The sequence below is a fragment of the Papio anubis genome, chromosome 1, assembly GCF_008728515.1.
Source record: "Papio anubis isolate 15944 chromosome 1, Panubis1.0, whole genome shotgun sequence".
Lineage (NCBI taxonomy): Eukaryota > Metazoa > Chordata > Mammalia > Primates > Cercopithecidae > Papio > Papio anubis.
Window position 1 is genome coordinate 33,427,746 of NC_044976.1, and position 288,358 is coordinate 33,716,103.

Below are 288,358 nucleotides of genomic sequence, written 5' to 3' on the forward strand. Positions count from 1 at the left end.
ATTGCTTTCACCTTTTGGCTATTATGAATAATGCCGCTGTGGACATGGGTGTACATATATCTGTTCAGGTCCCTGCTTTCATTTCTTTTGGATGTATACCCAGAAGTGGATATACTGCAGTATACAGTAATTCTGTGTATAATTTTTTTATGAGTGATCATACCATTTTCCGTATTGGCTGTACCATTTTACATTCCAACCAACAATGCTGGAGGATTCCAATTTCTTCACATCCTTGCTAACACTTGTTATTTTCTCTCTCTCTGTGTGTGTGTGTGTGTGTGTGAGAGATAATTGCCATTTTAATGGCTGTAAAGTGGTATCTCATAGTGGTTTGATTTACATTTCCCTACTAATTAGGGGGAAAAAAGATGATGAGCATCTTTTCTTATGCTTATTCGCTAATTGTATATCTTTGGATAAATGTCTATTTAAGTTATTTGCTTTTTTTTTTTTTTTGGATACAGAGTCTCCCTCTGTTTGCCCAGGCTAGAGTGCAGTGGTGCGATCTTGGCTCAATGCAACCTCCACCTCCTGGATTCAATCAATTCTCCTGCCTCAGGCTCCCGAGTAGCTGGGATTACAGGCGTGCACCACCACGCCTGGCTAATATTTGTATTTTTAGTGGAGATGGGATTTCATTATGTTGACCAGGCTGATCTTGAACTCCTGACCTCAGGTGATCCGCCTGCCTTGGCCTCCCAAAGTGCTGGGATTACAGGCATGAGCCACCTCGCCAGGCCCATTTGCTCATTTTTAATTTTTAAATTTCTTATTTTTTTGAGACATGGTCTCTGTTACCCAGGCTGGAGTGCCATGGCTTGATCTCTGCTCACTGCAACCTCTGCCTCCTGGGTTCCAGCAATTCTCCTGCCTCAGCCTCCTGACTAGAGTAGCTGGGATTACAAGCACGCACCATGATGCCCAGCTAACTTTTGTATTTTTAGTAGAGATGGGGTTTCACCATATTTGCCAGGCTGGTCTTGAACTCCTGACCTCAAGGGATCTGCCTGTCTTGGCCTCCCAAAGTGCTGGGCACTGCACCGGGCCCCATTTGCTTTTTTTTTTTTTTTTTTTGAGATGGAGTCTCACTGTCACCCAGGCTGGAGTGCAGTGGCATGATCTCGGCTCACTGCAACCTCCACCCCCTGAGTTCAAGCGATTCTCCTGCCTCAGTTTCCCAAGTAATTGGGATTACAGGCGCCTGCCACTGGGGCTGGCTAATTTTTTTGTATTTTTAGTAGAAACGGGGTTTCACCATCTTGGCCAGGCTGGTGTTAAACTCCTGACCTCGTGATTCACCCGCCTCGGCCTCCCAAAGTGCTGGGATTACAGGTGTGAGCCACTGCGCCTGGCCCCATTTGCTCATTTTTTAATTGTTCATTTTTTGTGTTGAACAACGAAGAAAGTTGTTAATATATTTTAATATATTATTTATATATTTTGAATAGTAATTATTTACCAAAATATACAATTTACAAATGTTTTCTCCTATCCTGTGGGCTGCCTTTTTTGCTCTGTTAATAACATTCTTTGATGCACAAAACTTGTAATTAATTAATTATGTTTTTCAGAGACAAGGCCTTGCTCTGTTGCCCAGGCTGGAGTTCAATGACGCAATCTTGGCTCACCACAATCTCTGACTCCTGGGCTCAAGCAATCCTCCCACCTCAGCCTCCCCAGCAGCTGGGACTACAGGCACACGCCATCACACTCAGCTAATTTTTGTATTTTTTGTAGAGATGAGATTCCACCATGTTGCAAAGGCTGGTCTCAAACTCTGGAACTCAAGTAAAATACCTTCCTTGGCCTCCCAAAGTGCTGGGATTATATATGAACCACCATGCCAGCCTATTTTATTTTTATTTTTTTGTAGAGATGGGTGGGGGACTGTCTCACTATGTTGCCCAGGCTGGTCTTAAACTCATGGCCTCAAGTGATCCTCCCACCTTGGCTTCCGAAAGTGCTGGGGTTACAGGCATCAGGCCGTCATGCCTGGTCAAAAGACTTAATTTTGATGAAGTTCAACTTAACTATTTTTGATTTTGTTGTCTGTGCTTTGGTGTCATATCTATGAAATCATTGGCAAACCAATGTGGTGAAGCTGTTGCCCTTAATTTTTCTTTTAAGAGTTTTATTGTGGCTGGGTGGTAGCTCATGCCTGTAGAGAGACCAAGGCAGGCAGATCACAAGGTCAGATCAAGGCCATGCAGGCTAACACGTGAAACCCTGTCTCTCCTAAAAATACAAAAAATTAGCCGGGCGTGGTGGCGGGCGCCTGTAGTTCCAGCTACTCAGGAGGCTGAGGCAGGAGAATGGCGTGAACCCGGGAGGTGGAGCTTGCAGTGAGCCGCGATAGCGCCACTGCACTGCAGCCTGGGTGACAGAGCAAGACTCTGTCTCCAAAACAAACTATATATATATATATAGAGAGAGAGAGAGAGAGAGAGACAGAGAGAGAGAGAATTTTATCGTTTTAGCTCTTATGTTTAGGTCTTTCATTTATTTCGAGTTAATGTTTCTGTATAGTGTAAGATAAGGATCCAGCTTCATTCTTTTTTTTTTTTTTGAGACCTAGTCTGGCTCTGTCGCCAGGCTAGAGTGCAGTGGTGCCATCTCGGCTCACTGCAACCTCTGCCTCCTGGGTTCAAGTGATTCTCCTGCCTCAGCCTCCTGAGTAGCTGGGAGTACAAGCACGCCACCACACCCAGCTAATTTTTGTATTTTTAGTAGAGACGGGGTTTCACCATGTTGGCCAGGATGGTCTCGATCTCCTAACCTTGTAATCCGCACACCTTGGCCTCCTAAAGTGCCTCCCAAAGTGCTGGAATTACAGGCGTGAGCCACTGTGCCCAGCCCAGCTTTATTCTTTTGCCCTGTGAATATCCAGTTTTCCCAATAGCATTTGTTGAAAAGACTGTCCTTTCCCCTATTGAATGATCTTGATACTCTTGTTGAAAATCATTTAACCATATATGTAAGAGTTTATTCCTGGCCTCTCTATTCCATTTCATTGGTCTGCCTGTCTGTCTTTATGCCAGTACCACACTCTTTTGATTACAATGGCTTGTAGCAAGTTTTGAAATCAGAAAGTATGAAAACTCCAATTCTGCAGTTTTAGTTCTTCTTTTAAAGATCATTTTGGCTATTCAGGGTCTCTTGAGATTCCATATGAATTTTAGGATAATTTTTTAATTTATATAAAACAGTCATTGGGGTTTTGATGGGGATTGCGCTGAATTTGTATATCACTTTGGGTAGTATTGTCACCTTAACAAAATTAAATATTTCAGTCCATGAGTACAGGATGTTATTTGTATTTTCTTTAATTTCTTTCAGCAACCTTTTATAATTTTCAATGTGCAAGTCTCTTGCCTCCTTGGTTAAGTGTATATTTAAATATTTTATTATTTTTTATGCTATTTTATTTATTTATTTATTTATTTGAGACAGAGTCTCGCTCTGTCACCCAGGATGGAGTCCAGTGGCACAATCTTGGCTCACTACAACCTCCGCCTCCTGGGTTCAAGTGATTCTCCTGCCTCAGTCTCCCCAATAGCTGGGTCTACAGGCGCCCCCCACCACACCTGACTAATTTTTGTATTTTTAGTAGAGACCGGGTTTCATCATATTGGCCAGGCAGGCAGATCAGAAGGTCAGGAGTTTGATGTTATTTTAAGTGAAATTGTTTTCATAATTTATTTTTTGGATTGTTCACTTTTAGTGTAAAGTAACAAAACTGATTTTTATGTGTTGATTTTGTATCCTTCAACTTTGCTGAATTCACTTATGAGTTTTTTGGTTTTTGTTTTGTTTTGTTTTTTGTTTTTTGAGACGGAGTCTCACGCTGTCGCCCAGGTTGGAGTGCAGTGGCGCGATCTCGGCTCACTGCAAGCTCCGCCTCCTGGGTTCACGCCATTCTCCTGCCTCAGCCTCCTGAGTAGCTGGGACTACAGGCGCCCGCCACCGCGCCCGGCTAATTTTTTGTATTTTTAGTAGAGACGGGGCTTCACTGTGGTCTCGATCTCCTGACCTTGTGATCCGCCCGCCTCGGCCTCCCAAAGTGCTGGGATTACAGGCGTGAGCCACCGCGCCCGGCCTCACTTATGAGTTTTAACAGACTTTTTGTGGAATCTTTGGGGTTCTCTATATCTAAGATATGTCATCTGCAAACAAAGCTAATTTTACTTCTTTGTTTTCAATTTGGAAGTCTTTTATTTATTTTTCTCTTGCTCAATTGCTCTGGCTAGGACTTCCATTGCTACATGTAAGTGGTAAAAGCAGGCATCTTTGTTTTGTTCCTAATTTTAGAGGAAAAGCTTTTAGTCTTTTACCAGTGAGTATTATGTTGGCTGTGGGTTTTCATATATGCCCTTTATCATATTGAGGTAATTTCCTTCTATTCCTGGCTTGTTGAGTGTTTTTATCACAAAAAAAGTGTTAAATTTTATAAAATGGGCCAGGTTTGTTGGCTCATGCTTGTGATCCCAGCACTTTGGGAGGCCAAGGTGGGTAGATCACTTAAGCTCAGGAGTTTAAGACCAGCCTGGGCGACATGGTGAAACCCCACCTCTACAAAAAATACGAAAATTAGCCAGCCTGGTGGTACATGCCTGTAATCCCAGCCTCTTGGGGGGCTGAGGTGGGAGACTGCTTTAGCCCGGGAGGCACAGGTTGCAGTAAGCCAAGATCATGCCACTGCACTGCACTCCAGCCTGGGTGACAGAGAGAGACCCTGTCTCAAAAAAAAAAAAAAAAAATTATAAAATGATTCTTCATTTCTTTGTATCAATTGAAATAATTATGCTTTTTTTTCTCCTTCATTCTGTTGATGTGGTATACTACATTGATTGATTTTCTTTTCTTTCTTTTTTTTTTTTTTTTTTGTTTCTCTGAAACAGGGTCTTACTCTGTCTCCCAGGCTGGAATGCGGTGGCGCCATCTTGGCTCACTGCAAGCTCCGCCTCCCGGGTTCACGTCGTTCTCCCGCCTCAGCCACCCGAGTAGCTGGGACTACAGGCGCCCGCCACTACGCTAATTTTTTTTTGAGTTTTTAGTAGAGACGGGGTTTCACCGTGTTAGCGAGGATGGTCTCGATCTCCTGACCTCGTGATCCGCCGGCTTCGGCCTCCCAAAGTGCTGGGATTACAGGTGTGAGCCACCGCACAAGGCTAAGAAATATACTTTCGGCCGGGCGCGGTGGCTCAAGCCTGTAATCCCAGCACTTTGGGAGGCCGAGGCGGGTGGATCACAAGGTCAGGAGATCGAGACTATCCTGGCTAACATGGTGAAACCCCGTCTCTACTAAAAATACAAAAAACTAGCCGGGCGCGGTAGCGGGCGCCTGTAGTCCCAGCTACTTGGGAGGCTGAGGCGGGAGAATGGCGTGAACCCGGGGGGCGGAGCTTGCAGTGAGCCGAGATCGCGCCACTGCACTCCAGCCTGGGAGACACAGTGAGACTCCGTCTCAAAAAAAAAAAAAAAAAAAAAAAAAAAGAAATATACTTTCTTTCTTTTTCCCCTGGAGCTGGGACACTCTCCTCCTGCCCTTGGATATCAGAACTCCAGGTTCTCCAGCCTTGGGATTCCAGAACTTACACTAACAGCCCCCTGCGTTCTCAGGTCTTTGGCCTTGGATGAGAATAATACCACTGGCTTCCCTGATTTGGGGCTTTAGAACTTGGACTGAACCCACTTCTGGCATCCCAGGGTCTCTAGCTTGCAGACAACCTGTTGTGGACTTCTCAGCTTCCATAATCACATGAATCAATTCCCCTAATAAATCTATTTTCTCTCTTCCTCATATATGTCTGGAGAACTCTGACTAATACAGTCATGATGTATAATCCTTTTAACATGCTGCTGAATTTGGCTTGCTGTTATTTTGTTGAGATTTTGGCATCAATATTCATAAGGGATATATAGCTGTGGTTTTCTTGTATCTCTGTCTAGTTTTGGTATCAGGGTAACACCGGCTCATAGAATGAGTTAGGAAGTATACCCTTCTCTCCAATTTTTTTTAAGAATTTGAGCAGGACTGGTGTTAATTCTTCTGTAAATGCTTGATGGAATTAATCAAAAGCAAGTAAGTAGTGATAAACAGAAAAAAAAAAAGTATTTGGTGGAATTCACCAGGGAAGGCATCTAACTGGTCCCGGGATTTCCTTTGTTGGGAGGTTTTTGATTACTGATTCATTTTTTCTTTCTTTCTTTCTTTCTTTTTTACTAGTTATATGGCTGTTCAGATTTTCTATTTCTTCATGATTCATTCTTGGTAGGTTGTGTTTCTGGGAATTTGTCCATTTCCTCTAGGTTATGCAAGTTTTTGGCATATAATTGTTCATAGTTCTCTCATAATTCTTTTTACTTTTGCAAAATTGGTAGTAGTGTCCTGCTTTTATTACTGACTAGTTATTTGAGTCTTGTCCTTTTTTTTCTTAGTCAATTTAGCTAAAGGTTTGTCACCTTCATCGATAGTTTAGAAGAAGCAACTCTTGATTTTTTGATTCTCTCATTAGGTTGGTGTGAAGATTAAATAAGATAATGAGTTACAATTCCTAACAAAGAATGCAAACGGTCATGGTCATAGTTTAAAGAATTGTTCCTCTTAAAACAGTTTTTTAAACTTTATTTTTAAAATTATTTATTCACCAGCTTCATAGCTTCAACTAAAATAATTTAAAGAAATGAAGAGAACAGTAAGATATTATTATTCTATCAAATTGTCATAGTTTGAAAAAGCCTCAGTTAGAAGTTACCCTCTGAGGGCTGGGCGCCATGGCTCATGCCTGTAATCCCAGCATTTTGGGAGGCCAAGGCGGGCAGATCACTAGATCAGGAGTTTAAGACCAGCCTGGCCAACATGGTGAAACCCCATCTCTACTAAAAATACAAAAATTAGCTGGGAGTGGTGGCATGTGCCTGTAATCCCAGCTACTGGGGAGGCTGAGGCAGGAGAACTGCTTGAGCCCAGGAGGCAGAGGTTGTAGTGAGCTGAGACAGTGCCATTGCACTCTAGCCTGGGTGACAGAGCGAGACTCCAAAAGAAGTCACCCTCTCGTGTGTGCGTATAGTTACTGGAAGGGGGCTTCTGGGATATTGCTAATATTTTATTTATTAAGCTAGGAACTGGTTTCATGTTTTAAAAATTAATTGACCAGTGGGGAGTTATTGTTTACTGGGTAGAGAATTTCTGTTTCGCAAGATGAAGAGAGTTCTGAAGATGGGTGGTGATGGTTGCATAACACAGTGAATGTACTTAATGCCACTGAACTGTATACTTAAAAATAGCTGAATGGTAAGTTTTATGTTATGTATATTTCACCACAGTTTTAAAAAATCCATTAAGCTCCTGTGCGTGGTGGCTCACACCTGTAATCCCAGCACTTTGAGAGGCTGACGTGGGTGGATAGCAAGGTCAGGAGTTCGAGACCAGCCTGGCCAATATGGTAAAACCCCATTTCTACTAAAAATACAAAAATTAGCTGGACATGGTGACAGGTGTTGTTAACCCAGCTACTGGGGAGGCTGAGGCAGGAGAATCGCTTGAACCTAGGAGGCAGAGGTTGCAGTGAGCTGAGATCGTGCCACTGCACTTCAGATTTTCTATTTCTTAATGCACTCCAGCCCGCACAACAGAGTGAGACTCTGTCTCAAAAAAAAAAAAAAATCCATTAAGCCATACACTTGTGATTTGTGCCCTATTCTGTATGTAAATTATATTTTAATTATATGTTAAAACGATAGTACCCAGCAATGGAAGACTGCAGTAAGCAGACACCGCTAATGAAAGTATAAATTGATATCTTTTTGGAAGGTAATCTGGCAACATGCATCAAAATCTACAATCTTTGACTCAGCAATTCTACTTCTAGAAATTTATCCTAAGGAAATATTTAAGATGTTTGCAAAAGTCTGTGTACAAGGAAATTTACTGTAACATTGCTTATATTGGGTACAAGGACATTTACTATAATGTTATCACAGCAAGACACTGGAAACCACCTAAATGTCCCATAAAAAGGGTCTAGTTAAAAAAATATATATATATATTTATTTATAAATATACATTATTTATAAATATATATTTATATGCTTATATATATAAACATAGATATATAATATATATATAGGCCAGGCGTGGTGGCTTACGCCTGTAATCCTAGCACTTTGGGAGGCTGAGGCAGGTGGATCATGAGGTCAGGAGTTTGAGACCAGCCTGGGCAACATATTGAAACCCCATCTCTACTAAAAATACAAAAATTAACCCAGTGTGGTGGCACACACCTGTAGTCCAAGCTACTTGGGAGGCTAAGGCAGAAGAATCGCTTGAACCCAGGAGGCAGAGGTTGCAGCAAACCAAGACTGCGCTATTGCACTCCAGCCTGGATAAGAGAGCGAGACTCCATCTCAAAAACAACAATAACAACAACCACCACCAAAATATATATCTTTTTTTTTTTTTTTTTTTGAGATGGCGTCTCGCTCTGTCGCCCAGGCTGGAGTGCAGTGGCCGGATCTCAGCTCACTGCAAACTCCGCCTCCCAGGTTCATGCCATTCTCCTGCCTCAGCCTCCTGAGTAGCTGGGACTACAGGCGCCCGCCACCTCGCCCGGCTAGTTTTTTGTATTTTTTAGTAGAGACAGGGTTTCACTGGGTTAGCCGGGATGGTCTCAATCTCCTGACCTCGTGATCCGCCCGTCTCGGCCTCCCAAAATGCTGGGATTACAGGCTTGAGCCACCGCGCCCGGCCACAAAATATATATCTATGTATATAATTTAGCCACACAATGGAATATGTAATGCTATAAAAAATGCTGTACATTAATCTTTATCATCAGGTAATATGTTTTGCTGCATTAAGTGGAAAAAAGGGAGAGATTAAATACAAAATTTATAAAAACCACAAAAAATTTATCATTAGTGTTCTGCAGTGGGCAGGCCTATGCAAACCTACCCCCAAGGTCCAAGGACATTAAGAAGCCTAAGAAAGAGGCTGACAAATCCAATTTTTTTAGATGGAAACATTTATTTATTTATATATTTCTTTTGTTAAAAGAGATAGGGTCTCACTCTGTTGCCCAGGTTGGAGTGCAGTGGTGCAATCATAGCTCACTGCAGCCTCAAATTCCTGGGCTCAAGCAATCCTCCCACTTTGGCCTGCTCAGGTGCTGCGATTATAGGTGTGAGGCACTGCACCCAGCCTGGAAAGAAACATTTCATAGAGACTTAGGAATAAAAGCCATGTTTGTGTCTCAGGCACTGACAAGACAAGATGGTAGATCCTCATCATTACCCCTCAGACCTAGGGCTTATGGTATGGGTAATTATTATTTGTTTTAGTGTAAGTTGAACTAATCATTGTTGAATGGAAATCAATCGGTTACTGATTTGATGATTAGAAGTTGCAAATAGTATAGCGGGGAATAAAATGATTAATACTACTATGGGTAGACCATCAGGTAATATGTTTATACCATAAGGAAGGGGTATATGTGATTCAGAAAGGACATGTAGGACAACTGAAATATGATACAATCAAGATCGTTTTGACCTAAGGGTAGGATTTATGGTAAGTATGTGCTGTTACTGGAGAAACTATATATAAACTGGATATCTTAGAGGCCTTCTAGGAACAAGGGTTAATCAGAAGTCAACACGAAGGATTAGCATCCAAGATGGAGTTGCTTTGGCTTCTACAAGAAGTCATTTACTTTGAGCAATGGAAAGATAGTGGCTTTTAATTTTCTTCCTCTTTTGTTTGTTGTGTTGTATATTTTCCTTGAGAAACATGTGATACCCTTTGTAATAATAAAATGTATAAGTTATCAGTAATTTGAAAAAAAGAAAATGCTTGGCACACAGTAGGTGCTCAAAAATGTTAGTGCCCCTTCCTTTCTTTGGAAGAGTAATCGCTGGGTGCTCATTATATGTGTTAGTCACTGTTCTTCAGAGAAACCGAACCAAGAGGATGTGCAAACATACAGAGAGATTTATTTTAAGGAATTGGCTCATACTATTATGGAGATTGGCAAGTCCAAAACCTTCAGAGTGGGTTGGCAGGATGGAGACCCAGGGAAGAGCCAATGTTGCGATTCAACACCAAAGGCCATCTGCTGGGAGACTTCCTTCTTGCTCAGGGATGGGGGGTGATGAGGCAGTTAGTCTTTGTTCTATCAAGGCCTTCAACTGATCAGATGAGGCCAGTCCACAAACATTATGGAGAGCAATCTAGTTTATTCAAAGTCCATTCATTGATTGATTGAGACAGAGTCTCACTCTATTGCCCAAGCTAAAATGCAGTGGTGTGATCTTGGCTCACTGCAACCTGTCTCCCAGCTTCAAGCGATTCTCATGCCTCAGCCTCCCAAGTAGCTGGTATTACAGGTGTGTGCCACTACACCTGGCTAATTTTTGTATTTTTCTTAGAGACGGGGTTTCACCATGTTGGCCACGCTGGTCGTGAACTCCTGGCCTCAGGTGATCTGCCCACCTCAGCTTCCCAAAGTGCTGGGATTACAGGTGTGAGCCACCACGCTTGGACCAAAGGCCACTTATTTAAATGTTAATTAAGCTCATCCAAAAATGCTGTCACAGAAACATCCAGAATAATGTTAGACCAAACATCCGAGCACTATGGCCCAGACAGGTTGACACATAAAATTAACCCTCACATTCCCCTTCCATAAGGTTTGCCTGTGGGCAGCTGGTGAGAGGTAGTAGAAAAAGAAAAAAGGACTTAGCTCTTTGGACCAATTGAGTGTTTCCAAGAGACATGAACTTACCGTGAAAACCAGCATACCCACAAATTATTTATTTTTTATTTATTTAATTATTATTATTTGAGACAGGGTCTCTGTCTCACAGGCCAGAGTACAGTGGGATGATTACAGCTCACTGCAGCCTCAACCTTCTGGGATCAGTCGATTCTCCTGCCTCAGCCTCCGAGGAGCTGGTACTACATGCGTGTGCCACCATGCCCAGCTAATTTTTGTATTTTTTGTAGAGATATTGTCCAGCTGTAAACTTGTTAAATCTGCTTTAGGTTTTCACAAACTATAAAATGAGGCTGTTTGCCTCACTCTAGGAAGCGCTCACTTTAGGTTTGTTCATACATGAAGATGCCCAAGATAGAGTGATTGAAACTGAATAGGACAGACCCCTGTGTCTGGGAGAAAATTAATACTCTTTTCCATGTTACTTTCCATTTCCATCCTAGGAGCTAGAGCTTGCTGTGTCTCCAGGCTACCATTGCTGTTCCTGTGAGGCTACGAAGGGAACGGATTGTGTTGAACTGCCTTGATCTGTGCTTCTATTGGTTTTAAATATTTTTTTCTTCCAATGTTTGCCTGCATATCTTCTCTTATTGCTGTGTTTTATTTTGTACAATGCTGTTAGGAGATATTAATTTGAAGTTTATGTAAAGGTTGCAAATCGGGGGCTTTGCAGATATTTATTGTTGGCTTATATGGAAAATTTTAAACTATTTTACTTAATTGACAGCACTCAAAAACTGAGAAATTCCATGCTATATCCATACAATGGAATATTACTCAGCCATAAAAGGAAATGAAGGTCGGGTGTGGTGGCTCATGCCTGTAATCCCAGCACTTTGGGAGGCTGAGGCAGGCAGATCACGAAGTCAGGAGATGGAGACCATCCTGGCCAACATGGTGAAACTCTGTCTCTACTAAAAATACAAAAATTAGCTGGGCGTGGTGGTGTGTGCCTGTAGTCCCAGCTACTTGGAAGCCTGAGGCAGGAGAATTGCTTGGACCCGGGAGGCAGGGGCTGCAGTGAGCCAAGATGGCACCACTGCACTCCAGCCTGGCGACAGAGTGAGACTAGGTCCCCCTTACCAAAAAAAAAAAAAAAAAAAAAAAAAAAAAAGGAAATGAAGTACTGATACATGTTATCACGTGGCTGAACCTTGTAAACAGTATGCTAAGTGAAAGAAGTCAGTCATGGAAATCACATATTGTATGAGTCCATCAGTATGTATGAAATGTCCAGAATAGGGAAATCTATAGAGACAGGAAGTAGATTAGAGGTTGCTTAGGAATGCAGGGGGAGTAGGGACCAGGGAGACAGGAGAGCAATAGCTAAAGTGTAGTTTTTTTGAGATGATGAAAATGTTCTAAAAGTGACTGTGGTGACTGTAGTAGCTCACGCCTGTAATCCCAGCGCTTTGGGAGGCCGAGGTGGGCAGGTCGCCTGAGGTAGGGGTTCGAGGCCAGCCTGGCCAACATAGTGAGCCCCATCTCTACTAAAGATACACGAATTAGTTGGGTGTGGTGGTGTGCGCCTGTAATCCCAGCTACTTGGGAGGCTGAAGCAGAAGAATCACTTGAACAGGGAGGCAGAGGTTGCAGTGAGCTGAGATTGCACCACTGCACTCCAGCCTGGGTGACAGAGCAAGACTCCATCTCAAAAAACAAACACACAAACGAACAAACACCCACTGAATCATATATGTTAAATGGATGAGTTGTATGGTATGTAAGTGATAGCTCAATAAAGTTATTTTTTTTTAAATTGGGTTCTGAGTATATATTCAAAATAATTGAAAGCAGGGTCTCAAAGAGATGTTTGCACACTCATGTTCATAGCAGCATTATTCACAATAACCAACAGGCAGACAACTCAAGTGTCCATTGATAGATGAATAGATAAACAAATGTGGTATATACATGCAATGTATTATCATTCAGCCTTAAAAAGAAAGGAAATTCTGACACATGTTGCAACTGGATGAACCTTGAAGATTTTATGCTAAGTGAAACAAACCTGTCACAAAAAGACAAATATTGTACGATTTATTTATATGAGGTATTTAGAGTAGTCAGATTCATAGAAACAGAAAGAATGTTGATGGCCAGGGGCTGGGGGAAGGGAAAATAGAGGATTTATTGTTTATTGGGTATAGAGGTTCAGTTTTGCAAGATAAAAAAGTTCTGGAGAGTGAATGCCCACAAAGTGAGTATTCTTAACACAACTGAAATGTAAGCTTAGGCCAGGCCTGGTGGCTCAAGCCTGTAATCACAGCACTTTGGGAGGCTGAGGTGGGTGGACCACCTGAGGTCAGGAGTTCGAGACCAGCCTGGCCAACATGGTGAAACCCCATCTCTACTAAAAATACAAAAAATTAGCCGGGCGTGGTGGCATGCACCTATAGTCCCAGCTACCTGGGAGACTGAGGCACAAGAGTTGCTTGAACCCAGGAGGCGGAGGTTGCAGTGAGTCAAGACTCTGTCTCAAAAAAAAAAAAAAAAAAAAAGGCCGGGCACGGTGGCTCAAGCCTGTAATCCCAGCACTTTGGGAGGCCGAGATGGGCGGATCAGGAGGTCAGGAGATCGAGACCATGCTGGCTAACACGGTGAAACCCCGTCTCTACTAAAAAATACAAAAAATTAGCCGGGCGAGGTGGCGGGTGCCTGTAGTCCCAGCTACTCGGGAGGCTGAGGCAGGAGAATGGCATGAACCCAGGAGGCGGAGCTTGCAGTGAGCTGAGATCCGGCCACTGCACTCCAGCCTGGGCGACAGAGCGAAACCCCGTCTCAAAAAAAAAAAAAAAAAAAAAAAAAAACCTACAATAAATTGGGAAATTTCTTTTTTTGTTTTTGTTTGAGATGGAGTCTCACTCTGTCCCGAGGTTGGAGTGCTATGGAGCGATCTCGGCTCACTGCAAGCTCCGCCTCTTGGGTTCACGCCATTCTCCTGCCTCAGTCTGCCCAGTAGCTGGGACTACAGGCGCCTACCATCACGGTAGGCTAATTTTTTGTATTTTTAGTAGAGACAGGGTTTCACCATGTTAGCCAGGATGGTCCCGATCTCCTGACCTCGTGATCCGCCCGCCTCAGCCTCCCAAAGTGCTGGGATTACAGGTGTGAGACACCGTGCCCGGTGGGAAATTTCAAGTAGAGTCTAATTTCTGAGTTAGCAATGTGAAGATCTGGCAAGGATGGGCTGGCATTCCCTCTTGGGAAGAATATCCTGGAATGAGTAGTGGCTGCCCCGGCAGAAAGGGCATGAGCTTTCTGCTATTCCACTTGGGTTTTTTTCACTCATTTATGCTGCATACTAGCTCCTGTAAGCATTTGCATTTGTAACCTTGCTTCTGGGGTATTTGCATTTGTAAACTTTGTCCTGAAATCGTCTAAACTTGGAGTTAGACAGCCTAAACATCTATCAGGTTCCTCCTCTTATTAGCTATGTGGCCTTGGTGACAACCTATGGTCACTTAACCTCTGAGAGTCTGTGTCCTCTTCTGTAAAATAATGTGGATAAAATGTTCTCTAACAGGCAAGATGAACATGTGTGTGAAAATACCTTGAAAGCAATAAATTGCTGTTCATACAGAAAGCATGATAAATAACATTTGTTCCCATCCTGTTGTTTAATGTATGCTGGATGTTTTGTTGATGATAACATTATTTTTTCACTTATTTCAGCTCTTTACTATTTTAATCAGAATTCTGAGGGAACTAGTTTAAAAGTTATTTGATTTAAAAAATAAGTAATTTGGCCGGGCGCGGTGGCTCAAGCCTGTAATCCCAGCACTTTGGGAGGCCGAGACGGGCGGATCACGAGGTCAGGAGATCGAGACCATCCTGGCTAACACGGTGAAACCCCGTCTCTACTAAAAAATAAAAAAAAAAAATTAGCCGGGCGAGGTGGCGGGCGCCTGTAGTCCCAGCTACTCGGGAGGCTGAGGCAGGAGAATGGCGGGAACCCGGGAGGCGGAGCTTGCAGTGAGCTGAGATCCGGCCACTGCACTCCAGCCCGGGCGACAGAGCGAGACTCCGTCTCAAAAAAAAAAAAAAAAAAGGTAATATATTTGCATAGTTCAAAAACTGAAAAGGTATAGAAGGAAGGTTATTCCCCACAATCTTCCTTTATCTTGGAAGTTACTACTTACCTAGTAGCAGTAGTTACATATGTAACTACTACTAACATACTAGCGGTAGTTACATATGTAACTACTACTTACCTAGTAGAAGTTACATATGTAACTACTACTTATGTACTAGAAGTTACATATGTAACTACTACTATGACATATGTAAGTACTAGCACCTATGTAGCAGAAGTTACAAATATGTAACTACCGTTTTTTTCGTATCTTTCTAGAGTTTTAAAGTGCATATTCTGGGTTGCCTGGTGGCTCACACCTGTAATCCCAGCACTTTGGGAGGCTGAGGTGGGTGGATCACCTGAGGTCAGGAGTTCAATACCAGCCTAGCTAACATATAGTGAAACCCTGGCTCTACTAAAAAAAAAATACACAATGTGCTGGGCGTGGTGGTGTGCACCTGTAGTCCCAGCTGCTTAGAAAGCTGAGGCAGGAGAATTGCTTGAACCTGGGAGGCGGAGGTTGCAGTGAGCCAAGATTGTGCCACTGCGCTCCAGCCAGGCGACAGAGCAAGACTTGGTCTCTCTCTCTCTCAAAAAATAAATAAATAAAATTAAAAGGTGCATATTCTGTTTTTCTCTCTTTGTGGGGGGAGTGATTTTTTTTTTTTTTTTTTTGAGATGGAGTTTTGCTCTTGCTGCCCAGGCTGGAGTGCAATGGTGTGATCTCGGCTCACTGCAACATCCGCCTCCCAGATTCAAGAGATCCTCCTGTCTCAGCCTCCTGAGTAACTGGAACCACAGGCACATGCCACCATGCCCAGCTAATTTTTGTATTTTTAGTAGAGACAGGGTTTCATCATATTGGTCAGGCTGGTCTCAAACACCTGACCTCAGGTGATCTGCCTGCCTTGGCCTCCCAAAGTGCTGGGATTACAGGCGTGAGCCACTGCACCCAGCCAGGGGAAATGATTTTTAATATAAAACTTTAAAAAATTTTCTTTTGAAAATAATTTCTGCGTTACTGAAAGCAATGTTGCTGTTATTATTGGCATCATTTTAGGAGCTGAAAACCTCTCATGATTATTCAGGTGGGTTACAATACTGTTACTTGCCAGACTACATTCTCTACCTTTTCATTCTGTCATGCAAAATATCTAACTCACCAGCATTAACTGTGCTCATCTTTCATCTTCTTTTCTCTTTCTTTCTCTTTCTTTCTTTCTTTCTCTCCCCTTCTTCTTTTTCTTCTTCTTCTTTTTCCACTTCTCCTTCTTCTTCTTCTTTCTTCTTCTCTCCTCCTCTCCTCATCCTCCTCTTCTCCTCCTCTCCTCCTCCTCTCCTCCTCCTCCTTCTCCTTCTCCTTCTTCCTCCTTCCTTCTCTTCTTCCTCTTCTCCTTCTTTCTTCTTCTTCTCCTTCTCCTTCTTCTTTTTTCTGGACAGAGTCTCACTATTTGCCCAGGAGACTGGAGTGCACTGGCTAACCACAGGAACAATCACAGTTCACTTCAGCCTCCCAAGAAGCTGGGACTACAAGTGCATGCTGCCACGCCCAGCTTCAATGTGCTCGTCTTTAATATATTCTGGTTAGTACTGAGTTGTATTTCATCCAGTAGAACTTGAAGAACAAGGTTTATAGAAGTACACTGATATTTACTGGCTGGGTGCAGTGGCTCATGCCCAGCACTTTGGGAGATAAAGGTGGGACGACTGCTTGAGGCCAGGAGTTGAAGACCAGCCGGGACAACATAGAGAGATCCCATCTCTAAAAAATATTTTAAAAATTAGCCTGGAGTGGTGGCACATGCCTGTAGTCCTAGCTGCTTAGGATGCTCAGGTGGGAGGATCCCTTTAGCCCAAGAGTTTGAGGTTATAGTGAGCCATGATCACACCACCATACTCTGGCCTGAGCAACAGAACAAGACCTTGTCTCTAATATAAATAAATAAATAATCAATCAACGAACTGATATTTAGCTTCCTTTGCAGAAAAAAAAAAATAATTAAGATAATTCTAAAGAATGCATGTCCCAGGGACTAAATACTAGATGGAACACTGACTTCTAGAGTTGGATTTACCCCAGGATGCGTGATTTCTTTTTGACTTGCCCAGTTATCTACTTTCTGGCTTTTCTCTACTGTCTCAGCCTCATCTCCATGGTTTGTCTCAGCTTGGAGGGAGAGGTTTTGGAGGCCATGTCGTTTATTTATTTATTTATTTTTGAGATGGAGTTTTGCTCTTGTCGCTCTGGCTGGGGTGCAATGGCACAATCTCAGTTCACTGCAACCTCCGCCACCCAGGTTCAAGTGATTCTCCTGCCTCAGCCTCCTGAGTTCAAGTAGCTGGGATTACAGGCGCCCGCCACCATGTCCAGCTAGTTTTTGTGTTTTTAGTAGAGACGGGGTTTCACCATGTAGGCCAGGCTGGTCTTGAACTCCCGACCTCAGGTGATCCACCCGCCTTGGCCTCCCAAAGTGCTGGGATTACAGGCGTGAGCCACTGCGCCTGGCCCATGTCATTTATTAGACCTTTCCAATATATTTGGTCATGGTTTACTATTTTTAATGTGCGTTAGTGATTCCCATCTTTTAAAAAAATATTTATTGGCCACATTCTTCTCCAATAACACCTTATTTCTCTAATCTTTTTCAAAGTGAAACTTCTTGAAAGAATTGTTCATATTCACTGTTTCTATGTCTTCATCTCCTGTTCTCTCCTCAGACCACTCCAATCATGCTTATGTTTAAACAAATCCACTGAAATGATTCTAGTCCAGATCACTAAAAATCTTTCAATCTTATCAATTATTGGGCCTCATCTTACTTGTCCTCCCAGTGACATCTGAAAAATTAGTAATTGAGCCTCTCCCAAAACACTCTTTATTTGGTTACTGAGACCACACATTCTCCTGACTTTCCTACTTGGCTGATCCTCTTTCTCTTCCTGAGTCATAAGTGTTGGGGTGCCTCAGGGCTCATTTCAATATACGTGCTCTCGGTAACACTATCAAGTCTATGGCTTATACCGACGACTCCCATATTTCTATCTCTAGCCCTGTTATCTCTCCTAAGCTTCAGACTTGAATATCTAAGTGCTATTTGACATTTCCACTTGGATGTCTAGAGGCATCTAAAATTTATCATGTCCAAGATATCTTCCTTCCTTCTCTGCCCACTCTCTCACATCTGCTCTTTTCTTCTCCATTTCAAATAATGGGCAACAGCATTATCCTATCTACTTAGGCTAAAAAGCTAACAATCATCCCTAAATCACCTTTTCTTTCACTCCCAGCACCCAATTCACTAGTAGCAATCCTATTGGCTACACCTCCAAAATATTATTATTATTATTATTTTGAGATGGAGTCTCACTCTGTCGCCCAGGCTGGAGTGCAGTGGCGCAATCTCGGCTCACTGCAAGCTCCACCTCCCGGGTTCACGCCATTCTCCTGCCTCAGCCTCCAGAGTAGCTGGGACTACAGGTGCCCGCCACCACGCCTGGCTAATTTTGTGTATTTTTAGTAGAGATGGGGTTTCACCGTGTCAGGCAGGATGGTCTTGATCTCCTGACCTTGTGATCCGCCTGCCTCTGCCTCCCACAGTGCTGGGATCACAGGTATGAGCCACCGTGCCTGGCCTACCTCCAAAATATATATATCCTGAATCTGACTAATTTTTACTATCTCCAATGCCAATGCCCTAGGCTAAGTCACTGTTATCTCTTACCTGGACTGCCACAAAGCCTCTTAACTTAAATCCACCCTTGCTCCTTTATGGTTTATTCTGTAATGCACATGGTATCCAGAGGGTTCACATCTTTTTTTTTTTTTTTTTTTTTTTAAGATTTCAATGGCTTTCCATCATACACAGAAAATTACAAATCCTTACCATGGCCTCCAAGGATCTTCATAATTTGTCTTTGTCTGCTTCTCTGACTTCATCTTCTACCCCTCTCACTTGGTTCTAGTAACATTGGCACCTTGCTTTTCTTGAACACTTCAGGTTTGTTCCTGCCAAGGGGTTTTACACTTGCTGCTCCCTTTGACTGGAATGCTCTGATCCAGACATTTGCACAGATGGCTCTCAGTCATGAGGTCATGATTTAAGTTTCAGCTCAAATGTCACCTCCTAGCCAGGTGTGACAGCTCACAGCTATAATCCTAGCACTTTGGGAGGCTGAGGTGGAAGAATCACTTTAGCCCAGGAGTTTGAGGCTGCAGTGAGCTACGAAGGTGACACTGTACTTCAGCCTGGATGACAGAGCAAGATCCTGTCTCTCATTTTTTTTTTTTTTTTTTTTTTTTTGAGACAGAGTCTCACTTTGTCACCCAGGCTGGAGTGCAGTGGCGCGATCTTGGCTCACTACAACCTCTACCTCCTGGGTTCAAGCAATTCTCCTGCATCAGCCTCCTGAGCAGCTGGGATTACAGGCGTGCGCCACCATGCCCAGCTAATTTGCCTATTTTTAGTAGAGACACAAATTAGTAGAGACACCATGTTGGCCAGGCTGGTCTGGAACTCCTGACCTCAAGTGATCCACCTGCCTCAGCCTCCCAAAGTGCTGGGATTACAGGCATGAGCCACTGTGCCCAACCGAAACCCTGTTTCCAAAAGAAAAGAAAAAGAAAAACAAAGTCACCTCCTCGGAAAATATTCGCTGACTAACATATCTAAAGTAGCCCCACTACAGTTATTTTTTATCCCACTTGCTTTACTTTCTTCCTAACATTTTCTGAATGGATCTACCTAAATGTCCAATATAGTTTAAAACATATTTGAATCTAATGGTTAGAATTCTGTTAGTTAATAATTTCTTTTGGAAAGAAACACTGAATCTTTCCTGTGGCTGCCCTCTCCCTCTGAGTGAGTCTCTAAAATAGTGTCTGCATGTATGAGGCATTATGACGTTGGGGAAGCCTGAGACCTTGGATCTATTTGGAGTCCCTGACCTCTCAGGATGCTCTACAGCCTGTTGGTAAGAGAGTGGAATGTTTTGTAGCCTAGCCTCGCTAAGTTTGCTCAGAGCCTGAAGGCAAACCACAGCTCTTCCTGAGGTCTGGCTGTTACTACTTTTTGTTCCTGACCCAGTGTAATTTACAGAGCTACTTCCTCCTATACTTGCCAGCCAGCACTCTTGGCTACTTTCCTTATTCTTCTACAGGGTATGTGGGAACTTTTGGATATATTCTATTGCAGGAGCTAAGGATCACTCACTTGCCGAGCTCCTCCCAAAACCTGTACCTAATTTTGTGTATGTAATTCTGTTTTCTCTTAAAAAACAAACAAACAACAACAACAACAACAACAAAAACCCCTTCCTCTCCCCTCATCACATAAGCTTCAAGATCTGTAAAACCTGGATTCACCTCTGGCTGAGAGACACTCTGAGGAGCTAAATGCAGGTCTGCTCTCTTTTCCCAACTACACCAGGGCATGACTTCCCATATGTGGCTGGCTGCTTGTTGGTATGGGCATAGTCTGCAAGTCATCTCTACTTGGAATCCTAAACAGAGCGAAGTAAGAATCCTTTCTGCTTTGAAGAGCTGGAATGAGAAGACAGGAGCACATGTCTCTTAACCTATGCCTCTCTTACCTCCCTCTTTGTTCTTCTCTCTACACTTTTATTAAAAGAGTCAGACTTTTCTTTTATTTCCCTATACACAGCCTCATGGCTTAGCTGTCCTGGATGGAACGACATTTGGATGGAAGGCATTTCCTGTGGAGTATGTAAGAACTCTATAAAATTATTACGTGCTGGGCTTCATAGATTAAATGGAACCAAGAAAATTTAGCAAATTCTTTTTCTCTCCATTCTGTTCTCTCCTGATTGGGAAAATAAGTCTCAAGGCTACATTTCAAGCAAGAGTCTATGATAGAGGATGACTTAAGAAAGTTAAAAGAAATCAGTTTGATATTTGCAAGATACTACCCCCATTATAGTCTAGTTTTTTTTTTTTTTTTGAGATAAGTCAGAACACTGAATTTGAAGGTGAAATATCTCATTTAAAAAGTTGATATATAACTTTTTTTTTTTTTTTTTTTTTTTTTTTTTTTTAAAGATAATGGCTGGGCGTGGTGGCTCATGCCTGTAATCCCAGCACTTTGGAAGGCCTAGGTGGGTGGATCACGAGGTCAGGAGATCGAGACCATCCTGGCTAACATAGTGAAACCCCATCTCTACTAAAAATACAAAAAATTAGCTGGGTGTGGTGGTGGGCGCCTGTAGTCCCAGCTACTCAGGAGGCTGAGGCAGGAGAATGGTGTGAACCCAGGAGGCAGAGCTTGCAGTGAGCTAAGATCATGCCACTACACTCTAGCCCCTGCAGTCTAGCCCAGATGACAGAGCGAGACTCCATCTCAAAAAAAAAAAAAAAAAAAAAGATAATAATACTCATATGGCATTAGGAACCAACAGTGTTCTAGGAGATTTAGAGATGTTAACTAATTTAATTATCTTGGTGCCCCATTTTACAGACAAGGAAAGTGAGGCACAGGACAACTGCCTTGACCAAGATCATATAGCTATACACAGTACAAATCAAATGCATTTCTGCAGAGCAGATTTGGTCACAAGGCCACCATGAAAAGTCTAGTTTATGATATTTCAAATAAGTCAGAAAGAACAAGCCTTTGAATTCTGACTTGGCCTCAGTGCTGAATGATCTTGGACTAGTCACTCAAGCTCTGTGAACCCTTCTATAAAATTATGATTAACTTTTCAGTGCTCACTAAATGGTTTTCTCTTGTCTCATTCCTCCATATGGATGAGTGCCCTGAACATTCATGTTATGCTTCTATATTATTTGAAATATACAAATCCCACCTATTATTCAAGACCTAACACATTGCTAATACCTCCAGAAACAGTCGGCGCAGGACAGAGCCTTGGGGATCAAGATGTCTGTTTCAGTCTTGATACTGCTACTAATCCTGTGTGTGATCTCAAGCAAATCATATCTTCTCTAAGCCTCAGAGGCTCCACCTTAAAAATGTGGAGTTAGACTAAACTAATAAGTTTAAACTGTGATCTGAGAAAGTCAACATTTCTCTAATGATGGGAGGGGGCATGAAAGGAGAGAGAGTGCAAGGGTGAGGCTGGGTGGACAGACTAGTGGGTTCCCCACTTACACTCCCAACTTAGCAGCTCCACATTTTAAACCATCAGATTTTATTAGAAGGGAGTATTCCACTGCCAACAAAACCGGTGGAAACCACTAGAAGTTTTATGTAGCCACATTCCCTGGAATTATCTTTTTGTGGCTCCTCTTTTCTTTCTTGTCCTGGACATGGAACTAAAGGGAACATGTTTTTAAAATTCTGGCTGAAATGAACGTATTTCTTTGTCCTTCTTTCTTCTCTCCTACCCAGGAGTGAAATTAAAGACAGTGCTAAAGGCATAAGCAAGGCCAGTAAGGAAACTTCCAGCAATTTCACCAATAGTTTTCAGCAAAATATTACAGATTAGAAAACGTCCGTTTCAGAATAGCTACCAAGTGATAAATAAAAAAGAAGTTACATCTCATTATCATGTGACTTCAGGAGCTACTTATTCCCACTTGAATATGTCTTGTCATGGGAAATGGCCTTCAGGAGGCAACTTCTTTCTAATTCTTACTATATGTCTCCCCACTGTCCCTGAGTTATCATTATAAGCTTCATTTTTTTCTCCACCCAAAGCTTGTGGGAACTAGAATGAACAGAAGAGGAATGAAGCCCTCCTTCTCTTCAGCCATTTTCAGCTTAGGAACAAGATAGTTCCTATCTTGTTCCCAGTTTTGGAAAAAGATAGACCCAAATCTACTTCCTGGTTTCCTGCTTAGAAATAAGATGCTTATCCTTCACGGCAGATTGTCAAGCTCCTTCAGTAGAGGTGAATGACGACACACATTATCTGCAAATCATTACATCTTCACAGAAGAATTATGATATTCTCCAAATACCATGAAACTTCAATTTTTAATCTTCTAGGGATACCAAATTAAATGAAATTTATCTCTTGCTGAAGACAGCCTGGAGGACTGAGACTGAAATCTTGATTCCAGCTCCACACCAGCCATTAGTTACATTGGGACGAATTACTTCCCATGATCAGGCTGCAACTTTATCATTGGGAGCACTTCCCATGATCAGGCTGCAACTTTATCATTGGGAGTAAATGGTTCCCTAAGATCTTTCTCCATTTTGATGTTCTAAGGAGAAATTACTATTGAACAAATTATTTCCAGTTGTTGGTTCAGTCTTCAAAATCACCAAAAGCTTTGATTTTAAGGTGAGGTAATAGGAGTTGGCCCTTGATATTCTATGCCTTGTACTTCAGAACAGGTGGTTGAAAGGGAGGAAAGTTGGTTTTCCTTGAGATGACTATCTTGTTCCCTCATTGGTTTGGGGTTCTTCATGTTCAGAGGTCCACCGAGAACTTCAGCTCACCATGACTTTCCCTTTTCAATGGTACCACTGCAGTCAGGTGCAAGATGGTGATGTGGACCCCTCACTGACATTACACCCAATTCTCCAGATTGTCTTTCCACTAACTTCTTTCATTCTTCCTTCATCACTGCGTCATGGTCCCTTTAAGGGAGCAGCCATAGTTGAGTGGTGGGAGCAGCTGCTGGCAGCAAAGAGACTTGCAGGATTTGGCCTACCCAAGGCCACTTACCGCGCACGCTCAGGACCGGGGGCTTGGTGGGAAAGGAAGGAGGGACTTAGGGTGCGCCTGCGCATCAGGGGCGCGCGCAAGGGGCTGATTTGGTGATCCCTTTAAGAAACCGCAGGCGGAGGAATTTCTCTGAGAGAAAATAATCCTACTCACGGGGCCCCTTGGAGGCCATTAACCCCCCGAGTCCCGGCACCCCCCAGTCCCCGGGCAGGCCCTCCCGCCCACGCGCGGACCCGTGGGATCTCAGAAGCTGCGGCCCGGCGCGCGGCATCCGCCCCCTCCCCACTCTCGGCGCAAGGCCCGGCCGGGTCCAGGGAAGCTGCCGCGAGGCGGCCGTGCCTGCAGTGTGGGCGGGGGCCGGGGGCCCGAGAGGTACCGCCGCCACCGCGCGGGGAGCCGCAGCGGTTCCGAGCGGGGCCCAACATGGCGGAGAGAGAGGTGGAGTCCGGCCCCCGAAAGAGGGTAGGTGAGGTGAGGCTGAACTCGGGCGGCGGGGGGCGGGGCGCGGCCCGGGGCCGGGAATGGGCCATACTCAGGTTCGTGTAGGGGTCGCCGAGGCCCAGTTGGAACAAGGTTGCGGGCAGGTCTGAGGCAGCCTGGGGTCCGGAGCGCGCTGGCGAGCGGTCCCTCGGCAGGTGGGACAAAGATTTGCTGCTGGGTGGGGGGGGAAGAGAGGGGGCCGTTGTTTGCCTTCCTCCCCCCACCTTCCCCAGCACTGGGGTGGGATATCTGGGCCCGGGGAGGGGAGGTGTCAGATTCGTAAGTGCATCTTTAGTCCATCAGAGTGTGGAAGTTTAACTGGGGAGAGGTCAGGTGGGGGTGGTGGTGGCGGGAATAAGTCGTGGAGGGGTCTCAGGAGAAATAACCGGAGGGTTCTTCAGTAACACCATCGCGAATTCATTTGCCTGCCTCCTTTCCCCTCCCCCCATAGCCGTTATGTAGACCAAAGTAGGGGTGGGGGTCTTACCTGTGAAGAAGTGGGATCGTTGGCATGTCCTGATTTAGGAGAAAGATTTTGGCTACTATGAATGTCATGTTCTAACCTAGCCTCTTACTCGCAAGAGTATGGAAGAGTATGACAAGTTTTGTCATAACAGGGATGTACCCAGTCAACCTGCAGAGGTGAAGCCAATTCTACATAGGAGTTGTTTGAATACCTTTTAAAGTTTGTCTGGAAACTTTTCTTATTTAATTTTCAGTGGTTTTTTTCAGATGGCGAACAATACTGTACTATCGATTGAGCAATATCCCTCACTTTTCTTTTACTTCCTCCCCGCTTAGCATAAGAAGTAAGTTTCCTTTTAGAAGTCTTCCTTTTGGGAATGGTTTCAGAAACGATCAATTAGCAAAAGGCAAAAAATTACTACTTTATGAAGAATGCCCTTTCAGCTTAGCGTAAAATTAATCTCATAGTAATGCTATAGCTGAAGCTTTTTGTGCTTACTATGTGCCTGGCACCGAGCTAAGAGCTTTATGTGAAAAATTTAACTTCATAGTAACTCCACGTAGAACCTATTTGGAGATGAGGAAATTTAGGTGTTGAGGGCTTAAGTAATTTACTTAGATCACACAACTAGGTGCAAGGTTGAGCTAGGATTTGAATCCAGGTTTGTCCCAACTGTAGTGCCTGTGTGGGATGCCACAGAGGAGTTTAATCTGTTTCTCTTTTTAAAAGCTTCAATTGTAAATGACCAAAGAAGTATCAAGTATTATTTTTTCCAACAATTTATTAGGAAAATATTTTGAACTATCTGGCAGAATTATAAAACTTACAGGGAGCAGCCATGCACCCAACCGCCTAGATCGTATGGTTAACAATGCATTCTGGACAGGCGCGGCGGCTCACGCCTGTAATCCCAGCACTTTGGGAGGCTGAGGCGGGAGGATCACTTGAGGCCAGGATTTCGAGACCAGCCTGGCCAACATGGTGAAACCCCATCTCTACTAAAAATACAAAAAACCCGGCGTGGTGGCGGGTGCCTGTAAATCCCAGCTATTCGGGATGCTGAGGCAGGGGAATTGCTTGAACCTGGGAGGCGGTGGTAGCAGTGAGCCGAGATCGGGCTACTGCACTCTAGCCTAGGTGACAGAGTGAGACACTGTCTCAAACCCCCCCTCCCCAAAAGAATTGCATTCCACTTGTTTTATCATGTATTTACTCCTCTATCCCTCTTTTTGTTCATCAGTCATGTTATTTTAATGCATTTTATTGTAGTGTTTTGAACAATAAATGTTTACCGTTGATAAGTTTACAAAATGTTGGATTCACCTAATGCAATAATTAGTCATAGAGCAAGTTAAGCTGTATGATGGTATGTCCAAATAATTTTGTAAGTATAAATGTTGGGTATGGAATGCATGGGTTTTGAAATTTTAAAAATTTCAAGTTGTGTTCAGTTTTGAACTGGATCCTTACTGTGCTTGGATGAAGGCATATGGCAAATAGTCCACCAATGAAAATATATAGGGTAAATTACTTCAGATATGTAATGTTAATTCAGGGAGATTTCTGCATCCAGTTGCTGGGAATGTTGTCATTCACCTTCGGTACTAGGATGTTGTAGGATATTCTAGAAAACATCTGTGCACTTTGACAACAAATTCAGCTGGATTTTAAATATTTTCTATCTCTTGTAGTACACTTTAAAGATGTTACTGGTCTTGTGAATCTTCTGCTAAAGGAATGCTGGAAAAGAAAAAAAGATTCCACACTGGTAGCAGTAAAAACTTTATTATTATTATTATTTTTGAGACGGAGTCTTGCTCTGTCACCCAGGCTGGAGTGCAGTGGCTCAATCTCGGCTCATTGCAACCTCCACCTCATGGGTTCAATTAATTCTGCTTCAGCCTCCCGCATAACTGGGATTACAGGCACGCACCACCATGCCTGGCTAATTTTTGTATTTTTAGTAGAGATGGGATTTCGCCATGTTGGCCAGACTGGTCTCGAACTCCTGACCTCGGGTAATCAGCCCACCTCAGCTTCCCAAAGTGCTGGGATTACAGGTATGAGCTACCGGGCCCGGGCCAAAACTTAATTTTATTTTTAACAACCTATAACATATGCAGCACTTGTATAGGTTTCCACCATTATTTTGCCAGTTTCATCACGGAGGAATGTTACATTCATTAATTTTTGGAATTAATGGGGTTAATTAATTCCAAAGGGTCCAAATTAATTCCAGAGGTTGAGGTGGGAGCATTCCTTGAGCCCAGGAGTTGGAGGTTGCAGTGAGCTATGATATTGCCGCTGCACTCCGGCCTGGGTGACAGAGGGAAACCACCTCTCTAGAAAAAGTAAAAATAATACATAAATAATATTTTTTGATCCGTAATTCATTTTGTTTTTGATATTTCATTAGAATGTTCAGTATGATTGTCTTAAATAGTATAAGCACTTTTTTTCCACTTTTTTTTGGTGTGTGCCAAATTACACATGGATTCCGTATGTATACTCCAAGCTGATTAATGGGGACTATGCAGTACCATGTCTTTGGAAATTGACTGCCTTTAGGGAGATGAAACAAACTATCCACATAGAGTGAGATAGTAACTTTAGGCTATGCAATCAGAAATTGTATTGATGACATGGTATTGTACTTAATAATGCTTACTGCTTTTGACCTTTGTAATCATGTCACAGAAAAGTTGCTAAGCACCTGTGCTATTTCATAAGCTGTATGCTAGGCATTGTGCTCTGTTACTTAGGGTCATTTAGGATAATATATGCTGGCTCTCCTGATAAATTGTAAACTCCTTTAACATAGTATCTATTTCATTCATCATATCAATCTGTTACTTAGGGTCATTTAGGATGATATATGCTGGCTCTCCTGATAAATTGTAAACTCCTCTAACATAGTATCTGTTTCATTGCTTTTTGCTTTTCAACATCTTGTGACTTCTACACAATAGGAACTCAAAAGACTTGCTGATTTATTTTTGTAAGAAAAGCTTACCTATTACAGCAGAGGCTCTGTGGGTTGAGTACCAAGTTCTCTGCTTTGTAATTTTGAGGGACTCTGTAAATCTTTCATACCGTCCTTTACTCCCCAAAGTTCTCTCCCATGGATCTAGATTTAGGGATCTTCTGATTGTTCTGGATTATGGTTAGATGGGCAGGTGACTGCATTTTTTTTGTTGTTGTTGTTTTCGAGACAGAGTCTCGCTCTGTCATCCAGGCTGGAGTGCAGTGGCACTATCTCAGCTCAGTGCAAGCTTCGCCTCCTGGGTTCACGCCATTCTCCCGCCTCAGCCTCCCGAGTAGCTGGGACTACAGGCGCCTGCCATGACGCCCAGCTAATTTTTTGTTTTTGTATTTTTAGTAGAGATGGGGTTTCACCGTATTAGCCAGGATGGTCTCGATCTCCTGACCTCGTGATCTGCCCACCTCGGCCTCCCAAAGTGCTGGGATTACAGGCGTGAGCCACCACACCCGACTGGTGATTGCATTTTAAGACTATTGGGTTAACAATCTTAAATTCTAGGTAGGCCTGCCTGATGTCTTGTTTTTATATTTGTGGGCAGTTGGAACAATTGTATTCAGAATATGCTAGAATGCTAGTCTCTTCAATTTGTGAACATGGGGGAGCTGAGTATGTGGGTGGATCAGCACTATATTCATCTACCATCTCTGGTATAGAGAGAATTAAGTTCATATCCTAGTGCCTATACATGAAGGCGTTATAACAAGCATCACACCCACACAAATACACACACACACACACACACACACACACACACACTTTAAAGTTGGCATATTATTTAATTTTTTTAATGATAAAATTTTTGTTTTCTCAAATAGCTTTTAAGACTCAGGTAGGCTTATTATAAATGATTGAGTTATTTATGCATGGCTACTATAATAACAAGTATGTTATGAAGTATGAGGTCTAACTAAATCTGGCAGCCATATTTTGTTGTAAAATCCTTGTCTTTTCAAAGTTTACTTACAAACTAATAACTTTTATAAATGTGAATATTACCCAGTCTAGTAAGTTGTATTCATTTTCATACTTAAAATTCTCTGTATATTAAGTTTGAGATGTATATATCTGGTATGGTTTAAAAAGAGAGAAAGCGTATGTATAAGTAGTATGCTTCCATTTTTTCTGAAAAACAAAACAAAATGACCTTTCTTCCCTCCCCACATTTGTGTCTATATATGTTTGTGTATGTATGAACTTAGAGAAAATTGGGAAGGACCCAGGTCAGGATATTACCATTGATTACCTTCAGTGGGTAGGGAGGAGAAAGGAAAGAGAATTTAAGGGTGAAAATTTCACAAAGTGGAAAAAGTGTTCATGGTATAATGCTAAGTGAAAATGTAGACTATAAAATGTTATCTATTAACATAATATACATGTGTGAAAATTGAACATGCATATAGACAGTAGAAAATACGAACAAATGAAAGCATTGACTTCATGATGTGATGGGATATGGAGAAGTTTTGTTTTGAATTTCTGTTATTTTAATATTTTATAATAAAATAATTGCAAAAGATTGATCCCTCTTAATTCCTTAATGAACTTTTTCTCTTTTCTGTCTTTTTGCTAAATGTATTACTTAAAAACATGGCGGTACATATCATTAAAATATTTGCGGTTTATATGTATGCAATGTAAATGATTTGCTTTGAGAAAGTATTGACTTTTTTTTTTTTTTTTTTTGAGGCAGAGTCTTGCCCTGTTGCCCAGGCTGGAGTGCAGTGGCGCGATCTCGGCTCACTGCAAGCTCTGCCTCCCGGGTTCGTGCCATTCTCCTGCCTCAGCCTCCTGAGTATCTGGGACTACAGGCGCCCGCCACCACGCCCGGCTAATTTTTTGTATTTTTAGTAGAGATGAGGTTTCACCGTGTTAGCCAAAGATGGTCTCGATCTCCTGACCTCATGATCCGCCCACCTCGGCCTCCCAAAGTGCAGGGATTACAGGCTTGAGCCACCGCGCCCGGCCTTGACTCTTTGTTTAGAGACCATTTGAAGAGGCCATTCAAATACAGTGATTCTGCGTTGTTTTCACACTGCTTCCCGTCTTGTAACACACGGAGGCATCTGTAAATAATGCTACTTGTGGCTGGGTACGGTGGTTCATGCTTGTAATCCTAGCACTTTGGAAGGCCAGGGCAGGAGGGTGGCATGAGGCCAGGAGTTTGAGACCATCGTGGGCAACATAGCAAGACCCCATCTCTACAATAAATTAAAACAATTACCCCAGGTTTAGTAGCATGTGCTTGCAGTCTTAGCTACTCACGAGGCTGAGGTGGGAGGATTACTTGAGCCTAGGAGTTCGAGGTTGCACTGAACTATGATTGTGCCACTGCACTCCAGCCTGGGTGACGGAGCAAGAGAGACACTGTCTTTTTTTTTTTTTTTTTAAAAAGGAGAGGCCATTCTAATATTGAGAATGATTCTGAGTTGTTTTCACATACTGCTTCTTCCCATCTTGTAATAAGCAGAGACATCTGTGAATAATGATAATACTTGATATTTATAAACCCTTAAGTGCTGGTCATTTTTCTAAGTATTTTACATGTGATATATTTTTCCACTACAATTATTGTCCCATTTTATAAGTTAGGAAACTAAAGCACAGAGAGATTTGCTGGAGATATGATGGCTAAATCAGGATCAATTATTATTTAAACTGGTCTTATTTGATCATATAGGTTAGAACTTTTGTTTATCCAGAAATATTATGGTTAGTTTTTATATTCTCATTTGTAAAATAAAGCACATAATTCTTTATCTGGAATGTATGGACGTTAGAATAATTTGAATTACACTCAAACAAAGTTGATGTAAATTACTTCTCAGGAATCATTGTTAGCTTGTTCCCAAAGAAATACATTTTTGTTTGAGATCATCTTAAAATACGTATTCACAGCTCACATTTATTTTTTAGAAAATATACACTAAATATTTTGAAGCTGTGATTTACTTTAAAGATTATATTTGTACTTTTATTGACAATGGAAAGATTTTCTTTTTTCTTTTCTTTGTTTTTTTTTTTTTTTTTTTTTTTTTGAGACAGAGTCTTGCTCTGTCGCCCAGACTGGAATGCAGTGGCGTGATCTCAGCTCACTGCAACCTCCATCTCCTGGTTTCAAGCAATTCTCCTGCCTCAGTCTCCCGAGTAGCTAGGATTACAGACATGCGCCACCACACCTGGCTAATTTTTGTATTTTCAGTAGAGATAGGGTTTCACCATGTTGGTCAGGCTGGTCTTGAACTCCTGACCTCATGATCCGCCCGCCTCAGCCTCCCAAAGTGCTGGGATTACAGGCATGAGCCACTGCGCCTTGCCAGAAAGGTTTTGTTACCAAAGAATGTGTAAGTAGATAAATATAAAATTGCAGTTTCTATGGATACTTAAGAAGTATTTTTGAATTCTGTATTAGGAGAACAGCCACTATTTAAAGAAGAGTGATATTTCCCTTAAAAATTCTGATTATTTTACTATGAGCTAACTGTATGTAGTTACTTTAGCAAAGCAGAAAGGCAGGTATTGTATAAATGTACTGTAATCAACCTAACAAAATTGCTGATACTTGATCATTTGACTTAAAAAAAAGACACTTTTATGTGGCTTAGCCATTAGTAAGAGCATGGGTTTTTCAAAGTCAGTTTATGGTATAATTTCTGGAATTTAGCAAATTTGGGGTAGCAACAGTTCTTATCCAATCTTGTCATACCTATACCCCCTTTCTTAGGAAATATTTATATTGTTATTTTAATTTCATTCATGTCATCTTTCTGGCTTCCTAGAAGTTTTAGCTAGCTGCCTTTGACAAAAGATAGTCCTTTTTTTTGTTTTGTTTTGGTCTATCCAGCATGTAGAACCCAGTACCATCAGTTCTTTGAGGTCAAGAATCATATATGTTTTTCTTTCTTTATGCTTCCCAGTATGTCTTACAAATGTAAGTATTTTAATACTGACATGCATATTACACATTTATAAGCAAAAAATTAATTTACCATTCCTGTCTCATCTAACTACTCATTTCTGTCTCTCCCTCTCTCCCTCCTTCCCTCCTTCCCTCCCTTCCTCCTTTCTTTCTTCCCTCCTTTCCTTTCTTTCCTCCTTCCTTCTTTTCTTTAGTTGAAATAATTTCAAAGAAATAACACACATCACATCATTTAATCTACAGATACTTCCATGTGTATTTTTTTTTTTTTTTTTTGAGACGGAGTCTGGCTCTGTCGCCCAGGCTGGAGTGCAGTGGCCAGATCTCAGCTCACTGCGAGCTCTGCCTCCCAGGTTTACGCCATTCTCCTGCCTCAGCCTCCCGAGTAGCCGGGACTACAGGCGCCCGCCCCCATGCCCGGCTAGTTTTTTGTATTTTTTAGTAGAGACGGGGTTTCACCGTGTTAGCCAGGATGGTCTCGATCTTCTGACCTTCTGATCCGCCCGTCTCGGCCTCCCAAAGTGCAGGGATTACAGGCTTGAGCCACCGCGCCTGGCCCTTCCATGTGTATTTCTAACAGGTAAGAATTTTTAACAAGCACAACTACAATACTGTTATACCTAACAAAAGAGTTCCTTAATCTAGTCTGTGTTCAGACTTTTCTTATTCTTTAAGTGTCTTTTTACACTTGATTTGTTTAAATCACCCAACTAAGAGTTACACATTTCATTTGGTTTATATGTTTCTTAAGTTTTTCTTAACCTTAATCATCCCCCTGCCCTTTTTTTTTCGTTTCGAAATGGAGTTTTGCTTTTGTTGCCCAGGCTGGAGTCCAGTGGCGCGATCTCGGCTCACTGCAACCTCCATCTCCTGGGTTCAAGCGATTTTCTTGCTTCAGCCTCCCGAGTAGCTGGGATTATAGGCATGCACCACCAGACTTGGCTTATTTTGTATTTTTATTAGGGACAGGGTTTCACCATGTTGGCCAGTCTGGTCTCGAACTCCTGACTTCAAGTGATCCACCCACCTCCACCTCCCAAAGTGCTTGGATTACAGGCATGAGCCACTACACCCAGCCAATAATCCCCTTTTTTAACTCATACCCGCTGTGCTCCTTTCCCATGCTATTTACTTGTTGAAAAAACTAGTTTATTGTTCCAGGAGAATTTTCCACATTTTGGATTTGGCTGATTGAATCCTTGTTATGGTATTTAACATGTTCCTCTACCCCTCATATTTCCCACAAATTAGTAGTTAAATACAGAGCAGTAGTTCTGAACTTTGGCTGAAGCTTTAGAATTATCTGGAGAGCTTTTAGTTATCTTGATCCCTGGGCCGGATAAATTAACGAGAGCCCATACGGTAAAATGTCATCTCAATATTTTAAAAAATTTACCAAGTGATTTCCATCTGTAGCCAAGATTGAGAGCCCTAGTTGGTAGAGCTTCATGAGTTTAGGTTCAGTTTCTTTGGCGAGAAATGCTTATAAAGAGTGATTATATAATTTATTTGCAATCAGACAATTTCGAGAATGAAAGGGGGTGCTATTAATGATTATACAGAAGGAATAGTTTAAACTGGAATTGTTCTAGACAAATTAGAATGTATAGTCACCCCATTAGATGGGGCTGTGAATTCTTGTTGGATCATTCTAGGAGGTGACATAAGTGGTGGTTCTACTTTTAGTGATACTAAATGGATCATTTGGTTTAGGTTCTGTCAGTGGGATCCGAATGTAATTTATTTTTAACTTTTCACTTAATGGATTTATCAGCCAATGATAATTGTTGCGTATATCCATTATTTCATTAGAAGAGTGATTTTTTTTTGGTCATTTCTTTTGTATTTATTAACTGGAATTCTTTCATAAAGAATTTCCTCGTCAATTATTTGGTTACCTTGTAATATGGTTTGTAAAGAAAAAGCAGGATAAATGCTTATTTTTTCCCCTTTATCAATAATTTTCAGAAAAATGAAATTGATGCCCACCCTCACAACTCCCAAAGGTGAGGTTTGGGAGGGAATATCATTATGAACCCATGAGTTTTAATATATGTGATACATTCTGATTTATCATAGTCATTTTGATGTTCAATTTATTGTATCTTTGATGATTGGTGGTCTCTTAAATTAGTTTCCTAAGGCTGCCAAAAAAATTACTACATACTTGGTAGCTTAAAACATCAGAAATTATCTCACAGTTTTAGAGGCTAGAAGTCCAAAATCAAGGCTCTAGGGAAGAATCTTTGCTCGTCTCTTCCATTTTCTTTTTTTTTTTGAGATGGAGTCTTGCTCTGTTTCCCAGGCTGGAGTGCAGTGGCGTGATCTCGGCTTACTGCAAGCTCCACCTCTCCGATTCACACCATTCTCCTGCCTCAGCCTCCCAAGTAGCTGGGACTACAGGCACCCGCCACCACGCCCAGCTAATTTTTTGTAATTTTAGTAGAGACAGGGTTCCACCGTGTTAGCCAGGATGGAATCTCTTCCATTTTCTTGTGGCTTGGTTGGTATTCCTTGACTTGTGGCGGCAAAACTCCTGTCTTTGCCTTCATCTTTCCATGGTCTTCTTTCTGTGTCTTCTTTTCTGTCTCTTAGGGTCTACCTTATTCCTGGGTGTTCTCATCTCAAGATCCTTACCATAATTACCTCTCCAAAGATCTAGTCTGCTCACATACTGTGGTTCTGGGTGGACATAAGTTTTGGGAGCCACAGTTTAATCCACTACAGTTTTTTTTGACCCCTAAAACTTCATTTACATCCCATGTGTAAAATAAATTCACCTCATCCCAACATCCTCAAAAGTCTTGACCTATTACAGCATGAACTCTTGTTTTTTTTTTAGACGGAATTTCGCTCTCTCGCCCAGGCTGGAGTGCAGTGGTGGAATCTCGGCTCACTGCAACCTCCGCATCCTGGGTTTAAGCCATTTTCCTGCCTCAGTCTCCCAGGTAGCTGGGACTACAGGCGCGTGCCCCCATGCGTGGCTAATTTTTTGTATTTTTAGTAGAGACGAGGTTTCACCATGTTAGCTAGGACGGTCTCTATCTCCTGACCTCGTGATCCACCCGCCCCGGCCTCCCAAAGTGCTGGGATTACAGGTGTGAGCCACCACGCCTGGCTACAGCATGAACTCTTAAGTCCAAAATCTCCAAATATTATAACCTCAAAAAGTTTCAAATCTCATTGTCTAAATCATCTAAATTAGATAAGAGTATGGACCTGGCGTGATTCATCTGGGACAAAATTCTCCATCTGTCACCTGTGAAACTAGAAAACAAGGTATCTGCTTCCAAAATACAGTGATGAGAGGATGAGACAGTTGTAAGATAGACATTCCCATTCAAAAGGAAGAAAATGGAAAGAATAAAGGATCTTTGGTTTCAAGCAAGTTCAAAACTCAGCAGGACAAATTTCTCTAGGTTTCAGGGCCTGAAAATAATCATCTGTGGCTTGATCCTCTGCCCTCTGGGCCCATGGAGACTCTGCAGCTGTTGTGGGCCTGTTTCTTCTCCACCCCCACCCTCCACTATGCTGCTTGCCTTCAGTCATTTTTACTTTTCCCCAAAGGGGTGCACATGTTTGCAGTTGAGTAGCTGTATTAGCCCATTTCTTGCCTATAAAATCCCAGGTTAGACACTTTAAAAAATTTTGTCCCATCTCTGTTCCTTTCAGTACAGGCTTATAGCATTTTTGTTGGTATGATATTCTTTAAAACCTTGTCAGTCTCCTTACATATCAAGGGGATCCATATCATTAAACAAGAGGATTCTTCACTGCTCCTTACTGATAACTCCATCTCCATTCCTCGTTTCTGTTGAGATGATTGATTGGATTCATGAGTCACACTGCTAATATCTTCAGCATATGGTTGTCCAGCCATGTGGCCTGCTCTCTAGAACACACTTTTCTAAACAGTGAATATCCTAATTTCTACCTCCTTTGTATTCTGAATAATCTGAGAACCTCCCAATTAATTGTTGTTTCCTTTTGCTTAAAGTTCCTTCTTCAATTTATCTCTTTCCTCTTGTATTTTACTATAAATACCAAGGAGGAACCAAGCTGTACCTTCAACACTTTGCTTGGAAATTTCCTAGGCTAAATATTCAGGTTCATGCCTTCCAGATTCTCCTTTCTATCCAACAGTAGAACATAATTCAGCCACTTTATAACATAGATCACCTTTCTTCCAGTTCCCTGTCACATATCCTTTATTTACTTCTGAGACAGCAACAGAAGCATCCTTAACCAAAATATTGATAAGAACCAAAGTGTTCATGATTCTGTGTATGTATTCTCTAAGACTACAGAAACTTTCTCTTAGTTGCTCATCACATCCTTCTAAACCCTAACCAGAATTGCCTTTGACGTCAGTGTTTCTACCACCATGTCTTTAAGGCAGTCTATAATTTTTTAAAATCAGGCATCTCAAAACTCTTTCAGCCCATTACCCAATTTCAAAGCCACCTTTACATTTTCTTTCTTTCGCTCTTTCCTTCCTTCCTTCCTTCCTTTTTCTTTCCTTCTTTCCTTCTTTTCTTTCTTTCCTTTGTCTCTCTCTCCCTTCCTTCCTTCCTTCCTTCTTTCCTTCTTCTCCTTCCTTCCTTTCCCTCCCTCCCTCTCCCTCCCCTTCCCTCCCTTTCTTTTCTTCCCTTCCTTCCTTCCTCCCTTCCTCTCTCTTTCTCTCTTTCTTTCTTTCTCTTTCTTTCTTTCTTCTCTCTCTCTCTTTTCTTTCTTTGTTTACAATTTTTTTTTTTTTTTTTTTTGAGACGGAGTCTCGCTCTGTCACCCAGGCTGGAGTGCAGTGGCCAGATCTCAGCTTACTGCAAGCTCCGCCTCCTGGGTTCACGCCATTCTCCTGCCTCAGCCTCCCGAGTAGCTGGGACTACAGGGGCCCGCCACCACGCCCGGCTAGTTTTTTGTATTTTTTAGTAGAAACAGGGTTTCACTGTGTTAGCCAGGATGGTCTCGATCTCCTGACCTCGTGATCTGCCCGTCTCGGCCTCCCAAAGTGCTAGGATTACAGGCTTGAGCCACCGCACCCGGCCTGTTTACAAATTTTTTAAAAGAGATGGTGTTTTACCATGTTGAACAGGCTGATCTTGAACTCATGGGCTCAGGCAGTCCTCACATCTCAGCCTCCCAAAATGTTGGGACTACAGGCGTAAGCCATCATGCCTGGCCCACCTTCACATTTTTAGCTATTAAAGCAGCACTTCACTTCCATGTACTAAAATCTGAATTAGTTTCCTAGGTTTGCCATAAGAAATTACCACAAACTTGGTGGTTTAAAATTACAGACATTTATCATCTCACAGTTCTGGAGGCTAAAAGTTTGAAATCAGGATGTTGGCAAGGCCATGCTTTCTCTGAAGGCTTTAGGGAAGAATCCTTCCTCATCTCTTTGAGCCTCTGGTGGTTTCATGTGTTCCATGATTTGTGGTAGATTACTCCAGTCTTTGCCTATGTCTTTACATGGCCTTCTCTCTTTGTCTGTCTTATCTTCATTTCTGTCTCTTCTAAGGACACTCTTCATTGGATTTAGGGCCCACTCTAATTCAGGGTGATCTCATTTCAAGACCCTTACATTAACTACACCAGCAAAGAACTTTATTCCAAATAAAGTCATATTCTGATGATCTGGGTGGACCTATCTCTTGGGGACCACAATTTAACCCACAACATGGTCTTCAAGGTCGGCAGTTCGATCCTTTTTAAAAATTGGTTTTTTTATGTTTCAAAAATTACCCATTGGGTGCAGTGGCTCACGCATGCAAACCTAGCACTTTGAGAGGCCAATGTGGGCGGATCACGAGGTCAGGAGATCAAGACCATCCTGGCTAACATGGTGAAACCCTGTCTCTACTAAAAATACAAAAAATTAGCCGGGTGTGGTGGCACATGCCTGTAATCCCAGCTACTCAGGAGGCTGAGTCAGGAGAATCGCTTGAACCCAGGAGGCAGAGGTTGCAGTGAGCTGAGATAGTGCCACTGCACTCCAGCCTGGGTGACAGAGCAAGACTCCATCTCAAAAAAAAAAAAATTTAAGTTTAAAAAAATGTGTTAAAATGTACATAACAAAGTACAGTAAGCCAGGCACAGGAACACAAAAACTGCATCTTGTCATTTAATGTGGAATCTAAAACAATAGAATTCATAGAAGCAGAGAGTAGAATTATAGTTACCAGAGCATGGGGGATGGAAGGGAGGGACAAGAAGATATTGGTCCAAGAGTAGAAAGTTGTAGTTAGGTGGTGTAAATAAGTATTTTAGGTGATGGATATGCTAATTTGCTTGATTCAGTCATTCCATACTGTATACATACCTATGTATAAAACACCACTGTATACCCCCTTAATTTTGTGCAATTTATAACTTGTCAAAAAGCAAATCATATAATAAATATAATATAACCTCTACCATTTTGACAACTTTAAGTGTATAATTCAGTGGCATTAAGTACATAAACAATATTGTACAATCATCACCATTCTCTACACGTTATATAGCAACTTTGTGTGGTCCCTCACCCCAGCCTCTGGTAAACTTGAAATTACTTTCTGTGTCTGTGAAGTTGCCTATTCTAGATATTTCATGTAAGTGGACTCATAAAATATTTGTCCTTTGGTGTCTGACTTATTTCGCTTAGCATATTTTCAAGGTTCATCCAGTTATAGTATGTATCAGAACGTCTCATTCCTTTTTATGACTGCAAAATATTCCATTGTGTGCATGTACATTTTGTTTATCCATTTATCCATCAATAGACACCTTTTGGCTATTATGAATAATGTTGCTATAAACATTGGTGTATAGTGTGTGTTTGGATCCTTGCTTTCAGTTCCTTCTCGTATTGCAATGGTTTTAATGTGTTTCTTTTAAAATTCATGTTAAAATTTGATTTCCAATATGGCAGTATTAGGAGGTGGGGCCTAGTGGGAGGTGTTTGGATCATGGGGACACTGCCCTAATGAGTTGTTATAAGCAAGGTTCCACCTTTTGTGTGCTTCTTTGCCCCCTTGCCTTTCTGCTTTTCCATGCTGTGGTGCAGCACATGGCCCTCACCAAAAACTAAGCAGACACCAGTGCCATGCTTTTTGACTTCCCAGCCACCAGAATTGTGAGCTACATAAACCTCTTTTCTTTATAAATTACTCAACCTCAGGTATTCTGTTACAGCAAGACTAAACAGACTAGTACAGGTATATACCTAGAAGTGGATTTGCTGGGTTATATGGGAATTCTGTTTTTCCTTATTTATTTATTTATTCATTTTTTGAGACAGGGTCTCACTTTGTTGCCCAGGCTGGAGTGCAGTCGTGTGATCATGGCTCACTGCAGCCTCTACCTTCCTGATTTAAGCTGTCCTCCCACCTCAGCTCCGCAAGTAGCTGGGGCTACAGATGTGCAACACTATGCCCAGCTAATTTTTGTTTTTCTTATAGAGACAGGGTTTGGCCATGTTACCAAAGCTGGTCTTGCACTCCTGAGCTCAAGCAATGCACCTGCCTTGGCATCTCAAAGTGCTGGGATTATAGGTGTGAGCCACCACGCCCGACCTGTGTTTATCTTTTTGAGGAACCTTTTGCACAGGGGCTGTAGCATTTTCCATTCGCACCAGCAATGCATGAGGATTCCAGCTTTTCTATATCCTCGCCAATACTTGTTATTTTCTGTTTGTTTGTTTGTTTGTTTTGAGACAGAGTCTTACTCTGTCACCCAGGCTTTGGAGTACAGTGGTGCCATCTCAGCTCACTGTAACCTCCACCCTTCACCTTCTGGGTTCAGGTGATTCTGCCTCAGCCTCCCAAGTAGCTGGGATTACCGGTGTGTGCCATCATGCCTGGCTAATTTTTTTGTAGTTTTACTAGAGATGGGGTTTCACTGTGTTGGCCAGACTAGTCTTGAACTCCTGACCTCAAGCGATCCACCTGCCTAGGCCTTTCAGAGTATTTTATTTTTGGTTAATAACTGTCCTAGTGTGTGTGAAGTGGTATCTTTTTTTTTTTTTTTTGAGACGAAGTCTTGCTCAGTCGCCCAGGCTGGAGTGCAATGGCGCGATCTCGGCTCACTGCAAGCTCTGCCTCCTGGGTTCACGCCATTCTCCTACCTCAGCCTCCCGAGTGGCTAGGACTACAGGTGCCCGCTGCCACACCTGGCCAATTTTTGTATTTTTAGTAGAGATGGGGTTTTACCATGTTAGCGAGGATGGTCTTGATCTCCTGACCTCGTGATCCACCTGCCTCGGCCTCCCAAAGTGCTGGGATTACAGGCGTGAGCCACTGCGCCCGGCCTTGAAGTGGTATCTTATTGTGGCTTGGATTTGAGTTTTTCCAGTGACTAATGATGCTGAACATTTTTTCATGTGTTTATTGGCCTTTCGTATAGGTTCTCTGGAGAAATGTTATTTAAGTTCTTTGTGCGTTGTTGGGTTGCTTGTCTTTTTGTTGTTGAGTTTTAGGAATTGTTTTTATATTCTAAATATTAAACTCTTACCACATAAATAGTTTACAATTTTTTTTCTCATTCTGTAGATTGTCTTTTCACCCTCGTGATAGTGGCCTTGATGCACAAAATTTTAAATTTTAATGAAGTCCAATTTGTAGTTTTCTTTTGTAGCTTATGCTTTTGGTATCATATTTAAGATGCTGTTGCCAAATCTAAGTTCATGTAGATTTTTCCCTATGTTTTCTTCTAAGTGTTTTAGTGTTTAGGTCTTTAATTTAGGTCTTTAATCCATCTTGAGTTAATTTTTGTTTATGGTACAAAGTAAGTGTCCAGTTTCAATATTTTGTGTATGGATATCCAGTTTTCGTAGCACCCTTTGTTGAAGAGCCTGTTGGTTCTTTCCCCATTGAGTGGTCTTGACAACCTTGTTGAAAGTCAGTTGACCATTGTATCAGTCAGTTTGGGCTGCCGTAACACAGTATCATAGTCTGGGTGGCTTAAACAACACATTTATTTCTTACATCTCAGGAGGCTGGGAAGTCCAAGATCAAAGTGCCCACGAGGTAGGTTTTATTTTTAGGCCTTTTCTCTTGGCTTGTAGGTAGCCACTACCTTGCTTTGTGCTCATGTGATTTCTTAGTGTTTGTGAGGTGAGAGAGAGTATAAGCTTTCTGGTGTTTCTTCTTAGAAGGGCATTAATCACATCATGAGAGCTCCACTCTCACTACCTCATCTAGCTAATTACCTTTTAAAGTCCCCCTCTCCAAGTATTATTACATGGGGAGTTAAGGCTTCAACTTATGAATCTGGGGAGGAGGGATACAAACATTCAGACCATAACAACGACAAATGTGAGAGTTTATTTCTAGACTTTCAGTTCTGTTCTATTTGTCTATGTGCCTGTTCTTGTGTACTACACTGTTTTGATTACTGTAGCTTTGTAGTAGATTTGAAATTAGGAAGTAGGAGTTATCAAATTTTTTTTTTCAAGATTGTTTTGGCTATTTGGGATGTGCTGAAATTGCACGTGAAATTTAGAATGGCTTTTTCCTATTTCTGAAAAAAGAGTTATTAGGATTTTGACAGGGATCAAATTGAATTTGTAAATCAGGGGCAGTTACTGTCATATTAACAATGTTAAGTCCTCCTGTCTGTGAACATGGGATGTCTTTCCATTTATTTTGGTCTTCTTTTATTTCTTTCAGCAATGTTTTGTACAAGTCTTTTAATGTACAAGTCTTCTGCTTTTTTGGTTAAATTCATTCTCAAGTATCTATCAATATAATCCACCATATTAGGAGAATGAAGAAAAAAAAAGAACTCACTATAGTCCTTTGTATCTGTGGGTTCCACATCTGCAGATTCAACCAACTGCAGATCAAAGATATTTGGGGGAAAAAAAAAAAGATAATACAAATTTATTCCTGAATCAAGGACCAGAGGAAAAAAAAATACAAAATTTAAAAATATAGTATAACAACTGTTTGCCTAGTATTTGCATTGTATTAGGTGTTATAAGTAATCTAGAGATGATTTAAATTGTATAGGAGGATATGTGTAGGTTATATGCAAATACTATATATAAGGGACTTGAGTGTTCAAGGATGTTGGTATCTTTGGGGGGTCTAGGGTCCAGTCCCCCACAGATACTGAGGAATAACTACATCATCTCAGTTGATGCAGAGAAAGCATTAAAGAAAAGCCAACATCCTTTTCTTTATAAAAGCATTTTAATAAATTAGGAAAAGAGGGGAATTTCCTCAATATGATAAAGGCTACCCATGAAACATCATTGCTTACATCATATTCAGTGATGAAAGCTGAGAGATTTTATCCTTAGATCAGGAACAAGATGAGGATGCCTTCTTTCACCATGTCTATTCAATGTAGTATTAGAAGTTCTAGGCCGGGTGCCTTGGCTCAAGCCTGTAATCCCAGCACTTTGGGAGGCCGAGACGGGCAGATCACGAGGTCAGGAAATCGAGACCATCCTGGCTAACACGGTGAAACCCCGTCTCTACTAAAAAAATACAAAAAACTAGCCAGGCTTGGTGGTGGGCGCCTGTAGTCCCAGCTACTCGGGAGGCTGAGGCAGGAGAATGGCATAAACCTGGGAGGCGGAGCTTGCAGTAAGCTGAGATCCGGCCACTGCGCTCCAGCCTGGGCGGCAGAGCGAGACTGCATCTCAAAAAAAAAAAAAGTTCTAGCCAGAAGGTAAGCAAGAAAAAGGAAATAAAAAGCATTCAAATTGGAAAGGAAGAAGTAAAACTGTCTCTATTTAAAGATAACATGATCTTGTATGTAGAATACCCTAAAATTACACCAAAAACAAAACAAAACAAAACAAAACTTTGCAAGTTAGTAAGAAATTCAGTAAAGTTGCAGGATACAGCATCAACACACAAAAATCAGTTGTATTTATATACACTCTAAATGAACAATCCCAAAAGGAAATTAAGAAAACAATTTCAATTACATTAGTGTCAAGAAGAAAAAAATACTGAAACACCCGTATCCTTTTGACTTAACTCCAATAGTCCTTGAAAGATTCCTCCCTGTCTGCCAAAAAAACAGAACCAGGCTCATCTATACATATACTACCTCAGACTTGGAATTAACCTGTTTTGCAAGAAGCCTCAGTACCTTTCGGTGGAAAATGGTATCTGGAGATCACAGCCTGAACTCAGACAAGCTTTTTGAAGTTAGAATCTTTCTGAGATGGTATAAGTTGCTTATTTCCCATTCACTCCTGGGCCTGCCTGCCTGCCTCTGTCTGCCTTTTTTTTTTTTTTTTTTTTTTTAAAGAGTCTGTTGCCCTGGCTGGAAGGCAGTGGCATGATCACAGCTCACGGAAGCCTTGACCTCCTGGGCTCAAGCAGTCCTCCCACCTCACCCACCTGAGCAGCTAGGACCATAGACAATACCCCCATGCCTGGCTATCTAAATAATTTTTTTTTTTTTTTTTTTTGGAGAGAGAGCGTCTCCATATGTTGTCCAGGCTGGTCTTGAACTCCTGGGCTCAAGCAGTCCTCCACCTCTGCCTCCCAAAGATTATAGGTGTGAACTACCCTGCCTGGCCCTAGCTTATCTTTCTGTTTTGGCACTGAAATTCTTCTCTTTAAGAACACTGAAATAATCTAATAATCACCAAATCTAATGGATGCTTTTCAGATATTATTTTATTTGACTTTTCTTAGATCTTTATTTGACCTTTCTTATTTCTGTTGCCCTTCCTTCCTCGACTTTTTGCTTGTTTTATGAGATGGCATTCTCATGGTTCTCTTGAATTGCTCTTTTTGCATGCTCAGTAAGTGTTATTCCCTCAGCTTGTATTTTTTTGGGCAATCTCTTCTACAGTAGTGGTTTTACTTAATTTTTTTTTTTCACTTAATGTTTTTTAAGAGATGGAGTCTTGCTATATTGCCCAGGCTGGCCTTGAACGCCTGGCCTCAAGTGATCCTCCTGCGTTGGCCTCCCAAAGTGCTGGGATTACAGGCATCAGCCACTGGCTTATAGTAGTAGTTTTAGGATCTACCCATTAAGTACATTATGTGATTTCCATTTTACTTCTTTGCTTCTGTTTTTGTCTTTAAAACTAAAAATCTTGTGTTTTTGCTGTCACACAAATACTGCAAATTCAGTGTCTACAACTGAACTCTTACTTCCTTCTTCCCTGCCAATTACTTGCTCACACACCTAGTGCCCTCCCCTTCTCATCTGGTTATTTTTCCTATTTATTTATTTTATTTTTATTTTAATTTTTATTTTATTTTATTTTTTGGGGGATGGAGTCTCGCTCTGTCACCCAGGCTGGAGTGCAGGGGCGCGATCTCGGCTCACTGCAACCTCCATCTCCTGGGTTCAAGCGATTCTCCTGCCTCAACCTCCCATGTAGCTGGGATTACAGGCATGCACCACCATCCCTGGCTAATTTTTGTATTTTTAGTAGAGAAGGGGTTTCACCATGTTGGTCAGGCTGGTCTCGAACTCCTGACCTCGTGGTCTGCCTGCCTTGGCCTCCCAAAATGCTGGGATTACAGATGTGAGCCACCACTCCCAGCCTATTTTTATTTTTATTTTAGAGACAGTCTTGCTATGTTGCCCAGGATGGAATGCAGTGGCAAGATCATAGCTCTCTGCAGCCCCAGTCTGTTATTCTTCAGATATTATCTCTGTTAGTTATCGGCTTCTAGTCACCCAAGTTAGAAACCTGTGAGGCATCTTTTGTTCTTCCCTTTCCCTTACTATTTAGTTTTAATTGCTAAATCTTGTTGATACTACATCAGGTATGATGTTGAAAACCTTTTTGATTTTCTTTTTTCTTTTTTTTTTTTTTTGAGACGGAGTCTTGCTCTGTAGCCCAGGCTGGAGTGCAGTGGCGTGATCTCGGCTCACTGCAAGCTCCGCCTCCCGGGTTCACGCCATTCTCCTGCCCCAGCCTCTCGAATAGCTGGGACTACAGGCGCCCGCCACCTCGCCTGGCTCATTTTTTATATTTTTAGTAGAGACGGGGTTTCACCGTGTTAGCCAGGATGGTCTCGATCTCCTGACCTCGTGATCCGCCCGCCTTGGCCTCCCAAAGTGCTGGGTTTACAGGCGTGAGCCACGGCGCTCGGCCACCTTTTTGATTTTCTACTGCCACCACCTTAGTTCTGGTACTCATTTTGCATGTTTTGTCTTTTGACTTTCCTTGCTTTTACAACTCTTCTTTTCACACTCCCTTCTTTACTGTTTCCTCTGCCCCATTCATTTTTATGCACTGGAGACAGGTTTTTCTTCTAAAATGAAAATATGTTTATCTCTGAGGTAACAAGTTGGCTCCCTTATTATTCCAGTTCTCTAAGGTGGTTACTGGTCAGAGTTTCTTCCTGTGGCAAAAGGCAGCTTGCCTTAAAACTCTGACTCATCAGAAATTTACTTTTTCTTTGTGGGAGAGTTTCTTTCTGATTATCTTTGCTATTATCACGCTAGCTTTGGTAGAGGCCCTGCTCGTGCCCCCAGCCTCTGTGTGGACAGAATCTTTGCCTAATTCCACCCAGCACAGCTGAGACCAGGCTGTGATTATTTTAAAACAAAACTTTATTAAAAGCTTAGTATAGTAGGGAATTGCAGAACAAATATGTATGTGTTTATGTATGTTTTATGTGTGGCTGATCTAGGAGAAATAGGCAGCATCTACTTGCTGAGCTTTCAGTCATCTCATGGTGAGCAGAGGGCATCTTTTCTTTGAAGCTTGGAAGCAGGTTGAAATCTGGGAGAAATAACTTACTTTTTTTCCCCTTTCTTCCAAGGACCTTACTTCATGACCTATAATTTGTGTCCTGGCTGACTAAAATTGGGAATGTCAGTTCACTTTAGGAGATACAGTCTTCTTCCTGCACAGATTTATTGTTACTCTGTCTCCTGTAGAACAAATAGACCATTAGTATAGGAGAGATTCATTCATTGAACAAATATTTAGGGCATGTGTCAGACATGGTTCCAAGTGCTGGACAAAGAATAATAAGGAAGTTAAGATTTGTGCTAATGGTGGGGGTAAGATAGAAAATAAAAAAGAAATAGAGAAAATAATTTTAGGTAATGAAGAAAACAGGACAGCATAAGATAATATGATAGTGATTGAGGTAGGAAGAATAGATAATTCTCTGAGTATGTTGGTTTTTGTGTATGATCTAAAGAGTATGATCTCTTAAAAAGATTCTTTTGGCTCCTGTGTATGAGGTGAACTTCAGGGAGCAAGATGGAAAACAGAGGGTCAGTTTGGAAGCTATTGGTATAATTCAGGTATGAAAGTAATCATTGGAGTAGGGTGCAGATGATGAGAATTGGTTGGGATATATTTTGGAGGTACAGTCAATAGGACTTGTTGATAAATGTAGTGAAATAAGACCTCTGACCCCTAGGTAGCAGGGTCAGTGCTAGATAGTTGGTGGCACCATTAATTGAGATAGGAAAACTGGGGAAAGAATATGCAGTGGTTGGGATGAAAGAGGAAGCTATTATTTCCTTACTTTAGATCACTCTATTGATTTAAAAATTGATGATTATTTAACACCTACAGTGTAGTCTAAATCAGGGGTTCTCAACGTTGGCACTATTGGCATTATGGACCAGGTAATTCTTTGTTGTGGGGTATTGTCTTGTGCATTGTGGGATATTCAGCTGCATACTTAACCCACTATCAACTAAGATGTCAGTAGCACTGCCCCACTAGTTGTGGTAACTAAAAAGATCTCCAGACATTACCAGTATCTTCTGGGGAACAAAATTGCCCCTGGTTGAATATCACTGGTCTAGATACTTTTACCATATATCCTAAAGACCTTTTTAGATTGTTGTATTCTAGATATAATAGCTGCTTTTCATACCATTCACTTATATAAATTATGATAATATATCATAGTGATTGACTTGCCAGTTTTCTTTCTTTTTTTTTGTTGAGATGGAGTCTCGCTTGGTTGCCCAGGCTGGAGTGCAGTGGCGTGATCTCAACTAACTGCAACCCCTGGTTCCCAGGCTCAAGTGATTCTCCCACCTCAGCCTCTGGAGTAGCTGAGATTACAGATGCGCACTACCATGCCCAGCTAATTTTTTGTATTTTTAGTAGAGTCGGGGTTTCTCCATGTTGGCCAGGCTGGCCTTGAACTCCTGATCTCAAGTGATCCACCTGCCTTGGCCTGCCAAAGTGCTGGGATTACAGATGTAAGCAATCTCGCCTGGACTGACTTTCCAGTTTTCTTGTCTTTTTAAAAATCATATTTTATTCACCCATAACTACTAATTATACTTATGCTTAGCATATTTCTTTCTAGGATATTTCTTTGCAGGTGTATGTTTTTACATGGTTGATATCACATGTACAGACATGTACAGTTCTGTTTCCTGATTTTATTTATTTATTTAGTTTTTATTTTTTTAGAGATAGGATCTGACTCTGTCACCCAGGCTGGGGTGCAGTGGTGCAATCATAGCTCACTGCAGCCTTGAACTCCTGAGCTCAAGGGATCCTCCTGCCTCTCCAATAGGTAGGACTATAGGCGCATGCCACCATGCCTGGCTTATTTTTCATTTTTTATTTTTTGTAGAGATTGGGGTCTTGCTGTGTTGCCTAGGCTAGTCTTGAACTCCTGACCTCAAACAATCTTCCTGCCTCGGCCTTCCACAGTGTGTTGGGACTATAGGAACGAGCCACCATGCCTGACTGGATGAAAATATTCTAGAATTGATTGTGGTAATGGTTGTACAACTCTGAATATACTAAACACAATTGAATTGTGCAATTTAGATTGATGAGTTATGTGGCAATTGAATTATATCTCAATAAAGCTGTTATTTTTAAAAAAGAAGCTAAACCAAATAGCATTATATGTAGTTTCTGTCTGTAGCTCTAGTTCTGTATAAATTAAATTAACTGGTTCAGGCATGTGATAAATATTTTTGAAATAAGGTTTATTGCAGTATAATTTATATAGAGTAAAATTCATCCTTTTATTATACAGTTCTGTAAGGTTTGATAAATGCATATAGTGGTGTAACTAGCACTATAATCAAGATGCAGTACATTTTCATCACCCCTCAGATTCTTTTATGCCCCTTTATAGCCAGCGTTTCCCCATCCTCTGCCTCTAGCAGCCACTCAATCTGTTTTCTATTCTATAGTTTTCCCTTTTCAGAAGATCATGTTAATCATACTTTACAGTGTGTTGCCTTTGAGTTTGGCTTTTTTCACTTAGCATCATGTGTTTGAGATTTATACATGTTGCGTGTGTCTTACTAATAGTTCATTGTGTGGATGTACTGAATTTGATTATTCAATCAGTTGAAAGATATTTATGTTGTTTCTAGTTTTTGGTGATTATGAATAAAATCACTATAAACATTTGCCTATAGGTTTTTAAAAAATATACTTTTTTTTTTTTTTTTGAGCAAGGTCTCTCTCTGTGGCCCAGGCTGGAGTGTAGTGGTCTGGTACAATCTCAGCTCACTATATCCTGGGCTCAGGTGATCATCCTCTGCATCCTGGGCTCCTGTGATCATCCCGTCGCAGTGTCGGAGTAGCTGGGACTACAGACAGTCACTACCACGCCTCTCGAATTTTTCTATTTTTAGTAGAGATGGGGTTTCTCCGTGTTGCCCAGGCTGGTCTCGAACTCCTGAGCTCAAGCGATCCACCTGCTTCTGCCTCTGCCTCCCGAAGTGCTGGGATTGCAGCCATCGCACCTGGCCAAAAATATACTGTATTTTAAACAAGAACACACTACCTTTAACAATTTGCTGTTAGAAAGAAAATTTAAAGCAAGATATTTCATTCCCAGAAAGACTTAATAAAAGGAAGATGCTAATTATGTTGGGCCTAATTTCTTCTCATATATAGTTTTTCAAATTTAATTCTTTCCACAATGAATTTGAGGCAGATTACAAAAAGATATATATGAGTAAAAGAAATAAGGGTTGTGACAAAGGAAAATACAGATAATTCTAATGTGATTGATCAGAGAATATGATTAGTTAAGTATGTTCTATTATTAAATGGAGAGAATATTACTGCATCTGCCAAGAAACAACATTTTCTAGTCCTGATTCTAAAGGTAATTTCAGATGTGATTCTTCACTGAGTAATGTCTTCAGTAATGTTTTCTTTTTAACAGAAAAATTCAGCCTGAATTTCTTGTCTATAGGTTTTTATGTAAACATGTTTTCATTTTTCTTGGGTAAAAAGGAGTAGGATTACTGGATCATATAAATACTGTATGTCTTCTTATATTGTGTTTTGAGAGTTCTTTATATATTTTGAATACACATCCTTTATTAATGTTTTGAAAATAATTTTCTCCCAGTTTATGGCTTGTCTTCACTTTCTTTTTTTGCAGAAATAGGGTGCCGGGTCTTGCTTTGTTGCCTAGGCTGGTCTCATATTTCTGGCCTAAAGTGACCCTCCCACATCAGCTTCATTTTCTTAAGTGTTTTTCAAAGAGCAGAAAATTTTTATTTTGATGAAGTCTACTTTATCAATTTTTTTTATGGATTATGCTTTTTGTGTCATATCTAACTTCTGTGCCTTTTAGCATTTTATTTTTTCTGTCTGCAGATGTGTTCCTACCTGTTCTTCCTTCAAGAACCAGCTTTTTCTTTTTTTTCCCCTTTGTCTCCAGACATAGCTATAGTTATTATCAATAATAGTAGTGGTAGTGATTGTTACTTTTTTTTTTTTTTTTTTTTTTTTGAGACAGAGTTTCACTCTTGTCAGCCAGGCTGGAGTGCAACGGTGCGACCTCAGCTCACTGCAACCTATGCCTCCTGAGTTCAAGCGATTCTCCTGCCTCAGCCTCCCAAGTAGCTGGGATTACACCTGCCACTGCGCCTGTCTAGTTTTTGTGTTTTTAGTAGATACAAGGTTTCACCATGTGTTGGTCAGGCTGTTCTTGAACTCCTGACCTCAGGTGATCCAACCCACCTTGGCCTCCCAAAGTGCTGGGATTACAGGTGTGAGCTACCATGCCAGGCCGTGATTGTTACTATTTAGCAGGCCCTTTTTGCACCACATTCTTGCTTTGATACCATAGTATTTTTATTTAAGTCTTACAAGTAAAAGCAATTCTAAAGTTAGTTGGGAACTGAAGCCCAAGATAGAGATTGAGGCGAGTGAATATGCACACAGACGTTCAGACACACAAATTTAATTTTGTAGAAATCAGCAGACAGATAGCATCAGAAGACCTAAGAGAAAGCTTATCTTGGTTTAGTCTTTTGCTTTTGTTTTAGTTTTAGACACAGGGTCTTGGTATGTTGCCCAGGCTGGAATGCAGTAGCTATTCACAGGCGAGACCCCACTACTGATCAGCATGGGAGTTTTGAACTGCTCCGTTTCTGACCTGAGCCAGTTCACTCCTCCTTAGGTAACTTGGTGGTCTCCTGCACTTGGGAGGTTACCATATTGAAGTCTTACATTGTGCAGACACCGAATCGGCATAGCTAGCACACTATAGCCCAGAACTCCTGGGCTCGAGTGATTCTCCTGCCTCAGCCTCCCGAGTAACTGGGGCTATGGGCATATACCACATAGTGCAGCGGTTTAGTTGTTTTTTTTGAGACAGAGTCTTGCTCTGTTGCCCAGCCTGGAGTGCAACAGCATGGTCTCAGGCAGCTGCAACCTCCACCTCCTGGATTCAAGCAGTTCTCCTGCCTCACCCTCCCGAATAGCTGGGATTACACGCATCTGCCACCATGCCCAGCTAATTTTTTTGTATTTTTAGTAGAGACGAGGTTTCACCATGTTAGCTAGGCTGACCTGAGGTGATCCACTCGCCTCAGCCTCCCAAAGTGCTTAGATTATAGGCGTGAGCCACCGTGCCCTGCAGTTTAGTTGTTTTAATTAACAATGTGCTTTAGAACTCCCAGGGGAGTTTCCCCACTTCCCCACCCGCCTTCCCGCCTTTACAATATGAAAATGCCCAGGCCTTGTCTATTCTAGACCTTCTGAAATAGAACGTGAGGGAGAAAGTGAAGTATTGTAGAGTAGGTACTGCTACCATAATAGAATCATGTCTGTGATACCATTAACTGTTTTTGTTTTTTTGTTTGTTTGTTTTTTGTTTTGAGACAGGTTCTTGCTCTGTCACCCAGGCTGGAGTATGGTGGCGTGATCATGACTTTCTACAGCCTCTAACGCCCAGGCTCAAGCAACCCTCCCACCTCAGCCTCCTGAGTAGCTGGGACTACAGGTGCACGCCACCATGCTTGGCTAATTTTTTTTTCTCTATTTTTTGTAGAGACAGAGTCTTTCTGTGTTACTTAGGCTGGTCTCAAAGTCCTGGGCTCAAATGATCCTCCTGCCTCAGCCTCCCAAAGTGCTAGGACTACAGGTGTGAACCACCATACCATGCCATTAACGTGGTTTTTGTTTTTGTTTTTGAGATGGAGTCTCGCTGTGTCACCCAGGCTGGAGTGCAGTGGCAGGATCTTGGCTCACTGCAACCTCTGCCTCCCAGGTTCAAAAGATTCTACTGCCTCCGCCTCCTGAGTAGCTGAGATTACAGGCAACGTGGCACCACAGCTGGCTAATATTTGTATTTTTAATAGAGATAAGGGGTTTTGCCATGTTGATCAGGCTGGTGTTGAACTCCTGACCTCAGGTGATTCATCTGCCTCGGCCTCCCAAAGTGCTAAGATGACAGGCATGAACTGCTGCACCCGGCTGTTTTTTTTTTTTAATGGATTAAATGGAAATACAGATAGTATCTAATTCTGTTTCAGTAAGTTTCGATAGGCTAGCGCACATGAAATACCTATAGCATATCCAAGGTGGTAATTTCTCGAAGCAAAGGAGAAAGAGTAGAAGTCAAGGGTAGTGTCATGGGAGCCCTGGAGGTCAATGCTAGGAAGTGGGAATAAACATACTTTTTTTAGCCTTCCATTCTGTGGAACACTTGAATTATTTAAGAATCAGGCCAGGTGCGGTGGCTCACACCTGTAATCCCAGCACTTTGGGAGGCCGAGGCAGGCGGATCACAGTCAGGAGATTGAGACCATCCTGGCCAATACAGTGAAACCCCGTCTCTACTAAAAATACAAGGCCGGGCACGGTGGCTCAAGCCTGTAATCCCAGCACTTTGGGAGGCCGAGACGGGCGGATCACGAGGTCAGCAGATCGAGACCATCCTGGCTAACACGGTGAAACCCCGGCTCTACTGCTAAAAAATACAAAAAAATAGCCGGGCGAGGTGGCGGCTCAGGTCCCAGCACGGGAGGCTGAGGCAGAATGGCGAACCCGGGAGGCATGGAGTTGCAGTGAGCTGGAGATCAGGCCACTGCACTCCAGCCTGGGCTGCAGAGCCAGACTGGGGTTCTCAAAAAAAAAAAAAAAAAAAAACAAAAAAAATTAGCCGGCATACAGTGGCACTATGTCCAGCTACTGAGCGAGGCAGGAGAATTGCTTGAACTCAGGGAGGGTGAGGTTGCAGTGAGCCAAGATTGTACCACTGCACTCCAGCCTGGGTGACAGAGTGAGACTCTGTCTCAAAAAAAAAAAAAAGAATAAAAATGTTTGTTCCAATTATTCTTTCGTTCAGTCTTTTCTCTTGAAATTGACTGTGGCATATCTTAATAACTTCCTTGCTTCTTTATATGATCTTTATATGATCTTTTCATAGAATATGTGAAAACTCTGGGACTTGGGAAAAAATAGAGTGGTACATCATGTTCCTGGATGGAAAAACTCAGTATTATAAAAATATGTGTTCCGTAAAATTAATTAAAACTAATATTATTACATTAAGTATCCCAGTGGGGGTTTAAAAAATTATTCTATTTGATGATATATAGGGCAGAATAATACGTGAAAGGCAAGACAATTTTGAATTAGAAGAATTATGAAGGCAGAGGACAGTAGGGGAATATAGAACCTTGTTCTATGGTAGGGTCTTAAATATGATACTGGTATGGGAATGCTGAAATTGTTACAGATAAACAGATTCATGTCTATATAACAGTAGAGTATATAGATCATTCATATTTGGATGGTCTACTGGCCATTTTGGGGAAAAAGTTAGATCTTTTTTTATTCCAAATGCCAATACATATCCTGTCTGGGTTTAATACATAAATATAAGAAAATGAAACTATTAAAGTACTGAAAGAAAATGTAGGTGAATATCTTGGGATGAGGAATGCCTTTCCAAGCATAAACAAAAAAATTAATTCAAAAGAATGAGATTTAATTACATTGAAAAAATGGTCACATTTTGAAAAAGGTAAATGACTTTCAAATATCAGAGAACTGACTTTTCAGAACAAGGTATTGAACAGATAAAAACAATAGATAACCACTTCAGGAGTCATTTTAGATTCCACTGTGCTCCACATCCCTAATTTCTATTCCGGTCACCATTCTTGCTTTCATTCAACAAGTGTTTGAGTGCCTATTATGCATGAGGAACCATTGTAGGTACGGAGGATACAGTAATGAATAAAATGGAGAAAATCTCTGCTCTATGGAGTTTACATTCCAGGGATGGGGTGGGAATAACTGCTAAACAATTAATGTAGAACATTTTAAATAAAACATTTCTGTAGAGGAAGATAAAGCAGACAATGGAAATACAGTGTACTTTGGTGGAGGGGGTATTGCAATTCTGAACAGTGGCAATTAAGCAAAGATCTGAAAGAAATGAGAAGTCATATGGGTATCTGATAGGAGGAACATTCCAGGTAGAAGGAACAGCATGGGCAAAGATTATGAGGCAGGAGAGTGTTGTATATGTTTTGTGAGCATCAAAGAGGCAGCACAAAGGCAGTAGCTGAACATGAGTGAGCAAGGTGGTGAATAACAGGAGATGAGATTGGGGAATAGCAGGATATAGATAATGTAGGGCCTTTTAAGGTCAGATAATTTGTTGCAGGGGCTGTTCTGTACATTGTAGGACATTTAAGCATCCCTAGTTTCTATCCACCAGATTTCAATAGCACCCCCAAGTTCTGACAACCAAAACTGCCTCCAGACATTGCCAGATTTTCTAGATTTGGGGAGCAAAATTGCCCTGGTTGAGAACCACAGGTCTGCTAAATGGGTGCTTACTCCTTTGAGAAGACTTGGAGGAAGATTTATGGTATATATTTGCTGTAATGGTGCAGAGTCCTTCCTCAAGGGGACCCAGTCTGTCCTCAGTCAAGAGTCTCTGGCTGGGCCTGTGAATTGACTAGGTTTGGAAACTGGGCAAATGCCCCTGACTTGCATTGTGATAACTCAAGTTGGGTTTTGGCCACCAGATTTAGACATTTTTCTGTTATATAGATTAAACTGCCCATCTATTTCATTCCTAGGAACATCGTGATCAATTAGCCACTGCCAAAGATCCCTGCTGGCCAAAACATTCTGATTACCGGTATGTCCCTGCTGTCCTTGTCTTTGGGGTTAAATACTGCCATTTGGCCTCTGCTACTTTGGTATCCCATTATCCTTGGTGAAATCAAGGAGCCCATCTCAGTGGTGGCATTTTCTGCAGTTATCCCTGACCTACAAAGGAGAACAGCCACAGGACTTTTCAAAGATATGAGTGTTCCCCTTATTGACAGAATGACCCCTGGGCCTTCTCAGGGAATGTAGTTGGGTGGTAGATGTGCAGGTTGCAGAGGGTGAATCCACTTCAGGATTCCCTCTTCCAGATAGTGCCAGGGAAATCTGTCTCAGTCTTATTAAATGTAGGCTATTGTTGACTCTAAGTTTCAGTCAACAACCAAGGAAGCCACTAGAGACACCTCCAGCTACACAAGCTAACATATTCAATTCAGAATCTGTAGTACATGCACCTCATATCAGTAAATTCTAACCACCTTAGTGTAATATCCTAAGACCCTGTTTTCACATGTCCCCCAGATTTCTGCTTTTGTATATTAGCAAAATCTTGGAATTTTTTGCCTTTAAAGCTGTTTCCTGTAAAGCTGTTTCCATATTGTGTACCTGTCCCCCTACAACATGCTGAGATTTGACCCTAGTTATGGCTCTAGTGATGATTGGGTTAGCTGTGGTTGGTTTTGAGGAGAATGAACGTCCTCCTGTAGAGCATCTACTGCACATAAGGATATCACATAATTTTCCAGCAAAAGAAGACTATTCTTTTTAGATACAGAGGGCAGATGGAAGTCTGAAATTGTCAGTTTCATTCTGATCCAACCAGATACTCCCATTTGAAATTTCAAAGTCCCATTATTTCCCAATAATTGCTCTTACTTTTTCTTTTTCTTTCTTTCTTTTTTGAGATGGGAGTTTCACTCTTATTGCCCAGGCTGGAGTGCAGTGACGCCATCTTGGCTTACTGCAGTCTCCACCTCCCAGGTTTAGGCGATTCTCCTGCCTCAGCCTCCTGAGTAGCTGGGATTACAGGCCTGCGCCACCACACCCTGCTAACGTTTGCATTTTTAGCAGAGATGGAGTTTCACCATGTTGGTCAGGCTGGTCTTGAACTCCTGACAGGTGATCCACTTGCCCTGGCCTCCCAAAGTGCTGGGATTACAGGCGTGAGCCATCATGCCTGGCCTGCTCTTACTTTTTCTTTCTTTTTTTTTTTTTTGAGATGGAGGCTCACTCTGTCTGCTTTTACTTTTGCACAATAAACTTGGCAAGACTGAATTCAACTAATTTTGTCATTCAGCAGTTTGCACAATTAAATTTTGCATTTGATTTTCAGCAATATCAACCTGTGGTTATATAAGAATTAAGATTATTAATACAAAAATGAGCCAGGCATGGTGGCTTACACCTGAGGGTGAGATGGGAGGATGGTTTGAGCCTGGGAGGCAGAGGTTGCCGTGAGCCGAGGTTGCAGTGAGCTGAGATCACGCCACTGCACTCCAGCCTGGGTGCTTGTCACAAAAAAATATATGTATATTTAAGGTTGTCATGAAAGGTCTCTCTTTTCTCTGACTGTGACTTGAGCTGACTTAATGGACTTGAACTTGTTATTTTCATCAGAAATGCACAAGAGCACTTAAAGAATTCATCTCATATAACAGACTTTGTAGTCATCATTACTGCTTTACTAGTTAAGTTCAATAGCCGTTTGGGTTCCCAAGGTACTTGCTTTAGTTGGCATTTCATCATCACCAACCACAGGCGATAGCCTGATTAACTGTGATGCCCCTGCATATGTGGGATTATTACCAAACTAGTTCCTGCTTGAGCCTTATACTCAAGCCCAAGGACACAATGAAAACCAATTCTGAATCCCATCTTTGTATGCCTGTCTCCTATGACCAGTGCCACTACCAATCCTGTATCAGAGGACAGAAACCACACAGTAATTTGAATATGGAAAGTTTAACATGAAGAATTATTTACCGTTAATGGGGAATTAACTCTAACGCATAAAGAGAACGCTAAAGATGCAGAATAACAGTAGAGGAAGTGGCCACTACCTCTAGGTCTGAGGCAGAGTAACAAGGGTGGAATAAATCTGAATGATGGCCAGCCCACCAGCTTCAAGGCTGAGATTCGGATCTAGTTGGAGAAGGTGTGGTCCACTGGATGCTGGAAACATTTGAGGTGCGGCAGACTTTTGCTGGCAATTACAAAATGCCCCTCTGGGGTGCCAATAAAAGTCAGTAGGATGGTGAGTCCCTCATCTCTACGAAAAATAAAAAAATTAGCTGGACACACTGGTGCTCACCTATGGTCCCAGCTACTTGGGAGGCTGAGGTGGAAAGATTGCTTGAGTGTAGGAGAACAAGGCTGCAGTGCACTTATTGTGTTTGTAGCACAACACTCCAGCCTGGGCAACAGAGGATACCATGTCTCAAAAAAAGTCACTGGGAAGCCGCTTGCTGAATCTGGTTAAGAAGCCAGCTGGGACACTGGCAAAATTCTCTGGGAATTCTGTCTCCCATAGGGGTGCTGCTGAAACTTGCAGGGTAGCTGCTCTCTGGAGTGCTGACAGAACTTGTCAGGAAACTAGTCATGCATGTGTTCCTGTGTCACTGAGACTTGTTGGGGAGTTGGTCCCTGGGAGGGCCATTTGGAGTCCTGCACAACACCTCCACTGGAGCAAGCCAGCTAGAGAACAGTGTAACAGGAAGAGAAGCCCCTTCCTTCTGGAGTATTCCTCCAGTGCCATCTACTGACAAAGGTTAACATTGTGCCAGCTGTCAAAGGAGGAAGTTTTACAGAGTCCATCCCCATTACGTAAAGCAGGGCAGAGAAGAGTGGGTTTGGAGTTGAGAGGCAATCCATTTATGACTGGTGAGAACCCACATAGTTACATTACCATACTCTTCGTTCCTTAGGGTAGACGCTTGTTTTCATATGCTGAAGGACTTTCCTTTAATACGTCTTTTGTAGTACTGGTCTGGTAGTGATGAATTCTCTTGTTTCTGAACAACTGTTTATTTTGCCTTCAGTTTTGAAAGTTTTTTGTTTGTTTGTTTGTTTGTTTTAAAAAAACAGAGTCTTGCTATGTTGCCCAGGCTGAACTCAAATTCTTGAGCTCAGGTGATCCTCTCGCCCCAGCCTCTTGAGTAGCTGGGATTACAGGTATGATGCACCACCACACCTGGTGTAGTTTTGAAAGGTATTTTTGCAGGATTTTGAATTCTAGGTTGACATTTTCCTTTACTTTCAGTACTTTAAAGATGTTGCTCCTATACCTTCTGGATTGCTTTGTTACCAATGGAAGGTGTCCAGGTTCTTGGCGTCTTGAACAAAGAATTGGATAAAATGCACAAATAAAGTAGGAAAAGAATGAAGCAAAAACAGATTTATTGAAAATGGGAGTACACTTCACAGTGTGGGAGCCAGTTGGAGCATAGGGGCTCAAGGGTGCCATTACACAATTTTCCCGGATTTAAATACTCTTTAGAGGTTTCCCATTGGTTACCTGGCGTACACACTATGTAAATGAGGTAGTGGCCACCAATGAGAGGCTAAAGTTAAGTTACAAATGTTACACCTTATGCAAGCCTCTGGTTGTGGAAAGCAACCAGTCAGAGGCTAAAGTGAAGTTACAAAGTTACACTTCTATGCAAACAAAGACTTTGCCGGGAATCAGTCTGATTAGTTGCCTGATAGGTTGCAGAAAGGAACCAACCAAAGACTAAAGTGAAGTTACATAGTTACACTCTTATGCAAACGTCTGATTGGTTGCAGAAAACAATCAACAGAGTTTTTTTTGTTTTTTTTTTTTGAGACAGTCTTGCTGTGCTCTGTCGCCCAGGCTGGAGTGCAATGACATGATCTCGGCTCACTGCAAGCTTCGCCCACTATGTTCATGCCATTCTCCTGCCTCAGCCTCCCAAGTAGGTGGGACTACAGGCGCCCGCCACCACACCCACCTAATTTTTTTTTGTTGTTTGTTTTTTTTTGTTTTTTTGAGACGGAGTCTGGCTCTGTTGCCCAGGCTGGAGTGCAGTGGCCGGATCTCAGCTCACTGCAAGCCCCGTCTCCCGGGTTCACGCCATTCTCCTGCCTCAGCCTCCCAAGTAGCTGGGAGTACAGGCGCCCGCCACCTCGCCCGGCTAATTTTTTTTGTATTTTAGTAGAGACGGGGTTTCACTGTGTTTGCCAGGATGGTCTCGATCTCCTGACCTCGTGATCCTCCCGTCTCAGCCTCCCAAAGTGCTGGGATTACAGGCTTGACCCACCGCGCCCAGCCAATTTTTTTATATTTTTAGTAGAGACGGGTTTTCACAGTGTTTGCCAGGATGGTCTCCATCTCCTGACCTCGTGATCCGCCCACCTCGGTCTCCCAAAGTGCTGGGATTACAGGCGTGAGCCACTGTGCCCGGCAACAGAGATTCTTTCAGTTTTCCATCTGCCACATAGAAAAAGAGTGGGGTTTGCAAAGGGAGTAGCCTCCAGTTGTTTTGTTACTTAGGTGTGGAAATTTGGGGTTTTCCTTTTGATTTAGCTCTGGTAAGTCAGTGTGAATTGGCCTTAGGTTCCCTGCCTCCAGATTCTATTTTCCTGCCTCAGCATTGGCTCTATGAGTCTACTGTTAGTATTTTTTTTTTTTTTTTTTTTGAGACGGAGTCTCGCTGTGTCGCCCAGGCTGGAGTGCAGTGGCGCGATCTCGGCTCACTGCAAGCTCCGCCTCCCGGGTTCACGCCATTCTCCCGCCTCAGCCTCCGAGTAGCTGGGACTACAGGCGGCCGCCACCACGCCCGGCTAGTTTTTTTGTATTTTTAGTAGAGACGGGGTTTCACCATGTTAGCCAGGATGGTCTCGATCTCCTGACCTCATGATCCACCCGCCTCGGCCTCCCAAAGTGCTGGGATTACAGGCTTGAGCCACCACGCCCGGCCTACTGTTACTATTTTTGTTGCTTTGGATGTAATACCATTTTCCCCTTAGCTGCATTTAAGAATTCTCTATCACTTCTTATCAGGAATTTGATTATGCCTTTATGCCTTGGTATGGTTTATTTCAAACTTTTGCACAGGGTTCATTGAGCATTCTGATTCTGTGAATATACAGCTTTCATAAAATTGGGAAGTTTTGGCCATTATATTTTCAAAATCTTTTTGTCTTCTCGCCAGCATATTTATCGACTCCAGTTATATGCACATTATATCACTTGATGTTGTTCCATAGCTCACTAATTTTCTTTAGCCTTTTTTCTCTTTTTATTTTGGACTGTTTCTTTTGCTGTATGTTCTAATTCACCAGTCTTCTGCAGTGTATAATTTTCTCTTATTTCCATTCTGTGTAATTTTCATCTTAGACATTGGGTTTTTCATCTCTAAGTTCAGTTTGGGTCCTTTTTATATATATCTGTGTGTTTCCTTAGTATGTTCATTCTTTCACCTCTACCTTCTTCAATATTTGGAATATATTTATAGTTCTTTTGGTAGTCTACTAGTTTTATCATTTGTATCATTTCTGGGTCTGTTTTTTCTGTTGATTAACCTTTTTCATTATAAATTTGCTATTCTTGCTTTTTTGCATGCTTGGTAGCTTTTGATTGAATGCTAGACATTGTAACCTCTACCTAGTTGGGTGCAGGGCTTAAAAAATTCCCTTAACTGTTCTTAAACTTTGTTCTGGGATACAGTAAAGTTACTAGAAACAGATATTTTTGGTACCCTTTATCCCTGCCTTAAAAAAAAAAATTAAGATAAACAGGTCTTTTTGAGGCTTACTTTTAATCTTTGTTAGGTGGTGGCACCAGAATAGCTTCTTGGTGAAAGCTAATTTTATCCTACTGCTGACTTAGTACCCTATTGAATATTTGATGCCCCATGTGATACCCCATGTGTTAGAAGGTCTTTTCCTTCTGAGCTGAGTGCAGTGGCTCACACCTGTAATCCCAGCACTTTAGGAGGCTGAGGTGGGCAGATCACTTAAGGTCAGGTGTTCAAGACCAGCCTGGCCAACATGGTGAAACCTCGTCTCAAAGTACAAAATTAGCCGGGCGTGGTAGTGGGCGCCTGTAGTCCCAGCTACTCAGGAGACTGAGGCAGGAGGATCAGTTGAACCTGGGAGGTGGAGGCTGCAGTGAGCCAAGATCATGCTGCTGCACTCCAGCCTGGGTGACAGAGTGAGAGGCTGTTTCAAAAAACAAACAAACAAAAAAGTGTTTTCCTTCTGGCTGATGGGACGTGAACTATTTCAGGCCCTGTATAAACTCTAGGAATTGTTCTGCCCGCTTTGTTCAGGTGACTGTTTCACTGGCCTCCATGGTTTCTTCTCTTACTTGTACTTAGCTGAAGACTAGAGGAGAGTCCTCTGCAGATCTCTGGACTTCTCAGTGTATCTCTCTCCTTTTTAGTATTCTGCTATGTGAATTCTGACCTATGTGAATTCTGACCTCTTTGATGTCTGCTAACTCTGAACCCTATTTCCTCAACTTTGGGAGATTGCCAGGCTCCATTTAGGTTTACTCTGTATGCTTTGTGGCCTGGAAACTCTCCAGACTGTAAACTGGGGCAATGATAGGACTCACCTCATTTGTTTCTCTTCTCTCAGAGCTTACTGTTCTATTCTGCCTGTTAAATGCCTGAAAAACTTACTTCATATATTTTGTCTGACCTTTTAGTTGTTTAAGGCAGGAAGATAAATCCAGTGTCTGTTACTTCTTAATAGCCAAAAAGTTGAAGTCCTGTTCCATTCGTTTTTGCTGTCTTAGCTCAGTCTCTAGAACAAGGGTCAGCAAGCTGTAGCTCACAGGCCAAATTCTAGTTGGTAGCCTATTTTTGTATTATCCACAAGCTAAAAATGGCTCTTGCCTTTTTTTTTTTTTTTTTTTTTTAATTTTTTTTGAGACAGGGCCTTGCTGTGTTACTCAAGCCGGGGTTCAGTGACACCATCACAGCTCACTGCAGCCTTGACCCCTGGGCTCAATAGATCCTCCTGCCTCAGCCTCTAGAGAAGCTGTGACTACAGGCCTGTGCCAGCAGACTGGCTAATTTGACTTTTCTTTTTTTTTTTTTTTTTTTGAGGTGGAATCTAGCTCTGTTGCCCAGGCTGAAGTGCAGTGGTGCAATCTCAGCTCACTGCAAGTTCCGCCTCCCGGGTTCATGCCATTCTTCTGCCTCAGCCTCCCAAGTAGCTGGGACTACAGGCGCCCGCCACCACGCCCGGCTAATTTTTTGTATTTTTAGTAGAAACGGGGGTTCACCGTGTTAGCCAGGATGGTCTCGATCTCCTGACCTCGTGATCCACCCACCTCGGCCTCCCAAAGTGCTGGGATTACAGGTGTGAGCCACAACACCCGGCCTAATTTGACTATTTTTTGTAGAGATGGGGTCTTTCTATGTTGCTAAGTTAGTTTCAAACTCCTGGGCTTAAGTGATCCTCCAGCCTTCACCTCCTAAAGTGCTGGGATTACAGGTGTAAGCTACTGCACCCAGTCTGACTTTTGCATTTTAAAGAGCTGTTTTTAAAAAAGAGAGCCTGATGTGGTGACTCATGCCTGTAATCTCAGCTGTCTCAGCTACTCTGGAGGCTGGAGGTGGGAGGATTGCTTGAGGCCTGGAGTTTGAGACCAGCCTGAGCAATATAGGATAACACTGTCTCCTTCAAAAAAAAAAAAAAAAAAAAAAAAAGGCCAGGACATAGTGACCACACCTATCTATATTCCTAGCTCCACCAGAGGTTGAGGTGGGAGGATCACTTGAGTCTGGGAGTTCGAGTCCAGCCTGGGAAACCTGGCAAAAAAAAACCCTTGTCTTTGCAAAAAATCCAAAAATTAGTTAGGTGTAGTGGTGGTTGCCTGTAGTGCCAGCTACTCTGGAGGCTGAGGTGGGAGGATCAGTTGAACTTGGGAGGTTGAGGCTGCAGTGAGCTGTCATGGTGCCACTAAACTCCCGCCTGGTGACAGAGGGATACCTTGTTTCAAAAAAAAAAAAAGAAAAAGAAAAAGAAAAAATTGCTTGTAGTATTTCTTTATTTTCCTTGTAATGTCTGTAGGTTTGTAGTGGTGTTCCCTCTTTCATTCCTGGTATTGGCAATTTGTAGGTTTTTTTTTTTTTTTTTTTTTGAGACGGAGTCACCCAGGCTGGAGTACAGTGGCACAACCTCAGCTCACTGCAACCTCCGCCTTCTTGGTTCAAGCAATTTTCCTGCCTCACCCTCCCAAGTAGCTGGGACTATAGGCACACACCATCACACTGAGCAAATGTTTGTATTTTTAGTAGAGACAGGGCTTTGCCATGTTGGCCAGGCTGGTCTCAAACTTACCTCAAGTGATACATGCCTGAGCCATGGCGCCCAGCCTATATTGATCTTTTGATAGAACTCATTTTTGGTTTCACTTATTTTTATGCTGTTCTTAATTTTCTATTTAATTTGTTTTTGCTTTTATCATTATTTGATTGATTTTTGCTTTTATCTTTATTATTTCCTTCTTTCCACTTATTTTGGGTTTACTTTGCTTTCTTTTCCTAGCTTCTTGATTTGGCATCCTTCTTTAAGTTATATCGATAGCTTATGGTTTAAAGCTAGAGACATTTCTAAGCCCTGTTTTAAGTGCATCCCCAAACTCTTAGTAAGTTGTGTTTTTATTATCATTCAGTTCAAAATATTTACTGAGTTTTCTCTGATTTATTTTTCTGCTTACATTACCATACAGTTTCTTTTTTTTTTTCTTTTGTTTCCTTTTTTTTTTTTTTGAAACGGAGTCTTGCACTGTCGCCTGGGCTGGAGTGCAATGGCGTGATCTTGGCTCACTGCAACCTCTGCCTCCCGGGTTCATGTGATTCTCCTGCTTCAGCTTCCTGAGTAGCTGGGATTACAGGTGCACACCACCACACCGGGCTAATTTTTTGTATTTTTAGTAGAGATGGGGTTTCGTTATGTTGACCAGGCTGGTCTCGAACTCCTGACCTAGTGATCTGCCTGCCTCGGTCTCCCAAAGTGCTGGGATTACAGGCATGAGCCACCGTGCCCGGCCATACAGTTTATTTAGAAGTGTGCTTAATTTCTAATTTTTGATATTGTAATTATCTTGTTTTTTAGTGATTTCAAATTTAATACCACTGAGGTCAGAGAATATGTTTTCTGTTATTTCAGTTATTTGATTTTTGTTTCCTTTTTTTTTTCTTTGAGACGGGTTCTGGCTCTGTTGTCCAGGCAGGGGTGCAATGACTCGATCGTAGCTTACTGCAACCTCTGCCTCCTGTGCTTAAACCATCCTCCCACCTCAGCCTCCTAAGAGTAGCTGTAACATGTGCCACCATGCCTGGCTAATTTTTTTTTTTTTTTTTTTTTAAGATACAGGGTTTCGCAGTGTTGCCCAGGCTGGTCTCCAGCTTCTGGCCTCAAGCAATCTTCTCACCTTGGCCTTCCAAAGTGATAGGATTACAGGTGTGAACAACCACTCCCAGCCTTAATTATTTGATTTTTATCGATGCTCCTTTTTTATGGTCCAGCATATAGTGTATCTTGGTGCCCCCAGAAGTAAACTTTATTTATTGTATTATTATTTTTTGAGACAGAGGCTTGCTCTGTCAGCAGACTGGAGTGCTGTGACGCAATCTCGGCTCACTGCAACTTTCGATTCCCTGGTTCAAGCGATTCTCCTGCCTCAGCCTCCCGAGTAGCTGGTATTACAGGAATGCGCTACTACGACCGGCTAGTTTTTGTATTTTTAGTAGAGATGGGGTTTCACCATATTGGCCAGGATGGTCTCGATCTCCTGACCTCGTGATCCGCCCGCCTTGGCCTCCCAAAGTGCTGGGATTACAGGTGTGAGCAGATGCGCACGGCCCACAAGTAAACTTTAAAAAGTGCACACCACAGTTATTAGGTGTAGTGTTCCTATAAATATCACTTGGGTCAAGTTTGTTGGTAGGACTGTTAAAATCATCTGTGTCTTACTTGATTTTTTGTCTTGTTCTAACAACTGACAGAACTATAAATCTGCAGTCACAGTTGGAGATTTTACTTATCCCTTTAGTTCTGTTTTTTTCTTCATATATTTTGAAGTTGTATTGTTGCTTCACATGTAGAGTTATGTCTTGTTGATGATCATATTTAGTGACTATTCTTTTTTCTTTCTTTCTTTTTTTTTCTTTTTTAAATATTTTTCCTCAAGTGATCTCTCAGCCTCCCAAAGTGTTGGGATTACAGACTTGGGCCACCATGCTTGGCCGAGTGACTCTATTCTTGTCATGTTTTCTATTTTTTTTTTTTTTTTGGAGACAGTGTCTTGCTCTATCACCCAGGCTGGAGTGGGTGGCGTAATCATAACTTACTGCAGCCTTGAACTCCTGGGCTCAAGCAGTCCTCCCATCTCAGCCTCCCAAGTAGCTGGAACTACAGGTGCACACCACTGTGCCTGGCTGAGTTTTCTTATTTTTTGTAGAGATGGGGTCTTTCTTGCTTTGTTGCCCAGGCTGGTCTCTAACTCCTGGCCTCAAGTGATCATCCTTCCTTTGCCTCCCAAAGTGTTGGGATTACAGGTGTGAGCCACTGTGCTGGGTGTATACTTTCTCTTTAGGCCTACTATATCTGAGATTAATGTGGTTATATGTAATATCAGGGTTTTTTTATGCTTAGTGTTTGGATTGATGTGTGTTACCCTCCCCACCCTCTGACTTTCAGTCTGTGTCTCTATGTGGGTTTTGCCTTTTTCTCTAGTCCAACAGTTTGTAATTGTTGTGTTTATTCCTTTTAGACTTAATGTAGTAATTACATAGTTGGATTTAAGTCTTTTGTCTTCTTATTTATGTCTTATTGATGCCATTTGTTCTTTATTCTTGCGTTATTGTAGGTAGATTGCATTTTTTTTTTTTTTTTTTTTACTGTTCTGAGTATTTAGATGTATTCCGTTGTATTTAGAGGTTATTGTAAAGATTACAGCATGCATCTTTTAAGTTATTATCTTTAAAAATTACATCATTTATAGAACCTGTAGAATAGTATATTTCACTTATCTCTCTTCCTTCCTTTCTCCCCACCATATTTTAGGCCCTTGTCTTATATTTTCCTTCTATGAATGCTTGTTTATTTTTTAAGTATCAGTAAGCTCTCATGAATTCTTTAATCAGTGTGTCATGATCCATTGTTACCAGTATTCATTTTGATACTCAAATTATCCCATATTCAGGCAGTGGGAGCCCCTCTAACCTACCTTCTTTTTGTTTTGTTTCATTTTATTTTTAAAAATATCCATTAGTTTTTTGGTCTTTACTTAGTTTTTAACACAATAAGATGTTCCAGAGCGATCTTTTAAATTCTTTAATCACATTATGGCTCTACTTAAAATTTTTCAGTGGCTTTCTGCTAACCATATGATAAAGTTCAAAATCATTCAAGGTTGGGCATATGTGGTCCTGATTATATATCTAGTTTTATGTCTTGTTTCTTTCACACCTATACTCCATTTCTTCTGTTGTGGACCTCCTCCACTAAAACTTTCTTACCTTTTCCTATAGCACATGCTTTTTCATCCTTCTAGTCTAATGGATGCCTTTTAAATTTATAGACTAGGTTAAGTCACTGCTAAATAAATTCAATAGCATTTTCTTCTTCCCCATGATACCATTCATCTAACTGTGTAATTGTTTGTGTAATATCTGTATTTTCTGATAAACTGTGAAAAGTACAGAAATGCTTCATTTTCAGATCTGTTTTAACATAGTTTTAATGTAGACTAGCACAGTTTGTACCTGATTTGTAGCAGGCAAATATGCAATAAATAACTGTTGGCTAACTGACTGAACTGGGCATGTTAACTCTCTGAATGTCCTTGAGTGATTTCTTTTTCCTCATCTCTGAAATCAGAGATCTCTGTTAATACTAAATTATCTTTAAACTTACTTTCATGTTTTGAATTCTTAGTAGTATCATTTAGTAGGAATGATAGAGAGACTAACTGAATTTGAACATAAAAGTCCACATTAGAGTAAGGGGAGAAAACACTGGATTGGTAGTGAAAACTTGGTAGGTTTAGGTTTTAGTGCTACACAGTTTAGAAAGCTTTCAGGGTATGAATGCACTGCAAAAACCCCTGTACCTTGCTTGGTATAGTGTCTGGCTCTGACATCACATGGGTACCCTTGGACAAACAGAATTTACTTAGAAGGTAAATGATGTTTTTCTGTGTATCTGCAAACGCATGTAGTACTTTAAATAATTGTTTTTAAAAAACTAAAAATTTCTTTTTTATTATTTTTTGAGATGAAGTCTTGCTCCTGTTCCCCAAGCTAGAGTGCAATGGCATGATCTTAGCTCACTGCAACCTCCGCCTCCCGGGTTCAAGCGATTCACCTGCCTCAGCCTCCCAAGTAGCTGGGATTACAGGCACCTGCCACCACACCTGGCTAACTTTTTATTGTTTTGAGATGGAATCTCGATATCACCCAGGCTGGACTGCAGTGGCTCAATCTCGGCTCACTGCAACCTCCACCTCCTGGGTTCAAGCAATTATCCTGCCTCAGCCTCCTGAGTAGCTGGGACTACAGCATGTGTCACCACAACTGGCTAATTTTTGTATTTTTAGTAGAAATGGGGTTTTGCCATGTTGGCCAGGCTGGTCTTGTATTCCTGACCTCAAGTGATCCACCTGCCTCTTCCCAAAGTGCTGGGATTATTAGGCATGAGCCACTGCACCTGACCATAGTACTTAATTTTAAGACAGTTTATTCACTTAATAATATATAGAGAGTATCTACTGTGTCCCACACAAATGAAATATGATGGTATATACAAACATATAGACAGACATATCACATGCTAGGTGCTTGAGAAATGGGAGTTCATTCATTGAGAAATTTCAGACTTTTAGGCCCAATCTCTCGTAATTTGGTGATTGAGCTGGTCTAGAACCCTAGTCGCCTGAACTAGTCTATTTTAGTGTTCTACTTGAAGTACTAGAATCAAAATGAGTTTTCGTAGTTAAGAGTGGATGATAAGACCGGGTGTGGTGGTTTACACCTATAATCCCAGCTCTTTGGAAGACCAAGAAGGATGAATCACTTGAGCTTAGTAGTTTGAGACCATCCTGGGCAACATGGCGAAACCCTGTCTCTACCAAAAATACAAAAATTAGCTGGGCATGGTGGCACATGCCTGTAGTCCCAGCAACTCAGGAGGCTGAGGTGGGAGGTTTGCTTGAGCCTGGGGGGTGGAGGTTGCAGTGAGCTGAGATCACACCAGTGCACTCCAGCCTGGGTGACAGAGTGAGACTCTGTCTCAGAAAACAAAACAAAGAAAGTGGATGATAAAAGGAAATTTTTTGCTTTTGGAAGATTCATGCAAAACAATAATACCAAATAATTGACATAGCAAGTTAAAAGATTAGAGCAGACAGCCTTGTTTGAAAGAGGAAAAGTGGTGTGAGTGACAGAAAATGGAAGACATATTAGAATGGTATGTGAATCTGGGGAGAAATGGTTGATGGGTTTGAGAGAGGTTCTATAGTACAGATGACTTCCTGACTAAATATGGATGCCAGCCTCATTGAATCTGAGAAATGAAATAAGATGACTTAATTGTTGACATTTTATAATATTAATTTTATAATTTTGGTTATACGTGGTACAAGTTTGGGGATCTTTATGAAAATGAGTTATTTAAATAAACTTTCTTCTTTGAATGCATTTTTGTAAATTTAGCTTATTTCTTTGATATAGACAGAAATGTTTTTCTTAAATTTTAAGAATAGCTTTATTTTTGCATTATGTATTCAACAAACACATATGTGTCCTTTAAATTGTGCTGGGCATTGCCTTAGATTTGTTCCTTAGACTTGTAAGGAAAGGATAAAATTGTTTTAGGTAATTGAGCAATAAAGAATTTAGAATAATTTGGTCTAGGCCAGGTGCGGTGGCTCACGCCTGTAATCCCAGCACTTTGGGAGGCCGAGGCGGGTGGATCACGAGGTCAGAAGATCGAGACCATCCTGGCTAACATGGTGAAACCCCATCTCTACTAAAAATACAAAAAATTAGCCAGGCATGGTGGCGGGTGCCTGTAGTCCTAGCTACTCAGAAGTCTGAGGGAGGAGAATGGCATGAACCTGGGAGGCTGAGTTTGCAGTGAGTGGAGATCGCGCCACTGCACTCCAGCCTGGGCGACAGAGCAAGACTCTGTCTCAAAAAAAAAAAAAAAAATAAAGAACAATTTGGTCTAATATTTGGCTTTGTTCTGATCGTTTATATGTGTGTAATGATTATATATTCAGAAAGGGGAGATTATACATAAGAAACTGTAGGTTATCCTGTTTCATCTGTCTCTTTAAAAGCCTTGTAATTGTTTTGTTAGTAAATTTTTAGGGATGGGTTGGGGAAGGCAGTTGTCTGCCATTATAATTACACTTTATATTTGAGATTTAAAAATACTTTACAGTGATTGCTTGAGCCCAGGAGCTTGAGGCTACAGTGAGCTATGATCGCACCACTGTAGTCCAAATCCAGCCTGGCCGACAGAGTGAGACTCTGTCTTTAAAAAAAAAAACACCAAAAAACTCTAGAATATTCTGATTTATTTATTTTTCAAATAATTCTATAAGAGAACTATATTTAAGGGACATCTTCTTAAAGAAACAAGTATTTTGTGGGTTTTTTTTTTTTTTTTTTTTTGAGACAGTTTCACTCTTGTTGCCCGGGCTCTAGAGTGCAATGGCGTGATCTTGGCTCACTGCAACCTCCACCTCCCAGGTTCAAGCGATTCTCCTGCCTCAGGCCTCCCGAGTAGCTGAGATTAAGGTACCCACCATCACGCCCAGCTAATGTTTGTATTTTTTTTTTTAGTAGAGACGGGGTTTCACCATGTTGGCCAGGCTGGTCTCGAATTCCTGACTTCAAGTGATCTGCCTGCCTCAGCCTCCCAAAGTGTTGGGATTACAGGCGTGAGCCACTGCATCCGACCATTTTGTGGTTATCTTTGAATGTCTTACTTTTATTATTTTATTTTTATTTTTATTTTTATTTTTTTTGAGACGGAGTCTCGCTCTGTCGCCCAGGCTGGAGTGCAGTGGCTGGATCTCAGCTCACTGCAAGCTCCGCCTCCCAGGTTTACGCCATTCTCCTGCCTCAGCCTCCCCAGTAGCTGGGATTACAGTCGCCCGCCACCTCGCCGGGCTAGTTTTTTGTATTTTTTAGTAGAGACGGGGTTTCACCGTGTTAGCCAGGATGGTCTCGATCTCCTGACCTCGTGATCCGCCCGTCTCGGCCTCCCAAAGTGCTGGGATTACAGGCTTGAGCCACCGCGCCCGGCCGAATGTCTTACTTTTATTATAAAGGCAACATTGTTGTAAATGATTTCAAAGATTTAAAAAGGTATAAGCTTACAAGTGTAGGTAGTGTGCTATGTGAGGGGCAAGTTTTTCACTAACATCACATGGGGCTCTGATCCAGTGAGTGGAGTTTGATAGTAATTTTTGATACAAGTGAAAATAAATAAATAAAAATAAAAAGGTATACAGAAAAGATAAAAATCTCTTGTAATTTTACTACTCACTGCATTTACAATTATACATAAATTTATCTTGCATACATATGTATTTCATTTTTTAAATGAATGTATGTTAAAATTCCTTTTTTTTTCTTTTTTTGTGTTGTTTGTCTCTGTTTAAAGATTGTTGTTGGCCGGGCGCGGTGGCTCAAGCCTGTAATCCCAGCACTTTGGGAGGCCGAGAAGGGCAGATCACAAGGTCAGGAGATCGAGACCATTCTGGCTAACACGGTGAAACCCTGTCTCTACTAAAAAATACAAAAAACTAGCTGGGCGTGGTGGCGGGCGCCTGTAGTCCCAGCTACTTGGGAGGCTGAGGCAGGAGAATGGCGTGAACCCGGGAGGCGGAGCTTGCAGTGAGCTGAGATCTGGACACTGCACTCCAGCCTGGGCAACAGAGCAAGACTCCGTCTCAAAAAAAAAAAAAAAAGTTTGTTGTTTGTTTTTGTTTAGGTTTTAGCAGTTTGATTATGAGTGTCTTGGTGTATATATCTTTGGATTTTCCTGTTTGACGTTTGCTTAGCTTCTTTAATCTGCAGATATCTATCTGTCTTTCGTCAAATTTGGGAAGTTTTCAGCCGTTATTTCTTCAGATATTTTTTCTGCTCTGCAGTCTTTCTCCTCTGCTTCTGGAACTCTGATGCCATAAATATTATACCTTTTTATACCTTTATCGTGATAAAATATACATAGCATAAAATCTTCCATGTAACCATTTTTAGATGTATAATTCAGTGGCATTAAGTACATTCACATTGTTGTACTAGTATTAACACCATCTATCTCCAGTACCCTCTATCTTATTCTTTTTAAAGTCTGTGTAGAATTTCATGTATAATCTATCTTAATAAATTAACCATTTCCCTGCAGTGGGATTTTAAAGTACTTTTTTAATTGTTTAAATTATATGGCAGCAAATGTCTATCTTAAATATTTTTTCTTTCTTTTCTTTTTCTTCCCTTCTTTTTCTTCTTTCTCTTCTTTCCCTTCTTTCCCTTCTTTCTTTCCCCTCCTTCCCTTCCTTCCTTTTTTGAGACGGAGTCTCACTCTGTTGCCCAGGCTGGATTGCAGTGGCGCAATCTTGGCTGATTGCAACCTCTGCCTCCCGGGTTCAAGTGATTTTTGTGCCTCAGCTTTCCGAGTAGCTGGGATTACAGGTGTGTGCCACCATACCTGGCTAATTTATTTTATTATTACTGTTTTTTGGAGATGGAGTCTTGCTCTGTCACCCAGGCTGGAGTGCAGTGGCACGATCTTAGCTCACTGTAACCTCTGCCTCCTGAGTTCAAGCAATTCTCCTGCCTCAGCCTCCAGAGTAGCTGGGACTGCAGGCGCGTGCCACCACAGCTGGCTAATTTTTGTGTTTTTAGTAGAGACAGGGTATCACCATGTTGCCCATACTGGTCTGGAACTCCTGACCTCAAGTGATCCACCCGCCTCAGCCTCCCAGAGTGCTGGGATTGCAGGTGTGAGCCACCATACCTGGCCCCGGCTAACATGTTTGTTGTTGTTAGATACAGGGTTTCACCATGTTGGCCAGGCAGGTCTCAAACTCCTGACCTCAAGAGATCTATCTGCTTCGGCCTCCCAAAATGTTGGGATTATAGGCATGAGCCACTGCGCCCAGCCTGTCTTAAGTATTTTAAAGGTAAACTTTTGTCTGTCACTTTTTCTTTTTTCTTTCTTTCTTTCTTTTTTTTTTTTTTGTAGTGAGACTACAGAGTCTCACTCTGTAGCCCAAGCTGGAGTGTAGTAGCACAATCTCAGCTCACTGCAGCCTCCATCTCCTGGGCTCAAATGATTCTCATGCCTCAGCCTCCCAAAGTACTGGGATTACAGGTGCGAGCCACTGCACCTGGCCCCAGTTTACTTTTAAGGGTAAATGTAGTATTCTGCACTTGCAGATTGAAAGAGAGACATTATCCAATTATTCAAAAATGATTTTTTTTTTTTTTTTTTGCCAGGGTAATTTGATTTCTATCCTTAACTTTTGTGAAAAGAAGTCATTAAAAAATTAATTTTGGCTGGGCGCACTGGCTCACGCCTGTAATCCCCGCCCTTTGGGAGGCTGAGACGGGCGGATCACCTGAGGTCAGGAGTTTGAGACCAGCCTGGCCAACATGGTGAAACCCTGTCTCTATTAAAAATACAAAAATTAGCCGGGTGTGGTGATGTGCATCTGTAATCCCAGCTGCTTGGGAGGCTGAGGCAGGAGAATTGCTTTAACCCAGAAGGCGGGGGTTGCAGTGAGCCGAGATCACGCCATTGCACTCTGTGGGTGACAAGAGCAAGACTCCATCTCAAAAAAAAAAAAAAAAGGTAATTTTAAGGTGATGACTTTTTTTTTTTTTTGCGATTTTCTCAGTAATGGGCTCTATTCTTTATATTCAGTGATAAATTTTGACTATTTTATGTTTATCAGGTTATTATAACTACTCAAACAGAAGTTTTTTCATTAAAATATATAATGTAAATTTAACACTCAAATGATGTGTTTTGCAAAACTTCAATAGAATATTTTTAGTGGCTGGCTTGTTAAGTTTTTTTCTGAACTTGAAAGTAATTCAGTTGCTTTATTTTATACAATTATGAGTTGTAAAATGCAACTTACCTCCATTGGTTCTACTTAGAACTTTGGTTTTTATTTTATATAACATTAAAAAAAGTTCTAAAAAGAAAAGTACTACCAGCACATAAAATGTGTATTACAGACAGTAAGTATACCTACAGCAAGTTGACAGGTAGCCAGTCTTTTTTTGATGGAGAAACCAAGCCTGTTTTTAGTTTATGTCCGTGTAATTTCTGGGAACTAATCATTTTGTTTAAGTAACTTTACATAAATTTTGAAAGAATAAAAATGCTAAGAAAAGATGTATTTGCTTCTATTTTAAAGGAAGAATTGTTAATGTCTTAAAAAGTCAGGCTCACCCCTGTAACCCTAGCACTTTGGGAGGCTGAGTTGGGAGGATCGCTTTAGCCCGGGGGTTTGGGACCAGAATTGGCAACAGTGAGACCCTATCTCTACAAAAAACAAAGAAAAAAAATTCACTGGATGTACCTGTAGTCCCAGCTACTCAGGAGGCTGAGACGGAAGGATTGCTGGTGCCCAGGAGATCAAGGCTGCAGTGAGCAAAGATCATGCCGCTGCACTCTGGCCTGGGTGACAGAGTGAGTCCCTGTCTGAAAAAAAATTATTATTTTTAAAAAGTCATTTAAGGCCAGGCGCGGTGGCTCAAGCCTGTAATCCCAGAACTTTGGGAGGCCGAGACGGGCGGATCACGAGGTCAGGAGATCGAGACCATCCTGGCTAACACTGTGAAACCCCGTCTCTACTAAGAAATACAAAAAACTAGCTGGGCGAGGTGGCGGGCGCCTGTAGTCCCAGCTACTTGGGAGGCTGAGGCAGGAGAATGGCGTAAACCCGGGAGGCGGAGCTTGCAGTGAGCTGAGATCCGGCCACTGCACTCCAGCCTGGGCGACAGAGCGAGACTCGGTCTCAAAAAAAAAAAAAAAAAAAAGTCATTTAATTAAAAAGAAACACTTTATGGAGAGAGAATTAGACCTGCTTTTTATAGTTTTCTTAACAAGTGTTCAGTGTCCATTATATAATATTAATTTGAGTTTTTAGTTTATGCCTAGCTTGAGAATGAATTGTGAGCATTAAATTTGAACGTTTGGAGAGATTATGTAGCCCAACTTTATTATATATTCATTATATGGGTTGAAGAAATCGAGCCCTGGAGGAGTTAAGTTTCTCCCTTAAGCTTTGCTTGCTAGTAGCAGAACAGTGACTAGAATATTATAGTATTGAAATTAGTGGTCTTTCTCAAGACCTATTATATATTTGGTAGCAAATGTGTAATAGTAAGTTAGTCCTTTTATTTTGGATATGCTTGGATTTCAGTTGGCAAGGTTTAAATGCCAGTTTTCTAACAACGCAGTTCATATTTCATTTACCGTGGTATATTAACTGTGGGCAATTGCATAAACTATAAACTTCAGTGCTAGCTCTTGAGTTAACAAATCACTATGTAATTAACAGATGTCTGTCACAAACAGTGACTAATCACATCACTCCGTCTATTATTTAGTTCATACACAGACAACAAAGTGTGTAGTTGTGTTGCATCCTTGTCTTTCAGTTATAAACTTGTGTGACATTTTATAAAAATGGATACTGAAAAGGAGAGAATTTGCAAAAAAAGATGACAGTTCAGAAAAGGAATCAAAAGTGATAACACAGGAACTGAAAAATTAGATGTCATTAGAAGGTTCAAAAACGGTGACAGGTAAGTGAATATAGGACAAGAGCTAGGCCTGCATGTAGTTACAGTATGAACTGTATTGAAAAAATTCAATCGGTGGCTCATGCCTGTAATCCCAGCACTTTGGGAGGCTGAGGTGGGTGGATCACCTGAGGTCAGGAGTTCGAGACCAGCCTGGCCAACATGGTGAAACCCTGTCTCTACTGAAAATATAAAAATTAGCTGTGTGTGGTGGCAGGCGCCTGTAATCCCAGCTACTTGGAGTCTGAGGCAGGAGAATCTCTTGAACCTGGGAGGTGGAGGTTGCAGTGAGCCGAGATCAGGCTATTGCACTCCAGCCTAGGGGACAAGAGCGAGACTTCATCTCAAAAAAAAAAAAAAAAAAATTGCTTTAGCCAGGCATAGTGGCTCATGCCTGTAATCCCAGCACTTTGGGAGGCCGAGGCAGGTGGATCGCCTGAGGTCAGGAGTTCAAGACCAGCGTGGCCAACATGGTGAAACCCCCGTCTCTGCTAAAAACACAAAAAATTAGCCAGGTGTGATGGTGTCACCTGTAATCCCAACTACTTGGGAGGCTGAGCCCGGAGAATCACTTTAACCCAGGAGGTGGAGGCTGCAGTGAGCTGAGATTGTGCCATTGCATTCCAGCCTAGGCAACAAGAACGAAACTGTCTCAAAAAAATAAATAAATAAATTGCTTTATCATGTAATTTAAATAAATTGTATTAAGAACAGACCCTAGTCTGTTTGGCTAGCATTCAGGCTGAAGCATTGAAGTTAGTTGTTGCACTGAAAGAAAACTAATTACAAGCCAACTGAAGGACTTCTTATTGCCAGTAAAGGCTGGTTTGATCATTTTAGAATGATCATGAATTATTGATAAGTTCTCTGGTGAAGATGCTAGAACAGATATAGGGATGCTGCTGTGAAATTTGTGCCTAGATTCCAGAGATTACTTAAGGCAGGTAATTATGATCATCAGCTATTTAACATGTTGATGGAATAGGTCTTTTTTGGAATGCAGCCCATCATTAACATATGCGATGAAAGACATAGGATCTCCAAGTAACCATAAAGGGGAATGTGTAGATATGTCACCTGAAGAATTTAGTGAAGGCAAATTTACAAACATAAATGAGTAAAATGTTGTAACAAAAAAGACAAATGTCGTAGTAGAAGTGATACTGGTAGAAATTTCACAGTGACACAACTCGTTGAGATACAAGATTGAAAGAGCAAAGGGTATAATTTTGGAAGCCAATTCAAACTTAGAAGGGATTATGGCAATGTTTTTTTTTTGTTTGTTTGAGACAGAGTCTCACTCTATTGCCCAGGCTGGAGTGCAGTCACGCAACCTTGGTGCACTGCAACCTCTGCCTCCCGGGTTCAAGTGATTCTCCTGCCTCAGCCTCCCGAGTAGCTGTGACTACAGGCATGTGCCACCATGCCCGGCTAAGTTTTGTATTTTTAGTAGAGACAGGGTTTCACCATGTTGGCCAGGCTAGTCTTGAACTCCTGACCTCAGGTGATCCACCCACCTTGGCCTCCCAAAATGCTGGAATTATAGGTGTGAGCCACTGTGCCCGACTGACAATTTGTTAAGGCATGGAAAAGTTCTTATTCTGTATCACAAGTTACATGAGGAAAAGACAAAGGCAGGCACTGTCCACTCCTAGTAGGGTTTTTTTTTGTTTTTAATTTGAGGGGAAGTCTCTCTCTGTCACCCAGGCTGGAGTGCAGTGGCATAATCTCGGCTCACTGCAGCCTCCGTCTCCCAGGTTCAAGTGATTCTTCTGCCTCAGCCTCCCACGTAGCTGGGATTACAGGCACGCGCCACTTGTCTAATTTTTGTATTTTTAGTAGAGATGGGTTTGTACCATGTTGGCCTGGCCGGTCTTGAACTCCTGACCTCAAGTCATCCGCCTGCCTTGGCATACCAAAGTGCTGGGATTGCAGGTGTGTACCACCGTGTCCAGCCATACTCCTGGTAGATTTTTTACAAATAAATAAAACGCTTTGATTTTCACATTTTAAATTATAACATAGTAAGCAAATATTAGTTATACAATACATTTCATTTCCCTACACGTTTAAACAGACAGAGTTTTTTTTTTTTTTGAGACGGAGTTTTGCTCTTGTTGCCCAGGCTAGAGTGCAGTGGCATGATTTTGGCTCACCACAACCTCTGCCTCCTGGGTTCAAGTGATTCTCTTGCCTCCTGAGTAGCTGGGATTATAGACATGCGTCACCATGGCCAGCTAATTTTGTATTTTTAGTAGAGACAGGGTTTCTCCGTGTTGGTCAGGCTGGTCTCGAACTCTGGACCTCAGGTGATCAGCCCGCCTCAGCCTCCCAAAGTGCTGGGATTACAGGCATGAGCCACCGTGCCTGGCCAAACTGGCAGAGTTTTTAACGTTTCAAGTGTTTTGACAATAAAAGATGATGGAGCAATTTTAATTTTTCACTTTGATCTTTAAGATTGCTTTGCATGGTTTCAGCTTGCATAGTCGTTTTTATATTTCTGCATGGTAGCTGCCTGTATAAAAAATATAATATCACTGGGTGTGGTGGCTCATGCTTGCCTTCCCAGCGCTTTGGGAGGCTGAGGTGGGAAGATCCCCTGAGGCCAGGAGTTCCAGACCAGCTTGGGCAGTATAGCAATACCCAGTCTCTACAGAAAATTTTTAAAAATTAGCTGGGCGTGGTTGTGCACACCTCGTTCCAGTTACTCAGGAGTTGAGGTGGGAGGATCCCTTGAGCTCAGGAGTTTGAGACTGCAGTGAGCTGTGATCTCGTTACTGCATTCCAGCCTGGGCAACAAAGCAAGACCCGTCTCAAAAATGTTTCCGTAACAAATTTCTCACATTGAGAAACTTGAGAAAAATGATTGTAAAAGTCATCAGGATTAATTCATTTGAAAAACTAAGGGACATCTAAATCAGAGTAGCAACAGGGAAAGACTAACTTTACTCATTGTGGGGGTTGAAGGAATAGGAATAGGATTGGACATTTGATTTGGAGTGGTCTGTTGAAAGTATGCAAATGATTTGAAACTTCAGTGGACTCCTTGGGAGTTTTGGAAAATTTAAAAGTACACTATGGTTAAGTTTTTTTAAGTAAACAAGTTTCAAACTACTTGTTAACTAATATAAGTGATTCTATTATTCAGCAAAGATTGAGTTTTTGTTATATTTTAGGCAGTGTTATAGGTGCTAGACTACTACAATACAGAACAAATAAAAATCTCTTTAGGCTAGTGTGATACTGTGTATATGGTCTCTGCCCCAGGTTCCACACAGCTCCTAAAACTGTTGGAATCTCTGGAGTGATAAATATGTCTTGTGTACTACTGGACTTGGGCATGGGGCTGGTCACCAAAAAGACCAAGACATGACTAGAGGGCTAAACATCGAGTTGAGCAGCAGTGCCAATGATTTACTCAATCATGGCTACATAATGAAGCCTCCATAAAAATCCAAAAGGCAGGCCGGGCGGTGGCTCAAGCCTGTAATCCCAGCACTTTGGGAGGCCGAGGCGGGCGGATCACGAGGTCAGGAGATCAAGACCATCCTGGCTAACGCGGTGAAACCCCGTCTCTACTAAAAAATACAAAAAAAAAAAAAAAACGAGCCGGGCGAGGTGGCGGGCGTCTCTAGTCCCAGCCACTCGGGAGGCTGAGGCAGGAGAATGGCGTAAACCCGGGAGGCGGAGCTTGCTGTGAGCTGAGATCTGGCCATTGCACTCCAGCCGGGGCGACAGAGCGAGACTCGGTCTCAAAAAAAAAAAAAAAAATCCCAAAGTCAAGGTTCAGATAACTTCTGGATTGCTGAACCACATAGAGGAGCTGGGAAGGTGACATGCCCAGAGAAGACGTGGGAGCTCCATGACTCTCCTCAGCATATATCATCCTATGCATCTCTTTCATCAGGTTGTTCACCTGTATCCTTTATGATAAACCAGTAAATGTGTTCCCCTGAGTTCCATGAGCTGCTTTAGCAAATTAATTAAACCTGAGGTGGGGGTTGTGGGCACCACAAGTTATATAGCTGGCCAGTTACAAGGTCAAGTCACAACCTGGGGCTTGTGATTGGTATCTGAAGTGGGAGGCAGTCTTGTTGGACTGAGCCTTCAGCCTATGGGATCTGACTCTTAATTTTAGGTAGGTAGTGTCAGAATTGAAGTGAATTATAGGACACACAGTTGGTGTCTGCTAGATATTTGGTGTGTGACAAAAAAGTCCCACATATCTGGTCACTGAAATATTCTGTGTTGTGAGACTGTTATAGGAGAAAAATAATCTTTTGTTTTTTTCTTCAGGGTGCAGTTTTGCCTGCTCTGGCTTTGAGAAGTGTAGGATTCCTAATCCTTTATAGAATTTTAATTTCATTTAGGTTCTATTGAAAGAAACTAACTAGATTGTTTTTTGTTTTTAATTTTTAATATTATTCTAAAGCTCTTTATATAAAGTGTTCCTTTTTATTGATTTTGTGTTTAGTCTCCAAAGTTGGATTAAAACTCAAGGTTTGTATAACCGCTGTTATCTGTCAGCAGGTTGGTCTACAAAAAGAATGGGATATGTCCTCATACAGCTTTAGAAACCTGTATGGGTACTTGATTCCTTATAGCATTCCCAACTTAGGAGTAAAGTTATTATAGTTGTTACATAGTCGCATTGGTCATAGTAGCACTAGGAAAGAGCTGTGAATTCTACTTTGTTCGGAAAGTTGGGTGTGTGTGGGTTGTGTGTGAGATTATGGTACCAATAGAGGAGTTGCAGCTTTAGCTCCGTCTCAGAAGCTGAGTATATGTTTACTATTGAATTAAGACTGGAAAAGCTTAAGCACTGTGCACGATGGTCCAGATGCTTGAAACTACCTGAAAGGTTAGGTGAACAGCTATAGGTCATTTATAATAGCTGGAGCATTTGCTTACAGCATGAGGATGTAATGGGAACATGAAGGCAGGAAAAGATAAAGCTATAGAGGAAGTTAGGACTAGATTTTGGAGAGTCTTATATATCCACAGAAGTTTGGACATTTTTCTTGGGAGACTTTTAGAGCTGTCTCTGTGTGTGTGTGTGTGTGTGTGTGTGTGCGCGTGTGTGTGTCCTTCCCCTTAACCTCTCAGTACCTCCATTTCTTCACCTATAAAATAGAGGTGTTAACAGTACCTACCTTATGCCTTATGAGATTTTGGGGAGATTAAATTGGATTAAGTCATGTAAAGTACTTGGAAAAAAAGAGTCATAAACTGGGCATGATGGTGTGTTCCTGTAATCCCAGCTACTCATGAAGCTTCTTTGGGAGGAATTAAATACTTGTGCTTTTTTAACCTAGTGATCCCACTTCTAGGAATTGATCCTACAGATATACTCACATACCTAAGCCATAGTGTATGTATACAGATGACAACTGCAATATTATATTTGCAAAAAAAAAGGCAGGAGGTATCCTTAAATGTTCATCAGTATAATATGAGACTGTGCAGCCACCGGAAAGAATGAAGTAGATCTCTGTATGAAGATAATTGTCCAAGATATACTATTGGGTTTTTTAAAAACAGGGACATTTCTATGTCTCTCTTCATTTTGTATCTTTACCAGTCTGAGAGAAAATGGTATCTCAATTTTGATTTTGGGTAAGATTGAATGTTTAGTGCTTATGTTCTTTGATCACTTTCTATTGGGATAGTACTGTTTAATTGAGTCCAAGATTGCTTTATTCATAGAATATTAACCATTGTTATACTACTACTACAACTTTTTCACTTAGATTACCTTTAAGCTTTTCCAAACAGTTTTTAAAAAATATAGTCAAACTTTGAAATCTTTTTCATGAAGATTTATTTTTCTGATTAAAATACTTTTCTATCTTCTAGGGCTTTTGTTTTTTTCAATTTATTTTTAACTTATTTGGGATTAATGTTGATGTGAAGTAGTGATTGTGATCCAAATTTTTTCACCTTAAGTGGTTGTCATATTCTAGTTCTCTTTTTTCCTTTAGGAGTCAGAATAGATCATTGGGTTTAGCAGTGTGGAGGTCCCTTATGACCTTGACAAGAAAAGTTTCAGTAGAAATAGTATAGGCAAAAGCCTTACTGAAGTGGGTTCAAGAGACAGGTGTCATAGGCAGCATGTAGAGACAACTTTTTTTTTTTTTTGAGACGGAGTCTTGCCCTGTTGCCCAGGCTGGAGTGTAATGGCGCAATCTTGGCTCACTGTAACCTCTGCCTCCCGGGTTCAAGCGATTCTCCTGCCTCAGCCTCTCAAGTAGTTGGGATTACAGGTGTGTGCCACCACGCCTGGCTAATTTTTTTGTATCTTTAGTAGAGACAGGGGTTCACCATATTGGCCAGGCTGGTCTTGAACTCCTGACCTCAGGTGATCCACATGCCTTGGCCTCCCAAAGTGCTGGGATTACAGGCGTGAGCCACCGCACCCGGCTAGACAACTCTTTTGAAGAGTTTTACTGTCAAGGGGAAGAGAAAAATGAGCAGTAGCTCTAGGGGGATAGAGAATCATGAGAAATATTTTATAAAATGAGAAGGAATAATAGCATCGGACCTTGGGATAGTATTGTTAAAAAACAGTGTTATTAAACAATAGGATTCCTCTCAGTGTAAGTGGATGCTTTCATTCTTTGGCTTACAGAGTGATATTTTTCTTTCTTTTTTTTTTTTGAGGCGGAGTCTTGCTCTGTCGCCCAGGCTGGAGTGCAGTGGCGCGATCTTGGCTCACTGCAAACTCTGCCTCCTGGGTTCACGTCATTCTGCCTCAGCCTCCTGAGTAGCTGGGACTACAGGCGCCCACCACCACACCTGGCTAATTTTTGTGTATTTTTAGTAGAGACGGGGTTTCACCATGTTAGCCAGGATGGTCTTGATCTCCTGACCTGGTGATCCACCCGTCTCTGCATTCCAAAGTGCTGAGCCACTGCGCCCAGCCCAGAGTGAAATTTTTCATTTCCCATTTCCCTTTCATTCTAGAGCATAGCGCATTGACTGGAATGGTAGGTGGAGTGGCCTTCACTATTTGCTTTCCTTTCCTTTCCAATGTTTACATAGTTGAATTTCAAGTTAAATGTGTTTATAAATTACCTGCACTATCATTTAAAAAAATGGCTCCTTTTGTTTTCTTTTGGAATTCTGATGTATTTTACCAGGATGCATCTTTTTTTTTTGTTATTTCTTTGCTATTTAGTGGGCCTGTTCAATCTCAGATATGGTATTTATATCCTTAGTTCAGGGAAATTTTCTTCTGTTATTCCCCTTCACCATTATTTTCTTCTTTGGGGGTACCTTTGACATTGCTGTTAGACTTAGTGCTTCAATCCTCAATGAGTCACATAAATTATCTTTTCCAACTTTTTGTCTAGAGACGGGATTTCACCATGTTGGCCAGGATGGTCTCCATCTCCTGACCTTGTGATCCGCCCACCTCAGCCTTTCAAAGTGCTGGGATCATAGGCGTGAGCCACTGGGCCCAGCGAAGAAGTTGCTTTTTTATAAGTTTCTTGTTTCCTTCTGGAGTGGTGATTCTGTTTGTTTACCTTGAACTTTCTCTTTCACATAGTTTTCTTTTAGAAACCTGGGATCTTTTATTTTCTGCTCATATTTATGAATATCAGATACTACTGATTACTATAGCCAGCTGTTGTGTTTCCTCTACAGTTATATAGGTAGCTAGGTAGTTCTTTTTTCCTTAAAAGTCTCTCCCTTGAATGGGGTGGCTGATTCTGGCTTCTTACAGTAGGCAAGGTTTATCAAGAAGCAGCATTTCTTGTGTTCTTGCCTCATTGGTAAGTAACAGTCAGGGAAGCAGGAACCTCCAAAGTAAGGAGGCCTTCAAATACTCAAAGTGAAGTGTGCCATTTTCTTTAGTTCTTTGGTGGAGTTACCGGTGCTTTGCTTTCTTTTCCCTGTGTATTTTAAGATCTGAAATTACCTCCGACATGGCTCTACTTCTGTCTTAGGCACTAACATACTTAGTAGGAACCATCCCTGTAACAGGCGTCACTTTAAATTTAAGAGCAGCATGTTTCTGGCTTTAGCTTAAGAGCAAAAGCTGTTACTTTTTCTGTTCAGTTTTGACGGAAAGTTTTACATAGTTCTCAGTGTTAGTAAGTTCTTATGAAGTGTTAGCTGTGTTTATTGTTAATAAAAATATATATGATCATCTCTTTTTTGTGACATGAATGATTAAAAAAAAAGTCGTTTATAGTGAGAGGATGTGATTTATCTCTTAGTTTTTGGTTTGGGGCTTTGGTCTAAGAACTACTTTGGTTCATCCTAAATTTTATTTTACTCTATTTGGCAATGTTTTTGTTTATATTGTGCACTTGTGTAATTTGGGTTGAAAATTACAGCTCCTTGGGGAATAGGAAGGGATACCAAAAGAACGTATGATAGAAGATATGATGGTAATGTTACTTTTCTCTTTCCTTTTTTGCTTTTCCAGTTTGAACAGAAAAGTGGTGCAGTTTTTGATGAAATTGTAGAGAACTGTAAGTACCATTTGAGAAAAGCAAACATGTCTTTAGATAGAAAATGAATGTTAATCTAGATATGGTATTTAACTATTATAGTTTTTAGTTAGGGCTGATTTATGTGATGGTTCAAACTGATTTAGTCTAGATCTCATCGCATACTGTTGTTTTAGCAGGTTAATATGAATTGTAAGAACCTTACTGTTTTTTTCAATAAATAGTTTATTCTCATAATTATGATGTTAAAATATAGCCATACTTTGTGTCTATATGGAAGATTATACTTATCACTATTAAAGATTTCTACTTGGTTTAAGGTATTTTATTTTCTTTTAAAATTCTTTTTGTGTTATTGTAGTTTTAGAAATAATTTGTTTTTTTATGATTATAAAAGTAATACATTCAATTTTACAATACAGAAATGAATAAAATAGAAAGTAAACGCCTTTGTCATTACCATTCTCCAAAGATAACCAGTTTTAAAAGTTTAACATATATATCTTTCCAGACTTTTTTCTATGAGTGTATATATCTATACATGGTGTATGGAGATTTATATATGTGTGTAGGAATCATGAATACTGTTCTTGCTTTTTTTTCAACTGCATAGACATCTTTCTGTGTCAGTGGATATAGACCTGTTGCACCCTTTTTAATGGCTACTCAGTATTTTATCATATGGCTGTATAATAAGTTCTCACTAAATGTTGTTGATAGGTTCTTGGAAATTGTGACTTTAGGTGAAATGACATATAATGAAACCAATTTTACTATAAGCTTAAATTGATATAAATAAGAGTTAAGTTCCTGTGGCATATTTTTAGTCACAAAAACACCATCAAACTTCTAAATAAAGATCTAAAACACTTCTAATATTAAACATTGAAATAAATATGAGCTATATATACATACAAGAAAGATTAATAAAAATGAGTAAGATAATTATTTACCCAGTTGTTGGTGAATTAGTGAATGATGGTGCTTGTAGTGGTGGTTGGTTAACTTAAGGAATAAGTGTTTGCAAAGCAAACATTGTAAAGAGCACCTCCTACCACCATGTAGTTCAGAAACAAACAATAAACACGATGGGCTTACTGAGTGAATCATTTATTGTACATTTCTGTGTTGATTATATGTTTTATGACTTTTTGTTATTATAATAATTTGTATTCATTCGTTCATTTTCCAATCCCCTTATTCCAATTCAGAGTCATGGGTGGCCGAAGCCTATCCTGGCAGCCTCAGGGCACAAGGCAGGAGCCAGTCCTGGACAGGATGCCATCCCATCACAGCGTGCATTCACACACACACCCCCATGCTCACTCAGACTGGGACAATTTAGACACATTAATTAACCTAATGTGTACATCTTTGGGATGCGGGGGGAATCTAGAACATCTGGAGAAGACTCATGCAGGCATGGAGAGAATATACAAAACTCCACATAAACAATAGCCCTGGCTTGGAGTCATTTTTTTTCTCTCTTTTTTTTGAGATGGAGCCTTGCTTTGTCACCCAGGCTTGAGTGAAGTAGCATGATCTAGGCTCACTGCAACCTCTGCCTCACAGGTTCAAGCGATTCTCCTGTGTCAGCCTCCTAAGTCACTGGGACTGTAGGCACATGCCACCACACCTAGCTAATTTTTTGTAGTTTTGGTAGAGATGGGGTTTTACCATGTTGGCCAGGCTGTTCTTGAACTCCTGACCTCAAGTAATCCACCTGCCTCGACCTGGCAAAGTCCTGGGATTACAGGTGTCAGCCACAGCGCCCAGCCTTTGTTTCTCTCTTCAGTGCTACAGCAAAATAACATTGAATGAAATGTTACTAGAGGACCTGCTGTACTGTAATTTAACTAGCCTCTTTTATACATGTGTAATTTATTTTCAATTTTGCATTATTATTAAGAACATTGAATATGTATTCCCATACATCTCTTTGTATACTTGGTGAAGCATTCTGTAGAATAAATTCCAAGAATAGAATTGATTAATTATCAAAGGATATTTTTGTGCTTTTTTGTGAAAGATAAATTTTGTCAACTAGAGTTCTTAAGGGAATGTACTTTTTTTAAAAAAAATTTACATCTACCAGTAGGATCTGTGAGTACTTTCTTTCTCTTTGTAATTAGTTTGTTAATATTTTAGAATGATAATATTTTTAGACTATCATCTGACTTTATGTTATTTGATATTGAGAGGCAACTATGTCTCCTGGTCTTCAGTGGTTTTAGTTATTGTGTGTCTTTTTTGTGTTAATAAATCAAAAATAGAATTTAGCTAGCTTATCCAGAAGAAACATTTTAGATATATGCTAGGATATTTCATAAAATATGAGATAAAATGAATTTCCTCCGGGGTACTCAGCAAAAGGAGATCATGTCTGTTCTCTACAAGTGCTGCCAGAAAGCAGTTACATTCCCACAATTTTTAGTTTTTCTGTATATCCATTCTAAATTTCAAGTTATTTGGAGAAAGATTATGATTGGGCCAGCTTGATTCTCATGTTCATCTTTGAACCAATTATCTGTGGTCAGGGAAACCAGGCCAGATAGTAAAACATACCTCTTGGAAGGCATCCCTCTGTCACTACTCACTTTTGCCAAATAGTGTTTGAATACCTATTCTGGATGATACGCCTTTGCTCAAGTGTGTATATTGGTATTAGAAATGAATCAAATAGCTTTCTAATGAAGGTTTTAATCTGATGCATTGTTAAACTTGTTGCAGTAATAACAATCTTAAAGAGGCAATAGGAATCTGTATTAAACCTAGAGCCAGGCTACTGTACTTGGAGTTCTACACCCAACATTTGGGGTTTATGTTTCTGGTGCATGATGTTTCTCTGCTGTCCTTCCTTAAACATTATTAGGCTGTAGATTTACAAGCAGAATATTTTATTCTTTATTTTATTTTTTATTTTAGAGACAGGGTCTTGCAGTTGCCTAGGCTGGAGTGCAGTGGCATGACCATAGCTCACTACAGCCTTAAACTCCTGGGGTCAAGTGATCCTCCCATCTCAGCGTCCGAGTAGGTGGAACTATAGGTGTGATCACTGTGCCTGACTAATTTTTAAATTTTTATTTATTTATTTTTTTTGTAGAGATTAGGTCTTATTATGTTTTCTAATCAGGTCTTGAACACCTGGCCTCAAACAATCCTCCTGCCTTGGCCTCCCAAAGTGCTGGGATTACAGGAGTGAGCCACCACACCAGCCAAGTAGAAGGTTTTACACCAAATGTTAGTTGCAAATGGTGCAATAAAGGTTACCGTTTATCTCCCTTTTTCTGGTAGTTTAAATTAAAAGGATATTGAAAGCCCTGGAGGCAGAGAAATGACTAGCTTGGAGGGAATACTGGCCTCTCTCTCTGAGGGGGATTCAGGAACATAGACCCCTATCCAGGAGAGATAAGGGCAGACAGCTACATAGATGATATTCAGGAAAGCTCTGATACCAAAGATGATCATCCTAGCCCTCCCATTTTGTCTTGGGATTCATATCTAGAAAAGAAGATTAACTGTATCTCCGGGAAGTGCCTCAAAATGTCTGGTGTGGCACTAGACCTACCAGACCTACCCTGCTGGATGTACTGTCTACTCATTGCCCAAGACCACCAGGATATGGGACCTCAAATATTTGTTTGGTAGATCAAATTCTGCCGTATTGTGATATAATCCTATCACTGTCAGCAAAATATAGTATTTACTAATTATTGACACACAAAAACTAGCAGAGGCTAACCCCATTTGTGAAGACATTGAGAAATCTAGTTTAAACATGAAAAATCGGAAGTGACTTTCCAAAGATATATTATCTTCAGTGAAAAGGATTTAAAAGAAAGAAGACTTCAACATTTTATACAGGTGAGAAGAGAAGGTGCGGTTCTCCAAGTTTGTTCTCCTGTGTCAGGAGAATTTGTGATGTGGATTTTTAAAGATACATGGTGTGTTAGAGGAAATGACTGATTCTGTAGATGATCTTAACTCATGTTCCCTCAACCATTACTAGTTTATGTGAAGTTTTAAGTTGAAATAGAATAGGGAGATTGTTTTTATTTAATGTATTCAGACAGCTTCCTTAAGTCAAGGATTTTTATTCATTAAATGACTCTAAGATAACCAACTGGTCACACAGCAGTGGTTACTTTTCTTATTGATAGAGTAAGTTTATTGAACATAACAGACTTGACAGTTTCAGGGGAAAAGTAAGAGCATTGCTGATTTGTTCATGAAGTACAGTTATTTGGATTCTAAAAATTATTATTATTTTGACTACTTTCAGTATACTAGTTTACTTGTGGAAAAGTTTACGTGTATTATCTTTTAAAAATTCTCCCTTTTTCTGGTTTAATTGAGGCAGAGTCTTGCTATGTTGCTGAGGCTGGCTTCAAACTCCTGGGCTCAAGCAGTCCTCCTTCCACTGCCTGCCAAACTGCTAGGATTACAGGCATGGGTCACCATGCCCCACCCTTTAAAAATTCTAATAATAATTATGTTAATTAGGATATTAGGTTTAACTATATATAATAGAAACACAATAGAACTTTATTTCTTGGCCGGACATGGTGGCTCACACCTGTAAATCCAGTACTTCGGGAGGCTGAAGCAAGAGGATTGCATGAGCCCAGGAGATCAAAACCAGCCCGGGCACATAGCAAGACCTTGTCTCTACAAAAAATACATAAATTAGTTGGATGTGGCGGTGCATGCCTGTAGTCCCAGCTGCTTGGGAGATTGAGTCAGGAGGATTGATGGAGTCCAAGAATTTGAGGTTACAGTGAGCTGATGGTGCCATTGCACTCCAGCCTGGGCTGCAGAGAAAGACCGTGTCTCAAAATATAAAAGGAAGGGAAGGGAAGGAGGGAGGGAAGGAGATTGGGAAAGGAAGGAGGAAAGAAAAGGAGTTTATTTCTCATGTAAAAGAAACCCAGATGATAATATGGCTCTGTGGTTATCAAGAAAGCTCTTCCAACTATCTGGATTTTATCCCTAGTGTGTGTAGCCTGGTGTTCTAGGATGGCTGCTGTGTCTTGAGCCTGGAGTAGGGAGGAAGGAGAGCAAAAAGGCACACTTCTGAACAGAATCAGCTTCTTAAAGAACTTTCCTGGAAACTCTACCTGTGTACTTAGGTTTATATCTCATTGGCCATCCTACCTTCAAAGAAAACTGGGAATAGTAATCCTTCAGCTGAGCCCATTGTTGTCAAGAATAAAATTGAGGCTCTCTTAGTAAGGAAAAGAGAATTGTTATTGTGTACCTAGTGTCTGCTGCAACAACCCTCTAGAAAAAGGGTACTATGACTGTTTCTGTTTCACTAAGGAGCAAACTAAGGCTTAGAGACATCATTTCACTTTCAAGTAATGGAATCAGGATTTGAATGCTGATTTACCTAGCTACAAAGCCCCTCCTTTCAAATCTTTCATTAACTGTTTCTGTACCTCACCCTAGTTCACTTGAATCACAGGTTTTGAAGAATAGCTATTATTTGACGAAATAGTGGAGTAATTTGTAAAGTAATTCAGAAATAGTTTTAGGTGTATTAACCATGACTGAAGTTTTTGTGGCTGCTTGTGGAGCATCAGCATCAGTTTGTGTCCGAATTATAATATATTTGCCTTATCAATGCAGCTCAATTTTTAAAAGAACTGATATAATTAAAATTTTTCTAAATGGAACAAACAAAAAATAAAAAAGCTGATAATTTGAGTCTTTAAAAAAAACTACTTAAAAATTTTTGTTTACATGGTCTTCTGCTAAGTATTATTTGGATCCTTTAAACATTGTAAAGGAATACTTTCTTTATGAAAATGTTGAAATCAAAGCCTAACAGTCTTCTTTAGGGATGTAAACATGGGTAGAGAATTGAGATGGCATTAACTGAAAAACACCTCACAGTTCTCAGTAATTTTTTAGTTCTCCTTAAATAAAGGTGTAGGTTCTTCTTGAATTAAACAAACTGATCAATGATTAGTATACAATTTTCAAATGAATAAACTGAACTAAACTAATTTTTGTTTTATCTCTGTATTGGTAAAAGGTTTATGTTTTTGCCAGTAACTTACAGCTATTTCAGCATTGTTATCAATAAAATTGTGGTGTCAGTCGGGCGCAGTGGCTCACGCCTGTAATCTCAGCACTTTGGGAGGTCGAGGTGGGTGGATTGCTTGAGATCAGGAGTTCGAGACCAGCCTGGCCAACATGATGAAACCCCGTCGCTACTAAAAATACAAAAAATTCACTGGGTGTGGTGGCGGATGCCTGTATTCCCAGCTATTTGGGAGGCTGAGGCAGGAGAGTCACTTGAACCCTGGAAGCGGAGGTTGCAGTGAACCGAGATTGTGCCACTGCACTCTAACATCCTGAGAAACAGAGCAAGACTCTGTCTCAAAAAAAAAATAAAATAATAAATAAATAAATAAATAAAATTGTGGTGTCAAGGAAACTCTCACACTAAAAAGAAGACATAAGTTCTATGTGAATTTTAGTTTAGGTTGATCAGTAGGATAAGAGGGTGGTAAAAGTGTATCGTAAATGTTTGAATATAAGATGATTCCAAATACAGGGTTCTGACCCATTTTCCAGTGAAAAGATAAGAGAAAAAAAATAGAATTTTGTTATATAGAATACATGTACTAATAGCCATGTGGGTGAAATAGATGTCTATTAATCATTTATTAAATTATATAGATATTTAAAATCTCCTTATGTTAAATAGTATTGATTTAGAAAATACTGATTTTGTTATAGTTATTTTGTGAATTTTATGCAGACTCTAGAAATTTGACATTGTTAATCACTAGTGTCACTTTTTAAGTCAGTTAATGTAGTTTTCCAGACCCTTCTAAACTATGTAAGATATATTCTGAATTTGCATTCTGATTGCTGGTATGTGCTACTTAACAAACCACCCCAAACCTAATGGTGAAAAACACTTTTATTAAGCTCAAGGATTCAATCGCTCAGGTGTTCAGAAAGGGTATACTGGGGATTTTTTTTTTTTTTTTTCTCCACATTGTCTTTGGTCTTGATTGAGAAGATTTGGAGGCAGAAGTTGACTGAATGGCTTGATGTTGGAATAATCTGAAAGTTTGTTCACTCATGTCTGGTGCTTCGCCTAAGAGGACAAAAAAACTGTGACTGCTGACTTGAGCACCTGTACGTAGTCTGTTACCTTGCCTTCCTCATAGTGTGGCAGCCTTAAGGTCTTCTCTCTTCTTTTATGGTGGCTCAGGCATCCAAGCAAAATAATAATTCAGTGAATAAGGCATAAGTTACATTATTATTTTTTTTTTTACCCAGACAGGCTCTCATCCTGTCACCCAGGCTGTAATATAGTGACGATCATAATTCACTGTGACCTTGAACTCCTGGGCTCAAGTGATCCTCCTGCCTCAACCTCCCAGGTAGCTAGAACTATAGGCCTGCACCTCTGCACTCGCCTGATTTTTATATTTTTTGTAGAAATAGGTCTTGGCTATATTGCCCGTGCTGGTGGGTCATCTTTTCTGACCTAGCTTCAAAAGTTATTTGGCATCCCTTCCACCAAGCAATTCACAAGCTTGCCCAGATTCAGAAGCTATAGACCCCACATCTTTTTTTTTTTTTTTTTTTTTTTTTGAGAGGGAGTCTCGCACTGTCGCCCAGGCTGGAGTGCAGTGGCCGGATCTCAGCTCATTGCAAGCTCCGCCTCCCAGGTTTACGCCATTCTCCTGCCTCAGCCTCCCGAGTAGCTGGGACTACAGGCGCCCGCCACCTCGCCCGGCTATTTTTTTGGTATTTTTTAGTAGAGACGGGGTTTCACTGTGTTAGCCAGGATGGTCTCGATCTCCTGACCTCGTGATCCGCCCGTCTTGGCCTCCCAAAGTGCTGGGATTACAGGCTTGAGCCACCGCGCCCGGCCTAGACCCCACATCTTAACAGGAGGAGGTAGGGTGAAGGTCACATTATAGAAAATCACATGGATGGAAGATACTGTTGCAGCCATTTTTATAAAATAAAATCTGCTGTCACAGCATATAAAATACCCCATTATAAAATATTCTAAGCCATAAAATAACTTTAAAAATTTTATCCTATAGGTCTGTATTTGGATCTTCATGGCATTAACTATTTCCAGTAATACCTGTATGTAAATTGCATGAATCTTACCATACATGATTTTTTTTTTTTTTTTTGAGACAGGGTCTTGCTGTGTTGCCCAGGTTGGAGTGCAGTGGTACGATCTAAGCTCACTGTAGCCGCCTACTCCTGGGCTCAAGCAATTCTTGTTCTTCAGTCTCCCGGATAGCTGGGACTACAGGTGCGCCACCACGCCTGGCTAATTTTTTGTATTTTTAATAGAGATGGGGTTTCACCATGTTGGTCAAGCTGGTCTCAAGCTCCCGGTCTCAAGTTGATCTGCCCATCTCGGCCTCTCAAAGTGCTGGGATTACAAGCATTAGCCACCATGCCTGGTCCATATATGATTTTTTAAAAGTAACATTTTGGCTTTTCTGTTGGCTTGGCCTCACCTTCCCATATCGTGTTCCTATCCCCTCTCATAACCCCTTGTCAACAGCTTTGTAGGTAGCCTTCCACGTTTTTTCAGTGCTCATAAAATCATTATATACATAAACATACACAAATATATGTATGTCAGGATTTTGAGTTTTTCTTATTTAACAAAAATAGGATCATATACATACTTTTCTCCACCTCACTTCTCTCTGTCTTGAGTACTTCATAAAACCCGTTCACCTCAACTGGAGCAGCTCTCTATTCTGTGATTTTGATGCACAATAAGTCATTTTCTGCTTTGTTTTTAGGCATTTGTGTTAAGGTTTTTTCTGCCACAATGAACAATGATACATTAAAAGTCCTTTAATGTATGTTTTTATAAATTGGTCATTTTGGCCGGGCGCGGTGGCTCAAGCCTGTAATCCCAGCACTTTGGGAGGCCGAGACGGGCGGATCATGAGGTCAGGAGATCGAGACCATCCTGGCTAACACGGTGAAACCCCGTCTCTACTAAAAAATACAAAAAACTAGCCGGGCGCGGTGGCGGGCGCCTGTAGTCCCAGCTACTCGGGAGGCTGAGGCAGGAGAATGGCGTGAACCCGGGAGGCGGAGCTTGCAGTGAGCTGAGATCCGGCCACTGCACTCCAGCCTGGGCGGCAGAGCGAGACTCCGTCTCAAAAAAAAAAAAAATAAATAAATAAAAATAAATTGGTCATTTTATATACGTGGTTAGATTCCAAAGAATAAGAATTCTGTGATTTAAAAAAAAAAGCTTGCTGTAATCCCACCATTTTGGGAGACTGAGGTGGGCGGATTGCTTGAGCCCAGGAGTTCGAGATGAGCCTGGGCAACATGGCGAAACCCCATCTCTACAAAAAATACAGAAAAAATTAGTTGGGCATGGGGACGCATGCCTGTAGTCCCAGCTACTTGAGAGACTGAGGTGGGAAAATTGCTTGAGCCCAGGAGTTCGAGGCTACAGTGAACTATGATTATGCCACTGCACTCCAGCCTTGGTGACAGAAAGAGATCTTGTTTCTAAAAAGTAAAAGAGCACTTTAATACCTCACATTTCCGCCAGCAGTGTATAAGAACACCTTCCCCCATCCATTAGTATATATTATAGCTCTTCTTAATATTTCCCAGTCTGATGGATGTAAAGTATCACAGCCTTAACTTTAATTTGCGTGTTCTCAACTCCTTTAGAATTTGAGCAGTTTTTAATAAGTTTAACATTTAGACTGGCTTTCTCTGTATTGTCTAGTAATAAATATTTGTTGAAGAATGAATATCTTTTGCCCTTTAAAAAAAGTTTACTTTTTCTTCATGGCAAGTTGTAAGCTTGTTTTGTATTTTAATAATAGCTGTTGTGGTAAGTCACAGTAAGCACAGTGAAGCATACATCTGAAAGAAGATTCAGGTATACATGATAGACAATCACTATTCATTCAGGATTTTTAACTTTGAGAATGTGTAACGTAAAGTTCTTTTGATGGGAGCAGGAGTTCTGATTTCCCTCATTTGACTTCCTTTTTGTGTCATCTTGAGCTAAATAAATGTTTTTGACACTTAAACATTTTGGTATCGTTTATGACATCTGGGTTTTCAGTCTTGTTTAAGAAAGTTTTTCTCACTCCTTGGTTATATACTGCCCTAGAATTTCTCGGAATACTTCGAAAACTTTTTATAAATTATTAAACACAAAATATACGTATAATGTTTAAGATGTATTTTATGAAAACCCTTAATCACTTAGCTTTTTAAAATGTATATTTTCATGCTCTTGATGCCAGTTTCCCCATCTCATACAAGTAGCCACCTCTTCAAAAAGGTAGCCATCATCCTGAATTTTGTGTTTATTTTCTTGCTTTTCCTTTACCACATTTAAATTATTGAATATTTGTAGTTTTGCTTGGTTTTGAGCTTTGTTATTGTTTTTGAATCATGCTGTGTATTACCACTTGCTTTTTTTCCCTATTGCATTTTTTTTTTTTTTCCTCCAGAGTCTCACTCTGTCACCCAGGCTGGAAGTGCAGTGACGTGATTTCAGCTTCCTGGGTTCAAGTGATTCTCCTGCCTCAGCATCCTGAGTAGCTGGGACTACAGGCGCCCGCCACCATGCTTGGCTAATTTTTATATTTTTAGTAGAGACGAGGTTTCAGCATGTTGGCAAGGCTGATCTCGAACTCCTGACCAGGACACTTGATCCATCTGCCTTGGCCTCCTAAATGCTGGGATTACCAGTGTGAGCCACCATGCCCGGCCCTCATTGCATATTTCAGAGATTTTACTGCATTGTTGTATGTGGCTCTTATTTGTCACCGATGCATGATAATTCATTATATGAATATATAACTATTTTAAATTGTGCTAAAAAACATAAAATTCTGGGCCAGGTGCAGTGGCTCAATGCCTGTAATCCCAGCACTTTAGGAGGCCAAGGCGGGTGGATCAGGAGGTCAGGAGATCGAGACCATCCTGGCTAACACGGTGAAACCCCGTCTCTATTAAAAATACAAAAAAATTAGCCAGACATGATGGCAGGCGCCTGTAGTCCCAGCTACTCGGGAGGCTGAGGCAGGAGAATGGCGTGAACCCGAGAGGCGGAGCTTGCAGTGAGCTGAGATCGTGCCACTGCACTCCAGCCTGGGCGACAGAGCAAGACTCCCCATCTCAAAAAAAAAAAAAAAAGAAATAAAATAAAATTTACCACCTAAACCATTTTTAAGTGTGCAGTTCAGTAGTGTTAAGTATGTTCACGTTGTTGTGCAACAGTTCTCTGGAACTTTTTCATCCTGCAAAACTGAAACTCTGTACCCATTGATCAATAAGTCCTCATCACCCCCTCTTCATCCCCTGGCAACCAGTTTTATCATCTAAGAGTTTGACTGTGATAGTAACTGTGTGTACATTAGTATATCCTCAAGGTTCATCATGTTGTACCTTGTGGTACCATGTTGAGCCTTCTTGTACCATGTTGAACATTCTGATACTTTTTTTTTTTTTTTTTTTTTTTTTGGTTTCTGAGACGGAGTCTCGCTCTGTCGCCCAGGCTGGAGTGCAGTGGCCAGATCTCAGCTCACTGCAAGCTCCGCCTCCCGGGTTCCCGCTATTCTCCTGCCTCAGCCTCCCGAGTAGCTGGGACCACAGGCGCCGCCACCTCGCCCGGCTAATTTTTTGTGTTTTTAGTAGAGACGGGGTTTCGCCGTGTTAGCCAGGATGGTCTCGATCTCCTGACCTTGTGATCCGCCCGTCTCGGCCTCCCAAAGTGCTGGGATTACAGGCTTGAGCCACCGCGCCCGGCCACATTCTGATACATTTTGTAGCATGTGTCAGAATTACCTTCATTTTTAAAGTAAAAATGATGTGTTAGTATATCCTCAAGGTTCATCGTGTTGAACCTTGTGGTACCATGTTGAACATTCTGACACATGTTGTAACATGAGTCACAATTACCTTCTTTTTCTTTCCTTCTTTTTTTTTTTTTTGATACAGAGTTTCACTCTTGTTGCCCAGGCTGAGTGCAGTGGTGCGATCTCATCTCACTGCAACCTCCACCTCCCAGGTTTAAGTGATTCTCCTGCCTCAGCCTCCTGAGTAGCTGGAATTACAGGCGTGTGCCACCACCCCTGGCTAATTTTGTATTTTTAGTAGAGACGGCACTGCACCACATTGGTCAGGCTGGTCTCAAACTCCTGACCTCAGGTGATCTGCCCACCCCAGCCTTCCAAAGTGCTGGGATTACAGGCATGAACCACCACACCACGCCCAGCCAACTACCTTCATTTTTAAGGCTGAATAATACTCAATTGTTTGTATAGTCCCTGATATGGTTTGGCTCTGTGTCCTCACCCAGATCTCATCTTGAATTGTAATCCCCACATTCAAGGGAGTGACCTGTAGTCCTCATGTCTCTACAAAAGGGAAGTGATTGAATTATAGGGGCAGTTCCCCCCACGTTGTTCTTGTGACAACGAGTGAATTCTCATGAGTTATCATGGTTTTATAAATGGTAGTTTTCATGTGCTCTTCGTGCTCTTGCCTGCCGCCATGTAAGACATGCCAACTTCCCATTCTGCCATAATTGTAAGTTTACTGAGGCCTCCCCAGCTGTGCTGAACTATTAGTCAATTAAGCCTCTTTCTGGGCTGGGCACGGTGGCTCACACCTGTAATCCCAGCACTTTGGGAAGCTGAGATGGGCAGATCACTTGAAGTCAGGAGTTCGAGACCAGCCTGGCCAACATGTTGAAACCTCATCTCTACTAAAAAAAAAAATACAAAATTAGCTGGAGGTGATGTTGCATGCCTGTAGTCCCAGCTACTGGGGAGACTGAGGCAGGGGAATCGCTTGAACCTGGGAAGTGGAGGCTACAGTGAGCCAAGATTGCACCACTGCATTCTAGCCTGAGCAACAGAACGAGACTCCAACTCAAAAAAAATTATATATGTATAGTAAATCCATCCTGTTGTCTATAGATTTCTTGGTGTTTCTAGTTTTTGTATTGCAAATTTATGATTATCCTTGCATATGAAAGTAATATGTGTGCAGTTCAGTATAAGATTTGTTTCTTATGGTGGGTCTCTAGGGCAGAAGTTGGCAAACTTTTTCTCTAAAGGCCCAGATAGTAAACATTTTAGACTTTGTAGGTCATACTATCTCTGTTGCAGCGGTTCAACTCTGCCTTTCTAGCATAAAAACAACGCAGAAGTCCGGGTGTAGTGGCTCACACCTGTAATCCTAGCACTTTGGGAGGCTGAGGTGGGCGGATCACCCAAGGTCAGAAGACTAGCCTGGCTAACATGGTGAACCCGTCTCTATTTAAAATACAAAATTTAGCTGGGCGTGATGGCAGGTGCCTGTAATCCCAGCTACTTGGGAGGCTGAGGCAGGAGAATGCTTTGAACCCGGGAGGTGGAGGTTGCAGTGAGCCAGGATTGCACAACTGCACTGCAGCCTGGGTGACAGAGTGAGACTCCATCTCAAAAATAAAATAAAATAAATAAAAACAATATAGATAATACATAAATGGATTATTGTGTTTCTGATAAAACTTTATGGACTCTGAAATTTGAATTTAATGTAATTTTTCATGTGTCAGGGAATGTTCTTTGGATTGTTTTTTAAACTATTAAAAAATGTAAAAATCATTCTTAGCTCTTGGGCTATACAGAAACAGCAGATAGGTCTCTTGGATTTGGCATCCAGGCATAGTTTACCTACCCCTGCTGTAGGGTATATTTGAGGAGGTGATTGCTCAGGCCTAGGGGAGTGTACATTCTCAACTGTGCTAGAAATGCAAAACTTAGTTTCCTTTGTACAGTTGATCCTTGAACAACATGGGCTTGAACTGTATGGTTCCACTTATGCATGGATTTTGGATTTTATTTAGTAAATACAGTTGGCCCTCTATATCAGTGGATCCTGCAATCAAGCGTGGATAGAAAATGCAGTATGTGAGGGATGTGAAACTTGCCTATACAGAGGGCTGACTTTTTTTCATATCAGCAGTCTCATGCCAACTGTAGGCCTTGAATATGCTCGGGTTTTGGTATCTGTGGGTGGGGGAATATCCTGGAACAAAGCCCCAGTAATACCAAGGAAAGACTGCAGTTTTATCCATTTACATTTCTGTTACTGGTTAAAGTTGTGGTCACCTCACATCTGGCCAACACTTGATTTATTAGACTTTTAATCTTTGTCAGTATGGAGGATATAACATGAACTTCATTTTGTCTTTAATTTGCATTTCCTTGTTAATAATTAGTTGAACATTTTTTCATGTTTATTGGGTATTTAAAATGTTTTTTGTGAAATGCCTGTTACATTAAATCTATTACCCACTTGCTATTAGTTTTTTTCTTATTGAATTGTAGGTGTTCTCTACATGTTCTGAACAATAAACTTACCAGTTATAGATGGTGCGAATAAGCTTCTCATTCATATCTTATGTCTTCATAAAATCTTTGCATATGCAGAAGTTAATTGATTTTAATGTAGTTGAACGATAATAAATATATCAGTCTTTTCCTTTATGGTTTATATTTTAACCCCCATTTTATTTAGGAAAAATTTCCTGGGCTGAGATCAGGAAGAGCAATTATAGTTTGCCCTTTGTATCCATGGGTTCCGCATCTGCAGATTCAACCAATCATGGATCAAAAATATTTGGAAAAAAGTACTGACGATTGCATTTGCTCTGAACATATACAGGCTTCTTTTTCTTGTCATTATTCCCTAAACAATACAATATGACAACTATTTACATAGCATTCACATTATATTAAGTTCTTTTTTTCTTTTTTTTTTGAGATGGAGTTTCACTCTTGTCGCCCAAGCTGGAGTGCAGTGGCGTGATCTTGGCTCACTGCTACCTCTGCCTCCTGGGTTCAAGCAATTCTCCTGCCTCAGCCTCCTGAGTAGCTGGGATTATAGGCACCTGCCACCACACCCAGTTGATATTTGTATTTTTAGCAGAGATGGGGTTTCACCACATTGGCCAGGATGGTCTCAAACTCCTGACCTCAGGTGATCTGCCTGCCTTGGTCTCCCAAAGTGCTGGGATTACAGGTATGAGCCCGTAATGTTAAGTTCTATAAGTAACCTAGAGATGAATTAAAGTATATGGGAGGATGTGTATAGGTTATATGCAAATACTATTCCATTTTATATAAGGGACTTGAGCATCTGTGGGTTTTGAGTGTGGTTGGGAGGGGTGTCCTAGAACCAGTGCCCCATGGATATAGAGGGTTGAATGTATATTATTTCCTAAAATCTTTATTGATTTTGCCTTTCACATGTAGCTTTTGAATTACCCTACACTAATTTTTTATATGGTGTGGAGTAGGGAACTAATTTTATTTACTATTATAAGGCTAATAAATTACCTTACTCACCAGCATCTATCAAATACTACCTCCTTTCTCCATTAAGATGCAAAGTTACTCTGTAATTATATCTGTAGGCATTTCCCCACATTCTCAGTTAATGCTTTCTTGGACTGTTTGTTTGTTTATTCCTGTGACAGTACCAAGGTGTTCTAATGAATTGAGCTGTATAATAATTCTTAATGATCTGACGGGACATGTTCCTGAAAATTTTTCTTCAGGAATGTTTTGCCTATTCTTGCCCATGTTTCCATTAGAAATATCTTGGGAAGTTTCTGACAGAACAAAATCAAATAACAAAAATTTGTTGGGAATTTTATTGAATTATCATGAATGTGTAGATCAACTGAAAGAGAAGTGGCATTGTGTCTTTCTATCCATGAAGTTGGTATGTCTTTGTATTTTTTTAAATCTTCATTGTCTTTGAATAAAATTTTGTAATTTACTCTGTAAAGCAGCAGTCCCCAACCTTTTTTGGCACTAGGGACCCGTTTTGTGAAGACAGTTTTTCCATGGACCCAGGTGTCAGGGGGAGAGGGAGGATGGTTTTGAGATGATTCAAGCACATTACATTTGTTGTGTACTTTATTTCTATTATTATTAGATTGTAATATATAATGAAAATAATTATACAGCAAATTATAATGTAGAATCAGTGGAAGCCCTGGTCTTGTTTTCCTGCAACTAGATGGTCCCATCTGGGAGTGATGGGAGATAAGTGACAGATCATTAGGCATTAGATTCTCATAATAAACAGGCAGCCTAGATCCCTTACATGCATAGTTCACAGTGGGGTTTGCGCTTCTATGAGAATTTAATGCTGCTGTTGATATGATAGGAGGCACAGCTCAGGTGGTAATGCAAGCTATGGGGAGTGACTGTAAATACAGATGAAGCTTTGCTTGCTTGTGGGATGCTGACCTCCTGCTGTGTGGCCCAGTTTCTTACAGGCCATAGACTGGTACTGGTCTGTGGCCTGGGGTTTGGGTACCCCTGCTATAAAGGATTATCATGCAAGCTCATTATATTTTAGCATTTAAGTTTTATTTAATTGGATGTAGGGCAAGGTTGGGGTCCACTTTTATTCCTTAGATGGGCAGCCTGTTGTGCTACCATATACATAGTTTTATCTTTTCATCAAAATAGTTAATCTTTTTATCACTGAACTGAATTAGCACCACTGAGATATATTTAAAGTTCTATATATATTGGGATCTATTTTTGGAATTTCTATTACATTCTATTAATATATGTTTATATTGGTGCCATATTCATTTTTATTATTTGTATATTTATTTGAAGGAGTATTTTTAAATTACTGTGTATTTATTGGCTTTGTGGTATAGATGTTTATCTGCTGGGTCAAGCCACTGTCTCAGTTTTATTTTTTGTAATTTTTGCTTTCCATTAAACCACTAAATTTTAACATGATTTTATACACTTTCCAAAAATATTTTGTTGGAATTCTAATTGAAAATGCATACATGTACATATTACTTTTGGACAGAATCAGTATTTTTATTATGTATTTGTTCTTGCATGCAATAAGAACAATAAGCCCAAATCTTAGCATACAGATCTTATTTTATGCCATTCACTAACATTTTATTTTCAAGTAATATTTATTGTGCTTTTTCTGGTATCAGTTGTTCTTTAGTACTTTGACAAATGTAAACATTTTTATTTTTTGTATTAAAAATGTTTTTTCATTTCTAGATTCTTATTGCAAGAATAGTCAGGGTGTTACTTAATTGCCTTATTAAATCTAGTAGGCTTTTAAAATAAATTTGAGTCTGTAGTTATCCATTCATAAAGCCATATCATCTAAAACTATTTTATTCCTTTTTTCCAGCTTGTTCAGATTATATAATTGTACTGTTTTGCTAAAATTTATAGGACTTCATTAAATATTAAAGTAGTAGTGACTTGACTAATTATTGATTCTAAGTAAAGTAGTTAATTTGTAGCATTTTGTCATTGGGGACTGATTGTAGTTGGTTTCTGTCAAATAGGCTTAGGCTTTATTACATTAAAAAATATATATTCCCATTCTACCTTGAGGAATGGCTGAATGATATTAGTATTTATATATTGCTAGATTCAGTTTGCTAATATTTTCATGATCAAGTTTGTGTTAAGATTGGAGTTGTAGCTTCATTAAATTTTTATACAGTTAATCACTGAAATCATCTGGACCTAGATATTTCTTGGTGTGAAGGTTTAAAATTCTGAATTCACTTTCTTTAATAGATACAGCATTTAAAGAATTTTATGTTTCATCTTGTGTTTGTTTTTGGTAGGTTGTCTTTTTCAAGGCATTTGTCTGTTTAATTTTTGTTGTTGTTATTTTTAGACAGGATCTTGCTGTGTTTCAGGCTGAAGTGCAGTGGCATGACCTCAGCTCACCGCAGCCCCCATCTCTCTTGATCAAGTGAGCCTCCCATCTCACCCTCCCCAGTAGCTGGGACCACAGGCATGTGCCACCATGCCTGGCAATTTTGTTTTATTTTTATTTTTTGTAGAGAGAAGGTGTTGCCTAGGCTGGTCTCGAACTCCTGGGCTCAAGCAATCCTCCTGCCTTGGCCTCCCAAAGTGCTGGGATTACACTGCTCTTGGCCTCCATTTCATTTAAGTCGCCCCTGTCTTTGGAACTGTAGCTGTTTTGTGGTGGATGGAAAGTGGCATCTCATTGTTTTAATATGTATTTCCTTGGTAACCAATGGTGTTGAGCATTTTTCAGAGTACTTATGGGCCTTTCCTAAATGTTGTTTTGTGAAGTGTATGTTTGAATTTTTGTCCATCTTAAATTTTGTTTGTCTTCTTTTTATGAAGTTATAAGGATCTTTTTTTTTGTCGTTGTCGTCGTTGTTGAGACAGGGTCTCAGTCAGTTGCCCAGGATGGAGTGCAGTGGTGTGATCATGGCTCACTGCAACCTTGATTTTCTGGGCTCAGGTGATCTTCCCACCTCAGCCTCCTGAGTAGCTGGGACCATAGGCACATGCCACCACACCCAGCTACTTTTTTGTTTTTTCTTTTTGTACTTTTTTGTAGAGACAGGGTTTCACCATGTTGCCCAGGCTGGTAGCGAACTCCTGGCCTCAAGCGACCTGCCCGCCTCAGCCTCCCAAATTACTGGGACTACAGGCATGAGAATCCTGAGCCTGGCACAGGATTCTTTATGTATAATAGTTTGGATACAAGTCTCTGTCATATAGATCAATAGATAGACTGATAGAAACAGAGGGGGCTATCTCTGTGTCTGTCTCCATCAATCTAAATCTGTATATCTCCATATCCACCCATCCGTCTATGCATTCATCTGTTCTTTGGATTGCCTTTTTGTTGTATTGATGGTGTCCTTTGAACAACACAAATTTTTAATATTGATGGAACCCAATTTTATTATTATCTTTTTATGGTCTATGCTGTGTTCTAAGAAATCTGTCATAAGATCATAAAAATTTTTACTTGCTTTTTTCTGGAAACATTATAGTTTAAGCTTAGCTTTTATGTTTAAGTTGATGATCCATTTCAAGTTTCTGTATGTAGTATAATATAAGAGTAAAAATAAATCTTTTTGTATATGGATATCCAGTTGTATCAGTAATATTTGTTGAAGACTTTTTTTTTTATTGATTTACCTTGGCACTTTTGTGGAAAGTCTCTTGACCAATGTGTTTGAGTCTATTTTTGGACTTTTCTATTCCACAAATCCGTATGGTTATCCTTAGGCCAATATCACACTGTCTTGGTTAATTTAGCTTTATATGAAATCAGAAGTTTGGCCAGGCACGGTGGCTCACACCTGTAATCCCAGCACTTTGGGAGGCCAAGGCCAGTGGATTCCTGAGGTCAGGAGTTCGAGACCAGCCTGGCCAACATGGTGAAACCCCGTCTCTACTAAAAATACAAAAATTAGCCGGGCGTGGTGGCAGATGCCTGAAATCCCAGCTATTTGGGAGGCTGAGATAGGAGAGTAGCCTGAACCCGGGAGGCGAAGGTTGCAGTCAGTCAAGACTGGGCCATTGCACTCCAGCCTGGGCAACAAGAGCGAAACTCCATCTCAAAATAAATAAATAAATAGGCCGAGCGTGGTGGCTCATGCCTGTAATCCCAGCACTTCGGGAAGCTGAGGCAGGCAGATCACAAGGTCAGGAGATCGAGACCATTCTGGCTAACACAGTGAAACCCTGTCTCTACTAAAAATACAAAAAAAATTAGCAAGTCGTGGTGGCACACTCCTGTAGTCCCAGGTACTTGGGAGGCTGAGGCAGGAGAATCACTTGAACCTGGGAGGCAGAGGTTGCAGTGAGCCGAGAGTGCGCCACTGCGTTCCAACCTGGGTGACAGAGTGAGACTCCGTCTGAAAAATAAATACATAAGTAAAGATATTTCTTTATCTTTAAAGAAATCTTAAATAAGTAAAAATCTTAAGTAGAAATCTTAAATAAAGATTATTTATTAATAATCAGGTGTTCTAAGTCATTATTTTTCACAGTTGGTTTGCTACCCTAGATCTTCTACATTTCCATATACGTTTTAGAAGCAGATTGTCAGTTTCTACCAAAAAGCTTACTGGAGTTTCTGTTGGGGTTGTGTTGGGTCTGTAGATAAGTTTAGGGAGAATTGATATCTAAATAGTAATAAATCTTTCAGTTCATGAGCATGATGTGTCTTTTAGTTTATTTAGGTCTTCTTTGATTTTACTTAATGTTTTGTTGTTTTCCAAGTATAGATCTTGTACCTATTTTGTTATATCCATAGATATTTCAAATTAGGCAATTATAAATGAAGTTTTTAAAAAATTAAATATATTTTGTTGAGTTATAACTTCTAGATAATAAAATTTATTTTAAAAGCATTTGAATTTGAACTTTTCACTTTGAAATAATTTCAGACTTTAAATATTAGTATAAGTCATCTAGTTCTGTTTTTTTTTAAAAAATTGTTTTGGCATGGCCAGGCACGGTGGCTCACGCCTGTATTCCCAGCAGTTTGGGAGGCCGAGGTGGGTAGATCATGAAGTCAGGAGTTCAAGACCAACCTGGCCAGCATGGTGAGACCCCGTCTCTATTAAAAATACAAAAATTAGCTTCCAGCATGGTGAGACCCCGTCTCTATTAAAAATACAAAAATTAGCTTCATGTGGTGGCGGGCACCTGTAATCTCAGCTACTTAGGAGGCTGAGGCAGAGAATTGCTTGAACCCAGGAGGCGGAGGTTGCAGTGAGCTGAGATTGTGCGACTGCACTCCAACCTGGGCGACGGAGCAAGACTCTGTCTCAAAAAATAAATAAATAAATAATGAATTGTTTTGGCTTTTCATGTCTCTTGTAGTTACACATACATTTTAGAGTCAATGTGTACATTTTAGAATAATCCACAGAGATTTTGGAGTTACATTAAATCTCTAGATTACTTTGGGGGAAAATTAACACCTTAAGTATATATAGTCTTTCCATAAGCATGGAAAATTTCTTTTTCCTTTTTTTTTTTTTTTGAGACAGTCTTGCCCTGTTGCCCAGGCTGGAGTGGAGTGGCGCTATCTGGGCTCACTGCAACCTCTACCTCCTGGGTTCAAGCGATTCTTGTGCCTCAGCCTCCTGAGTAGCTGGAATTACAGGTGTGTGCCACCGTGCCTGACTAATTTTTATATTATTAGTAGAGATGGGGTTTCTCCATGTTGGCCAGGCTGATCTTGAACTCCTGGCCTCAAGTGATCCACCTGCCTTGACCTCCCTAAGTGCTGAGATTACAGGTGTAAGCCCCTGCGCCCAGCTGCTGGGATCTTTATTACAATATTGAGTAGAAGTGGTGAGAGGAGAGACTTTTAACTTTTTTTTTCAACTTAGGGGGAAAGGATTCAGTCTTAAACTATTAAGTAGGCCATGAGATGTTGATTTTTTTTTTTTATAGATGCCCTCTCTCAGATCAAAGACCTCCTTTTCTCTTTTTAGTTTACTGAAAGATATTTCCATGAATGAGTATTAAGTTTTATCAGTTGCTTTTTTTCTACTGAGATGACCAGGTTATTTTTTCCTTTAATGTGTTAATATGAAGATGAACTTTAAAATATTAAACTCACTTTGCATTTATGGGATAAATCTTATGTTTTATGTGTTTCTATATTTAATTTGCCAATATTTTAAGTATTTATGCTAATGTTTTAAGCACCTATGTTTGTGAAAGATACTGGCGTGTATTTTTCATGTAATGTGTTTTCCTGGTTTTAGTTCCAGGGCAATATTGGCCGTGTAAAATTAGGAAGTGTTCCTTTCTCATATTTGCTTAAAGAGTTCATATAAGATGGGTTATTATTTCTTAAGTGTTTTATTTACTCACTTCACTAGTGGAGACATCTGGGCCTGGGGCTTTTCAGATTTTCTATTTCTTCCATGTCAGTTCTGGTAATTTTCACCTTTGAAGCCATTTCTCTGTCTGCACAGTCAGAGTCTGCATCATCATGGAAGTGTTCTGTCTGTACACAGTGAAAGTATGGTAGCCACTGGTACTGTGACTGTTGAGCACTTGAAATGTGATGAGTGCAGAACTGAAGTTTTAGTTTAACTACATTTATTGCTTCTCTGCCTCTTGGCTAAGATCAAGTGTAATTTAATTAGAATTAAGTTTAAATAGTCACAAGTGTCATGTGGCTACTGTGTTGCATATCACAAAGCTAAACTGTCATTTATTTTTGTAAAGTTGTTAATCATTCTTATGTATTACCATCAAGTTAATATTTTAAACTGTATGGCCCTCCAGTTGTTTATAATATTTTCTTAGTTTATTTTTAATTTCTATAAAATCTGTAGTCCTTATTTCTTTCCTGGTATTGGTAATGTGTATCCTCCCCCAGTCCCTGTAGTAGTATTATTATTATTTAAAGACAGGGTTTTACTCCTGTTGCCCAGGCTCTAGAGCACAATGGTGCGATCTTGACTCACTGCCATCTCTGTCTCTCAGGCTCAAGCGATTCTCCAGCCTCAGCTTCCTGAGTAGCTGGGATTACAGGTGCATGCGACTTCACCGGCTAATTTTTGTATGTTTTGTAGAGATGAGGTTTCACCATGCTGCCCAGGCTGGCCTTGAATTCCTGGGCTCAATCAATCCGCGTGCCTCGGCCTCCCAACGTGCTGGGATTACAACCGTGAGCCACTGTACCCAGCCTCGTATATTACTTCTTAAAAATATGTTTAAAACCTTTAATTGTAGTAAAATATACATAAAATGAAATTTACCATCTTCACCATTTTTAAGTGTACAGTTCAGTAGCATTAACTGTTTACATTGTTGTACAATCAGTCTCTAGAATGCTTTTCATCTTGCAAAACTGAAACTGTACACCCAATTTCCCAACTCGAAATTTCTCTCTTCTTTCAGCCTGTGGCAATCACTCTTCTACTTTGTCTTTATGAATTCAGTTACTCTGAATCTTATGTAAGTGGAATCATACAGTATTTATCTTTATTTGGGCTGATTTTACTTAGCATAATGTCTGCAAAGTTCATCCATTTTGTAATATGCATCAGAATTCCTTTCCTTTTTAAGGCTGAATAATATTCCATTGTGTGTATATGCCACATTTTATCTGTTTATCTGTAGTTGGACACTTGGGTTTCTTCCACCTTTTAGCTATTGTGGATAAGGCTGCTATGGACATGGGAGCACAGATAATCTCTTTGAGATCCTGCTTTCAGTTCTTTTGAGGGTCATATGATAATTCTATTTTTAAATTTTTTTGTGGAACTGCCACTGTTTTCCATAGCAACTGCACCATGTTAAATCATTTGCATTTATAGTGCACAAGGTTTTACATTTCTCTACATCTTTGCCAACACTTGTTCCCTCTCTCCCTCCTTCCCTTCCCTCCTTTCCCTTCCTTCCTTTCCTTTCCCCTCTGTTGTCTTCCCTTCCCTTTCCTTTCCCTTCCTAACTTCTTTCCTTTCTTCCTTCTGTCCTTCTGTCCCTCCGTCCCTCTGTCCCTTTTCCTCTTCTTTTCTTTCTTGATTAATAGCCATCTTACTGGGTCCAAGGTGGTATGTCATTGTGGTTTCGATACACTTTTCTCTAAGGATTTGTGATGTTGAGCATCTTTTCATGTGCTTATTGGTTGTTTATATTTTTCTCTTTTTTAAATAGTCTTTGTCTAGATGTTTATCAATTTTTTTCCAAAAATCTTTCTTTTGGTTTTATTAATTTTTCTCTGTTAATGATCCATCTTTTATTACATAGATTGTGTTCTTTATTGTACCTTCTACTTTGGGTTTAATTTGATTGAGTAAATTCTTATTTTAGGTCTGATGTTCTCTTTGTTTTCAGCCTTTTCTTTTTCTCTCTCTGTGCTTCTGTCTGTATAGTTTTTATTACCCTGTCTTCCTCTTTTGCTATTATTTTTTTTTTGTATTGTCAAATCTATTAACCCATCTAGTAAATTTTCATTTTAGATACTGTATTTGTTAGTTCCGGAAGTTCCTTTTTTAAAAAATATATTTTCAGGCCAGGGGCAGTGGCTCATGCCTGATCCCAGCACTTTGGGAGGCCAAGGCAGGTGGGTCACTTGAGGTCAGGAGTTCGAGAGCAGCCTGGCCAACATGATGAAACCCCGTCTCTACTAAAAATACAAAAAATTAGACAGGTGTGGTGGCAGGCGCCTGTAATCCCAGCTACTCAGGAGGATGAGGCATGAGAACCCCTTTAACCTGGGAAGCAGAGATTGCACTGGGCCAAGATCATGCCACTGCACTCCAGCCTGGGTGACAGAGCGAGAGGTGTCTCAAAAAAAAAACTAAAATACATATATACACACACACACACACGTATAATAAATATATATATTACATACATATATGTAAATTACATATATAAATTTTGTATGTATATTACACATATGTAAATATATATTTATATTATATATATTATGTATATATATTTTCTGCTTTTCTCTTTATCCATTTCATGTTTTCCTTGGTTGTTTTTTCTTTAAGGAGTGTTGAACTTTGTTCTGACATGCAGTTAGTTTAGATTAGCTTGATCTTTTTGAGACTTGTTTTTTAACCTTGTGAGGGCAGCTCTAGGGTTGTCTTTACTGTAGTTTAGCCCTATTTTTTTTTTCTCCCTTTAAAAGATAGGGTCTCGGCCAGGCATGGTGGCTCACGCCTGTAATCTCAGCACTTTGGGAGACCAAGGTAGGTGGATCACCTGAAGGCAGGAGTTCGAGACCAGCCTGGCTAACATGGCGAAACCCCATCTCTACTAAAAATACAAAAATTGTCCATGCGTGTTGGCGGCCGTCTGTAGTCCCAGCTACTCGGGAGGCTGTGACAGGAGAATCGCTTGAATCCAGGAGGCGGAGGTTGCAGTGAGCCGAGATTGTGCCACTGCACTCCAGTCTGGGCAACAGAGCAAGACTCTATCTCAGAAAAAAAAAAAAAAATGATAGGGTCTCACTCTGTTGTCCAGGCTGAAGTGCAGTGACATAATCATAGCTGACTGCAGCCGAGACCTCTTGAGCTCAAGCAGTTCTCCTTCCTCAGTCTTCTGAGTAGCTGAGATTACAGGCACGGACTGCCATGCCCAACTATCTTTAAATTTTTACTAGAGATGAAATATCGCTCTATGTTGCTCGGGTTGGTCTTGAACTTCTGGGCTCCAGCGATCTGCCCACTTCAGCCTCCCAAATTACTAGGATTACAGGTGTGAGCCACAGCATCCAGCTAGCCCTATTCTTAATGTGTGACATTTCAGAGGGCTTTACTGATTGTCCCAGGTGTTTGACAAGGTCTCTTTTTCTTCTTTTTAAGTAGACTTTACTTTTTAGAGCAATTTTAGGTTCATAACAAAATTAAGTGGGAAGTACAGAAAGTTTTCCTATCTCCCCTCCTTACTACCCAGCCTCCCTCACTATGGACATCCTGAATTGTAGTAGTTTGTTTGTTATAATTGAAGAACCTACATTGAGATATATTGTCATCACTCAATTACCATAGTGTACATTAGGGTTATTCTTGGTATTGGTCATTCCATGGGTTTTGACAAATGTATAATGACCTGTATCCACCATTATAGTATGTGTCATAGAGAATAGTTTCACTGCCCTAGAAATCCTCTGTGCTTCACTTTTTCATCCCTCATTTCCCCTAACCCCTGTCAATCACTGGCCTGTTTACTGTCTCCATCAGTTTGCCTCTTCCAGAATGTCTTGTTGAAATTATACAGTATGTAGTCCTTTGAAATCGGCTTCTTTGACTTAGTAATGTGTATTTAAGTTTCTTTCATGGGTTGGTAGCTTTCTTTTTTTTTAAGCCCCGAATAATATTTCATTGTGTGATTGTGCCAGTTCACTTAGTGACAAGGTCTCATCATTCAGGTTAATCAGATTTCAAAAGTCTCCTCATCTTTGTATCAACACTGGTAATTTTCTGCTTGTAGTTCCCTGATAGTAGTTCTGTTCCTAGTGAGGATTTCACTCAGTGCATGTGTAGATTACTATTCAGCCAAATAATTTTTAGTGCTCTTTCTCTGTGCATTTGTCTTTTCTCTGGTAATATGTCTTGCAGATACCAGCTGCTGCAGCTTTCTCCAGCTTCTGCCTCTAGTCTTCTTGGCTTAGTGAGACTGCTGTGCTTTGTTTTGAATTTTCTCTTTCTTTACTGGTGTTTGCTACATGTTCCCAGGCTTTGGTGAACCTAGGGCTGACTTCATTTGTTTCCTTTTTCTCCATGATCACAATCTTGTGTTACTTCTCATCCATAGACTGAAAAGAGGTATTTCATATTTTGTTTGATTTTTTTAGTTATTAGCAGCAGGAGGGTTATTTTGGAACCAGTACTGCACCATGGTGGCTGGAAGTGGAATGTTTTATGATCAGTCTTCAATATTGTAACTAGTGCCTAACTTACAATTTCTGTATGATTTTGAATTTAACTCAGAAATAGTTCTATAGAGGCCAGACTTTGTGACTCACACCTATCATCCCAGCCCTTTGGGAAGCTGAGGTGGGCAGATCACCTGAGATCAGAAGTTCGAGACCAGCCTGGCCAATATGGTGAAACCCTGCCTCTACTAAAAACACAAAAATTAGCTGGGCGTGATGGCATATGCCTGTAATCCCAGCAACTGAGGGAGCTGAGGCAGGAGAATCACTTGAACCTAGGAGGCGGAGGTTGCAGTGAGCCAAGATCATGCCACTGTACTCCAGCCTGGGTCACAAAGTGAGACTCCATCTCAAAAAAAAAAAAAAAAAAAAAGGGAAGAAAGAAATAGTTCTATAGATAATTTCCCTACGTAACTTTCTAAGCCTATGTAACTCAATATTATTTCTCTACCATAACGCCAGTTGTACTGTGTGAACCACACATAGCAACATTTCTATAGATGGAGTGTTAGCAAACCTTTTTCCTAAAGGGCCAAATAGTAAATATTTAAGCTTTCTTGGCTGTGACCAACAAATACGACTTTTTTGCATTCTCCTTATCCTTCTTTTTATGACCTTTTAAAAATGTAAAATCATTCTTAGCTTAGAGCCATCCAGAAATAGGCCCTGGATAAAATTGTTTAAGTAGGACTTCCTCTATATATATGTATTTATTTTGAGATGTAGTTTTGCTCTTGTCACCTAGGCTGGAGTGCAGTGGTGCTATCGCGACTCACTGCAACCTCCACCTCCTGGGTTCAGGCAGTTCTCCTGCCTCAGCCTCCCGAGTAGCTGGTATTACAGGCGCACACCACCACACCTGGCTATTATTTGTATTTGTAGTAGAGACAGGGTTTCACCATGTTGGCCAGGTTGGTCTCGAACTCCTGACCTCAGGTAATCCACCGGCCTCAGCCTTCCAAAGTGCTGCGATTACAGGCGTGAGCCACTGCACCCAGCCTTTTATTTTTATTTTCAAAAAAATCTCTATTGACCATTTTTGCAGATAGTATGAACTCTAGCAGAAGTGGTCTATTCTGTTAATGAACTTATCAGAGTAAAAAAATGAGGTTGTTTTAAACTTACTGATGCCATTGAGGGAAAAAAAGTACAAGTTACCCTGTCTCTACAGTTGTAAAGCCCTTAATAAAGGAATATTTTAACATTGCTTTCTTTCTTTCTTTTTTTCCTGGATTATGAGTGGTGGGGTTAAAAATTAGGTTTAGGGCTTGTACAGATTCTTGTTTATCTGAATAGAAAGGGGTATCAGCTAAATCTGCTGTGACAAGAGAGAAGGTGAAAATACAGATTTTTGTTTTCTAAGTAACAGAACTATGTTACAGAAAGTTTGGAATTAGAAGGAAGAATCGTAGGAATGCTTATGGGGCTAAAGATTGGAGTACAGTTGGGTAGTTGGTACTGTCTCCCCATATCTCTGTCGTATTGTGCTTCTGCAATTATTGGCAAAAATGACTTTTGTATTTATTATTTTATTTAAATATTATGTTATTCTGCTTACAAAAGTAATATGCTCTTTGAAATACTGACATGTAATAAGATACGAAAATTTTACTCAGTAAGATGATAGTTTATTACAGTGATGTGCTTCAGTTTTAATAGACTTTTGACAGTTTTTAGGTAATTGCTGAATGTTTCATCAGTTTATAGATATCTCTAATCTTCTTGATCATTGCTGCCAGAACACTAGAAATAACAGGGATCATTCTAAAAAGTAAAGTCTGTTGTAGTAGTTCTCATATTGAAAAACAATTATTTGTTTTATAAAATGGTTTATACTGTACTTCAAATTCATAATTTTTAAAGCCTTAGTGCATAAGTTGACTATTAAAGTTGGTAAAAATAAAATTCATTTCTATCAGCAATGTATCAAGTTTCAGTATTTATCACCTTTTGGTAAGCTATAAAATCAGATTGATCTAAATATTCACTGGTTTCAAACTTTAAAAAATATTTGAAACACTGTTAGAAATATATTTTACATTGAGACATGTAGATGTGTATCTCTGTGTGTACACAAACATTTCTTGTAGCATTGCTTATTGTCATTCTATATGATACACTTCGCTTTCTGTTCTAACCCATTAAAAAAATACTGGTTCCTTAATGTGTCCATCCCTGCAACTTGAAAGAAGACTGAGTTACTACATTGTAGTTATTATCCCATTCTCAGGTAGAGTTTTCGTTTGGTTATTGCTGTATTAATAACTATGATTCTTTTTCAGTTTAGGAATACATAAGACTTAACCATTTTTCTATTATTGTAAATGTGCTCTGATAAGAATCAGGGTCTGTCACTAAAGGAGAAAACTAGAGTGGCTGTTGAGGAGCATCTAGTAGTTTTAGACACAGCCACACAATTCAGCATACTTACCAGGATTTATTGTGTTTGTTCCCAAACTTTATTAGTACTCGGCATTGTAGTTATATAAGTTTACTTGTACATTTTTTTACACTAGTGAAATGTTACTTTGAAAAGTAAACTGTTGCTTCTGTGAAAATGTGAATGCTTTAGAAAAACTAAGCAAATCAGTAAAAACATGGATGTGCAAGTGTCTTTACTTTCTCCCTCCATTTTAAAGAAACTCAGATTGCAGTCATGAAGATGGCCTATATGGTTGTGATTTATTTATTTTTATTTCATTTTTTTTGAGATGGAGTCTCCCTCTGTTGCCCAGTCTGGAGTGCAGTGGTGTGATCTTGGCTCACTGCAACCTCCATCTCCTGGGTTCAAGCAATTCTCGTGCCTCAGCTTCCTGAGTGGCTGGGATTACAGGCATGCACATGGCTAATTTTTGTATTTTTAGTAGAGACGGAGTTTTGCCCTGTTGGCCAGGCTTATCTCGAACTCCTGACCTCAAGTGATCTGCCTGCCTCAGCCTCCCTAAGTGCTGGGATTACAGGTGTGAGCTATGGTGTCCCGCCTGTGGTTTAGCTAAGAAAGACATATTAGCATAGCCATTATGAAAATCTTAACTGATATTAAATGATTGGTAAATGTGCTTTTGTATGTCCAAGTAAAAATAAGCGTTTAAGGCATTTATATTTCATTTTTAATGATTCTTGGCTTTGACTGTTGAATTACATTGTGTTCTTATAAAGGGGTTTTTATTATTTAGGAAATTATATTTTTTTGAGTAGCAGTAATAGTCAGATCATCTCTTAGAAATGTTTCTGTGACAGTGGCCAAGCACGGTGGCTCATGCCTATAATCCTAGCACTTTGGGAGGCTGAGATGGGCAGGTCACTTGAGGTCAGGGGTTCGAAACTAGCCTGGCCAACATGGTGAAACCCTGTCTCTACTAAAAATACAAAAAAATCATCCAGGCATGGTGGTGGGCACCTGTAATCCCAGCTGCTTGGGAGGCTGAGGCAGGAGAATTGCTTGAACCTGGGAGGCAGAGGTTGCAGTGAGCTGAGATCATACCACTGCACTCCAGCCTGGGAGACAGAGCAAGACTCTGTCTTTAAAAAAAAAAAAAAAAAAAAAAATTTCTGTAGCAAAGCAAAGTGCTTTTATTTAAAACAAACTGCAATTACCTTGTTTTTGTTTTTCATTTTTTAATTTATATAATTTTTGTTTGTTTTTCATTTTTTAATATATATATTTATTTTAAAGACAGAGTCTCTGTCACCCAGGCTGGAGTTCAGTGGCGTAATCATAACTCACTGCAGCCTTGAACTCTAGGCTCAAGTGATCCTCCTGCCTCAGCTTCTTGAGTAGCTGGTACTACAGGTGCGTGCCACCATGCCTGGCTTGTTTTTAAATTTTATTTGTAGAGACGAGGTCTCATGCTATGTTGCCCAAGCTGATCTGAAACTCCTGGGCTCAAGTGATCTTCCTGACTCCATCTAAAAAAAGAAAAAAGGTAGTAATCGCAAGGAATTGTTAGAGAACCATGATTTCTAAAGTTGAAATTACTGTTTTTTGTTTTTTGTGTTTTTTTTGAAACGGAGTCTTGCTCTGTTGCCCAGGCTGGAGTGCAATGGAGCGATCTTGGCTCACTGCAACCTTTGCCTCCCAGGTTCAAGTGATTCTCCCACCTCAGCCTCACTAGTAACTGAGATTACAGGCATGTGCCACCACGCCCAGCTGATTTTTGTATTTTTAGTAGAGATGGGGTTTTGCCATGTTGGCTAGGCTGGTCTCGAACTCCTGACCTCAGGTGATCCGCCCACTCCACCATCCCAAGGTGCTGGGATTACAGGCGTGAGCCACCACGCCTGGCCAAAATTACTATTAATACTAGTTTATTTCTGAAAATTATGCTTTGATTAAAAACAAAAATGTGCCCTTCCCCCTCCCAGCGCTGCTGGGCCCGCAGGTCTCTGTTGAGCCGCGGACTCAGGTCTCTCTTCTGCAGGATGGGGTTTGTTAAAGTTATTAAGAATAAGGCCTACTTTAAGACATACCAAGTGAAATTTAGAAGATGACGAGAGGGTAAAACTGATTACTATGCTTGGAAACGCTTGGTGATGCAGAATAAAAATAAATACAAAACCCATAAATACAGGATGATAATTCGTGTAACAAACAGAGGTATCATTTGTCAGATTGCTTATGCCCGTATAGAGGGGGATATGATAGTCTGCGCAGCATATGCAAATGAACTGCCAAAATACGGTGTGAAGGTTGACCTGACAAATTATGCTGCAGCATATTGTATTGGCCTGCTGCTGGCCCGCAGACTTTTGAATAGGTTTGGCATGGACAAGATCTGTGAATGCCAAGTGGAGGTGACTGGTGATGAATACAATGTGGAAAACAGTCATGGTCAGCCAGGTGCCGTTACTTGCTATTTGGATGCAGGCCTTGCCAGAACTAACACTGGCAATAAAGTTTTGGGTGCCCTGAAGAGCGCTGTGGATGGAGGCTTGTCTATCCCTCACAGTACCAAATGACTCCCTGGTTATGATTCTGAAAGCAAGTAATTTAATGCAGAAGTACACCAGAAGCACATCATGGGCCAGGATGTTGCAGATTACATGAACTACTTAATGAAAGAATGGGAAGATGCTTACAAGAAACAGTTCTCTCAATACGTAAAGAACAGCATAACTTCAGACATGATGGAGGAGATGTATAAGAAAGCTCATGCTCCTATACGAGAGAATCCAGTCTATGAAAAGAAGCCCAAGAAAGAAGTTAAAAAGAAGAGGTGGAACCATGCCAAAATATCCCTTGCTCAGAAGAAAGATCGGATAATTCAAAAGAAGGCAAACTTCCTCAGAGCTCAGGAGCGGGCTGCTGAGAGCTACACCAAACAATTTTCTATGAGGATTTTTCAGATAAAGACAATAAACTTTTTGGACAGCAACAACAACAACAAAAAACAAAACCCCCAAAAATAAAAAGGAAAACAAAAATGTGCAGGAGGAATTAATATATTGGAATATTTCACAATATTTATTTATGATAGTTGAATTCCTTAGTTGGTGGTTATACCTTGAAATGTTTGTTGGATATAGCTTAGAAGTATCAGTATACTGCTAAAACAATGACTAAGCATAAGAGGGACAAAGAATGACGGTTGACTTTACCTCGAAGTATGAAATTTACTTTCATTATCAAACAAATATTGTTCTTAAATTACTTAAAATAACTTTATTCTCCTTTGGCAAAATCTAAGTCTATTTGCATTTTACTGATCACAGTCTCTATTACACACAGATTTTCCTCCTGAACTCATTGCTCTTTATTAGAGCTTTCTTGTGAGCATACTACAAAGCTGTAATATTCTCAATCTTAAAAAAAAATCTATTAAAAAAAAAACAAATAGGCCGGGCACAGTGACTTGCACCTATAATTCCAGCATTTTGGGAGGCTGAGGTGGGAGGATCACTTGAGCCCAGGAGTTCAAGACCAGACTGAGCAACAGAGCAAGACCTTATCTCTACGAATAATTTAAAAATCAGTGCGCACGCGTGCATGCGCGCGCACACACACACACACACACACACACACACACGGCCAAAGTAAAAAAAAACCTCTATTAAGGGCCTCTGAATAGTTATCTCTGTTCCTTCGGTTCCTCTGAAGAATTATTTTATGCTGGGATTCTCAAGTTATTTCCTCTCAATCTGTATTGGGATCACTCCACTCTGACTTGCATACTCATTTTCCCACTGATGTAGCTGTTGTCAAGTTAGAAGTTAAGTTCTCAGTCTTCATTTTATCAGTCATCTCAGCAGCATTCATTATGGTTAAGTCACTCCCTCCTGTTTTCTTCATTAGTTTCTATGACACCAGCCTCCTCATTTTTCTCCTACTCTATTAGCTGTTTCTTCTTAGTGTCTTTTTCTGACTCCTTCATTTCGACCAGATTTTGCAGTACTGAAGTATGTCTGGACTCTCAGCTGTCTTCCATCTATAGTAAATAAACTCACTAGGTGATCTTATCTAGTCTCATGAATTTTAAGTACCATCTCTTCATTGATGAGTCCCAAATTTATGTCTCATTACTTGGCCAGTCTTCTCTTAACTACAGGCTAATATATCCAGCTGCCTTCTTGATATCTCCATTTGAAGATTTAAGAAGGATATCAAAATCTGCCATCCCAAAACCAAATTATTCATTCTCCCTCTTTCAGTGTGGTCTTCCCTTAGTGTTTCTGTCTCAAGAAATGACACCCTGTTGTGTTGTCCTTGACTCCTTTCATACCCAGCATCTCATATACATATCAGGCAGTGCCTCTACCTTGAAAATATATCCACATCTGACTACTATTCTTCACATCCACCATTATTTTTACCTTGGGTTTCGCTACCAGTTTTTCCTTGGGTTATTGTAGCTTCCTAAGTGGTCCTAAGTGGTCTTCCTGCTTCCATTCTTCTGCTCCCTATAACATTGAACACTTCATAGTACACAGAAGCTATGTGTGAAATGTATGATCCTTGTAATACATAAATTATGTTAATTTGTCTGTAGAGTCTTCTAACAACTTCCTTTTACACTTACATACATTGCAATTTTTTCGTATTGCTTGCAGTTTCCTAATAGACCTATCCTCTGTTTCTGTTTTCTCATTTTTTTATCACTCTTCCTATCATATATGCAATTCCAGCCATACCATCCTTGCTTTTCCTCATATACGCCAAGCATAGTCACAGTGTCTAAAAGCCAGAAATCTTCCATGAGAAATTTGTGCTTTCAGGTGTTTCAGCTACTGTGATCATAGTGTTCTGTTTTGTTCTCTTGATATAAGCTCTGAGAAACAGAAACTGTTTCTTTTATTTGGTTATAGGGATCACAAGGATGAGAAGAATTCTGATTCAGTTAAGTAATGTAACTAGTACTTATATTTTAATTGCATAAGATTTTATGCAGTCTACAGATTTATTGTGTAAGTACCAAAATTTCTCATTCAAATCAGTTGCTTTGTTAGAAATTGACATCTCTGAGGCCAGGTTCTGTGGCTCATGTAATCCCAGAACCTTGGGAGGTCAAGACAGGAAGAGTGCTTGAGCCCATGAGTTTGAGACCAGCCTGGGCAATGTAGCGAAACTCCCGTCTCCACAAAAAATAAAAAAAGAATTAGCTGAATGTGGTGACGTACATCTGTGGTCTTAGCTTTTTGGGAGGCTGAGATGGGAGGATCACCTGAGCCCAGGAGGTTGAGACTGCAGTGAGCCGTGATCATGCCACTGCACTCCAGCCTGGGTGACAGCAAGATTCTGTCTCAAGAAAAGAAAGATAGAAAAAAAAAAAAAGAAAAGAAATTGACATCTCTGAGAAAGCTGTAAATCTCCAGTGCATTTCAAAGATTTAAAAAAATTTTTTCACTTAACATATCTTGGGAATTCATAAAGCTACCTCATTCTGTTTAACAGCTATATAATATTCCATTAGAGGTGTGTGCTATAATTAAGTTAGCCTCACTGATGAACACATATGCTATTTTCAGTCTTTTTCTGCTATAAATGCTCTTTTTCATCACTGTCTTGTGAGATTATATTTGCAGGATGAATTTGTAAAAGTTGAATTGTTGGGCTGAGCATGGTGTCTAACGCCTATAATCCCAGCACTTTGGGAGGCCAAGGCGGGTGGATCACCTGAGGTCAGGAGTTTGAGACCAGCCTGGCCAACATGGCGAAACCTTGTCTCTACTAAAAATAAAAAAAATTAGCCGGGCATGGTGGCAGGTGCCTGTAATACCAGCTACTCAGGAGGCTGAGACAGGAGAATCACTTGAACCCGGGAGGCAGAGGTTGCGGTAAGCCAAGATGGCACCACTGCATTCCAGCCTGGGTGACAGAGTGAAACTTTGTCTCAAAAAAAAAAAAAAAAAAATTGAATGGTTGGGTCAAGAGTTCTGTGTATTCAAAGTATCAAAAATATTACTTAATTGCCGTTTATTAGTTTTGTACCAGTTTGCATTCCTACCAGTAGCATTTGACTGCAGGAGTAGGCAAACGTTTTTCTGTTAAGGGCCAGATGGTAAATATTTTGAACTTTCTTTGTATGTATTTTAGTCTTGGGCCATAGTTTCCCAATTTTGGCCTATAGCATAGCTGCGAGACTTTTCTTTTTCTTTTTTTTTTTTTTTTTGGAGACAGAGTCTAGCTCTGTCGCCCAGACTGGAGTGCAGTGGTGCGATCTCGGCTCACTGCAATCTCCGTGTCTCGGGTTCACACCATTCTTCTGGCTCAGCCTCCTGAGTAGCTGGGACTACAGGTGCCCACCACCGCGCCCAGCTAATTTTTTTTGTATTTTTAGTAGAGACGGGGTTTCATCATGTTAGCCAAGATGGTCTCGATCTCCTGACCTCATGATCCGCCTGCCTTGGCCTCCCAAAGTGCTGGGATTACAGGCATGAGCCACCGCGCCCGGCCAGCTGCAAGACTTATCAAAACTTTTTGTTATTACCAACTTACTGTGTGAACATGATATCTCATTGTTTTATTAGTTTGCATTTTTCTTGTTGAACCTTAGTATTTTACTGTCCCTGAAAAGTTTGTTTGAGCCCTTTGCTTTTATATATGTATTTGGTTGTTTGTCTATATCTTTACTGAACTATAGGTCCTATCTTTATCTTTTAAGGAAATTACCCTTTGTGATATAAAATGAAATAAAAATTTTTTTTTTTTTTTTTTTTGAGACGGAGTCTCACTCTGTCGCCCAGGCTGGAGTGAGTGCGATCTTGGCTCACTGTAACCTCTGCCTCCCTGGTTCAAGCAATTCTTCTGCCTCAGCCTCCTGAGTAGCTGGGATTACAGGCGCGCGTCACCATGCCCAGCTAATTTTTGTATGTTTAGTAGAGACGGGGTTTCATCATGTTGGTCAGGCTGACCTCTAAGTCCTGACCTTGTGATCTGCTTGCCTCAGCCTCCCAAAGTGCTGGGATGACAGGCTTGAGCCACCATGCCCGGGGAAATAAAACCTTTTAAATCAGTTTATTTTTTTATCTTTTTGATTTGGTTTGTGTTTTCTCATCTCTAGCCAGTTTTAAAGTCACATTTGATCCTTTATATTTTTATTTATAACTTGATCTTTTATTCTGGATTATTTTTGGTCATTATTAGAAAGGCTTGTCTCTGTGACTCAAAAATAATTCTTCCATTGTTTCTTTAATATTATTAAAATAATTCTTCTATAGTTTATATTTAATATTACTGTTTTATTTCTTTATGCCTAAACTTAGATACATGTGTAAAATTTTTTTGATGTGAGTTAGGGATCTCATTTTTCGATATGACTACCCTTTTCTTCAAATACTATATCCTGAATTTAAATGTAGTGATAAGGGGCTGGGTGCAGTGGCTCATGCCTGTAATCCCAGCAGTTTGGCAGACTGAGGTGGGCAGATTGCTTGAGCTCAGGAGTTCAAGACCAAACTGGGTCTCTACAAAAAATACAAAGATTAGCTGGATGTGGTGGCGTGCGCCTGTAATCCCAGCTACTCGAGGCTGAGGTGGGAGGATTGCTTGAGTCCCAGGGCGGAGGTTGTAATAAGCTGAGATCATGCCACTGCACGACAGCCTGGTTGACAGAGCCAGATCCTGTCCCAAAAAATGAACCAACTAACTAACTAAGTAAATGTAGTGATATGGAAAGTTGCTTACAATATTACTTCTTAGTATTGACTTCTCATGTACTGTAGAACTCAATGTTCTGACTACATAAAATGCCTAATTTTTCATTCATGAAAAATTACAGAGCACGTGCTATGTGGTCAGTTACTTATGATGAAATGTTGAGATGACTCACCTGTAAGTTCTTCAGCATACATCTCATAAAATTTTAGCATCTGTTTTACTATCTGTTGTCTCATTTGATTATTTTAGAAAGTATAAACAATTTTTCCAAATCTTATTGCCTCTATGTTTATTAGCAAACGTTCTTATGATATAAACAAACTTTTCTCTCCTTCCCTTTGACATGGACTCAAATTATTTACCCTCATACTGTTTCTAATTTCTGTTTATTTTTTCTAGCTCTGTGAGGAGGAAGAGTCATACCTATCTCTTTCATCATTTTATCCCTAGAACCTAGCACAATATCTATCACAGGGTGGTTTCCTAATAAATATGTACTGAATGAATGAATACTTCAGGCAGTGGGGAGCTATTGAAGAATCTCAAGGGAGGGTGTAATGTGAAATGACTTATATTTTGGAAAGGTAATTCTGGTGTCATTAAGGAAGAGAGCAACCTGAGCAAAGCTCAGAAAAAAAAAAAAAAAAGAAACAGAGGATTGCCCTGTCACATCACCCTGGCTGGAGTGCAGTGGCACAATTATAGCTTGCTGTAGCCTCAAATTCTTGGGTTCAAATGATCCTCCTTCCTCAGCCTCCTGAGTAGCTAGGACTGCATGTGTGTACCATTACACCTGGCTGATTAAAAAAAAAAAAATTTTTTTTGTAGAGATGGGCTTTTGCTATGTTGCCCAGGCTGGTCTTGAACTCCTGGCCTCGAACAGTCCTCTGGCCTCGGCCTCCCAAAGTGCTAAGATTATAGGTGTGAGCCACTGTGCCTGGCCCAGGAAAGCTTTCCTTTGGATTCTGTATCAGTTGGGGCCTGATTACAGATAATCCAACTTAAATCAACTTAAGAGGAATTTATGGGATTTATGGCATCCAGAGAAGGGTTGAAGAACCAGCCACATGAAGGATGTAACCGGGCTTCAGGAACAAATCAGAGCAAGGATGCTAATGCCACTAATATTTTTAGTCTTCGCCTCACTCTGTTTTTATCAGTTCCAGTTTGTTTGCTGATGGACCAATTAAATGTGGTCTGGGCATAGAGTTTATAAGGGTATGGTTGCTTCCTGAGTATACATGTGGATTGAATTAGTATACCTTTGAAGGTATTGTAGAATCCAGCAGGAGATGTGGAGTATTAGATCTAGGTGCTAAGTGGAAAAGATGGATTTGAGGGAGATAAGAAGTAAAGTTGACAGAATTTGTCCAGGGGGGAATCTTGAGCACCTGCTGGTTTGGTGAATCTGTTAACCATCTGAGGGAATTATAAGAAGCATGTGCTTGGAATGGGAGGGAACATGATGAGTTTTGATTTTAGAGATGCTAAGTTGGAGAACGTGTAGGAGCTAGTTGAATGTAGACTTCCGAAATCCTGGAAGAAAGGTCTAAGCTTAAGTGCTTAGGAAGTCAATAGCAAAGGTAAGTGTTATGGAGGTGAACAAAATAGCTCAGTCTGAGTGTGAAAGTAAAGAGAATGGGAATCTTGCAGAGAAACTAATATTGAAGCCATGTGAACAGAAGAAGAGGAGTGTAAAATAAATTAATAAGGCAATTAAGGAAAGTAAGAAGAAATAAGAGTACCAAAGAATCCAAAGGAATTTTATCCATGAGGGATATGCCACTTAGGGATTGAAAAAAGTCAATTCGCTTTGAGCATTGGGACATCATTGATGATGTTAATGAGAAAAGTTCCAGTGGAAAGTTGGGAGCTGATTGTATTAAGCTCAAAGGGTTAATGGATAGAGGTGAAGTAGAAGCAAACTATGTAGAATTTTTTTCCTACAAGTTTGTGAAGGGAAGATGAATGAGGGCATTGTAGGGCTAGGGGGTTGCTTTGTTTTGTTTTGGAATGGGAGAGATTAGTATATATTAGTAGTTTTGAACAGTAAATAATTTTTTATTCTAGGTTGGAGAAAATTTATTTTTATGTTTAAATATTAACTGCCATAAGTGTTTGTTAATATTAGTGCAGAGAAAATGGGACTCAGACCAAAGGACCTGAGTGCTGATCTCAGTTTTACCTGAATAATCGCCATAATAATTATAAATACCATTTTATATTCCCTTCTATTTGTCAGTCATTGTGTTAGTAGGTCTTTTATACATACTATCACTAATCCTCACCACAAATTAATCTCCAAGGTGAGTATTATGCTGTTGTATAGATAGACTCTGAGAGTTTACTTTTCAGGATTACATCGATTTTCAGGATCATGCTTTGATTTCAACACAGATATGTCTGATTCTGAAGTTGGTGCTCTTTTCTCTATATCTCACAGCTTTCTTTTCTAACCTGAAGTAGTTTCTCAAGTTTTGGCTCCTCGTTTCCTTAACTGTCAGATAAGAATAGTCATATCTGTCACACCCATATCAAAGTGTTAAATGAATACTATGGTAATATCTGTATTATGTTTGAAAAAATATTTATTTGGTTAAATACCAAACTGACCTTATCATTGTGGTCTTTAGCACTATCGTTTGTCTAAACAGTATTTTACTTTTTAAGGTGGTGGTATCATGGATACAGAAATGTCTGAAGATATAGACCACAACTTAACTCCTACCCTTGACAGCATGTCTTATGGAATGCCGAATCAAACAGGATCTGAAAATTCATTGCTGGATGAAGATGATTATTTTTTGAACTCTGGGGATCTTGCAGGAATTCCAGTCGTTGGTAGTGACAATGAGGATGAACAGGATTTTAGTTCAAAGGACAATCTTGTGTCTTCAATTCATACTGATGATAGCTTGGAAGTAGAGAGAAGAGTCACACAGCATGAATCAGACAATGAAAATGAAATACAAATTCAAAATAAGTTAAAAAAAGACTTTCCTAAACAGTTTGATCAGGTTTCTGTCTTTAAATCAATACGGAAAGATTTTAGTCTAGTAAGAGAAAACAGCAAAGAGACATTTTCTGGAAAGGAGAAAAATAGAGACCTAACTTATGAACGTGAAAAACGGTTGGATAAACCCCATAAAGATTTGGATTCAAGGTTGAAAAGCAGTTTTTTTGATAAAGCAGGTAATAATTGTTGGAATTAGAACCATAAAACACAATTAAAAATTACTGATCATAATATATAACTTTTACTACTTTTGATGTTAAGTGAAGTATGAACGGTTAAATTCATTGTAAGCTTGTCATTTTTCTTTTGTCCTTGTTCTTTGCAGAGTGACTGAATTTCTCCCAGTAACTTTTGGTAATGGTATAAATGGTTGAAAATAGCTCTAAACCTCATTTCTCCCTCCCCTGGTTGCAATGTTTTGATGAGAAAGGCAAGATACTTGAATCACCTGTTCATTTTCTTTGGTTGAACATTGGAACCTGAAGTTGGATTTAACTTCTTTGTGCTGTAAGCACTAATTCAAACTGCTGTCTCACCACTTAGTCCAAATTAGGGAGTTTTTATTTTATTTTTAAAATTTAATTTAATTTTTTGTTTATAAACTCTCACCTCTATCTGAAAGGGAGGTTTTTTAAAAAAAAAAATTCTAATTTATGTTTTAGAAGTTTCTTGAGGTTTCTCCTGAGCCTCTTTGCCCGGTGTACCCTATACTTTAGCTGTAGTTAACATTCTTGAATATATCATGTATTTCCTTCTGTGCCTTCCTTTCCTCCTGCTATTCCATTTGCCTGCATGTCATTTTCTCTCTGTATATTTGCTTGTGAAAGTACTTCTTATCCAGCAATGCCTAACTCATAAACCTCTTCTACTCTGTCATCATTCTAACTGCTCTACATCAAGAATGAATTGTTTCCTTATCTATATTTCCACAGCGTTTTCATGCCTCATTATTTATTTATAGTACTTATCACACAGTATTATAGTTCTGTATTTGTTTTACCTTACCTACTAGTGTAGGAGTTGAGGGCCAGATTTTATCTTACTCATCTTTGTATTCTTGGGGCCTAACCTAGTGTAGTAAAATAGTAATTATTCAATAAACGTTCACTAGCTGTGAAGGAAAGCGAGTATTCTATACCAGTCCTTGTATTTCTTCTAACAATGCTAGGAAATGTATGGTAGAAAGAACAAACCAGTATCGTTAAAGAGACAGCTTTTGAGTATGTACAAGGCTGTGCGAGGATATACTATGTTTTTCTCTATAATTCAGTATATATTTCCAGTATCCCTTCTTGGGGTATGAGAGTCATGTTTCTCAAGGAACATAATGTCTAGTAGTAGAATGGGGACAAGACAGGTCTGGCAGTAGAAGTGCCAGTGTCCAGTGGAATAGCATAAGATTTAATTTACAGTTAAAGACAATGGTAGAAGAGCTTGTCATAAGGCAGTTCAAGAAGATATCTTTCAAATAACTGAAACAGTGTGTTTTAGGGATTCTTAGAAGAGAGATGATTTTTAACTTATTGAACAGGGAGGGTTTTATAGAGGAGAGGTGAATTTTTGACTGAGCTGAGTCTGGAAAACTATAAAGATTAGGATAGACAGAGGGGACTTGGAACAGAATAAGTAGAAGTGGGGGAGAACAAACACAAGTAATTTTCAGAGCAAAAATAATTGTTTTTTTTTAGGTTTGAGCAAGGAAAAAATGTAGGGTAAGGCTAAAAGTTAGGTGGGGCCAGATTGTGCAGAACTTCGAGTGAAAATACCTTTTGGGTGTTTTTGGGACCCAATTCACTCTAACGAGCATCTTTGTTGGAAAAGAGAGGTGGTTATCAAATGATAGCTTTTTAGGTCACTCTTTATAAGATTTGTTATTCATATACATGTGTTTGTTTGTTTTTTTTTCCTTTCAATAGCTAATCAAGTTGAAGAAACATTACATACCCATTTACCACAAACCCCAGAAACAAACTTTAGGGTAAGTTTTCAGTGTGTATGTAGATTGCTGTAACTGTGACAAGTGTCAAAGTTTTCTTTATGTCACTTTCTAAATTCTAACAATGTATTAGGTAGAGCACTGATTTTTTTTTTTTTTATTTGCTTAATATTTGTGTAAGGTCATCATTGGAGACATTCTAAAAAGCCTCAACTCTTAGGGTCTTTGTTTGTATTTGGTATTTAGACATATAACACATTTACTTTTAGGCATAGGGACGCTAATGAATGTCCATAGAGTTCTTCATTTCCAATGAGCTTTTCTTTGGGTGTTAAACCTGAAGAGGAATCATTTTTAAATCTGAATATTTATTAATCCTTTATATTGTGTTTTAGGATTCCAGCTACCCATTTGCCAATAAAGAATCCATTGGTTCGGAACTGGGGAATTCCTTTGCATCAAATATTAGAATTAAAGAAGAACCTTTGGATGATGAGTATGACAAAGCAATGGCACCACGGCAGGGACTACTAGACAAAATTAAAGATGAACCTGACAATGCTCAAGTAAACATTTCACCTTTTTTCCCCCCCTTCTTTTTGTTCCACACATTGAATTATTCATTTGAGAGAGGAAGTGCTTAAGAAGTGAAATAGTTTGTTGACAGGGTGAAAGGAAACTCTTAAAGAAGGTTGAGGCTATTTGAATTACCATATAAGGCATTAATGAGCTGTATGAAACTTTTCCTGAGTAGTAATTAAGGCTTTTAATCATCTGTGTTTCTTAACACCACTGTGATTTTTGCAATGCATTTTAGCGCAAGGATTTGAGAAGTATACAGCAGATATGGTTGAAGGTTTATGGTAGTTTATGGGTTTGTGGTGCAACCAAGTTTATGTAGGATAGTAAGCCTTTTGCAGTTAATGCTAATGAAGTACAGGCTATATATGGATTTAAATATTTTTCAGGAGGGGTTAATGGACAGATCATCTTTGGAAGGGTTAATTGATTGAAGAACCAGTTCATTGGATTAGTGGATAGAAGGTAAAGGAGGCTTTGATGAATGATACGTGATTCCAAGTTTGAGATCTGTGAGTAATAAGAGTGAAGGTAGAACTCTGCTATTTCAAGGTTGCTCTGGAGATAAAATCATAGAGATCTTGTAACTGTGAGGTCCTGAAGTCAGCTAAGCTATCCATGCAGTTAATGATGTTGCTATTGTTGGAATAGAAGGAAAAAGTTATATCAGATGCTGCAATCATTTTGAAGTGCAAGAAGGGGTCCAAGGGACGAGTATGCAATAGCAGCAATTATTTGAGGGTATCTGTGTTTTGTACAGATGGTATGAATTGGCTGTTTTTCTGAAATGACATTTAATCTGGGGGAAGCTTATATTTTCCTATCTTTCTGTTTGTATTAGAGGGTTTGAGACTGTCAGACTTCTGTGAAAGTGCTTTCTTCTTCTTTTCTTTCTTTCTTTTTGTTTTTTTTTTCTTTTCTTTTCTTTTCTTTTTTTTTTTTTTTTTTTTGAGACAAGGTCTTGCTCTGTTGCCCAGGCTGGAATGCAGTGGTGCAATCACTGCTCACTGCAGCCTCAACCTCCCAGGCTGGAGTGAACTTCCCAGCTCAGCCTCTCAAGTAGCTGGGACCACAGGCGTGTACCACCACACTGGCGAATTAAAAAAAAATTTGGTAGAGGGGCCCGAAGTGGTGGCTCATGCCTGTCATCCCAGCACTTTGCAGGCTGAAGCCAGCCAATCACTTGAGGTCAGGAGTTCCAGACCACCCTGACCAACCTGGTGAAATCCCATCTCTATTAGAAATACAGAAAATTAGCCAGGCATGGTGGCGGGTGCCTGTAATTCCAGCTACTTCGGAGGCTGAGGGAGGAGAATCACTTGAACCCAGGAGGTGGAGGTTGCAACGAGTCGAGATTGCACCACTGCCCTCCAGCCTGGATGACAGAGTGAGACTCCATCTCAAAAAAAAAACAATAAAAATAATAATTTTTTTTTTTTTTGGTAGAGTAAGTTGCACAGGCTTGTCTCTAACTTCTGTGAGCACAGAATTAGGGATAAATAGATGTCTCAACACCTGGGGAAAGTTCATGTGGCAGTATATCCTTCAGAAGACTACAACTATGTCTATATGAAGGGCAGATCTTGTATCTCTTCTCCTGCCCCAATGTGGGTATGCTGGCAGGGTACCAAAATCATCTCTTTCTTTTGTACTTGACCCATGTGACACTTCCCTGGGACAAAAAGGCACTTGAAGCATAAACCAAATACAGTAGGGGTAGAGAACACTGAGAAGGTTATTAGTATTGTTGTTTTCAAAACAGTCAGAGGTTCCATTGGCTAGAGAATATAAATAGGATGGAACAGATAGAAACACTTAGATTTTTATATACTTATTCAGAATTATAAAATGTGTTATAAAATACTGAATATGAATATGAAGTTTCATCATGATTATGGAGAAGAACTTCCCCAAAGACTCCCTCCCTGATTGATTGGACTTGAGAATTAAGCAGTAATGTGAGTAGATCCTGGGCATAAGATCCAAAAACATTCTTTACCCTGACCCCACAATAAGGCACTTGCAGTATGTGAGTGGATAGAGCTAGGTTTTCCCTGAGGAGTCCTTTTTGTTGTCAGCCATACCAGTCCTATAGGATCAGACCTTTGATAATTCTTCTAGAAATCCCCCCAGAGCAGCTCATGTTTTAAACTAGATACATGATTCTTTCCTTCTTTTCTTTTTCTTGTCTTTTCCACACCCTTTTCCACCTTCCCTCTTTCTTTTAGAGGAGTATCGCCTTTCAGTGTTGCATAACTTATTACTTTTATTCATTTCCCATGTACTGGAAAAGGGAACTCTAGTGTATTATTTTATTAGTCTCAAAAAAGTACTATTAGCCTCTCATAAAATACCGATAGATTTTACAGTTGTGGTCAGCGTTTACTTTTGACCATCCAGTTACCAGTAACTTTTTTCATGGTTCAATACAATCATAGCTTTAGTTTATGGCACCTTTTCAAAACTTCCTTGGCTTTTCTTTGTGCTTAATTTAGGTAGTTTTGCTTTTAGCTCACTTGCTAATTCTCTTTTTTACACAATTCATTTTGGTCCTAATTTCTTTACTTTCCTGTATAAACAAGGTGCTGACATGTGTGTATATGTATTTAACTTCCTCTACCCATTTGCTCTTGGTTATTTCTTCAGTTATGATATTCTGGATTTGCCAGTCATCGTCTGTCCTCCTGCCTCTATTACTGGCATGATGTCATTGGGTCTCTCAGTTTCATTTCTTCGTTCTAATTCTATTGCATGTTTCTATAATGTTTTCTGTAGTACTTTTACAGTTACAGATGCTTTTACATGTACTCTGTTGCTTAATTCTCCTAACAACCTGCTATTTAAGATGGCCAGAGTAAAGGATGTTAACATTTGTAGATGAGAGAGCTGAGAGATACAGAGATTTAGTTACTCAGGCCTCATGGCCAGGAAGGAGTCAATCTGGGGTCATAATCAAAGTATTTTTTTTTTTTTTTAGTGTACTAATCTTTCTGTAAATAAAAGTTGTTTAATTTTTAAAATACCTAGAGAAGGTTTCAAAATAGATACTTTAAACAGAGCCAGAGACCTCATTTTCCTCATTTCCCTTTTCTGTAGGTTCTAAAATCTGTACATTCAGTAAATACTACATTAAAATCATGATTTCTTTTTCTTCTTGCTCATAATGATAGAGGGAGAGCTAATGTGTAGTCTCTCATTGAAAGAACTCAATTAAAATGGGAAAGCAAATGAACTAATTGTCATAATAGTGATTCATACAGTTTTGGGAAGAAAATGTGATAATTCAAATGTTGGGGCTTTGTTTTAGCCGTGTTGAGTTAATTTGGCAATAGAAACTTACTCATTTCTAAAATACTTTCATGGGATATTAATATTGGTCTTCATTTGTAGTAAACTAAGAAAGTAAAGGTATTGGTATAGGATTTGTTTTGTTTTGTTTTGACATGTGTTTTTCTGCTTCTGAAAGCTTTGGGGTACCAATTAGATGTTTACTTCTCAGAAAATATTTATTTGTTATTTGCTAGTCATTGATTTATCAAATACTTGTGGAATTAGTGATCATGGGAGGATACAAACATAAACCAAACATGATTGTGCCTTGAAGGCATTGTGGACCATACAGACAGTACTTAAGATGTATACTATTTTACTGTATTACATAAATAATATGTACTCAAGGCTAAAGGAATCCAACAGAAGTTTGCAATAGCCATCACAGAGACTAAGAGAGCTGACTGGAGACCATTAATGTATGCCAATGAGTATTGGTTGTTTCTGGAGTTTTCTGAGATTAAAATAAAAATATTTAAGGAAATTTTCTTTAATACACTATATAGTGAAGGAATGTCATGATTAGTTGATGTTAGAAAATCTTTTAATACATACATTTCATCAGCAGGTCAAATAGGAGTATCTGCAATAGTCACTTTATTAGATGCCAAAAGACATCTCATGTAATTCAGCCATTTCTTACAATAGATTTTTTTCTTGATCATGATAAGGAACTACTACTTCAGATCAGTAAGTTATTGAAGTTCAAGTAAAATGATGCAAACTTTCTGTTAATATTACTAAAAGAATACAAGTTGCAGATGTCATCGTTATTATTTAACTCTTGTTGGATTTTTACTCCAATCCATGTTAAAGAAATTAAAAGAAAAAATAATGGAAAAAGGGAAATAAAATTATCACTTGCTATTAATATTTATGAAAGAATTAATAGAATTCATGAAAATTTAGTGGAGTACGTAGTTGAATTATACCAATATTTCTGTAAACTTCCTAGTTAGATGATATAATGAAAAAGATACACTATTCCCAGCAGCAACCAGTACTTACATCAAATATAACTTGAAATAATGAAGAAACCATCTTTTTAAATATAAGAAATATGAAGATGTCAGTTATTTTTAAATTAAGATTTAAGGCCGGGTGTAATCCTATAATCATGATCACGCCTGTAATCCTAACAATTTGGGAGGCCAAGTGAGGTGAATCACTTGAGGTCAGGAGTTCAAGACCAGCCTGGCCAACATGATGAAACCCTGTCTCTACTAAAAAATACAAAAATTAGCCGGGCGTGGTGGTGCACGCCTGTAATCACAGCTACTCAGGAGGCTGAGGCAGGAGCCTCACTCGAGCCTGGGAGGTGGAGGCTGCAGTGAGCTAAGATCGTGCCATTGCACCCCAACTTGTGGGACAATAGTGAAATTCCATCTCAAAAAAAAAATTGAGATTCAGATTTGATGCAGTTCTGATGAAAATATCAAGTTAGGTTACGAAGTTTTGTAGAAGAATTATAGGCATGCACATACACACACTTACTACACATACATTCTAAAAAATGGATGGAGAGATTGAGAGGGGCAAACACTGTTAAGTGGATGAACATCATATAATTCATTGCTTGCTTTCTTTTTTTTTTTTTTTTTTTTTAAAAGATGGAGTTTCACTCTTGTTGCCCAGGCTGGAGTGCAATGGTGCAATATCGGCTCGCTGTAACCTTTGCCCCGCCCCCGCCCTGGGTTCAAGTGATTCTCCTGCCTCAGCCTCCTGAGTAACTGGGATTACAGGCGTGCGCCATGTCCCGCTAATTTCTGTAATTTTAGTAGAAACAGGGTTTCACCATGTTGGCCAGGCTGGTCTCAGACTCCTAACCTCAGGTGATCCGCCGAGCTCGGCCTCCCAAGGTGCTGGGATTACAGGTGTGAGCCACCACGCCTGGCCATAAACATTCTACAGTTAGTTTCATTAGGATAGCATGATGTGATAAGATTAGTCAGACTGAAAATGATATAGAAGAGATAGCCCAAAAACAGACATTATTTTTTAAGAATTTGATATATTTATCAGTGGCAAATGAAAGGAATTCACTGTTTAGAGAAAGAAAAAGGGGTGGGGTGGGCGTGGTGGCTTACGCCTGTAATTCCAGCACTTTGGGAGACTGAGGTGGGTAGATCACTTGAGGTCAGGAGTTCAAGACCAGCCTGGCCAACATGGTGAAACTCCATCTCTACTAAAAATACAAAAATTAGCTGGGCGTGGTGGCAGGTCCCTGTAATCTCAGCTACTTGTGAGGCTGAGGCAGGAGAATCACTTGAACCCGAGAGGAGAGGTTGCAGTGAGCCGAGGTTGAGCTAGCCTGGGTGACAGAGCAAAACTCTGTCTCAAAAAGAAAAAAAGAAAAAAAAAAAGTTCATTATACATCAAAATGAGTAAATTCCAAATGGAATAAAGCAGGGGTTGGCAAATTATTAGTGGTGGGCCAAATCCAGCCCTCCACCCCCTCATTTTTTTTGTTTTTCCACCCACTGCTTTTATAAATAAAGTTTTATTTGAACATTGCCACATTCATTCATTTACATATTATCTGGGTGCTTTTACTCCATCAGAGGAGAATTGAGTAGTTGGGACAGAGACCATATGGCCTGCAAAGTCAAAAGTATTTGCTATCTGGCCCCTTACAGATAAAGTTTGCTGACCCCTGGATTAAAGGACTGTATTATTATGAAAACGAAACTATTTTCTTATTCTTTTAATGTGGAAATAAAACTTTGTAAGAGATAGAAGAAATCACAAGGGTAAAGACTGTCAGATATTTTTGACATAAAAATGGAAATAAATATATAAAATTTTAACTCAAAGTACACATTGAGGAAATGTTGATAACAAATGCTACTGAGAGTTAATACTGTTCCATTATAATGTACTTTTTGTAAATGAACATTAAAAAATAGCTGCAAATTGAAACAAAGTGGGAAAATACTTTTAAATGGTGTTTTTTCATAAATTACTGGAGTAAATATAATTAAGAACATTTTTTGGGGAGGAAAACAGTCTGTCATTATGTATCAAGAACCTTTACTATGTACCTGTTTACCTAGTAGTTCCACTTTAGGAATTCTTTTCTTGGGAGATAATCCTAAATACAAGAGTATGAATATTCACAAAGATATTCATCGTGGCATTGCTCATTGTACTGAATATGCGGAAACATTAAATGGACCAACATTGTGTTGTGGTTATACAATCTCAGTGCCATGTGGGGCCATTAGAGCCTGAGGCAGAAGGAAAAAATCAGTAATATTGATTTGGTATTTCTTTAAAATTTTGATATTTTGCTCGTCATGGACCTTGCATAAATTTGATTTTTAAAAATACTGTGTTAAAATATTATCTTGATTACTGAGGTTTTGGTGCCCCCTTAATTTTGTACCTGAGGCATGTGCCTCACTCACCTCATCCCAGTCACATCTCTGTGTAATGTGTTACGTTTCTTAAATAATATATATTTGTATGTCTCAAACTTGAGTAATGTGCCGACACCTCCCCACCACAAAAAAGGAGATATATCTGAGATACTCCAGAATTCCAAGAATAAGTGGTCTTGCAGAGTTTTTGCATGTTTCAGTATGATAAACAATATGATAAACAATTAAAATAAAAGTTATATCTATTATGTAATGATTTTAGAATGCAATCCTGTAATTGTAAAAAGCAAACAGCACTAAAAAGTTGTAGTAGAACTCAGTTATATGGTGGTTACCCATGACTTAAAATATGTGTATGTGCACATAAAAATCATTGAAATAAAAACAAAATTTAAATAGCATTCTTTTAGAATTTTCAGACTACGTAGACCTCAGGGATTCTTGGACTTCAGTTTTGGAAACACTGGTATATTTAGCCATTATAAGTTATTTTGGAGTAATATATTAATATACAAAAAGTTCAAATGATTCAAATGAGCAAAAAATCAGTTTATAAGAATGGTATATTTAGTATAATTACAACTTATTAAGAAATAAAACCTCTGTATTGAGGTGGGGAAAAGACTGGAAAGAAATATACCCAAAGAATAACAGTGGTTGTTTTGGGATGATTAAAATATGATTAGATTTTTTTCTTATTTTTATTTATCTAAATTTTCTATAGTGATTGTGTATTACTTTTATAATAAAAAGTAACTCATAATACTTTAATAAAATTAAAGAAGATTTTTCAAAAATAATTTATAAATAGTAGTGTCACAGACTTTCATTTTTTCCTTCTTACACTCCTAGCATATACATATTATACCCATATTTAATTATAGTTTGCTTGCTGTTTTGTATTTTATTATTTCTTATTAATGTTTTAAACATTTTCCACCTCTTTATAGTGGTAGTAAAATGTCTTGAATGTCTGGATGTCTTTAGGTATTTATTCTTTTCTCTATGTATTTATTTATTTTTTTCTTCTTTAAAGGAGTATAGTCATGGCCAACAGCAAAAAACTCAAGAGGGGGAACTGAAAATTAGTGCTGTGTTTTCAGTCAGTGGCAGCCCTCTTGGTAAGAAACAGACCTGAATAAATGGATTGTGTATATTCTGACCAATATGATTGAGAAGAAATTCTGCTTGTATTAATAAACTAGACAGCTCTCTCTACCCACTGAGGATGCCTTTAAATTGTATATTGCATAATTACTATTGGGTTTCAAGACTAGCTCTAGAAGAGAAAGAATGTCTACTTAAAATTCATGGTAAAAAGTAAAACATTTTTTTCTTTCAATTTTTTTTTTTTTTTTTTTTTTTTTTTTTAAGCTCCACAGTTGACTACTGGCTTTCAGCCCTCACTGGCGTCATCTGGCATGAATAAAATGCTTCCTTCAGTTCCAGCCACAGCTGTTCGAGTTTCCTGTTCTGGTTGTAAAAAAATCCTCCAGAAGGGGCAAACTGCTTATCAGAGAAAAGGGTCTACTCAGCTATTCTGCTCCACACTGTGCCTCACTGGATATACAGTTCCACCTGCCCGCCCACCGCCTCCTCTCACCAAGAAAACTTGTTCAAGTTGCTCAAAGTATAGCAGAATTCTAAATTATCTTTTTTATTTCTTTCCTTTCTCTCAGCATACTTTGTTCTTAGCCCATGTATTACGTTTGATACTCCACATTTACTCCTTTTTTTTTTTTTTTTGAGAAATATATTATTTTCTGTCTGCTTTCAGTTGTTGCTTTTCAGTCTTCCAGGTGCTAGGTGCTCAACTTGTTTTTTAGCTTTCAATAATGTTACTTTTATGTATTGTTTTTGAAACCAGCTCTCCCATCCTTGTTAGTTGAAGTGCCTAATATAACAAAAAGTGCACATTTAGGGATATTGTATTACAGCAGTATTTTATCTTATAACTATAGGCAATAGATACTTAAATCCAACAAATATTTAAAGTTATATTTCCTGTTATGTAATTTGAATTTATTTAATACTTTTCTTCTTAACCTTAAATGGCTTCCAGTGTATATATTTTTATTTTCTCAATATCTCTGAACTACCTCATTGTGTCCATTGGAATGTTAAATAACAAAAAAGGGGTATGACCTTATGACTGTAATAAGGTCATCCTGATATATTTGAGGAATACAAAATAACTTTGACTAATTTTGTGATTGTTAGAAACAGTTTAAGTCAGAAAAAGAGGAATAATGCTCTTGTTCTGAAACACTCTATAATCAGGCTACTCAAACCATGATTCATTTATTACTTTAGGCAGTAGTGTTTATAGTTCCTCACACAGATGCTGCACTTTGTCTGCCTGGAGAGGAAAAAAAGATACTCCTCCTCCTAGTTCAGTTAAGAGATGTTTAAAAGAAATTTAAATGTGGTTAGAAGTTTTTCTGGAAGTTAGTTGTATGTACATCGTTTATGCTTCATTTTTTTTAAATGACTGAAAGAGTAAATTTTGGTTATATTTGAGGCAGCTTAAATATATACTGTAACTTATGTATGCAAATATAGATTTGACTTCAGTTTTCTTCGGAATTTCTATTTTTATTGTAAAATTGCCACTATTTAAAAGAAAAATAGAAACTTCTGCAACTTTTTGTTTTGGGACTATCTCTTAAATTAATTACACATTCTTTTGAATAGCTTCTGTGCTATCAGTTTTTATCTCCTGAGTGCTTATTTACTGTTCACGTGTGGCTAAAAGCCATTTAGAATCATGTATATTGATTAAAGTGTAGATTAAGATATTTTATATCAATTTTTGTTCGAAAATGAAATTTGATTAAATAAGATTGGTGCTTTTGTGACTTTCAATGCCTTTTGTGAAGGAATTTATAAAAGGGAATTTAAAAAATATATCTTTGAGTTATGTTGTCATTGTTAGAATAATAATTATCCCAGGGCTATTTTGAGTGATAGATTTTGATTATTATTTTTTAAATTTATTTCATTAGAACATAAACCATGAGGAAGTAGTTGGGGAAGGTGCCAGGGAATTTTGGCTGAAGGATATGAAATTTTTTAGTTACAAAGAATTGAAGGTCTGTTGTACAATATGGTGACTGTAGTTAATGATAATTGTATTCTTGAAAAATGGTGAGAATGGATATAAAATGTTCTCACCACAAAAGCAGTAACTGAGGGAATGCAAATATTAATTAGCTAGATTTAGGGATCGCACAGTGTGTGTGTATACACACACAGACACACATACACACATACACACATACACAGGTTGAGTGTCTCTTACCTGAAATGCTTGGGACCAGAGGTGTTTCAGATTTCGGATTTTTTAAAAGGTTTTGGGATATTTGCATTATATCTACTAACTGATGGAGCATTTCTAATCTGAAAATCTGAAATTTGAAATGCTCCAATGAGCATTTCCTTTAAATATCATGTTGGCGCTAAAAAAGTTACAGATACTGGGAGCATTTTGGATTTCTGGATTAGGGATACTCAGCCTGTTCCTCAAAATATGATGTCATGGCTGGGTGTGGTGGTTTACACCGGTAATCCCAGCACTTTGGGAGGCTAAGGCAGGTGGATCACTAGAGGCCAGGAGTTCAAGACCAGCCTGGCCAACATGGTAAAACCTCCATCTCTGATAAAATTACAAAAATTAGCTGGGCTTGGTGGCGCATTCCTGTAATCCCAGCTACTCAGATGGCTGAGGCACAAGAATCACTTGACCCTGGGAGGTAGAGGTTGCAGTGAGCCAAGAGTGCACCACTGCACTCCAGCCTGGGCGACAGAGTGAGACACTATCTCAGAAAAAAAAAAAAGAAAAGAAAATTATGTTGTACACATAGTAAATACATATAATTTATATCAGTATAAATAAATGTATATCTCTGCACACACACACACCCCCACAAGGGTAGGAACTTTGTGTATCTACTTTAGTATACCCAGTACAGTAAATGCTTAATAAGTATTTGTTGAATGGGAGAATTAATGATCCTAACTTTTTTTTTTTTTTGAGACGGAGTCTCGCCGCTCTGTCGCCCAGGCTGGAGTGCAGTGGCGCAGTCTCGGCTCACTGCAAGCTCTGCCTCCTGGGTTCACGCCATTCTCCTGCCTCAGCCTCCCAAGTAGCTGGGAGTACAGACGCCTGCCACCATACACTGCTAATTGTTTGTATTTTTAGTAGAGATGGGGTTTCACCATGTTAGCCAGGATGGTCTCCATCTCCTGACCTCGTGATCTGCCCGCCTTGGTCTCCCAAAGTGCTGGGATTACAGGTGTGAGCCACCACGCCTGGCCCAATGATCCTAACTTTTAAAAAAGCTATACTTAACTACTTTATAGTTATAACTTATGCAGTAAAATTATTTAGTAAAAATAGACTATATGGCTTGAATTGTAAAATATACTTTTAAAAATGAATGCTTAGGTATATATCCTGTCTCTAATTTCTGTATTCCAGTATATTCATCATGGGATTCTTTTTTTTTTTTTGAGACGAAGTTTTGCTCTTGTTGCCCAGACTGGAGTGCAATGACACAATGTTGGCCCACTGTAACCTCCACCTCCAGGGTTCAAGCGATTCTCTTGCCTCAGCCTCCCAAGTAGCTGAGATTACAGGCATGCACCACTACGCCCAGCTAATTTTTTTGTATTTTTAGTAGAGATGAGGTTTCTCCATATTGGTCAGGCTGGTCTCAAACTCCCGACCTCAGATGATCTGCCCGCCTCGGCCTCCCAAAGTGCTGGGATTACAGGCGTGAGCCACCGCACCGTGCCCGGCACTCATCGTGGGATTCTAAGATTTAAGTCAGTTTGAAGATTTTAATTTTTATAGGGTTTCTTCTTTTTTCTTTTTTTTTTTGAGACGGAGTCTCGCTTCTGTCAGCCTCATAGGCTGGAGGTAATGGATCTCAGCTCACTGCAAGCTCCCGCCTCCGGGTTCACGCCATTTGCCTCAGCCTCCCCGGTAGCTGGGACTACAGGCTCACACTCACTCGGCTATTTTGTATTTTAGTAGAGACGGGTTTCAACTGCTTTTTTAGCCAGGATGGTCTCGATCTCCTGACCTCGTGATCCGCCCATCTCGGCCTCCCAAAGTGCTGGGATTACAGGCTTGAGCCACCGCGCCCGGCCGGGTTTTTTCTCTTTCTTATTTTGTCATGAAATCATTTCATATAATAACTTCATGTTCCTTTAATTCTTACTCTAGGGATCAACAGTCTTTAAAATTTCAGCGATACTTATCCTTTTATAATCACCATAGGCTGGGCATGGTGGCATGCACTTGTAGTCCCACCTACTCAGGAGGCTGAGGTGGGAGGATTGCTTGAGCCCAGGAGTCTGAGACTCAACCTGGGCAATATAGTGACCCAGCCCCTAAAATGTCAGTCATATCTCTCTGTCTCAAAAAAACAAAAAAAATAAAAAAAGTCATAGATTTTTTTTTTCAAAGATTTATCAGTTATTTTCAAAATGGCTATGGAAAACTCATATATATAAGTTTTAAAATATGCCCTCTTTCTCATTTAAAAAAATTATTATTCTTGTCCATACATGTTACTCTTTTCATCTAGATTTATCAAGTTTCTTTGGCCTCTGGTCTCTGGTGTTTGCCTAAGCTTTATATAGAGACAGGTCATTTCTACCTATGTGTCATTTTATCTATGTCTTGATCTTATGTAATTCAGTTGCTCTTCAAGATTATGTTCTCTTCTCGTGTTTGGTTTATCCATTATCCAAATTCTCCATTTCTTCAACCTGTTATCCCTTGACTCTTAACAGTTCTACCTTTTTATTCACTTATTCTTTTACCCTTTTTTAATTCCTTACTCTTTTTCATTCACCCCTTTCTGTTCTTTCAGGTACTTCTTACTTATCTCCTCAGCCTTTTCTTCTTCATTTTCTTTCTTACTTTTCTCATACTTTTCATTTTACGTAATACTTACTTTCTTTTTGCTTCAGTCTTCAACCATTGTCAACCTTGTTTTTCCTTATATTCCATTTTACTTCCTGAACTACTCTTTCATCTCCTGTTCAACACTACCTTTCCTTCCTTTTTATCCCATCTTATTTACACGGTGATTACAACAGTTTGGTATACTCTGATTTATCTGATTGTAAAACTGATGAGTTGGATGTACCAAAAATAGAAGGAAGCTAAATTCAAAGAAGCTAAAAGATTTGCTTGTGTCACCTGGCTGGTTAATTTTGGCATGTGCATTGTTTCTCTACATAGTCTATATAGTCAAACAGGTTTCATTTGGAAATCATTCCCCATAAGAAGGATTTAAATTTGATTTGAATAGGCAGAGATGGAAAAAGTTTCCTCTCTAATAACTACTGCTATTATTGTAGACCAGTAGAAATATAGCAGTAGCACTTAGGTTAGAAGAAGCTCATTAGCTATTCAGAATAAATTTTATTTTTCTTAATTTTTGGTAATCTTATCTCTTAGCCTCTTGAATTTAACTTAAACTCTGAAAACATTTTGGTTGCCATTTAATTTTTAGGTTTCCTTAATGATAGGGACCTAATAATTTGGTTTAAAAAATCTGTCTTGACTGGGAGCAGTGGCTCATACCTGTAATCCCAGCACTTTAGGAAGCCAATGTAGGAGGATTGCATGAGCCCAGGATTTCGAGACCAGCCTGGGCAACACAATGAAACCTCATCTCTACAAAAAGTTAAAAAATTAACCAGCCGTGGTGCCACATGCCTGTAAGCCCAGCTGCTTGGGAGAATGAGGCGAGAGGATTTCTTGAGTGCAGTTTGAGGCTGCAGTGAGCTATGATCACACTCCTGCTCTTCAACCTAGGTGACAGAGCAGGACCCTATCTTTAAAAAAAAAAAAATCTCATATTCTGCAGAAAAGAGGTAATTTGGAGGATAATTTTGTTAATACTGTTAGATCAGATTCTTGGTATAATGATATTCAAAGAAGTAACATGCAGATTGTCTGTACCTTTTCTGAATTTTCACTAACTGGAATGAGATTGTTTCTTCTCATTCTGTCATAAGATACAATCCACTATCACAATAAGATGTAATCTCATTGGACTCTAAGCATAGTGAGAGCAGTGAAAAATACCTAATTTTATACTTCCATTTCCTTGATCCATGCTGTTGCCAATTCTTATCTCCTTAACCTTCTAGAAAACACCTATTTAAGGTCCAGCTAAAATATCACCCTTTGGGTTGCCTTTCACATTACATGTAGTCTGAAATAATTGTTTCTTCATTTATATTTTTATGGCACGTTATTCCTGTCTTCTCCAAAAATTATTTATACTTTTTTTTTGAGATGGAGTCTCACTTTGTCGTCATGCTGGAGTGTAGTGGCGCGATCTTGGCTTACTGCAACCTCTGCCTTCCAGGTTGAAGCTATTCTCCTGCCTCAGCCTCTTGAGTAGCTGGGACTACAGGCACACACCACCATGCCCAGCTAATTTTTTTGTATTTTTAGTAGAGATGGGGTTTCACCGTATTAGCCAGGATGGTCTTGATCTCTTGACCTCAGGTGATCCGCCTGCCTCGGCCTCCCAAAGTGCTGGGATTACAGGCGTGAGCCACCACACCTGGCCTATACTATTTTAAGAATGCTTCTGTTACAGTATTTTATAAAATATTTGTCTATTTGTCACAGTAACTCTGAGCTCCTTAAGTACATACATCTCTTTTTTGAGATGGAGTCTTGCCCCATTGCCCAGGCTGGAGGGCAGTGGTGCAATCTGAGCTCACTGCAACTTCCACCTCCCAGGTTCAAGCAATTCTCTGGCCTCAGCCGCCCAAGTAGCTGGTACTACGGGCGCATGCCACCACGCCTGGCTAATTTTTGTATTTATAGTAGAGACAGGGTTTTGCCATGCTGGCCAGGCTAGTCTCAAATTTCTGACCTCAAGTGATCCACCTGCCACCTCCTCCCAAAGTGCTGGAATTACAGGTGTGAGCCACTGCGCCCGGCCCATATGGGGACCATATTTTGACTCACGGTTTCATTAATGTCTGGCTCAATGTAACTTCTCACTAAATACCCCTCTATGAAATACAGTAAAACCTAATTTTGAAAATAACAGGAAATGCAAAAAGCAAAGCAGTCTAGAGCTGCTAAATATGAAAGATGGCAAGGTATGGAGTTATGTATTATAGTACAATATTAGGTGTTCCTAATGATGATTTCCCATTATATCTACTATTTTACTGAAGCAGAGATATTTGTATAGCCATACTTTAGAGATTTTCAGAGTTTGGTTCCAGACCACCTCAATAAAGCAAATAGCTCAATAAAGCAATTATCTCAATAAAGTGAGTGATACTAATTTTTTGGCTTCTCAGTTCATATCAAAGTTGTGTTTATACCGTAGTCTGTTAAGTGTGCAATAGCATTAAGTCTTTAAAAATCAACGTACATTTTTAAATTAAAAAGACTGTATTGCTAACAAGTGCTAACAATCATATGAGCCTTCAGTGAGTCATAATCTTATTACTAGTGGACAGTCTTGTTTCAATGTTGATGACTGCTGATTAATTCAGGGTGATGGTTGCTGAAGGTTTTGGTGGCTGTGGCAATTTCTTAAGATAACAATGAAGTTTGTCACATCAGTTGACTCTTCCTTTCACAAAAAATTTCTCTGTGGCATGCAATAATGTTTGATAGCATTTTACCCAGAGAAGAACTTTCCAAATTGGAGTCAGTACTCTCAGACTCTACCATTGCTTTATCAACTAAGTTTATGTAATACTTTAAATCCTTTGGTGTCGTTTCACCAAAGTTCACAGCATCTGCACCAGGAGTAAATTCCATGACAAGAAATTACTTTCCTTGCTGATCCATTGGAAGCAACTCCTCATCTGTTCAAGTTTTATCATGAGATTGCAGGAATTCAGTCGCATCTTCAGGCTCCACTCTAGTTCTCTTACTGTTTCTCCCACATTTGTAGTTATTTCCTCCACAGAAGTCTCCAACTCCTCAGAGTCATCTGTGAAGACTGAAGTTACCTACTTCCAAGCTTCTATTAATGATGATATTTGGATTTCCTTTCATTAATCATGAATGTTCTTAATGTCATCTGGAATGGTGAATCCTTTCCAGAAGCTTTTTCATTTCCTTTGGCCAGATCCATTATAGGAATCACTATCTATGGCAGCTGTAGCCTTAGGAAATGTATTTCTTAAATAATGAGTTGCAAAAATTGAAATTACTCCTTGATCCACGGGCTGCAGAATAGATACTGGGTAAGCAGGTATGAAAATAACATTAACCTCTTGTACATTTCCATCAGAACTCTTCAGTGGCTAGATGTATTGTCAATGAGCAGTAATATTTTGAAAGGAATATTTTAAGTGTCCTAGGATTTTTGAAAGGTAAATGAGCGTTGGCTTCTACTTGAAGTCACCAGCTACGTTAGCCCCTAACAAGAGAGTCAGCCTGTCCTTTGAAGCCAGGCATTGACTTCTCTCTGGCTATGAAAAATCCTAGATGACATCGTTTTTCAATAGAAGACTGTTTCTTCTACATTGAATATCTTATTTAGTGTAGCCACCATCATAGGTTGTCTTAGCTAGATATTCTTGATAACTTGCTACAGCTTCTCCATCAGCACTTGCTGCTTCACCTTGTACTTTGATGTTCCAGAGCTAGCTTCTTTCATTAAACCGTATGAGCTAACCTCTGCTAGCTCTAAACTTCTGCAGCTTCTTTACCTCAGTCTTCCTAGAATTCAAGAGAGCCATAGGGCCTTACTCTGGATTAGGCTTTGACTTAGGCTTTGGCTTAAGGGGATGTTGTGGCTGGTTTGATCTTCTATCTAGAGCACTGTAACTTTTCTCCACATCAGCAGTAAGACTGTTGCACTTTCTTTTTTTCATTGTTGTTATTTTGAGACAGAGTGTCTCTCTGTTACCCAGGCTTGAGTGCAGTGGTGCTATCTCAGATCACTGCAGCCTCTGCCTCCAGGGTTCAAGCAATTCTCCTGCCTGAGCCTCCCGAGTAGTTGGGACTACAGTCATGTGCCACCACACCTAGTTAATTTTTGTATTTTTAATAGAGATGGGGTTTCACCATGTTGGCCAGGATGGTCTTGATCTCTTGGCCTCGTGACCCGCCCACCTTGGCCTCCCAAAGTGCTGGGATTACAGGCATGAGCCACTGAGCCCTGCCTAATTTTTGCATTTTTTAGTAGAGATGTGGTTTCGCCATATTGGCCAAGCTGGTCTCCAACTCCTGATCCCAGCTGATCTGCCCACCTTGGCCTCCCAGATTATTGGTATTACAGGTGTGAGCCACCACGCCCAGCCAAGCACTTTCTTATCATTCATGTTGTTCACTGGAGTAACCTTCTTAGTCTTTCAAGAACTTTTCCTTTGCATTTACCTTGTGGTTAAGAGTTTGGCACAAGAGGTCTAGCTTTCCACATGCCTTCCTCACTAAGCACAATCATTTCTAGCTTTTGATTTATAGTGAGAAATGTTGGACTATTCGTTTTGTTGAACTCTTAGAGGCCATTGTGAGGTTATTCATTGGCCTGCCTTCAATATTGTTGTGCCTCAGGGAATAGGGAGGCCTGAGGAGTAGGGGACATACAGAAGTGGCTGGTCAATGGAGCAGTCAGAACACACACATTTTTCAATTAAGTTTGCTATCTTACATTGCCATGGTTCATGGTTACTCCCCAAAACAATTACAATAGTAACATCAGTGTTCACTGATCACAGAAAAACATATTATAATAACAAAAACATTTGAAATACTGGGAGAATTACCAAAATATAATGCAGAGACATGAAGTGGGCACATGCTGTTGAAAAATGGCACTGATAGACTTGTGTGAGGCAGGGTTGCTGCAAGCCTTGTATTTGTTAAAAAGTGCAGTATCTGTGAAGCACAATAAAACAAGGTATGCCTGTAATCTTTTCTTTTAAAAGTACCCTATTAGTGTAATCTCTTTAACATACAAGCATGAGTATAAAACAGTTTATTAACTCTTATGTGGATGTATACTCATGGGAGAGAGACATTGATTAGAAAATTTCAACAGTTTGAAAAATTGGTTTTTAATATGGTTTCCACTTGAACTATCTGGTAAACTACTATAGAATGAGTGGTTTGGTGGGATTAGGGTTGGAGTGGTAAGGAGCCTTAATGATTAGGGTTTTAATATTCATTGCCTTTGTTACTAATGCTTAGAAATTAAATTATTTAGATATGGTAATGTTATATAGCTGTGCTAGAATATGCACTGTGTAGTGTAAAATATATGTTTACTTTTAAAAGATACTAATTTTTGACAAGTGTAATACAGTATTTTTTAAAGAATATTTTGAAAATCTAGATAATTCTAGAAAAGAAAATAAAAATCTCTTATAATCCCTCCTGTAGAGATAATGAATGCTAATCATTTGATGTTTTCCTTTTAGTCTTTGAAACATACGATTCTCATAACAGTTCTATGAAGTAGGTGCTGTATTAATTCCACTTCATAGAAAAGAATTTAAGGATCAAAGCAATTTTTAAGTGTCTCTCAGAAAATTCAAGTTTTTAAACTTAAATTCCAGTGTTATTTCCCTACAGTATAATTGCCTGTGTTTTATTTAGTTATTTTAGCTCACAGAAGGGAAAAACAAATGAATTTACACTATGGCTTATGTTATTTTTTTTCTTATTTTTAGAGACATTTTAAATCCAAAGGATGTGATCAGTGCCCAGTTTGAAAATACCACCACTAGTAAAGATTTTTGCAGTCAGTCATGTTTGTCAACATATGAACTGAAAAAAAAACCAATTGTTACTATAAATACAAATAGTATTTCAACCAAATGCAGCATGTGTCAGAAGAATGCTGTTGTAAGTTACCATTTTCCTTGATTGGGGCAGGAGTCTAATTGTTTGTGCTTAAAGAACAGCTTTTGATGGTCTCTGCTCCTTGTCTTTGTGTTGCTGTGTTTTAATTTCTAGATTCGACATGAAGTTAATTACCAGAATGTGGTCCATAAACTTTGCAGTGATGCCTGCTTCTCTAAGTTTCGTTCTGCTAACAACCTCACCATGAACTGTTGTGAGAACTGTGGGGGTTACTGTTACAGTGGGTCGGGACAATGCCACATGCTTCAGATAGAGGGACAGTCTAAGAAGTTTTGTAGTTCATCGTGTATCACAGCATACAAGCAGGTACATGACCATGTTTACTCTTGATGTCTTTGCTCATTTCAGGTAGTCTGTATTTTTAGTTGAAATTATTTATGAAAATGTTGTTTTACAATATTGGGTTTACTGGCCGGGCGTTAAAAAAGTTTTTTTAACTTTCAAAATATTGTTAAAGAATACAAATCACTTTTGAAATAAAAAAGCCATATTGGCCAGGCCTGGTGGCTCACACCTGTAATCCCAGCACTTTGGGAGGCTGAGGCGGGCAGATCACCCGAGGTCGGGAGTTCGAGACCAGCCTGACCAACATGGAGAAACCCTATCTCTACTAAAAATACAAAAATTAGCCAAGTGTGGTGGCATATCCCTGTAATACCAGCTATTCGGGAGGCTGAGGCAGGAGAATCACTTGAACTCGGGAGGTGGAGGTTGCAGTGAGCCAAGATCGCGCCATTGCACTCCAGCCTGGGCAACAAGAGCGAAACTCCGTTGCAAAAAAAAAAAAAAGATATATATGTATATGTGTGTGTGTGTGTGTGTGTGTATATATATAGAGAGAGAGAGAGAGAGAATTTACTACTTGCTTAACTGGTATTCTTTATACAGAAATAGTATTTGTTGAATAAATGTGCATTAAATATTCATATAGAGTTCTATAAGCAGCAGTTTTGTTCATGCATTTGTTTATACATGTTTATGCATTTGAAATACATGTTTTTAGAGTATGGCTTTTTTTTTTTTTTTTTTTGAGATGGAGCCTCACTCTGTCTCCCATGCTGGAGTGCAGTGGTGTGATCTCTGCTCACTGCAACCTCTGCCTCCCTGGTTCAAGCAATTCTCCTGCCTCAGCCTCCCAAGTAGCTAGGATTGCAGACGCCCACCACCAGGCCTGGATAATTTTTTTGTAATTTTAGTAGAGATGAGGTTTCACTATATTGGTCAGGCTGGTATCGAACTCCTGACCTCAAGTGATCCACCCGCCTCAGCCTCCCAATCCCTGTGCTGGGATTACAGGTGTGAGCCACCAGGCCTGGCCAATATAGCTTTTTTATTTCAAAAGTGATTTGTATTCTTTAACAATATTTTGAAAGTTAAAAAAAAAAACAAACACGAAGAAATATAGTGTATCTCTCATAGATAACAAATCCTGTCATTTTGGTGTATAGCCTTCTTTCCAGCATGTGAGATTTGCATATATACTTCTTATTTGATAAGGAAAGGTTCAAGTTGCATATGTATTCTTGAAATCTGATTCACAGAATTAAAATTGAAAGCCAGAAAATCAAAATTATATCATTAATTGTTATAGTAAAGGATTTTTCTTATCTTTATGAAATAGGAAAAAATAGATGTGAATTATATATTTGTGAATTGATGAGGTGTGCATGGGATGAACTGGATGAACTCTGTGTAACAAATGTCTTTTATGTAGTTTTGTGTGTATTCGATTTGTTAGTGAACTTTGACCAAATATTAGTTTTAAAATTGATAAACTTAAAGGAATAGTAAATGCTATATATATACATATATATATAGTTTTAATTTTTAATTTTTGTGGGTCCATAGTAGATGTATATATTTACGAGGTAAGTACTGTTAATATTTTTAATTTTATAATGTCTCTTTATGTAAGTGCATTTGCTAACATTCTTTTCCTTAGAATAGTGAATTTTTATACAGTTTACCAAAATTGGTGAATTTAATAGCATTGATTAGGAACTTTCTTGTTAATTGTTCTTAAAACTTTGTACTAATTTTGGAATTTAAACTTTGTAGTAAATTTGGAATTTTCCTTTTGTTCTCAAAGGAAAAAAAATCCCCACATCTTCATTGTTTTATCTTTTTCCAAAAGACTGTTCTTTTCCTGATACTGTATCAGGTACTAAAAGTTACTTGGATTCAGTCAATTGAAAGATGAGTCATAGTCCACAAGAGAGGGAGAAATAGGATGAAACATCTTAATTTTAAATTTATCCTTTACTTTTAATTTAGCCAAAATCTATTAAATTTCTCATGTATTATATCTGCTGTGGTAGAGAAAGAACTGGAATTTAGAAGTAAGGCAGATGTAGATTTAATTCCAGACCTTATGTTCAAATACAGTTTTACCTTGGGGAAAGCAGCTAAGCTCCCTGAGTCCCAGTTTTTCTATCTGTAAATAACTGTAATACCACCTATGTCACTGGGATGTTTTTAGGATTATAGAAAGTAAGAATGAAAGAATGCCTAGTATGTAACTGGGGCATTGTAGATGGTCATTTCTGCTACTTTCCTTTCTTCCTTATATATAATTCATTCAACAAGCATTAGATATAATTTCTGTTTTGAGGGGCTGCCTGTCTCCTGAGAAAGACAGACATATAGATGAGTAAACAGAGATGCCATGATGGAAGTATTCTGGGTACAGTGGGCCACAAAGGGAGCATAGTCAGCTCTACTTGATAGGGAAAGATGAGACTATCAGTGAAAGCTTCACAGAGGTAACTCTTGACCTGGGTCTTACAAATGAGGTTTGCTTTTACAGTCCTCATTAGGGAGGAGAGGGAAATGGGTTTAGAGATTTAGAAGACATTCCAGCATTCAGGCATATGTTCACTTTACTGTGTATTTATTTTAATGTCAAGTTTCACATATTGATTCTTTAAGAAGGAAGATTGCTCTTAAAATCTCCTAATTGGTGCTGGACATACTTTATAAATTATCCTGAATGTGTGATATGTTAATAATACTTAGCATTCTTTGCTGCTGAATCCCTAATTGGGTGAAGACTTAAGATAATGGACTCTGGTTGTTTGTATTTGGACACCTGTGATACCCCAGGTTTGCTCTCATTTTACGCTTACAGAGTATTTTTTTAATTATTAGTGGTAGACTATTTGCCAATAAGTTGCCTAATAAGTTTACTAATTTCCTTAAATTCATATTTATAAGCACCTTTGGGGGGTTATTTCAATTTATAGGATGATACAGTATAAAAGCATGAACTTCCTGTTATTTAATGTTTTTAAAACTATGGTTATGACCTATTAATAGACCCTGAAATTAATTACTAGGTTATAACCAGCATTATTTTTTTTCTTTTTTTTGAGACAGAATCTTGCTCTGTCGCCCAGGCTGGAGTGCAGTGGCACGATCTCGGCTCACTGTAACCTCCGCCTCCTGCGTTCAAGTGATTCTCCTGCCTCAGCCTCCCGAACAGCTGGGATTACAGGCATCTGCCACCACTCCCAGATAATTTTTTTTTTTTTTTGTATTTTTGTAGAGATGGTGTTTCACCATGTTGGCCTGGCTGGTCTTGAACTCCTGACCTCAGGCGATCCACCCACCTCGGCCTCCCAAAGTGCTGGGATTACAGTAGTGAGCCACTGAGCCCGGCCGCATTACTTTTTTAATGAAATAGAATAGATTGGAAAATATCAAAAAATAACATGCATTACTTGTTATCATGATATTTATTCCTGTGTAAAACTGTTTTCAGTTTTATTACATACATGCATAATACACAAATGCAAAATCTCGGAAGTATGTGTGTACCATGAAACTTCTTATTGAGGATTACAGTCATAAAAGTTTGAAAATCACTGATTTCAAGTATTTCAAAAGTGTTGAGTATAAACATTTCAAAGAATTATGCTTTTACTAGGAATTTAGTAAAAATGAATGTTGTTTTATTTTCTTAATAGAAATCAGCCAAAATTACACCATGTGCGCTTTGCAAATCATTGAGATCCTCAGCAGAAATGATTGAAAATACCAATAGCTTGGGGAAGACAGAGCTTTTCTGTTCTGTTAATTGCTTATCTGCTTACAGAGTTAAAATGGTTACTTCTGCAGGTAATATTGGTTTCATAAACTATGAAATGTAATAGTTGAAAAATTATGGTTATTGCTTTGTTTTTAAGGTTTTTTTTGGTTGATTTTTAAGGCAAATTTAACATATTTCAGATATTTGTTGTAAAATATCACCAGTTACCTTGATTGCTTATTTATTTACTTGCATGCCTATTTATGCATTTCCCCCTTACCAAAATGCTTTCATATGGCTTCTTTTATATATTTTCTTTTTTTTTTTTTTTTTTTTTTTTTGAGACAGAGTCTCGCTCTGTCGCCCAGGCTGGAGTGCAGTGGCACGATCTCGGCTCACTGCAAGCTCCGCCTCCCGGGTTCACGCCATTCTCCTGCCTCAGCCTCCCGAGTAGCTGGGACTACAGGCGCCCACAACTGCGCCCGGCTAATTTTTTGTATTTTTAGTAGAAACGGGGTTTCACCGTGGTCTCGATCTCCTGACCTTGTGATCCGCCCGCCTCGGCCTCCCAAAGTGCTGGGATTACAGGCGTGAGCCACCGCGCCCGGCACTTTTATATATTTTCTTTATCCACACCTGATTTCTTTGAAGTTTCATTTATTTGGTAGGTTCAGGGTAGACTTTGATTAATTTAAATTGGAAAGAAAAATTTTCAGTATTAGGTTAGTTTTTGCCTATATGTGACGTGATTTAGTTTCAGTTCGTACAACTTACCCTGACCCTTGAATTTTCCTTTCTTGTATATTATTTAATTTCTCATACTTTTGTGTACATCTGTACATACTATTCATTGGTTTTTTTTTTATTTGCTAAGGTGTACAAGTTCAGTGTAACAGTTGTAAAACCTCAGCAATTCCTCAGTATCACCTAGCCATGTCAGATGGAAGTATACGCAACTTCTGCAGCTACAGCTGTGTGGTAGCTTTCCAGGTATGGCTTCAGGAACCTTCCTCTTCTTCAATCAGTGAGTCACCTACTGTATGAGTCTGTTCTTGCACTGCTCTAAAGAAATACCCTAGACTGGGTAATTTATAAAGAAAGAGGTTTAAGTGGCTCACAGTTCCACAGGCTGTACAGGTAGCATGGCTGGAGAGGCCTCAGGAAACTTTCTTTTTTTTTCTTTTTTTTTTGAGAGTCTTGCTCTGTCGCCCAGGCTGGAGCGCAGTGGCGCGATCTTGACTCACTGCAAGCTCCGCTTCCCGGGTTCACGCCATTCTCCTCCCTCAGCCTCCCGAGTAGCTGGGACCACACCGCCCACCACCACGCCCGGCTATTTTTTTTGTATTTTAGTAGAGACGGGGTTTCACCATGTTAGCCAGGATGGTGTTGATCTGGTGACCTCGTGATCCACCCGCCTTGGCCTCCCAAAGTGTTGGGATTACAGGCTTGAGCCCCCGGGCCCGGCCAGGAACCTTTCAATTATGGCGGAAGGCGAAGGGGAAGCAGGCACGTCTTACATGATGGGATCAAGAGGAAAGAGAGAAGTGGGGAGGTGCTACACTTTTAAACAACCAGATTTCCTGAGAACTCACTAGCAACAGAATAGCAGGGGAGAAATCCACCCGCATGATCCAGTCGCTTCCTGCCAGGCTCCTCCCCCAACATTGGGGATTACGATTGGACATAAGATTTGGTCAGGGACACAAATTCAAACCTATCACCTACTATAGTAATGCACATTTATTAGGTGTTTGCTAGGGCCTGGATTGTGTAAGTTTCTATGTCATTCCTATTAAACTTGGATTTGTAGTTCATTCTGTATTTGGAGTTTCATTTAACTGCCCTCTATAAAATTGAATGGTACTTTTATCACCCATATTATCTATTGGGAAGATATTATTTTTGAGGAAGATTATTAGTTAAATTGTTTTATTTTTTCATCATAAATGAGACTCCCCCCATTCCGTTATAAGCTACTCAGAGGCAGGAACATTGCCTGTTAATAGATGTACCTTACATGCCTAGAACTGTGCTTGGCATATGTAGGCACGCGATACTTCTTTGTTTTAACAAAGATTAAATTGATCCTTTTCGTTGTTTTGTTTTTCCAGAATTTATTCAACAAACCAACTGGAATGAATTCTTCAGTAGTGCCCTTGTCTCAGGGCCAAGTAATTGTAAGCATCCCCACAGGTTCCACAGTGTCAGCTGGAGGAGGTAGCGCGTCTGCTGTTTCTCCCACCTCCATCAGTAGCTCTGCTGCGGCTGGTCTCCAGCGTCTTGCTGCCCAGTCCCAGCATGTTGGGTTTGCACGAAGTGTTGTGAAACTCAAATGTCAACACTGTAACCGTCTTTTTGCCACAAAACCAGAACTTCTTGACTATAAGGTAAAGTATAGCTTGTTCATAAGATTTTGAGTATACATAGGTCTATTTGTAAAATTATTTTTAACTTTGCATCTCCCAAAATTACACTATTTGTTTTGAAAGTAAGGGAGATACGGAGTTCCATAAGACAAACCAAATGTTTAATTAGTACTTAATGATTATTTCTTTGCAGGGCAAAATGTTTCAGTTCTGTGGCAAGAATTGTTCTGATGAATATAAGAAAATAAATAATGTAATGGCAATGTGTGAATATTGTAAAATTGAGAAAATTGTAAAGGAGACTGTTCGGTTCTCAGGTGCTGACAAGTCATTCTGTAGTGAAGGTAAAGACAGAAGATTATCTTACCTACTGAGCATGTTGGTTGTTTTAAAAGCAGTTGATGATTTAAGCTTTCACTCTAGGGTTAATCTGTTTTATTGTTTATGTATAACATAAATGCCTTTCCGATTCATTTACACTTAGTTCACTCTTTTTTGATCAGTTTTCTTATATTATGTGGATGTTAAAATGAAGTGAAAGATTTGCAGAGTATAATGCAGAAGAATGTGATGTGAACAACATTTAACATCCTTAGGTTCCCCATTATTAGGTTGATGGGGACCTCAAAGATCTTCTAGTTCTTGTACTTATTTCTAAATGGAATGCCTTAAATTATGGTAATATTCTAAGGTTATACTTTTATTGTTTTAAACAGCCATTATTTTTCTGAATATAAATGGTTTGAATATGCAAATTAACATGTGGAAGATTGTTTTCCTTATTTAGATAACTATTCTGTATGTTTATAATGTTTTATTTTACTCTAAAGCGGTATTAAGTTAGCCTTCTAGAGCAAGGGCTTTCAAACCTTTTGATAACACAAAAGAAGAAATACATTTACACTGTGACCCGTATATTTTCACATACCTAAATAAAAATTTTGTTTTTTGAGACAGAGTCTTGCTCTGTCACCCAGGCTGGAATGCCGTGGAGCGATCTTGGCTCACTGCAACCTCTGCCTCCTGGGTTCAAGCGATTCTCTTGCCTCAGCCTCCAGAGTAGCTGGGATTACAGGCACCCGCCACCACACCTGGATGATTTTTGTATTTTTAGTAGAGACGGGGCTTCACCATGTTGGCCAGGCTGGTCTGGAACTCCTGACCTCAGGTGATCCACCCACCTTGGCCTCCCAGAGTGCTGGAATTACAGGTGGGAGTCACTATGCCTGGCCCCAAAAGTTTCATGAAATAAAACCAATGCAGTTTAATGCTTTCTCTTCTGTCCTATCCTGTCTTATATAATTTAAAACAAAAACAAAAACAAAACAAAACAAAAACTAGTATAGATAATCTACGTTGATCTCTTGATCTGTGAACTGGTCAGGACCCAAGTGTGAACATTTTGTCCTAGGCCACTTATTTTTCTTTTTTTGTTGTTTTTGTTTTTATTTGAGATGGGGTCTTGCCATGTTGCCCAGGCTGATCTCAAACTGCTGGGCTCAAGCAATCCTCCCGCCAGCCTCCCAAAGTGTTTGGATTACAGGTGTGAGCCACTGCACCCGGCCTGTCCTAGACCATTTAAAGATGCAGAAAACTAATATTTCTACCTAATTTAATTTTATCTTTCCTGATTTTTAGGTTGCAAATTGCTTTATAAACATGACTTGGCAAAACGCTGGGGAAATCACTGTAAAATGTGCAGTTATTGTTTACAGACATCTCCCAAATTGGTACAGAATAATTTAGGAGGGAAAGTGGAAGAGTTCTGTTGTGAAGAATGCATGTCCAAATATACAGTTTTGTTCTATCAGGTAAATAGAATTCACATTCCTGTGTTTTTCAAGCTAGGGCATAAATTATTCCCTTTTTAAATTTCATGTCATATAAAGGACAATTTAATTATTTAAAACTTTAAAGTATTAAATGTTTTATGCCTTCTAGCAATTAATATAAGATTTAGAAAGACTTTAATGTTATTGAAGTTTTCTTTCTTTTGTTTTTAATTTCCTGTAGGAGACATATCAGTCTTAAGACATTAGAACATTTAAACTTATAATTTTATTCATTTATTATTTAAATAAAGTGAATTTGTCTTCTGAAGTCTGAGGAAGATAGACCTTATTTTTATTTCACTTTGTTTTTTAATTGCTGTAGAGTGAAGTCTGTATGTTACATGTTTTTTAAAAAAAATTAGTATAAAATTAGCCGGGCGCGGTGGCTCACGCCTGTAATCCCAGCACTTTGGGAGGCTGAGGTGGGCAGATCACGAGGTCAGGAGTTTGAGACCATCCTGGCTAACATGATGAAACCCTGTCTATACTAAAAACACAAAAAAATTAGCTGGGCGTGGTGGCAGGCACCTGTAGTCCCACCTACTGGGGAGGCTGAGGCAGGAGAATGGCGTGAACCTGGGAGGTGGAGCTTGCAGTGAGCAGAGATTGCGCCACTGCACTCCAGCCTGGGTGACAGAGCGAGACTCCGTCTCAAAAAAACAAAAGGTATAAAATAATTGATAAAGACAAACTTTAATTTTGTGATCGAAATTCTAAGTTAATTTCCTCACTTGTTATGTGTGTCCTATTTTTGTCCTGTCAGACTGCAGATTATTTGTTTCTTACTCCTTGACTACCTTCTTTTTTTTAGATGGCCAAATGTGATGCTTGTAAGCGACAGGGTAAACTCAGTGAGTCCTTGAAATGGCGCGGGGAAATGAAACATTTCTGTAACCTGCTTTGTATCTTAATGTTCTGTAATCAGCAAAGTGTATGTGACCCGCCTTCACAAAATAATGCAGGTAAAATTAACCTTAAGTACTGAATGGAGTCTTTGGTCAATACTAGAAACTACTGTTCTTTTACAGATCAGGAACTGTGTAAACAGTTGTCATTAATTTCATGAAACCTCATTTTCCTTGTATTCAGTATCATTAACATTTAGTTTTTTTTTTGTTGAACACCTTAGATTAAAGCTGAGTAAAATGAGTTTTTTATTAAATAGGTTTCTTTGAGAATATTGAATCAAATAAACTCTGTAAGAACTGAAGTTTATGGGAAAGGATAACAGTTAATGGTTTGTAACTGAGTATAATTGGCTTCCTTAAAAAATCCTTTGAGACTACTTATAACAAAAGACATAAAGTCGAAATCACATGACCTTTTAAATATACCATATGCAGGCCAGGTGTGATGGTTCATGCCTGTAGTCCCACCACCTTTCGAATGCTGAGGTGGGAGGACGGCTTGAGGCCAGGAGTTCAAGGGTTCAGTGAGCTGTGACCACAGCACTGTAATCCCAGCTGGATGATAGAGTGAGACCCTGCCTTTAAAAAATTAAAATAAAATAAAACTATATGTCATGTCATGGGTGTGACTAGTTGGGGCCAGTGTCACGGGGCTGTAAAGGAATTTACCAAGAAAGTCATAGGTAAAGGCAGATTTATTAGAGAAAGTGTGAAAATATGTTGCAAGGTTTCAGTGAGCAGCACAGCAGAGAAGGGGAAGTCTGCAAAGAGGCAGGGGCTTGAGGGAAGTTTTATAAGGTCCTGCTGTAGGGAGCTACTTACAGAATGAAGCCATGCTCCATGCTCCTGGGGCTACCTGTAGGAGGCGATCTCTCAGAGTAATTACTCATTGTTCTCCCCGACCTGGTGCCCCTTCCTCTTTGTTGCTTACTTATCGTATCAGGACTTAACTTATCTTATCAAGACTACACACTGTGTGCAGAGTTAGGCCATTTTATCTCAGAAAATTTATTATTTAAAAACAAACAACACTAGTATCATCCTGAAAGTGAGAAGAATTTTAAGTATAGTCTCCTTACAAATAAAAGCAAAATCTATAAGAGCCTACTCCAAAACTTAAAAAAAAAAATTCTTTCTATATAAAGGCAAGATTTAAGAAAAACATTAGGCTTAATTGTCCATTAAACCTAACCTGTGATCTTCATTGGTATTGTGTGTTTGGGGATTTGCATTGTTGGTTGTTAAGTTAGACTATTTGTTGCATTTTCATGTAAAGATAAAGTAAATAGAAAACTTTCAAGTTTTACTAGTTAAAAAGTAGAAAACCAGGGCACGGTGGCTCACGCCTGTTACCACAGCACTTTGGGAGGCTGAGGCAGGCGGATCACGAGGTCAGGAGTTCGAGACCATCCTGGCCAACATGGTGAAACTCTGTCTCTACTAAAATACAAAAAATTAACTGGGCGTGGTAGTACACACCTGTAGTCCCAGCTACTTGGGAGGCTGAGGCAGGAGAATCGCTTGAACCCGGGAGGCAGAGGTCACAGTGAGCTGAGATCACGCCACTGCACTCCAGCCTGGGCGGCAGAGCAAGACTCTGTCTCCAAAAAAAAAAAAAGAAAAAAGAAAACCAAAACCCAGTTAATCCTACAGTGACTTTGCTCCAACAGAAATTACTCAAACCTGAAAACATTGTTTAACTTCCTTGCAATAGTTTCTGTGTAAGTACATATAAATCACATGAGGTTTCCTTATTTTTGTTTATTTTAATCAGCAAGTATTTCCATGGTTCAAGCTGCTTCAGCAGGACCCCCATCTCTGAGAAAAGATTCGACTCCAGTTATAGCCAATGTAGTATCATTGGCAAGTGCCCCTGCTGCTCAGCCCACAGTGAATTCTAACAGTGTCTTACAAGGTAGGCTTGATTGGAAAGCATTTATCTAGCCTATTTAGGTTGAATGCAGTGGTCCTCTAACTTCCTTTCATCAGGGATTATTTTCATACATTTGACACATTCATAATAGGAATGGTAGCTCGCTGCACAAATTTCATATCTCATCTTATACCTTAGAATTGCTAGTCTCTTCCATTGAATTAAATTAACACATGTTCTTCATATGAGGGTTTGTGTTTATGTACTGATAATCAATTTTTAATGCTAATGTTAAAACAATTGTAAAGATCCTAAATTTATGTTTTAATTTATATCAAGGTGCAGTTCCAACAGTAACAGCGAAAATCATTGGTGATGTAAGTTTTATTACTTTTATTGGTATTGTCACTGTATTTATTTTTCATTTTTGTACAGTATAAATATGTGTGAGCTAATTTGCCCACCTTTATTTATTATATGAAATAGATTTCATTAGCTCATTTAATCTTTGTTCAGGAATAGGATTTTCTGGCTATTTAAATAGGTCTTTTATGTACTTTAATATCTTTGAATGCTGGCTATGTAGTTACTAAAAGTTTTTTTTTAATTACACAAAATTGAAGTACATTGTACAGGATTTAGGCATGAAAGACTTTTGGATGTTTTGTGATGTACTCAGGTTATAAATAAAATATTTATAAAGTGTAGCTTATCCTCCCCCCAACCCAGTACAGATTATACTGTAAAAAAAAAAAAAAAACTTTTTTTTAACCCATTAATATTTTCTGCTTTGTCTCTTAAAAGAAGAAAATAAATAATGAGAAAAACTTATGACTGGAACAGTGGCATTTCTGAAGTGTTTCTCCAGGTTTCTGGGATAACTTTCACATTGTCTTTATTCAAGTTACTTAAATGATCATAAGTGATTCTGTTATTTCTAGTTATCCAAGTTATCTTGAATCTAAGTCCCCTGTGTCTTAATCGGGAAGTAAGAATTCTCATTTTAAACTTAGCCAACATTGTTATTGATCAACAATGTGTTACAATAGAAATAGCATTTTTCTTGGTAAATAGAAATTGTGATTAGAGACATGCAGAGTAATATATAGTTATTAAAACATTCCTTGATTACTATTAATATTTTAGGAGTATTGTATTTCTCATACATTTGGTTGAATATTTACTTGCTATGTCCTCCATGTAATTCCAATATGGCATTTCTTTTAAAATTGTAATATTTCTTGTAATTACAGCGATATTTTAAAAATGTTTTTGGTTTCTAATTTGTTTTTTTTTTTACTAGGCAAGTACTCAAACAGATGCCCTGAAACTGCCACCTTCCCAACCTCCAAGGCTTTTGAAGAACAAAGCTTTATTATGCAAACCCATCACACAGACTAAAGCCACTTCTTGCAAACCACATACCCAAAACAAAGAATGCCAGACAGGTATGTTCCTTGGTCTTTCTTTCTTTATTAATTTTTTAAGGGAAAGAAATGTAGGATTTACTTACATTGCATACCTGCTATTTCCTAGGTGATGTATTTGGTTGTTTGTGTACATTGCCCAGTTTAGTAGTTCTCACAGCATCCCTGTGAGTTAGGTATTTTCCTCATCTGAGGCTTAACAAGTTGGGTCAAAGAGAAGGAAGTTAATCAGTGATACATACCGTGAGCAAGTCATTTAATTCTCTTATTAATGACAATGTTATATTATAGAATGAGCATAAGGTTTGGAATTATGTGGACAGGCTTCTAGGAAGTGCTATTGTTTTACAGTGTGACCTTAGGTTTGAACTACTCCATAGTCTCTTTTGGCTACTCCACACTGTTTCAAATGAAGTCAGTTCCTTTTGAGAGAGCTTCAGAGCTTTTTGTTTGTTTGTGTATTTGTTTTTAATGAACTGTCCCCCCCCCACCCAGGTAGAACCTCTGAGCCACCTCTGTGGATGCTGGGCAGGGTGGTAGTCTCTGGCCTTCTTGGCTTGCCTCTCCTGGCATGAAACTTCTGTCCTACAAGTGAGCTGGGGTGAAGGTGATCAGGATCCCAGTGTTCTTGGCCTGCTTTTTTTAGGGTAGAGCCTCCATCCAGTGGATGGAAACTGGGTGAAGGGAAGCCCCTGACTTCTTGCCCGTACTCACCAGGAATTTAGCCTCTTCAGCTTTCAGCTGGCGGGGATGAGAAATGCTTGTGGCCTACCATTCCTGATGAGAAACGGTAACACTTGATTGGAAGCTGAGGGGAGGGAAGCCCATTTTTATTGGCCACAGCTACCCAGAGTGGAGTTTCTGTCAATCTGAGCTGAGTTGAGCTGGCGTGATAAAGCCTGTGATGGCTGAAATGTCAGACTCTCACTGTTCTTACCAAATTTTAAACAGATTTTCTTGAATAAATGTTTCTTCATTTGGTATATGCCTTTAGGACAATTTCCCAAGAATTTAAATGTCTGTTTTTAAATCGTTTTCACCCTCTTTGCTTGTTTCACTAAGGAATAGATCTTTGTAGCTCCTCATGCTGCCATCAAAAAGTCCTGGAATTTTGGCCGATTGTGGTGGCTCACACCTATAATCCCAGCAGTTTGGGAGGCTGAGGCGGGAGTATCACTTGAACCCAAGAGTTGAAGACCAGCACGGGCAACATAGCGAGACCATCTCTACTAAAAATTTTTTTTCTTTGAGATGGGGTCTAGCTCTGTCGCCCAGGCTGCGGAGTGCAGTGGCACGATCTTGGCTTACTGCAAGCTCCGCCTCTCAGGTTCACGCCATTCTCCTGCCTCAGCCTCCTGAGTAGCTGGGACTACAGGTGCCCGCCACCGCGCCCAGCTCATCTTTTTGTATTTTTAATAGAGACGGGGTTTCACCATGTTAGCCAGGATGGTCTCGATCTCCTGACCTGGTGATCTGCCTGCCTCGGCCTCCCAAAGTGCTGGGATTACAGGCATGAGCCACCGTGCCCGGCCTCTACTAAACATTTTTTAAAAGTCCCAGAATTTTTATACTAGAAAGAGATTCTTGATTTCTAGAGCTGCAGGGCTATCCTGTCAGCCACTGCTTCTCAAAGATTAGTATGCACATGAATCATCCAGGAATTTTACTAAGTAGATTCTTATTCAGTGAGGCCTGAGATTTTGCATTTCATATAAGCTCCCAGGTAGAGTTCAGTGCTTCTGGTCCATGGAGCACACCAAAATAGCAAGGCTATAAATGATTTAGTTCTTTTTTTTTTTTTTTTTAAATCAATAGCAGTTTATTTAGTATTATGTAGTTTGGTTATCAATGTTTCTAAATTAAGTAACAATTTTTTAATGTCCGCTGTATTATGTAAAGTTTATTGGCCAAGTGTGGTGCCTCATGCCCATACTTCCAGCACTTTGGATAGCTGAGGCGAGAGGATCACTTGAGCCCAGGAATTCAAGACCAGCCTGGGCAATATAGTGGGACCCCCATCTGTTAAAAAAAAAAAAAAATTATGCCATATTATTTTCCCACTTCTAACTGTAGTCAAATTGTTAGCTTTTCTCTTTCTGTCCCTAGCATTACCTTTCTCCTAGATTAATGATTTTACACTTATCTACCATATTCTCTGACACATAGAAAGGATTCTATATGCTCCTTGACTTATAATGTTGTACCCATCATATGTTAAAAAAAAATCATCAGTCAAAAATGCGTTTAATATGCCCAACCTCCAGAACATCATAACTAGGCCTAGGCTATTTTAAACATACCGAGAACTCTTACAGTAGCCTACAGTTGGGCAAAATCATCTAACACAAAGCTTATTTTATAATAAAGTTTTGAATACCATGTAATTTATTCAGTGCTATACAGAAGTATGGTATATACTTGTTTTTGCACCATCATAAAATTGAAAAATCCTGTATTGAATCATCGTTAAGTTGGGGACTGTCTGGGTAAATAATGGAATAAGTCCTCTGTCTTGCTACTTTCTCCAAGTTTTTTTCCAAGTTCTGTTTCATCCTTTTAATACTTAGAACATCTGCTATATATATTTATTCTTTTTTGGAGGTATCATAACCTAGAGTAGTCTCCCATCATCTTAGCTCTACATATTATAATTGCCTCCTATTTTAACAGTTGATATATTTTTATTCAGTGCTGAAATTGTTGCCAAATTAATCTTTTTGATGTCATTTTCGTCACTACTCTGTGTTAAAAAAATCTTCAGTATCTCCCCACTATCTACTACAAATGATTTTGAAATGTGCCTTATAGCATGACTGAAATGGCCCCTCCCTATTCAGCCTCCTCTTTAGCAAGTGGTTTTCCATGCCTATATTCTAGGATCCCTGTTTCAATCCTTTCGATTTATCCATCTAAATTATATCCTGCATTCATTTGCTCCTCACATCACTGATATTTGTTACCCACTTTTTGTCAGTGCTGTACTCAAGATTTTTTTTTTTTTTCTGGCTACTTTAGTTATTTCTCCTTTGTAAGAACTCCTATAGTGTCGCAGGTCACTCTTATTTTGAACTATAAACCTCCATAAGCTTTTTATTTTGAAATCTTATTAAAATATTTCTAACCTTGTTTGCTTTTTGTGATTTTGTTGTTGTTACTGTTAGAAGACACTCCAAGTCAGCCCCAGATTATTGTGGTGCCAGTTCCCGTACCAGTGTTTGTTCCCATACCTCTTCATCTTTATACTCAATATGCTCCAGTCCCATTTGGAATTCCAGTTCCAGTGAGTAATCATTTAGAGATTAAAGCTAATTTAGCATGCATTTTCCTCAATTAAAATTGTATAATTCTGTGAAGAAAGTTTTCATTTGTTGGTAAAATATATCTGCTTCTGATTGGCTGTTATCATATTACCATTATTACTTAACATGGATTATATAAATGACTGCTTTTATTTGTACCCACCCTTCTCAGAAAAGGTTATGATGTAGCTTTTTAAAAAAGTTACATGCACAATGAGACCACTCAAATAGAAAAAGATCAGAAATGGTGTGTGTTGAAATCCTGGATTCTAGTAAGGGTGAAAAGAATACTGTGATTTACATAATTCTCATTTTTGATTAAAGAAAATATATTTTTTAATTACAAATTTATTTTTCCCAGGTACTGAGTCCTTAAAGGAAACAGTTATAAGAAAATTGTGAGAAATACAAGCAAAAACAACAAAAACAAAATGCAAGTGTGTTATAGAATTATTCTTTTAGAGGATTCAGAGACATAATTGGTTGAGTGTCCAAAGCACTTATCAAAATTTTATTTAAATGGCTCTAGTCTTATAAAAGCAAACTAGCAAGACTATTTTAGTCATTAGCAATGAATATATTCTAAATTTGTTTACTATTTTAATACCTAAATCATCTCACAAATCATACTTTTGACTACAAACCTGTTGCCTAAGAAAGCCTTCAGTCTATCCTTGGTCTTTCAGATGCCCGTCCCTATGCTTATTCCATCTTCAATGGATAGTGAAGATAAAGTTACAGAGAGTATTGAAGACATTAAGGAAAAGCTTCCCACACATCCATTTGAAGCTGATCTCCTTGAGATGGCAGAAATGATTGCAGAAGATGAAGAGAAGGAGAAGACTCTGTCTCAGGGAGGTTGGTATAATCTTTAAAAGCAAAGAAAGAAAAAACACATTTTATACATTTTCAGGTGACTCAAGTAATTTTAAGTATAAGACAGGGTGTTTCTTAAATCTTTATTGTCTGTGAATACCAAGCCTCTGGGGTTGATTATACTTTTTAGTGCTTCTGAAAGCTCTTACTGTTTTTATGAAGGAAAACCAAGTATTAGTATTCAATTATTTTCCAATATTATCTCTCTAATTGAAGCCATGGTCCCCGCATAAGAATTCCTGTTAGATAATAACCAGCATGCTGGTAGAGGGTAAATAGAACCTTAGGATGGAAAACCATTTGGCTCAAAATAACTGATAGATAGATCTCATACTACTAGTGTGGAATCATGATAAAAACAATTGTTAACGTTTTGTGTGCTTGCCATACTCTAGGCATTGTGCTCGGTGCATTGTGTGCCTTGACCCATTCAGTCTTCATGACAACCTTATGGGGTGGGGAGGGGGTACTATGTACCTCAAATTTCTGATCTAGAAAGTAGGATGTTAGACTTGCCTTGGTTGTGCAGTCCAGAAGTGGTGGAACCGGAACTTGAATCCAGATACATTTGACTCCAAAGCACATGATACTAACCAGAATCCCCATTAACAGTGGTAATCTGTTTAACTGCATTCATTTATTCCTAGTGTCTAGTTTTGTTAATGAATTATTCTTTCTGCATATGAAATCTGTTTACTTAGAACTCTGTAGTATGATTGATGTATATAGTGCAGTCATTTCATTTGAGATATAATTTGTTGTCTATACATATAAATTATTTATGTGCTTTTCTTTTTCTTTAGAGTCTCAAACTTCTGAACAGGAACTCTTTCTAGACACCAAGATATTTGAAAAAGGTTTGTAGTTGAAAATATGTTTTGATTTTTAGAAATACTACCCTCTGTTAGTAATAGAAACCTATAAAATATTAGTACACTTGGATTTAATATTTGTAATTTTAACTATTTGTAAGGGGGGTATCAGATGTCTATGAAGTGTATTAATTTGTAGTGGGAATAATAAAAGCCACCTCAAATGTTTGTTTTAAAAATTAATTGAGATAAGGCTTTCAAGTGCCTACCAAAAATATGAATCCAGTTCTTTGAGGCTGATGAACAAGTTACTTCATTCTTGATTGTATAATTGTCCATCAACCATATCTAATTTTTTGGTATTTAGGGGTTCAGGAAGTTTTCCGAGCATGTCAAGATGAGGCTATTATTTTATTTTGAGGGCTTGTTATCTATATATTTCAGACCAAGGAAGTACATACAGTGGTGATCTTGAATCAGAGGCAGTGTCTACTCCACATAGCTGGGAGGAAGAGCTGAATCACTATGCCTTAAAGTCAAATGCTGTGCAAGAGGCTGATTCAGAATTGAAGCAGTTCTCAAAAGGGGAAACTGAACAGGACCTGGAAGCAGATTTTCCATCAGGTTTGTGTACAGTAACCTGTCCACTGAAAAGTTTTTATTTTAGAAGATTGGTACAATTCTGAATTGACACTATTAAGCAGTGCCAATTGTTATTGATAATAACAGCGTAATGTGTTAAGAGGTCATAATCTAGAGCACAAATAGCCCCTGGCTTTGTAGGTGTTAATTTGTACCTTCTTGGTCTTATAAGTGGTTAATATGGTTAAAATTATTTTTAACCTTCCCCATAGTAGCCATGTAAGAGGTTTTCTTGATTGCTAATGAAGTTGTCATTTATGCACTATATCCTTGGTTTAAATCTATAAGTGGAATTCTTATTTTATCACAAACAAACTAATGAATATAGTGATGATTACCCATATTACTTTCCTAGTCTAAGTCTTCATTTAAATTTGTGAGTTATTTACCTCACGTTGTACTTTCTGCTGATTATTATAGAATCCTTTGACCCACTTAATAAAGGCCAGGGAATCCAGGCACGTTCCCGAACAAGACGACGACACAGAGATGGCTTCCCCCAACCCAGACGAAGAGTAAGCTGCAGCTTAACTTTTCTAGACTTTTCTTTCCTTCATTCTACAAGCATTATTTAGTTCCTGCTGCTTTCAAAACTCTGTAACAGCCAGAGTCAGGTAGTTCCATATGTTATTTTGCAGCCTGGTAATTTTATACTTTTGTTTTTTGAATTCAAGAACCATGTATTTTATTTACATTTCTTTCAGTAGGAACTTTTTTTGTTGTTTCTATAGTTAAGGGTTTTCTTTTGTATTCCTTTGTTTACTTTAAAAAGCTTTTTATAATTCTTCTATATGCTTTTATCTTTTTGAATAACCTCTAAATTTAGCTCTTTTTACATGTTATAATACTGAGTACTTTGGGAGGCCAAGTCGGGCAGATCACAAGGTCAGGAGATGGAGACCATCCTGGCTAACATGGTGAAATCCCATCTTTACTAAAAATACAAAAAATTAGCCAGGCGTGGTGGTGGGCGCCTGTAGTCCCAGCTACTCAGGAGGCTGAGGCAGGAGAATGGCCTGAACCCGGGAGGTGGAGCTTGCAGTGAGCCAAGATTGGGCCACTACACTTCAGCCTGGGTGACAGAGTAAGACTCCGTCTCAAAAAATAAAAATAAAAAATAAAAATAAAGAATACTGAGTAGTTCACTATTTTTATAGTATAGTAAAATGGTGAAGTTCACATGGCTGTTTTTCACATTGACAGGGCTTTCCTATACAAAGTTGAAAGAATAATAGCTTTATTTTTAAAATTACCACCACAATCATGAACAATTCCACTTAACAAGAAGTTCCACTATGACCTTTTGCAGTCGGCCCCTCTGGCTGCTGAGAACCACCGATCTGCTGTACAGATTGATGCACAATGCCACTGCTTTGCCTTTTCTGAAATTTCACATGAATGGAATCCTATAATATGTAGTCTTCTGTGTTTAAATTCTTTTACTTAGCATAATGTTTTTGAGATTCATCCATGTTATTTCATGTCCCGGTAGTTGATTCCTTTTTATTTCTGAGTAGTATTTCATTATATGGACAAACTATAATTTGTTCAGCTGTTTAACAGGTGATAAAAATTTGGGTTGTTTCCAGATTGGGGCTATTTTGAATAAAACTCAAAATGTTATGAGCATCTTAGTATCAATCTTTGTGTGAACATATGTTTTCATTTCTCTTGAGGAAAAAGATCTAGGAATGAGATTGCTAGGTTTTATGCTATGTGTATTTTTAACTTTATAAGAAAGCTGCCAGACTGTTTTCCAAAGGAGATGTACCATTTTGCAGTCCCACCAGCAATGTATGAGAGAGTTCCATCTGCTCCATGACTTTGCTAACACTTGGTATTGTTGATTTTAAATTTTAGCCATTCTAGTCAATGTATAGTGGTACCTCATTATGGTTTTAATTTGTTTTTCCCTAATGATTAATGATGTTGAGAATCTTTCAATGTATGTATTTGCCATTCATGTGTCTTCTTGGTAAAGTGTTTATTCACAGTTTTTGCACATTTTTTTGTTTTCATTTTTTTATTGGGTTGGTTGTCATCTTGCTGAGTTGTAAGTGTTCTTTACTGTGGACATAATTTCTTTATCAAATCAGTTTGGTCCTGTTTTGTTGCTTCCTTTTTTATTTTCGTAATGATGAGTAGTAGATTTTGATTTTGAGGAAGTTCCTTTTATCAATTTGTTATTTTATGGATCATGCTTTTTAATACCTCATCTAAAAATGTTTGCATAACTCATAGTAACTAACACATTCTCTTACATTTTCTTCTAGAAGTTTTATAGTTTTAACTTTTATGTTTGTGATCTATTTTGAGGTAATTTTTATGTATGAGTTGTGGCAAGGGTCAAGGTTCATTTTTTGCATATGGACATCCAGTTGTTCCAGCACTGCCCTTGAAAAAGACTATTCATTCCCCATTGAATTACATTGGCAACTCTGTTAAAAGTCAATCATATATGTATGTGTCAGCCTGTTTCTGAAACTCTCTATTCTGTTCTATTGACTTATATGTCTATTTTTGTACCAGTACCAACTGTCCTGACTACTGCGATTTTACAGCAAGTCTGGAACTTAAGAGTGTAAATCCTCCAGCTTTGTTCTTCTTAAAATTGTCATTTGCATGTCCATATACATTTTAGAATCAACTTGTCAATTTCTTTAAAAAAAAAAATGCCTGCTAGAATTTCAGTTGGGGCTGTCCTGAATCCAGAGAGAGATAATTGACATCTTAGTAATTTTGATTCTTCTAATCTGGAAACATGGTATAGTCCTCCATTACAAGTCTCCTTATATTCTGTTAAGTTTCTCTCATAAGTATTTAAGATATTTTGATGCTGTTGTAAATAGTATTATTTTTAAATTTCATTTTTCACTGAGCACAGTGATCATACCTGTAATCCTAGTACTTTGGGAGGCTAAGGCAGAAGGATTGCTTGAGCTCAGGAGTTTGAGACCAGCCTGGGCAATATAGTGAGACCCCATCTCTACTAAAAATTTTAAAAATTAGCTGGGCATGGTGACACATGCTGGTGGTCCCAGCTACTTGGAGGGCTAAGCTGGGAGAATTGCTTGAGCCTAGGGGGTCGAGGCTGCAGTAAGCCCTGATCGTGCCATTGCACTGTAGTCTGGGCGACAGAGCGAGACCCTGTCTCAAAAAAAAGAAAAACTATTTCATTTTTCGTGTTTCTTACTAGTATATAGAAATATAGATAATTTTTTCTTCTACGATATTTATCTTAGAAATAAAAGAAGAAATATAGGTAATTTTCATGTCTTTACTTTGTGTCCTGTAACTTTGCTCAACTAAAATTGTTAGGATTTGCTACTTAGACAATCATTTTATCTGTGAATAAAGACAGTTTTACTTTTTCCTTTGTAATCTGAATGCATTTTCTTTCCTTCTTTTTCTTGTTTTATTGAACTAGCTAGTATCTTCAGTACAATGTTGAATATTAGTAGTGAGAGCAGACCTTTTTGCCTTATTGCTAACCTTACGGTGAAAAAAGTCTTGCAACAGTAAGTATGATGTTACCTATAGGTTTCTCGTAGGTGATTTCTATCAGGTTGAGGAAGTTCCCTTCCCCTCCTAATTCGCTGAAAGTTTTTAAAATCATGATTGGGTATTGAACTTCCTCAGATGGATTTCTTGCATCTTTTGAGGTGATTATCTGGTTTTCCTTTTTTTAAGTCTGTTACAATGGTGAAATACATTGATTTTTCTTGAATGATTAACCTTCCATTCCTGGGATAAACCCTGCTTTTTTCTGTATTTATTATTTTTCTGTGTTGCTGGATTTGGTTTGCTAATATTCTGTGAAGGTTTTTTGTTGTTGTTGTTTTGTTTTGAGACGGAGTCTTGCGCTGTCACCCAGGATGGAGTGCGATGGCGTGATCTCAGCTCACTGCAACCTCCACCTCCTGGGTTTAAGCAGTTCTCCTGCCTCAGCCTCCCAAGTAGCTGGAATTACAGGCGCCCACCACCATGCCTGGATAATTTTTGTATTTTTAGTAGAGACAGGGTATCACCATGTTGGCCAGGCTGGTCTTGAACTCCTGGTCTCAAGTGATCCATGCACCTCACCCTCCCAAAGTGCTAGGATTACAGGCATGAGCTGCTGCGGCTGGTCCTGTGAAGATTTTAAGTGTCCCTGTTCAAGACAGATATTTATCTGTACTTTATGACTGGTTTTGGTATCAGGGTAATGATGACGTTATAAAATTAGTTAACATTTCTTTTTCTTCTATTTTCTGAAGTACAATTTGTATAATTTCTTTAACTATGATAGAATTTCACTTTGATGGAATTTATTCCATCTGGGAATGGAGTATTTGTGGGAAGGTTATAAGCTATAAATGCTATTTCTATGGCTGTTTAGGTTATCTGTTTCTTCTAGAGTAAGCTTAATTAATCTTTCAAGAAGTTTGTCCATTTCATCTAAGTTGTTTAATTTATTGGCATGAGAGTCACAAGTGATCCACCTGCCTCAGCCTCCCACAGTGTTGGGATTACAGGCGTGAGCCACTGCACTCAGCTTGGGTTTTAATTTGGATTTCCTTTTCTGGTTTTTGGTTTGTTTGTTTTTAGATAGGGTCTCCACTCAGTTACCCAGGCTGGAGTGCAGTGGCATAATCATGGCTCACTGCAGCCTCAACCTCCCGGGCTCAGGTGATCCTTCCACCTCAGACTCCCAGGTAGCTGGGACTACAGATGTGTGCCACCATGCCTGGCTAATTTTTTAATTTTTTGTAGAGATAGGGTCTTGCCATGTTGCCCAGGCTGATCTTGAACTCCTGGGCTCAGTCTGCCCACTCAGGCCTCCCAGAGTGCTGGCGTTACAGGTATGGGCCATTGCACTTGGCCTGCCTTTTCTAGTTTCTTAATATAGAAGCTTAGGTTATGGATTATACACTTTTAAATAATTTTCTTATTGAAACATTTTAATACTACAAATGTCCCTTTAAGTACTGTTTTAGTTCCATCACAGAAATTTTGGTAAATTTTATTTTCATTTTTCTTTAAGTTCAAAATGTTTTGTGATTGCATGTGTCCTTTCTTCTTTGACCCATAGAGCTGTTTAATTTATGATTTTGGAGGATTTTTTTGGACATCAGTGCATCATTGGTTTCTATTTTAATTTCATTGTAGTTAGATAATTTGTTGAGGCTTGTTTTATAGCACAGAATATGATCTGTTTACATGTTTCATTAAATAGACTTGAGTGGTAATAATAGTGATTCATACCTGATTAGGTGAGTCTATATCTGGAACATAGTAAATACCCAAATGTTAGTGACTATTACAGTGTGCTCGTCTACATTTAAACTTTTTCTTTCTTCTTTCCTCATATGGATTGGATTAAATAATCTCTAAGGCCCTTTTTTGCTCTAAGAACTCCGAATCTTTTTTTTTTCTTTTTTTTTTTTTTGAGACGGAGTCTCACTCTGTCGCCCAGGCTGGAGTGCAGTGACGTGATCTCGGCTCACTGCAACCTCCACCTCCCGGGTTCACCACATTCTCTTGCCTCAGCCTCCCGAGTACCTGGGACTACAGGCGCCCACCACCACGCCTGGCTAATGTTTTGTATTTTTAGTAGAGACGGGGTTTCACTGTGTTAGCCAGGATGGTCTCGATCTCCTGACCTCGTGATCCGCCCACCTCGGCCTCCCAAAGAGCTGGGATTACAGGCATGAGCCACTGTGCCCAGCCAGAATCTTTAGGATATAAAACTAAATTCTATATTATACAAATGTGTATACCCCTTCCAGCTTTGAGATCCCTGACTCTTAAAAATCCAAAACTAAATTTTATGTTCTGTAAATTTTTGGAATTCTTACAGGGACGGAAGAAGTCTATAGTGGCTGTGGAGCCCAGGAGTCTTATTCAAGGAGCCTTTCAAGGCTGCTCAGTGTCCGGGATGACACTGAAGTACATGTATGGGGTAAATGCTTGGAAGAACTGGGTTCAGTGGAAAAATGCCAAGGAAGAGCAGGGGGATCTAAAATGTGGAGGTAAGTGCACAGCATGAATTGTGTCTTGATTTAGGCAGGGGGAAATAGACAGATAAGCTACTGAAAAGGGATACATTTTAGGTCAGAAGCCCTATAAAACTGGTTTGGGCTTTACTTAATTTTTTCTGCATTTGTTTTTAAACTTTTCTTTTGTTTCTCTCCTTGTCAGGGGTTGAACAGGCCTCATCTAGCCCACGTTCTGACCCCTTAGGAAGTACTCAAGACCATGCACTCTCTCAAGAATCCTCAGAGCCAGGCTGTAGAGGTAAAATGTGTTTCTCTCCATTTGGTATGAATTATTTATATGATTATTGCCGATTTAAATTTGTAAGTTGAATATTTAAAATTATTTAAAATTTGGAGTTTTAGAGAAATTAATCTTAACCCGTTTTAAGGAGGTCGTTATAAGGGTAAGGTTATGTCTTCTGATCTTGAGCTTATTATGCAAATATAAGGAATTTTGTTTCATTTTTGATGCTGTGCAAGTGCCTCAAAATACATCTTCTTGAGCCCTGCGTCTGTATAGTAATCCATGTGGAGCCCAGTATTGTTTTTTTGGTTTTTTTTAAAAAGAAAAAGACCTGGAAAATAGGAATTTTTCCTTATAGTGAGATCTATATAACTGACAATGTTTGTGTGTTTCACTTCAGCTGCCAGGAAATTTGGGATTACGTGAACATTTCAAATAAATCAATAGTATATAATTTTAAGGCCCACATTAGTTTTCATTTTTCACTACTTTTGACACCCTATTCTAAATTTTTGTTTCACTTTATCTTTTGCTTTTAATTTGTGTTTTATGTAAGATACTTGTACAATCTTTATGGAATGAGATGGGGCAGAATGGATGAATATATCCATGTAACTTGATTTTATTCCACTTTCCAACTATACCTTCTTTCTGTCTTAAACCTAGGTGATGATATGCACTCTTGGCTTCACTCTAGTCTACCCTGTTGGTTTTGGGGCACATGTAACTGTCCTTATTGAAACACTTAGTTGCTGCTGTGGGCAGTGACTAACTTGTTGAGTTCCTTTAGATCAAGTATAATTTGTCTCTCCAAAGCTATGTAAATACACTCCTGTTGTGGAGATTTACTAGGCCATTAACCACCTAGTAGTATGTTTTAAGTTAAAAGAGCAACCTGCTGGGTGCAGTAGCTCATACTTGTAATCCCAGCACTGTAGGAGGCTGAAGCAGGAGGATCTCTTAAGCCCAAAAGTTCTGAGGCTGCAGGGAGCTACAGTTGCACCATTGCACTCCAGCCTGAGCATCAGAGCGAGACCCTGTCTCTAAAAAACATAAAAATAAAACAAAAAAAGCTGGGAAAGGGTGATAGTTCAAATGGAGAGGTAATACTGCTTTAGACTACTAAGCCTAAATGCAGTTGTTACAGGGGATGGCAACCCATTTCTACCACTCTTTCACTGAGAAAATACTTACTGAATATCTCTTACATAGCAGGTATGAAGCTAGGAGCTAGGGTGAAAAAGTCAAACGTGGTCTGTGCGCTCATGAAATACCGCTTGCTTTAACTAAAACCAACTCACAGGAGCCATGTGTATGTAATCTTATCTAAATGCAGAAGAGCAATGACTACAAAGGGTGTTTTAATCTTGGCCCCACAATGTGGATCAACATCTTGTAGTAGGACCTCTACAGATCAAATTGGATAACTCCCCTGCTCAAAATTTATTCAGCTCATTGTCTGCAGTCTTAATATGAGAAATGAGGCTGATCACGATCTGCCCTCGCCTACCCTTCTTGCCTTGTCCTATACACCTAAGTCCCCTAAACCTTTTCAGCCTGTGACCTAGCAAAGGGAATACTGTATTCTAGCATTTCCAAAGGCAAGAGGGTGTTATTCATTATTTGAGGTGTTCTGTATTCAAATAAATATGAGCTGAAGAAAGTTAAACAGCTGGTCCGGTGTAGTGGCTCACACCTGTAATCCCAGCACTTTGGGAGGCCGAGGCGGGCGGATCACCAGAGGTCAGGAGTTTGAGACCAGCCTGACCAACATGGAGAAACCCCGTCTCTACTAAAAATACAAAATTAGCTAGGCATGGTGGCGCATGCCTGACTCCCAGCTACTCGGGAGGCTGAGGTAGGAGAATCGCTTGAACCCAGCAGGTGGAGTTGCAGTGAGCCGAGATTGTGCCATTGCACTCCAGCCTGGGCAATAAAAGCAAAACTCCATCTCAAAAAAAAAAAAAAAAAAAAAGAGAGAAAGTTGAATAGCTTTCTTTTTTGCAGATATACTCAGAGCCTTTAATGTGCCATTAAGTACTGTGAATTCTTCAGAGACAAATATAGTGTCTTGTGTTTTCTGAATATCAAATCTTAGAAACCCAGTGTTCTCCAGCTCTCACATAAGACTAGTGTTTTGTGGACTATACTTTGGGAAGCCTTTTTGTGTATCCTCAGATTGGAATTCTTTACCTATCTACCTGTTTAACTCTTCCTCACCTTTTGAAGTCTAGCTCCAATGTCACGTTTCCCAGAATCTAACCTGATTCTTCCCTGTTGGATAGCCCTCATTTGCTTTCATAGAATGCCATTTAAAGAAAGCCTCTGTCATAGCACGTATTGCACCACATGCACTGGTCTTTATTTCCCTAACTGAAGTAGACTTGAGATCAGAATCTGTCTTTAATCCATATGCCCACTAGTCTGCACCACAGTGCCTGGGGCACAGTAGCGTTCAATGTTTATTCAGTTAATCAAGTAATGCTACTATGTTTGTTAAAAGTTAATGTTTCAGATGTTTTCTACCTTTCCACAGTCCGCTCTGTCAAGCTGAAGGAAGATATTCTGTCCTGCACTTTTGCTGAGTTGAGTTTGGGTTTATGCCAGTTTATCCAAGAGGTGCGGAGACCAAATGGTGAAAAATATGATCCAGACAGTATCTTATACTTGTGCCTTGGAATTCAACAGGTATCAAGTTAAACATATGGATTCTTCAACCTAGCAAATCCATTGACCTGAATATGTCCCCACAGAAATTACATGCACGTGTACACACCCAGATATGTACTGGTATTTTCATTGGAACATTGTTTTTAACAACAACAAATTGGAAACCGCTAAAGTGTTAATCAAGCTTTGTCGATCCGTCAACTATAATATGTCCATACTGTGGAATACTGTAAAATAGTTAAAAAGGAATGGCTTGCTTCTGTATTTATTGACCTAGGAAATTCTTAAGGGCATATATTTTAAAAAGTAACTTTCAGGGCCAGGTGTGGTGGCTCACGCCTGTATTCCTAGCACTTTGGGAGGCTGAGATGGGAGTATCACTTGAGGCCAGTGATTCAAGACCAGCCTGGGCAACACAGGGAGACACTGTCTCTACAAAAACTAAAAAATTAGCCAGGTATGGTGGTGTATGCCTCCACTCCCAGCTACTCAGGAGGAGGAGGCAGGAGGATCACGTGAGCCCCGAGTTTAAGGCTGCAGTAAGCCATTGGAGCTCCAGCCTAAGTGGCAGAGTGAGAACCTGTCTGAGGAAAAACAAAAAAAAAGTAAAGTAACTTGCAGAATTACGTGTATAGTGTGATTATTATGGGAAAATATGCATAACATAAAATTTACCATTTTAAAGTTTACAGTTCAGGAGGACTAATAAGTACATTCTTAATGTGCAGTCATCACCACTGTCTATTCTATAACTTTATGACTCCAAAGGGAAACCTCAAACCCATTTAGTAGTCACTCCCCATTACTCTCTCCACCCATCCCTGGCAACTATAAATCTGCTTTCTGTCTCTCTGGACTTGCATATTCTGGTTATTTCGTATCAGTGGGTTCATACACTGTGTGGCCTTTCGTGTCTGGTTTCTTTCCCTTAGCATTGTTTTCAAGGTTTATCCATATTTTAGCATGAATCAATATAGCACTCCTTTTTATGACTGAATAATATTCTATCATATGGATATACCACATGTTGTTTATCCATTCATCCACTGATGGACATTTGAGGTTCCACCTTTTGGTGATTGTGAATACACTGCTGTGAACATTCATGTACAGGTTTTTGTTTGAACACCTGTTTTCAATTCTTTTGCCATATATGCTTAGGAGTGGAATTGCTGTTTCTTTTAACTATGACTGAGTTGCTGAGGAACCACTTTGTTTTCCAAAGTGGCAGCACCATTTTACATTTCCAACAGCAGTGTGTGAAGATTCCAGTATCTCCACATTCTTGCTATAACATTTGTTAATTTCTGGTTTTTTATTTTTGTTTGTTTTTTTAAACAACCATCCTGGTGGTTATGAAATGATATCTCATTGTGTTTTTAATTTGCATTTTCCTAATGACATTGGGAATCTTTTCATGTACTTTTTGACCATGTGTATATCTTCTTTGGAGAAATGTCTATTTAAATCCTGTCTTAGTCTGTTTGTATTGCCATAGGGGAGTACCTGAGACTGGGTAATTTATAAAAAAAATTCTTGGCCGGGCACGGTGGCTCACGCCTGTAATCCTAGCACTTTGGGAGGCCGAGGCGGGTGGATCACGATGTCAGAAGTTCTAGACCAGCCTGGCCAACATGGTGAAACCCTGTCTCTACTTAGAATACAAAAATTAGCTGGGCAAGGTGGCACGCGCCTATAGTTCCAGCTACTTGGAAAGCTAAGGCAAGAGAATCGCTTGAACCTGGGAGGCGGAGGTTGCAGTTAGCCGAGGTCGCGCCCCTGGGTTACAGAGCAAGACTGTCTCAAAAAAAAAAAAAAGAAAAGAAAAAAGAAATTCTCATGCAGAATCATGGCTTATGGATCTGCAAGCTGTACAAGAAACATGGTGCCAGCATCTGCTTCTGGTGAGGGCTTGGCATCATATCATGGCATCATATAATCATGGCAGAAGGTGAAGGGGGAGCAGGCGTCTCATGGCAAGAGAGTGAGGACGAAGTGCCAGGCTCTTTCTAACAATCAGATCTCACAGTAACTAATAAAGGGAGAACTTCATTACTGGGAGGATGGCAGCAAGCCAGTCATGAGAGATCAGGGCCCCACTTCTAACATTAAGGATCAAATCTCCACATGAGGTTTGGAAGGGACACGTATCTCAACTATATCAAGTCCTTTGCCTAATTTCTAATTGCATTGTCTTTTTGTCACCGTGTTGTAGAAACTATATATATTCTAGATATTGAACTTTTATCAGATATGTGATTTGCAAATATTTTCTCCCGTTTTCTGGATTTTCTTTTCACTCTCTTGGTATAGTATACTTTGAATCACAACTTTTTTTATTTTTAATGAAGTTCAATTTTTTTTGTTCTTCCTTTTCTTTTCCTTTCTCTTTTCTTTTTATTGTCTGTGCTTTTGGTGTTATATCTAGGAATCCATTGCCACATTCAAGGATATGAAGATTTAACCCTCTTTTCTTCAGAGAGTTTTATGATTTTAGCTCTTATATTTAGGTCGTTGATTTATTTTGAGTTAATTTTTGTATCTGGTATGAGCTAGGGTCTACCTTCATTCTTTTGTATGTGGTTATTCAGTTCTCTCAGCTCCATTTGTTGAAGAGACTGTTCTTTACCCATTGTATAGGCTTAATACCCTTGTAGAAAATCTTTTGACCAAAGATAGGTGGGTTTAATTTGGACTCTCAGTTCGAATCCATTTTTCTATAGATGGCTATTTTTAGGGCAGTACACAATTTTGAAACTTACACTATAGCTTTGTAGTAAGTTTTGAAATCAGGAAGTGAGGTTCCTCAAAATTCTTTTGGCTATTCAAGGTCCTTTGAAATTCTATGTGAATTTCACGATGGGTTTTTCCATTTCTGCAAAAAAAGGCTGTTGGATTTTGATATGATTGCAGTGAATCTATAAATTGATTTGGAGAATATTGCCATTTTAACATTATTAAATCTTCTGTTCTGTGAGTACAGGATGTCTTTCCGTTTATTTATTTTTATTTTTTGGAGACGGAGTTTCACTCTTGTTGCCCAGGCTGGAGTGCAATGGAGCGATCTCGGCTCACCACAACCTCTGCCTCCCAGATTCAAGCAATGCTCCTGCCTCAGCCTCCCAAGTAGCTGGGATTACAGGCCTGCGCCACCATGCCTGGCAATTTTTGTATTTTTAGTAGAGACGGGGTTTCTCCATGTTGAAGCTGGTCTCAAACTCCTGACCTCAGGTGATCTGCCCGCCTCGGCCTTCCAAAGTGCTGGGATTACAGGCGTGAGCCACCGTGCCCGGCCTGTCTTTCCATTTATTTAGTTTTTAATTTTTGCTTTCAGCAGTTTCTTGTGGTTTTAAGTGTGTAAGTCTTACATCATTTTGGTTACATTTCTTCTCAAGTATTTTATTCTTTTTGATGCTTTGGTAAACATGGAACTTTCTTAATTTCCTGTTTGGATTGTTCATTGCTAGCTTGAAATACAACTGATTTTTTGTGTGTTACTTACATGCTGCAACTTTGCCGGATTCACTTATTAGCTCTAATAATTCATTTTTCTGTGCATTCTCTAGGATTTTCTATATATAGGATTCTGTCATCCACAACTAGAGATAATTTTTCTTCTTTCTTTCCTATTTGAATGCGTTATATTTATTTTTCTTGCCTGCTGCTCTGCTAGGACTCACAGCACAGTGTTGAAGAAGAATGGCAAGGACAGGCATTTTTGTCTTGTTCCTGGTTAAGGGGGAAGAGAGTTTTCTTAAAAAAACTTGTATGTTGTGTTACATGTACTGATATATTTCTGTAACTGTACAAAACTCACCTCTGTATAAAGGAATTTCTTAAGGATTGGAAATATTTTTGCATATGAATAGTAGTTGACTTTGTGTGATGGGTTTGAGTAGTCTACTTTTATTTTGAACTTTTTCAATAATGAAGATACATTTTTAAGCTTGAAATTGACTATATTAAAAGAAGAAAAAGAAGAATACTATTTAACAACAAACTGTAATCTGCCAATAAGATCATAAATTGCCTTTGAGGAGGCCTCATAAAAATGCCTATTGAAGTGGTAATTTTTATTAGCCAGAGTAAATTTAAACGGAAATAATTTTCTCCAAATCATACATAGAAATGCAAGAAACCAAGATAGCCACAGAAATATAAATTAAAAATACTAAATCTTAAAAACACCAAAATACTTTTATCATGTAATTACATGCTGCCTTGGATTCTATTACCACTCATGGTGTATCCCTGTCTCAGTTGATTTTATCTGACCTGCACCGTCAGTACTTTTTAAAAGAGACAGGGTCTTGCTCTGTTGCCCAGGCTGAAGTGCAGTGATATGATCATAGCTCACTGCAGTTTCAGACTCCCAGGTTCAAACAACCCTCCTGCCTCGGACTCCCAAGCAGTTAGGACTACAGGCATGCACCACCACCCCTGGCTATTTGTTTTTAAATTTTTTGTAGAGATGGGTCTCACTATGTTGCCCAGGCTAGTCTTGCACTATTGACTTCAAGTGATCCTCTCACGTTGGCCTCCCAAAGCACTGGGATTACCATTCCTGGCTCAATACATTTTTAAACTATAGCTATTCTTTTTGTTCTAGCCCATGATATGGTTATTGATGGTTATAATTAACATAGTTTAATGTCCTACAATTAGACTTGAACTTTTTTGAGGGCTAGGTTGTGGGGCAGAGAGTTGAGAGCTGTAGTTAGAAGGCTCCAAATAAATAGTTTTTAAATTTGGGTTTCCTCAGGTCAACTGACATTAACCAACTATGTTATTGCAAGAAATGATCTTGTATCTAGGGTAAAAAACAAAAGAGCACATGTGCAGATACACATCATGAATCAGGAAAACATGATTTGGAACATGTGCATTGGAACCAATTTTTAGTATGTCAGTTTTAGGAACTAAGTAAAGGGTTCTTTATAATACTTCTGTACCATCCATGTTTTAAAAGGAAATAAAAAACTTTACCTTGCAAGGTCATTGCTGAAGACAATGTGTTAACACGAGAAGGAGTTTTAGCTTGAATTCTAGTGTTTTAACAACTATCTCTAAAGTACTGAGAGGTTGAACATGGTTTATAATGTAGTAAGGGCAAAAATTAAGGGTAAACTGTATTTCTTACAATAATTTTTAAGAACTCATGTTTTCTTTTTATCAACATGTATATGTTCTTTTTTTTCTTGTAGTACCTGTTTGAAAATGGTAGAATAGATAACATTTTTACTGAGCCCTATTCCAGATTTATGATTGAACTTACCAAACTCTTGAAAATATGGGAACCTACAATACTTCCTAATGGTAGGGTGATTTTTTTTTATTGTTTTCATGATATGCTTTCTTAAATTGCTTAAGTTTTATGGTTATCTTTTAAAAAATTGTTCATTTTTATTTCTGTCCAGATTTATAGCATATTTGGACTTCTGAGGAGAAGGTCTTTGGTTTATTGTTGATTGTTTTAGGAAAACTGTACATTTCATATAGCACGTGTATAGATAGTAATTGCAAAAAATGTAAAATAATTTGAAGTTACATTTACCTTTTTAGAAGCCATTTTTGATCTGGTAGCATTGGTGTAGCTTTCACATATCATATCTGCTAACAGTGGACCTTTTTTAGTAGTTTGTGTGTATACTGAACTGTTGTTAAGAGTATACTGAACTGTTAAGAGAGTTAAGTCCTCGTCCTTGAATTATCATTGAGCAGATATCGTCAGACAAGTCCATAATTCACTCCAAGTCTCAGGCTGAGGTGAGTGAAGAGGTTCAATGTTATGCTTAGTAATATGTGCAGCTTTCTGTCGGGCTGCAGAGCCCCTTTCACAGTAAGCTTAATGATCTCCAACAGGAGTTTGCAGACTGTGGTCCATGGGCCAAATCTGGCCTGCTCCCTGTTTTGCAGTCTATGAGCTGAAAATTGGTTTTACATTTTTAAATAGTTGGTAAACTTTATTTAAGGATTCCTATTTCATCATGTGAAAATTATATTAAATTCATGGCTGGGTGTGGTGGCTCACACCTGTAGTCCCAGGTGTGACTTTGGAAGGCTGAGGCAGGAGGATCACTTGAGCCCAGGGGTTCAAGATCAGCCTGGGCAACATGGTGAAACTCTGTCTCTACAAAAAATACAAAAAAATTACGTGGGCATGGTGGTGGTGCCTTTAGTCCCAGCTACTCAGGAGGCTGAGGTGGGAGAAGCACCTGAGCCCAGGAGTTTGATGCTACAGTGAGCCCTGATCATGCCTCTGCACTCCAGCCTGAGTGACAGAGTGAGACCCTGTCTCAAAAAAAAAAGAAAAGAAAAGGAAAAATTATATGACTATAAATAAATTTTACTGGCATATAGCTCTGCCTGTTTATGTGTTCTCTACAGCTTCTTATTTTCTACAGCAACAGCATTGTTCAGAGTCTATATGGCCTACACATCCCAAAATATTTACCTTCTGGCCCTTTATAAAGGCAGCTTAACCCCTAATCTAAAATATCAATAGATTAAAACGGTTTCGGGAGACTCTCACAGTGTCTACTTGAGTGCAGTCATCTCCCTTTTTCTTTGTGGTGCCTTTTCTGGTTTTCTGCATAAGGAAGAGGGGAAAGAGGAATAATCAATCTTTCTCTTTATGTCTCCATGTCCTAGAATTTGAGAGATTACTTAGTCTTTTTTAGCAGGAGCTCAGTACTGTTTGTTGTACCCCTTCTTCTGTCTAGGTTACATGTTCTCTCGCATTGAAGAAGAGCATTTGTGGGAGTGCAAACAGCTGGGCGCTTACTCGCCAATCGTCCTTTTAAACACCCTCCTTTTCTTCAATACCAAATACTTCCAACTAAAGAATGTTACTGAGCACTTGAAGCTTTCCTTTGCCCATGTGATGAGACGGACCAGGACTCTGAAGTACAGCACCAAGATGACGTATCTGAGGTTCTTCCCACCTCTACAGAAGCAGGAGTCAGAACCAGGTATGGGATGCTGTTTGTCAGATTTCTCTTTACAGTCTTAGTAGTAATACTAAAATAGAGAGTTACTGCAGAAGGGTAATTATAAATGCTAGATGTGAAAAGTGTAGCTTTATTTTAACATTTGAATATTTTTCTCTATTGTCAGAGAGTGGTCAAAGGCTGGCCTCAAAGTGAGAAGAATCACGTGCTTCAATATACTTTCACTGGCTTTTAAATTAGAAATTTTGATTTAATTGGGTAGAGCTCAAATAGCCTGCATTTTAAAACTTTTCAGGGAATTAAAAAATACAAGCAGGGTTGAGAATCACTGATTTACTAGCACCAGATGAGTCAATCACTAGTTAAACCTGCAGAACTTTTAGTCCATTGTTTCTAAATCTTTTTTTGACCAGAGCCCCTCTTTTTAGTTAACATTGTGAAATTCTGAAGGAACTTAAAAGCTGACCTACAATATACCGCTTTTGTACACAATAGAATAATAGCAGTGACAATTTTATTAGAAAGTATATTGTCTTGCATTTCAAAAATAGCTCATTAAATAACAGTTTGTTTTTAATGCTTAAAAAATTAATCTTGGTATTACAGGATTAGAAATTAAATTTATTATTTTTGAACAGAATCGTAAGTCCTGAACTTCCCAAAATCAGTTTCTAAGAGTGAAATACATTTTTTGAGTGTGAGAATTTAAATCACTAAAACTAAAATCTGTATTTGTGATGTTCAACTTTGTATAAACTTTATTCTGAATTGTTCATTTACTAATATTCTTTTTCACCTAATGTCTGTGTCCTGTTTCCTTAGTTTTATATATATGTTTTTTATATATAGTTTTACATATATGTAACCCACGTTGTATTCTTGATTTTTTTTTTTTTTTTTTTTTTTTTTTTTTTTTTTTTGAGATGGAGTCTCACTCTGTCACCCAGGCTGGAGTTCTGTGGTGTGATCTCAGCTCACTGCAGCCTTCGCCTCCCAGGCTCAAGCGATTCTCCTGCCTCAGCCTCCTGAGTAGCTGGGATTACAGGTGTGTGCTACCACGCCTGGCTAATTTTTGTATTTTTTGTAGAGACAGGGTTTCACCATGTTGGGCAAGCTGGTCTCGAACTCCTGACCTCAGGTGATCCACCTGCCTCGGCCTCTCAAAGTGCTGGGATTACGGGCATGAGCCACTGCGCCCAGCCTCAGTTGATATTATTTCCCTGTTTGGGAAACAGGATAATGTTTCCCTGTTTGCTGATTAGGTGCTTGACATGATTAGTAATAAATTCAGCTTGTTTTCTAAGTGAGTAACTAGCAAAGTCTTTCTATTTAGGTAGCGTCTAAATGGAAAACAGGTGAATTTTGTTAAAGTACTAATGCAGGAAGCTGGGGAAAGTCCTATACCAGTTGTTAAGAGCAGATACAGGCTGAGTGCAGTGGCTCATGCTTGTAATCCCAATATTTTGGGGGGCTTATGCGGGAAGATTGCTTGACCCCAGGAGTTCGAGGCTATAGTGAGCTGTGATGGAGCCACTGCACTCTAGCCTGGGCAACAGAGTGAGACCCTCTCTCCCCACAAAAAAAGAAAACCTTTTTTCCTTGGGTCCATCTAGTGTTCTCTTGAGGAGTGAATGTAAAAAGTGGGAAAGAAATAGCCCACTTTCCATATCTTCACCCTGACTTCCTTATATAATGCTTGGTCTCTGCAAAATACTGTTGGGGAAAAATGGTTTGTTCTTTTCTTACCAAATAGTAACTCTACTGATAATTTCTCTTCCCAAAAAAGATGCCATTTTTCACAGTATTCGAACAAATAAATTTGAGCAGATGCCCAGTACTAGTGCCTCACGGTAGAAATATTCTCATAGAGATGACAGCTTCTGCTAGGTTCAGTGGCTTGTACCTGTAGTCCCAGCTACTCCAAAGGCTGAGGCGGGAGGATCACTTGAACCCAGAAGTTTAAGGCTGTGGAGATTCAAGGCTGCTGTGATCATACCATCGTACTCCAGGCTGGGCAACAGAGTGAGACCCTGTCTCTTAAAAGAGAGATGGTGGCCGGGTGCGGTGGCTTATGCCTGTAATCCCAGCACTTTGGGAGGCCGAGGTGGGTGGATCACCTGGGGTCAGGAGTTCGAGACCAGACTGGCCAACATGGCGGAACCCCGTCTCTACTAAAAATACAAAAAAATTAGCTGGACATGGTGGCAGGCACCTGTAATCCCAGCTACTCGGGAGGCTGAGGCAGGAGAATCACTTGAACCTGGGAGGTGGAGGTTGCAGTGAGTGGAGATCACACCATTGCACTTCAGCCTGGGCAAGAAGAGCAAAGCTCCATCTCAAAGAGAGAAAAAAAAAGAGATGGCAACTTCTGTCTTGATCTCTACTGTAGGAGAAGAACATGCAGAACCCTTCTTTCTGCTTTATCTTGCTATGTCTTAGGAACCCTGTGCCTAATAAAGTTTATTAATAAAGTCAGGCTCAGAATAGAGACATTCTCCAGTGCCATACTTTTTGTCATGGTGTCCCCACATTGGTGAGCAGGGCAACATAAAATTCATAGGATAGGGACTTTGTTTAATGCCATAGAACCCAACACTTAAAATAATGTCTGGCACCTTCATAGGCACTCAGTATTTGTTAAATGAGTGTGAGTGAAAGGGAGGAAATGACAAAGTTCTGGCTGCGAAGCAAAGCTCATTGGCGTCTTGAGACTCAAAGAACAGACTTTTCTAATATAATCCTTTGATTATTATTTCCTGTCTCAAGATAAACTGACTGTTGGCAAGAGGAAACGAAATGAAGATGATGAGGTTCCAGTTGGGGTGGAGATGGCAGAGAATACTGACAATCCACTAAGATGCCCAGTCCGACTTTATGAGTTTTACCTGTCAAAATGGTAATCTTTCTCTGAACTAAATATAGTGCACTGAGAAGGCAGTTAACATATTTTGGATTTCAGATGCTTGAACATCAGAAAAGTAGCTGGCCCGTGACTTTAGACAAGGGTTTACCATGAATTTTTTCCCCATTGTCCTATCTATATGGATTTTGAACCACAAAACAAATTACCTTGTCTTCATAATTATTTTAGGAAAATGTCTTCAAAAGCAAGAATCGCTGCTATTGTTTGATCTTTACAACTGTTGTACACCCTTTATGTGATATCTAATCTGTAGTTATTTCGCTATTTGTATAGAAAAGAAATTTTGTTTTGCTAAAGCTATAATAGAAAAACAATTTTTAAGGAATTGAAATTTTCTAGGTAGTCCTTTTCTTAGAGAAACTTTATGATTTTAGAGTTGTAACACTTTTTTTCTGAAAGAACTGTAATAGCTGCGTTTGCCCTTTGATAATGTGTATTGAGTGATAATGTGTACTGAGTGCCCTCGGGGTTCATTCCAGGATATTGGGTACTTCCAGTATGAGGTTCTTAGCTGTAGTGTCACATGTGAGCTGACTTTTTTGTTGCTCTTAATAATGCTTGAAGTACTAAAGTTTGTGATTTACATTTTGTCTCATGTTAACTTTATACTCACTTCCAATCCAATGGGATTTCAGTTTATTCCTGGGAGGAAATATTCCTGTAAACTCTTTATCTCTGTGGGTACATTGCTTTCGCCATTGTGACTCACAGTGGAGAAAAGTTGAGAGCCATATTAGGTTGGTGCAAAAATAATTGCAGTTTTTGCCCTTTTAATTACTTTTAATGGCAAAAACCTCAGTTTACTTAAGAATAGTACATATTTCCTATACTCTCTGATTTCTAATTTTCTTTTTCTCTTTTTTTTTGTTCCTGTGGATAGTTCTGAAAGTGTGAAGCAGAGGAATGATGTGTTTTACCTTCAACCTGAGCGCTCCTGTGTCCCGAATAGCCCCATGTGGTACTCCACATTCCCGATAGACCCTGGAACCCTGGACACCATGTTAACACGTATTCTCATGGTGAGGGAGGTACATGAAGAACTTGCCAAAGCCAAATCTGAAGACTCTGATGTTGAATTATCAGATTAAGACGGAAGTGAGGTTCTTATTTTCATACATATTGGTATGCACCAAACTGTGAATGCATCCAGCTGTTGGAAAGCAATGTATAAGTCCGAGTCCTCTTGACTTGACTATAAGATCATGGAAAACAGATGACTTGTGAACCCCACAGTGTGGATGTGCAAACGAAAATTGAAGGAAAGAATATGAACTGAGAAATGTTCTTTGGCAGTGATATAGTTCTTAGACATCTTCAGAATGACTAATTTCTCCGAGTGGTGCATAATCTTATTTTGTTTGGGAGTAACAAATTGTGGAATATTTTTAAGGAAAACTGTTGTATAAAACTCTACCATAGTAACCTTAGACCTTAGAGAGGTAGCTTTGGAGTGAAACTTTGGCTGCAATAGGCTACTTGGGCAAGCCCTCCGTAAAAGTCAGAGGAGAGATCAGTACAGAGCTAAGAGTGACATCAAATGAGGACTGTGGGACCCAGATTTGAAGACCCAATAAAAATACTCAACTTTTAAAAAAAGATAGTGAAGTGGTCTTGATTGATTTTGATTTTCACTGCCAAGCCAATCATGTGAAGGACAGAAGCTTTTACCGTGGGCCCCTCACATCAGGGAAGACGACCTTCACTGCTGTTAACAGTAATGTGTCCCTTTCATTTTCTGGGTCAAGCCTTCTCAGCGGTGGGTCTGGATGTGGGTAAACTAAGGTAAAGGGGATGATATTCCACAAACTAATTAGGCACACAGAAAATCTGTGGAGCCTATCAGACCCCAAGTGTCTTGAAATGTTTGTAAAAACCCACTAAAACGCCCACTTCTCTGGGTGTGGGCCCTTCTTGCTGCTGTCTCACAGCCTGAGCTGTGGTACACAGAAATGGGGGTTCTCCTTTTATTTTCATTTTTTTCCCAATGGCAGCTTTTCTCCCATTGTTTTACCCTCTTACTTCCCAGACAATTCCTCTTATTTTGTCTTTTGCACCAGTTTCTGGAGGCCCTTGTCATTTCAAAAAGGATAGTCTCTTTTCTTACTCTGGCAAACCTGTGAGTGATTCCACAAAGATACAGTATTACTTAGCTATCTGAATTATGGTAGAAAAGGTCCTAGTTAGGTTCCTATACAAAGCATTTGGAAGATGACCTTGTTGCCCTACGAAACTTGAAAATAGGGATTCTGGGGTGAGGATACAAAGACATTGTCTTGCATATCCATAAGCAGGTCTTAGAGCATTATTCCAAACTCTAGCTGTTTTAGTAGTTCTGTGAGGATTGCAAGTCACAGGTGTGTGTGGCATATCAGTCCATCTCCCTCATCTCCATTCTCAGTTTCTTCCCCACAAAATTTTGAATCAAAGCTTTTATGACGTTTGCCAATTGCAGAACTTCTTTAGCTAAGGTTAATTTGATGCTATGATAAAACTGAGAGATGTCAAAAAGCCTCTTAGAAATTTTAATCTTGAAAGACTTTTCAGGATATCTCATTTTTTAGGTGGGGGTGACAGGTGTATTTCTTTTTTAACAAATAAAAGGCATTTAAGTAAAACTGAAATGAAAAAAGTAGGCCTTTTCACATTGTGTACTTGATGGTTCTGTCCCTCTGCCTGTAACAAATCTCATTTTTGTTACCAAGAACTGTATGAAAGAAGTAAACCTGCCCCTATTCTGTATGATTAATTCCATCTGTGTTTGTCATTTCTGACTGGAAAACTTCTTACTCCATACCTTGTTTGATATGGAGGACAAATAATTGGATTGTCTGATAAGTCTGCCAATAAACTATCCAGAAATAGCAAGTGTAATAGTCCCCACTATACGAATTTTATGGTTTGTATAAACACTAACATTTTCCCCTTCTGTAGTTGTATGAAGAAACAAATATTGTTAGCATAGTAGATAAATTGTTATGAAATACCAGAAAGAAAAAAAATCTGTATCTTTTACTGAGAACACCCAATACTCAGATAAATGACTGTATCAGGATTTCATTTGCATGTTAGTCCACAGAGTTGCCCAGAACCCTAAATTTATTCATAAGAGAAAATATTGATTAATTATTGGTCATTCCTCATAAGTGTAGCTGTTGTGTGCGTCTGATTATTGCTTTTTTAATTTTATGAACATTGTGTAAAATTACATTTTTTTTTTCCAGGGGAGAAAAAAACATCAAACAAAAAGAAAAACATCTAAATCATCCTTTCTGTTCTATTTTGGTTTTTAACCACTTTTAGGTTTTCCCCTTGCAGAAACCACAGAAATATTCCCTTAGAATAAAATAGTATATTTGTATTTGATGGGTGAGTTCTTTTTCTTTATGTCTTAAAAGAATTTGAAATCCCTTTTTCTGATTGACCTTATTGGTATGACTCAGCAGTTAGTAAAATTACAAAGAAAGAGAGCAGTTTCCAAGAAAGAAATTGTTTTTTTTACGTAGTCCAGTAAACATATTCTTTCATTGCAAATTCTTTTATTTCCTTTTTTCCTTCAAAATACTTGTTTTCATATTTAGCTAATTTACTGACTATATTCAAAGTCCCAACAGGTAGAAATATCAGAGGTCATTTATACATATCATTTCAGGCAACCTTTTTTGAGATTTACAAAGCTTGCATCAGTTCACTTTAATGAAATTGTAAGACTAGAATAAAGAATATGTTCATTCTTAAGTATAAATACATGTTTAAAACAGGAATGTAAGACTAAATAGCATTTTCCTTCGACTTCAGAGTTGTCTTGGTATTATGCAGCTGTACTTTCAAATTCCATATCGACTTTCTACCTACCTGCCTTGTGGCAATCCTAAATTTATAAAACAGGTTTTCCCAAAAAGTCTAACATAAAATGAATTTCTATCAATGAATTCAGACTTTAGTTTTCCAAAAATGTCTCCTAGGGTACTGAGTTGAAATTTTAGGAAAGAAGCAATAATACCCTGAACTCCTCTAGACTAGCACTTGTCTGTTATTATACTGTGCTGTCATCATTGAAGAAAATAGTGATTGGGAGGTATTGTTACATAGTGGAAAGATCATAGGCTTTGGAGCCTAGTGTTTCTACTTACTGGTTGTAGAACTTTAGGTAAATTACTTAACCTCAGGTCGGGCGCGGTGGCTCATGCCTGTAATCCCAGCACTTTGGGAGGCCGAGGTGGGCGGATCACGAGGTCAGGAGATCGAGACCATCCTGGCTAACACGGTGAAACACCGTCTCTACTAAAAACACAAAAATTAGCTGGGCATGGTGACGGGCGCCTGTAGTCCCAGCTACTCGGGAGGCTGAGGCAGGAGAATGGCATGAACCCAGAAGGCAGAGCTTGCAGTGAGCCGAGATCGCACCACTGCTCTCCAGGCTGGGTGACAGAGCAAGACTCCATCTCAAAAAAAAAAATTAACCTCTCTGTGCCTCAGTTTTTTCATCTATAAAGTGGGCATAACTCCCTTATTAAGTCGTGCCTGGCACATGGTAGGCTTTCAAATGTCAGATATTTTTTATTATAATATATGCAAATTTCCTGGCCTGTACTAATGCTTTAAATAAATGTTAATTCCCACACTATAGTCTGAATTTTTACTAAGTTCAACACTTTGGCTTCTGCAAAACATAATGCTCTATATAACCAATTCTACATATTTGAATCAAATAAAATTACAAATCCTTCACTTGTGCTTATATATCACTTGTATATCAGTAGTGATCAACATCACAAAAATCCATTGATGTTTTCACTATATTGAAAAATGGGGCCAGGCACAGTGACTCACACCTGTGATCCCAGCACTTTGGGAGGCCGAGGTGGACACTTGAGGTCAGGAGTTCAAGACCAGCCTGGTCAACATGGTGAAACCCCATCTCTACTAAAAATACAAAAAATTAGCTGGGCATGGTGGCAGGTGCCTGTAATCCCAGTGGCTCTGGAGGCTGATGCAGGAAAATCACTTGAACATGGGAGGCAGAGGTTGCAGTGAGCCGAGATCAGGCCATTGTACTGTCTAGCCTGGGCGACAGAGTGAAAAAAAAGAAAAAGGAAAGAAATGGACATGTATATCAGTATATATAGGAATAGCATGTGATAGAGTTTGTTAGTTTTCTCTTTATATTTCTTTTTTTGTTTGTTTTGAGACAGTCTCACTGTTGCTCAGGCTGGAGTGCAGTGGTGTGATCTCGGCTCACTACAACCTCCGGCTCCTGGGTGCTAGTGATTCTCCTGTCTCAGCCTCCCGAGTAGCTGGGATTACAGGTGTACACCACCACACCGGCTAATTTTTGTATTTTTAGTAGAGACAGGGTTTTGTCATGTTGGCCAGGCTGTTCTCAAACTCCTGACCTCAAGTGATCTGCCCACCTCAGCCTCCCAAAGTGTTGGGATAACAGGTGTGAGCCACCATGCCTGGCCAATATTTCATTTTTTCTTTGAGATGGAGTCTCGCTCTGTTGCCCAGGCTGGAGTGCAGTGGCTCGATCTTGGCTTACTGCAACCTCCGCCTCCTGGGTTCAGGTGATCCTCCTGCCTCAGCCTCCCGAGTAGCTGGGACTACAGGTGCGCACCACCACGTCTGGCTGATTTTTGTATTTGACGGGGTTTCACTATGTTGGGCAGGCTGGTCTCGAACTCCTGACCTCAGGTGATCTGCCTGCCTTGGCCTCCCAAAGTGCTGGGATTACAGGCATGAGCCACCGCACCTGGCCTATTTATATTTCTTTACTTTGCATATGAATGCCAGGTCATAAATTTATGAAATTTATTTCATCCATAAATGGATGAAAAACTCGAAATCTATGAAACTTCTTTTACTTGGTAGGTTATATATGTCATCAGTTTAGGAACAAGACAACGGTACAACAGCAATCTCCCCACGCTTCACTTCATTGACAGAACCGCTCCTTCCCCACAAGTTTTAGCTAAGCAGTGGCTCCCTTGGTAAAAAAGTGTAGTTTCCAGGCTAACTTGTAGTTAGGAGTGACCATGGGATGAAGTTTTGACCAAAGGCATGGCAGCAGACGTGAGTTTACATCTCCCAGGCTACATTCCTAAAAGGAACATGCATGCTGCTCTTGTTTTCCTTTTTCCTCTGATCTGGAACATGAACGTGGTCATGGCAAACCAGTTTTGTCCATGTGGGAAAGGACAGCATAGCAGAAGCACGTTAACCTCACGGACAGAGCCTCCTGTCTCTCCTGGCCTGCCTGCTAGCTTAGACCTTCACATCAGAGAGGAAATTTCTTCTTATTTAAGCCTTTTTTTTTCTCTTCATTAAAGTAGCCAAACCAGCATCCTAACGAACACACCGATAATGCCACTGTCACGTTACCACTAAATGGAACTGGAACTTCTCATCACAACAAAAAAGATGATCAATATCGGAAGGTGAGAAAACACATTTGTTGTTGTGTTTTTTTGTTTTTGTTTTATTTTGTTTTGAGATGGAGTTTCACTCTTGTTTCCCAGGCTGGAGTGCAGTGGTGCAATCTCCACTCACTGCAACCTCCGTCTCTCAGGTTCAAGCGATTCTCCTGCCTCAGCATTTCAAGTAGCTAGGATTACAGGCATGCGCCACCACGCCCGGCTAATTTTGTGTTTAGTAGAGACGGATTTCACCATGTCATCCAGGCTGGTCTCAAACTCCTGACCTCAGGTGATCCTCCTGCCTCAGCCTCCCAAAGTGCTAGGATTGTATACAGGTGTGAGCCACCGCACCTGGCCGAGAAAACACATTTAAGTCATTTTCAGATGTTCAAGTACATATATAAGAATGAAGAGAATTAAACTTTTTTTTTTTTTTTTGAGACATAGTCTTGCTCTTCTCACCCATGCTGGAGTTCTGTGGCACCATCTCAGTTCACTGCAACCTCCGCCTCCCAGGTTCAAGCGATTGTCCTGCCTCAGTCTCCCAAGTAGCTAGGATTACAGGCGCCTGCCACCATGCCTGGCTAATTTTTTACTATTAGTAGAGACAGAATTTCATCGTGTTTGCCAGGCTGGTCTCAAACTCCTGACCTCAGGTAATCTGCCCGCCACAGCCTCCCAAAGTGCTGGGATTACAGCTGTGAGCCACCATTCCCCGCCAACAAACTCTTAAAACAAGTAAGTGGCCAGCCACGGTGGCTCACTCCTGTAATTCCAGCACTTTGGGAGGCCAAGGCAGACGGATCATGAGGTCAGGAGTTCGAGACCAGCCTGACCAACATGGTGAAACTCCATCTTAACTAAAAATACAAAAATTAGCCAGGCGTGGTGGCGGGCGTCTGTAGTCCCAGCTACTCGGGAGGCTGAGGCAGGAGAATGAATCGCTTCAGCCTAGGAGGCGGAGGTTGCAGTGAGCTGAGATCAAGCCACTGCACTTCAGCCTAGGCAACAGAGTGAGACTCCGTCTCAAAAAAAAAAAAAAAATGAGTTCGTCTAAGCTTGTTAGATGCAGAATAAGTTTATAAGAATTTTAATCAATTTTCTACAAGAGTAATAACCAATTAGGGAATATAATGAAAAGGATAGGACACTATTCACTGTAGCAATAAAAACTATTTAGTGGGCCAGGCACAGTGGCTCACACCTGTAATCCCAGCACTTTGGGAGGTCAAGGAGGGCGGATCACCAGGAGTCCAGGAGTTTGAGATCAGCTTGGGAAACATGGCGAAACCCCCTCTCTACAAAAGATACACAAATTAGCTGGGTGTGGTGGTGTGCACCTGTAGTCCCAGCTATCCTGGAGGCTGAGGCAGGAGGATTGCCTGAGCCCTGGAGGCGGAGGGTGGAGGTTGTGGTGAGGAGAGATCTCACCAATACACTCCAGCCTGGGCAACAAAGCAAGACTGTGTCTTAAAAAAAAAAAAAAAAAGAAAAGAAAAGTCATTATTAAGTAATACAGAAGACCTTTGTTTGTTTTAGTCGATGGTGTTGGGAAACTGGCTTTTCACATGAGAGAAACAGAATCCCTCACTAGCATTATGTCCAAAGGGGGACTCTGGATATTGACCTAAGATCCAACTGTGGAAGGCAAAATTACAAAATTAATAGAAAACGTAGGAGAACGTTGTTGCCATCTAGGCACGAGGATAAATAAGCTTCTTAAATAAAATCCCCAAAGCACAGACCATACGAGGAAAACAAAAAAGATTGATGTTATTATATCAGAATGTTCAGTGAAGGATAGGGAGAACATAAATGACAGAGTGAAGATCCTTGGAATGTTTAAAACCACCAAAGGATTTATATCTAAAATATACAAAAAATGGGCCGGGTGTAGTAGCTCACACCTGTAATCCCAGTACTTTAGGAGGCCGAGGTGGGCAGATCACCTGAGGTTAGGAGTTCAAGACCAGCCTGGCCAACATGGTGAAACCCTGTCTCTACTAAAAATACAAAAATTAGCCGGGCGTTGTGGCACACTCCTGTAATCCCAGCTACTGGGGAGGCTGAGGCAGAATTGCTTGAGCCTGGGAGGCGGAGGTTGCAGTGAGCTGAGATCGTGCCAATGCACTAGCCTGGCCGACAGAGTGAGACTCTGTCTCAAAAAATATATATAATAATATATATATTTTTATACAGTACAAATATATATATTTTACAAAAAATATATATTTTATTTTACAAAATATTTAAAAATATATATTTAATTTTACAAAATATATATAATTTTACAAAAATATATATTTTACAAATATATTTTATAAAAATATATATTTTACAAAATATATATATTTTACAAATATTTTACAAAATATATATATTACAAGTTTTTGTAAAATATATTTTTGTAAAATATATATATAAAAAATACAAAAAAAGGCAGAATAATAAAGATGAACAAAGGATAATGAATAGAGAGTTCATAGAAGAATAGCCCAAAAGGATAACAAGTATATCAAGAGAGACTTTTTAAAGAGCTATCACTCTACACCCTTAAGATTAACCAGAACTGGAAAAATAAAATGCCATGTGTTGGTAATGTAGGAATGTAAAAACTGTACACAGGGCAAGAGTCAATGCAGACCTGCATATCCATTTTGGAAAGCAATCTTAAACATTATCAAGTTAAAGAAGTTTAATAGCTTTATAGTAAGAGATCCTCCCCAATTAAGTAAAAGATGAACATTATGAAATGCCTTTTTTCTGTGTCTATGTAATCATATAATTTTTTCTCATTTAGCAAAAAACATTGGTGGATTTTTCTAATATTGAACAATCCTTGCATTTCCTTGATTAAGTCCTAATCACGATGTATTATATAGATAAACAACAGCACATATATATATACACACACACGTCACATGTATAAATGTATACATACGTATATACACACAATTGGATTAAATAACCTTTATCAGTAACATTCTCTTCTATTCCTAGTTTGCTGTTTTTAATTATAAATAAGTGTTGAACTTAAATGCTTTTTTTGCATACATTGTAATAGTCAAATCTTAATTTTTCTGCCTTGATATTAATTTTAGATGCAAAAAAAAAATTAGCTAGCCAACCTGTATGTGTGTGTGTGTGTATGTGTGTGTGTGTGTGTATTTCATACAAATGAAATCTTAATTTTTTTTTATCTCTTGATTCTGGTGTTTTGTTTTGTCCCCAAAGGGGAGGTCTTTGCCATTTTTATTTACTTAATGCCCATTGGTCTACTCAGGTTTTTAAGGTCTTGCCGATTTGCATTTTAACTTTCTCATTTTCATCTATATGTTCAGGTTTATTAACATACAGTTCATAACTATTTCCTTTTTAAATTTTGTATTGTGTTTGCATCTTCTCATTTTCCTGGTCATTCTTAACCTTTTCAAAGAACCAGCATTTGGCTATGTCAGTCTTCTTTATTTCATGTATTACTAATTTTATTAATACTTTTCTTCTCTTGTTTTTTTTCCAGTTCATTCTTTAAATGATTGAATGATTGCTTCATTCATTGTTAATCTTTCTTGTTTCCTGAAAATGATTTAAAATCTACAACTTTTTCATCTCAGTGCTGCTTTAGGTGTGTTTCCTGATTCAGACATAATGATATGATCATCAGTCTAAAAGTGTTTTCCCATTTCCTTTTTTAACCCAAGTAACAAATTTTCTTCTACCTGTTTAAAAAAGTAATACTTTCTATTATTGATATTACTCTTTTTTTTTTTTTTTTTTTTTTGAGATAGAGCCCCGCTCTGTCCACTAGGCTGGAGTGCAATGGTGCGGTCTCAGCTCATTGCAACCTCTGCCTCCCACGTTCAAGTGATTCTCATGCCTCAGCCTCCCAAGTAGCTGGAACTACAGATGCACGCCACCATGCCCAGCTAATTTTATTATTTTTAGTAGAGACGGGGTCTCACCATCCTCCTTTTGCCTGCTAGCAGCCTTGTCAGTTTTCAGGCTGTGTTTGAGGGATATTAATACTCACCATATTTACATTTTTTGTTTCATTGTTCTTTCTTATCTGTATATCCCACCTTTTTTCTTTTCTGCATTGTTTTATCAGATACTGTAAATATTGCTCCCCCAGTTTCTCTTTGTTAGTATTTGCCTGTTTTTCCCCATCTTTTTTGTTCTATAATTGTTAGGTTGTTTAAAAATGTTTCTATTGAGAGTCCTTGATATTTTTTATTCATTTATATATGTCATGATAGACTCTTAGGTTCCTATCTTATTCAGTAGGTTGTATTCTGATGCTCATTTATTTTGATACTCAAATTGTCACATATTTGACCAACGGAAGCCTCTTCTAACTGGCTTTTATGTCCTTCTGACATGTTCCTGCCCTTTTTTCAGCATTTCTTCACTTAACGTACTCCAGGATTTTGTGGTACTTTTTTGGAATCAGCCATTTCTCTACAGAGCCATAATGCCTTTGCACTTGGTGTGCTCATTGCTACTAGGGTAAAATTGCGTCTCTTCCCTTTCAGTGGGTAGAGCAACCAATCAATAAATACATGTGCATCTAACTATATACATCTGTATCCGTGTGTGTGTATGTATATAGTTTCTTTAAACCTGTGAGTTGATTCCAGTTTTTCCAATTTCAGTTCAACACCTCAGGATTCTTTGCAGCCTTCTCTCCCTTTCCACATTCATAATCCTTTCTCAAAGAGTGTGAAACCTGGCTCCCATTATCCTCAATATATGTACTTATTTTCTTAATGAGGAACTTGTTGCACAGTGTAATTAACCTCCCAACCATTTCAGCCACCCACTGCCCCTCTTACCCTGCTGCTGGGTGGTGGCTGCCTCACCAGGAGACCCCGCACCACGCACACATGCGTCCATGGTTTGAGGAGGCCCCCACCTCCTCAGAGGCCACTGTCTCCATGCAGAGAGGGCAGTGGAGATTGGAAGGAGGAGGTGAGAGAGTCTGGTGTTAAGTTCATATGTAAACACCTTAATTACGGCTAATAGAATTTATTTCTGCTTTTTTTTCTTCTTCTTTTCACAATTTCTGCTTACTGAACTTCTTGGTTTATCCCCTTGCTTCCCACTGAGTAACAAATTTTCTTCTACCTGTTTAAAAAAGTAATACTTTCTACTTTTATTGATACTACTTTTTTTTTTTTTTTTTTTTGAGATAGATTCTTGCTCTGTCTACCAGGCTGGAGTGCATTGGTGTGGTCTCAGCTCACTGCAACCTCTGCCTCCCGGGTTCAAGTGATTCTCCTGCCTCAGCCTGCCAAGTAGCTGGAACTACAGGCACCTGCCACCACGCCCAGCTAAGTTTTGTATTTTCGGTAGAGACGGGGTTTCACCATATTGGTCAGACTGGTCTCAAACTCCTGACCTCGTGATCCGCCTGCCTCATCTTTCAAAGTGCTGGGATTACAAGCCTGAGCCACTGCGCCAGGCCAAAGTGCCAAAATGCGAAGCTAGTCCAGCGTGGTCGTGGGGGGAGACAATGGTAAATCAGCCTAACGATAACGCACAACACTCGGACCAACATATTACTCTTAATACTAATCATGTTTGTTTATCCCTGTTGGTCTCTTTAACTTAGCATCTAAATCTTTTCCTAGTAAGACTTTGTTATTTGTTAGACTTTTATGTTCCTTTGGTCTTGCCCACTCTTACTTACTATGTTAATTATTTTATTATATAATTACAGGTTTTTTCCTTTTTGTTAGTCCTAGCTGTTTCAGACTACAAACTTTGCCAGGGGATTTGCTCCCCGTCACTTCCCATCTCTCTTCTCACGTCTAGATGAATTTTTCTACATGTGACCACTTCTTCCAAGAATATGTTCTAAATGGGCCCTTATGTGAAAAAGTTACTGAAGCCTTGTGCCCCTGAGAATTTTTTTTTTTGAGACAAGGTGTCACTCTGTCACCTAGGCTGCAGCTCAGTGGCATAATCATGGCTCACTGCAGCCTCTAACTCCTGGGCTCCAGCAGTCCTCCTGCCTCAGCCTCCTGAGTAGCTGGGACTACAGGCATGTGCTACCACATGGAGTTAATTTTTAAAATTTTTATTTTGTAGAGATGGGGTCTGGCTATATTGACCAGACTGGTTTTGAACTCCTGGCCTCAAGCGATCCTCTTGCCTTGGCCTCCCAAAGTGCTGGGATTACAGGCATCACACACCTTGCCTGGCCGCCTGAGAATATTTTTTTATCACACTCAAGTTAGTGAGTTTGTCTTGCTATACATTTTGAGGTCAAAGTTCTCTCCTTTAGCACTTTGAGAACACTATTCCTTTCTTTTTTCATCTGATACTGTTAAAAAGCCTGATGTCCATCTGATTTGATCTGTTATTTCTCTGAGAGTTTTCAGAATTTCTGCTTTTCTTATTGGTCTTAAATGTCTTTCACTACAATGTTTCTGTTTGTACAATTTTCTTACTAATCATCGTATGAGTCCTTTGATCTTTCTTTAATTCTGGGAAATGTATTCTCATTATTTTTTCAAATATTGTCTCCATTTTTTTTCTTTCCTTCTGGGACTCCCATTATTCAGATTTGGCACTTCTGCTGTGTCCCTGGATTGTTCTGTATGTGTGGGGGGTGTTCCCACGCTTTCATTTTCCTGCTTCCTTTTGGTAGAGGCCCTCAGTATGATGCTCCAGCTCATGGATTTGTTGTGAGATATATCTGTCCTATCCCATTTGTTAATTTTTTTCACCCTTAATATTTCTGTCAGGAGCCGGGTGTGGTGGCTCACACCTGCAATCCCAGCACTGTGGGAGGCCAAGTTGGGAGGATCACCTGAGGTCAGGAGTTCAAGACCAGAATGGCCAACATGGTGAAACCGATCTCTACTAAAAATACAAAAATTAGCCAGGCGTGGTGATGGGCACCTTTAATCTCAGCTACTCAGGAAGCTGAGGCAGGAGAATCGCTTGAACCTGGGAGGCAGAGGTTGCAGTGAGCCGAGATCGCGCCATTGCACTCCAGCCTGAGTGAGAGAGTGACACTCCGTCTCCTAAAAAAAAAAAAAAAAAAAAAAAATTCTACTTGGTCCTTGTTTCTGTTTCAGATTGCCAACATTTCCCTGTTTATTTTGAATTCTAGTTCAGCTTGCTGTCTTTGGGGGCAGGGACTTGGGCTCCTCAGGTGGCATCTGGTTATTTTAGCCTGTGAGCTCACGTTCCTTCACAGCACCAGCTTCTCTGTAGTATTTGTTGGTGAAAGGCCAAAGCCAGGCTCTACCCTGTCCCTCCCAGTGAGTTTAAGGGAAGTTCATGACCTCCAGGTACCTCACAGTTGCTGCTGACCACTCCACCAGCAGTGTTCAAAGATTTGCCTTCAGACCTTTAGGAAGTGAGAAGGCACAATTCCTAGTCATCCTCTGCCAGCTCTGAGGCTTTGGAGGGAACAAGGGCTTGGAATTTCAACCCTAAGAGCAGCTGCCCAGCCCACCCCTCTTTCTCCTCAGCAGAGCTTTGGGCTGCCCTGATAGTGTCCCACTGACATCAGTGACTTGACTGGCGGTCCCATGTCCAGCAAGAGCAGACATCTCCCTGATGCCCTACCTCCCCTCCCACTTTATGATAACCTGCATCTTTGGGGGTTCTTACAGGATTTGTGGGGAGTTCCCAGTTTGGTTTGGTTTGGTTTGTGGTAGTGGTGCCTCAATTGGTGTTTTTCTGGGGTTGATTTTTGGGGAAGGGAACCTGTAGCTTACGCTAGTTCATTGTCCTAATAGATCCAGAGTCCCAGTGTATCTTTTGTTGTCTTTTTATTTTCAATCTTTCTATGTGATATTTTAGGTGTCCGTCCTGTAAACAGAGATTTACAATTAAACCCAATCTCTTAAGTTCTGTTTGGTGGTAGTGGTTTTGTCGCTAACATCCAGTCTGAAAACTAATGCCTATGAAGTGGTCACATTTTTAATGCTGATTTTTTCCCTCCCTTCCTGCTGACTGGTTGATTGAAATCCTTTAATTTTTTTAAAGGATTTAAATTTTTTAAAAAGGATTTAATAATTTTTTTAAAGGATTTAATTTTTTTAAAGGATTTAAAAAATTTTTAAAAAATTTTTTTTTAATTTTTTTTTCCCTTGTCTGGTTTAGATGTTCTACATTCTAGTTCTGAATTTTTAATGGCTTTCTCAATATTTGTAAGATGAATGCCTGACTTTCTAAAATCAGTATTTCTACCATCGTCCTGTGAAAAGACTAGGTTACAGTCATCACCCCATCCCCATCTTTTATGTTACAGGTCAGTATTTTCATTCCATCTCTTTATTCTCTCCCCAAGTAGTACTCCCTGGGAATTTCCTAGGCCAGGTTCCATTGGAGGATTCGTGTGGGAGAAGCTAGCAGCGACCAGATCTGCCATCTCCCTCCCCGCCTTAACTGGCGTTTTCCTTTGAGAAACCACCTCTGTCACATCCCTGGGCTGGTCAGATTGCGTCCCCCTCGTGTGCTCCTGGAGCCTCTCCGCATGCCTGTGTAGATGTTTGTCAGCCTCTGTGTTCATCATGGGCACACTTTAAAGGGCATCCCAGTTCCTGTGGTGGAGACTAGGGATAGGATGATGGGTAAGTTGACATTGGTGGTTTTGAAAGGCTGAAGTTTATGCTGCTTTCCCAAATAAGAGTATGGTACTTAGTATTTCCAAAAAGTACCACGTTTAAAAGTGCCTCGTGCTTTTAAGAGAGCGAGCTTGGAATTTCTTGAGATAAGGCAGGGATAAAGTGGTGTGCACTGGTCGCTCCTGAAAACAGCCATGTTTATGGTTTCTGTGGTTTCTCTACTGCTGCCCCTTAATCACTGATGGGACACACAGATTCTGGGTAGCAAGACAGGAACTGTTTTCGTCTGAGGCTATTGAAACTCGTGTGTTTTGTTTCTACCTAACAGAATCAGAATGAACAGCTTCTGAGGCACTGACTACTCCCAGATCATGTAGCTTCCTTCAGATGTTTTAATATCTGCGCTGTTAGAGGTAAGAGTGTGACGAAACAGAAGTTATGCGTCTAGCCTCATGAACTTGCAAGTGGGTTGGGGACAAAAGGCTGAGTGCTGCACAGTGGCTGAAAGCACAGAAGTCGTCAATAACCCCCATATAGAGCCCCAGGTTTCAGAGGGAGAGGATTCTAGGCTCCTAGGATCCACTAGGGGCATTACCTGGGGAAAAGCTTCAACTACTCCAACAGGATGGCACTCTCTTTTAATGCTTTAACCAACTAATAAATGCCAAGAAAAATCATGATTGGCCTGTAATCCCAGCACTTTGGGAGGCCGAGGCGGGTGGATCACCTGAGGTCAGGAGTTCGAGACCAGCCTGGCCAACATGGTGAAACCCCATCTCTACTAAAAATGCAAAAATTAGCCGGGCGTGGTGGTACATGCCTATAATCCCAGCTACTGGGGAGGCTGAGGCAGGAGAACTGCTTGAATCCAGGAGGCGGAGCTTGCAGTGAGCTGAGATCACGCCACTGCACTCCAGCCCGGGCAACAGAGCAAGACTCTTTGTCTCAAAAAAAAAAGAAAGAAAAAATAATGATTGCCAGTGTTTCCAGGATATTCAGCTTCCCATTTAAGAGCAAAACTCCAGCTAAAAAAAAAAATATATATATATATATATCCTTCAGTGGGTTGTAGCTGAGGTAAAAAACATGGAGAAAAGAGGCCCAGAGGAAGAGGGAAGCCTCCCTTTTTTACTACAAAGCCAGTAAGTGGTCGGGTCCTGTGGTTCCTTCCCGAATCCTTTGAAGCTCTTCCTGATGCACCAACCTCACCAAGGCCTTATTGCCTCCCACCCAGCTATTCTGTGCAGTCTGGCCTATACCCAGCGCCATTGTTCTGTTGCCCAAGCAGCCAATGGCTTCCACTGTGTGCAGACCAACTGTTTTTCATCTGGCCATTCTCTGGAGTGCCCTCCGCTCCACAGAGCCTGTCTGCTGTGGCTGTGTTTGGGCTGCAACACTGCCCCCCACCTCCACCCATCAGCTGAGCGAACCTGTGCCCTTAGCTTAGAAGACACACCTTGGCAGATTCAAGTCCTCCCTTTTCTGAACTTACTTCTTTCATCCTCACTCAGGATGGGACATGTGCTGGCTCCTATTCATGTGGCATTGACTATGCGCTTCTAGGCCAGATGTTCTAAAGGGAGGCCCAGGACAAGCACATCAGCATCTCCTGGGAACCTGTTAGAAAGGCAAATTCTTATGTCCTCCCCCTTCCCCAGACCTACTGAATTAGAAACCCAGCAACCTGTTTGAAGAAGCCTCTCGTGCTGAGGTTGGAGACACTGCTGCAGAGCGAGCAGGCTCTGCCAGGCCTGAGTTCTCCTCTGTCAGCATCTGTGTAGATTAAGTTACTTCATCTCACTATGCCTCAGCTCTCGATCTGTAAAAACAGCCACTGCTGCCCTCCTGCAGCAGGGTTTTGTGCCCAGGGCCTTGGAGGGAGCATGAGCTCAGTGGTGCTTCCCTCTTCCCTGCCTTGGAGTGCTAGGCTGTGCACCAGCCCTCCCAAGCCACATGCCCAGCAAAGTGCTCTCTGAACTAGGTACAGTCAACCCATTGGGAGGCACGTGGCCAACGTCTACTATTTGGGAACCCCAAAGGGAAGATGAGTGGTCAAAATTTCTAAAGCCACAGCCTGGACTTTAGGACATTGTGTCCCCCCAGCTTGCTCACAGGTGGACATGATCATTTTTGTGTTAACAAAAGATATGGGAAGAAGGGACATCAACCCTCCTCCCTTAAAGCCAGCAGGGATACTGGGGTGGTGCACTCGCACCACCAGTGGCAGGCAGGGCCCAGCACCACTGCTTACATGTGCTGATGCCAGGCCTAAAACTTCCTTGCCAGAGCCATGACCTCACAGGGCTGCCCAGGGGGTGGGAGCTGTGCATAGGTCCGAGATGTAGCGTGAAGCAGCACAGCCAGCAGACAGAGTGCACAATTAAATACCATGTTTAATCATCCCACAACGGACAGTAGTGCAGTAGTAGAAATTGTAAGTGTCTCTTTAAAAAGTTGCTCCCTCAAAGTTTCCATTCCCCAATACCCAGATAACCACGGTGGAACAGGGCGAGGGCCAGAGGGACTCAGGAAGTCTTGGTTCCAAGGAGCTGAAAGTCTTTCCAAGTCAAAGTTGCCTTTTGAGCAGCCAAGAGCCCAATGAGTTGATGCATATGCGCTCACTCTAACACGCACACATGCAAGGGACACAGAAAACACACAGATGGAGGGACAGAGAGGGGAGCACGGTGGGGCCATCGCACACACGCGCTGTCATGCCACAACATTCCAGTCCATCTGGGGCTGTCTCCTCTGGGGATAGGGAGTGGTGGCCTGAGCCCCAAAGCAGCAGGTGCCGGTGAGATGGAGAGGGAGGCTGTCTGTCCAGCCTGGCTGCTCTGACAAGGGCCCTGGCAGCAAGAGAGGCCACCCACCATCCCTGACACAGTCAATCCTCCCCTAATCTTGGGCCGGGTGGGAGAAGGGAGTGGGGCTCCAGTGTTAAGGGGGGGCAGATACCATTTCTATGCTACCATCTCAGCATCTGTGGTGAGGGGAGGGGTGCCACTTCCTCTTTGCCCAGCGAAAGGGCGTACTCTACCCTAGAAAAGGAAACACCATGCCCACAGTGCTTGCTTTTGCACTCAGGTGTGCGGGCAGCGCAGCAGGCCCCGCCCTGCAGCACTCCAGGCACAGTGACCTGCCCACCAGGTTGCTGCAGAGGCCAGGAGCTGGCTGGGTCTGCCCTCGGGGGAGGGGAGGAGTTCGCAAAAAAAAGGCCCTGAGGTGAGGATATCTAGGGGCCCACCAGACAGGTTTAAAGAGGAAACCTCTTCATTCACAGCTTTGTTCAGGGGTTCCTGGAGGACGTCTCTGGATTCAAGTTCCAGGGGTTCTGGTTGGGGCTGTCAGGGCGAAATGACCAGCAGAGGCTGGGACAGCAGCTGCGCGCAGACTCGGGAGGTAGGACGACTGGCCAGGCCGTGTGCTGGGCCCTGCCCTGAGGAGACAGACCAGGTGGCTACAGGATCTCCTCCCGCGGGCTCCTGGCCTTCAGAGGGGTCTGCCCGTTGGGTACAGAGCCATTCTGACCATGCAGGAGTTTGCCCTTCTCTCGGTCTGGCCACGTGAAGATGGCGTCGTCGCTGTCCAGCTCTGACTCGGAGTGCATCAGGCTGCTACTTAGCACCAGGCCTTTCTGTTTGATGCCTACAGGGAAAACAAGGAACCCAGCGTCAGAAGACTGGCCTCCAGGCTGGAGCCACCCCTACACCTTACCCCAGCCTGAGGAGCCAAGGAAGAGGGCAAGTCACAGGCTCCTCTCCAGGCTGGGAGGTGCAGATGGAAGGAAGCTTCCCTAGTCCTTCTCCCGGGCCCAACCGGCTGGAACAGTCCACTAAGGGGTGTCACAGAGTATGGATGAGAGCACACCTGGGGTCTCCTGCTGGTTCTTCATCTCCAGTATCCATGAGCTTTGGTTCAGGCCACCTAGTGATATTCTCTTTTCTTTACCTTTCAAATTTGGAATATTTTATCATCTCCCTTTGTGGATGGAGTGACATGGTAGGTAAGAAAGCACAAAGAACTCAGGATCTGGAGAATGAGCTTTTAGCTGTGTCCTAGCTCAGCAGGGTGGCTGAGTCCTGGCACAGCAGGAGTACAGTTGCAGTCCATGGAGACATTTGCTCTGTGGGCTCTTGTCTGCTCTGGCTTCACGGATGCTAGGGTGGCACAGCAGGTGCATGCTTGGAGAGGTCTCCTGCTGGGAGAGCATGACTGAAATGGGGACTCTCAGAAGTAGTCCCAAGCAGCCAAACCCACCAGAACACAAAAAGCAAGAACTGTAGGAAACACCTGGGGCTGAAGAAGACACCTGCGATTCTGCAAGCCATGGTAGTCCCTTCACTACTTATCCCTACAGATGTAGAGACACCACAGACATGAAATGTGGTGGGATAAGAAGAGCTCCAATAGCAAGATGGCTGCCCTCTGGCTGGTGCAAAAACTCCAGAGAAAGCAAACAGCAGGCTGAGACAGTAGGACTAGAAGTGGGAGCTGCCAACAGGTGGCACCCCCTCAGCAGTGTTCTGGGTCCTGGGAATGCCCATGCCCAGGAGCTAACCTCCCCCCTTTCTAAAAAAGGTAACCAGTCTGGTGAGGTGTGTTTGACCCAAGCAGCACCACAATCTCATCATCCAATAACCATTCTCCCTACTCCGGGGAGAATGATCCAGATCTCCCTCCCATATTGAAAGTGTCCTGAGAGGATTCCCAGCCATTCAGCCCTTCCTAGCCACACCTGACTTAAGGCTGGGAGTGCCCTGAGCTCTCCAGGCTGAGGGCATCCAGACCCTGATGTGCCTGTCATTCAGGACCACATGCGCCTGAGTACCTTGCCCATGTGCAGCTGTGCCTGTGCCACGTGCTCTGGGGCTTGGGCAGGGAGCTTCCTCCCCCACGTCAGTGTCAGGGTTACAGTTCTGGGTCTTGACTGCACAGCCACCTCTCCTACTGAGTCTTCGGGCAGCGGAGCAGCAGGGCCACAGAAGAACACTGACAGCCAGGGCATCTCCAGTGTGGTAGGGACAGTGGAAAGGGCCCAGAGAAGGACCCAGGTCCTCCAAAGGCCCTGCCTCGCCCCTTGAAATACCCACCCGTTCACAGCTGCCTCCTTCCCAAAGCCCCTCTGGCTATAGCAGTGAGGACAGGAGCCTAGGTTCAACCTAATATACTTCAATAGAAAGTTTTAGAAAAAAAATCAATAGAATAACAAAAAACAAAAACAAAACAAAACAAAGCCATAGCTGCTGAATGTAAAGGGGGCCTCCTGAGGGGGCAGCCCTACACTTACCCAGGTGGGACTGCTCTCCTTCCTCAGTTACTGCTCATCCTCAGCCTAAGCTCTCTCCCGGCAAACTGTCCATCCAGGCTCCCGCGCACACACATCCTCTTTCCCCGCCACACGCCCACTCAATTTACCCTTCTTCCAGTTAAACTTCTTCAGTTCCATACCTGACACCATATGGTCTTGAATCCCATTCTCCTCGTTGTCCTAGTGACTCGACTCTAGGCTGGACCTGCTAACCCACTGAGCTCAGAACAAGAACCAGTGCTTCTGGCCTGCTCAGACCCACACCGAACCTGAGCGGGCTCTCCCAGCTCCCTTCGGTAGACATTGCCCACAAGAGACCAGCCCTGCTGCCCTCACCTGGTCGCACATTGTTGGTTCTGGTCACCTAGATGCCACTGGAACACCCTGTGGCTCTCCCCTCTCCCTAAGATGTCCGCTGTGCTGAGCTCAGGCTCCCATCCAATCTCGCCTCTGCAGCACAGCCCTTCTCCGGGCCATTACCCCGTGTTTCTCCCCTCCTGCCTCAGACGAGGCATCTGAACTCCATGGCTCCCTTTCTCTCCTCTCTCCCCTTCTCCCTCCTTCCTCCTCAGTCAGGAAGCACCTCTCCAACGCGCCACGCCTCTACCTGCCTTCGACATCACTACCCGCAGATCTGCCCATGAGCCCCTCTCCGAGGAAGAGGAGGCCCTTGCCCTCTGCCTGCCATCCTGCTTCTCTAGCTTTCACTGCTCAGCTTCTAAAAGGATTTTTAAATATTCAGGGCCTTCATCTCCTCACTTCACTTCCTAAATCGCCTGCGCTTCCACTTCCACTGCCACTCCCCACTCTACTGCAGTTCTCTGATGGGCCAGGAGCTCCTCTGGTGCTATCATCGATTCTGATTCTTTGGCCTCTGCAGCAGCAAACACCGATGGCTGTCCCCTAATGAATCCTCTCCTCCCTCCTCGGGCTCCTCAACCCTAGGCCTCTTCTTTTGTCCCTCGACGTTCCCCCATAAGGGATGTGACCCTTTGTGGTGCTGATCCTCGCCAGCAGGTGGGAGATTCCTATTTCTACAGTTCCAGGTCTGACTCTTCTGCTGAGTTCCATTTAATTCATCTTCTCTTACCCAGTCACTGCATCAGAGGTTCTATTCTGTCAACAGCACTATCATTCTCCATCTCTCAGGTTGGAAGTCAGCCCTGACCTTGCCAGGCCTAGCTATAATCCACTGACATCACGCTGTGTGAACCACTGTCAGCTCCTCCTTGGACCAAAAATCTCCTTGCTGGTCTCCCCACTTGTAGCCACTCCCCTTCAATTATTATATGCCGTCACCAGACTGATTTTCCTAAACCAGCACATTCAAGACTCTGCTTCCCAGCATCACCAGGATAAATGTTTAACTCTGCAGGCTGACAGTGAAACTTTCACAATTTGGGACTTGTCAATCTTTCATTCTCATTTCCTCAACTCCACTCATAACTGTCTTGAACCAAACACTTGATCTCCTCCAACATTTCTTCTCCAGTCTCTCCCATCTCAAGGATACCACCACCACCCGACCCACAGGGGCTCAGTGCTGAAGCTATGAGCCATCCTTCCTTTCTCCCTTCTCCCACACCCCTCGGCCAACAGACCACTAACCTCATCAAGTCTCCTCAAAAATGTATCTAGAATCTATCTGCCTCTCAACCCCAAGGACATTCTAACTTCCTTTCAGCCAGCCTTTCCCTCTCCAACCCCTGCATCTGTCAGCCACCGTTTTCTTTTTCTTTTTTTTCTTTTTAGACAGAGTCTCACTTTATTGCCCAGGTTGGAGTGATCTTGGCTCACGGAAACCTCCACACCCCCGGGTTCTAGCGATTCTCCTGCCTTAGCCTCTCGAGTGGCTGGGATTACAGGCGCCCACCACCACGCCCAGCTCACCGTTGTCTTTTAAAATAGAAATCAAGATGGGTGCCATGGCTCACACTTGTAATCCCAGCACTTTGGGAGGCCAAGGCAGGCAGATTACGTAAGCCCAGGAGTTCAAGAACAGCCTAGGCAACATGACGAAATCCCGTCTCTACCAAAAATACAAAAAAAAGCTGGGGATGGTGGCGCACCCTGTGGTCCCAGCTACTTGGGAAGCTGAGGTGGAAGGATCGCCTGAGCCCTGGAGGCCAAGAATGCAGTGGGCCTTGATCGCACCACTGCACTCCTGCCTGGGTGATAAGAGTGAGACTCTGTCTCAAATAATAATAAATGTAAACCAAATCCCACCATTCACCCCCTTAAAAAGCTATCATGGCCCCCCAGTGTGCTCAAGAGGAGCCCTCAGCAGGGCCCCTCCTCATCCATTGAGCCTTGGGTCGCTCACCCCTTACTCCGTGGGAGGGTGAACCTGTCCAGCATGTCACCTTCTTCTACCTCCTCAAATGCTCTCTGCTCCTTCCAGCAGCTGGGTCTGCACCAGTTTTGTTCCTTTGCCTGGAATGCTACTTCCTGCAGCTTTATCTGGCTAGCTCCCACTTATCCAGGTCTCGGCTTAAGTGTTTTTCTTCATAAAGGCCTTTTATGAGCATATTTTATGTATCTGTGAGTTTGCTTAATGTCTGTCTGACATAAGCTACACAAGAGTGGAGTCTGTCCGTTTGATTCACCACAATATAAGCAGTGTCTGGCACAGGGCCTGGCACACAGTGGTCCTGCTCCATACCAACAGATGAATGAGACACAGCCCCTGCCCTCAGGGATTTCACTGATGGGTGGGGAGACAGGCAAACATAACTCATCATGAGGCAGCAAGAGAAATGCTGACCTAGGTATGTGGGAGAAAGGTGAGCACAACCCGAGGAGGTTAAGGGAGGGATAAGAAAGAGCTTTCTAGGGCTGGGTACGGCGGTGCATCCCTGTAGTCCTAGCTGCTTTGGGAGGCTGAAGCAGGAGGACCACCTGAGCCCAGGAGTTGGAGGTTGCAGTGAGCTATGACTATACCACTGCACTCCAGCCTGGGTGACAGAGCAAGACCTTGTCTCCACATTTTAAAAAAAGAAAGAGATTACTGGATGAACCAGCAGAACTTGTTTAGAAAAGAGGGAGATCAGCAAAGAGATTCTAGAAAAACAAACTGATGTAAGCTCACAAAGGCCACATCTACCAGATCAAAAGTTCTAGCTTTTTGTGCTAGAAATAGAAAGTCACTGAAGAATGCCAAGGGGTGAAAAACATGATCAGAGTAACATGATAAAAAACCTCGGCTGCGGCGTGAGGGGTGGGTTTTGCACATTTCACCTCCAGGCCCTCATTCTCAATATTCCTGGGTGAAATACTCCGCCTACCCTCACTGCTCTAGTTTCCTGGGCTCATTTCAAGCCCCACCACCTCCAGCCTCCACCTTGGCAGTGTTGGGGATCGAGCTGCTTGGTGCAGGGTCCAGACTGCTGCGAGCCTGTTCTCTTCTGCTGCTGTGTCTTTTCTCCCTCACTAGACTGAGGGCACAGCCTGTGTCTGATGACTGTCTGTACCCCCACAGCCTCTCCCTAACACAAAGCTTTATGCATGGAAGGTGTTTAAGAAATGCTTTACATAAAAATAGTTCTATTTGCAGAGTGTTTAGGAATCGCTTTATAGAGAGTCGGCTCTCATAAACCAATGATACCTGTCCCATGGCATCCGTGATGAGCGAAACCCTCGCCAGGTGACCCAGCCCAGCCAAGGAAGGCAGCAGAAGAGAACAGGCTCGCAGATTACCTGCCCTAATCTCCCAGTGCCATAGGTCAAAGTCATCTTAGTATTTGTGCAGGGAAAACGCCCTCCTATCTACCCTAAGACACTGACAGAAGCTGTGGACTTGCCAAATAATAAAGATAGGAAGACAGGAGAACAAGGCTGGCTGAAAGGTGGTCAGCTGGCAGACACGGGCCTGGGTCTCATCTCCGCCCATAAAGGACAGACTGGTCAGCAGTAAGAGACAAGTCCAAGGTCCCTGACCCTGACTACCTGGGACAGTTGGGAAAGCGGAACTCCAGGTGGGAAACACGAGGAGAATGCCCAGGCGAAGGAAAACAAGAGGCCCAGCCCCCGCGCCAAGCGGAAGTAGCACGCAAAGTGGGTCCTAGAGACATTCTGCCCTGTGCATCTCAGGGCAAATCTGACCCTCAGTCTTCATCAGGCAAAAGGTAACAAAATGCTTTGCAAGCACAGTGAACTGTTAGTGATACACTCAGGAGGGGCTAGTGACAGCAGCCTTCCACAGGAGAGTGCACAGACCTAGCAGCTCCAGCGCCCAGGGCCTCTACCTGCTCGGGAGGTTGGCTTCAGCTCCAGGCTTTCCTGATCCGTGGCATCCAGGATCTTGTACTTGCTTTTCCTCTTGGGTTTTCCTTTTTGCCTAAAAAACACAACCCCCACCCCTGCTCAGGAAAGAGGTTCTCTGGGAGGATGAGGATGAGAGTCAGATGTGCATGCGGGACCCTGTCTTGGTGGGGCACCTACTGGGAGGGGTGTCCTCTCCTCACTTCTCAGCCAGGAAAGGTGGCAACTGTGATTTGTTCCTCAAATGTTCCTCATCGATTCTGGAGAAGCGCAAGGGAGCTATGCCCACCTTGGTGAGTCCCACAGGGGCAATGAAGGACAGATTGGTTAAAAACATAAAGAAAATAAAATCCTCTGCTTGAAGGGTGTGGGAGGAGAGAGGCATTACACTAACAAAGTTGGTAATGGTGGTTGTCTTAGACTGGTGGGAATTTTTGAACATTTCTTTAGTTCTAAGTTTTAGAAGAGGTTATACTGCAAGTTGAATCTCAGCTCTGTCACTATTAACTGGTCCTCAGACAGTGATGTACCTTTCCTGAGCCTAAGTTTTTTTATCTGTAAAATGGGAAAAGGTTATGTGTATTAAAAACGGTATTACCTATAAAAATATTATGGCACACAGTATACACAGAAATAGTATTATTAATAATGAAAACATAAATGTAACCATTCCATCTTAGAAGACTCAATAGGAAGACTCAAATGAAAAAACACAGGACGCTTGAGCCTGGCTAGCCTAAGTGCATACCTGTGTGGAAACACGCACACTCATGAATCCCAACTAGAAAGGAAGGCAGAATTAAAAACGCGCGGGCTATGCTGGTGAGGCTACGCTGTGGTGCATTAAAGAAAACACACCTTACAGATGTGATCCAGGTCTCTACCCCTGGCCCTCACACTCACCTCCCCACCTTGCCCTGCTCCCGCCCAGCCATGTTTCCCAGGTTCCAGATCACGGCAGTGGCTGCCACTCACTGAAGGAGTGTGCCTCCGCCCTCAGAAGAGTCTCAGGGTGAGGAAAGCTGCCCATGCATGCCTTAGGTGGGTCAGAACTCTCTAACGCTGACTGAGGACCCAGCCCAGTCCTTCCACGTGGAAGGTGCCAAATACCTCTCTGAGGAACGAATGTATGACAAGAAGCCCGAATGAATTTCAAAGGAAAATCCATCTTACCTCTTACAACAACAGATCACAGTCCAAGACAGGATTCCCAAGGCAACAACAATGACAAAGGTAGCAATGATAACATATAACACGCTCCACTCTGCCAAGAAAATCAAAATGGTGAGGGCTGTGGAGGGAGAGGCTGGGAGGGAGGTCTGGGCTGCTCCCAGCTTGGGCAGGTGTGGCTTCACTCTGGAGACAAGAATGCCCCAGGGCTCCCCAGGAAGGTGAGACCTTGGGGTTAAGGGCAGCTGAAGCTTTAAACCTTTTGAAATGTCCCTGCTTTCCAGTCCCTGCTCCACGCAAGCCCTGAGACCCTGCAGCAGTGGTGCAGGCTGAAAAGAGCTTTAAGAGGGAAACGAGGGCTTCCATTAGGCTACAGCATGGAGGCACTCCAAAAGACAGGAGGCTTTTCAGCTAGTGGGATTTAGGCTGTAACTGGCATTTGATCTGAGTTAAGCCTGGTCCTTCTTACACGACTGCTTCAGGGCTTTCCTCTAACCTTGAGCAAGTGTGGAGGAAGGAAGTAAAAGTCCTCTGCAAACAGAAAATACACAAAGTTCTTCTCCTTGCCTGCTCATCTGCTTCAGAAACACCAACACCCACCCACTCAGCGAAGAACCACATTCAGTGCCAAACAGGCTGGCACTGTGCCACATAGAAAACTCACCACAGTTGCTGTCTCCATCCCTCAGCTGCACCTTGATGAAATTCTCCATCCAAAAAGGGTCACAGATACAGCGTTTGGTGAACGAGTCACAGTGGCCATGGTCAGAACAGTTCAGCTGACATGCTGAGAGTGGCAGCAAAGGGAAAAAAGTCAACAAGAGTCAGCCAGGGGTGACAAGCAGCACCTAGAGCCTATGAGAGCACCAAAGCACCCCAGATTAATGCTGTGTGGTGAAATGTCCTCGAGACCCACCTTGGGCATGGTGCCTGCCTTTCTCATCTCGACTGGACAGAACTAGAGCAGTCAGGAGGGCCACTACAAAGACACTTCCAGTCTGTTTTCACTTGTTGTTTGTCTATATCAGCAATTCTTAATCTTTTATGTCCCACACATCCCCTTCTCAGAATTGCAAAAATAAAATACATATAGTACTTCAAAGGAAAGCAATAATTATATTAAACATATTTTTGAAATATTTAAGAAGACAGGTGGGGCATGGTAGCTCATGCCTATAATCCCAGCACTTTGGGAGGCTGAGGCGGGCAGATCACTTGAGGTCAGGAGTTCGAGACCAACCTGGGCAATATGGTGAAACCCCGTCTCTTTAAAAATTAGCTGGGCGTGGTGGCGTATGCCTGTAATCCCAGCTATTTGGGAGGCTGAGGCAGGAAATCACTTGAACCTAGGAGGCGGAGGTTGCAGTGAGCTGAGATTGCACCACTGCCCTGCAGCCTGGGTGACAGAGCAAGACTCCGTCTCAAAATAAACAAATAAATAAGCATTAAATAACAAGAGCTAGAAGTGGGTTTAAACACTATCATAATTTCAAAGTAGTGATAAGTAAAAATGACATCATGTAACGTGATAGGAAATTATTTGTGATTTCTGTTGCCTCAAAGCCACAGGTTCTGTTGATACTACTGTAGTTTATTGCCTACATTTATCATTAAAGGAAACAGTGAGTTTCAGTCAGAGGTTAGTGAAAACAAAGATGTAATTTTTCCCCACTCAAGCTCACAGCCTTCTGAACGCGATCTCAGGGGTCCATGGGCCCCAAGTTACAAATCCCCAGTGATGAATCAGGACTCTTTCATGATAATGGTAGTGCAAGAAAACGATTATCTCCATCTTCCCAGAGAAAAGGAGACGAAGGCCAAGGACAGAAAGGACCAACAGGTGAGCTGCAGGCACTGGGTAGGCTCTTGCTCCCAACTTCCCAGAATTACTCACTGACAGTGTTGATTTCCAGGGCTCTGAATATCAAAAAGTCTGCCTTTTGCTTCCGCAGCTCACTCTTGAGCATCGCTGCCACCTCATGGCCTTTGAAGATCTGGTGGGGAGGCTCGTTTTGAACAAAAAATACCATTTTGGTGCTGCAGAGACATGCAACAGTACTAATGAGCTGAAGCGATCCACACCTGCAGCAACAGCTACCATTTACTAAGTACCTTCTGTTTGCGACAGACACTGTGCTAAGTATTACATGCATTCTGTCACTACAAGCCAGTGGGAAAGGTGTTATCAGGGTCATCTCCATTTTACAGAGAACAACACTGGGGCTCTGTAAGAGGGGTTAAGTAACTTGCCCAAGGTCACACAGTTGATTATGGCAGAGCCGGATCCCAATCCTGTTATGTCTGACTACAAAGTCTGTTCTTTTTTAAATGCCCTAAGCTGCCCCAGCTAACAAAAGAACCCATTCTTCCAGCAAGACCTATACCCTCCATCTAACTGGAGGATGAGACAAATGGGGATCTGGTATAGCTACATCCCTGCTGTCTGCCTTTTTCCAGCTAAGACTGCTGGGTTTGTGACTGGTTTACTTGAAAGACAAACCACAATGCTTTGTTAATGTAAATTGTTGGACAGCATCAAAGCTTATCCATAGGTCACAACATAGCCAAAACAATTACGATGACAACTATGAAATTATACTACTCCATGCCCAGAATCTGTTTGCTGACTGTCAATGTCTAAGATAGGCCACATGTGAACTCACATCTGGGTAGTACCAAGGCTGTTCTATGCTTTAGCCTTAATTTTTAGTAGCCTGCCTCTTGAGCTCCATGTGAGTTTTACAATTAGAACCTTCTAAATCAGTGGGTCACACTGGTTTACAGGTGTGACCAAGATATTGATCCCCTCAGCATGCAGTGTGGCTGGGTGGGACCTGGGCATCCTTGAGGCCCTGGACCAGTTGCTTCCAGTACAAGCAGCCTTCTCTGTTTATCCCAAGATGCCCTATAAATGGTATCATTTTCTAGGCATGCATGACATAAAAGTCTGAGAAGTGCTGCCGCAGACTTTCTAAAAGCTTGCTGCACAGTGGTATTAACAATGGGGCATTATCAATTCTGGAAACAAACAAACAAAAAAACCTTTGCCAGAAAGGATGTGTGGTTCATTGCCCATTATCTTCTCCCAGTTAACTAATTCATGCTTACAGTTTCAATTTCGGTCTATATATCAATAACCCTCAGATCTTTATCTCTTTTCCCCACATCTCTCCTGAGTGACCAGTCTATATCTGTAAATACTTGTGTGAATATCTACCCTAGAGCTTCAACAGATGCCTCAAATTCAACAAGTCTCAAAATCAACTCCTAACCATTAAACACTATGTGTTAGGGACTATACAAACATTAACTTATTTAATCCTCATAACAATCCTATAAATAGGTACTAGTATTTTCACAGATAGTAAAACAGGTTCAGAGAGGCGAAGTAACTTTCCCACTGTCACAGAGCTAACACTAGTGGGGCAGGGGTCAGAAGCTGGGTCTAATATAAGGGCCATATTCTTTCCCACTGTAAAATACTATTTTCTTCCGATCACATGTTCTTCCTGAATTCCTTAACTAAGTCAGTCCAGTCCAAGCCAGAAGCTCAGCGAAACCCAGAAGCTTCTCTCTTGTTCATGCCCCATATGCAGTGCTGGTGAATCTGAGCAACCCTGTCAACAGTGCTCTTACCAGCACTCTTGCTAACATCTTTCCACTGCTTGCCAGCCAATTCCCACCAACTTGGATCAATCAAGCAGCCATGTGCCCTGTTCCTACTCCCAGGCTGCTGAGTATACTCATCCCTAATCATGCTGTCTCTGACCTAGTGAGCCCTGACTGTAGATTAAATTCACCTGGGGTGCTTTTCCATTCCAGGTACCCAGGCCCCACTCCAGACCATCATCTGAACTATCATCTCTGGGGCTAAGGCTTGGGCAGGGTTATGTTCAGACAACCTCCATAAGATTCTACTGTGTGGCTGGAGTTGGGAACCACTGCTCTCACCTCATGTTTCCAACTCGGCTGGTCCCCCAGATCTGCCTCCATTTATTACCCATCTCCTATCTCCATTATCTCCTTTTCATCTCGGTCTACACAAATGCTCACAAATTTCCTATTTTAAAAAGACGTTCATGTTCCACAAGGACTACAACGAAAAAAATTTTTTTAAAAGATATTCTTTCAATCCTACCGCCCATATTATTTTCAGCACCAACTTCCTCAAAAAGGTGTTATACTGACCATCTCTGTATCCTCTAACCATGAAATCTGTCCTCTGCCCCCAACATCCAAGTAAAACGCTCTCACTATAGTTGTGCTGATTTACTAATCACAAACCCATAGGCCTATTTTGTGTTCTCACCACACCTCCACCCCTGTAGCATCAGAATCCTTTCGGAGCACCGCTTCTGCCAGATCACCCCTTAACTTCCAGCAGACCACTCTCATTCGGTTTTCCTCCCACCTAATTGCTGTTTCTTAGTTTCTTTTGCTACCTCTTCTTTCTCCGCCTCCTCCTTAATAATGATGCCCTTCAGAGTTGTGTCCTCATCCATCTTAGATCTCTCCTAGTGAGACTCACCCCTTCTCGTGGCTTTGGCTCCTGCCTGTATGCAGTAACTCCTATCTCGGGCTCTTCCTTCCACAAGTTCCAGCCTTTACTTGTGGCTAGCTGACGGAACATCTCCTGACGCAGCCCGTAAGACACCCCAAATTCAATCATCCAAACTGGTTCCACCTGCTTCCCAATCTGACCTGAACCATCTATCCAGACATCCAAACCAAAAGCCTCACATTGATATCTCACTCACCTTCATTCCTAAAGGGCCAAGTCCTGTTGAATTACCACTGAATTTCTTTTAATTTCTTCTCCTCTTCTTCTACTATCTTAATTCAGGTTTTATTACCTTTTTACTGGACTAGTCCAGAAGCTTCCTGATTGGTCTCCCAGCCTTTGATCTCTCCCTGTTTTAGTCTAGCTTCCACACTACTGATCTTTCTTTTTTTTTTTTTTTTTGAGACGGAGTCTCGCTCTGTCGCCCAGGCTGGAGTGCAGTGGCCGGATCTCAGCTCACTGCAAGCTCCGCCTCCCGGGTTCACGCCATTCTCCTGCCTCAGCCTCCCGAGTAGCTGGGACTACAGGCGCCCGCCACCTTGCCCGGCTAGTTTTTTGTATTTTTTTTAGTAGAGACGGGGTTTCACCGTGTCAGCCAGGATGGTCTCGATCTCCTGACCTCGTGATCCGCCCGTCTCGGCCTCCCAAAGTGCTGGGATTACAGGCTTGAGCCACCGCGCCCGGCCCACACTACTGATCTTTCTTTAAAAAAAAATCAAATTATGGAATTTCCTTGCTTTTAAAAACAAAACAAAAACTTCACACACATAAAACAAACCAGCTTGGATCTGCCTACCCAAACTATTAAAACTAAAATCCTCAGCTTGCATATAACTGTTCTCAGTCTCCACTGCCAGTCTTGTCTTCTACCACATCCTGGGGCCACTAAGCTTGAACCAAGTGACTTCTTCTGGAAGAAACTGTACACTTTCATACCATAGGGCCATTGCTCAATGCTGTTCCCCTGTTCTGAATCTCCTCCCCATCCTCCCACACCTGGTCAATACAAGTTTCCTTTTCCTTTTTTTTTTTTTTTTTCTTGAGACAGTCTCACTCTGTCTTCCAGACTGGTGTACAGTGGTGTGACCAGAGCTCACTGCAGCCTCAAACTCCTGGGCTCAGGTAATTCTTCTGCCTCAGCTTCCCAAATAGCTTGGACTACAGGCTCACCACACTGCACCTGGCTAATTTTTAAATCTTCTGTAGAAGTGGGGTCTCGTTATATTGCCCAGGTTCTTTGAAGCTTTCCTCCTTCTAGAAAAATCTTTGGATTACCCCTGCCCCAACTCTCCTAGAAGAATTCATTGTCCTTGCCACAGTGTTCCACAGTGCCACTTGTTGTATCAAACCCACTCTGTACTAATGTTCCATATTTACTAATCTCCTCTCTTAGACTGTGGTTGTCAAAATAGTGGACCTCCTACACCCTGGAGCCCTGCTGAAGTGTCTAGTACAGCACATGTCATCTGCACCAGAAGACAGAAGTCTATTGAAGAAAAGGCATCATGAATGTTTCTGGTCAGAAAGCCCACCCTTCTCTATCTAGCCACACTATTTCTCAGCTCATTCAAGAAGTCCGGGGTCCCCTGGTCTTTCCTTTGCTCCCCCCATTCATTGCCCAGCTACCTCTGCTCCGTGTACGGCTGAATCTTTTGCACAATGATGTCGGAATCCAGCACCCCCAGGAGGACCCCAATCTGGCGGAGGAACATCCCCTTCAGCCTCTCAGTTAGCTGACTGACGTTGACATCCAAGATGATCTCCACCAGGTTGTTTTTCCTGGGATCTGGAAAGCATGTGGATCAGTCATGGCTTTAGAAGTAGGAGAGTAAACACAGACCTGCCACTGTGCATTTGCTTTGGCACAGGAGAGAAAGGAGTGAGAGCATTCAGATGTCCTTCAGATGGAAAGGGACAATAGTGAATTCCTGATCGGGCAATCTGGGGCTGGCTTAGAAAGCTTCTAAAGCACTCCTGGTCTCTATACCATCCTGAGAATTCCCACACATGTGCTGGGGACAAGGCTGAAGCAGTGATGCAGTGAGGGGTGGAGAGTAATGATGGAAGTGGGGAAGAGAGAAACACTTAAACATTTGTTTTAAAAGGCTCTGTGCAACTGGCGGTGCTGAGCAATCCAGGCCAAGTGGGGGTATCAAGCAATCTCTCCTGACTCACATCTGATTTTCAGTGCCTCGCTGTATTTTTTGCACAACAATGGGAGGAAAAGTGTCCATCTCAACAATCTCCTCAATAATGGGAATGCATCTGTCCCTCCAGGTTTAAATACAGTTAACAAAAGAAAATCCAGTCAGCCAAGACACAAGGATTTCCTTAGAGCCACATCACAGCTGCACTATCTTTGTATAACTCTAAAACGGTGAGGCTATCATGTTTTACTTTTGAATATGTCCTAAAGATGTTCTACATTTGGAATTTCAAACTGATTGTTTGGAATGCCTTATTTACATACTTGAATGCACCACTTGTCTGTTCTGATGTATAATTTGCATAATTAGTAGACTATCTGTGATCTGACTTCAAACACAGAAGAGATTTCAGTGTCTCAGCTACTGTCCTTCCTAGAGGCAGGACAAGGACTGCAAGACCTCCCAAGATCCCTTCCTGTCTAAAACATCCATATATGAGGTTGGCCTAGATAATAAAGAGTAGGTTTAAAGTTAACATCATTTCATCAGAAGCTCTGGAATTTATAAAGCTCTATCCCACCTCCACACTCAGTGCCTCCCTATCACCAAATTAACCTCAAAGCAAAACAAAAACAAGGTTCTATTTAAGAAGAAAATTTTTATTTCTGCAAAGCTGAAAAATGTAAAGAGCACTATTACTTTACCTTCCCTGGATTGTCACATAAGGCCTGAGGCTCAACTTATAAAAATAAATTGTTTTCTGCATCTGGATGCTGATGAGACATCATGACTCAAGCTATTCCCATGCTCAGATTCCCAAGCACCCTGAGCCCTCTCTCATCAGTCACGAGGAGAGGAGAAAGTGCTGGACTAGGAGCACAAAGGCCTGGCTCTGACACAACTGCTGTGTGACACTGAGCAAGTCCTTCCCTCTCTGAGTTTGCTTCTCCATCTGAGATGAATAGGGGGAGGTCTGTATTTCTGCATGGGTGGGAGGTATTGTTGGAACAGACGGTCTCTATGGATTTTTCAGCTTGGGGTTTCTAGATTATTTTTAAAGCCGGACATGCCATCTGGCTCTGTCCATGATGGGGGAAGGGGGTCTCAGGATAGAGGCCTTGATTGCCTGATTCAGTAATTCTACTCAGCCTCATCACTAAATGAACTCACCAGGTTTCACCTCCACAGTGGTCCGGTCTGTGTCACTCTCACCCTTTGCATCGGTCACTTTCAGGTGAAACGTGTAGGTCCCCTCGACCAGGTTCGAAAGAAAAAGGATAGGGTGATGGTCAGAATGATTTAACACCTCCTGTAGGGTTGAACAACATGGCTATGTTACAGAACAAAATGCCATTCCTTTCCCGGAGTCAGTTGCTGCTTTCCCCATAACTAGGCCCTTCAGGGCTGAACTGTTTCAACCTTGGGCAGTTCCTGATCTGGAACAGCATTGCAGCCTACAGCTGCTAGGATCAGGGGAGGGAAACCCATTCTGTGCTATACTAGCTTACAGAATGACCCTAAGCAAGTCACTTAACCTCCCTGGATTTCAGAGAACAATCTGGGTTTGATATAAGGGGCCACTTGATTAAAGCATATACTAGAATGCGTGGCTCCTCTTCCCCACTCCTGTGTAGCTCTCCAGCTCCTTGCGCACTTACCCCTGCTGCTGGGCTCCCCTCATCTCGAGTCCAGAGGTAGCTGACTATTCCCTTGTCATCTGAAGACTTAGAGCCATCCAGCTCTGCTGTGCTCGTGGGTAAGGTAATCACCACATTCCCAGTTATCTTGGCTATAGGTGGTTTGTTTATTTCTAATCAAAGAGAAATCATTGAAATAATGTGACATTCTGGAAAAGAAGAAATGTTTCTTCATGATGCTTATGGGGAAATTAAAACATCAAGAGTGTCTTAACTGGAGAACCTTTTTAAGTGCCTGTCCCTGCCACCAACCAACAATGTAGATGAAAGCTACCAGCACTGCAGTCCTGAGGTTCCAGTCCTACCCAGAGAAATGTTCTCCTAACACTGTACAACAGAGGGGGCGAATGTGCTTTCCTCCTGTGTTCTCCCAGCAGCCTTTCCAAATGGAATCCATTTCTCTGCTTTGGAGGTATGCCATGATCAGAAATAATGGCCCAAACTGGCTTAAAACCTTGGAGTTTACGTTTCACCTAGTTGATCTTGCAAATTCTCCTTCACAATATCTTAAAATGTTATTCTCTGAATATCTTTTTGGACCCCTTCCTTGGAACTTCACAGGAGAAAACAAAGAGCTACCTCTCTTATGTGGAGCCCCAAATGAAGCTTTGTATATTCAGATGTCTATGCAATATTTACTCAGCTTGATATCTTGTGTCTGGAGGTCTGCATATCTGATGGTTTTTCCTGCTATCAACTTAGGGCCCTCTTCCACAGCCCTCACTGGTCACCGTGCCTGTAAACTAGAGCAAGGCCTCTGGCTGGCCTCAGTTCAAAGGCTCAGGGCAAGCATAGTGAGCTGCAGCGCAGCCGTCATTCTCAGGCCTGACAGTAGGTGTCACTGTAGCTAACAGGAGTCACGGCCGAGGTCTCAGCAATGCAGGGGCAAAATAAAAATGCAAAGAATAGAACCCTTAATTCTTTCCCTATTCAACTGAGAAAGAAAGTAAGGAGGGAAGGAGGAGGATTGAAAAGAAAGTAAGGGGAGGGGAGGGAAGGGAAGATATAAGCAGGAGGAGGGAGGGAAGTTAAAATTCACCTTACAGTCCAATTAAAGGCTGTTTTAGAAAAGAAAATAACAGGTGCCCTCACCCCAACCCTCTTCCCCACCTCTTGCTGTCTCTAATCAATTTCTGCACCCAAACATGACAGGACAAATTCTTCAGCTATCTGACCCAAAGAGGCTGCTACACAAACTGGAGGCAGAGAGGTACCTTCTTTGACAATGACATTCACAGAGCTCTGGCTCTGCAGGTTCCTCTCATCTTTGACAGTCAAGGTGAACACATATGTCCCCACTTGCAGCCCAGTGACAGTGGCAACACTGCTGTTAGCATTCTCGAGCTGCACCCCATCAGGTCCCCTGCAAAAAGAAACCAGAGGGTAGAGTCGTACCTGTCTGCTGCTGTCCCGTCCCTAACTTAGCAAGAAGAGACAATGACTGCCTCAGCAAAGACACGAACTGTTGTTATTCAGACCTTGACAAGACATGTTTAAAATATTTCCATTGGACAAAGTATCATTTGGCCTCAAAATGCAGGCTGCCTGCTGGTCAGAAAATTCAAATAGCTTTCAAACACCTCTAGCCTTATCCTTTATATGAACTTCTAGAACACTTGAACTCTTTACCGTTCTAGTTTGTAAAAGGAAGAAAGTTCTCTGAGTAAGTCTCTGATCAAAAGAATGATTTAAGAGTGATGTTTTTAAAAAGCATTTCTGGCCCAGCAGTTGGTTTGGCTCTTGCCAGCAAGGAAGAAAAATACATTTCTTAATCACTGCCCAAATCCCTCCTGATGAAAAGTCAAGGAAAGGAAATGGGGCAAGACTGCAGAGGAACTCTCAGGACAAAACCATCTTGTTCATAGCAACTCTATAAGCAAAGTTCCCTCCAGCTCCTGGACAAGGGCCATCAAGCACCCAGGACACCCCATATCCCTTCTTCCCCCTTGTCACCTCAAAGAGTTGCCTGCAGCAGCCAAGGGAGCTCTGTGCCAACATTGAGGCTGTACACAGCCAGAGAGCCCTCTGCTCAAGGATCAAAATGCCCCAGAGCTTTCTTGAAAACTACAGGACAGCCAGAGAGATCTGCAGACATCCAGGATTTACTTTGTTTTGCCTTTTAAAGTTACAGCCTCTGATCCTGGTAGCTCCCCCTGAAGCACAGTGTCCTTCAAGAAGCTATGCTAAGCATTATCTCTGCTGTAAACACTAATAAAACTCAGCTAAAAGGTCTATCAGCCATATCTTCAATAAACAATTATAATTAAAAACACCCTGGGCTGGGTAAGATTATGTTCTACAAAAGATAAAAACAAGAGCTGAGGGAAATAATTTCTAGATTCCAACTCAGCAATATAAAAAGCAAGTCATTTGTATAGTCAAATTAAAGCTCTTTTCCACCCATCTCCAATACCTTTGTCAAACAAACAAATAAACAAACAAACAAACAAATAGACACAAAACCAAAAAACCCAGGCTGTCCTATGGTTGCTACCTTTGGAAACAGAGAATACTTTTAACTCTTAGAATATTTTGCTACTTGTGGGATCCTGCATATAATTTCAATTGCATTAGTTATGGTTTAATGGAGCTGAAAGAAACTATAGGAACTAAGAATGGTTCAGTTAGGTAATTTCAATGTAATTAGAATTATTTTGATTACTGCCTTTGGCCTCTGGTTAATTTAATTGGTAAATGGTGTCTTCAAGAAAACAATAACAGAGTAATGCTTTCATTTTATAGATGTATTTTCAATTTCTCTTAATAGCTGTTCTGCCCCATCCCCCGTGCCAGCCTTACCCAGTTAATTCTGAGCAACAGTATTTTTCTGCTCCATTACCCCTTCCATCCTGCCTCTCAAGTGTAATTAAACTCTGCATTTTAGCAGATGGATTGTACCTGCAAAAGCACCAGGATCACACAGTACTACCTGGAGACTAGCTGATGGCAAGCATTCTTTTTTTCTTACAAAAATTATTTATAATATCATTTTCTTGGAGTTGAAGTTTAGAATTGCAAACATTTCTTCCTCAGTCACCCCACTGGATAAGCCAATAAGAGCAACTCAACTCATAATAGCAAATAAAACCTTGCTCTTCCAAGGTCCAGAGGCTTTGCAAAAATAAGGATTTTGTGTCAATACTCACTGTGTTTTTTCCCAGAGATAAGAGATAATTTTCTGATCATCTGAGCTCTTGCTGCCATCCAGGGTTGTGCTATCCACAGGAAGGGTCAGCTCTTTATCTGGGCCTGCATCTGCCTGAGGAGGCTTGTTGTTTTCTGGAAGACAAAGAGTTAGAGGTCAAAAGCAGCCAGTCCAGGTGGGAAAAGAGAGGAACCAATTGGGACATATGTTCTGGAAGCCATGGACTCTGCCTCTCAGGCCACAGAACTGTCAGATACTGTGGGAGATGTGGTTACCGTAGGGAGCACACAATAAAGAATATAAGACTGAAACGAATCAAGCAATTCTGACAGAAACATAGTAGAACATAATGAAGTTATAACGCCATACTAAATTTGAACTCTAATGCTAAGGGAGTTCAAATGAAAGGATTTGAGTGACAAGACAGGACTGTCCTGAGGAAGTGAGTTTTAAGCAGGCCCTCAGAGGATGTAGTATTGGGTTTTGGTGCAAAAGTAATTGCCATTGAAAGGAATGGCAAAAACCGCAATTACTTTTGCACCAACCATAGGATTTGGGATGGCATAAACTCTATCTCCTAGGTCTCCTTGAAGGTACCAACAACTAGCCAAGGAAAGGGCACAAGCTGAGGCTGGGAACTATCCTTCATCTCTAGCTATGAAGAAAGCACAAGGGGAAGAGAAACTAGAAGTCACTAGAGGCTCTATGGATCGGTGCCTTCTGCTTCTATCCTCATACACCTCAGAACCCAACCCTGTTTTCTCCCAAGATTAAATGGACCAACCAATAGAAGAGCCTGAACCACAAGGCTGGAGCTTACCAGGCTGCACAATAACAGTCACTTGAGCAGTGGCCTGCTGTCCTATTGTGTCAGTCACTGTGAGTTGGTAAGTGTAGTCTCCTTCTTGCATTGCAGAGAGCTGTAAGGCTGGTGTTCTAACACCCTACAAATACAAATACAGAAGTGGAAAAGTAGACTCCCAGAATCACAACATCACACAATAATTCCTACTCTGGTAAAAATGATTCAGTTTTCTAAACCTAAGACCTAAGATGGTACTGGGCTGTTACGTCCCAGTTCAGCACATGAGTGAATGTGGAGTCAGATATCATGAGGCACCTTGCTAAGGGTTTCCCTCTTCAAGGAAACAACCCTCTCTGACACAGCAGCAGTTTCAAATAAAGCCAGAACTCTCATCAGAGAGGTGAGTATCGGGAAATGTGCAGAGATTACCAAGGCCAGTCTCTGCGACTCAAACCAGAAAGAATACTGTGAACATATAATAAATGACCCAGATTTTAAAACACTGTTTAAAAAGATCCTCTTCCTACTGAGGCTGCACAGTGCTCCTGACAAAGCTGTCTCAGTGAAACACGGCAGCAGCTCAAGATGCTATAGAACACCATACTGTCTCCTTCAGGTCTGTACAGGTTCTGCAACAACCTAACACAACATTTAGACAAAAGCCAGGCAAAACGGAGGCTTTAAGTGAGGTCTTCAATCTAGAAATATAGAATCTTGAGTATCGGGACATTATAAATAATTTTGGGCAAACTTCCAATGCAGGAACTTCCTGTGGAGCAGTGGGCAAAAACTAGTAGCCCACGGGCTGAATCCAGCTTGCAAACATTTTATTTGGCCTGTAGTGTCTTTCATGTTGGAAATTTTCACATGAAGGTCTCAATTTCTTCCTTCTCTTGAAAAGCTGGGCTATCAAGCAATGTTGGGACCATCCCTCCATGTGGCAACAACCAGCTGGACCTGAAGAGCAGATGACTCCTTTAGTCAGGGCTTAAGCTCTCCAGTTCAGCACAGCCACCATCCAGTTTTCTTTCTTCATGTTACCTGCCTGGTGACAGATCTAGTCTCTCTTCTTAAGCATCTATAGAGGAAAATACTCACCATCTAGTCAATCTACTCTAACTTGTTACAGAGCTCACTAAGATTTACACCCTTGTAGCTTCTAAATAGTTTGAAGATGACTACTCTCTGGAGTCATCCAGAACAACTAACATTTCTCAGCGTTTTCCTCTAATACTAAACATTTAAGATAAAAATCTTTTTTTTTTTTTTTTTTTTTTTTTTTTGAGATGGAGTCTTGCTCTGTCACCCAGGCTGGAGTGCAATGGCATGATCTCGGCTCACTGCAACCTCCGCCTCCTAGGTTCAAGGGATTCTCCTGCCTCAGCCTCCCAAGTAGCTGGGATTACAGGCGCACGCCACCACGCCCAGCTAACTTTTTGTATCTTTAGTAGAGACAGGGTTTCACAATGTTGGCCAGGCTGGTCTTGAACTCCTGACCTCATGATCCGCCCGCCTCAGCTTCCCACAGTACTGGGATTACAGGCGTGAGCCACCACACCCAGCCAAGATAAAGATTTTTGCCATCACAATAATCAAAGGCCCCTAAAGCTTTCTCAGTTTGTTTGGCAGTTTCTAAAAATGCAGTCCAGCAGCTCTACTTCTCTTGGGCAAGAAAAAAAATAGGAACCATCCCCTCCTACCTGCATCTCCACCACTTTCCCTTTGCTGCTTGGGCTGAGTGACCACTCATAGCTGGTGATGCCATGATCATCAGTGCTCTGGTTCCCAAAGAGGGTGATGGAGTTTTGGGGCAGGGTGATCACTTGGTTGGGGCCTGCGTTGGCCACAGGGGGGTAATCCACAGCTTTGTTCACTGTCAGGTTTGCAGTAGTAGAGTTGGTAGCTCCATCAGAGTCTACTACAGTCAAGCTATCAGGGCAGAGAGAGGAGTGTGATCAGGGATGGATTTAAGGAAAGAGGAATACACATTAGAAGACTGAAAATTAAGGCTAAGAAATACCAATGTGGCAAGGTTACCTATTCTTACTCATTCCTATTGGAAAAGCAGAAAGTACTACTAGACGCTAACACTGACTGAAGTTTTATGATGTGCTAGGCACTGTTCCAAGTTCTTTATATCTCATTAAATCCTCACAACAACTCTATAAAGTATTATCCTCATTTTACTCCTCACATACATGAGGAGAAAGGCAGAGAGGCCAGGTACGTTGGCACACACCTTTAATCCCAGCATTTTGGGAGGCCAAGGCATGAGGATCACCTGAGGTTGGGAGTTTGAGACCAGCCTGGCCAACATGGTGAAACTCCATCTCTATTAAAAATACAAAAATTAGCCAGGCATGGTGGTACAGGCCTGTAATCCAGCTATTTGGGAGGCTGAGGCAGGAGAATTGCTTGAACCCGGGAGGCAGATGTTGCAGTGAGCTGTGATTGCATCACTGCATTCCAGCCTGGGCGACAGAGGGAAACTTGATACAAAAAATAGAAGGAAGGAAGGAAGGAAGGAAGGAAGGAAGGAAGGAAGGAAGGAAGGAAGGAAGGAAGGAGGGAAGAAGGAAGAAGGGAAGGAGGAAGGAGGGAAGGGGAAGGAGGGAAGGGGGGAAGGAGGGAAGGGAAGGGAAGGAGGGAAGGAAGGAGGGAAGGAAGGAGGGAAGGAGGGAAGGAGGGAAGGAGGGAGGGAAGGAAGAGGGAAGGAGGGAGGGAAGGAAGGAGGGAAGGAAGGAGAGAAAGAGGGAAGGAGGGAGGGAGGAAGAGAAAGCAGTGGAATCAGGTTCTGAATCCAGGCAATATGTCTCCAGTCCCATTTTGTTCTACTGCTGCCTGCATGCATCTATGTCCTGAGACCTTTATAAGCATTGTCTGATATGGCCCTCATAACAACCATATAGAGTAGGCATCACTAATGCCACTTTTATAAGAGGCTTAGAGAGGCTAAGTAACCCACCCAAGGGCTATATAGTGAGCCAAGATACAAGCCCAGTTCTCTGATTCCAAAGCTCAGAAGCCAAATCTTAAGAAGAGGTAATTCTTGGTCCCTATTTCCTACACTATGTAGCGCAAGCTCTGTCTGTGGCAGGCTGTTTTCCCATCATCCTGTTCCAGCTGTGTACGTATCACAAGGATGGACATCCTAGGCAGACAGCCTGCGGGACGAACCAGGAGGGCTGGCTCCAGTAAGGCAGGAGCTTGAAATGAAAATGAATTCTCCTACGCAACAGTCCCACAATTTGTGCCAGTGAGACACAGGATTTGCAAAACGAAAAAAAAAAATGCTCATTTATAAGAGCAGGCTTTTACCTAAATAATGCCTTCCAGCTGAACAGCCTAAAGCTTCTCATGCCACCTCAAAATGTGAGCATAAGCAAGCAAGGAGGTTTGGGATCTTTCCATTTTGCTGACAGAAAGAGGAAAAGCGTAGAAAAGACATATAGTTTGTTTAAATCTCAACACCAGCCACAGACAGGGCCAGACACCATTGAGGTTTTATCCTGCAGTCTCACCTTTTACCTATGATGTGAAGGGGATTTTTGGTATTACAGCCTTTAGGAAAAAAGCACAAAAACCTCAGACACACAAACATGCACCAATCAGCAGATATCTGAAAAAGAAACATTTACAGAAGTTTTGCCTCTTTTCCTAGTTTCTCTGTTGTTTTCACAGGTTTGGGGGTTTTTGGTTTTTGGTTTTTGGTTTTTTTTTTTGAGATGGAGTCTTGCTCTGTCGCCCAGGCTGGAGTGCAGGGGCGCGATCTCAGCTCACTGCAAGCTCCGCCTCCCGGGTTCACGCCATTCTCCTGCTTCAACCTCCCGAGTAGCTGGGACTACAGGCATCTGCCACCATGCCCAGCCAATTTTTTTGTATTTTTAGTAGAGACGGGGTTTCACCGTGTTAGCCAGGCTGGTCTCAATCTCCTGACTTTGTGATCGGCCCGCCTCGGCCTCCCAAAGTGCTGGGATTACAGGCGTGAGCCACTGCACCCGGCCTATTTTTTGTTTTTAACATACGCCATTCGTCTCCTATGTCAAGACAAAAGCACCTTATAGACAGATAGCAAAATGGCAGCTGCCCATTTTCTCTTTCACCTCAAACAGTTCCTGGCTTGCCTGCAAAGATCCTGAAACCAAACAGCAGCTGACTACAGGGCTAAGGAAACAAGGCTACTGCCATGTAAAAGTAAGAGATGAAAAGGTGAGTGAATTACTAACCTTAATGCTAATCAAATCCAATCATACCATTTCATAGATTTTTTTTTTAAATGAGGGCTAGGAAAAAAAAAAATCACTCTCATACCCCATCCACTAAAAAACCTGTAGGTTAACCTGTGGTTAAAAGCTTAGACTCTAGAGTTAGACTGTTTTTGTGACCTTGGGCAAGTTACTTAACCTCTTTGTGCCAAAATGTCCTAATCTGTAAAATGAGGATAACCATAATACCTGTTATAAGAATTAAATGCAATACTGCCAGCAAAGAGCTCAGAATAGTATTTAGCACATAGTAAATGTTCAAGAAATATCAGCTATCATTGTTACTATTTTTTAAAAGGATCAACCTGGCCCAAGCTGAATTCTGTAAATAGAAAAATTCCTACATTAGAAATCTAAGGTGAAAACCAGCTCAAATTTCCATTTTAAGCAAAGTAGAAGGCTCCAATCTTGTTGTACTGGCAGCTACTTTTCATTCACCTGAAGTGTTGAATCGATGGAAATCCTGCTAAGTCAGAAGTTGCATATTGATTTATATGGTAGGTATTGTGCTAGGATACTCATTTCTGTGTCCCTGGCACCATCTAAAAATTTGGTTCATCTCAGATTCATGGGAAGACAGATACATATGAATAAACTGTCACACTATGGTAAATGTCACACAGAGGCCCTGAGTGCAACAGGGAAAGAGGAGAGCCATATTCTCTCCTGTTTGGAGGGATCTCAGAGAACCTCCTGGAAATTAAGGAGGTTCTTAAGGATGGGTAAAACTTGAACAGATTAAGAAGGGAATTAAAGGAAGTATGAACAAAATACATGGATCAAGTCAAGGAGTGAAGTAGAATGAACTCTGACTTCAGGGTTAGAAAATCTGCATTTAAGTTCCAGCTGTGAGACCTCAGAGAAGCCTCAGTTTTCTTAGCTGTCAGAGGAAGACAGTATCAGCTATCGATCATGTTTGTATGATACTCATATATTAATACAAGTGCTTTTTAACACACAAGGAATTATGCAAATATAAGGAGGATTACTCTAGAATCAAAGCTTTAGTAATCACTCTAGAATATCAATACCAGCTCCCCAAAAATACTTTCTTTCTATCAAATTCCCCAAAAATCCCAACAGAGAATGAAAACCACTAGTCAAATGTAAAGATTATCAAGTATCGTAAGCTGAGGAAGCATTTTCCAAAGGGAAAAAAAAAATGAGAGTAGGTTCCTTCAGATTTTGCCTGAGAAAAGGCAAAGGAAGATGGGCCTTTTCATTTAACAATAGAAACCCTTAAAAAAATTTTTGGAGACCTGCCAGATAAGGCTTGAGAAAGATTAACTGTGGCAGATCCTGATCTACTGTACAAGAACCTTTGCCCTAGAAAGTTACCATTGTTGTCATCACAATCACCATAGGGCTCAGAGAACCAGTGGGACCAAAAGCCGTATTATCAACCAGTTTCACAGTGAATTTGATATTTGTCAAAGTTACTCATATAAGAATGTAAAACCCATGAGATGAAAAAAAAAAAAAAAAAGGCCTATAGTAAACTTGAAGCTGAATCCTAATTTACCTGAAAGTGTAGTTCCCAGGAACAAGTTTACTTAGTTTTAATATGGCTGTATCTTCAGAAATCTTCTCTTCTCTCAGAGGCCCCTTAAGTTCTTCCCAATGGTACTGAACGATTTTATCATCATCAGTGCTTTCTTGACCATAAAGAAACATCAGTTACAACATGAGAACGCTTGGTCTTAGCACTTATCCAGTTTACACAAACCAGGACAACTACCCAGAGATCTGAAGCTAGGAAAACTTCATGAAATTACAGACTATCTCTCCAGAACGTTTCTTCCCTAGGAATACTGGGTTATTCTGCCTCTCTATGTATATTCCACTGTGTAGCTTTCCAAGGACTCCAACACAGGCAACCTTTGGTTAAAATACTACTGCATGAAGAAAGGAAAATCAGTAATTCTTAAACACATGCAAAAATACCCAACCTCGTTTAAAAGAAATGCAAATTAAATTTACACTTGAGACAGCATTTTTTTTTAACCTATCAAGTTGGTAAAGACCAAAATTTCATAACACATTATATTGGTAAAGGTGTGGAGAAAGATGACCTCTCATTAGTCATGGTATAAACATAAACTGACACAACTTTTATAATAAGCAATTTGGCAACATTTATCTCTGCCCCTGCAATTCTTCTATGAATTTATCCTGCAAATGTACATGTGTTAAACATCATGTTTACAAGATTATTCATGGTAACATTGTTTGTAATAGCAAAAGAATGAGAGTAATCTAAATGGTCATCAATAGAAATTGATTGAAAACAAGTAAGAACTCGTACAATGAAATTATACATCTATACGATGGAATGCTACTTAACTATTTTTTTAAAAAAGGAATAACTATCTTATGTGTTGATTTAGAAAAATTCTCCAGCCCAGGTATGGTGGCTCACACCTGTAATCCCAGCACTTTGGGAGGCCGAGGTGGGCGGATCACCTGAGGTCAGGAGATCGAGACCAGCCTGACCAACATGAAGAAACCCCATCTCTACTAAAAATACAAAATTAGCCAGGCGTGAAAGTGTGCACCTGTAATCCCAGCTACTCAGGAGGCTGAGGTAGGAGAATCGCTTGAACCTGGGTAGAGGTTGCGGTGAGCCAAGATTATGCCACTGCACTCCAGCCTGGACAAGAGGAGCGAAACTCTGTCTCAAAATAAAGGAAAAATTTTCCAACATACAAAAACAAGCATCACACATAACAGCACATATAATGTGCTTTCATTGTGTAAACACAAGACAGAAGGACTATATATGTATTTTCTTATATATGTGTAAAATATCTCTAAAAGGATACATAAAATAATAATACCATTGGTTGTCCGGAGGAAAGCTGGACAGTTAGGAGACATGGACAGTGTGATTCTTTTCACTGTATACATTTGCATATTATTTAACTTTCACCTATTCAAAACTGTAAAATAAAACAGTACAACGTGAGCCCTTTCTACCACTCTCTATCACAAGGGCTGCTTCCTGTTCTCTCTCTTCCCTCTTGGCCTACAATCATCCTCCTAGCCTCCTCTTCTTGCCAGCACCATCAACATCAAATGCTTAACCTTGTTAGAGGGTCCTCTACTAAAGCTGTGACTGCCTCTGCCAAAAACCATCAGTGGTGCCAAGATAGTCAGGGTAAAGGACCTTAACCGGTCTCAAAAAATCAAAACAAAACAAAAAACGAAAAAGCAAATACTGGTGAGAAGATAGGTCTGAAACGTCTTGCAACATATAGCCACGATTAAGGGCAAACACCCAAAAATCCTCTCAGGTCACTCACTGGATGACACTACTCTGAAGAGTAAAATGTTAAGGAGCCGGACCAGGGTGTGGAGTGCATTCTGTGAGTGTCTCCAGGAGGAGGCTGATGAGAATCTTGCTAGGCAAGTGATGGCTGGGTAAAAGCTCCTCAGTCAGGCCTCCCAGTTACTTGTCTTGCTATGATTGGAAGGAACTTTGGTTCTATGAATGAAAAAGGCAACTCCAACTAAGCAAATATGAAAACCAGTGAGTTTCAACTAAAATCATGCTAACTACATGCATAATTTCAGTTTCTTACCATTTCAAAGTGGAAATATTACTTCAAATAGGCTACATGGGGATTTTAAAGAAGGCCTGTCTGGTGTGTTGCTTTTCAGTCAGTTGCTTCAGATGGTTGGCCTTCCCCTAACACGGTCAACATGACTGGCCTAAACAGATCGCAGACATAGCTGGCCCCAAATCTTCTACTAGAGTTTTCTACCAGAGTACACGGTGACTGTTCTTCTAAAACATCATACGTAGACAAGTACTCACGACTGCCATCAATGACTGTAGAAGTGGTTGGCAAAGAGATCTCCTGGAACTGAGGTGACACGATAGCAATGGGAGGCTGATTCTTACGGGGCTCTGCAAGAAAGTGACCCAAAAGAAATTCGGAAAGGGGCTTCAGAAATTACAGGAGGAGCAGGATGTATCTGAGAGGATTATAAATCAATTTCCATTCCATACATTACTGGTCCCTAACTTTTTTGGCACCAGGGACCAGTTTTGTGGAAGACAATTTTTCCATGAATGGGGGTGGGGGTTGGGGGTTGGAGTGCAGTGCATGGTTTGGAGATGAAACTTCCACCTCAGACCATCAGAGATTAGATCCTCAAAAGGAGTGTACAACCTAGATCCCTTGCATGTGCAGTTCACAATAGGGTTCATCCTCCTGTGAGAATCTAATGCCATCACTGATCTGACAGGAGGCAGAGCTCTGGCAGCAGCACTCACTCACCTGCCATTTATCTCCTACTGTGCAGCCCAGTTCCTAACAGGCCAGGGACTGGTAGTGGTCCATGGCCTGGCGGTTGGGGACCCCTGCATTACATAATTAATGACTGAATCATCACCACACAGGAGAGTCACAAGACCAGATTGCCATTCTAACATAAGACACTTGGGAGTATAAAAGCCTCTTCCAAATCTGATCATTCCTAAGACCATGCCCTGTGTATTCTTTCAATGCTCACGTGCTGTCTAGTTGATGAAAAGTACTACAGCAGCAAGTGACTCCTTTCAGCCAAGCTTGACTACAGGCAGACAACAAATAAGCTTTGGGCAATAAAGGCCTTGGCAATCAAACCATCCCTTGGCACAGACTGTGCTGAAAAGCTGATGGGTGGTTTCTCAACCATCCTAGAGTTCCCTGTATGTGAACTAGCTATGGGTTAAGTGATGGGAAGGTCACAAACCACTCTGGTCCACCCAAATGACTGTGTGCTACAAATCCCATGGCCTTTTGTTTGCAAAATGATCAAATGGTCTTGATGCTGATCACATTTTTAAGAAGGTGAAAGGATTATCTTGGCTACAAAGTTCAAGGAATGAAAAGAAAATCTATTACCAACAAAGAAAAGAGCATTGAGAATTTATGCTGTATATTTACCAAATATACTGTTGATATGGTCTGGCTGTGTCTCCACCTAAATCTCATCTTGAATTATAACTCCCACAATTCCCACGTCATGAGAGGAACTGGTGATTGAATTATGGGGGCGGGTCTTTCCTGTGCTGTTCTTGTGATAGTGAATGAGTCTCATGAGATTTGATGGTTTTAAAAATGAGAGTTTCCCTGCACAAGCTCTCTTTTTGCCTGCTGTCATCTACATAAGACATGACTTGCTCCTCCTTGCCTTCTGTCATGATTGTGAGGCCTTGCCAGCCACGTGGAACTGTAAGTCCATTAAACCTCTTTCTTCTGTAAATTGCCCAGTCTGTCTCGGGTATGTCTTTATCAGCACCATGAAAATGCACTAATACAACTGTCCAACTTCTCTTAAATTTCTCTGAAAATGGAAAATAAGATTCCTTCCTACTGCACTGTGATCTACCTACAGTGGTTCATTTTAAAAGAATGACAGGATTTTGTTACCAAGATGAAAGAGACTGGTAGTGTTTAAATGAGGAACTCTGTGTACAAAGACCCACATCTCTGGAAAGAGATCAGAAAGAGCTGGTCACTTGGCTGGTTCTCCTTCTGCAAGCTTCTCCTAGGCTCTTGGCTTCCCTATGTCTGTTAATTACAACACACGGTCCTCTCTCAGCATGGCCCACTTGAAGAAGTAGTTCTCGGTAAGTAAGTTATTGCTTAGGCCATACTGCACTGTGGGCCATGTGTCCAGCTCAGCATTCCAACTACAGCACTGTTGGAACAAAGTCTGTATTTTGCTATTATAACTGTTTACCACATTGAACTAGGAATTGCTGAATAAATATATTACCAAAAAAATGGGAATCAAAACCCTCCTAATCAAATCTCTGTCTCCTCAGGAGTCCTGCAGAGGGAGGAAGGGAGACACAGTCAGGGCTGAAAACATACCTGGCTTGACTGTCACGTTCACATAGCCTTCCCCATGGGCATTTTGACCCTCTACAATCACTTTGAATTCATACAGGCCTGGAGTAAGCTGCAGAAGTGAGAGAAGATCTCTTAGACAATCACAAAGAACAGGAATTACATTTAAAATAAGATATATCTGAACTTTCCCAAGCTGAATCTTTCACTCTTTCCTTCCCCTGTTTCCAAAATGGAAAAAGTCAACTAGCCTATAATCCTAGCAATTTGGGAGGAGGCGGGTGGATCACTTGAGTTCATGAGTTCAAGACCAGCCTGGGCAATATGCCAAAACCCCATCTCTACCAAAAATATAAAAATTAGCCAGGTGTGGTGGCACACACCTGTAGTCCCAGCTACTTAGTAGGCTGAGGTGAAAGGATGGCTTGAGCCCGAGAGATGGAGGTTGCAGTGAGCCAAGATCATGTCACTGCACTCCAGCAAGAAAAAGTAAACTAGCTGAAGAGATAAACAATGAACTGAAAAAAAAGAAAAAAGAAAAAAAAACAACTTTTAATGTGAATCTTATGACTAGCTGACTCTAGAACAACAGAAGGGATTTCAAATATCTCTGTACTCCCATTTTCTTTTCAGAAGAACATTAAGAGCCCAAATATCCCACTCCACAGAGTTACGAAATTAAAATAATCATCACTTCAAAGAAAAACATTTTGTAAAGATACTAAATAGTTCCCAAATATCTGAATATTTTTCCCTCCTGGTTTTTACTAATTTATAAACTTAATATAAAAGAAAAAAAACAAAAAAGTACCCAGTATATCACTATCATAACACATCAACTTATCAAATTTCTCCATTTCCTTCTAATCCTTGACCACATATTAAAATAATAGTTGTGTACGGCTCATTCGTTTAACAAACATTTACTGAAACCAAATCATGTACCAGTCATTGTCCTAGGCTTGTGGTTTGGATATGAATAAGGTAAGATCTCTATCTTCAAGGAGCTCATATTTTAGTGATATTCAAAGTTCTAGCTACAATTGAGGTATCAAACTTTCTATTGTTCTTTCTTCCATTCATTTAGCATGAACACCTTCCCTACTAAAATATAGTCTTTTTTTTTTTTTTTTTTTTGAGACAGAGTCTCACCCTGTCATCCAGGCTGGAAAGCAATGATGCAATCTTGGCTCACTGCAACTGCTCCCTCCTGGGTTCAAGTGATTCTCATGCCTCAGCCTCCCGAGTAGTTGGGACTACAGGCATGCACCACCATTCCCAGCTAATTTTTACATTTTTAGTAGAGACGGGGTTTCGCCATGTTGGCCAGGCTGGTCTTGAGCTCCTGACCTCAGGTGATCCACCCACCTCGGCCTCTCAAAGTGCTGGGATTACAGGCTTGAGCCACCGCACCCGGCCACAATCTTTTTAATATTTATTTTAACGACCACAGAGCAGTACATGAATAAGTGTGTCAAATTTCACATAAGACTTTCAAACTGTTGGACACTTGGGTTGTTTCCAAATTTTTACTATTATGACTAATGTTGTAATGAACATCTTCCAGGCACATTTTTTTTTTCTTTTTCTTTTGAAGTATTTTTTTGGGGGGGTAAATACTAATTGAGCCACAAGTAGCATCTTTGGCTACTTCCTCTTTATAATACTCTTCCTCTTGGCTTTCACTTCTGTGCCCACACTTCATTTCTTTCAGTTTCCTCTACCCTCCATCCCTTAAATGATGGGTGTTCCCAAGATTCCAACCTCAGCCTGCTTATTTCTTCATTCTGCACACTCTCCCTGGTTGATTTTGTCTGTTGCTATGGCTTCACAAATCATCTATTTGAGGCTGATATGCAAATATATCTCTCCAGCCCAGACTTGTCTTCTGACCTCTAGTCCCTCTCCACCAGCTACTAACTGGACAACTCAATTCAGATGTCTCACGGGTACCTCAAACTCACTCTGTTCAAAAATGAATTAATAATCTGCAAACTTCTCCCTAAAACTTGCTCCACCTTCTGTGCTCCTCATTTCAATGCACATCCACCCAGGTATCTAAGCCAAAAAGCTAGAATTATCCTAGACTTCTCTTCCCCAACATCCCCAACCAGTTCATCAATCATCAAATTTTATCAAGTCAAACTCCATATTATTTTTCCAATCTACTCACTTGTCTCCATCCACACTGCTATCACCTTAGTTCTTAACCACCTGTCAAAGCACAATTATTAAAGGTATGGCCTGGCCGGGCGCGGTGGCTCAAGCCTGTAATCCCAGCACTTTGGGAGGCCGAGACGGGCGGATCACGAGGTCAGGAGATTGAGACCATGCTGGCTAACATGGTGAAACCCCGTCTCTGCTAAAAAATACAAAAAACTAGCCGGGCGAGGTGGCGGGCGCCTGTAGTCCCAGCTACTCGGGAGGCTGAGGCAGGAGAATGGCATAAACCCGGGAGGTGGAGCTTGCAGTGAGTTGAGATCCGGTCACTGCACTCCAGCCTGGGAGACAGAGCGAGACTCCGTCTCGGAAAAAAATAATAATAAAAAATAAATAAATAAATAAAAGTATGGCCTTTGGAGATGGAAAGCTCCAGCTCAGACCTACCATTTAATACCTTTGTGGACTTTGGCCACATCACTTCATTTCTCCAGTTTTTAGTTTTGTCATTTGTAAAAAAGATAGTAATATCTACATCCTGGGATTGTTATGAAGATTAAAAGAAATAAGTGTATAAAATAATCAGCACTGGGTATGGCACATGGTATGAATTCAATAAGTGGTTTTTATTTTTATTTTTTGAGACATAGTCTCACTTTGTTGCCAGGCTGCAGTGCAGTGGCATGGTCATGGCTCACTGCAACCTCCACCTCCTGGGTTCAAATGATCCTCCCACCTCAGCCTCCCGAGTAGCTGGGACCACAGGCACATGCCACCACACCCAACTAATTTTTACATTTTTTGTGGAGCTAGAGTTTCATCATGTTGTCCAGGCTGGTGGTTTTCAATTTTACTTATTTAGTTCTTTTACTCAGGCTACTATCATTTTACACTTAAATTTTTCAACAGATTCCTCACTGACCTCTACAGTTTGAGTCTTATCTCCTCCAATCTGTAGTCAGGTGATTTTTCTAATCTGAAGATCTAAACATGTGTTTCTCTTGCTTAAAGCCTTTCAAGGGCTCTATATTCCTTCTGGATAAGATTCAAAGTCCTTAATCTGGCATATAAAGCTTTTGCTCCATCTGATCCCTGCATCTTTCCAACTTAGAACCACATATAAATTCCCTTTTCTCCACATTTTCTCTCTCATTTTTGGCCCAGTGGACATGTTGCTTCTTCTGCTTGAGGTATTATCCCTTCACCCTTTACTTAGTAAGTCAGTCACTCTAAGAAATCCACTCTACCTTTCCAGGGCTTCAATGATCCTCTGCACTGACCTAGTGTGCCACCTGTTATAATTACCTGCTTCCTATCAGTATCACCTACTAGACTCTATTGTTCTTGAACATTAAAATTATGACTAATTCACTGGTAAATCCCCAGTACCTGCCACATAACCAGTGTACAATGAATAGATGTAGAATGAAAGACTAAATGACTCTGCTGGGTCAAAGAATACAAACTTTTTTCTTAGAGAAAGGATCTCACTTGGTCACCTGGGCTTTAAGGCAGTGGTATGATCATAGCCCACTGCAGCCTTAAACTCCTGGGTTTTAGTGATCCTCCCACTTCTACGTCCTGACCAACTGGGACTACAGGTATGAACCACCACACCCAGCTAATTTTTTATTTTTTGTAGAGACAAGGTCTCACCATGTTTCCCAGTCTTGTCTCAAACTCATGGTCTCAAGCAGTCCTCCCACTCCACCTCAGCCTCTCAAAGTGCTTGGATTACAGGTGGGAGCCACTGCGCCCAGCCAAATACAAACATTTTAGAGCTGTCAATAACTGTACTTAGGCTGGGCATGGTGGCTCACACCTATAATCCCAGCATTTTGGAAGGCTGAGATGGGAGGACTGCTTGAGGCCAGGAGTTCGAGACCAGCCTGGGCAGTATGACGAGACTCTGTCTCTACAAAAAATACAAAAATTAGCCGAGTATAACGGCATGACCCTGAAGTCCCAGCTACTCAGGAGGCTGAGGTGGGAGGATTGCTTGAGCCTGGGAAGTCAAGACTGCAGTGAGCTGTGATCACACCACTGCAGTTCAGCCTAGGTGACAGAGCAAGACCCTGTCTCAAAAACAAACAAACAAACAAAAAAATCCCCAAACCTATACTGAATCCCACAAAGGCTGAGTCAATGTATGCAGTCATGTGGCCACAAATAACCTAGCTCATCCCAAATTCTAAAATCCTTAAGTTAGCCTTAAAAGCTGTTTAGTGTATATTTTCAGCCACCACTACCATGCTGGTACAGTCTTCTTACCATAAATGAAACTTTGAGAATCATACACTAACAAATACTGGATGTCAGCCAGTCAGATTTTTAGAGGATTCATTTCTAAAAGACTGTTTACAACTTAAGTGTAGACAGAAAATCATATGATATTCATTTTAGAAAATAGTCAACTCCTCTACCTTAGCCCTGCAAGTGAAAGGAGGCAAATTCACCTTCGATAGTTTGAGGATCTGGGAATGTTTCCCTTCCATTTCTCCACTGTAGTCTCTAGGATGAGTAATCAGCTGCCAGTCGTAGGTGTAGGTTTCTCCTATAGAAGGGCAGTTACAAAAATCATGAAAACACACACCTACTCACAAAGAGGACAGCCACAGAGCCTGCCAATAACAAATCTCTTCTGATCTTGACGAGGCTTTAGTTTTTAAGATTTCACCCCAAAACCTGTAGGGAAACCAAACCATCTGCTCAAAGAAAGAGCAAATTCTGCTGACTCAGCTACAGTTAGGGCTTCTTCCAACTCTCTCCCAACAATGCTTATTACTGCCCTATAACCACCCTCTCAGGGCCAATCCTCCCTGAAAAATAGCAGGTTGCTCATGGTGTGGCCTACCACTGAAAATACATGTCCTACCAACCATTATAGATGAACTCACTGGGAACAAAGGCCATTTTCTTGCAAAACTTCCTTTGCAACAAAGAACAGCAATGACTTCTAAATAACGTGGTTCAAAAATAGCTTTTTACAGAGTGCTAACAATGCTCATCTCACTGAGGTCATCACACCCTGGCGAGTTAAAAGAGCTACTTCATTCCTGCTGAGCTAAATAACACACTGCAGAAGATGGTAGGGGATGGCCCATTTAAAACAGGCCCAGTGAAATTAATTAAAATCAAATGAAGCATTAAATGGTCCCCATTTGCAGGTCAGACTATATCACTAGGTAGGGCAAGGGTAGAATTCTATCTAAATGGCATCCCTCCCCAGAAAAAGTTGTCTTACATTTTTTGGATCAAAACACATTTCTGGCTAGGGAAGGGAGGGCTTTGGTTGGAAGGTTTAGGTTAAATTACTAACCAAAAGTAAAAAAGAAAAAGGGGGAAAGAAAAAAACCTTAGCAGAGAGAGGTCATCTTTTTCTTATTTCATGAGTTCAAGTGTTAAAATCAGTACACAGAACCTAATTCCAATATATCCTTCATCTGAAGACCAATTTTATTTTATACACCTGGGAGACAAGATCTTCCTTCCTTCCTTCCTCCTCCAAAACAAGAATTTTTTTGGCCAGTTGTCAGCGCCAACAGCTCTCACAAATGTATATAGTATGTAGTAGTCAGGTTACGAGAGGAGAAGGAAAGCAGCAGCACAAGCAGGACTTGTACTCAGAGACATTTCTTCCAACTGTAGCTGGAAATTCTTTTCCACATAGAAAACAGTTTGGGAACAGATAATTTTATAATAGCTAAGGCTAGCAACATAAATTTCAAAACAGGACAATATTCCTAGGACAGAAAAGCTCAGGGGATGAATTATGCCTCGCAGGCAGAAATATATTCAAAGGTAGGAACAACTGAGTGTAACTCTGTTAGAAAGAGTGCTGGTTGCAGTGACTGAGGACAGTCATTCGTTTGTTTTGTTGACTGACTGACTGATTGACTGAGATGGAGTCTTGCTGTTGCCCAGGCTGGAGTGCACTGGCTTGATCTCAGCTCACTGCAACCTCTGTCTCCCGGGTTCAAGTGATCCTCCTGCCTCAGCCTCCCAAGTGGCTAGGATTACAGGCACGCATCACCACGTCTGGCTAATTTTTGTATTTTTAGCATAAACAGAGTTTCACCATGTTCGCCAAGCTGTTCTCAAACTCCTGACCTCAAGTGATCTGCCTGCCTCAGCCTCCCAAAGTGCTGGGATTACAGGCCTGAGCCACCATGCCCAGTTGGACAGTGGTTTTGAAACTGGACCTGGAGGGATCCTAATGGGCTGCCATAGAGCAGGAGAGGGATAAAGAGCATGCAGAATTGGTCCTGCCTCATCACCCCCAACCTTTGAAAGTTTGAAACCATCCATCTCATATATCCAGTAAAGGTGGGAGAACCTGGGGAGAGGACAGGAGAAAATAATCTATTTCCTTTTTTTTTTTTTGAGATGGAGTCTCTCTCTGTCACCCAGGCTGGAGTGCAGTGGCGTGATCTCAGCTCACTGCAACCTCTGCCTCCAGGGTTCAAGCGATTCTCGTGCCTCAGCCTTCCCAGTAGCTGGGATTACAGGTGCCCGCGACCACGCCTGGCTAATTTTTAGTATTTTTATAGAGTAGAGATGGGGTTTCACCATGTTGACCAGGCTGGTCTTGAACTCCTGACCTCAGGTGATCTGCCCACCTCGGCCTCCCAAAGTGCTGGGATTACAGGCATGAGCCACTGCGCCCAGCCCTTTTTTTTTTTTTTTTTTTGAGACAGAGTCTTGCTCTGTCACCTAGGCTGGAGTGCAATGGCACAATCTTGGCTCACTGCAACCTCCGCCTCCTGGGTTCAAGTGATTTTCCTGCCTCAGCCTCTCAAGTAGCTGGGATTATAGGCGCCTGCCACCACACCCAGCTAATTTTTTTGTATTTTTGGTAGAGATGGGGTTTTGCCATGTTGGCCAGGCTGGTCTTGAACTCCTGACCTCAGGTGATCCACCTACCTCAGCCTCCCAAAGTGCCGGGATTACAAGTATGAGCCACCGTGCCTGGCCAAAGAATCTATTTCTAAACTAATGTGTTTTGAAACACCAATCTACAAGATGATAGTAACCCACAGAAATGTACATGCAAATATGGGTTAGGAAAGAAAATACAGTAGAGGCAAGCATGTCTTTCACAAAAGAATGGAAGTAATCAACAGCTCAAGGCAGTCCCTCACCTCCAACTTCAAAGGCCACTAAACCCATTCACCTTAACTTGTCACCAGAGGAAGAAAGGAAAAGGCTTCTCTAGAGGAATGTGAAATGAATTGATAAGGAAACCTCAATTTGAGAGCAGAAATATAGAACAGACAGAGCATTTTGCTTCTGGAAAAGTTGTTTTTGCATTAATATACTATTTGGTATTAGGCCTAGAAATGAAGAATACTGTATTGAAGATATGTGTACCCCCCATCCTAAATAGGGAAGGACATTCTACCTGACTAACCTTTCAATGAGAATAACACAAACCCAACTCACTCAATTTCCATCAAAGTGTATACCACTCATGTCATAAATAGTCTTAAGAGAACCCATATATGTTTGTAAGTCAAACTTTGGTATATTAACATATACTTCAAAGGTGAAAGGAATGTTCATATTACAAAAGTTTTCTTAAATAATGAAGTAATCACCCCTAATTTAGATATTTTATATACCTGAATTTTGTATATCATATTAGGCTTACCTTTTTTTTTCCCCAGGGACAGGGTCTCACTATGGGAAACAATGGTCCTTACAACAGTCCTGTGAGGACAGGATATCACTCGGGTATACACAAATATTTATGGAATATGAGAGGTACTAGATAATGTAGGGTCTGAGATCATAGGCTTTGATGTCAAGCTTGGGTTCAAATCCCAGCTGACCAGTCATTATCTGTGTGAATCTAAGTAAATGACTTCTCTTAATTTCCATTTCTTTCTCAGTAAAATGGGGGTAATAATTCCTACCTCATAAGATTACTTTAAAGGCAAAATGAGATAGTAGATAAGTTGCCAGTTTAGTGCCTAGCATATAGCTGATGCTAATTAATACAGAATGTATTTATTAGGTTGTATTATATCCATTTTAAGAGAAAGAAACTGAGACTCAGATTAATCCATTTATTTTGGCCAAACAACCAGTAAATAGCAGATGTAGAACTTGGAAAGAAGTTATTCAAGATGACTGCTAATATAAATTTGTAACTTAAAAATATATATATATTTTCCTGACAGGAAGTCAGAGGAGGGAAAAAGATAAGGGCCAGGAGTGGCAGTGTATGCCTGTAGTTCCAGCTATTAGTAAGGCTAAGGTGGGAGGATCTCCTGAGCTCAGGAGTTTGAGACCAGCCTGGACAACACAGCAAGACTCTATCTCTTTTAAAAACAAAAACAGTTATCCAAATGTAAGGGGATGTTTACCTTTAAGTGGTTCTTGGAGAACATATGCATTTAATTGAACTTCATTCTTAGGCAGGGTTATCTGGACACTCTCTCCAGCAGATACCACCAGTTCCTTTATAACTGGAAACAAAGTAAATATACCAGAGATAAGAAATAGATCCAGACTGTCTTACTTCTCTTCTTCTTTTGTGATCAAACTCATTTCACGATCAATTTTCAGCTACTGCCATCAATTACTAACCTTTCTTCTACTCTCTAATTGCTTGAAATTTGATTCTGCCCCCCCTTTCCATTGAAAAGGATCTTTCAAAACTACTTCTTAGTAAATCTAATAGCTGTACCATAATACCCTCATTCTTCATCTCACATCTCAGTGGCTTCTACTACTGCTAACTGCCTCCATCTTAAAACTCTTGGTTATCATAATACCATATTATTCTATTTTTCCTCCTTTCTCTCTTTTCCTCCATTGTATTTTTACTACAGTCTGTCCCTAAGCCCTCCTTAGGTACTACATTCCACAGAGTCAAATTCTGTTTCAAGTATCACCTTTATGCTAACAAATAACTTTCTAATAAGATACATATATAAAGTTTCTAGAAGGGAAGGCAAATGGTCACAAATCTGCCTTACTTTCTTTCCATTCCAATTGCTACAAGATTCATTGTTCACACTAGATTATTCCAAGAATTTTTTTTTTTCTTTTTGAGTCAGGGTCTCACTCTGTTGCTCAGGATAGAGTGCAGTGGTGTAATCATAGCTCACTGCAGCCTCAAATTCCTGGACTCAAGTGATCTTCCCACCTCAGCCTCCCAAGTAGCTGGGACTACAGGCATGCACCACCACGCCCGGCTTGCTTATTCCAAGAATCTTATTTTATCTTCCCTCTGCTAGCTCTCTCCACTCCAATCAATTCTGTCTTTCTAAAACAACCAACACCATTAGTCTTTCCAAAATACTCACCCACCATGTTACTCTTCTATTTAAGACTCCTCCTCCTATATCATATTTAAGGCCAAACTTCCAACCTGCCATTAAAGAACCATCATCTGATCTCACTGTCTTATCCTTCCTATCTATTTTGCCTCTAGTTATATTGATTTTCTCTCTTGTGTTCCACAAAGCCATGGTCTACTCTCAGGGACTTTGCTAAAGTTATTTCTTTCAATTGGGGTGTTTGCCTTGCTTTATTCTAAATACAGCATTTTGTTTCTTGCTTAAAGCCTGTCTCCTCTCCAAGAAATCTTCACAGACCATTTCAGTTCAAACTGATCTAATCTTGAAGTATGCTAGCATTTCTGGAACACTCAAGTCAGCAAAGAGCTATATACTGTCTTTATACTATTCACCAGCTATTTCACATATGTCAGTTTCTCAAGCTCAGCACTCCTGATATTTTGGACCAGGTAATTCTTTATCATGGAGGGAAACGTCCTGAGCACTATAAGGTGTTTAACAGTATCACTGACCAATACCCACCAGATTTCAGTAGCATCACTCCCTCCCCTCAACCAAAAATCTTTGCAGACCATTGAAAGCCACTGATTATATAAATCTTATTTCTCTGACCATAAATGTTCATTTGCTATGAGACTTCGAAACTAGGAGAGCTTAAAGTAAACAATAGGCTAGTCCACTCATATTTCAAGCCTGGGAGGCGAGAAGGGCTTCCTAGACAAATATGAAACTTGAGATTTATCTGCCTCTGCATGGGAACATTGCACTTGGGGAGAAATGAAACCATCCTTAATGGAAGCTTCAGCATTTGGATGCCCCAGGAGATGGAATAAGAACTCTCTGAAGTGACTTTCAAAAAAAAGAAAAGAAAGAAACATGATACTCAGAGAAAGTATAATGAACCAAAAAATGGCTATTCAATACAGTCCAACCCAAACCCTTCACAATTACACCAAAAATTACAGGCATCTCGACTGGATACAAAAATTACTTTGGTGCATCAGGATTGAACCCCCAAAATTTCATGTTCTATGACTATCAAAGGACACACTGGAAAATTAAAAACTGGCAAAAATTCATTTTCACTGACTTTAATTTTACCCTCTTGACTTTTTCAGGAGATAAAGACCAACTTCTTGATTAACCAATTCTTCCTAATACCTTAGAACAGCACCTGTGAAGCACAGATTTATTTATACACTATGTATAAATCTACTTATTAATGGCTTTACAAATAAAGATGCTTCTCCAGGACACTGGTCTGAGCAAAAAAAATTTCTTGAGTAATACCCCACAAGGACACGCAACCAAAGTGAAAATGGACAAACGGGATCACATCAAGTTAAAAAGCTTCTGCACAGCAAAGGAAACAATCAACAAAGTGAAGAGACAACCCACAGAATGGGAGAAAATATCTGCAAACTCCCCATTTGACAAGGGATTAATAACCAGAATATAGAAGGAGCTCAAACAATTCCACAGGAAAAAAATTTAATAATCCAATTATGGGCAAATTTTTGTGTGTTTCTTTTGCCCAAAAATGGGCAAAAGATTTGAATAGAGATTTCTCAAAAGAAGACATACAAATAGCAAACAGGCATATGAAAAGGTTCTCAACATCACTGATCATCAGAGAAATGCAAATAAAAACTACAATGAGATATCATCTTACCCCAGTTAAAATGGCTTATATACAAAAAACAGGCAATAACAAATGCTGGTGAGGATGTGGAGAAAAGGAAACCCTTGTACACTATTGGTGGGAATGTAAATTAGTACAACCACTACGGAGAACAGTTTGGAGGTTCCTCAAAAAAATAAAAATAGAGCTACCATATGATTCAGTAATCCCACTGCTGTGTCTATACCCAAAAGAAAGGAAATCAGTGTATTGAAGAGGTATCTGCACTCCCATGTTTGCAGCACTGTTCACAACAGCCAAACTTTGGAAGCAACCTAAGTGCCCATCAACAGATGAATGAATAAAGAAAATGTGGTGCTTATATACAAAGGAATACTACTCAGCCATAAAAAAGAATGAAATCTTGTCATTTACAACAACATGGATGGAACTAGAGGTCATTATGTTAAGCGAATAAGCCAGGCACAGACAAACACTGCTTGTTCTCACTTATTTGTGGAATCTAAGAATCAAAACAACTTAACTCATGGAGATAGAAAGTAATGGTTAAATAGATGGATGGTTACAGAGGCTGGGAAGGGTAGTGTGGGGGTAAGGGGGTGGTGGTTAATGAGTACAAAACAAAAGCTAGAAAGAACAAATAAGACCTAGTATTTGATAGCACAACAGGGTGACTATAGTCAATAATATTTTAATTGCACATTTTAAAATAACTAAAAGAATATAACTGGATTGTTTGTAACACAAAGGATAAAGGCTTGAAGGGATGGATACTTCATTTTACATGATGTGATTATTACACATTGCATGTCTGCATTAAAACATCTCATGTATCCCATATATGTATACAACTACTATATACCCACAAAAGTTAAGTTTTAAAAATAAATAAAAATAAAAATAAAGATGCCGTAAAAATGAGAGACCTACAACCAGACTTGCAGAAGGTAAGCAAGTACACTGATGCAAATTTTTCTTCCCAGCAGGCTCTGATTGATCACTTGAACATTATACTTAACTGAATCGTGTGCCTTTAAGTCAGAGTGGAATCTGGATCTGTGAAAATTAGCCTCGTAAACTTCCATAAGCTGGAGGCCTGCTGAGGAAAGGCTCTAGAGCCCCCAGTCCATAACTGCAGGGGTACTGACAGAATTGTGTTTTCTCTAACACACAGTATTCTAGTTATGCCTCCCTTCTTTCCTCTAAAAGGGAATACTTTGATCAAATGTTCTACTTTCCCCTTCTATCTCCAAGAGCAAAGGTCCTTACCTGGGTATGGTGCTGAGGTGCTCTGGAAAGAGGCCTGGGGGGTAGGGGTAGCATAACTGTAGGAGGGAGCCACTGGCTGGGGGACAGCAATCTGGGTTTTCTCAGAACTTTTCACTTGCTGAGTGCTGGGCATAGTAGCAAGACCCTCTGATATTTCAGGATGCATTGATATGTTCTTTGGCCCACCAGACAGCTCTGCAGTCAGGTCCGTGGTTAGGGGACTGGAAATTGTAATTGCCTTGTGGACCTAAAGAAATAAAAAAAATTAATTTGAGTAGGTAAAAGTTACACAATTTTTCAAGTTATGTCTCACGAAACAATAGTATATTAAATGTTTTCTTGAAAAATGCAAAAATGTCAAAAATATTAAAGAAATTAATCTCACCACCCACATAAAAGTGGTGTTAAATGTTGAGATAAATCTTCTGAGTTTTTTTCCTAGCCAAAGAGTTTTGTTTAAAACAAAATAGTAATTTTCTGCATTCTAAGTGTGCTGGAAAAGCAAAACAATGTATACTTTTACCCTGTTAACATTTCTATTCAATCTTTCTACAAATCCTTATTGAGTACCTATTATGAAATAGCCCTTATGGATCCAAAATATAAATAAAACTAATCATTGTGCTCAACAGTAGGGGAGAGAGAACTGAAAGCATAATAAGTCAAAATAGTAAATATACCAGCTAGGCATGGGGGCTCACGCCTGTACTCCCAACACTTTGGGAGGCCAAGAGAGGAAACCACTTGAACCCAGGAGTTCAAGACCAGACTTGGCAATATGGCAAGACCCTGTCTCTACAAAACATAAAAAATTAGCTGGGCATGGTGGCCATGCCTGTGATCCCAGCTACTTGGGAGGATGAGGTGGGAGAATCGCTTGAGCCTGGGAGGCCAAGGCTGCAGTAAACCGTGATCATGTCACCGTACTCTAGCTTGGGTGACAGAACGAGACCTTGTCTCAAAAAGAAAAAAAAAGTAAATATACCGATAAATGTTTATGATGAGCCAAAAAAAAAAAAAAAACCACACACACACACAAGCTAAAATTACTTAATCCATCTCTGAGGGAGAAAGGGTATGGAAAAGAATGATTTTTTATTATTATTATTAAAGAAAAAGGCTTCCTGAAGGAGAAGAGCCCTAAGCTGAGTTTTAGAGGATAAACAATTGTTTATTAGACAAAAGGCAGAGGACAGAGAATAAGTATAGGCACAAGACATGAAATTAACATAGTCTGTCTTGGGAACTGACAGCCATAAGCAAAGTGAGAGGCAAAAGTAATAGAAGATGAGCTGGAAAGACAGAGGCAAGGACCAGATGGAAAAAAGCATTAAATGTTATTTTAAGAAACTAAGTAATGGTAAGCAATTTAAGGGTGTATGCAAGGAAGTAACAAGGTCAGGTTTCTGTCTTACAAGTCATTTCTTAGCGTATGGGTTTGAAGAAGTAAGACAATAGCGGGAATATCACTTAGAAGAGTACTGCTTTCATCCAAATGAGAAATAATGAGTGGCCAAACAAGGGTGGTGGTATGGATTTTTAAAAAATCATATTCAGCCTGGTGTGGTGTCTCACACCTGTAATCCCAGCACTTTGGGAGGCCATGGCGGGTGAAACATTTGAGGTCAGGAGTTTGAGATCAGCCTGACCAACATGATGAAACCCTGTCTCTACTAAAAATACAAAATTTAGCTGGGCATGGTGGTACATGCCTGTAGTCCCAGCTACTCGGGAGGCTGAGGCACAAGAATCACTTGAACCCGAGAGGAGGCAGAGGCTGCAGTGAGCAGATATCATGCCACTGCACCTCAGCCCAGGTGACAGAGTGAGGCTGTCTCAAAGAAAAAAAAAAAAAATCAAATTGGTTGAAATATAACTCACATAAAATAAACTACACACATTTCAAGTACATAAGGTCAATGTTTTGACAAATATATATACCCATGTAACCACAATTAAGAGAGAGAACATTTCTATCGGTCCCCAAAATTCATTCATGCCCCTTTATAATAAATCCCTGTCTCCATCTCTAGGCTCAGGCAATCACTGATTTGTTTGTTGTCAAAGTGAGATTAGTTTGGGTTTTCTTGTATTTCACATAAAAGGAAGCATATACATACTACTTGTTTCTGGCTTTCACTCAACATGTTTTTGAAACTCATTCATGATATTGTGCGTATCAGTAGTACATTCTTTTTTATTACTGAGTAGTTTTCCATTATAGAAACACACAAAAATTTGTTTTACATTTATCTACTGATGGGATTTTAAGTTGTTTTTCTTAGTTATAAAAGCTGCTATGAATGTTTAAGTATACATGTTTCCGTAAACATGTGTTTTAATTTATCTTAGGTAAATACTTAGGAGAATTGCTGGTTATACATAAGTATATGTTTGTAAGAACATATACTTTGTAAGAACTTTGTAAGAAAGTATGAGCTGTTACCCAAAGTGGCTGTACATTTTATAATTCTACCAGCAACATACAAGAGTTCCAGTTGCTCTACAACTTCACCAACACTTGGTAGTCCTGGTCTTTTTATTTTTTGTCATTCTAGTGGTTATAAAGTAATATATCACTGATGACTTTCCTGATGACTAATAACATTGAACATATTTTCATGTGCTTATTGACCATTTTTTCTTTGAAGAGGCAAAGAAGTAAAGTTTATCCAAATTTTCACCCCCCCCCTTTTTAAAGCTTTATTAAGGTATAACTGACATATAATAAATTGAACATACATAAACTGTACAATTTGATAAATTTTGATGTACGTATACACATTTGAAACCATCAGTACAATCAAGCTAATGCATATCCATCAGGATATGGATATGCATTAGCTTCCAAAGATTCCTCATGCTCCTTAGTAATGCCTTGTCCTCCCCGCCCTAAGCAACCATTCTCTGCTTTCTGTTTCTTTTGTTTCTGAAATGGAGTCTCGCTCTGTTGCCCAGGCTGGAGTGCAGTGGCGCAATCTCGGCTCCCTGCAAGCTCCACTTCCCAGGTTCACACCATTCTCCTGCCTCAGCCTCCCGAGTAGCTGGGACTACAGGTGCCCGCCACCACGCCCAGCTAATTTTTTGTATTTTTAGTCGAGACGGAGTTTCACCATGTTGGCCAGGGTGGTCTCAATCTCCTGACCTCGTGATCCACTCGCCTCGGCCTCCCTAAGTGCTGGGATTATAGGCGTGAGCCACCGCGCCCAGCCTGCTTTCTGTTTCCATAGTTTGCATTTCCTAGAAGGTTCTATAAATGGAATCACAAAGTACCCACCCTTTTTTTTGAGGGGAGTAGTCTGGTTTATCTCACTCAGCAAAATTATTTTGTATGAATAACAAAATATACACAAAATGTTATATATGCAAAATGTTTTGTGTATCAATAATTCATTCCTTAGCATTGCTAAGTAATTTTCTGCTGTATAAATATACTATAATTTGTTTAGTACCACCACCAGTGTATTTCAATTATCATACAACCTTGACAGAATTTGGTGTGGAAATCTTTTTAATTTTAGCCATTCTAGAGGTATATAGTGGCATCTCATTGTGGTCGTAATTTACATTTTCCTAGTGATTAGTGATGTTGAACATCTTTTTATGTATTTATCAGACACCTGTATAACCTCTTTGGTGGACTATGTTCAAATCTTTTGCCTGCTTTTTAAAATGGGTTACTAGTTTTCTGATCGAGTTACAAAAGCTCATTTATTTCTATAAATGAGTCCTTTGTCAGACACATAATTTGCAAATGTTTTCTCTGTCTGTACCTTGCTTTTTCATTTTGTTAGTGTTAGTTTTTCATTAACAAAAATTCGTAATTTTGATAAGCTCCAATTTATCATTTGTTTCTTTTACAGTTCATGCTTTCAGTGACATGGCTAAGAAATCTTTGCCAAACCAAGATCACAAAAACGTTCTCCTGTGTCCTCTTCCATAAGTTTTATAGCTTTTAGTCTTAAATTTAGATCTATGATCTGTTTTGAGTTGATTTTCCTATAGAGGTAAGGGTCAAGGTTCACGTTTTTACATATCATTATCTAACTGTTCTAGCACTATTTGTTGAAAAGATTATCCCTTCCCCACTGAACTGCACTGGCACATCAATTGACCATATATATGTGGGTCTATTTCTGGACTCTATAATGTCCCATTAACTTAGTCTAGTTTTATACCAGCACCACTGCCTTGATTACTGTGGCTATATAGTAAGTCTTCTAGCTACATAGTTTAAGTCCTCCCACTTTGTTGTTCTTTTTCAAAATCATTTTGATCTTTCTAGATCCCAATCTGTATAACATGGTTATATTTGTTTCCTAGAGCCGCCATAATGAATTACTGTAAACTTTGTGGCTTAAAACAATAGAAATTCATTCTCTCACAGTTCTGGAGGCCAGAAGTCTGAAACCAAGGTGTTGGCAGGCCATACTGCCTCTGAAGGCCCTAGAGGAGAATCTTTCTTTGCCTCTTCTAGCTCCCGGAGGCTCTTAGCATTCCTTGGCTTGTAGCAACATAACTCTACTCTTCATGCGGCCTTCTTCCGTGTCCATGTAGATGGACCCAAAGCTCCCTTTCCTATCTCTTGTATAAAGACACCAGTCATTGTATTAAGGGCCCACCCTAAATACAGGATGATTTCACCTGGAGATTCTCAATTAATTACATCTGCCAAGACCCTATTCCCAAATAAGGTCACATGCTGAGGGGGGGAGGGGAGGACATCAGTCAACCCATTACATCATTTACTTATTTCTCAAATTTCTTCATTTACTTATTTCTCTTCATTTACTTATTTCTCAAATTCCTCTCAGCAGAGTTTTGCAGTTTTCAGTATATAGTTTTTGCACATATTTTGTTAAGTTTATGCCTAAGTATTTCATGGCTTCGGGTGCTACACATTTTTTAAAACTTCAAGCTAGGTATGGTGGCACCCACCTAGAGTTCCAGCTATTTGAGAGGCTGAGGGAGGACTGCTTGAACCCAGAAGTTCAAGGCCAGCCTAGGCAACATAGTGGGACCCCATCTCTAAAATAAATAAATAATAAAACTTCAATTCCCAATTATTCATTGCTAATACAGAAACACAAGTGATTTCTGTATATTGACCTTATATCCTACAATCTTGCTAACTTTACTTAACAGTGGCTTTTATGTAGATTCTTTAGAATTTTCTAGAAATAATCCAATCATCTGTGAACAAAGGCAGTTTTGCTTCTTCACTTCCAATCTCTATTTCTTTCATTTCTTCTTCTTGCATTATAATTGGCTAGGACCTCTACTACAATGTTGACCAAAAGTGGTTAGAGCCACTTCTCTATTTGTTAAGTAACTGTCATCTCATTTTCCTTTAAACCTTTGAACACGATTTAATTTTTTAATCATATTTTTTAACAGCTGCTTTGAAGTCTCTGCCAAATCTCATAGCTAGGTCTATTTAGAAATCATTTCTATTAATGACTTTTTTCCACTGAGCATCGGCCGCACCTTCCTGATTTTTCCTTGCATGTCTCATAATATCTGGTTGAAAACTAGAGGTTTCAGATAATCTACTGGAGTAGCTATCGATTGTTTTATTTATCTGATGGGCTGTTGATTGTTTTTAATAACTTGCCTGTACTTAAACTGCAGAATCTAATTCTCCCATAGTATGTTGCCACTGATGCTCTGCTCAGTTTTTGTTTTCTTATTTTTATTTTAGCCTGGCTTTCTAGGACGGCCTGTGCCTGCATCATTTAGTAGTCAGACAATGATCTGGGCAGGGGTTGTTCATAGACCTCAAATCCATAAAGTTTTGCCATCTGCCAATCTATCTGTGTACTGCCTGAGGAATGCATTCAAAGTTACAGCCAGTTCTCAAGTCCCCCTTAATTTTTACTTTTTATTGGGTTCCCTTGGGTCCCTCCTGCACACGCAGGTAACTTCTCAAAGATATGCGGAGAGCTTATCTTAGCCCTTCTATGGCTCTGTTATTTTCAAGATCTTCCCATTTAGTTTCTGGCAGGTCCACCACCTACTCCAACAGGCACTGCAACCTTCAGCTACTCCAACAGGTACTGCAACCTTCAGCTACTCCAACAGGCACTGCAACCTTCAGCTACTCCAACAGGCACTGCAACCTTCAGCTACTCCAACAGGCACTGCAACCTTCAGCTAGCAAAGCTGTGGATTCTCTCCATTCATTCTCAACCAAGTTTGCCACTTTTAGTTGGCAAAGCTGTGAGTTTTCACCTGTCCCACATTAAGTCTACCCCCTCTGGCAGAAAATTTGCTAGTGTTTTTTTTTTTGTTTTTTTTTTTGCTTTTTTGTTTTTTTTCCTTTTCAGTTGAGATGGGGTCTCATTATGTTGAGTTCCAGGCTGGTTGGAACTCCTGAGCTCAAGCAGTCCTCCCACCGCAGCCTCCCCTGTAGCTGAAATTACAGGCATGTGCCACTGCACTCTGGCTCCTTAAGACGCTAGTTTTCATGTTGAGCCACACACTTGTAAAACTACAATTCTTGTCACCAGAGCTGAGTAACGGAGGTAAGGACAGATGGGAAACACTCCAAGAAGACCACAGACTCTCACTGTACCTACTCAAAGTATTACTAGCCTTTCAAGAATAAATTCTTAGGCTGGGGTGTGGGCTTTGACATGCCGAGGCAGGAGGATCGATTGAACCCAGGAGTTTTTCAAGAACCTAGGCAACATAGTGAGACCCTGTGTCTACAAAAAATAGAAAAAGTTAGCTGGGTGTGGTGGTATACACTTGTACTCCCAGCTACTTGGGAGGCTGAGGTGGTTGGTGCCTGGGAAGTCAAGGCTGCAGTGAGCCATGATCACACCAACCTGGATGACAGAGTAAGATCCTGTCTCAAAAAAAAAAAAAAAAGAATAAATTTTTCTCAATTTGTTTCTGCTTCTATTTTATTTCTAGATATGTTAAAAATATTTGGTTTTAACAATTTTGCCCAGTTTTATACTTGTTTTTTACACGAAAACTACAGATCCCTTCTTGCTGCCGTTTTGTAAGCCCTCTTGTTTCTATTTTCCCATTGTTAACATTTCTTTTTTGAAATTCCTCATCTGTTTACTCACTGAAACTATTTTCTGGCCCAATACAGTAGCACACACCTGTAATCCTAGCACACTGGGAGGCCGAGTTGGGAGGATTGCTCAAGGCCAGAAGTTCAAGACCAGCCTGCACAACATAGCAAGACCCCATTTCTACAAAAAAAAAAAAAAAAAATATATATATATATATATATATATTGTAATTAGCTGGGAGTGGTGGAACACCCCTGTAGGCCTAGCTACATAGGAAGCTGGGGTGGCAGGATCGCTTGAGCCCATGAGTTTGAGGCTGCAGTAAGCCAAGACAGTACTACTGCACTCTAGCCTGGGCAACAGAATGAGACCCAAAAAAACAAAAACAAAACATTTTCCTTTAATTATGTGAACATACATATGATGGCTACTTTGAAGCCTGACTACTAACTCCAACATCTGAGTCAACTTGGAGCCACTTTCTATTGACTGCCTTTTTTCCCTGAGTATAGATCACCCTTTCCTGTTCCTGTGCTTGTCTGGTAATTTTTGGTTTAATGTTGGACATTCTGATACATGTAGTGGCTCTGCATTCTACTATATTTTCCTTGGGATTATTGGCAGGGGGGTGGTTTCCTAGTAGACAAATAACTTCCCTGGACTAAACTGTAGACTTTGCTCCTTACAGTGTTCCACAACTGGTATCTCTGTGTAGTTCTTACAGATTTTTTTTTTTTTTTAGACAGTCTTGCTCTGTCGCCCAGGGTAGAGTACAATGGTGTGACCTCAGCTCACTACAACCTCTGCCTCCTGGGTTCGAGTAATTCTCATGCCTCAGTCTCCCTAGCGGCTGGAATTACAGGCATGCACCACCACACCCAGCCAATTTTTATATTTTTAGTTGAGACGGGGTTTCACCATGTTGGCCAGGCTGGTCTCTAACTCCTGGCCTCAATTGATCCACCTAGCTCAGCCTCCCAAAGTGCTGGGATTACAGGCATAAGGCACCGCACCCAGCCTGGCCACTACAGGTCTGCCTGTGTAACTGATGATTGACCAAGAATTTGGCCAGAGATTTTACTCAGATTTGGGGCCTGTTCTCATTGTACTTTCTTTGTTTCTGGGGATTCCTCCCTAATTTTCAGCCTTAAGATTATGTCCACTGATACCTCAAGTCCATAAAATTTCACATATCTGCCACCTGGTTCCCCATGGTTAGAGAATGCATTCAATTTAAAAAAGAAGCAAACTCATGAAGTTCACCTTGTGTAGATTCTGTCTTTCAAAGACAGAACTCTACCTCCCTAATCTCTGCCTTTTATTCACCAGGCCTCATGGAGTCTGCCCATGCAGGTGTAGTTTAGAGGTACATCCAGGGATTTTAGCAGAGTTTACAGTCAGGTTATGAGGTTCACCCTTTTCTGTGGTTTTCTTACTTTCAAGCCCTCCTGCTAAATTTTCAGAAGCTTTTTCTATCACAAACTCTGTTTCTGCCACCATAAGAAAGTAAGGCTGGAGTTTTCCACTGCCACTTTCCTCTACTGTGGGAGTTGTTGAATGCCCTCAGGCAAATTTTTTTTAAGCTGCAAATTCATGATTCTTATCACTCCCAGTTGCCATTTTTCAAAAGTAAGCACTCCTCTAGCTTCTATCTGCTTTTGGAACCTTTCCAGTTCCTTTTAATACATTTTTTACAGATTTTCTAATATTATCTGTGGGAAGGTTTCAGAGACCACTTCACTCTGCCACCATTACTGGAAATTCCCCCTGTGGGATGGATTTTAAAATATTAAGAATCTAATATTTGTGGAGCTGTAATAGATCTGGGGTTTGGGGAAGAGTCTGAGATGACACCCATGTTTCTAGCCTGAGTGACGGACTGACTACAGTAGTGTCAAAAATGAAATAGACTATAGAAGAGCAACTTTAAGGAAATTACAGGAAAGTTATGTTTTAGACAAACTGAAGCTAAAATACCTCTGGGAAATTCAAACAGAAACTAAGACTTGGAATCATGCTCCTAAAGCCATGGGAGTGGATGAACTATGACAGGAAGAACATGTAAATAAAAGAAATAGTAATCAAAAATAGAACATTTAGGGATACAAAGGCTGTAAGATGATAAAATGACCAACAAAATTGACCAAGAAGGAATTGTCAGGAAGAAGGAAAAGGACCAGGAATGTGTGGTTCCCACAAGAAAGAAGGAACAATTGCAACCAGTATGAAATAATGCAGACAGGGCCAATCAAATAAAGACTGAAAAGAATACACTGCAATCGGCAACTGTGAAGTCACTGGTGACCCTGGCAAGCTTCAGTGGAAACCAAATACCACAGGGCTGAGGATTAGATGTAAGTGAATAAAGAAGAGAGAGCAAGTGTAGAATACCTTTGATATTTCTAGATAAAGAGGAAGAGAGACAAATGAATGGTAGCTAAAGATGCAAGGGGACAAGATCAAGGACATATTTGCAAGTATCGAGTTTGAACAACGAGCATCAAGTTCTGAGACTGAAAATTTAATGATAGAGTTGAGTATTATGCAAATATTTAGGAGAGGATCTGGGTCCAAACTTGGGAAGTAAATATCAGAGAAGGCTTTCAAAAAGAAGTAAAGCCTGGGAAGAGTCTTGAAGACTAAGTAGTAGTTAGGTAGGTGAATGCCACAAGGTAAAAACAAAAACAAAAACAAAAAAAACATGGTGGACTTTCTGTTCCAATCGAGATGAAGTAACAGCAAGAAGATTTATCCTTCTGAAAAAAATTTAGAAACCAGACAAAATATATTAAACGATGGCTTTCAAGACACCAGACATCAGGTGATAAAAAACAGTGATCCCTAAGAAATGAAAAACAAGTAAGGTGAACCCTATGACTGCCCCAGCTTACTGTCTAGAAAATGTTTCTGGACCATGGCACAGGAAGAAGAAATCCAAGCACAGACCAGTAGTCTTTAGAGTTGAAGAACTGAGCTGGAAGTCTGGGAAAGAAGAGTGCTATACAGAGACAGAACTCTGAAAATCTGAAGGAGACCCCATTAAGTACTCAAGGGAGTACTGATAATCAGATATATAAGAAGAAACCGCACAGGGCCAGGGAAAAAACTAACCTGTATTCTTTGTTTTGTTTTGTCTGTTTGGGGTTTTTTTTGAGATGGAGTCTTACTCTGTCACCCAGGCTGGGGTGCAGTGGTGCAATCTCCACTAACTGTAACCTCTGCCTCCCAGGTTCAAGTGATTCTCCTGCCTCAGCCTTGCAAGTAGCTGAGATCACAGGCTCCTGCCATTGTGCCCAGCTAATTTTTGTATTTTGAGTAGAGAAAAGGGTTTTACCATGTTGGCCAGGTTGGTCTCAAACTCCTGACCTTAAGTGATCCTCCCGCCTCAGCCTCCCAAAGTGCTGGGATAACAGGCATGAGCCACCATGCCTGGCTTTTGTTTGTTTCTAAGACAGGGTCTCGCTCTATCACCCAGGTTGGAGTGCGGTGACATGACCTTGGCTCACTGCAGCCTCGACCTCCCAGGCTGAAGTAATCCTCCTACCCAAGCCCCCCAAGGAGCTTTTTGTACTTTTTGCAGAGATAAGGTTTTGCCATGTTGCCCAGGCTGCCCTGTAGTTCTCTCGATTACAGAGAAAAGTACTCAAGTTTAAATGGATAAGAAATAGTACCTCTTCCAAAAAGCTAGATTGGAAAACTTTGTAATTCACAGGGCATCAGTTAAAATACTAATAAAAGTCTTGCTTTAGTAGGGTAGAAAAATTAACCCTAGACTAAATGCAGCTCTGGACTCACATGACAAAGCTTAAAAGCAAGGCTCAAAAGTATCACTGTTTCCAAATAATTTAACCACCACCCAGAACAAAGTTCAAGAACACTTATAGTGATACAAAAAATATCCAAAACCCCAGTAGGTAAAATTTACAATGTCTAGCACTTAATCTGAAATAACCAGACATGCAAAGAAGCAGGAAAATAAATACTGAGAAAAAAAAAGTAAATCAATTAAAACTGATCCAGAAATTATAGAGATGACAGAACTGGTAGATAGGGATATTAAAATAAGTATTATGATTATATTTCTATGTTTAAGATGTTATAGGAAAGGTTGAATATATTAAGTAGAGATATAAGACATAAAAAAGACTTCATATCAAACTTTTAAGATAAATATTACAATGTTTGATATTAAAGAAAATACACTTGATATGTTTTGGCTCTGTGTCCCACCCAAATCTCATGTTGAATTGTAATTCCCAGTGTTGGGGGAGGAACATAATGGGAGGTGATTGGATCATGAGGGTGGATTTCCCCTTCCTGTTCTCATGATAGTGAGTTCTAATGAGCTCTGATGGTTTATAAGTGTGTAGCACTTCCCACTTGACTCTCTCTCTTTCCTGCTCTACCATGTGAAGGCTGTGCCTGCTTCCCCTTTGACTTCCACCATTACTCTAAGTTTCCTGAGGCTTCCCAGCCATGCTTCCTGTCCAGCCTGCACAACTGTGAGTCAACTAAACCTCTTTGCTTCATAAATTACCCAGTCTCACATAGTTCTTTATAGCAATGTGAGAACAGACTAATGCAATACTGTAAGAATTTAATGGCAGATTAAACAATGCAGAAGAAAAGATTAGTAACCTTAAATAATCTCAACAGAAACTATTCAAAATGAAACAGAGACAAAAAAAGCTGAAAATAAATGAATGGGGCATCAGCAAACTGTGAAATAAATTCAAGTGGCCAAATATGCTTGTAACTAGAGGTCCCAAAGGTAGAGGGACAGAAAAATATTTGAATAATCATCAATAATTTCCCAAATTTGAAGAAAACTATAAACCCACATTCTAATCCAGATTAAAGTTCAACAAGCCCCAACCACATGAAACATAAAATTACTCCATAGAATAACATAATCAAATCGCTTAAAACAGTGGTAAAGAGAAAAGTATATAAGCAGCCAGAGAAAAAAGAAACATCATATATGTGGAACAAAGATAAAAACTAGAGCAGATATATCACCTGAAACAATGCAAGCTAGAAGACATTGACATGATATCTTTAAAGTACTGAAAGCAAAAAAATAAACCTGTCGACTTAGATTTGTTTAAACAGGGAAAATATTTTTCAAAGATGAAGGTGAAATAATATAATTTAAGGTAGTTCTTTATAGGTTAAAGATGTATACTATAAACTCAACAGTAACCACTAGAACTACACAACAAAGAATTATAGTTGTATTAAATTTTTATCACTGTTGTAACGAATTACCACAAACTTAGTGGCTTAAACACCACAAATGTATTATCTTATACTTCCGTAGAATAGGAATCCAACACAGATCTCACAGGGCTAAAATCGAGGGGTTGACAGGGCCATATTCCCTTCTGGATGATTTAGGGAAGAACCTGTTTCCTTGTATTTTTTAGTTTTTAGAAGCCAGCCACCTTCCTTGGCTTATGGTCCCCTCCCCCATCCGCAGAGGAAGCAGTTTCATGTCTCTGTGTCTTTCTTCCATAGTGACATCTTCTTCCACTTTAAGGAGCTTTGTGTTTACACTGGGCCTACAGGAAAAATGCAGGATAATCTTCCTATTTTGAGGTCACCTTATTAGCAGCCTTGATTCCATCTGAAACCTTAACTCCTTTTTGCCATGTCATTTAACAGATTCACAGGTTCCTGAGATTATTATGCTGACATCTTTAGGGGCCGTTATTCTTTTTTGTTTGTTTTTTGTTTTTGAGACAGGGTCTTGCTGTGTTGCCCAGGCTGGATGCAGTGGTACAATCACAGCTCACTGCAGGCTCAAGTGGTCCTCCTGCCTCAGCCTCCTGAGTAGATAGGACCACAAGCATATGCCATCACCACCACATTTGGCTAATTTTTTTATAGAGATGGGAGTCTCACTATGTTGCCCAGACTGGTCTCAAACTCCTGTGCTCAAGTGATCTTCCCACCTTCGCCTCCTAAAGTGCTGGGATTATAGGTGTGAGACACTGAGCCCAGCCTAATGTGATTATTGATGTGACTGGGTTCAAATCTACCAACTTAGTATTTGCTATTTGTCCAATATGTTCTTTGTCCATTTTCCTTAGGTTTATGCCTTCCTTTGAATTCATTGTTTTTCAGTCTATGGCCACACCACCCTGAACATACCTGATCTTGTCTGAATTAATTGAGTATTTTTCACATTCAATTTTACCTTCTTTGTTGGCTTATTAGTTGTGCTAGGCAGAATGATGGCCCTTACGCCAGGCATGGTAGCTGATACCTGTAATCCCAGCACTTTGGAAAGCTGAGATGGGAAGATTCATTGAGCCCAGGAGTTTGAGACCAGCCTGGGCAACGTTGTGAAACCTTGTCTTTATAAAAAATTTTAAAATTAGCAGGGCATACTGGTACACTCCTGCAGTCCCAGCTACTCAAGAGGCTGAGGTGGGAGGATAGCTTGAGTCCAGGAGGTCAAGGATACAGTGAGCCATGATTGCGCTACTGCACTCCAGCCTGGGTGACAGAGTGAGACTCTGTCTCAAAATAATGACAATAATAATAATCACATTAAATGTAAGTGGTCTAACTCCAATTAATCAGCAGAGATTGTCAGACTGGATAAAAAGCAATCCATCTATATGCAGCCTATTAGAAATTGACTTTAAATGTAAAGACACAGATAGGTTAAAAGTTAAAGGATGGAAGAAGATATATTATGTTAACACTAATCAAAAGTAGCTGAAGTAGCTATATTAATATCAGACAAAATAGATTTCAGAGAAAACAATGTTACCAAAGATAAAGGGAATTGTATCATAATGACGAAGGAGTCAATTCATCAAGAGGAATAACAATCCTAAACATTTACACATCTAATAATAAACTTCAAAATACGTCAAGCAAAAGCTGATCAAACAATGAGGAGAAACAGATATATCTATAATTATGATATTTCATCACCACTCTCTAAATAACTGATGGAAGGAGACAGAAAATAAGTAAGAAATGTTGAAGATTGAACAACATTAACAAATTTGACCTAACTGACATTTATATTCACCCAACAACAGAATACATATTCAACTGCACATGGGACATTTACCAGGATAGACCATATTATGAGCCATAAAACAGGTGCCAATAAATTCAAAAGGATTCAAGTCATACAATGTTCTCTGGCCACAATGGGATTAAATTACCAATGAATAATATAACAATATGTAGAAAATTCTCCCAAATATTTGGAAACCACATAACACACTTCTAAATAACCCAAGAGTCAAAGGAGCAGTCAAAATGGAAATTAAACAGTATTTTGAACTGAATAAAACTGTAACACAAAATATCAAAATTTGTGTGATATAGCTAAAGGCAATACTTAGAGGAAAATGTATAGCCTAAAAATGTCTACATTAGAAAAGAGAGAAGTCTCAAACTAATGACTTCAAATTACATTCTAAGAAAAATAAAATAAAATTACATTCTAAGAAACTAAAAAGGGCAAATGAAACCCAAATTAAGCCAAAGAAATACAATAATAAAGTTTAGTGCAGAAATCAGCCAGGCACGGTGGCTCACACCTGTAATCCCAGCATTTTTGGGAGACCAAGGTAGATGGATCATTTGCAGCCAGGAGTTTGAGACCAACCTGGCCAACATGGTGAAACCCCATCTCTACTAAAAATACAAAAAGTAGCCAGGTGTGGTAGTGCATGCCTGTAGTCCTAGCTAATGAGGAGGCTGAGGCACGAGAATCACTTGAACCCAACAGGCAGAGGTTGCAGGGAATGGAGATTGTGCCACTGCACTCCAGCCTCGGGAACAGAGAAAGACTCTCTTTTTTTTTTTTTTTTTAACAACAACAAAAAAATTAATTAGAGGTCCCAAAGGGAGAGGGACAGAAAAATATTTGAATAATCATCAATAATTTCCCAAATTTGAAGAAAACTATAAACCCACATTCTAATCCAGATTAAAGTTCAACAAGCCCCAACCACATGAAACATAAAATTACGCCATAGAATAACATAATCAAATCACTTAAAACAGTGGTAAGGAGAAAATTATGTAAGCAGTCAGAGAAGAAAGAAATATCATATATGTGAAACAAGATAAAAACTAGAGCAGATATATCACCTGAAACAATGCAAGCTAGAAGACATTGACATGATATCTTTAAAGCACTGAAAGCAAAAAAGAACCGTCAACTTAGATTTGTTTAAACAGGGAAAATATTAAATGTAATATTAAAAAAAAAAAAAAAGGATTAGCGCAGAAATCAGTAAAATAGAAAACAGAAAAACAATAGAGAAAAATGAATAAAACCAAACATGGTTCTTTGAGAAACACTAACCAATCTAATCAGGAGAAATGAGAGAGCAAGAGCCAGAGCAAGAGACAAGAAGACACAAATTACCAGTATCAGGAACGAGACAGACGATATAACTAAAGGTTCTATAGATGTTAAAAGGACAGTAAGAGACTATAATGAACTTCATGCGAATAAATTTGACTAATGGGATGAAATGCACAAATTTCTTGAAAGACACAATCTGCCAAAGCTCACTCAAGAAGAAAGAGACAGCCTACATAACAATGTATCTATCACATAAATTGAATTTTTTTTTTTTTTTTTTTTGAGATGGAGTCTCGCTCTGTCGTCCAGGCTGGAGTGCAGTGGCCGGATCTCAGCTCACTGGAAGCTCCGCCTCCCGGGTTTATGCCATTCTCCTGCCTCAGCCTCCCGAGTAGCTGGGACTACAGGCGCCCGCCACCTCGCCCAGCTGGTTTTCTTTGTACTTTTTAGTAGAGAAGGGGTTTCACCGTGTTAGCCAGGATGGTCTTGATCTCCTGACCTCGTGATCCACCCGTCTCGGCCTCCCAAAGTGCTGGGATTACAGGCTTGGAATTTCTAGTTTAAAACTTTTCACAAAGAAAATTCTAAGTACAGATGGTTCACTGGAGAATTATATTTAACATTTAAGGAATAAATAATACCAATTGCACAAAACCTCCAGAAAACTGAAGAAAAGGAAAAATTTCTCAACTCATTCTATGAGGCCAGTCAATAAACAGATGTAAAACTTCATGACAAAAATTTGATAAATCAAATATAAAAATATACCAAAATAATAATATCATGATCAGGCCAGACGCGGTGGCTCACGTCTGTAATCCCAGCACTTTGGGAAGCCAAGGTGGGTGGATCACGAGGTCAGGAGTTCAAGACCAGCCTGACCAATATGCTGAAACCCCCTCTCTACTAAAAATATAAAAATTAGCCAGGCGTGGTGGCACGCGCCTGCAGTCTCAGCTACTCAGGAGACTGAGGCAGGAGAATCGCTTGAACCCTGGAGGCGGAGGTTGCAGTGAGCCAAGATCAAGTCACTGCATTCCAGCCTGGGTGACAGAGTGACACTTCATCTCAAAAAATAATAAATAAATAAATAATAATAATATCATGACAAAGCGGGGTTTACTCCAGGAATGTAAGGTTGGTTTAACTTTTGAAATCAATCATATTATTCACCATATTAACATACTAAAAACAACAAAAAAAATCTCAATAGATGCAGAAAAAGCATTTGATAAAATCCATCAACTATTCCTGATAAAAACTCACATCAAACTAGGAATAGAAAGAAATTCCCTACACCTGATGAAAGGTATCTTCAAAAAACCTACAGCTAACATCAGACTTATAGCTGACTTACAGACTTGTAGCTTTCAAAAAACCTACAGCTAACATGTAGACTTTCACCACTTCGATTCAACATTGCATTGGAGGCCCAGCATGGCAGCTTACACCTGTAATCCCAGCACTTTGAGAGGCTAAGGCAGGAAGATTGCTTGAAGCCAGGAGTTCCACACAGCCTGGACAACAAAGCAAGAGCCCATCTCTACAAAAAGAAAAAATACATAAAAAACATTATAGTGGAAGTTCTAGCCAGGGCAATAAGGCAAGAAAAAGAAATAAGAGGCATCCAGGTTGGAGAAGAAGTAAAGCTGTCTTTATTTATAGACAATATGATTATATAGAGAGAAAATCCTATGGAATTTATAAAAAGATGCTAACAGAATGAATAAGTAAGTTTAGCAAGATTACAAGATACAAGACCAATATACAAAAAGTAATTGTATTTCTATATACCAGCAACAATCACTGAGTTCTTTGAAAACATCAAGTATAACAGCATCAAATATAAGAAATACACAAATACATACACCTACTATGTACCCACTAAAAACTTTTTAATGAAATATGGATAAATCTGACAAAAGACATGTAAGATCTCTGTTGGAGGAGGAGGTGCAAAAAAATAAAAATAAAGACGTGCAAGATCTGTACACTAGCTGGGAGTCAGTGTACAGATCTTGCACATTCTTAGATTTTTTTTAGAATTACAGATAAACCTGACAAAAGAGTGCAAGATCCGTACACCAATGCCCAGCTGGTATACATATTTTTCTTGCACATCTTTCATCAGATTTATCTGTAATCCTAGCACTTTGGGAGGCTGAGGCAGGTGGATCGCTTAAACTCAGGAGCTGGAGACCAGCCTGGGCAACATGGTGAAGAAATAACTCTACAAAAAATTAGCCAGATGTGGCAGCACACACTTGTAGTCCCAGCTAGTTGGGGGGCTGAGGCAGGAGGATCACTTGAGCTCAGGAGGTCAAGGCTGCAGAGAGCCAAGATCACACCACTGCACTCCAGCCTGGGTGACATAGTGAGACCCTATCTCAAACAAACAAACAAAAAGATCTGTACACCAAAACTACATCACATCACTGAGAAAAAGGATAGATTATTTAATTAAATGGAGAGATACACTGTGCTCATGGGTCTGAAAATGCAACATTATTATTAGGCTGATGAGTTTCTCCAAATTGATCTACACTCCCAATACAATCCCAGTGAAAATTCCAGAAGACTTTTTTTTTTTTTTTGAGGCAGAGTCTTGCTCTGTCGCCCAGGCTGGAGTGCAGTGGCCGGATCTCGCTCACTGGAAGCTCCGCCTCCTGGGTTCACGCCATTCTCCTGCCTCAGCCTCCTGAGTAGCTGGAACTACAGGTGCCTGTTACCACGCCCAGCTAATTTTTTTGTATATTTAGTAGAGAAGGGGTTTCACCGTGTTAGCCAGGATGGTCTCGATCTCCTGACCTCGTGATCCACCCGCCTTGGCCTCCCAAAGTGCTGGGATTACAGGCGGGAGCCACCGCGCCCGGCCTCCAGAAGCCTTTTTAAAAAGAAACTGACAAGATAATTCTAAAATTTATATGGACATGCAAAAAACCTAAAATGGGCAATTTTGATCAAGAACAAAGTTTTTAAACATCATCTGATTTAAACATATATTACAGCTGGGCTCAATGGCTCACACCTATAATCCCAGCACTTTGGGAGGCCGAGGTGGGTGGATCATGAGGTCAGAAGTTCAAGATCAGCCTGGCCAACATAATGAAACTCCGTCTCTACTAAAAAATACAAAAAATTAGCTGGGCGTGGTGGTGGGCGCCTATAATCCCAGCTACTCGGGAGGCTGAGGCAAGAGAATTGCTTGAACCTGGGAGGCGGAGGTTGCAGTGAGCCAAGATTGCGCCATTGCAGTCCAGCAGGGCAACAGTGCAAGACTCCATCTGAAAATAAATAAATAAAAATAAAAATAAAAAATAAAATAAACATATATTACAAAGCTAGAGTTAGGCCAGGCGTGGTGGCTCACTCCTATAATCCCAGCAGCTTGGGAGGCTGAGGTAGGTGGATTGCTTGAGTCCAGGAGTTCGAGACCAGCCTGGGCAACATGGTGAAACCCCATCTCCACTAAAATAATAAAGGGAAAAACAAAAACAAAAACAAAGAAACTAGCAGGCATGGTGGTCATGCCTATAGTCGTAGCTACTTGGGAGGCTGAAGTGGGAGATTCACCTGAGCACGAAGGTCAAGGCTGCAGTGGGCCAAGACTGTACCACTGCACTCCAACTGAGCAACCACAATGAGACCCTGTCTCAAAAAAGAAAGCTATAGTTATCAAGACAGTGTGGAACTCATGTCAATATAGGCAAACAGATAAATGAGACCAAATCGTATAGAGAAGTAGACCTATAAACATGTGCTTAATTGATTTTCAACAAAGGTAAAATGGCAATTCAGTGTAGAAAGGATGGAAAAAATGTCCTAAAACAACTGGATATTCATATGCCCAAAAAAAAAAAAAAAAATCTATCCATAGCTCTCACAACGTAAGAAATAACCCTAGACCTAAATGTAAAACCTAAAATTATTAAACTTTTATAGCTGGGCACAGTGGCTCATGCCTGTAATCCCAGCACTTTGAGAGGCTGAGGCAGGCGGATCACCTGAGGTCAGGAGTTTGAGACCAGCCTGACCAACATGGTGAAACCCCATCTCTACTAAAAATACACAAATTGGCCGGGCGCGGTGGCTCACGCCTGTAATCCCAGCACTTTGGGAGGCCGAGGCGGGTGGATCACGAGGTCGGGAGATCGAGACCATCCTGGCTAACATGGTGAAACCCCGTCTCTACTAAAAATACAAAAAATTAGCCGGGCGAGGTGGCGGGCGCCTGTAGTCCCAGCTACTCGGAGGCTGAGGCAGGAGAATGGCGTGAACCCGGGAGGCGGAGCTTGCAGTGAGCCGAGATCGCGCCACTGCATTCCAGCCTGGGCGACAAAGCGAGACTCGCTCTCAAAAAAAAAAAAAAGAAAGAAAAAAAAAAAAATACACAAATTATCCAGGCATGGTGGTGCACACCTGTAGTCTCAGCTACTTGGAAGGCTAAGGCAGAAGAATCGCTTGAACCTGGGAGAGGGAGGTTGCAGTGAGCCAAGATCATGTCACTGCACTCCAGCCCAGGTGAGACTCTGCCTCAAAAATTAAAAAATAAATAAAATTATGAATCTTTCAGAAGAAAACTTAGAAGAAAATCTTTCTCAGCTACAACACCAAAAACACAATCCATAAAAGAAATATTAATAAACCAGACTTCATCAAAATTAAGATCTGCTCTTTGAAAGACACTGCTAAGAGAATGAAAAAATAAGTTACAGACTGGGAGAGAATATTTGCAAATCACATATCTGAGAAAGAGCTTGTATGCAGAAAATATATATGTAAGAAAACAACACAGTTTTTTTTTTGGTTTTTTTTTTTTTTTTTTTTTTTTTTTTTTCCAGATAGGGTCTCACTCTGTCACCCAGGCTAGAGTGTAGTGGCATGATCAAAGCTTACTGCAGCTTCAACCTCCCAGGCTCAAGCAATTCTCCTGCCTCAGCCTCCTGAATAACTGGGACTACAAGTGTGCACCACCACACCCAGATAATTTTTGCCACTTTTTAAAAATGGGGAAAAATATTAACACTTTACCAAAAAAACATGAATGGCAAATAAGCACACAAAAAATATTCAACATCATTAGTCATTAGGAAAATGCAAACCAAAACCACAGTGAGACTCAATTAAACACCTATTACAATGTATAAAATTAAAAAGATTTGCCATACCAAGTGCTGGCAAGAATGTGGAGCAACTGGAAATTTGATACATTACTCACAGAAATGTAAAATGGTACAATCACTTTGAAAAACACTTGGGCAGTTTGATAAAAAGTTAAATATACCCATACAATATAGGCAGGGTGCAGTGGCTCACGCCCGTAATCCCAACACTTTGGGAGGCCAAAATGGGTAGATCACTGAGGTCAGGGGTTTGAGACCAGCCTGGCCAACATGGTGAAACCCTGTCTCTACTAAAAATACAAAAATTAGCTGGGGATGGTGGCAGGTGCCTGTAATCCCAGCTACTTGGGAGACTGAGGTAAAAGAATCTCTTAAATCAGGAAGCAGAAGTTGCAGTGAGCCGAGATGGTGACAGCGCACTCCAGCCTAGGTGACACAGTGAGACTCTGTCTCAAAAAAATAAAAAATAAAATAAAACATACAATGTAACCCAGCTGTTCCACTCTCACATATTTACCCAGGAGAAATTAAAGTACACAAATGTTCCTAGCGTCTTAATCTGTAATAACCAAAATCTGGAAGCAATCCAATATCCATTAACAGGTAAATGGATAAACAAATTATATCTATACAATAGAATACAACTTAGGAATGTTTAAAAGCCAGCTACTACAGGCTGGGTGCAGTGGCTCATGTCTGTAATCCCACCACTTTGGGAGGCCGAGGTGGACAGATCACCTGAGGTCAGGAGTTTGAGACCAGCCTGGCCAACATGGTGAAAACCCGTCTCTACTTAAAAAAATACAAAAATTAGCTGGGCATGGTGGCGCATGCCTGTAGTCCCAGCTACTTGGTAGGCTGAGGCACAAGAATCACTTGAACCCTGGAGGTCGAGGTTGTGGATAGCAGAAATAGCGCCACTGCACTCCAGCCTGAGCAACAGAGTGAGACTGCATCTCAAAAATAAAAACAAAAAAAGCAGCTACTAGCATATATGATGACATGAATGGACATAAAAATATTATGCTAAGTAAAAGCAGCTAAACACAAAAGACTACATATTCCATGATTCGATATTAATGCAAAGTCTAGAAAATGCAAATTTATAGAGACAGCAGATCAATGGATGCCTAGGACTAGGGGTGGGAATAGGGATGACACACAGGAACTTTTGGATAAACGGGGACAAGGGAAGTTTTGGGGGTGACAGAAATGTTATCCAACTGTACTGCAGGAAAAAGGGAAAAAAAAAAAGAAATGTTATCAAACTGGATTGTAATAATGATTTACAACTCTAAGTATTTACTAAAACCACTGAATCATATGCTTAAAAGGAATGTTTTCTTATATAAATTATACCTCAATAAAGTTGTTAAAAAGAAATATGTGTGTAATATGAGATTCAATTTATTTAAAAATTACAGACAATCTATAATGACTAAAAGCAGATCAATTTCCTACAGGAGGGGGTGAGAAGGACAGATTACAAAAGGGCAGAAGAAATGTTGGAGTTGATACATATATTCATTATCTTTTTATGGTGATGGTTTTATAGAGACAGATATAAATAAACTAACCAAATTGTATACTTTAAGCATGTACAGTTTATGATATGACAATTATACTTCAAAAAAGCTGCTTTCTAAAAGTATGGCGCCCACAGAAGAACAAGTATTCCATGTGGGTGGAGTGGAAAGGAGAAAGGAGTAACAAAAGAGCCATTCATGCACCCAAAAGCATATTTATAACGGTTGCACAATGTCCATTTTCCCCTCATTAGACAGACTGCTTTCATTTTTTTCATAAAATAAGTATCATCTCACCATTGTGTGCAAAGTTTTATTTAGAAACTATTGCTTTAGACAGATTCCCAGAAGTAGAAGAACAGTGTGACTATTTTAAAGTTAGGCAGACAGATTTTCATTTATTAAAAAATTTGTTTTAAAGAAAAAGCCTGTTTATCATTTTAAAAAAATTATGTACTGTATTTTTAAGGAAACAGAAACAGCAGACATGGAACAAATTATTTTATTTGAGAAACTATGAAGTAGGCTGGGCGTGGTGGCTCACGCCTGTAATCCAAGCACTTTGGGAGGCCAAGGCGGGTGGATCACCTGCGGTCAGGAGTTCAAGACCAGCCTGGCCAACATGATGAAACCCTGTCTCTACAAAAATACAAAAAATTAGCTGGGTATGATGGCGGGTGCCTGTAATCCCAGCTACTCAGGAGGCTGAGGCAGGAGAATCACTGGAACCCAGGAGACAGAGGTTGCAGTGAGCCGAGATTGCACCACTGCACTCCAGCCTGGGCAATAAGAGCGAAACTCCATCTTTAAAAAATAAAATAAAATAAAAAAAGAAACTATGAAGTAATACTAAAAATGTTTAGGGGATAATAAAGGGTTGGGTGGAATTTCCTTGAGCAATTTTTTCTAGCACTAGATAGAAATCATAAAAACTAAACCAATTCTGAACAAACCATATGTCATATGATCACTGCCCAGGTAGATACATCTGTTTCTTCTTCAAGAAGTCTTATTCATAATGATGAAAGGTTTCGATTCATATTCTCTTTCTCCATCTCTCCAGTTCTCTTCTCCTCTTCCTTCTTCCTTTCTCCTTGCCTCCACTCTGAGGCCACCCTCTCCAAATTAAGTAAGCCAGGCCCAGCAATTAATGACATAATTAAAGATAACAAAACAAAACTCTCCATCACCATCTATTCCATTTTAAGTAGGAGTCTGTAAGGCCACACACAGGATGTTCACACTTACCTGGTCACATAATCACAATTCATATAGGGGTTCTCCTTGGTAAGGCACATGCTATCCTAGTATCTACTTAATATTAAATAACAATTTATAAAAATTCAGCTTTCAACACATTTTGATTTGAGACACAATGATATTGAAATAAAAACCCACCACTGTCACTAATAAAAATCCTACCAATGGAAAGGAATGTCTTCCTGCAGTAGCAAAGCCAGTGGGGTCTAATGACACACCACATCCCAATTCTCAGCAACTAAAGCTGAGACTGGAGAATATGACAGGGTTTATCTTTATAGAAATTAATTAAAAGTTAGTCTTCTGAGAGTCTCCTTACAGAAAATAAGACCATCCACTAAATGGGAAAGAGAGGGATGACACCTGCGGTGTTAACAAGAGATGGTCAAGTTCTGCCAGTTAGTAAGGAGTTGTTAAGGGACCCACACCAAAATCCCCACCAACTCTTGCTTTGTAAGTGCTACAGACTGAATGTTTGTGTTCTCCCAAAATTCGTATGTTGAAATCTAGCTAACCCCCCTAGTGATGGTATTAGGAGGCAGGGCCTTTGGAAGGTAATTAGGTCATGAAGTTGGAGCCCTTGTGAATGTGATTAGGGCTCTTAGAAAACGGACCAGAGAGAGTTTGTCTTCCTCTTCCACCATGTGAGAACATAGCTAGAATGCAGTGTCTATGCAGACTGGCCCCTCACTAGACACCAAATCGGCCAGCACCTTCAGTTGGGATTTCCCAGCCTCCAAGCAACAGTGAGAAATAAATTTCTGTTGTTTATAAACCACCCAGTTTATGGTATTCTGTTACAGCAGTCTGAATGAATTAAGACAATAAATTAGCTTACAAAGTAGCCAATAAACACAATTTCAAACTCACTGTACACAGCAAAAGCTAGATAAGTAGATTAAAGAATCAGAACTATTAGGAGATTAGAGGAGAAAATGGGTAGTCATGAAGGGAAAAAAAATAAGGAAAGGGTGTTGTGGTCCAAGAACTAACACAACAAAAACAAACAAGTAAAAAAAAAAAAAAAAAAAAAAAAAAAACCTGAAAAACAAACCCAAAACAACAACAAAACATGAAGGGAAACAGCACTGCTTAGGTTTCTGTCATCAGTTTCGTAAGGTTATCCCTCTGTTGCTGCCCACACCCCACACTCTATCTTCTGATAAGAAGTAAGCTCAGGCCTTACATGGAGCCAGCACAAGAGTTCTCAGTAAAAGAAGGCAGCAGACGGCTATCTGGGTGGTTGGCTCATTTATCCTCTAAGTCATTTATTTGTTTCACAGAAAGCCACTGGCTTGCTAAGGGTCAAAATGCCGTGTGTGATTATTGACTGGAAACAGGGAGCTGATGCTGTTAGACAGAACACGTCAGTCTTCCCAAAGCCAAACCTTACACACAGGGATACCTAAGTGGACTTTCATTTCCTGCACTCAAATAAAGCACTTTTTTCTCTGCCACACAGCAGGATTGGCAGCAATTAATTGTCAGAACTGCTTAAACTGTACACGTTCTTATAATGTACACAATTAATTGGCTGGACTGCTTATACTGTACACATTCCAGGACCCAGTCAACAAGCCTCTGTGCTCCTCCTGCAAACAATTCAGAGGTTCATGGTGCAGAAAGGGTGCAATACCTAAACTAAGCAGGACAGGCTTGTCCCTCTTTAAGCTGAGAAAGGGGAATAAATTGATGACATTCCTTTCTACTTTTGGAATTGCAAAAGGTCCACAACATCTGCCTTTGGATTCAATATATGTATGTTTCCAAAAGAGTGAAAAATGCAGACTGACAATCCAAATGCCTTTGCAGCTCTGCAGGCATTTCAGGCAAGACAAAAGCAATTTATGATATAATTTCTCTCCACTTTGAATGCAGAGCTGCTTGACCTACCTTAGTGAAAACAGTACAAACTAGAAACTGGTGCTGCTAGCCAGTCATCCCTAATTAGAATGAGATCTGCAGTGCATACTTTTCTCTTCCCTTCCCTAGTGCATTAAGCAGAAGTTTGAACTCCCAAGTTCTCTCCGAAAAGAAATGCCAAGGCAATTCTAAACGCACAAGGCAATCTTACCACCTTTCCAGAGCTATACATGGCCTTCAGGGTAAGAAGCTAGCTCCTAAGCCTGATATAGGTCAAATATAACTTATCTGGATCTGAAGATTTCACTTTGCCCCATTTTTTTTTTTTTTTTTTTTTTTTTTTTTTTTTTTAGCAATACTTGCAGTTCTCAATATGTAATGCCAAACTTTGTAATACCTCCATGCAACACTGCATGCAGCAAAAGCCCACTCCCACTCCTGGGGTTCATAGTTCAAATTCAACATTCCTTCCCTCATGTCTACCCACTCTCCATATTAGACCACAAAGGTCTTGAAATCCTATTCACTAGCAGCAACTTCTTGCCACTGCCCACTGATGGTAAACTAGAAGAAAGAACTCTCTATAGCCAACACATCCTCAGGATCTTCCTTCCAGCATACACCTGAATTCTGTAAGACCCAAGTCTGAATTTTCATCATCCTCCAGGAGACTGTCAGATCTAAATCTACCATATTTCTAACTTTACTGGTCCATTTCTAATTTCACTGGTCATAATTATCCTATAGTATGCTGGAGCTATTTTCTTTGCTGCCCCTTCCCGATGTCCTCTGCAAACCAATATTCTTCTACCTCCCTGTAAAATCCTCTTCTCCTTTGCCATCTTGCTGCCACTTCAACTCTCACTGCAGCTAGAATCTCCCAACTAACTCGTCACTCTTCCTATTTTACCAATGACTTTGACAACTGGCTTTCAAAAGTCCTCCTCATCCCAAGTCCTACCTGAACAGTAAGAAAGTTAAGATGACAGGCCAGGTGTGGTGGCTCACGCCTGCAATCCCAGCACTTTGCGAAGCCGATCACCTGAGGTCAGGAGATCACCTGAGGTCAGGAGTTCAATACCAGCCTGACCAACATGGAAAAACCCTGTCTATACTAAAAATACAAAAAATTATCTGGGCATGATGGCACATGCCTGTAGTACCAGCTACTCAGGAGGCTGAGACAGAAGAATCGCTTCAACCCAGGAGGCGGAGGTTGCAGTGAGCCAAGATCGCGCCATTGCACTCCAGCCTGGGCAATAAGAGCAAAACTCCGTCTCAAAAAAAAAAAAAAAGGACTGAGTCCAAACAGAATCAGACTGCCTAGATTCAAATCTTGGTTCTACCATATACCTAGCTGTGTTGCCTTGGTCATGTTCCTTAACTTTTTTTCCTGAATTTCCTCATTTATAAAACAGGAACAGGCGGGTGCAGTGGCTCATGCCTGTAATCCCAGCACTTTGGGAGGCAGAGGCAGGCGGATCACGAGGTCAGGAGATCGAGACCATCCTGGCCAACATGGTGAAACCCATCTCTACTAAAAATACAAAAAAAATTGCTGGGTGTGCTGGCACGCCCCTGTGGTACCAGCTACTCGGGAGGCTGAGGCAGTAAAATCACTTGAACCCGGGAGGCAGAGGTTGCAGTGAGCAGAGATCACGCCACTGCACTCCAGCCTGGCAACAGAGTGAGACTCCGTCTCAAAAAAAAGAAGAAAAAAAAAAAAGTAACAGTAATAGTAATTCACAGCATTTGTTGTATAGATTAAGAGTTAATACATGTAAAGGGTTCTGAACGGTACCTGGCATACAGTAAACACCCAGTAAACAACAGTTAATGCTGCTATCATCATCATCATCATCATGGTCACCATCATCATCATTAAAGACTACCTCAATGTCCACAGGGGTAACTCATTTAACATGTTCTTTGAGCTTGCTTGGTTCTTTGAGCTCCTTGCCTCCAATAAGCTTCTTCTCCACTCTACCCCAGCAACCCTCTTCGACAGCTCACCCTAGATTCCACCATCAGAACTTCTCCACCTCCAAAATCTTAAATTCAAATATTACATACTCTGACCACCACCTCCTATCCTTCCAGCACTCATAATTACCCATTCCTCCTACATGTGCTTCCCATCATGGTAACCTCTAAATGCAAAACTTGTCTACTTCTGTAGCACCTTCCTATCCTTGCCTCTTTCTATACTTTGTCCTACTATCTCTCATCCACTCTTTTTACAACAGCCTCAATTTCCATACCTCATTTTCCTTCTGTACAAACTACCTAGCAAAGTTCCTATCTTGAATGAATCAAATTATCAGGCTTTTCTTGACAGAGCTCCTGAGAGCTACTGAGGAGAATCACACAACTGTAAAGATCAGCACCACAGTTATAAATGCATGGTCTCCATCTTCAAGGCTACCCAGCAATCTTTCTATTTCCCTTACCTAGTTTGCCATCTTCTATCCTTCACAATGGCTATTTTAGATCTTTACCCCACTCCCTAAACCTCTGATTTTCCTGTCTATGACCCACTCACCCCAATCTCACCTACCTCTGTTTCTACTCTTCATAAATGATCTATCACACTTAAGAATAAACAGGAATGAGATGAGAACTACAACAATTTCCTTCAACTCAGTATATAAACCCACCCTAGCTGTGTCCTACCCAATCCTTTCTCTCTGTCACAGCGAAGGAGGTATCCTGATTAAGACTAATATTGTACTCTGTGCTCAGTATTCTAACCCTCCTGCCCTATAAGGCAGTGGTTCTCAAAGCATGGTCCCTGGGCAGCAGCATTGGCACACTCCAGGAACGTTTTGGAAATGAAAATTCTCAGAACACACTCCAGACCTACTGAGTCAGAAACTGTGGAGTTGGGGCCCAGCAATCTTTTTTATTTCCATCTCCTCAGAGCAAGAAACAAAGACCAATTTATTTTTAACAAGGCCTCCAAGTGAGTCTGATGCATGCTAAAGTTTGAGAACCACAGCTCTAAGGGATTATTCGTTATTTATCCCTTTTCCTGTCTTTAATCTCTTTTTAGTACAATGGTTCTCTTGCCTGAAGAGCCTCCTATTTTACTAGGCCACATACAGTTGGCCCTTAAACAATACAGGCTTGAGCTGCGCAGGTCCACTTATGTGTGAATTTTCTTGTGAATCTGCCACCCGAGACAGTAAGACCAACTACTCCTCTTCCTCAGCCTACTCAACGTGAAGACAACAAGGATGCCTGTAAGATGATCCACTTCCACTTAATGAATACTAAATATATTTTCCCTTGGGATTTTCTTTTTCTTTCTTTTTTTTTTTTTTTTTTTTTTTTTTTGAGACAGAGTCTTGCTCTGTCACCCAGTCTGGAGTGTAGTGGTGCAATCTCAGCTCACTGCAACCTCCACCGCCTGGGTTCAAGCAATTCTCATGCCTCAGCCTCCCAAGTAGCTGGGATTACAGGTGTGTGCCACCTCGCCTGGCTAATTTTTGTGTTTTTAGTAGAGACGGGGTTTCACCATGTTGGCCAGGCTAGTCTTGAACTCCTGACCTCAAGTGATACACCTGCCTCAGCCTACCCCAATGCTGACATTACAGGCATAAGCTGCCATGCCGGCCCCCTATGATTTTCTTTTCTTTTCTTTTTATTGAGACAGAGTCTCACTCTGTTGCCCAGGCTGGAGTGCAGTGGCACAATCTCGGCTCACTGCAAGCTCCACCTCCCAGGTTCACGCCATTCTCCTGCCTCAGCCTCCCGAGTAGCTGGGACTACAGGCGCCTGCCACCACGCCCAGCTAATTTTTTGTATTTTTAGTAAAGATGAGGTTTCACCATGTTAGCCAGGATGGTCTTGATCTCCTGACCTCGTGATCCACCCGCCTTGGCCCCCCAAAGTGCTGGGATTACAGGCATGAGCCACCGCAACCAGCCGATTTTCTTAATAACATTTTCTTTTCTCTAGTTTACTTTAAGAATACAGTATATAAGGCATATGACATACACAATATGTGCTAATCGATTGCTTATCTTGTTGGTAAGGCTTCCAGTCAACAGTAGGCTTTCAGTAGCTACATTTTGGGGGATTCAGAAGTTTATGCAAATTTTCAACTGCACAAGGGGTTGGCATCCCGTTCCCCACACTGTTCAAGGGTCAACTGTATATTCTCGCCCTTTCCAGTCTATTCACCACATAGCCACTATCCAATTATGTCATTCCCTACTTAAAACTCCCTAATGACTTCCCACTGATCTTCAGATAAAAATCAATTATTTTAATAAGGCCTCAAGGTTCTGCATACCTCTCAAGACTTCTCTTTCACCACCAGCTCTCTTTCTCCGTTTGCCCAGCAAGGCCAGTCTCTCTCAATTTCTTGAGCTTGCCATACTCTAGGGCACCTAACACATTTTGAAATTGTTATTTCCTCTGCCTGAAATATTCTTTTTCCCTGTTTCTTTTCCTAATTCCTACTTCAAATCTCAGCTTGAACTTTCCTTCTTTAAAGTGGCCTATCCTGACACCTTAGTTGTTTTAGGTGCCTGTTGGATGCTTTCACAGCACTCTGTATTTACCCTCTCGTTACCCATCAAGCTTATAATTATTTAATTATTAGAAATGTAATATTCCTTGCCAGAGTATAAGCCTTGTTATGGCAGAAATCATATTCATCTTATTTATTGTAATATCCTGAGTACCCAGCTTAGTATAGTACCTTGCAAGTAAATGCACAATGACTATGACTGAGCCTTTACAGACACTGTGGCTCTGTCCAGAATGGATTTTTACCATCATTAACCCCGCCCCAGTACAATCCTACACATCCTTCCAGAAATGTTAAAAATCTCTAAGAAGTCTTACCTGCACATACACACCACTTGCCAGCTCAAGTGAATCACTTCTTTGTGTTCTTACTGTATTGTGTACATAAGTATATTAAAGGAATAATTACACACCACTGTAATACCTATCTTCATGTATCCATCTCCACTAGATTATAAACTCCCTGAGGGCATGAACCATTCTTATTCACCTTTGTATCTCTAAGGCTTAGAAAAGTACCTGACATTGACAGTAGGTATCCATAAATGTTTATGGGCATATTAAATCTAGGATTGTTCTATAATATTTCACTAAAAAGTTTTTTTCTTATTATTAAATCTGGGTTCCAATTCTAGCTATGATGCATGATCACTGGCAAATTGTTTAACCTCTCTGGGCCTCAGTTTTCTCACCAGGTAAACAGGGCTAATAATACCTACTTGGAAATATTGCTATGAAAATTAAACAAAATGACACAGTGCAACAATTAGTACACAGAGTGCCTGGCATGTGGTAGCCCACTCTGGCTTCAACTTGATAGAGACAACTAGGACAAAACAAATACGAAAATAAGTCACAGCAATCAAGGAAGACTGAGCAGAGAATGAGTCATTCCTTTTAATCATTTTCTCAAGGAGATCAACAATGAAGAAACATAATAAACAGAATAAACTCTACTGGTGGTAGCTCCCTTGGCATATACAGCTTGGTGAGAATTCACTTCAGAGACCTCTTGGCTAATGGCCACATCCTGCTCCACAGCCCAGCAGGTCAGATCTTCATCTGTGGTACCAGGCATGGTTAATTCTGACTGGAATAAATACTACCTCATAAAGAATGTGTTTACAGACGAGAGATGGAGGAGGAGAACTTGACTGTAACCACATCAATCAACTGTTTTGCAATCCTGCAGAAAACACTGCAGAATGGTTGGTGGATGCTAACAGCCACACAACTATACTTACCTGTAGCCAAGAACCAGCTTAGACTAGATAATGAGCAGCTTTCTGCATTTACCAAAACAATGGTCAGACCTACATAGAATGAACATCTCTAGGGTCAAATTACCCTTCGTACATCTGGGCAGCACCAACGAAGCTGACACCAAGCAGCTTTATATATACACTCCTCAGCCTATGAGTACTGCCCGCAAGCATCAGCTTCATTGTTCATGTATACCAAATATAAGAGTAGATTTAACCATTTCTCTGCTCCTTATTCATAGCATGCTTACCTCTGCAGAGCCACTGGTAGTCGGACCACCTAATTCGCTGGAGTCATTCACTTTAGAATGCTGTGTCACTATAGGTGTAACTACTTCACTGGGACTACCTCTCTTCTGAAGCTTCCTGATTAAGCTCTGCTGGTCACTGGAAGATACAGCAGGTCTGAGTGCAGCTCTGGGTGGGCTGTGCCTCCAAGATGCCCAGTTCCAACCTAGCCCCAGAAGATGTGGTACATCATCTTCAGGTAGAAAGCCCAAATCATCTGCAGTGTGGAATTTTTTTAAAAACACCAGCATGGAATTGGAGGAGTGTGTCCTAAAAGCCCGGCAGCTCTGGGGCCTGCTGCAGTCTCCCTGAATGCACATCCCTTCTAGCCACCAAAAGACATGGCAGGCAGAGTCCTGGCAGCAGGCAGCCCAACATGACTGGAGAGAGGGGGTTCCTTCAAGAAGCCAGAGGTGATTTTCTCCCCCAGATCTCAGGCCAACTCCAAATTGTGTCTTCCCCTGCTGGCACCTGCTCTCACTGGCATCTAAAAATAAAGAATGAAAACATTTTCAGATGAAATAAACACAGAGACTAGTGCTCCATAAAGAGCCCTGAGTACTAACATTTGAGGCTATTTCGAAGACAAGTTTTTAAGAGGGTGAGAAAGCCATCTAGTGAGTGGAGCAAAGGAAGTGAAAGAGAGTGTTTTTTGTCTTCGGATATTTTAGGTTCTAGAAATACTGCTCCACATTCATTAATGGTTCTCTTTCTCAATGAGTTCCTGCCATGGAGACCCTTTACACAGAATTTCAGTTCATAAACAGGAAAAAAAAAAAGAGGTATTCTGATGGAAGCATATGCAGGGAAGTGGCAAGTTGGGAGGAAAGGGGCAGAGTCCCAATACCTGATGATCTCCCACTGACCTCCAAGGTATTTCTCAGGGACAATGTGAGAACTGTGGGACCAGAAGAACAGGTAGCTGAACAAGTGGAATATTTTCCCCAGCAAATTGCCAGCAACACAGACTGAGTACTCTGAACCTCATGCAGGTTATAGGCACATTCATTCTTTAACCAATCATTTGCCAAAGTCAAATGGTTTTGCATATCATAGTATCAGCCAGAGTAGTAGTCAAGATTACCAAAAATTTTAAACACGAGAGCAATTCTGCTAGAAAGAACTTCCTAATGACAAGTCATGTCATGATAAGAAATAATGGAACATAAGCACAACAGTGACATGCTATGGGTAACCTAGATAATCTAGTCCAAAATTCTGGCTAATGCTGCTTATGGATAAACTTTGGACTGTTTTAATTATTTCAGGTATGGCATTGATTTTTCTGAAATAGTATCTCACCTCTGTTTTCTTAGATGAAATCAAAACTTGTTCTAAATGAAAGTGATTATGTGAGTTCATTTTAAAGTACTGGCTCTATAGGTGTCTATTACCAGTTATTGTCAGGATTATATAGAAACAGAGCCAGGGTGAGGCAAGAGAGGTGCCTCAGGCACAACATTTAAGGAGGTGCTCACTTTCAGAGTCATTCCAGTGCAGGGTTGGCTCACAGGACCTTCATAGTGAGTGTCTCTTTAAATTCTGCGCTCTGGGCACCTCTCTCCTTACCCTAGTCCTGGCCCTGGGGTTATAACATAAAATATATGTTAAAATTACATAGAAAAAATATGCAATAGAATCAAAACACTGAAGATATGGATAATCATGTCTGCATGTACACACAACTGAAAAGAGCTCTAACGAAAGCAACTGACAATCAGCCAAAGCCAATCTGACGCCCACAGAACACTTACTAAATATCCAACAGACTAAATGTGGAAACTAATCAACTGAAAGAGAAAAGGAAGATAAAGGCAAGCTTCTAGACTATTGAGTCAGGAGCACTATGGAAGCCAGCACTGGCACCAACCTACCACCAGACCAGGCAATTTAGAAGGCCACAGAAAACAGAACTTCCTTTAAAAAAGATGAAGAAATAGCAACCACGAAAAAAAAAATTAAGCTACCAAGAGATACAGAAATACCCCCTCATTTTTATTCACCTTTCCACACAGGCACCAATAGTAAGAATCTTGGTAATAGCTAACTGAGTGAATAGACTTTGTTGAAATCAAATTGTTAGATCAGTAACTACTATTTTTTACCTTTATATCAACTTTCCCTCATTCTTCTCATAATAATTTTCTCATACTTAAGAGGTCAACACAGATGAAAACTATCTGTACTTTTTTGTAAGTTGATATATTATTTAATTTTTTAAAATGCAATGCAACTTCCACTTCTGCTCTTGAAGAAGGAATTGCTATGGGGCTTGCTTTCCCACCATGAGTAACTAGAAAACTAGACAAAATATATAAAGCTACTATTTTTAGACACTGGACAACATACAGTGCAGGCCTGTGATCCCTGAGAGAAAGGAAACAAACCAGGTGAGCTCTATGAATCCCTTGGCTTTCTGCTGGAGGCATGCTCCAGACTGTGGCACAGGTGAGGAGAAGGCAAGCATAATAGGACAGCTGCTAAATTGGGTGGACAGAGTTCAGGGTGACTGGTAGCTAGAATGTTTTAACAAAGTACCAGAAAGGAGGAAGCTACACAGTGAAAGAGCTCCAGAAATCTGAACAGTAGTCACCTTCAGTTTTGGCTGAACACTGATTTACCAAGGTATAGGTTGAAACTGCATAAGGGAAATTAGAAAATATTTTGAACTGAATGAAAATAACACAATACATAAAAATTTGTGAGATGCAGTTAAAGCAATGTCTAGAGGGACATTCATAATTTTAAATGCTTATTTCATAGAAGAAAAATCTATAAAATCAATGATTTAGAGAGACACATGGAGAAAATGACATGTGATGACAGAGGCAGAGACTGGAGTAATACAGCTGCAAGCCAAGGAAAGCCAAGGATTGACAGAGACCACTAGAAGCTAGGGGGAGGCAAGGAAGGAATTCCACCTCCAGTCTCCAAAGATATCAACCCTTCTAACACCTTGATTTTGGATTTCTAGCCTCCAGAACTATTAGCATACACAGGGTTCTCTGCTTTTATCTGGGAGACAGTTCAGGAGACAGATGGCCCAGATCCAGGGACCACTGACATCTGGGGATGTGGCTGTGGCCTGTACCCAGGTTGAACGGGGATACTCTAATACACTTAACAGGATGTATACAGCCATGTGATGCTGGAAACCATGGGAATCTTATGTCTGTGGGCTTCTCTCTTTCAAATCAAAACTAATCATCCAACTGCAGCAAGGAGTAGAGCCTGGATGGAGGCGTCAGAATTGCATCAGGTACCTCTGCAGTCCCAGAGAACTCGTTTGAAACAAAGATCTTAACTCTAAAGCAAAATACTCTGACGTTCTGCAAGAGCAAACAAAAAGCATCATGATAGAAAGAGGCCTGGATTGAGAGGGAGGAGGCTCCACAGAGACGCAGTGCTATAAATGCAAAGAATGTGGGAAAGTACAATTTGAATACAACTCTTCCTCTTTTTAGCCACCAGAGCAATCATACTAGTGAGAAACCACATAAATATAAAGAATGTGGAATAGTCTTTATGAGCAGACTATCCCACTATCACCCCTTTCAAATCATCATAAACTCACATAGGCGAGCAACTTTATAGATGTATTGAATGTGGCAAATTCCTCAAGCACTCAACATTTACTAATCATCAGAGAATTTATTCTAGAGAGAAATACCATAAATGCAATAAATGTGAAAAAGCTTTCAGAAAAAAACTGTCCTTTCTTTTTTTTTTTTTTGAGATGGAGTCTCGCTTTGTCGCCCAGGCTGGAGTGCAGTGGCACGATCTCGGCTCATTGCAAGCTCCGCCTCCTGGGTTCAGGCCATTCTCCTGCCTCAGCCTCCGAGTAGCTGGGACTACAGGCACGCACCACCACGCCAGGCTAATTTTTTGTATTTTTAGTAGAGACGGGGTTTCACCCTGTTAGCCAGGATGGTCTCGATCTCCTGATCTTGTGATCTGCCTGCCTTGGCCTCCCAAAGTGCTGGGATTACAGGCGTGAGCCACCGCGCCCGGCTTTTTTTTTTTTTTTTTTTTTTTTGAGAGGGAGTCTCTGTCACTGCAGAGCAAGGCATGAGCCACCACGCGTAGGCAAAACTGTCCTTTCAAGTCATCAGAGAATTCATACAGTCAGGAACTCTACAAACATGACTGTGGGAAACTTTGTTCAGAAGGCAGTCCTTACTCATCAGGAGAGAAAACACAGTAGAGATAAGCCTTTTAGAAACACACATTTATTTATTTAGAGACAGGGTCCCGTTCTATTGCCCAGGCTGGAGTGCAGTGGCACATCACAGCTCAGTGCAGCCTTGACCTTCGGGCTCAAGCGATCCTCCTGCCTCAGCCTCCCAAGATGCTAGGACTACAGGTGAGCATCACCATGTCTAGCTAATTTTTTTAACTTTTTGTCAGAGATGGGGTCTCCCTGTGTTGCCCAGGCTGCTCTTGAACTCCTAGGCTCAAGCAATCCCCGGACCTTCGCTTCCCAAAGTGTTGGGATTACAGGTGTGAGTCACCACGCCTGGCTGAGAAAAGCCTTTTAAATGTAAGGAATGTGGGAAAGCTTTCAGAGGTAACTCAACTGTGTTGGAGCAGCAGAAAAACCATCTTTGTGAAAAAGTACATTGGTGTAATAAATACAGAAAAGCCTTTAGTAACAGTTTGACTCTTATTAGTCATCAAAGATTTCATACAGGAGAGAAACCCTATCACCATATTAAATGTGAAATATTTCTCAGGTATAGAAAGATGTGCTGGGCAAATCTCCTTTGCTGGGCATCAGAAAACTCATAGTGGAAATAAACCCTATCAGGACAATGACTGTAGGAAAGCCTTTACAAAGAGATCAACTCTTACTGCACATCAAGGAATTCATACTGGGGGGGAAACAACAAAAAACAAAAAACCTTTCACTATAAGAAATATGGGAAAGCTTTCAGGTACAGCCAAGGCCTTGCTGAAAATCAGAAAATCCATCTTATGAATGTAAGGAATGTGGGAAGCTTTTCCCCAAAGTTCAGCCCTTAAACAACATAAGAAAATTTATAACAAAGTCATCAAGCCAGGCATGGTGGCTCATGCCTGTAATACCAGGACTTTGGTAAGATGAGGTGGGAGGACTACTTGAGCCCAGGAGTTCAAGACCAGACTGGGCAACACAGTGAGACCCCATCTCTATAAAAGATAAAAATTAAAAATTTTAAAAAGAATGAATCATGAAATGTAGTTAGTGTGGTAAACATGCAAAAGTAATTTATTTCTTCTGACATCAAAGAGGAGATATTTAATAAGTGCACCTCTATCTAGAAACCTTCTCACTTGTAAGAATGTTCACCATAATATGGTTTCTATTAGTGAAATAGCTGAAGAATCTAAATGTCTGTCAATATGGAAATAGTTACTATAGAATACTATGTACCATTTGAAAGAAATGGCATAGAATTTTATATAGTCATAGAAATATCCCCCTTGATGACTTAAGTGAAAAACACAAGTTGCAGAAAATCTATATATTATGTTCTTATTTATATTTTTAACAATGAAGCTATTTTTGTTTGTCTACGTATATTACCTGGATTCAAAAAGATCTAAGCCAGGTGTGGTGGCTCATGCCTGTAATCCCAGCACTTTGGGAGGCTGAGGCGGATGGATCACTTGAGGTTAGGAGTTCAAGACCAGCCTGTCCAACATGGTAAAACTCCGTCTCTACCAAAAATACAAAAATTAGCCAGGTGTGGTGGTGCACATCTGTAATCCCAGCTACTCAGGAGGTTGAGGCAGGAGAATTGCTGGAAATGGGAGGGGGAGGTTGCAGTGAGCCAAGATCATGCCACTGCACTCCAGCCTGGGCAATAGAGCAAGACTCTGTCTCGAAAAAATAAATAAAATAAAATAAAAAGATCTGGAAAAATAAAAGACAAACTTTGACCAAAAAAAAAAAAAAAAAATTCAATGATCTTTGCTTCCATCATAACATCTGGGAAAAAAAAGAGTAAAGTAAACCCCAAAGTAAGTAAAGGAAAGAAATGATAAAGATAAGAGTAATCAAACAGAAAACAATAGAGAAAAATCAATGAAACAAAAATCTGGTTGTTCAAAAGATCAGTAAAGCTGATAAAGTTCTAGTCCGACTGACCACAGGAAAAAAAAAGGAGCAGTCAAGTTACCAGAATCAAGAATGAAAGAAGGGGCCAGGTGCAGCGGCTCATGCCTGTCATCCCAGCCTTTGGGAGGCCAAGGCAGGCAGATCACTTGAGGTCAGGAGTTCAAGACGAGCCTGGCCAACATGGTGAAACCCCACCTCTACTAAAAATACAAAAATTAACTGGGCATGGTGGTGTGTGCCTGTAATTCCAGCTACTTGGGAGGCTGAGGCAGGAGAATTGCTTGAACCCAGGAGGTGGAGGTTGCAGTGAGCCGAGATCACACCACTGTACTCTAGCCTGGGTAACAGGATGAGACTCCATCTCAAAAAAAAAAAAAAAGAATGAAAGAAGGGATATTACTACAGATTCAATAAACCAGGGGCATATAGACCAGGGACCAATTTAGACTGCTGCCTGTTTTTGTAAATAAATTTTTTATTGGAACTCATTTATGTATGTGTTATCTATAGTTGCCTTTGCTCTACCATGGCAGAGTTAAGTAGTTGTAATACAACTTACAGCCCACAAAGCCTAAAATATTTACTATCTGGCCCTTTAAGAAAAAGCTTGCCAACCTCTAGTCTAAGAGAATGTACCTTTGTTTGATTCACTATTTACTACTGAGTAGAGCCTAAATTTAGATGTTAATGTATAGAATATTGATAAGTTATAAATGATTTTGATTTATATATATATATCATATACATATATATATATTTTTTCTGTCCTGTATAAAATATAACCTCTGGCTGCACATGATGGTTCACTCCCATACACTTTGGAAAGCTGAGACAGGAGAATTGTTTGAGCTCAGAAGTTTGAGACCAGCCCGGGCAACATAGCAAGACCTCGTCTTTACCAAAAACTTAAAAAATCAGCCAGGTGTGGCGGTGTGCACTTGCAGTCCCAGCTACTCAGGAGGCTGAGGCAATAGGATTGCTTGAGCTTGGGAGATACTGGCTGCATTAAGCTATGATGATGCCATCACACTCCAGCCTGGGAGACAGTAAGATCCTGTCTCAAAAAAATAAAACAAAACAAAAATAATATACATAACTTCCAATGTTTTAGTTTCAGTGCTCTGTAAGATATTAATATTTCACATCTAATTTACAAACTTATTTCATCATTCTTTTCCTGACTGACAACATAAATTTGTGTTTCTCAAAAGCAGTTTTATTGCCCACTGATTCCCTCATTCATGAGTTAAATCTCGGACAAACATTTCCTTTATATTTGTGAGAGTGATGTCTTTAACATTTTGAAATTTATATACTCAAACACACAAGGTTCACATTCACTTACAGAGGCCACAAAACATAGAATTCCCAAATTTCAGGGAAAGAAAGATTTTTAAAATATATTTAGTTCAATTCCCATCTGGAGCTAAAATCCCCTCTAAAACAATTCAAAGTATTTTCCAGTCTTTTAAATTACCTCCTATAGTTGAGAATTCATTAACAAAGCAGGCCATTCTACCTTTGTATATTCTATTCTATTAGTTCTTCCTGGGGTAATGGTTAAGTGAATTATGGCATAGCAACTTAACAACTATCATTAAAAGATCATTATAAAGACCAGGTAGCAAGATGGAAAATTGTTTACAATGTAACCCTAAGAGTAAAAAGCTAAATATAAAAGTGCACACAGTCGGGTTAACAACCAAAATGTCTATAAATGGGCAAGAGATGAAAGTAAACATACACGAAATCAACAGACATTTACTGTGTTAGAAAGTATGATCGATGCTAGAGATAAAAAACACTTACAGGCCGGGCGCGGTGGCTCAAGCCTGTAATCCCAGCACTTCGGGAGGCCGAGATGGGCAGATCACAAGGTCAGGAGATCAAGACCATCCTGGCTAACAAGGTGAAACCCCGTCTCTACTAAAAAAATACAAAAAATTAGCCAGGTGTGGTGGCGGGCGCCTGTAGTCCCAGCTACTCGGGAGGCTGAGGCAGGAGAACAGTGTGAACCCGAGAGGCGGAGCTTGCAGTGAGCTGAGATCTGGCCACTGCACTCCAGCCTGGGCAACAGAACGAGACTCCATCTCAAGAAAAAAAAAAAAAAAAAACACTTACAAAATGGGCTAAATGCCCCCACTTAAAAGGCACAAAGTGGCAACCTGGATAAAAAAGCAAGACCCAGTGGCATTCTGTTTTCTCTCTTCTTACCGATAAGGATGAGGGACACATGACACTCATTGGCTCAAAATAAAGGGATGGAGGAAAGTCTACCAAGCAAATGGAAAACCAAAAAAAGTAGGAGTTGCAATCCTAATTTCAGACAAAACAGATTTTAAACCAACAAAGATCAAAAAAGACAAAGAAAGGCATTACAAAATGGTAAAGGGTTCAATTCAACAAGAAAACCTAACCATCCTAAATATATATGGACCCAACACAGGAGCACCCAGATTCATAGAGCAAGTTCTTAGCAACCTACAAAGAAACATAGACTCCCACACAATAATAGTGGGAGAAGTAAACACTCCACTGATAGTATTAGACAGATCATTGAGGCAGAAAATTAATAAAGATATTCAGGACCTGACCTCAACATTGGATCAAAGGGATCCAACAGACCTCTACAGAACTCTTCAACCAAAAACAAGAGAATATACATTCCTCTCATAGACAAATGGCATACTCTAAAATTGACCACATAATTGGATATAAAATAATCCTCAGCAAATGCAAAAGAACCAAAATTAAGGCCAGGCGTGGTGGCTCACACCTGTAATCCCAACACTTTGGGAGGCCGAGGAGGGCAGATCACCTGAGGTCAGGAGTTCGAGGCCAGCCTGGCCAATATGGTGTAACCCTGTCTCTATTAAAAATACAAAATTAGCCGGGCATGGTGGCACACACCTGTAATCCCAGCTACTCGGGAGGTTGAGACAGGAGAATTCCTTGAACCTGGGAGGCAGAGGTTGCAGTGAGCCGAGATTGTGCCATTGCACTCCAGCCTGGGCAAAAAGAGTGAAACTCCGTCTCCACAAAAAAAAAAAAAAAGGAAAGAACCAAAATTATACCAAACACCCTCTTAGACCACAACACAATGAAAACACTCTTAGACCACAACACAATGAAAACAGAAGTCAAAACTAAGAAAATCACTCAAAACCATGCAATTACATGAAACATGAAAATTAAACAACATGCTCCTGAATGACTTTTGGGTAAGTAATGAAATTAAGGCACAAATCAAGAAGTTATTTGAAACTAATGAGAACAAAGATACAACATACCAGAATCTTTGGGACACAGCTAAGGCAGTGTTAAAAGGGAAGTTCATAGCACTAAATACCCACATCAAAAGGTTAGAAAGATCTCAAATTAATAACCTAACATCACAACTAAAGAGAAGCAAGAACAAATCAAACCCAAACCTAGTAGAAGACAAGAAATAACCAAAATTGGAGCTGAATTGAAGGAAACCAAGACACAAAAAAAACATTCAAAAGATCAACAAGTCCAGGAGTTGGTTTTTTGAAAAATTTAATAAGATAGGCCACTAACTAATAAAGAAGAAAAAGAGAGGATATCCAAATAAACACAATTAGAAATGATGAAGAGGATGTTATCACTGACCCCACAGAAATAAAAATAACCATCAGAAGCTACTATGAACACTTCTATGCATACAAACTAGAAAACCTGGAAGAGATGGATAAATTCCTGGACACATACACCCTCCCAAGATTGAACCAAGAAGAAACTGATTCGCTGAACAGACCAATAATGAACTCTAAAACTGAATCAGTAATAAATAGCCTACCAACCAAAAAAAGCCCAAGACCAGATGGATTCACAGCTGAATTCTACGAGACGTACAAAGAAGAGCTGGTACCTTCCTACTAAAACTATTCCAAAAAATTGAAGAGGAGGAACTTCTCCCCAGCTCAATCTATGAGGCCAGCATCATCCTGATACCAAAACTGGGCAAAGACACAACTAAGAAAGAAAACCTCAGGCCAATATCCTTGGTGAATATCAATGCAAAAATCCTCAACAAAATACTTGCCAACTGAATCCAGCAGCACATCAAAAAGCTATTCCACCACAATCAAGTGGGCTTCATCCCCAGGAAGCAAGTTTGGGTCAACATACACAAATAATAAATGTGATTCATCACATAAAAAGAACTAAACACAAAAACCACATGATTATCTCAATAGGTACAGAAAAGGCTTTCTATAAAATTCAGCATCCCTTCATGTTAAAAACTCTCAATAAACTAGATATGGAAGGAACATAACTCAAAGTAATAAGAACCATTTATGACAAACCCACAACCAACAAACATCATACTGAATGGGCAAAAGCTGGAAGTATTCCCTTTGAAAACCAGCACAAGACCAGGATTCCCTCTTTTACCAATCTTATTCAACACAGTATTAGAAATCCTAGCCATAGCAATCAGGCAAGAGAAAGAAAGGGCATCCAAATAGGAGGAGAGGAAGTCCAACTATTCCTGTTTGCATTCAACATGATTCTATATCTAGAAAACCCCATAGTCTTGGCCCAAAAGCTCCTTCAACTGATAAACAACTTCAGCAAAGTTTCAGGAGACAAAATCAGTGTACAAAAATCACTAGCATTCCTACACACCAACACCCCCCAAGCCAAGAGCCAAATCAGGAAGGCAATCCCATTTGCAATTGCCACAAAAAGAATAAAATACCTAGGAATACATGTATTCCAGAGAGAGAGGAGAAAGAGCTCTACAATGAAAATTATAAAACACTGCTGAAAAAAATCAAAGAAGACACAAATAAATGGAAAAACATGCCATGCTCATGAACAGGAAGAATCAATATCATTAAAATGGTCATACTAGCCAAATCAATTTACAGACTCAATGCCATTCCTATCAAACTATCAATGACATTCTTCACAGAACTAGAAAAAAAAAAAAACTATTTTAAAATTCATTATGGAACCAAAAAAGAGCCCAAATAGCCCAGACAATGCTAAGCCAAAAGACCAGTGCTGGTGGCACCAGGTTACCCAACTTCTAACTATACTACAGGGCTACAGCAACCAAAACAGCATGGTAATGGTACAAAAATTGGCACATAGACCAATGGAACAAAATAGAGAGGCCAGAAACAAAGCCAGAAACAAAGCCACACACCTACAAACATCTAAGTTTTGACAACGCTGACAAAAACAAGCAATGAGGAAAAGACAGCTTACTCAATAAATGGTGCTAGGATAACTGGCTAGCCATATGCAAAAGATTAAAGCTGGACCCCTTCCTTATACCATACGCAAAAATCAAATCAAGATGGATTAAAGACCTAAATGTAAAACCCAAAACTATAAAAACCCTGGAAGACAATGACAACCTAGGCAATACCGCCCTAGGAACATAGAAACAAAGATTTCATGACAAAGACACCAAAAGCAATCACAACAAAAGCCAAAATTGAGAAATAGGATCTAATTAAAGAGCTTCTGCACAGCAAAAGAAACTATCAACAGAGTAAAGAAACAATCTACAGAATGGGAGAAAATATTTGCAAACTATGCATCTAACAAAAGTCTAATATCCAGCATTTATAAGGAACTTAAACAAATTTACAAGAAAAAAACCACCTCAATAAAAAGTGGGCAAAGGACATGAACACACACTTTTCAAAAGAAGACATAAAGGCAACCAACAAGAATATTTTAAAAAGTTCAATATCACTGATCATTAGAGAAATGCAAAGCAAAACCACAGTGAGATACTATCTCACACCAGTCAGAATGGCTATTATCAAAAAGCCAAAAAATAACAGATGCTGGCAAGATTGTGGAGAAAAGGAACATTTATACACTGGTGGGAGTATAAATTAGTTCAACCATTGTGGAAAGCAGTATGCAATTCCTCAAAGAACTAAAAGCAGAACTACCATCAGCTCAACAATCCTATTACTGGGTACACACCCAAAGGAACAGAAATCGTTCTACCATAAGACACATGCATGTGAATGTTCATTACAGCACTATTCACAATAGCAAAGACATGGAATCAACCTAAATGTTCATCAATGACAGATTGGATAAAGAAAATGTGGTACAAATGCAACATGGAATACTATGCAGCCATAAAAAAAAGAGATCATATCTTTTGCAGGAACACGGATAGACCTGGAGGCTATTATCTTTAGCAAACTACGCAGGAACAGAAAACCAAATACTCCATGTTCTCACTTATAAGTGGGAGCTAAATGATGAGAACTCAAGAACACAAAGAAGGGAATAACAGACTCTGGAATCTACTTGAGGACAGAGGGTGAGAGGAGGGAGAGGAGCAGGAAAAAATAACTATTGGGTACTAGGCTTAATACCTAGGTGATGAAATAATCTGTATAACAAACCCCTGTGACATGAGTTTACTTATATAACAAACCTTCAGATGTGCCCCGAACCTAAAATAAAAGTTAAAAAATTGGCCGGGCAGTGGCTCACGCCTGTAATCCCAGCATTTTGGGAGGCCGAGGCGGGCAGATTACTTGAGGTTAGGAGTTTGAGACCAGCCTGGCCAACATGGTGAAACCTCGTCTCTACTAAAAACACAAAAACTAGCCGGGCATGGTGGTGGGCACCTGTAACTCGGGAGGCTGAGGCAGGAGAATTGCTTGAACCCAGGAGGCAGAGGTTGCAGTGAACCATGATCATGCCATTGCACTCCAGCCCGGGTGACAGAGCAAAAAAAAAAAAAAAAAAAGGCTTGCTTGCTCAAATTCTCCTTACAGTTTGACTAATGTCAGAGGATGATGAGTTATGGGGCTATTTCTTACTTAAAATGAATTATGTGGCATATTTGGTATAGCCCATCTGAATGCCCTAAAATTATCTCCATTTAACAGATAGACAGGTATAAACCAGGCAAATCTGGTGTCCTTGGGAATGTGAAATTTTGAGAGGAAAATAAATCAATACAGGTAGGAGGTAGAAACTAGAATACCTAAACAAAGACCCAGAGGCTTAGAAAGAACATGCTAAGAATTAAAAGTGATTGTAAGCTATATCTGTTTTTAAAAAATAAAAGTGATTCAGCACAGTGAACTATAGTTTTTTTTCCCCCTCTATATAACTTCAACCATATGATGGCTTCTAATTCTATGTAAACTTCCACTGCTCTCAAATGTGGATCCACATTTCCAGCCCAGGCTGCTTCCCTGCTGCCTTTCAGTGACAATTAAAACACCCTAATTCTTTATCTTCCTGTTACAAGAAATAAAAGTAAAACCACTTAACAGAGCAGACCTTGATTATACGGTGCTTAGGAGACCTTCCTGAACCTCACACAGTGGCCTTCAAAATTCTGTGTAGCATGGCCTGACCTCTGTCTCCAGACTCATCTCTTATCAGTCTCCAGACCAGGATCTATGTGCTCAAACCAGACCAGTGAAAAGATATCTTTTCAAAGTTCTTTTAAAGAAGAACTTTGCTCTCTCTTTCTTCCCATAGGAAACTAAAACTATGAGCATAGATGAGATTATTCAGGAAAAGAAAGAGAAGATATGTTTCAGATTCATCTTCATATCTGTCCTTATGCAGCGCCAATTCTAGAGTCCATCACTTCAACCTCTCCAGTACTGATATTCTCCATTCCTTTGCCCTAGCTATCTGGGAAAATGGCAATCATGGATGAATCTGTTCTGAGAGCTGGGAAAAAAGATAATCCAACCTCACAGACTGATCTCACCCTAATGGTCTCCATTCTTATCAGCAGTGGGCTTCCTGGCTATTCTGCGAGTTTCTACCTTCATTATTTATTTCATTTCCCACAGTAGCCACCCTCAAATCTTTTTTTTTTTTTTTTTTTTTGAGACGGAGTCTCACTCTGTCACGCAGGCTGGAGTGCAGTGGCACAATCTTGGCTCACTGCAACCTCTGCCACCCAGGTTCAAGCGAGTCTTCTGCCTCAGCCTCCCAAGCAGCTGGGACTACAGGTGTGCGCCACCACACCTGGCTAATTTTTATATTTTTAGTAGAGATGGGGTTTCACCATATTGGCCAGGCTGGTCTCAAACTCCTGAACTCATGATCCGCCCGCCTCAGCCTCCCACAGTGCTAGGATTATAGGCGTGAGCCACTGTACCCAGCCTCTTTTTTTTCCTTTAAGACAGGGTCTCATCCTGTCATGGTGGAATCACAGCTCAATGCAGCCTCAAACTCCTAGGTTCAATCCTCCCACTTTAGCCTCCCAAATATCTGGGTCTACACATGTGTGCCACTACACCCAGTTATTTTTTTATGTTTTTATTTTTTTGTAGAGATGAGGTCTCACTATGTTGCCTAGGCTGGTCTTGAACTCCTGCCCTCTAGTGGTTCTCCGGCCTCAAGCATGAGCAACCTCAATGAACTCCATTCTTTTCAAAATTGAAGCAACCCTACTTCCCTCCTAGCTATCATCCTTATCTTCTTAGTCATTCGTCCATTCAACAAGTATTTTTGAGCACCTGCTGCATGCTGGGCATTACTTTGGTAGAGTTTATAACTTAGATGGGGGAGACAGAGATTAAAAGACAATAAATATATAGGATTGGAAACTAATATAAATGCTCTGAAGAAAAGAAATTCAGCCTATATAAAATAAAGGTAGCTAAACTTGGAATTTTATTGTACAAATAAACTAGCACTATGTAACACAATATCAAAAATATTCACGGCATAATGTTTGAGTTAGAAAATAATTGGAAACAGCTTAAACAGTCATCAGTTGATAACTGGTTAAATAAACTATAGAAGGCTGGGCGCAGTGGCTCACTCCTATAATCCCAGCACTTTGGGAGGCTGAGGCGGGTGGATCATTTGAGGTCAGGAGTTCAAGACCAGCTTGGCCAACATAGGGAAACTCCGTCTCTACTAAAAATACAAAAAGTTAGCTGGGCATGGTGGTGCACGCCTGTAATCCCAGCAATTGGAGGAGGCTGAGGCAAGAGAATCACTTGAACCCGGAAGACAGAGGTTGCAGTGAGCCGAGATTGCACCATTATACTCCAGCCTGAGCGAAAGAGTGAGACTCTGTCTCAAAAAAATAAATAAAAAATAAATAGACCACCGAGACCGCGTCCGCCCCACGAACACAGAGCCTCGCCTTCGCCGCTCCACCGCCCGTCCACACCCGCCGCCAGCTCACCATGGATGATGATATCGCCATGCTCGTTGTGGACAACGGCTCCGGCATGTGCAAGGCCAGCTTCGCGGGCGACGATGCCCCCCGGGCCGTCTTCCCCTCCATCGTGGGGCACCCCAGGCACCAGGCATGATGGTGGGCATGGGTCAGAAGGATTCATATGTTGGGCGACGAGGCCCAGAGCAAGAGAGGCATCCTCACCCTGAAGTACCCCATCGAGCACAGCATCGTCACCAACTGGGACAACATGGAGAAGATCTGGCACCACACCTTCTACAATGAGCTGCGTGTGGCTCCTGAGGAGCACCCCATGCTGCTGACCGAGGCCCGCCTAAACCCCAAGGCCAACCACGAGAAGATGACCCAGATCATGTTTGAGACCTTCAACACCCCAGCCATGTACGTGGCCATCCAGGCTGTGCTGTCCCTGTACGCCTCTGGCCGTACCACTGGCATCGTGATGGACTCTGGTGACGGGGTCACCCACACTGTGCCCATCTATGAGGGGTATGCCCTCCCCCACACCATCCTGCGTCTGGACCTGGCTGGCAGGGACCTGACTACCTCATGAAGATCCTCACTGAGCGCAGCTACAGCTTCACCACCATGGCTGAGCGGGAAATCATGCATGATATCAAGGAGAAGCTGTGCTACGTCGCCCTGGACTTCAAGCAGGAGATGGCCATGGTGGCTTCCAGCTCCTCCCTGGAGAAGAGCTACGAGCTGCCCGATGGCCAGGTCATCACCATTGGCAACGAGCAGTTCCGCTGCCCTGAGGCTCTCTTCCAGCCTTCCTTCCTGGGCATGGAATCCTGTGGCATCCACGAAACTATCTTCAACTCCATCATGAAGTGTGGACATCGGTAAAGACCTGTACGCCAACACAGTGCTGTCTGGTGGCACGACCATGTGCCCTGGCATTGCCAACAGGATGCAGAAGGAGATTACTGCCCTGGCGCCCAGCACGATGAAGATCAAGATCATTGCTCCTCCTGAGCCCAAGTATTCTGTGTGGATGGGCGGCTCCATCCTGGCCTCGCTGTCCACCTTCCAGCAGATGTGGATCAGCAAGCAGGAGTATGATGAGTCTGGCCCCTCCATCGTCCACCGCAAATGCTTCTAAGCGGACTGTGACTTAGTTGTGTTACACCCTTTCGTGACAAAACCTAACTTGCACAGAAAACAAGATGAGATTGGCATAGCTTTATTTGTTTTTTTTGTTTTGTTTTGTTTTGGTTTTTTTTGGCTTGACTCAGGATTTAAAAACTGGAACAGTGAAGGTGACAGCAGTCAGTTGGAGCGAGCATCCCCCAAAGTTCTACAACGTGGCCGAGGACTTTGACTGTACATTGTTCTTTCTTTTTTAATAGTCATTCCACATATGAGATGCATTGTTACAGGAAGTCCCCTGCCCTCCTAAAAGCCACCCCACTTCTCTCTAAGGAGAATGGCCCAGTCCTCTCCCGAGTCCACACAGGGGAGGTGATAACATTGCTTTCGTGTAAATTATGTAATGCAAAATTTTTTTAATCTTCGCCTTAATACTTTTTTATTTTATTTTGAATGATGAGCTTTCATGCCCCCTCTTTTTTGTCCCCCAACTTGAGATGTCTGAAGGCTTTTGGTCTCCCTGGGAGTGGGTGGAGGCAGCCAGGGCTTACCTGTACACTGACTTGAGACCAGTTGAATAAAAGTGCACACCTTTAAAAAAATTAATTAATTAATTAATTAAATAAATAGGCTGGGCATGGTGGCTCATGCCTGTAATCCCAGCACTTTGGGAGATGGGTGGATCACGAGGTCAGGAGATCGAGACCATCCTGGCTAACACAGTGAAACCCCGTCTCTACTAAAATATACAAAAAATTAGCCGGGCGTGGTGGTGGGTGCCTATAGTCCCGGCTACCTGGGAGGCTGAGGCAGGATAATGGCGTGAACCTGGGAGGTGGAGTTTGC

At 40.5% G+C, this 288,358-nt stretch overlaps 2 protein-coding genes, 1 non-coding gene and 2 pseudogenes across 22 annotated transcripts in view; 4 read left to right on the forward strand and 1 right to left on the reverse strand.

Moving 5' to 3' along the window:
- The first annotated feature begins 23,576 nt into the window (after window positions 1–23,576).
- On the forward strand, window positions 23,577–182,677 carry ZMYM4 (zinc finger MYM-type containing 4). 8 transcript variants are annotated; one of them, XM_009204639.4, is made up of 31 exons: window positions 23,592–23,967; window positions 53,674–53,735; window positions 81,956–82,001; window positions 121,000–121,521; window positions 123,262–123,323; window positions 123,677–123,847; window positions 131,607–131,691; window positions 131,945–132,200; window positions 142,256–142,430; window positions 142,542–142,754; window positions 146,414–146,564; window positions 147,350–147,465; window positions 148,587–148,862; window positions 149,035–149,185; window positions 150,480–150,652; window positions 151,485–151,635; window positions 153,356–153,496; window positions 153,794–153,831; window positions 154,758–154,902; window positions 158,043–158,161; window positions 158,867–159,038; window positions 159,860–159,913; window positions 160,313–160,492; window positions 160,931–161,025; window positions 166,350–166,521; window positions 166,691–166,786; window positions 169,308–169,459; window positions 174,646–174,757; window positions 176,164–176,412; window positions 179,158–179,287; window positions 180,195–182,677. In XM_009204639.4, exons 4-31 carry the CDS (start codon window positions 121,011–121,013, stop codon window positions 180,400–180,402), a joined length of 4,554 nt encoding a protein of 1,517 aa, XP_009202903.1. In that variant the 5' UTR covers window positions 23,592–23,967; window positions 53,674–53,735; window positions 81,956–82,001; window positions 121,000–121,010; the 3' UTR covers window positions 180,403–182,677. The 8 variants fall into 8 exon arrangements, with proteins under 8 accessions (XP_003891620.2, XP_009202903.1, XP_021799721.1 ...); XM_021944029.2 differs by lacking the exon at window positions 53,674–53,735 and adding an exon at window positions 124,250–124,325; XM_003891571.5 differs by lacking the exon at window positions 53,674–53,735 and having other exon boundaries at window positions 23,577–23,967.
- LOC116272122 lies at window positions 69,021–69,172 on the forward strand. The gene has a single exon (XR_004180842.1). It is a non-coding gene; the product is annotated as a small nucleolar RNA SNORA62/SNORA6 family (small nucleolar RNA).
- Window positions 112,493–114,125, forward strand: LOC103883564 (annotated as a pseudogene).
- A 14,008-nt stretch (window positions 182,678–196,685) lies between the features above and the next one.
- The window catches only part of KIAA0319L (KIAA0319 like), a 129,170-nt gene continuing 37,497 nt past the window's right edge, over window positions 196,686–288,358 (reverse strand). For 3 of the 12 annotated variants that reach the window (XM_009204667.4, XM_009204660.2, XM_009204654.2), the window contains exons 3-21: window positions 271,088–271,611; window positions 239,895–240,141; window positions 236,045–236,146; window positions 232,133–232,230; window positions 227,541–227,628; window positions 225,491–225,583; window positions 223,196–223,328; window positions 219,109–219,337; window positions 217,424–217,547; window positions 216,605–216,737; window positions 214,673–214,821; window positions 213,420–213,571; window positions 212,932–213,070; window positions 211,241–211,400; window positions 206,948–207,090; window positions 205,718–205,840; window positions 205,057–205,147; window positions 203,868–203,959; window positions 196,686–197,960 (exon numbers count right to left, since the gene is read on the reverse strand). In XM_009204667.4, coding sequence (XP_009202931.1) covers window positions 197,773–197,960; window positions 203,868–203,959; window positions 205,057–205,147; window positions 205,718–205,840; window positions 206,948–207,090; window positions 211,241–211,400; window positions 212,932–213,070; window positions 213,420–213,571; window positions 214,673–214,821; window positions 216,605–216,737; window positions 217,424–217,547; window positions 219,109–219,337; window positions 223,196–223,328; window positions 225,491–225,583; window positions 227,541–227,628; window positions 232,133–232,230; window positions 236,045–236,146; window positions 239,895–240,141; window positions 271,088–271,611 — 3,008 coding nt within the window. In that variant the 3' untranslated portion in view covers window positions 196,686–197,772. Of the gene's footprint in view, window positions 197,961–198,182; window positions 198,528–203,867; window positions 203,960–205,056; window positions 205,148–205,717; window positions 205,841–206,947; window positions 207,091–211,240; window positions 211,401–212,931; window positions 213,071–213,419; window positions 213,572–214,672; window positions 214,822–216,604; window positions 216,738–217,423; window positions 217,548–219,108; window positions 219,338–223,195; window positions 223,329–225,490; window positions 225,584–227,540; window positions 227,629–232,132; window positions 232,231–236,044; window positions 236,147–239,894; window positions 240,142–271,087; window positions 271,612–288,358 lie in introns of those variants that run through there. The other 9 variants (XR_002515202.1, XR_002515192.1, XR_002515189.1 and 6 more) reach the window with 9 other exon arrangements.
- Window positions 286,329–288,106, forward strand: LOC108586324 (annotated as a pseudogene). The gene has a single exon (XR_004176567.1). The product of XR_004176567.1 is annotated as an actin, cytoplasmic 1-like (transcript).

What these genes read in the sequence shown, in the direction of transcription:
- ZMYM4 (XM_017959592.3), top strand. Translation starts at nt 23,929, where the DNA reads ATGGCGGAGAGAGAGGTGGAGTCCGGCCCCCGAAAGAGGGTAGGTGAG. An exon ending in TTCTAACAGTGTCTTACAAG is followed by an intron (nt 153,497 to 153,793) that starts GTAGGCTTGATT and finishes ATTTATATCAAG; the next exon opens with GTGCAGTTCCAACAGTAACA. An exon ending in CATTTGGAATTCCAGTTCCA is followed by an intron (nt 158,162 to 158,866) that starts GTGAGTAATCAT and finishes TTGGTCTTTCAG; the next exon opens with ATGCCCGTCCCTATGCTTAT.